General features: G+C 41.2%; 2 protein-coding genes, 2 long non-coding RNA genes and 1 other non-coding gene across 10 annotated transcripts in view; 2 read left to right on the forward strand and 3 right to left on the reverse strand.

Moving 5' to 3' along the window:
- Positions 1 to 43,185: 43,185 nt before the first annotated feature.
- LOC141540053 (uncharacterized) lies at positions 43,186 to 45,608 on the forward strand. Its single transcript, XR_012481457.1, has 2 exons — positions 43,186 to 43,724; positions 44,328 to 45,608. It is a non-coding gene; the product is annotated as an uncharacterized LOC141540053 (long non-coding RNA).
- A 15,490-nt stretch (positions 45,609 to 61,098) lies between these two features.
- TRNAT-CGU (transfer RNA threonine (anticodon CGU)) lies at positions 61,099 to 61,170 on the reverse strand. Its single transcript has one exon. It is a non-coding gene; the product is annotated as a tRNA-Thr (tRNA).
- Positions 61,171 to 83,975: 22,805 nt separating this feature from the next.
- Positions 83,976 to 243,061, reverse strand: RAB11FIP4 (RAB11 family interacting protein 4). 6 transcript variants are annotated; one of them, XM_074263636.1, is made up of 15 exons: positions 242,866 to 243,061; positions 205,312 to 205,399; positions 201,401 to 201,489; positions 98,325 to 98,548; positions 97,431 to 97,622; positions 96,098 to 96,232; positions 95,294 to 95,329; positions 93,590 to 93,689; positions 93,159 to 93,262; positions 92,872 to 93,012; positions 89,065 to 89,146; positions 88,656 to 88,793; positions 87,988 to 88,146; positions 85,818 to 85,961; positions 83,976 to 84,228 (listed from the first exon to the last, which is right to left on the reverse strand). In XM_074263636.1, the coding sequence occupies exons 1-15, from the start codon at positions 243,022 to 243,024 to the stop codon at positions 84,112 to 84,114; spliced, it is 1,908 nt and encodes a 635-aa protein (XP_074119737.1). In that variant the 5' UTR covers positions 243,025 to 243,061; the 3' UTR covers positions 83,976 to 84,111. The 6 variants fall into 6 exon arrangements, with proteins under 6 accessions (XP_074119737.1, XP_074119740.1, XP_074119738.1 ...); XM_074263639.1 differs by lacking the exons at positions 201,401 to 201,489; positions 205,312 to 205,399; positions 242,866 to 243,061 and adding an exon at positions 135,928 to 136,332; XM_074263637.1 differs by lacking the exons at positions 201,401 to 201,489; positions 205,312 to 205,399; positions 242,866 to 243,061 and adding an exon at positions 135,768 to 135,948.
- LOC141540056 (uncharacterized) lies at positions 134,886 to 197,984 on the forward strand. Its single transcript, XR_012481458.1, has 5 exons — positions 134,886 to 135,053; positions 188,162 to 188,235; positions 189,124 to 189,239; positions 189,348 to 189,490; positions 197,086 to 197,984. It is a non-coding gene; the product is annotated as an uncharacterized LOC141540056 (long non-coding RNA).
- A 19,144-nt stretch (positions 243,062 to 262,205) lies between the features above and the next one.
- Positions 262,206 to 284,791, reverse strand: part of LOC141540952 (neurofibromin-like) — a 26,285-nt gene continuing 3,699 nt past the window's right edge. The window contains exons 4-11 of the mRNA XM_074264906.1: positions 283,643 to 283,881; positions 280,790 to 280,912; positions 280,474 to 280,601; positions 280,150 to 280,250; positions 278,920 to 279,062; positions 278,635 to 278,681; positions 276,571 to 276,787; positions 262,206 to 265,813 (exon numbers count right to left, since the gene is read on the reverse strand). Coding sequence (XP_074121007.1) covers positions 265,671 to 265,813; positions 276,571 to 276,787; positions 278,635 to 278,681; positions 278,920 to 279,062; positions 280,150 to 280,250; positions 280,474 to 280,601; positions 280,790 to 280,912; positions 283,643 to 283,881 — 1,141 coding nt within the window. The 3' untranslated portion in view covers positions 262,206 to 265,670. The remainder of the gene's footprint in view (positions 265,814 to 276,570; positions 276,788 to 278,634; positions 278,682 to 278,919; positions 279,063 to 280,149; positions 280,251 to 280,473; positions 280,602 to 280,789; positions 280,913 to 283,642; positions 283,882 to 284,791) is intronic.

Consider the following 284,791-nt stretch of genomic DNA (forward strand, 5'->3'; position numbering starts at 1 on the left):
TCCAGCTCCAGAAGTGCATTGAGAGCACAGGGAAGCACAGGGACATCATCATGGTTTAATAAAACAGCAAACATTATGTTGCTGAGCAAGTTGACTGGGGGGGGGGGGGAGGGTTGATTGTTTTTTCTATCTCAGCTGGTTTTCTTGTTTTGTGCTTGTGGAATTAAAAAACAATAACAACAAAAACTCTACAGAAAGATCTGGATATTCTGCCTCTCATTGATGTGGAACACTCAGGAAGATTCCAGGGTACTCTTTGGTTGGTCTTGGAAGTAGATAACCACTTCCCCGCAGACAGATTTGTAGGCAGATTTATATACCTATGCTTTTGCCTCTCCAACCAGGCCTATGTAACGAGATTCGATAGGACTTGACAGGTGTCTTCTCCCCCCAACTTAAAAAATATCTGCCCCATGCAGGCGCCTGTCAGAACATGAATTCCACTCTTAGACATTCATTGCTTTGCATTGCCAAATAGAATCTCGGTGTCATCTGATCCAATCCCTACCTGAGGCCTGAATTTTATCTTGGCCCTACCTCCTCCCAATATTCTGTCCAAATACATGTCTAGCTAAAGTCTAAATGCTTCCAGGGAGAGGGATCTCAGTAACATGCGATGCAGCCTGTTCTATTAAAAGATGGTTCAAATGGTTAGGAAGTTCTGATTTAACTATACATAATAAGTTTTCTTGAAATCAATATAAATTGAGCCAAAATCTGCTTTCTACTGATTTCCATCTATCTGTCTTTACTTTGCCTGTTGGTTTCACATAGACTAAATCTTCTACTCTTCAGGCTTTGTTTTTTTCCTTTTTGATACTGGGAGTGGAGGGGAGAATCAGGGGCTATAGAAAAGAAAGAAGGAAGGAAGTAAGGAAGGAAGGAAGGAAGGAAGGAAGGAAAGAGGGAAGGAAGGAAGGAAGGAAGGAAGGGAAGGAAGGAAGGGATGGAGGGAGGAAGGGTGGGAGGGTGGGAGGGAGGGAGGAAAAAAGGAGGGAAGGAAAGAAGGAGGGAGGGAGAAAGGAAGGAAAGGCAGGAAGCAAAAAAGGAAGGAAGAGAGAAAAAGAAAAAAAAAGAAGAAAGGAACAAAGAAAGAAAGAGACAGATCATAAAGGCATCTTTGTAATAAATAAGAGAAAAGAAATCTAGAAAGAAGTATAGAAAAGCAGGAAACTTGAAAGTTACAAGTTGAACTTATCACATAAAAGCTGAACCAACCACATGATAGCCATTCAGATAATAAATCTTCATGCTAGCAGGAAGGATGAACCAATAGCTTCCAATTATTTAGTACTTTATCTTTTTCAAAGTACTCATAAATGCAAATGATCTCACCTGATTCTCACAATACCGGTATACTCCCCATTTAGCAGCTCTTTTATTTTCATCATTCGCCCACATGTCTTCTAATCTCATCACCAATTTCTTCCTCCTCCTCTTCTGTTTCAAAAAGTGCTGCTTAGAAACGTACCCACTACCTCAGATTTTGTCTAAACAACAGAGGGGCCAGGCATCCCTTGCTTGGATGATTAGTTAGTTCATAAGGTGGCCCAACCTCCCATTTTGGATGTCACCTTCATATTGTTGTTTGGGTAGTTGATTTTATTCAGCTGTCTTGTTCTGAGTGAAGACTTGCTTGCTGTTTCAGTAGGAGGAGAATAAATTTGGACAAAATAATATAAAAATGAAAGTTATCAATAAAACTTTGAAAAATTTAATGGCAGAAAATATCTTATTCCACAATCCAACTTTGTGTTATCTCCTACATCTAGTAAGTGGAGTATAGGGGCAGAGAAGAGGGAGAGAAGAAGATAAGCATCAACAGTTTACTGAGCAGTTATTATGTGTCAAACACTTGTTAAGTCCTTTACAGATACCATATCATTTGATTAGTTAAATAATTAATATGTACAAGTTTAGTAATATTATTTTTAAAAAGAAAAGCAAGAACTGCTAGATGGCACAGTGGCTAGAGCACTGTGCCTCAGATGCTTAACACTAGCTGTATGACCTTGGACAAATCACATAACCCAGATTGCCTCCTGAAAAAGAAAAGGAAAAGCAATAATTAGCTTCTTTTTTTTTTTTTTTTTTTTTTTTTTTTTTTTTTTTCCTGAGACTGGGATTAAGTGACTTGCTTAGGGTCACACAACTAGGAAGTGTTAAGTGTCTGAGACCAGATTTGAACTCCAGTCCTCCTGAATTCAAGGCTGGTGTTCTATCCACTGCACCACCTAGTTGCCCCCAATAATTAGCTTCAAATATGATTGACACACTAAGACAGAAGACACAATATCTGGCAGTTATAAAGTTGGCAAAGAATTTTATAAATATTATTTTTGACCCTCTTAACAACCCTAGGAGGTTGGTCCTATTATCTCCATTTGACAGATTAGGAATCTGAAGCCAAGATAAGTTGAAGTGATTTGTCCACAATTAATAGATTTCTGAGGCAGGATCTGAATTCAGGTCTTCCTCATTCTAGGTCTAGCACTCTATGACTTGTTCTTAGGGAATCCATGATGTTCCCTAATAATCATTATTTTTTTAAAGTTTCATAAAAATCCCATTTAATCATCTTTTTGAGAATTATTGTCAAGTGGCCTATGGGAAAATCCCCAGCTTTTTGATTCTTCTCTTATTTGCCCTGATTCCCCAAGGATTATCAATAGTGATTTATCAATTTAACTTCCATCTGTATTGTCAATTTAATTTTTGAAAGTTCTATCTCTTTTTTAATCATCTTTCTCTTTTTAGAGTCTTAAGCCATAAAGAAATTGAAACTATATCCACTCACATGAAAGAGTGTTCCAAATCACTACTGATCAGAGAAATGCAAATTAAGACCACTCTGAGATACCACTACACACCTGTCAGATTGGCTAAGATGACAGGAACAAATAATGATGAATGTTGGAGGGGATGTGGGGAAACTGGGACACTAATACATTGCTGGTGGAGTTGCGAAAGAATCCAGCCATTCTGGAGAGCAATCTGGAACTATGCCCAAAAAGTTATCAAACTGTGCATACCCTTTGACCCAGCAGCGCTACTACTGGGATTATATCCCAAAGAAATACTAAAGAGCGGAAAGAGACATATATGTGCCAAAATGTTTGTGGCAGTTCTTTTTGTTGTGGCTAGAAACTGGAAGATGAATGGATGTCCATCAATTGGAGAATGGTTGGGTAAATTATGGTATATGAAGGTTATGGAATATTATTGCTCTGTAAGAAATGACCAGCAGGAGGAATACAGAGAGGCTTGGAGAGACTTACATCAACTGATGCTGAGTGAAATGAGCAGAACCAGAAGATCACTGTACACTTCAACAACAATACTGTATGAGGATGTATTCTGATGGAAGTGGAAATCTTCAACATAAAGAAGAGCCAACTCACTTCCAGTTGATCAATGATGGACAGAGGTAGCTACACCCAGAGAAGAAACACTGGGAAGTGAATGTAAATTGTTAGCACTAATATCTGTCTGCCCAGGTTGCATGTACCTTCGGATTCTAATGTTTATTGTGCAACAAGAAAATGATATTCACACACATGTATTGTACCTGGACTATATTGTAACACATGTAAAATGTATGGGATTGCCTGTCATCGGGGGGAGGGAATAAAGGGAGGGGGGGATAATTTGGAAAAATGAATACAAGGGATAATATTATAAAAATATATATATAATAAAAAGTTAAAAAAAAAGAAAATAAAGAAAATAAAAAATAGAGTCTTAAGCCATAGATTTGTACCTCCAAAAACATTTTTTAAGCCTGGATTCTTAAAATCTAGGGTATATGACTGACCATATATGACTGACTATACCTATGGCCCATTGAATATTGCAAACTCTAAAATGGCAATGATACTCTCTCCCAAAGTTCCTGCTGCTCTTCCACTTCCTAATCAGATCCTCCTTTTGGGTTTCCATCAGATTCAGAGTAATAGTTTTATCTTGTCATTTCTGTTTTCTGGGAGATGAAATTATTTTCAAGTTTATTGAAAAATGTATTTGGTGCTCTGCTTTTATTAGGAGATTTATAAATATGTACATCTATCTAGATAAGTAATTTAAGTTACTCCATCACATCATTATTCTTTCTATCTTTGTGATAGTTTTGTGATTTGTATCAAGAAAGGCATCATCCATAACCTTCAGCTGACTGAAAGAGTTGTAGTACAATAAAGGACTACAACAATATCATTACTGTTTCTCTCTTATTATCTTTCTCCAAATGTTCTCAACTGTGACTTCAATCTCTAAAATATGTATTTTTCCCCTGGATATACCCAATTTAGAATTATTTTGCTTGACTTTGTATGTTTTTAACAGAGATTTTGTTTTTCTTTTTTTCTCTCTAAAAGGTGAAGAAGAGAATTTTTGCTACTTGAAAAGAGTTTTATTTTAAAAGAATGTGGTCTTTTCATATAGTGCCATACCAAATCCCTTTTTTATCAGATTTTTTTTCTTTTGAGTGAGGAATATATCCATATTGCCATATCTATATAACACTACACTAACTAGTATTATAAGTCCTTTACCACTAAGTCTTGGTGATACCTATGATGCTACATCAGTATGGTAAAAATTTTCATTTGTTTGAAAAGATCCAGAGTTTTTAGTAGATTAAAAGCTCAATACAAGTCAAAGTGTGGCATTCCAACTAAAAATAAAAACGGATACTCTCCTACACTGCATTAGTCCAAAAAATTTTTTTTAAAAAATAAAGAATTGTTTTGCTATATTCTGCCCTACTCAGACATCTGAATATTTGAGTTTATATGGACACCACATTTCGTTGTTGTTACTGTTGTTGAGTTGTTGTTCAGTCATAATGCCATTCTCCATGACCCCATTTGGAGCTTTCTTAGCAAAGATTATTGGAGTGATTTGCCATTTCCTTCCAGCTCATTTGACAGATGAGGAAACTGAGGCAAATAGGGTTAAGGGACTTCCCCAAGGTCACACGGCTGGTAAATATTTGAAAAATATCCTATTCTAGGAAGAGAATTGATAGCCAGAGAGTGTTTGGAAAAAGACAATCAGGATGGCCAAGAGTCTTGAGATGGATTCGTTGAAAGAAGTAGAAAGGAGAAGAGAAGACTTTGGGGAAGGGAGCTGTCCAATGCGCCTTTGTTATATTGAATTGTTTGCTGAACAGGGTGCTGTCTGCCAGAACTCCCCTCCAAAGGAAGAGGCCTGTTGTTGTTGCATTAGGTCTCCTGGTTCTGTCCTCTCTTCCCTTCTCCCACATATCACATTTTCCCACTTGCCACCATCCTGCCTTTGATGTGTATTCTCCTACTCCTTCAAAAGTTTTTCTTCTCGGCTTCCTTCCTGGGGTATTTCTTCTAGCTGTCTAGGAATCCTTCATCTTCTCTAATAACTGGGAGCAAAAACAAATGTTAAGTTTTTTTCACCCTCTCCAAACACAGGGAAGTTCGTTTGTATTTAACACACTCATAGTTGCCTCCTTTCGGAAGAAAACCATAACATAAGCCATGAAGCCATTTTCTTTATTTCTATCCTTTGTGATAGGAAAGGGAAGGGGTAGGATTAGGTTTCTCGTGCAGCGCCGCGGCCCTTTGTGGCTCCCTACGAGGGCTACTCCAATGATAAAGCCCCGATCAGTTGTAGCTCCTATTTATATGGGCTCTTGGGGTGCTGCGCCCTTTGGCTGGCTGGCTCCAGAAGTCCCTGCGCTCGGGCCCTCCGTCACAGATGTGGCCTGACATTCTATACTCCCAGGCCCCTTGAATTCGGACTCCTACGGTCCTGTGAGGAAAAGGGGAGCTGGTAGAGGGCAGAAGGACCCGGCAGCGACCCAGCTCCTTCCCAGGACCTCATTGAAAATGCTGACAGCAGAGACTTCCATCAGACGTGACTCAGGGCGAATGACAAGCTCGCAGGAGGAGATTTACGGCGGCGCCGCAGCCAGCGCCTCCCGGCCATATGTTCCTGCGAGTCAGTCCAAGTGTCACCCTGCCCCAGCCCAGCCAGGGCCGCGGGACCAGCGGGAGGGGGACGAGCTCAGGCTGCCCGGCTCCTGAGGGAGGCCACCTGAACTCGGCCACGGGCGCGCTGGGACACGGGGCCCCTTTCTGACTCTAAATATTAAACAAGGCCAGTTTGAAGATAGAAAAGTGGCTTATGTTCTAGGGACAAAAAAGTGTTCTCTCTCTGTCTTTTCCTTCTCCTCTTCTCTCTCCTCCCTTCCTCCTTCCTTTCCCTCCTCTTGCCCTCCCTTCCTCCTTCCCTCTCTTCTCTGTCTCTCTGTCTCTTCTCTCTCTCTGTCTCTCTGTCTCTTCTCTCTCTCTCTCTCTCTCTCTCTCTCTCTCTCTCTCTCTCTCTCTCTCTCTCTCTCTCTCTCTCTCTCTCTCTCTCTCTCTCTCTCTCTCTCTCTCTCTCTTTCTCTCTCTCTGTCTTTTTCCCTCCATCGTTCTCTCTTTCTGAATCTGTCTTCTGTCTCTATCTTCCTGTCTCTGTCTCCCCTTTCTGTCTGTCTTTCTCTCTGTCTCTCTTAGTGTGTCTCTATCTCTGTCTCTACCTCTCTCTCTCTGTCTCTCTCCCCCTCTGCCTGTCTTTCTCTCTCCCTGTCTCTCTGTTTCTGTCTCTCTCCCCATTTCTATCTTTCTCTCTCCCTGTCTCCCTGTCTCTCTGTTTCTATCTCTTCTCCTCTCTCTACCTGCTGTCTGTCTCTGTCTCTGTCACTCTCCCCTCTATCTCTGCCTTTCCCTCTTTCCTCTCCTTCCCCTTTCTCTCCTCCCTTCTTTCCCCCCTTCATTCCCCCTAAATGCTCAGGCATAGTTGAAGCTGAGCATCCTGAATTTCCATAACAATCATAATAAGATTCAGAGGTAGAAAAGTCCCCGAGAACCTATTCCGATTCCACCCCTCTCTTTTACATATGAGAGGCTTAGGAAAGGCTCATTGACTTTGCCCCAGGATCACACAGACAACAAGACTTAGACACCACTTTTGTGTTCAGTCATGTCTGACTCTTTCTGACACCATTTCAGTGCCTTCTTTTTACATTGGGAGAAACTGAGTTACCAGAAAGTGAAATGGCTTGACCAGTAGGACACCGTTGGTTAGTGGTACAGCCAGGGCTAGAGACTCAGTTTCTTAACTCTCAATCCTTGACTCAAAATCAACTGGACAATTTCCTCAATGAAAATGGGGAGAATCAAATATTGACCATGTTCCTAGGCTGGAGAGTTGGGGAGAGGTCTCAGATAGTCATCTTGGTTCATAGCCACAGAGGAGGTCTCAGATTGGGAGGTCTCAAACCAAGCTTGGCAGAAATCTTTACCAGTCTCATTAGAAATGTGACTGGGCATCATGCCTCCGAGATGCATTTGGTCTCCCACTGGCTCCTCTGAGCCTTCTTGTACCTGCCAGAGTCAGACACCCTGATGAGCTCAGAGATGTGCCTAGAATGCCTGAGTCTGCCTGGTACCCATCCTATATCCAGCCTGCTGCTCCCAGGAGGGCACCAGGCTGCACTTGTGGTGGGAGAGAATTATTTCTTCTTAGATCACAATGTCTAGGTCATTTAGTTCATGGACACACAGATAAAACAGCCTCTCTAATCCAAGTCCCCTTGAGCTGCTGTCCACACCACTCAACTTGTCAGCAGCCAAGGAGCCCCAGCCACAAGGATCCTTGCCTAGAGACAAGGGTGTTACCGGGAGGACTCCCCAAACTCAGCTATCCCTTCTAAGCATGCCCTAGCTGTTCTGTGCCCTCAAACCAATTCTGTGATCCCTCAAACCAATTATAACAATCCTATTGGCGTGGGCCAGAAGGAGTGAGCTAATCTCATAATAGATGACTTTTCCACATTTATCCAAATGTTTCCTTTTCATAGCTCAGTTAATTTAAGAACATTTCAATTGTTTTTTATTAATAAATTTTTATTCATTTTATTATTTAGAAATTTCTTAGGATGTACTATTAATACAGCAGGTTCAGTGTTTTTGCTGCACATTAAAATTAACACCTTTTTTTCATCGTGCTGGCAATAGAAAATTTGACTTAAGTGACTTAAGGCCAGGCTCACATATCCTCATAGCATTCTTAAATTTATTAATAATATCTTTTTAAATCAATATTTCCAAGTATAACCTTTCCTCTCTATTTCCAAAAGAGTCATCCTTTATAATAAAGGATAAAAAAAAAAGATTAAGAAAGTCTATTTCAGCCATACTATGTCATACAATGAAAAAAATTGTTTTTGGTGTTCCTCATTCATAATTCAATCAATCAACAAGTATTTATTAAGCATGTAATTTGCCAAGAAAATCTAAAATGGGGTCATGGAGAGTCAGACATAACTAAAAAAATGACTGAAAACAATAATTTGTACCATGCACTATGCCTGCTGCTGGAAACAGAGCAATTTCTACTCTCAAGGAGCTTATGTTCAGTGTGGGGAGAGGGAAGACAACAAATATATAGAAATAGATGTGTGTATTTGAATAGGTACAAACATACAAAAATGAATAAGTTAAATGCAATGGAAGTTAGGAGGGTGAATACTAGCAGATTGGGAGGATAGTATCTGAACATTTTAAAGAGCTATGAGAGAGGCATAACGAGGGAGTGGATTCCAGGCTTGGAAGACCCATAATCCCTCACTTCTGCAAAGAAAGTGGGAAGATTCCTTTTTATATTTCTTGATGTTAAACTCAGTCATGATAAAATAAGTTTCTTTAGAACTTCTGTATTTCTTATTATAGTTATGAGACCCATACCTATAGAAAAAAGTGTGTTCTCCAGAAAGCCCCAGGAGTGAGACCTCCATTGCAGCTTGGAACTTTGAACAATATATCTGGGATGGGAACATATACATTTCTATTCTCAGGGCATGGACTTTGAAGTAGGTCTTGCCACTCTCTAGAGTCGATTGTAGCTATCTTGTTCACACATCTATCACTACCCCCTCTCATTAACCTGAGTCACTGAGAAAACTGGATGATTAGTCATAACTTATGATGTCAGAGCCAGTAAGGATCTTGGGAAAATTAATTGATCCAATTCTTTCATTTAAGATGGGAGGGATGCTGAGTGAAATGAGCAGAACCAGGAGATCACTATACACTTCAACAATTGATACTGAATGAAGATGTATTCTGATGGAAGTAGAAATCTTCAATAAAGAGAAGATCTAATTCAGTTCCAGTTGATCAATGATGGACAGAAACAGCTACACCCAGAGAAGGAACACTGGGAAAGGAGTGTAAAATGTTTGCACTATTGTCTTTCTACCTAGGTTACTTATACCTTCAGAATCCTATTCTTACCATGCAACAAGAAATTTGGCTTTACACACATATATTGTATCTAGGTTATATTGTAACACATTTAATATATATGGGATTGCCTGTCATCTAGGGGAGGGAGTAAAGGAAGGGAGGGGAAAATTTGGAAAAGTGAATACAAGGGATAATGTTATTTTAAAAAATTACCCATGCATCTATACTGTCAAAAAATATAATTAAAAAAGTAATAAATTATTAAAAAAAAGATGGAAGGGAACTGAGTCTTAGGAGGTCAAATAATATATCTAAGATCACCTAATGATGCAAAGATTGATTTGGCTTAGCTCACTTTGCATTGATGTAATTCCAGAGGACATTATTCTGAGGAATATTGGAATTTGAAGAAAAATTTGATTTGGGCTCAACCTAATAAAAATCTCTCCCCCCTGGTTTTCTGCTGCTATCTTCCAACAATGACTTGAAGCCCTACAAGCTGAGAAGAGGGATAGAAATCTGCTGACATGCAATAATTCAGCATTATTATTATCGTTGCACCTCCAAATACGTACTCTTCTGCACAAGTGGACCTTTTCTGGATATAAGTATAATTTATTTTTTCTATATGCTGCCATATCTGCATCCCATTCTTTAGATGTCCAGAAGTAGACCCTCCAGCAAGGTGGGAAGTCCTCCCCAAAGGTGGCCAGATACACCCCACCTGGTCACAGGAGCATTGTTAGGTCACTACATTTTAGAAGCACATGGACAGGCTGGAACAACACCAGAGTTGAGAGGGATGAGATCCAGCTAAGATTATGCTACATACAGGGATCTATTGAAGGAAGCATTAAGATAAGTATTTGAAGGAAGGACCTTGTGTAATAATACATGCCTCATAGTCATAGCTTAAGTCCTACAATTCTCTTGGTTCTGCTCATATCACTTATCATCTTTTCACGTAAGGTCTCCCTGAAATCATCCTGTTGATCATTTCTTATAGAACAATAATATTACATAACATTCACATACCATAACTTATTCAGCCATTTTCCAACTGCCATGCATATGCTTTGGAAATAAAGAGATTTAGTGGAAAAAAAAAAAAAAAAAAAAAGATCTCTTTGGGATATAGACCCAGTAGAGACACTGCCAAATCAAAGGGTATGTACTGTTCTTTGGGCATAGTTCCATATTGCTCCTTAGAATGGTTGGATTATTTCACAACTCCACCAACAATGCATCAGTGTTTCAGTTTTCCCACATCTCCTCCAACATTCATCATTATCTTTTCCTGTCATCTTAGCCAATCTGAGGTGTAGTGGTACTTCAGAATTGCCTTAATTTGCATTTCAAAGAGTTCACATTCTAAATGAGGAGGACAGCATGTATTGAAGGCTTCCACTGTCATTCAGAAGGAGTGGTCCCAGGATCCTTATGGGGTGCATCGACAAAGCCTCTTCTTCAATGCCATTTTTATCCATAAAATCATTACCAGAATCTTTACATCCCTTTTCCACTTCAGCTCACAGATTCCCCTTCCCTGCTCCAAAAAGTACAATGTTTCTGACCTGTCTTCACACCCACAACATTAGATAGTGGAACCAGAAAAATCATCTGGATGAACTTCCTAGTCCCTAAGAGACTTCCTCTGGTGAATGGCTCAGTGGGGACTGCCTTTCTACTTATCAAGCCGAAGCTAAAGCAGGGCTTTCCTCAAGAGACAACAAATATGGAAATGTGAACTGGGGTATTTGTAAACCAGAGGAGAACAAAGGGGCAGAGGCAGTAAGGGGTCAGTGGTGGACAGAGGATGGATATTAGATGGTGAAAGGACCCATTCAGGCTCCACAAAGAAGGGGGCATCTAGATGGCACAGGCAAGTCCTGGAGTCAAATGTGACCCCAAATAGTAGCTGTGTGACTCTGGGTAAGTCACTTTGCCCCAATTGTCTCTGAGTGGGGAAAAAAGCAATATTGGAGAAAATAAAGGAGGAAACTTCTCTCCAGGAAATGCCTTCAGCTCCAATACCTATTCCTTCAAATGATGCAGTGAAAATAGAACTGGAATTGACAAAGATTTGGGGTTCAAATTCTAGCTTTACTGCTTAGAATGTGTGTGACACTCTGGGATAATAATATATTTATTACTTGCCTCACACAGTTGTAGATAAAATGCCTGAATTGCCATGGAATTATAGCTTTTTTTCCTTTTTATAAGCACTTTAGCCTTTGTTTTTAAATTGAATTTTTATTGATGGTATGGGACAGTGGAAATATTGGTGACTCCAGTCAGATGACCCAAGCTCAAATTCTGCCTCTGATACTTGGTACTTGTGAAACACTGGGCAAATCATTTGTCCTCCCTGAGCTTCAGTGGCCTCAACTGTAAAATGAGGAGGTTAGACTAGTTGGTTTCTTAAGTTTCTTGTGGACCTAGATTGATCTTTTGACCTTGAGCAAGTTCTGTCTGAGTTTCTCTTGTCTTTTCATCTACATGACAAGGTCAACGAGTCCTAGAACCTTCTAGATGTACTGTAATCCCTAGTCCAGATCATTTGGGATTAACTGATTCTCCTAGGGTCCCACAGCTAATAAGTGTCTGCTAACATATTTGAATTCAGGTCCCTCGACTGCAAGGCTGGTGCTCTATCCATTGCACCATCTACCTGCCACAACTCAAGGAAGTTCCGACTAGACTGAGCTGAGCTTCAGGGTTTCCCCACCCAGCTCCCCAGCAAAGGGGAAACAAGGCCATAGTTGGAATGGGATCCAAGTTGGGGGGAGTCTTATTTCAGATGCTATCCATTTGGGGAAGCTGATTTAATTGGTCTCATTTCAAGTCTGCTTTTGTAAATGGTCTCAAAAGAATGGGTGAGGCAGGGAGGTTTTGTTTTTTGTTTTTTTTTTTTTTAAGCAAGTACAAGGCATTGAGGGAAAAGGTCTGAAAAAATCAATCTGCAAATGACCAACTACATCTCCAGAAGATCTGTGATAAAGAAAATTACTCAGCTCCTAATAGAGAGGGGATGGCTATAAATATAAAAAATTGTTTTACATGTAACTGAGGAAAAATAAAACATCAAATTAATATTCTGATACCCCCATCCAGTTTCCTCTGCACCTATTAAATATTGAAAGGGGAAATAAGAAACCCTTGTAACAAATAAGCATAGTCATGGCCATGGCCACAAATATATACCTCTTTCTGCACCTTGTATCCCTCCCTCTCTCTTCCCCTTAAGGATGAACATGGGAGTTATGCAAAACATTTCCATAAAAGTCATTTGTGAAAGAAAATAGACCCCCCAAAAAACCCTCAAGAAAAATAAAGTTTAATATTAATATATTTAATATTTTGTTTTTCATCAGTTACATGTAAAACAGTTTTTATATTTGTTTTTAAAACTTTGAGTTCCAGATTTTCTTCCACCCTCTCTCCTCCCCATTAAGAATACAAAACATTTTCATAAAAGTCATGTTAAGAAAACAGCCCCCCCAAAAAAGTTTTTAAAAGTATAGCAATAGTAATGAAAAAACAAGAGAATTATTGTAACATTTTTTAAAAATGCACAGAAAAGGAAGCACAAAGCAGGTCACTTTTGATAAAGAAGTATATTTATTGGATTTTTAAGAAGTGGTATGAAATGGAGATTCATAACTGATATAGAATGCTTTTTACAAAAAAGTCTGCCGTGTGTATGGAAGTACTTTAAAAATTTGTGTTGTGTAATTTAAAAAAATTCAAACTAAAAAGAACTCCACAAGGATTTGGCCCCTGGTGTTCAGGAGTGGAACAGACAGGCCAGGGTGAGGTGGGAAGGCAGGACTCCAAGCTAGAGAGGGATTGGATCTGAGCTATTGGGGCCCTTCCCTGCAGAAGCCCGTGGGCCTGGAGAGCAGCCACTAAGTCATAAGGGGAGCTGTGATCTTCCACCCCTAAGGCTGGTTTATCTTCCTGATTTGCAGAGTAGCCAGGACAGGAACCTAGCAGGGAAATGCAGTCTCCCCCTCCCCCAGCACCGTCCCCTTCACCCAGCACCTGCACCCTGCTTGGGCTGTGACACTTCCTGGAGGGGACAATGTACTGGTTAGCTCACTGTGCTGGCACGGAGCCCGGTTGGCAGCTCCCAGCTGGGCCAGGCTAGATGGCTGACAGCCTTCCTAATCAGAGAAGAGGAAGAAGGGAACATCTCCTGGGGATGAGCAAGGAGGCTGCCTTCCAAGGACAGGACTGCCCATTGATGGATTCCGAAAGCTTGCGAGGACTCCGTCCATCACATCCCAAAAGCCTCATCTGCCATCAATAGTGTGGCCTCCACATGGACAAGACACATGTCACCTGCCTTCTCTACCCTGGATCATAGAGAGTCATCGGCTTAGTGCTCTCAGGAACACCGTAGAGCTTTAGACAAGCTTCGTTCATCTAGCGGTCCCAATTCAGTCTAAGCCCTGGCCCCACGTGACATCAAATAACTGGTTTATGAACCCTAGCGTTCTGGAGCTGGAGGCAGGAGGCTCTGGAGCCAGATGTTAAATCTTCAGTGTGAACGTGAAAATCCACAAATACCACTGATCGGGGCTGAATTTATTGTTTTGTTGATTGTACTTAAGAAAATGATTTTAAAATGCCAACCATGCAGATTAAATATGTTCTGCATATATTCTGTCCTCTCTGCCCCCCACCGCCAGTCACTTGTTTAACAGTTTTCCCTGCACACCACTGGCTTACAGGGATGCTAGCTGTCATGACATCTAATCCCTTTGTTTTACAGATGGTCCAAGGAAATTTTAATGTCTTACCCAAGGTCAAGAAATCCACTTCAGCTGGAAAGCACCTCAGAGTCCAACTAGTCCAAACCCTTCATTTTTACAGATTTTAAAATTAAGATGTAAAATTAAGATGTTCATTCAACCTTGCCTAAGGTTATAGAGATTTGTAAAATGGCAGAGATGTAATGTGAACTCTGAGTCTGACTAGCAGACCTAGTGTCTTTATACTATATCCCATAAACATTCATTTATCTATTTTATATTGATACTTACTGTAGTAAACTGTGTTTGCTATGTCTTATGAATGGGCACAGGAGGAGGGAGGTTGAGAAAAGGGAATTTGAGGCAGAAAGGAGAATGGGTGAAGAAGTCGAAAATTAAAGAGATATTGGATGGATGAGAGTGACTTGAAATGAGAAGGAAGGTAAAGTGAGAAGAAAATGGATAAATGAGTATGAAAGGGTCAAATGGAAATAGAGGCAAGGAGCCGAGAATGAGATTGGAAGGCAGGAGACAAGGAGTTGCAAAGAAAGTTGGCAAAAGGCAGAAAAAAGAAGTGAGGGGAGGGGGAAGAAGAAGACCACTAAGAAGGGGAGGGGAGGTGGGGGGAGAGGAGTAAAAGGAGGAGTTGAAAAGGCTGAGGAGGGCAAAGATGGTGAAGAGAAAAAAAGGGAGAGGAAAGAGTGGTGGAAGAGGGCAGGATAAAGGAAGGGAAAGAGGAAAGGGGGATTATCAGGGGAGGGGGGAAGAGAAGGAGGCTCAGAGGGCAGGAGAAGGGGGAGGATGGCAGATACAAGTTGCTAAGAGTGAGCAAGACTCTTCTGATTGCAGGAGATTTCGGGGAGGAGGTTGATAACCCTTGAAGTCGATGCCTCCTGCAACCTCTGATGATGATTGGCAAGCTCCGAGCCTCTGGAACCTACAAAGCACATGGCCATTTTTTCCAGATGATGAAGGAATGAGAACTGGCGCCTCGGAACATTAAACAAGATGAAACAGTATCCCTGAAATACCTGGTGGATGAATTTCCCTGTTGCCATTTGAGGCCGACAGAAGTCGGGTGGACAGGACAGGCAGAATCCTGCTTCTCTGTGTCTCTGGAAATGTTCTGCCCTTCTGGGCAGGGTAACAAATTTTTTTTTTTGTTTGTTTTTTTTTTTTGTTTTCTCATTACCACATCTTGGGAATGGTGATTTTGGCTTAAGGTTTTGGGGTGTGTGTATTTTATTTTTGGAGGAATGAATGATTTTTGAATTTGTGTTTTTAATTTTTTTATTGAATTTAATGTGCATTTATAAAATAAAACAAATATCTCTATAACAGAATAACAAAAAAGCTGTATAAGAAACTGCAACTCTGATAGGTACAATATATAATTTTTAAATATATAATAAAATTATCATGTAAAATTTCTTTTTTTTCCTTTCCCTTTTATTGAATTTTAAAAGAAGCATAGAGAAGCACCGAGCTTACAGACAGGAACACCTGGATTCAAGTCTTTTCCTTGACACATTTGCTATATGACCATAAAAGACTCAGTTTCTCAGGGATCTTTCTAAGGAAGAATGCTAAATTTGCAATCAGCACGACCAGATTTGGAATTCTGCCTGTTACTCATCACCATTGTTATGTTCTCTGAGTTTTAGTTTCTTCATCTGTAAAATGGGGTAGTAAGACTAGGTGATCTCTAACTTTTCTTCCAGTTCTGAGCCTATGATTTATGAAGTTACAGATGAGTTACTGATCTGTATTCATGGAGGGCGTTTCTGCACTGGAAGGTCTGGGTTTTTAAAAAAAAAAAAAAAAAAAAAAAAAAAGCTTTTTGACCATCCTCCTGAGACTCCAATTCAGCTGAATTATATACTCCAATACAGAGAATGGTGGTCATCTATAAGTAGCTAAGAACTGAGAACTCTGTAAGAAAGATAGAATTAATATCCTCTCAGCTGAAAATAAAAAAACAAAGTCATAGAGTTTTTTATTAATAGCATAGAAACTTGATTTATCCCAACAACAGACTAGGATGGCAATGATGGACAGTTCCCAAGAGGCAAGTCCAGGAAACCCACCTAATCATGGAATTTTTGAGATAGTGGGATTTAGAGTTAGAAAGAATTTAAAGAGATTATTCAGTCCAGTGTGGTCTCATTGGGGATCCCCTAGATCAAAGATGTCAAACACACAGCCAGAGTCAGATTAAAATGCCATTAGCAAGATTTCAGAAAGGCCTGGAGAGACTTACATGAACTGAGTAAAGTGAGCAGAACCAAGAGAACAAGATTTATGTGATGATCAACTGTGATAAACTTGATTCTTCTCAGCAATGTGGTGATTCAAGGCAATTCCAACTGACTTGGAATAGAAAATGCCATCATCACCTGGAGAGAAATCTATGGAGACTAAATGTACAACAAAGCAGAATATTTTCACTTTTGCTTGTTTGCTTTTTCTTTCTCGTGGTTTTTCCCCTTTTGGTGTTATCTTTCTTGCACAATATGACAGATATGGACATATGTTTTAAAAGATTGTATATGTTTAACCTATATCAAATTGTTTGCTGTCTTGGGCGGGGGGGGGAAGTAAGGGAGTGAAGAAGAAAAGTTTGAAACATAAAATCTTGCAAAAATGAATACTGAAAACTAGCTTTACATTTATTTTGAAAAAATAAAATATGAGTGAGAAAAACATTAATTAGCAAATATTTAACAAAATAGGTAAGAATACAACACAACATAATGCTGCTGTGTGGTTTTCTAAATTAATATGTGGTCCACAGAGATTTTTTTCTATTTGACTTTCTATTCTACTATCCTAGACAGATTTGGGGAGGTCTAATATATATATATATATATATATATATATATCTAGGAGGACAAAATAGTTTTATAATAATATTAACACATTTAAATTCTTAATATGATAAAAATATTGATAGAGCTGATCCACATAAATAAAAGCTCTTTGGTGATTTGTCAATAATTTTAAAGAATCTTAAGATAAAAAAAATCAATCTTATTTAATACTTTATATTGTTGATGAACAAATGGTGAAACAGAGGAGTTTAGTGATTTCTCAAAGTCCCATGAGTTAGAAAGTATCAGAGCTGAGACTGGGATTTTAGGGTCTGATCCAAAGTACCCCTTCTCATTCCACTGTAGTGTAGCCCCAACATTTTACAGATAAAGTATCATTTCCATATCCTCTCTGGAGAAGTCCACCTTTCCTAAGAATGTATGATTGTAGATCTAAAGGGACCTCAGGAGCCATCCAGAATAGCTCCTTTCAGAAAACAGGCCCAGGATGAAAAATTGACTTTTTAAAGATCAAAGTAGGAAACTTTGAATCCATGTCCTTCGAGTACACAATGAAGCCTGTTTCCACTGTACCCATCACATTCTGTACCACTGAAAATGTCCAAAATGGTTTTTGGAAAATTCCTTATAGCACAAATTTGTCCCCTTTAATAGCCCAAACCCAAACCAACCAACTGGATACATACCCTCTATAACCAGCTGTGTGTTTTTGTGTGGTTTCTACATTATCTTTCAGCATAAACACTCTGAAGCTTCTTCCACAGGTTCCAGCCTAATCCAGTTCTCTTGGAGAAAGCTGTTCCACTCTTGAGGGTATTCCATAATGAAGTCACAGATTACCTGTTTTAGAAATGGATCTGTTTTCATTTTTTCACTCTCTTCAGCTTGGGCCACAGTGATACATGTTGAGTCCCAAAAAGCCCTCTTTTCATTTCCAGGAAATCCCAGGAGTCCCTCCTCTGCCGCCTTCACTCCATGGAGATGCCAGATGAACATTGCAAGAACAATAAGGATTTTTAGGGGCATTATGACTGAGTTAATAAAACACAGCTGCCCCTGAAAGTCCCTCATTTTTCTTGCTGCCTTTGAGGGCTCTCCAGACAGGTCGCCGGGGGGAGAGAAGTAGCAGGTTGATGTGAGAAAGCAAAGGATTCTGGGACCTGGGAAGACTCAACAATCCAAGATGGTGGAATGGCTTTCCTACAGCCCAGGAATCCTTGGAGATCTGGCACCATAGGCTGAACTTTCCTAAAGGGGGCATTTTCAATCACACTTTCCCCTCCAGTTGCCAGACTCCTAGTTGCTAGGCTCTCATGACAAGAACAGGTCACCAGTGAAAACATCCCCATCCCCAATCACCTCTCACCACTGAGCTATCCAGATAAAACTAATAAGATTGTTTTCTGCCTCAAAGATATTTATTTTTACCAGGTCCATACTCTTACTGCTATAAAAGTGAACCTCCAGTAAGGAAGTTCTCCCTAGTTGGTACCTACTGTCCATCTTACAATCTTCAGGAGTTGCCATTGGGCACTGAGTGGTTAACTGCCTTGCCCAAGGTCAAACAATCAAATGTGACAGACACAAGGATTGAATACAAGTCTTTTCATCTGTGAGACCAATTCTTAGTTCACTACTACATGCTAAAGAAGGAAAGAAAGAAGGAGGGAAGGAAGAAAGGAGGAAAAGAGGGAAGGAAGGAGGGAAGGGAAGAAAGAAAGAAGGAAGGAAGGGAAGAAGTGAAGGAGGGAGGGAGGGAAGGACAGGAGGAAAGAGGGAGGGAAGGACAGGAGGAAAGAGGGAGGTCGAGAAAGGGAAGGAAGGTGACTTATTAAATTTTTGCAATGTTCAAGGCATTGTGCTAGTTGCAGAGGATCCAAATACAAGCAAACAAGATAGTCTCTGCCTGTGAGTAGCTTATATTCTAAATGAGGGAAGACATGATAGTAAGAGGAGGTGGCTGGGGGAAGGGGAGAGGGAGAAGGGAACATTTGAGGTACCATGAGATAGAGTAGGCCAGGTATGAGAGTGATGAAGAACAGAAAAGAGAATAATGTATGCAAGGCATTTTACACACTTTAAAGCACAATGCAAATGCTGAATTGGCTGAGGGTGGGAAGGGTGGAAAGACAGAGGGTATCCTAAATCCCTTTGGCACAGTTTTGTAAACCTATTCTCAAAACCATATTTTAAAAGCATCAAATAAAAACTATCTTTGCATGTATTTGGAAAATTTTTTTAAATTATTTTAACAAATAAAATAAAAATGTTTTTTAAAAAGCTTTAAATAAAATATGTTGGATCACAAATGATCTAGTGACAAAAACATTTAAAATATAGACCATCTAAAATCCATCCCAGGTTAAGAACTTCTGCCCCAAGACTACAAGCAGCTTGAAAGCAGGGCCATGGGTCTATTTTATCTTAGCCATCACTGCTCTTGGCATATTAGTCTGCCCTCAGCATTTACAACATATCTGTCAAATTCAATCGAATCCCCTGACCCCCTGAACCAGTGGAACAATCCCAATCTAATAAGCATTTTAAATTATAGTTATATTAAAATGATCATTATATTATAAATGATTAAAATTACAATTACATTTTAAAATTGTTATCTTTGGTTTTTACATCACCTGTATTTCCAAATATATCCCTTTCTGTCTCCTATCCATTGAGCCATCCTTTGTGACTAAGGAGAGAAGAGGGGGAAACTGTTCAGCACAACTTACCAACCCGCCCCCCCCCCAACCATCCATGCAATGTTCTTCACCCATACTTCACCTCCTCCCCCTATCTCTCCACACACAAAGAATGGAGGAGACACATTTTCCATCTCTTCTCGGAGGCCAAGCTTGGTCACCATAATTAAACAGCATTCAACTGGGATTTTTTTTCTCCAATCAACATTTATTAAGCCCTGGGTTAGGATGCTAGAGTTACAAAGATGAAGCAAAAATGAATCCTTGTTTCAAGGAATAAATTCTACATACATCCATTCTAGTTTCTACATGTCCCTCTGGGAAAGTAGGGGGAGAGGGGGTGGAAAAGCTCAGTCAAGGACAGGCAGCCCAATGTTAAAATTGTTTTTATGTGTAACTGGGGATAAAAATTAAAATTTTCTAAAAAATAAAGTAATCTAGAATACAATTTAAATGAGTTACTCAGGTCTCTTAGAGCCCAAAGCTATGTCTCTGGGCATTTCTCAGTCTTGATTCAAAATAGGGGAGTTCTTTACTTATGGTCTGTGAACCTTGAAAATATTATATATTAACAATGTCAATATAATTGATTTTTTGGTAATCTAATGTATTTTATTTTTATGCACTTAACCAGCAGATTTTGAGAAAGGGTCTATAGGTTTCACCAAAATGCCAAAGGGGTCAAGGAGAGACAAGACAGACAGAGAGAGAGACAGAGACAGAGAAAGAGAGAGAGAGAGAGAGAGAGAGAGAGAGAGAGAGAGAGACAGAGACAGAGACAGAGACAGAGACAGAGAGACAGAGAGAGACAGAGACAGAGACAGAGACAGAGACAGAGACAGAGAAAGAGAGAGAGACAGAAAGACAGAGAAAAAGAGGCAGAAGGTAAGAGAGAGATGCTCTGAGCTTGGGAGAATAGTGTACACAGTTCTACCTCTATAACCCATGTTCTAGAAACAAAGCTCTGAGTGTCTATAAACTGCATTTAACCTTAAGGACTTTTCATACAAATTCCTCTTCCTTCCCCCCAATGACTACAACAAAACTCCTAACACAGATTCCTACATCGATTTATATCATGTTGAATCGTTTTGTGATTGCAGGAGAGAGATCCTTTAGCCCTGAGCTGAGAGCTCCTTGGCTCAAAGGAAGTCATTTGATAACATGGTTCAGAACCAAGGAGGAAGAATAAGGAAATTGCTGCTCAGAGGAAAGCAATAAGGGAATCCTGTTCTTCACCTCTCATGTCCCTTCCCCATGGTATTTCTGGGCAGTCAGAGCCACACTGATCAGTCCTGTACAGTATTGTATTGTCTAAGAGAATCACAGTTGTATGAATCAAAGGCTTGCCTCAAAGTCAAGGCTTAACTGAAGAGACATTAACAGAGGATTAGGGGTTTTAAGGGTAGAGAAGAAGCCTAGGAGAGCTCGGGGAGGAAATGGATGAAGACACCAATTGCTCCATTGACATCATGGACCAGGAAAGTCACTACCTGGCCTGGCTTGTAGGAAGGCACCTCAGGAGGAGATGGCAGAGGATGAGTCTGAGGGCTCAAAAATTTTTTTAAAAAATTCAGCCCAGATCTGGATTATTCGGGGGGTTTTCTCCAGTCCATAAAGATTATAAGCCATCTGTGGCTTCCTCTTTTGGCTCCCCAGCTCTCTGCTCTGCCCCTAACCTATCCCCTAACGACATCAGGAGGAATGTTATCAATCCTTGGAATGTCCCCAATCAGCAGAAACTCTCTCCCCCCACCCCAGCTCCACCTCCTCTCCCAGCCAAGCCCAGCCACTCAGCCAGTGGCCTGACACCATTGGAATTTACCCAGCTTACTTCCCAGAGGGTCAGAGACTGCTGGTATAATCACAGGGCACAGAAGCATGGCTCTTCACACCAGCCAAAAGACCCATTGTCAAGGAAGAAAATAAAGGCACGGTCTCATCCAGGAAACCAACTCTCCCTTGCAGCTTTCCCTTTCTTTTTTCTCCCGAGTTTCTAGGTTGAGTCAGGTTTGGGCCACCTCCCCATAGTACTTGCTCACCAAGCAGAGTAGCCAGGAGCTCTGGCTGATTCTAATCCCTTGGGACCTTTATATGAATCATTGTGGGGAGGGAGAGAGGTGTCTTAATTGCATGATGCTCTCACTCAAGATGTCCAGGTGATCCTCAAAGCCCTCTCCCTCTGCCCCACCTCATAAACTATATAACCAGGGCCAAAAACCAAAACTTTGGGTTTCTACAAACTGAGTCCAGTCTTGAGACTCCTCACATAAATCTTTGCCTTTCACCCTCACTTAGGGTTTTCCCTGGGAATATCAAAATTTGGCTAATATCTAGACAGACACTAGAAAAAGCAATGGATCCTCAGAATACATGTGAGCACATAGGCTAACATATCATAGAGGACAGATTTTTGTTTGCATAATATAAAATTCAAAAGTTCAAGCCCCCCCCAAAAAAAACAACCCTTATTGCCTCATTTAAAGAGAAACAAAAAGTGTTCAAGAACACCAGACTCCAAGTCAAGATGACTTGAACTTGAATGCCTGGAAGTTGTATCACTCAAGGCAAATCAATCAAGCTTTCTGCATTAGTAAAACAGGGATAATAATAGCACCTATCTTATAGGAGGACAGCTAGGTGGCACACTGGTTAGGGCACCAGATCTGGAGTGAGATAGATTTATCTTAAGTTCAAATCTGGCCTCAGATTTGAACACTTCCTAGCTGTGTGACCTTAGTCTAGTCACTTGACCCTGTTTGCCTCAGTTTCTTCACCTGTAAAATGAACTGGAGAAGGAAATGGCAGACCACTCTAGTTTCTTTGCTAAGAAAACCCCAAATGGAATCACAAAGAGTTGGATATGACTGAAAAACAACAATTTTATAGGGAGCTGTTATTATAATTCCTTATTTCCATAATTATAACTTCTAACTGTGAATTCAGATACATATGATCACTTCCTGGGATTCATTACTTGCACTAATCTCCATGCAACACTGAATGGCAACAAGGATTCAGGTCGGCTTTCTGCACAATGAAGGGGGTTGGACAAGACAATCTTTGAAGTCTTTTCCAGGTCTAAATCTGTCATTCATATCCGGATAAGGCAGGAGGAGGAATAGGTTGTAGCTATGGCAACAATGGGAGGGACTGGTCCATACACAGCCTTCCCCTGCACTGCCAGCTTCATTCAGGCTCCCTTTAACTCATCATTCAATAAACATTAAGTTCCTACTAAGGGCCAAACCTTACATTTCTTCCCCAGTTCGTTTTGAGGCAACTGAGGCAAGCATGGTGAAGTAACTTGCACGTAGTCACACAGTAAGTGTTTGAAGCTGGATTTGAACCCAGGAAAATGGCACCAGGACCAGCCCTCTATCTACTGCAGCGCCACCTAGCTGCCTCCAAAACAATGGAAATGTGTTAAGTAGGGTGCTATATAGGCTCTGGAAATGCAAAGGCACAAAGATGAAGCTAAGAGAACAGCCGCCGATCTAACAGCCCGTTGGTTGGGGCTCCTGGAAGCGGGGATAGATTTCATCCCTTAGAAGCCCCATCTGCTTATTACGATGAGAACCCAGATAGACTTTAATTAAGAGCATTATATTCCTTAAAAGTTAAAAAAAGAAACACACAAAACCAATTGTAAAAGAAAAAAAAAAAAAAAAACACCAGATGTTTAGTGCTCATTTGGAATTTGCTTTGAGAAAGTATGCACCAACCACACCCCCGAAAGGGAAGCAGGCCATCCAGGCGGAGGGAGATTTTCCCAAATTACTGGAGAAAAGGGGGAAAAAAATCTCTCAGCCTGGGAGCTGAAAAGTAATTAGGAAAGGCTGGAATTTGGGCCTTCCAGAACCTCTTTCTTTAAGGTCATTTAAAGGAAGAGATAGTGTGAGCCGGGGAAAGAACACTGGATTTGTTATAGAGATCCTGGGTTTGATTCCCAGAACTGTGACTTAACTGAGCTGCCTCAGGCAAGTCCTTCACCCATAAAACAAGAGGGGATTCTATACTTCCTTCCAGCTCTGAATTTATGAACCCTCAAACACTTAAGAGGCACTGGGTTCAAATTCCACTCGGGTTGCTTACTGGTTGGGTGATTGGAGCAAGTCACCCTCTTCAGGCCTCAGTGTACTCATCCATAAAATGGGGATGGGAATTAAATTAAAAATCATCATCTTAACCTGAATCTAAGATTCTGTACAGGTTCAGCACAGGCAGAGGGAACAGAGTCTCCCAAGAATATATGAATCAAATATTCTAAACTTTTTCTGGAGAACTGGCAAGTACTGATGATGTGCGCCTGTACCCCTACTTTGACACTGGGTCCATGTCTAGTTGAGGGTAGATAGGGGAATGGTGTCTGCCTTGGTGCATGGCAGGGGCATAGGGGTGGGGATGGGGAGGGTGTATCTATCCTAAATGTACCCTAGATATACTCGGCACTTGGGGCAACTCCACCCAAGGCCATTCTCCTTCCCACAGTCGTGCCCCTGCCAACCCAAACCCAGTTGGATAATAAAAGGGTTCAGCTGCACTCCACGAGGTCTTGGCTCAATGCTGTGGCTAGGACCGACCTCTGACTCACTGCTCAAACCATGCATGCCTGTTGAACTTTCTGGGAATTGTGAAGAATGCCAGGAGACCTGAATCCATCACCAGGGTCCTCCAAGACATTGCCAATAATCTAAACAACTCTGCCAGAAATTATCTTGCTGATAAAAAAAAAAAAAAATCTGTCTCTTAAACATCCCACATTCCCCTTTCCCCTCCCCATCCCTATCTCACAAGGAAATGTTTCTCCAGATATGGCTCCCTTCCCAGGGGCCAACTTGCTTGATTTCAACAACTGTCAGGTTCCTGGGACCCCAGCTCAAGTGCTACATCCACTGACAATGAAGGTTCTCTCCCTCCGAGAGTGAATGCTAGGTAGAGCCTCCATCTCTCTACAGTAAAGCTACCTTGGTAGAACTGATGCTTGGAGAATTTTAGACACAGATTCCAGCTAAAGAAACTGACACAAAAAAAGAGACTTCTCTGTGCCAGTGCTACCGATTCTAAATTAAAATATGTTGGAACCCAGAGGAAGGATAGCTGGATCTGAAGTGGAAGGCCTGAGTTCAAATGTCAGTTTTGCCAATTATTATGTGTGATCATGAGCAAATTACTGAAGCTGTTGGGACTTCAGTTTCCTCATCTATAAAACAAGAGGGTTGGACTAATGGCTTCTGAATTTATCTGTAAATCTTTGGAGGAAAAGGAAGAGGAGAAGGAGAAGAAAGAAAAGAAAGAAAGAAAGGAAAGAAAGAAAGAAAGAAAGAAAGAAAGAAAGAAAGAAAGAAAGAGAGAAAGAAAGAGAGAAAGAAAGAGAGAAAGAAAGAGAGAAAGAAAGAGAGAAAGAAAGAGAGAAAGAAAGAGAGAAAGAAAGAGAGAGAAAGAAAGAGAGAAAGAAAGAGAGAAAGAAAGAGAGAAAGAAAGAGAGAAAGAAAGAGAGAAGAAAGAAAGAAAGAAAGAAAGAAAGAAAGAAAGAAAGAAAGAAAGAAAGAAAGAAAGTAGGAGAGAAAGAGAGAAAGAGAAAGGAAGGAAGGAAGGAAGGAAGGAAGGAAGGAAGGAAGGAAGGAAGGAAGGAAGGAAGGAAGGAAGGAAGGAAGGAAGGAAGGAAGGAAGGAAGGAAGGAAGGAAAGAAGAAGAAAGGAAGAAAGAAAGGAAGAAAGAAAGAAAGAAAGAGAGAGAAAGAAAGAAAAGAAGGGGGAAGAGAAAGGAAAAGGGAAAAGAGGAGGAAGAAAAGGAAAAGGAGAAGGAAAAGAAGAAACAGAAGGAAAAGGAGGGGAGAAAAGAGGGAAAAGGGGGAAAGGAGGAGAAAAGGGAAGAAAGAGAAGGGAAGGGGAAAGAAAAGAAGAGAAGGAAAAGAGAAAAAAAGAAATGCAAAGTAAAGAAAGAGGAAGAGAGGAAGTTTTTTTTTTGTTTTGTTTTGTTTTTTAAATGAGCACTTCTGAGTCATGGTCTGGGAGTGGCAGGTAGGGAGGCCAGAGAACTCTTGAGTATAGGAAAGAACAAGACTCCATGTGCTTAATGAAGATGGCCCAACACAGCTAAGGCAAATTCCTCATTAGCTCAGATTTTCCCTTTCACACAATGTAGGGAAGATGCACTTGTGAAGGCATAAAGCCTTCTCACAGTGGCAGCTGGGCATTTCCTCCAATGCCCACTCACACTCCCATGCAGCATCCAAGTTCAGCAGCAATTCCACCTGGAGTTTAGGGAGCTGATGAAGCGGCCTTTCCTCACTTTCCTGTTTTTGTTCTCTCCAGATTCACCTGCTGCTGTTCCCTGACATACTGTCCCTGGGCATAAAGAACACTGAATGCTGTCTTCTGTGTGGCTCAGAACAGAAGCTGCCAACAGCAAAACAGCTGTCTCCCTTTGCCCATGTCTATTGGGCACACAACTGAAGTTTTTCTTTTTTTCTTTCAGGGTAAGAAAAACCTGGTTTTAGATTCTAGAATGTAGTCTTTGACCAAAGAAAGGCTCAGAAACAGAGCAGAGAAATTATAGCTTCTACAGTAATAATAATAATAATTTTCATTATTATATAAACAAAAGCATTAATGAAAACATGGGACTCATTACCCCAAGGCTGCTAGACAAAGATTACCTCCTTCACCAAAGAAGATGAAAAAACTGATAGATGTTTTTAGAGTACATAAGAAACATATCAAAAACCTACAGAAATACCTTTGGAACAAGCAGACTTCCTGTCACTGAATAAATGTAAAAGTGCAGAGCAGATATATCTCCTTCCACTCCTTCCTCCTTGTCAGTGAAGTTCACTGACTCCAGAGAAGCCTACCAACTAGCCAAGAGCAAGAAGAGAATCTAAAGGCACTCCAAGACAAAGACATTTGTATAGGTTGGTCAATGATATACAGACACTAAAGCATCAACTAAATGACTAAGTCATGAGAATTTGTTTATGGAAACAAAGGGATATAAGAAGGTGATTCAGTCACTAGACATTATATAAGTGTTATCCCTTAAACAGCCTAGGCTTAGTGATCTATACAGATTATGCAAAGAAAAGGTACAGAAACTGAGCAACATATCACAACAGGTTGCAAAAAAAAACCCCAAAAAACATTTAGCACCTACCCAATGCCTAGCAAGACCAAACTGATGGTGATAATTATACATTAGAATTTGCTGCCTCTTATAAACTGATATTAAATACCCTCAAACCCCTAAATATCCTTGAGAATGAAACAATAAAACTATATTGAAACTTGAGCATTATCGTAGATAAGTTTCTCAAAATCAATGTAATATGATGCATAAAAAGAACATTTCAATAGATGTTGCAGTATCAAATACTTGTGATCTCTAAGACACAAAGAATGAAAACATTCAAAATATAAAGACTAAGAAGAGATCAAAACCCAGTGTATTCCAGACCCATAATCTTTTCTATTTTATAGTGACATTGGCCTGAACATGATTATATTAAGCCATAGAAGTTGAGTGTATTTCTCGTTTTACTTTTATTTAATTATAAAAAAAATTATTAAAAAGTCATTCTATCCACTTGGGTAATAATTGGCAGACCATTTACTACCTTTCTTAAATCATGTTAGCTGCCATGTCTGACTGAACTCATCAGACTAGAGAAGAAAGTGGCACAGTAGAGTGCCAGAATTGAGTTCAAATCCAGTCTCAAAAACTAGCTGTGGGACCCTCTGCAAGTCACTTCACCTTGTTTGCCTCAGTTTCCTCATCTGCAAAATAAGCTGGAGAAGGAAATAACAAACCAGTCCAGAATCTTTGTCAAGAAAACCTCAAATGGGGTCATAGAGTTGGAAATGACTAAACAATGACAAAACTGGGATAATAATACCTATCTCCCAGAGTTGTGAGGATCAACTGAAGTAATATTTGTAAAAGTACCATATAACACTATTATTATTATTAAATAATATATAATAATAACATTTATGCTTTAAGATTGGCATCTCTATATTTTTTATTTCACTTAAATGAGTTATAGCTCTTGCTCTCAATGACAAATTTATGAATCAGCTGAGTTAGGTTTCAAGGACCTGGAGGTTTGTAGAAGTGCAGTCTTTCATCCGTGCCAGGAACACTCCCAGTGTGGAAACCCCTTCCACCCACATGGATCAGCCCCATAGAAAACTGAGAGTCTGGGAGAGTTGCTTGGGACACTGAAAGTTTTTAATCGGCTTGCTGATAGCCAAGGAATGTCAGGTAGAGCTTCTCTATCCACTGTGCCACTACTAAGGTTACTAATAAAAACAAGTCAGTGATGTTGCTAATAAAACAAATCACTGACAAATTAAGTTGCTGTTGCTTCCATGTTATTTTAAAGATACCCATCAAGTAAGTTCAATGTGAAAATGATTAAGTGGAACTATCACTGACTTTCTAATCTTCAATCCCCTCGAGTCTTTTTATTTTCCTGGAAGTATATGAATTATACCAGCCAAGAGTGGTTGGATTTTCTTTATATATTCATCTCCCACGGGAAAGTAGCCTGGTTCTGGTCACTGTGTCTTCCTAAATGAACCCTGGGCTATCACACAAAGTGAATGGTTTGGACTAGATGAACTTTAAGACCCTTCCCAGTTCTCAGTGTGAGACAGAGAATCAGAGACCTTGGGAAGGAGTGGGGGTGGAGAGTGGAATTTGTGAAATTCAATAGTAGTAATAGCACTTGTAAATCATTTTAAGATTTGCAAAGTCTTATTACATTTTGCTCCCTACTCCTGGGATTTCTTTGGGACAAAGGCAACAACGACTGAGGATGAGTTGACAATTTCCCTTTTATCCAGAATTCCTAATGACAGATTAGAAAAATGTTTGAATTGGCCTCTGAGTTCTAATTATAGCATGGCTCATGGCTTATAGAAATGGGTCAAAGCTATATCTCTTACTAGAGTTTCTTCCAAAAAAAATAAGGTATTCACAAAGAACAAAATGTAAGGCAAAATACGATTCAACATATTTACAATATTGTACAAAGGCCACTGATAACAATTATGTGTACTAAACGGGGTCCCAAAGAGTTGAACACAACTAAAAAATGACTAAATAATTTATAGATTCTTTTCCCTTTTGACATATTCCATTCACTTTGCATTAGCTTGTATATGGCATAAAATCTGAAGAGATTTTTTTTTCCAAGAATAATAGCCATAAGATGTCCTGGGATTCTTCCTCTTTTTAATAAATGCAACAATCTGAAATTTCCAACTTACTTAATACAGAACTTTATTTTGGATGTGAACAGCTACTAAAAAATGATTCTTTTGTCAGGGATTTCTAAGCTCAGAATTAGGAAAGAGTTTTTCAAATTGCTCTGGAGAATTCTGACTAGGACAGAACTGGACAGGTTTCTGAAGAGAAATTTAACTTGGCCTTTTTTCCCCCTTTTCCTTTCCTTTCCTTTTCCCCCCTCTTTCTTTCTTTGGATGCCCAACACTTAGAACAGTGCCTAGCATACACTCAGCATTTAATAAATGCTAATTGACAAGCCAAAAGGGTCAACGGAACATTAGATTTCTTGAAGGGTTTTTCATTCCGGTGGAATCATCCTTTAAAAAAGCATTCTAGCTCTAGATTTGAAAAGGATTTCAGGGGGTTATCAACTACAAAGATTCTTAACTTGGGGCCCATGAACTTTTTAAAAAATATTTTTATAATTACTTCAATGTAAATAGTTTCCCTTATAATCCTATATCCTATTTAATGCATTTAAAAATATTTTTCTGAAAGAGAATTCATTTGCTTTTTACTAGACTGCCAAACTGGTCAATGAATCCCTAAGCTAATCAAACTACCTCATTTTACAGATTAGAAACTCGGGTCCAGACAAGTTAAGTGATTTGTCCAAAGTCTCACAGGAAATAGATGTCCAAACTGGAATTTGTAACCAGGAAAATCTCCTCTTTCATCCCCTTTTTTAAAGGAGGAAATAGTCATGGGATTTTTTTAAGCAGATGATATTATGAGCCTCTGATTGTCTAAAGCATGGGTTTGCGAATTCTGTTTTTGAGGGCCCTCTCATTCAAGCCAGTAATTCATTCTCCAAAGACATCTGAAACTAACCCAGCTAACCAAACCCTTGCAAGGAAGTGAGAGCTGTCTATGTATTCCTGAGCTAAATTTAGTCCTGGTTTGGGTGCTCTGTAATTCTAATCTCAATTTACCACTGAGGGTTGCAACAGGAACACATTCAAAGAGCAATTTCAGCAGGCCAGCTCTCAGTCTTGGTGACACAAGCTTTTTTCTCTGTTCTTTATTAAAGAAAGGCAGGAAATCTATTTAGAATTCTCTCAGGATCATCCACAGAACCTTCACTGTACTTAAAAATTATATGACATCCTTTTTTCTTTCTCCTTTAAAAATAAAAACCAAATGGAAATCGGCATAAATGTCCAAATGACCTATTCACATTGTTATCTTTGCCTACTTCTGGAGGCTGTCAGGTCAGTATTACTAGATTAGTTTCACTTTCTGGTTTCCTTTGAGTTTCTCCCAGTGCTGAGGGGGAAAAAAGTCAATATTTAAAAATAGCAAGTCAGAAAATCTTGCTAAAAAGTATTTTCTATTGTTTTCTTTTGGTCTTGAAAAGTGCTGCCCTATTCAGGGAAGCATGGGAAGATTTACATGAACTGATGCAAAGTGAAGTAATAAGCTGAGCCAAGAAAACAATCCACTCAAACATTTCAAGAATGGAAACAAAGAATAGCAACATGGAGACTAATGTTGCACAATTATAATGATCAGACTTGGTCCTGAAGAGGAGACAGAAGGAGATAAAATTCTTTTATTGAAGAGGTGATAACAACTATGGGTATAGGATATTGTATATGCTATCAGGCTTCATCTATTTTATTTATTGTATTTATTATTTATTTACCTAATTGTATTTATTTTGTGTATTTATTGCCTAATTTTACTGAAGTACTTTTGTTTTTATTCTTGGTTATAAGGGATGGCTCTCTGAGTGGGCAAGAAAGGGATATATTGAAGGTGATGTCAAAACATAGTCTATACATTTAAAAAAAAATTAAAGAAAGAAAAACACTGCCCTTCACTTGACATGATCTGGTAAAAACTTCAATTGGCGACCCCCAGGCTGCAGAACTAATAATGGGATTATGTGCATAATTTTAATAAATGGAATAAAATGTTATTTTCCGTCTGGGGTATAAAATTGTCATAAAATGATTTCTCTTGAGCCCAAGGCTTCTGAGCCTCGTTTCTTGCCCAATCCCAGATCCTCAAGGGACTGGTTTGGTCTTTCCAGGCAAGACAGTGTATACCCTCACAACCACTGGCCCAAGGAGCTCTCCAAGCAGCATTTGTCCAAACTTGTTTGACTGGAACAAATTCTATCCAGCTGCCAAAAAGAGAGGCTTCTCACTGTGACTATGTCCCATGGCCACCCCTAGACTCAATTGCTGGGCCTCCAATTCAAAAGTAGCATTTACTCAGAGACGGATTGCAATTTGGAGAAGTCTTACAAAGTAGAGAGAGAACTTGCTTTGCAGTCAAAAGACCTGAATTCAAATTCTGAAAATCACTTAGCCTCTCAATACAACCAGGCAACTTTCTAAGACTGTAATTGGAGGGGTGTGTGTGTGTGTGTGTGTGTGTGTGTGTGAGAGAGAGAGAGAGAGAAGAAAGAGACAGAGATTCAGATAGAGACAGAGACAGAGACAAGCAGAGAGATAGAGATAGACAGAGACACAGAAACAGAAATAAGAGACAGAGAGACAAAGAAACAGAGACAGCAGGAGACTCACACAGAGACAGATATACAGAGAGACAAACCAATCAAGTTCTTATTGAGTACCAGTCACTGGAACTTTAAATTGCAGAACAGTCTCATGGTTATTTCCTTACCCAGGGCTTCCTACTTCAATCAAATCATAGATCCAATCTAAGACACACAACAGCATCACAGTTTTGCCAGGCTCTTGCTCACCCCTTTTGACCCATAATATTCATACTAGTCAGCAGGGTAGTACAGTACAAGGTTCTTAACTGAGGATCCATAAAGTTGGGGATTTTAGAAAATATTTTGATGACTACAGACCAATATAATTGCTTTCCTTTATAACAATTAAGCATTTAATTACATTATTCTGACTCACATAAGGAAAGGGGGAAGAAGCATGCAATACAAAAAGGTTCTTAACCCCTAGCCTACTGGAAAGAGCATTGAAGTGAGTGAAAAAGGACCTGTGTTCTAATTCTGTCCCTACTATTTAATAACAGTGACCTTAACTAAGCAAATTGTTCCCTTTCTCTGGCTGACTTCCCTCTTTTAAATGAAGGGTTAGACCAGATGAACTCTAAGATTTCTTCTTAAGAACCCTGCTCTGATCTCTGATCCTCAACCTCAGTGCTTTCAGTTGTGGCAAAGCAACCAGGGTCTGTCTGGGAAAGATGCTATTTCTCCTTGTCTATTAATACTCAGCAATGCCTCAATGGTTAAGCTGAGTCCAAATGCAGAATAAGTACTGGTATAGAGCTTGGTATAGAACTATCTAGGGAATAGCAAAAGAGAATCTTTCCCTCAGATTCTCAACACACACACACACACACACACACACACACACACACACACACACACACACACACACTCCTTCTAACACTTCCATGACTATGTAAATTTGAAAGAGGAACATTATAAATATACAAAATCTCCAGCCCCAAATATGTTTAATTTTCCTATTAAAACTATAATAAAAATATATATTTCTTTTGTTAAAAGGCATAAATATGTAATATTTTAGACTCTTAGTATAATGTGCTGACTCTTAGTGATGCCATTTGGGGTTTTCTTGGCAAAGATTCTGCAGTAGTTTGCTATATCCTTCTCTAGTTCTTTTGACAGATGAGGAAGCTGAGGCAGACAGGGTTAAATGGCTTGCCACCATCACACAGCTATGAAATATCAGATTTGAACTTAGGAAAATGAGTCTTCCTGGCTTCAGGCCCAGCTCTATCCACTGCACCACCCAGCTATGCATAATATTGCCAAGAACTGTCAAAGGATTGGACTTAGGGAAATTTGTTTTGTTCTGACTCTACCTGACTTAAATAAAATTCTTTGGACCTTAGTTTCCTCCTTTTTAAAATGGAGACTGGAGATAGAGAGTGATGGACAATATAGTCTCAAGGTCCTTTCCACCTGCTTTCCATATTTTCCACCTTTCCACATCATAGGCTTCTGTGATTCTTGACAGTTTTCAAAATTAGAAATCTTTCACCAAATCGTTTTCATGGGAGTATTTTCTGATTCAATAAAATCTAGTGTAAGGGTAAAAAATACCCAACTTTCCAGAGCCTTTCAAACATTATTTTATAGAGCATCTTTCCTGGTACCAATGAGAGTAAGGGATTTTTCTTTTTTTTAAGCTTCTCATTCACTGACTTCTGGTCAATTCTATAACAAGCTGTCATATTACCTGAATATGATATTTTTTCCTCTCCCCTGCATTGGGTTTTTTGGCGGAGGCTAGGTGTGAACAACAAATCTTAGACCAAAGTGACAATGCTAGCCTGAATTCAGTTTTTACAAGAGGAGTTTGGCCATTATATATAGAAGGTTTTTAAAGATCAGGGTTCAGTTTGGGATCCTAGCATTTAATTGCTGTGTGATTTTAGGAAGATCATGTGAGGAAACTGAGTCTGAGGGGAAATATCCAAGTCATACAGCTACTGGCCAAAGATGGCGATGAACCCATAACTTCTACATTAGTCCAAGTCCAAGATTTTAGCCATTATATATGACAATAATAAGAAATTGTTATTGTAACTCATGCTTGTGGAACCCTTTAAATCTAGAAGTTTGCAAAGCATCCTGATCAAAAGATCAGGGTTCATTTCTGCATTCTAACAGTAGTTGAGATCTTAGAAAAAAATTAAGAAAAGAGAAGTTGAATGATTTATCCAATGATTCACACAGCAAATAAGTGTTTTAAGTAGGATGATAACTCAAGCCTCCTGGACTCCAAGTCTAGCCCTGTGCCACTCAATAATAATACCATTGTAACAAGGTTACACCTTCCATGTTTTACCTCACAGGTCTGAATTACATCCAATTGTGCTTTTAAAGTGACTGGCTTCTAATTAGAGAGCTATGAGCTGCTGTGCTCTGCCTGGGAAATCTCAGACTTTAAACCTAGGTTCCTGAACACTATTCTAACATGGGCAAACATATATATATATATATATATATATATATATATATATATATATATGATGATCTGCTTTCTCCCAGATCTCAAACCCAGATCCAAAAGCTCCCAGTGAAGAAAAACACCATCTATTGGCTTTTGACCACAAGATTGAATCTGGCTCCTCAGCCCACGCCCATCATACACCGAACTAGGGGTGGGGTGGAGGCAGGGCTTTTTATGAGAATAAACCACAAACCCAGGACTCAATGCATCCTTCCAACATAATAGCAGAGCCCTTACTAGGATTGAATTCATTTGGGGGACGTGGTGGAGTTACTCAAACACATTTCAACTGGAAGGGGGCAATGTTGCCAGGAGAAGCAGCTTTCTGTCCTTGAATGCTTCAAACCTCTGGGAGGAGGTAGGAAGGGGGAGGAATGGTCTAGAAAAGTGGCGACATGATGAGAGAACCTTAAGGGCAGCAGCCCAGACCCTAGGAAGTTACACCAGACAGCATGGATCAACAAACATCTATTAAGATTTCAGATATGATACCCTAGAGCTAAGCCCCAAATTCTCAGTACCTCCTCATCCCACCCTTAGAGATGTTGCCTCCTCTTGCTCCCAGATCCCAATCCCAGGACACTTCCCCAACTATAGTTTTGCATCCTCTCAAGTCAAAAGCATGCTGCCTAAAATCTGTGATCAATACCCCCCCTCTTTCAGGACCACTCATTCACATATTTTGGCAGAAAAGCACTAATGTCAAGTGACAAATCAACATCCACTTAAAAAAGAGGGGAAAAGAGAGACACAGAGATATCTACTAAGGTGATAAACCTAAAAGTTTAATATTAAAGTGACTACCCGCCTCTCTTAATTTCCTTTTCTACTACTACAGTGGATGGATTGAGGAAACAGTCACATCTGTAGCCCTGATGGGAATGTCCAGCAGAGACTGCAGACTTAGCCTTCCATAGCAGCCAGATGTCAGGAGGCAAGATAAAACACACTTAGGAGACCATGGGCCAGTTCTTCCTAGCTAACAGTGAGGTGATGGGTATATTCTCTCCCAAAAAGGATGTATTTACATATACATAGATATGCGAAATGCTATATAAGACCCACAGCACAAAGTAGTTCGGTGGACATCATTCTGGACTTGGAGGTAGGCAAACCAGAGTTCAAATAATAATGGTGTGATCCCAGGGCAAACTGCTGCCTGCCTCTGTTTCCTCGTCTATAAAATGGGGATAATAAAAATACCTTCCTCCCAGGATTGGTGAGAAGACCAAATGAGAAAATCTAGACAAATCACTTTGCAAACCCTTTAAAGCACTATAAAAGTCAGTATTATAATGTTCATTCATATAAATGCTAGTTTATGTATGTAATATACATATATATAGTACATTAAAAGTTTACAAAGTACTTTATAGCTTCCCCCCCCTAAAAACATGCTTGTTCTCTAGCTACTTACAAATTTAAAAAAAGCTTTCAAAGGGAGAAAATTGCCAGACATTTGGGAATTTATTTGAAACAACTATAGGAGTCAAAGAAGAATCAATATTATTTTACAGTTCATGAAGGTTAACTAGGCAATAATATGCTTCAAGCCTACAATGCCTAACGTACTGTTCTGTCACAGAACTTCGACCAACTGACTACAGAATGGAAGCTCCTTGAGGGTCCAGGTTGTTTTCTGCTTTATTTTTGTGTTCCCCCACCCCAATTCGCCTTCCACAACTCCTGGTCTGTTGATGTACTTGGATTTGAATGGAGCCTGCCCCATCAAAAGAAATTGCTGACTCTGTGGGGGAAAGGGGAGTCTGCCATGTGCTTTTTCAAGATATTCTGTTGCAAGTTCAAAGACAAGAGAATGTGTCTGAGCTTGCTGAAACCAGCCAGCCTCCTCCCTTCATGTACTATTTTGACCTCGGTTTTGAAATATACAATGCACCTGTCTCTATGCACAACCCCTTAGGAGCTTACCAGAATGCATCAATTTTGTGACATGCTGTCCCTGAGGACGGGAAAGAATATACAGAACTGCACGTACTGGGTAGTCTATCTAATTATCAATCACTATGTATTTATTAAGTACCTACTGTATATGAGAAGCAGTGCTAGACCTAGAGATATAAAAACAAATTCTGATCTCAATTAAGTCCCGTGGATGTGTCTAAGAGCACCACAGTGAAATGGAAAGAGCACTGGACTTAAGACTAAAATTGGGGGTTTTGTCTAGATTCTTCCATTCAAGTGGGACCTTAGGGAATTGCTTCTATTTTCTGAACTTGCATTCTCCTTCATCCCCACAAAATGGGGGCATTGACCAGTACTGCTTTCCCCTGACACTGGGTTTGCTTAAAGGATAAAATGAGATAGCATGGTATGGTGCAGCTAACTCTCAGGACCTGAGTTTAAATGCTGCCTCTACTCTTTCTTACCTGTGTGACCTTGGGCACCATTTTAAACCTCAGTTTTCTACTTTGTAGACTGAAAAGGTAGCACCATGGGCCTTAGGAGATAGCTCTTCTAGCTCTCAATCTGTGTTTCTATACAAGTGCTTTGTAAACATATTATCAGTCTGTGCTACATTGTATATGAATATATATATATATATATATATATATATATATATATATATATATATATATATATATATATACACACACATATATATATATATGTATGAAAACATTTGTATAAATCCAAAACCCAGAAAATATACTTTTCTCTTTTAACTCAATGGAAAAGAAGAAAAAGAAAAAGAAATTCAGGAAAATGGACTGATACCAGAAATAACCACCCTCCCTCCCTTTTTTTCTTTTTCTTTTTGGCTGAGGTAAAAGACTATGGATATGAATGAAACACTCTGGTTTTGGTTTCAAGGACCTAGGTTCAAATGCTGTCTTTGATGCTTTTTACCTGTGTGATCTTGGATAATTATTTATCCTCATTTTCTTCATGTTTAAAAAAAAAAAAAAAAAAAGGATTGAAAGAGATCAAGTCTTCTAGACCTTAACTTTTTTTTTTAATAGTTCGATAACTATTTCAATATGATCACTTTTGCAAGCTTATGTATTTTATCTTATAAATAGGCTTACATAAACTACCAGAACAGGCCGCCACACAAAACTGGCTAAGAACTTCTGGACTAAATGATCTTCAAGGTCCCTTCTACCTCCTATTCAGATCTGCAATCTTATCACCCTCCTGTCTAACTCAGCCAATGTATCAAATCGCTTCTGTTTCCCCTCTTATTTTTGAAATCTTTGTTACAAGGTATAGTTCCTTAAGTAGATGAGAGGAGAAAAGATATATTTGGAAAGGAAAGTGATGCAAAAAATGTATCCTATATTAAAAAAAAAACACTTTTAAGGATATGAATTAATTCCTCCTAAATGAGAAAGTTCTCTTAAGGAACTACCACACCAAAGAATGGCATTTCAACTGTGTCAAAGGACTGAGGGTGGCCAAATATTTACCAACTCTTTCAGAAAGCCCTGAACTCCAGCCCAAAAAGTATAATAAACTTCTGGCAAAAGTCATGATCAATGGGAGAAAGGGTCAACCTGTTGCAATACAAAGCTGGCTCTTCTGCTGGGCCTATGGTCAAAGCTCTCAACCCCCCACCAAAGAGAGCCTGGCTCTGCCCCAGGAGAAGGGCCAAAGGTTCCGAAGTAAAAGCCAAACACAGAAGCAGGTTATGCAAAGTAGAAAGTGGCAGTTAAACACCAAGGCTTGAAGCAAACTCAAAAGGACAAATGCTACCAGTTGAAACAAATTTTTCCCTTCAAGGCTTTTCTAACCGTTATCTTCCAGTTGCCTGGTGTGGTGGAGTGAGTATGGAGAGAGCTGAAAAAAAAGTTTCTTAGGAATCTTATCTGCCATTCAAACTTTGTTGGTCCAAACCCGATCTCTAATCATATTTTTCTTTCATTTCTTTGAAAACAGGCAGAAGAATGAGGTTAACTATTCACCAGGATAGAATTTACTTAGGAGCTGATGGAATCTTTAAGAGTTGGCAGATTACAGAGTCCAACTTGAATTTGGAGAGTCTCCCTTCAGCCTCTTGGGATATATGCAATTAAAATATTTTTGCAGAAACTTGTGGGTACAAGCAAGTAAAATATTCTCTAAGGCGTTTTCTAACACAAATTGATTGGGGTTTGGGGAAGGGGGAATCAGTTTGTTCCCTTCTTCTTTAGGCAGGCCAAGTCTCATTCTATTCCATTCTAAAGACAGAGCATCCAATGCCATCCATGGATTGTGGGACAGTCAGTCTTGCAGCTGAATTGTGCTAAGGAAAACACAATAAGGAAACCCAATCCCTCACTTCCTTCAAGAAAACAACAGTAAGTCATTTCCTAAAAATCTCTAAACTGTTGGCCAGCCCCAGACACCTGATGTGAGAGAAGGGGGCAGGGGCAGAAAGAGTTTGAAGAGCAGGCTTCTAAAGTCCAAGACCCTACATCCCAACTTCCCCCAGACTCCAGAGCTGCCTAGGCTAAGACTGGGCACTGGACAGAGCCCAGCTTTGGGAATGATTTATGCCCAGGCACTCAGCCATCCATTGCCTCCTGCCTCTCCCCTCCCTACAGAGTATGCAAAACATTTCTCTATATCTCTTTTTCAGCATTTTACCCAGGAAGGTCTCTAGGCATTCCATATGTGACATTTAATTTAAGAGAATAACTATAGAGGGAAAAGAGCACAGAAAAATGGTGAGAGGGGCAGCTGAGTTCATAGGATCTCAGAAGTTATCTAGCTATCCCTTGCAAGGGAACCTTGAGGTTCAACTCAGAGAGAACTTGTTCTTTTGCCTGATAAAAGTCAATAAGGAAAACATTTTTAAGTAGAGGTAAATCCTCTACCTGAATCTTCCTATCATTGCATTTTTTTTAAACTTCTCTAATTATTTTCAAATTGAGATGATTAAAAAAAAAATCAAATAACCAAAGTAATCTCTTTCCCATCTGTCACCTCCCTTCAATCTTTCTCTAAGCCTCCATTTCTTCATCTGTGAAATGGACTCAAATAGTAATTATATTACCTACCTTACATAATTTTTGGGAAAAATACACCTTAATGTACTATAGAAACATAAGTTATATTGCAAATGAGGTTAGACTCAGTTCACACATTAGTTTTGTTGAAATGCCTTTCTTTTCCCCACCTCACCCACTTTCTTTGCTACATGAAATAAGGAGGGGTAGGAAGAAAGAGATATTTGGAAACAAAACTGACATAAAAACATGATAGCAATCTATTTAAAAAAAAAAAAGAAATTTGAGTTATTACGATTAGACTATAAAGTCCTTGAAGACAAGCACTGTTTGATTTTTGTCTTCATTTCCCCAGTGTCTAGCCCTATAGCTGGAACTTATGAAGGTTGGCTAATTGATTAGCTACACACTACCAAGATAACAAAATTACAACTCTTATCTTATTTCTACAATTTAGCTCTTTTGTTGATTACGACATAAAGACTGCTGAAATTTCCTTCCTAAATAAAGACTAAAATCTTAGTTTTGGTGAAATGGGATAGGATTCCAACTCCCACTATGGTAAACTCCTCCACCATTATAGCTAACATACTTTCTGAGATAGTAAGGGGTTAAGCAACTTGTCTAGGATGATAGGGTCCAAACAGCTATGTTAGAGTCAGTATTAGTGGGTGCTCAATCTCCCTGACTCCAAGTTTGGTCCACTGTGCTTCACTGCCTCTCTGCAACTAGCTAGGCAGAGGAGAAAGTTTTTTTGGGGGGGTGCTTCTCCAAGCTGACCTTTGACTGATGGCTACTGTTCACCAGAAAAATCACCTAAACCTGAGATAAGCTTTACTATGGAGGCCATGGGAACTTTTTAATGGAAAAGTCCTCAGTCCATAAATCATCATTTGTGTTCTGCCTCAGAAATGTGGCTCTTTGAAGAAGAAGAAACCCCTTCGAGATTTTTCTTAGGAGAAAAACAACTCCAAAAAACTTCAAAAGAAGCCTGTCCAAACTCAGAAAGTAATGATTCCATGCCCTTCTTTCCCTTTCCCTTGAATACTTCCTGATAATCTAGCAAGTGAAGTATAAATCAAAGGATCATAGAGTGAAATTTTGAAGGCCCTTTGAGGTCATCCAACCCAACGCCTCTTTCTTTCATGGACTAAGGTCAAGAGAGAGGAAAGTGTTTTGCTCCAATTTACTCATTTATTAAGTGAAAGAGCTTTGAATCCAGGACCTCTGATCCCAATTTCAGTGAGGGTTTGGGGGTTGTACTTTGCTCCCTCTTTAATCAATTCTATGAATAACTAGAAGTTTCCTTCTCCAAGTAAATTTTAAGACCTCTTATGTCTTCCAGATAAAGGATTTTTATTAATTTTCCCAAAGTGCAAGCAGCAAACAGCTCAACTTTCAACTCACATAAAAACTCTCTCTGTCTTGTCTTTCACACTCCAGTAGTGACTCATTCTATGCTTTGAAATCCTTTGACAAAATCTGTGAAATCTGTGAACCTCCTAACACACATCCTTGCCTACATTTGCAATACCTTAGCCCAACAACATTTCACAGGGTCGGGGAGGAAGGAGCAGAGAATGGCTGGATTGCTTATTTAAAAAGAAAAAAAGAGCAAAGGCCAAGAACAGATTTTAATGAAGAGGGCAGCCACAGCTGAAAACACACACACACACACACAGAGCAAGACACCAGTAATGTTCACCATAGTGCCTGGCACATAGTAGGCACTATTAAGTGCCTATAAATAAACTAATGTTTATTGACTGACAGTTGAGGAAACATTAAACTTTCAGTCCTGGCTTGGATTAGTACCCCAGCTCCTAACTGTGTAGTGTAAAGCAAGTTGATCTGTCATTCTCTGTACCTCAATTTCCTTATTAATATATTGAGATAATAGTAATAAGGTTCTTGATAAAATAAGAAAAAAGCAATATAGAAATTTCAACCAGTATAATTATTAAAAGAGGATTAATAATACTTTACAAGGACTTAGGAAGAATGTTTTAGAGTATGATATAAAGGTGAACTACTACTGTTCCTCACTAGTAGGATAATAACCCTTTGAAATTCCTTCTGACATAAAGTTCTTCAAATCCTTTGAATCTTTGGGAAAACTCAGCTTCAAAGGAAGCCAGGTGGCTGCCTCCTCTCTGGAAAATACCTCCTAAATGCCCGCAAACTCTCCAACTTTTTTATCTTCTTTCCTTAAAGGTTGTCTGATCTTAATCTGTCAAATCCCCCTCCCCCCCCCTCCCTTTTCTGAGCAGCCCTTAAGTGTCCAGAATGAAACATTTTTCAGTGCGATAAACAGAGGCAGGCCCACAAAAGGAGATAGGGGGTTGGAGATTGGCTCAGAATCCCACAAAATTAGAGTGGAGTCGGGGCCCCCACACACTGAAAGTTGTAATGGACAGGCCCACTTTTTAATGGATTTTCGATTTCACACCCAAACACCGCTAAAATCGATTTTATCTCCGTAGATTCATTTGCATGGAGGTTTCATTAAGTTGCCAATCACCCTATTGCCTAAAGTTCTCCGAGGGTGAAGGTTATCCCTTTTCTCAATTATTTAACCCAATCCAAGCTGCAAAAAGTTGCAGTTCTAACATTTCCCGACTCTTCTCGGTCCCACTCAGGCCCGAGGTGACAAGCAGACACTTCGGATCCCCCCTTCACCCTGAGTTGGAAGCTTGGAGTGGGAGAAAAAGAGGGGAGGGGAAGGAAAGGAGGAGGGGGGCGCAGGTCTTTGGGAACCGAGAACTGGGACTTTGTAGGCCAGTTGAATTGACACCCTCATCTCGCCCGCAAAGACCCAGTCCTCAACTCCCGTCCTCCCACGGAATCCAAGGGTGCGAGGGGTGGGGATCGGAGTGCGCTAGGGATACAGAGGAGTGGCAGGCCGACTCCAGGCGAGGGTCCGGGGTCTCCCTGTCCCTGCTGACCTTTAAGCACCTTCTAGCTTCGTAGATTTCCCATTAAGTGTCCACTGTCCCGTCTTGCCCCGCCCCACCCTCACTCCCACCTAAGACAATACGCCCAAGAAAGAGCAGGAGGCCCGGGTCCTGCCATGCGGGACGCTCTCCCGGGGCCCACAAAGCCCGGTCGTCAAAAGGTTAAATTAGAATGACTACCGGTTTCCTCTGAGGCCCGGACACTCGGGACTTTCAAGTCGGGGGTAGCTCGCTCCCTCCGGGCTTGATCTTCCCCTCCCTGCGTGTCAGGGACAACGAGGGTCAAGAAAAGAAGGACTTAGCCCTCACCCGGGGGGCAATTCTCCCCCTCCCCCGCCTTTGCCCCAGAGCCTGCCCTCAGGAGTTAGCCAGGTGAGCAGCCCTCCGGGTTTCCAGAAACACCACGTGAAAGGAGATGGGGGGAGGGGAGGTGGACAGGAAACTTTGCGAGAAGGCGAGGGGAGGAAGGGGGGGAAATAAGGAAGCTGCAGTTGGTGGCCGTGGGTTCCACTGGCCGAGATGCGTACGGCCCAGTTACCTGCCCTTGGTTCCGGCGCGGAACGCTTCCGTCAAGGTAGCCCCATGTCCCGTCCCGTCGGAGCCGGGCCCCTCTCGCGCGGGCCAGCCACCTCGTACGCTGACCGCCAGTCAGACTGGGCTGGGGAGCGCACACGCAGGAGGGGGAGAGGAGATGAGACAGGGCTGCGCCCCTGCTCTGCCAGTGTCCAGTCCCGCGGCTCGGACCTGTGAGTCCCCGCTGCTTTCGGATCCCCGAGGGGCGCCGCCGCCCTGCTTCGGGGAGGGCGCGTTAAGCGCCTCCTCCCCTGCGGTGGCCGGACCCAGTCCAGGATGGTGAAGAGGAAGGGAGAAGAAGATGAAGATCTGGTGGGGGCGGAGGGGAGCAGAAAAGGTCCCTCGAAAGTTTGGGGCTGGGCCGTTTGGTCTCCGCTCGGCCCCAGCGCTCTCTCCGCCCGTCGGGTCCTCTCCCAGTCCGGTGAGACGGACTCCACGTGCTAGTGACTCACCGGGCTCCCGGAGCTCCTGCTCTCGCTCCGGACCCCGCTGACAAGGCTGGCCAGCCCGCCCGCGCCTCCTCCCTGGCGGCTCTCGCCCGGGCTTCGAGAGCTCCGCCCTCCTCCTCCTCCTCCTCCTCCTCCTCCTCCTCCTCCTCTTCTTCCTCCTTCTCTTCGTCGTCCTCCTCCCCCCTCTCCTCTGGGTCACTCCGCCCCAGTCTACACCCTTTGCTTCTCCCCTCTTCCCTCCTCCTGCCCCCCGGCCCCAGCCCACCCACCCCTCTGTCGCCAGCTTCCCTCCACACCTCAGGTCCCGCTCCGCATCTCCAGTCCTGTGGGCTTGGGCTGGGGGGGGGGGGGGGCTGCGAAAGAGCCCCTTCCCCGCCAGCCCGTGACTCCCCCCCCCCCCCCCCACTACTGCTGGAGTTAGCTGTGCAGGATTCCGCCGGGACAGGAAGCGGGGGACTTTTAAAGCTTCTCCAGTCCGGTTTTGCAGTAATTTTCCCTTATTCCTCTCTCCGAACCGTCGTAGTGGCTTCGCTTTCGCGATCTACCTCCTTCGCCTCGGGCTCAGACGAAGGGACGGGCTCGGGGGCCCCCTGCTGGAGAACGGCGCTCCTCCGGCTCTCTTCTGCCCTAATCCTGGCTCTGGGGCTCTTTCCCACCTGCCGCCCCCCTCTCTTCTTTTTCCACAGCCCCGAAGCGTCCCCCCGGACTCTGGGGTGGGGGTGGGGGTTCCATGCATTAGCGCTTCCCAGGCTCAATCTTCCCTTTCTCCTATTCCCCCCACGTCCCCCTCGCCCCCGCATTGGGCTCTCCGCACCCTTAAACGTCAGGCTTCCTGGGAGACAGTTGTAGGGAATCCGTTCTTCCTAACGTTGAAATCCGGGGCTGGGGCTTAGAACGGCTCCCAGTGAGCACAGCGACTGGCCGAAGGCCGAACTCTTGGAATTGGGGAGGTAGGAGCAAGGGACGCGAGGTAGCCCACCTGGGCCTGGAGCTCTGGAGACTTAGGCTAGTCTAATTTTCATGTTTCTGATCCCTAAGATGAGAGAGGCGGACGGACAGACAGACAGAGGGAGACAGACAGAGATGGGGTGGGGTTGGAGGGACAGATGGGACACTGGACTTGTCAAATCCTCAGACCCTTACTTAGCTTTTTGAGTCTGGGCAAATCACTTAACCTTTTCTGAGTTTTGTAATATCTGTAAAATGATAGTGTTGAACTTGATGACTCTTTAGGCTCCTTTGGACTTGAATTTATAATGGGTGGGAGGGAAGAAGGAGGAAGCAAAAGAGGGAAGGAAGGAAAAGAGAAAAAGAAGGAAGGAAGGAAGAAAAAGGAAAAGAGGAAGAAAGCGAAAGGGAAGGAGGGAAAGAAAAGAAAGAAGGGAGGGAGGAAAAAAGGAAGAGAAAATAGATAAAAGAAAGAGGGGGGAAAAGAAAGAAATCTAGTACCAGAGAACAAGAAAGAAAAGAAATGAAAAGATTCACTAAGATTATTTGTGATATTGCATCTCTATAGAGATCCCCTGGAGTTCCGAGAATCCTCCCCTTTTGTTTCTCTCTTCAAATCTGACAGACTCTTGGTAACTGTGAGACCCGACTGTACTGGGGATCCGATATCCTGGGGAGATAAAAGGGCAAGGATGTAATGGACTTAGCCCAGCTCTGATCCAGAAAGAATCATGAAGAAGATTAAGATTTGGTCCCCTGGAGTAAGAAATCTCGCCGCTATCGGCCAGCCACATCAAAGGAACCCCATTGTTGGGGGGAGGGAGAGGGAAGGATGCCTAATCCCTTCAATGTAATCACAGCTACGAAAAAGAAATCTTGAGCAGCTTTGGAAAGTAGCGGGGGATGCAGCGATTCACAGGAGATAAATGAGCCCGTCACCCACCTCAATTGGGGATCTAATTAGTAACACACCAGGAGGTCAGGACTCGTGGTAAGGAAGCAGGAGCACCTGGTCTGGGTTTCCCAAAGGAGTGAGAGGGAGACAAAGTTGCAGAGGGTCACGGGATGTCAGCTGGAAGTACCTTAAGAAGCATTTCATCCAAGAGCCTCGCTTTTCAGAGAACCCTGAAGCTCAAGGGCTGAAGGTGATTGGCCCCCATCTGTCCTTGCGGTGGCAAGGAATACATCTTTTTCAAGAGGGAGCTCCGAGGCTTCCGGAAACCGCAACTGAATCGTAAATCCTGAGGGATTCTCCTCGATGCTCCCCAGCCTCTGTTAGATGTGGGCTGAGCTGCCTTCTTAATTCCCTAACACTCTAGAAAGATTCCCCACCCTCTACTATTCCCTAATTACTTTCTTGGTTTCCAACACGAGTGTGACAGATGCATCTTTTATAATAATCAGAAATCACAGATAAAATGACCCGTCTTGATTCTTTGTAGAGATAGAAGTCAATGTGTGTGGAATAAGGAAGACATCATCAGAATTGGTTGATGCACTGTTGGTGTCCATAGACAAACATGGAAGAGACTTTTGAAGTCATCAAAGCAGACTCTTTTGTTTTACAGTTGTGGTGAAATGAACTTACACAGTCACCCAAATAAGAGTCAGACCTGATATTTGAACTCGTGATCCTTGACTCCAAATAAAGAACTAACCCTAGCTTTGTATCTTTGGCTATCTTGGGGTTTTTCCTCCTCTTTTAAAAAAACTTTGTCATAAGGGATGGCTCCTTGGGTAAGAGAAGAGGAATAGATCTATTTGGAAGGACCTAAATGGCCGCCATCTCCATTTAGGTCACACAAATAACGTCCAAGGTGGGGTTCCAGCTCCAAAGTCAGAGCTGCTTCCATACTGTCAATAAACATTAAATTTAAAAGAAATAAAATCTATGGGACAAGGCAAAGGTGAGAATTTGTTTTTCTTGACTATGAATTTTTGTTATAAGCATGTTTTACTTTGAGTTGGAGAAGGGTGAGAGAAAGAAAAAAAGATTTTTGGTCATTGAAAAAAATCAAAAGTTTTTATAAGCAGAGGAACTTAAAAAGAATATAGAACAAATAACTATTCCTATTTCTCTAGCAATTTCCTCACAGCAGGTAATCCAAAATATTGTTACTCTGATTTTATACTACTATTGTCTTTTGATGTAACTGATAAAGAGTTCATTCCAGTTCCTCATCTTAGGAAGTGTTATTTGCTCCTCTGCCCATTTTTTCCTTAGCTCAGACATAGCCCCTTTCATCTCCCTCATACCTCCTACTTTTCTGTTTTAATCATATTTCCTTTCCCATTCTGGTGGATTGGTTGCTAGTCCTGCCTCTCAGATTGTTGACTCAATTGATGGATGGCATCTAGGTTCAGTCTCACTTAAGGTACAGATGTATCTTTATTCATGTGTTCTACAAGCTCTCTGTCAATATCTCTTTGTCTCTGTCTTTGAATCTCTGTCTCTCATTTCCATAAAATCTTTTTTTCTCATTTGCCTGCTGGGAACCTCAATTTTGATAAACTTACTCCTAGAAATTAGATAATTGACATTCTCCCCCTTAAGCTGACCATCTGTCCAGTAGAATGACTGCTGCCTCAACAAAGGGATGATCTACATTTGGCCAATAACTCACTTTTTATATTTTTAGGCCCTCCAGCAATCCTCTGAATGAGACATCAGAACTGTGTCGAAATGAGCTGTTTCGTCACCAAAGGACTTGTAGAGATTCAATTAAAATTGTTCCTTAAAGAAATAAACAATTTAGAGGAATATTCAGTGCTCATGGCTAGGCTGTGTCAGTAAGAAAAAAATCACAATACTCCCATGTTATTCCAATCAAATAACTATGGAGATGCTTTATGAAACTTGATGGAAAAAAAAAGAATATTAAAAAATCAAAAACAAAAAGACCTACAATCTCAAGGAATTGATGAAAAGAAATAGTGATCAAGGGAGAATAACACTTCCAGACTTCATAAAGCATTAGTAATCAAAACCATATGGTATTGATTGAAAAACAGATAAAGGGAATAGATGAGGGAGAATTAGAAATAATGGGATTCAACAATTCGATATTTGATAAAGTAGAAAATCTAAATTAGGAAAAAACTTATTTAATAACTACTGGAAAAACTAGAAAGCACTCTGACTTAGACCAATATCTTATACCAATTAATACATTCTAACTGAATATTCAACCTAATTATTGAGAAAACTTGAAAACCTAATTATTGAGAAAACTTGAAAAGTTAGAAGAAAAACAGGTCATAAATCTTTCATAGCTATAGATAGTATTTTTAACTGAATAAGAGATAGAGGTAATTACAAAAGATACAGTGGATATATAAAATTAGTATATAAAATTCAAAGGCTGCTGAAGGATATCATTAATGTGACTAGGATAAGAAGGGAAGTGATAAAATGGGAAAAAGCAACTCATAAAATTTCTCTGGTATTGATTTGGTATTCATAATATATAAATAAAGTATGTGTATAGAGATCAATATAGTCCCCCATTTTACATCTGATTCATTCATGTAGCATGCATTTAAGGACCTACTATGTGCCAGAAGATGGAGATACAAAGATGAAAAAAAAGAACATTAAAAAAACCCAGTATTTGCTCTCAAGTAATTTACATTCCTTTGAAGAGAAATAAGGTGTACACAGAAAAATCAATATAATTGGGATTTTTGTTTGAACCTGTGATTTCATCAGTGCAAAGGACTCCCTCCACCAATCAACAACTGTACTGCAGCTTAAGGTCAGAGAGTAACAACCCCTGAGTCATCATGGCTAGAAACATTTCTCTCCATCCCTCCCCCATAGACCTTCACATGGTCCTTTGGATTAAAACCAGGCAGAAAGTACCATGGGATGCTGTGACTTGCTTGGAATCCCTCATCTCAGAGGTGGGGTTTAAACCTAGGTCTTTATGGTGGGCATTAATTAAAAAAACACAGATGACAAATACAAAACAACGGGGGGAGTCAGGAAAGACTTCTTGAAAGATGTGACTCGAACTAAAGTTTGAAGGAAGTTGGGGGTTTTGAGAGGTGGAGATGAGAGGTCATTCAAGATATAGGAAGGAGAGAGCCTGTGCAAATGCATAGAGGGAGATGGAACATTGTTTATTGTGTATTGTAGACACCAAGCTAGCCAACTTCACCAGAATTTAAAGTACAGGAAAGGAAGTAATGTACAGCAAGACTGAAGGGGCAGTTCTAGAGCAGCCTCCGCAGAGCTATTCCTCTCCTCCCCCACTACAACCTGCATTTATACAGTCACTTTTTAATTTAATTTTATTCATATATTTTAATTTGTATATATGCTTTAAATATATAATATAAAATATATTTATAATAAATAATATTTAATATTTATAATATAAAATATATTTATAATAAATATAGAAATAATATATTTGTGACATTTTTATATATCTATTTATCTATCTAGATACTTTGGTTTTAGAGAAGATATTGCTATTGTTCTCAGGATTCTAGAGGTAAGCCATAGGAATTACATTCCTAGTTCAGTTGCTGAGGAGCTCCTACCAGTGTGCTTTCACATTAATTAATTTCCCAGACAAACTTCATTAGCTTTTAAAAAGGGCATTTATTGAGAAGGCTAAGTAAGAATAGTTGATACAAAACATTTCCTTCAAAGTCAAGGGCAGAGTCTTTCATAAATACACACAGAACTGTGGGTATAGTGAGCACTAGCAAAGCATAATGGCAGTGAGGCAGTCGTGGAGAGAGAACATGTGTCGCAAATGGCCACCTCCCAACTTTAGTCCTTTATTTCCTTGTGGCGTTTTCATGAAATTCACTTTGAGGCATGGAGTCAGTGATTTGAAGAGCTATTCTAATCCTGAACTGGGCTGATTCCTAGCAGATTTGGCATCTCTGTTGGCTAATCCAGTGCTGCTGGGTTAGATTGCTCCATTGCTATTGGTCTTCTCCTCAACTTCTGCTCAGGTGAAGACCTGACAATATTCCAAGGTCACTGCCTGAAAGCATCTCAAGATTGCTGCTCAGTCACCCATCAGGGAAACCAATAAAAAAGGAAGAGAATCAGACATTCACTCATATTCACAACAGACAGGTGAGAGACCAGGAAGCCTTTTGCCCTACTAGACTCTAAGGAGGTGCCTCAAAGTATTTTTGCCTCCTTAAAGCTGCACAGGAGAGGAGAATGAAGAAAAGGTGTGTTGCTCTTTTTGTATACCCACTGGGTTCCAGCTCAGAGACCCGAGCTACCAGTTCTTCCAGCTCTGCAGCCAATTTATGTCATCATAGAGTAACAAAACCCCTAAGTCATCATGGCTGGGAACCAACTTCCCCCAAGTTTCCACGTTGCTTGAATTAAAACCTGGTAGAAATTCCCTGATTAGATTCCAAGGACTGGCCATTCTACTCTAGTTTTAGGAGGCCCAAAGCCAGGTCATGAAGACCTTGAAGTACCAAATAAGAGTTTGTATTTGGTCCTAAAGGCAAAAAGAAGCTATGACTTTCTGGAACAGAGCAGTAATATAGTATCACTCTGACAAACCATGGGGACGATGTGTCAGAGAGAAAAGAAGTGGAGACACAAGATTTTCATGAGAATCCAGTGAAATAATATGTTAAAAGTGATTTGTTAAACCTTGTAGTGCTACACAAAAGTCCATAAAAAAATTTCTTGCATAGAAACACTCCAAGGCCAGCAAAGTTATTTACCCAATCATTGCCCTTTGGCATTTTAAATCCTTCTGGCTCTGATCTGTCTTTCCAGTCCCATCTCAGGCCCTGCATTCCACCCAGACTGGCCCACTGGCCATTTCCAATCTATAATATTCCAGATCCCACTTCTCCCTTACTTAGCACAGGTTTGGGATATTCTCTCTCTTTCTAATCCTTAGCTCCTTTTAAGGCTCAACTCAAGTATCACCCCCTAGCAATATGAGACTTTTCTCGATTCCCCCCTCCCCATTTCCTAGTATTTTCCATTGCTGAATATTTATTTTTACACATACTGTATCTTCTGGGTAGAATGCAAGGTCCTTGAGGTAAGAAATATTTTTAGCTTTGTCTTTATATATTGAGTGCTTAGCACAGTGTTCAATGCATAGTAGATATTTTATAAATACTTCTTGGATTGAATTCAGCTGTCATCATATTTGATTCCAACTATGGGATCCATATTTACAGATATCTCTCTATGTACTCATACATATATATCATATGATATATATGATATATATAATAATATGTAAATATACAATATATAAAAAGCAGGATATATGTATGTGTGTATATATGTATACTCACACATACATATGTACACAGAAGTCTTTCCCTTGTATATTTGATTAATTCATTGAACATTTATTAATGTTTTACAGTATGCCAGAGGAGGTAGAGCTACAAAGAGGAGAGAGAAGGGAACATTTCCTTCTCAGAAAGAATTTACATTCTACTCAAAGGAAAGAGCATGTACACAGATCAGCAAATGTGAAGTAAATACAAAATAAACAGCAGCTGGGAAGGTCAGGATAATCTAACTGTAGGAAGTAGCTTTTGACGTGAGTTTGTGTGTGTGTGTGTGTGTGTGTGTGTGTGTGTGTGTGTGCTTTAATTTAGTTTTTTTTTAATGAGTTTTGAAGTTTTTTGGTTTTTTGTTGTTGTTGTTGTTGTTGTTTTTTTTTTTTTTTTGGAGTTTTGAAGGAAACTGGGGATTCTAGCAGGTGGAGGTAAAAAAAGAGTTAATTTCAGAGGCAACCCAAAATCCCATGTAAGGAATAAGCAATCTAGGGACAACTAGGTGGTATAGTGGATAGAGCACCAGCCCTGGACTCAGGAGGATCTGAGTTCAAATTAGACCTCTGTGCTAAAATCTAGCTTGATTATACCACAAAGTGTGTGAAAGCTGGGGGAGAAGACTTCAGCAAGATTGTGGTGGCCTTGAAATGTCAAATACAGAAGCTTTTATTTTATCCTAGAATCAAAAGGTATCCCCATAGTTTTTGGAGGAGGGGATTGATATGGTCAGATTGGTGTTTCAGGAATATCAATGCAGCACCTATTGGAAAGGAAAGATACTAGAAGCATTATCCACTCTCAGCATATTGGTGAAGATGGTGGGATTAGTTAATGTGAGAGGGGCTGTGGGAAGATAGGCATGTGAGTGGTAGATCAATAAAGCCATTCTGGAAAGCAATTTGGAATCACACAAAAATGTGGCTAAAATGTCCACACTCTTTGCCCCAAAGATTTCTCTACAAGACTTATATCCCAAGAAGGTCATGGATAAGAATAAATACCCAAATATTTATAACAGCACTTTTTGAAGTAGCAAAAAATTAGAAATATAGTAGATGTCCATTTATTGGAAAATGGCTTAACAAATTATGGTATATGAATGTAGAGGAATATTAATGTGCAATAAGAAATGATGTACCTGATAATATAAAAATCTGGCAGCATGGAAAGATTTACAAAATTTAATATTGAGTGAAGTAAGCTGAGCCAAGAAAACAATATCCATAATGATGACAACAATGTAAATGGAAAGTATGACCACAAACAATCCAAAGTGATTGTAAATTTCAAAGAACAAGCATAGCCCTAGAAGAAAAACGTGAACTCAACTCCTCAACTCCTGCTCCCTTCACCTGGCCACCCATATGTGGGAGATCCACAGGTATTATGCACTGCATATATTTTCAGGGTTCAGGTTTTTTGGGGGGAATATCTGAATTTTTGGTGTTTTTTTTCTTTTTCTTTTCTTTTCTTTTCTTTTCTTTTTTTTTTTTTTTTTTTTAGGCAGTTGGAGTAAAGTGACTTGCCCAGGATCACACAGCTAGGAAGCCAGATTTGAACTCAGGTTCTCCTGACTTCAGCGCTAGTGCTGTATCCACTGTGCCATCTAGCTGCCCCAATTCTTTTTCTTTAAAAATATTATTTGTCATGGGAAATGGGAATGAAAAAGTACTGGGAAAAAGTCTAGGGATATTTTTTAAAAACTGAAGGAAGGCTACTTTTCAGGCAAGAAGTGTTAAGGACATGAACTGCTTAATGGTCATTTAAGTGAACAGAAGAGGAGTGATGTGAGAGATGTCATGGAGGCAGAAATGTCAAGATTTGAGAACTGATTGGTTGTGAGAGATGAAGAAGAGTTAAGAGAGTATAGAATGACTCCAAGACAGTGGGCTGGGTCACCAGATGAATTGATCTTACTAGAGCCAAGAAAATTGGAAAGATGGTGTTTGTGAAATATTGAGAGTTTGAGATGCCCAAGGGACAAAGGCATGGAGAAGATATCCAACAGTTAGTGATGTGGAATGGAAGCTCAGAAGAGACATTTGAGCTGGATATGTAGCTCTGGGAGTCATATGCATTATGATAATAGTTAAACCAATGGGAGCTGAAAAAGTCACCCTGAAAAAGGAGAAGCACACCCAGAGTAGAGCCTCAAGGGACAGTCAGGCATAATGGGTGGATAATGATCTAAAGTGAAACCGAGAAGGAGCTTCCAGAGAGGCAGGCAGAGAATCAGGAAAGACCAGTTTTCACAAAATCTTGGGAAGGAAGAAAGCATATTTATTTAAGTGTTGTCTTCCCCATTAAAATGTAAGCTTTTCAAGGGCAGGGACTGATTTTGCCTTTCTTTATATCCCCAGCAGAGGGCCTGGCACTTAGTAAGCACTTAATACTTACAAGCTGATTGATTGTTTGATCAATAATACCCACTTCTCTTAAACTTATAGTTTATATTTATCTTATCTCTTAGTTCCACCCCATGCCCCTTATCACCTAGCTCCTTCTCATTCCTGGCCTATAACACATCATTCAATGACTCTGAAATTGTGGTGATTAAATATGACTGACACTGTAGATTAGTCTGCTTTTTTGCACTTAAAAAAAAAAAATCTCTTTTAAAGGATGACTCTGGGATAGGAGGAAGGAAAGGGATATATTCCAAAGTGGAGCCAATGTGAAAGCAAAAGATACTAATAAAGTAAGATTTAAAAATTAAAATAAAAAATCAAATGTACTTAATGAAATAAATTTCTTTTTTTGTTGTTGTTTTCAATGTTAATGTTATTTTTATGTTAATTTCATTATTCATTTTTTATTAAAGCTTTTTATTTTCAAAGCATATGCATGGAGAATTTTTCAACATTAACCCTTGCAAAACCTTGTGTTCTAAATTTCTCTTCCCCCCCATCCCCTCCCCTAGTTGTCAAGTAATCTAGTATATGTTAAACATGTGCAATTCTTCTATACATGTTTCCACAATTATCATGCTGCGCAAGAAAAATCAGATTAAAAAGGGAAAAAATGAGAATGAAAACAAAATGCAAATAACAACAAAAAGAGTGAAAATACTATGTTGTGATCCACTCTTAATTCCCAGTCCTTTCTCTAGGTGCAGATGGCTCTCTTCATCACAAAATCATTGGGATTGGCCTCAATCTTCTCATTCTTGAAGAGATCCACATCCATCAGAATTGATCTTCGTATAATCTTGTTGCCAGGTACAATGATCTCCTGGTTCTGCTCATTTCACTTAGTGTCAGTTTGTATAAGTCTCTTTAGGTCTCTCTCAAATCATTCTGCTGATAACTGGGAAAACATTTTTATAGTCAAAGGTTCTGATAAAGGCCTCATTTCCATAGAGAATTGACTCTAATTTATAAGAAATCAAGCTATTCTCCAACTGATAAATGGTCAAAGGATATGAACAATTTTCAGATAATGAAATTGAAACTATTTCTACTCATATGAAAGAGTGTTCCAAATCACTACTGATCAGAGAAATGCAAATTAAGACAACTCTAAGATACCACTACACACCTGTCAGATTGGCTAAGATGACAGGAAAAAATAACGATGAATGTTGGAGGGAATGTGGGAAAACTGGGACACTGATACATTGTTGGTGGAGTTGTGAATGGATCCAGCCATTCTGGAGAGCAATTTGGAATTATGCCCAAAAAGTTATCAAACTGTGCATACCCTTTGATCCAGCAGTGTTTCTAGTGGGCTTATATCCCAAAGAGATCTTAAAGGAGAGAAAGGGACCCACATGTGCAAAAATGTTTGTGGCAGCCCTTTGTGTAGTGGCTAGAAACTGGAAATTGAATGGATGCTCATCAATTGGAGAATGGCTGAATAAGTTGTGCTATATGAATGTTATGGAATATTATTGTTCTGTAAGAAATGACCAGCAGGATGATTTCAGAAAGGCCTGGAGAGACTTACATGAACTGATGCTGAGTGAAGTGAGCAGAACCAGGAGATCATTATACACTTCAACAACAATACTGTATGAGGATGTATTCTGATGGAAGTGGATATCTTCAACAATGAGAAGATCCAATTCAGTTCCAATTGATCAATGATGAGCAGAATCAGCTACACCCAGAGAAGGAACACTGGGAAATGAATATGGACTACTTACATTTTTGTTTTTCCTCCCAGGTTATTTTTACTTTCTGAATCTGATTTTTCTTGTACAACAAGAGAACTGTATGGATCTGTACACATATATTGTATCTAAGATATACTTTAACATGTTTAACATGTATGAGACTGCCTGCCATCTAGGGGAGGGGGTAGAGGGAGGGAAGGGAAAAGTTGGAACAGAAGTGACTGCAAGGGACAATGTTGTTAAAAAAAATTACCCATGCATATGTTCTGTCAATAAAAAGCTATAATAAAAAAAAGAAATTAAAAAATCATTCTGTTGATGATTTCTTATAGAACAATAATATTCTATAATATTCATATACCATAACTTATTCGGCCATTCTTCAAATGAGGGACATCTATTCAGTTGGAATAAATTTCTTATAAATACTAAAGCCCTTATTTTTCTCTTGCATTGAGCTTATAGTCATGATCATGCCTGAATATGGCCCTGGATAAAGAGAGTAATCTTGGTCACAAAACACACACACACACACATACACACACAGAGAATACAACACACACAATATACTCTCCCTCCTTGTCTGTCTGACTCTGTCTCTCCATGTTTTTTTCTTTCCCCCTTCCCCTCTTTTTTCCTTTCCCCTCATTCCCCTTTCTCCTTTCCCCTAAAGGCTTGAACAATATAGTAATATCCAGCTCTTCCAAATACTCTATTTACTATTTGTTTTTTATTGAGTAGGAGGTGTGTGAATTTTTAACACAGAGAATGGACAGAATAGGCGATAGACAAAAAGATAAAGAGTACTTTAACTCAATAATTCAGCTGTTAAATTTGGTTGACATTTTATCTGGTCAAAGGATTTATTCCCAGTTTTAAAGATCTTTTGAATAAGTATCTTCCCTTGGTTTTCTCCATTATAAAATGAGGAAGATATATACAAATATAACAGAATATCATGGCACTATAGGAAACAACAAATATAAGGAAATCAAAGAATCTTGGGAACACTTGCATGAAATGGTGACTAGAAGTAAGCAGAGCCTAGAGTTATAGATTGTTATATTCGCATTGATCACAATAATATAAAGAAAAATAATACTAAATGCTATCAAGACAATGAACAATCTTGATTCCAAAGGACTCATGACAAGATATATCCCTCTTCTCTCAGTAGAGAGATGGTAGTGAATTAAATGAGACATATGTTGGCAAACATTAATAATGTATTGGGTATTTTTTACAGACTTGTAGGATTTCCCTGAGCCTCCAAAGTTCAGAAGAGGATTCTATTGCAGGGTGATGTCAGTGATTTTTTTTTCTTTAACATCAATAAAACATTAAAAAAAACTAAACAAAATAATAATTTTGGACTAGATAATCTCTGAGAACCTGCCCAGATCTATTATTCTATGTCCATGGGGGACATGGCAAATTAGCCTATGCCTCCCCCCAGGTTAGATTAGTTTCTTGGGATTTTCTGAGCAGCCTGCGGTAAAAATATATGCATCATTTCCCTCCGCCTTGATCTGCTCTTCCTTAAGCCAAGTTCCTCAAAATAACAAAGCCTGAAATGTGCAGTCCACACTACAGAGTTTCCCCCCATCATTATCTTTCACTCAAGTAGGCAGACCCAGAGAAAGCCAACAAGGCTTTCTGCCTGGCCAAGTAAATTCAGCTTTTGCTTTTGCAGACTTCAGATTTCCAACACCAGTCCGATGGAGCCAGGAAGTCACCCATCGAGTCTTCTAACAACAGACAACAAGAGGGGCTTATGCTTCAGAGGGGGGCAAATGTTGCTGGAGCTGTTTGGACAACCCTCCTTTTATTTCTTTAAGACTTGGGAGACTGGAACATGACACCCCTCCAGCACGTTCAGCAGAGATAATCCTTGACCCCTGACCCTGTGGTCAATACCCAGGTGTATATATAACCCTAGGTTAGGACACCTAGGTAGGCCCTTTTCAAATCCTCATGTGTGTATATGGACATGTATTTGCATATGCATGTGCACATATATATGTTGTGTGTTGTGTGTATGTATATATGTATTATATAGTATGTATTTGTGTGTGTATTTGTATGTGTAGTTATATGTATTACAGGTCATTCACCCTATGGACAACATAAACATCCAATAAGATTCCTCTTTCCCTTAGGCAAATTCTACTTTTCTCCTCCTCTCTTCCCAGACCAACAGGCATTTAGCTTTAGAGTACTTACCCCGAAAGTTTGGACTTCCACAGAAGGGAAATGCATGTGGAAAGAATAGATGATTAACCCCCTCTAACATTCTAATAAATCCTTTTGTCATCCCAGGGACCAAAACACACTTTCAATCTTATAACATTACTTTGAGGATTTATCTCCACTTCAGGAGGTAAATATTTGCTATTTGCTAAACTGGCAACTCCCTGCCCATTGGACATATGCCGTAGGATTGAAATAGCAAAGGGAAAAGGGGGGGGGGGGGAGTCCAGATCTTTGGGTCTGTCATATTATGATTATAGTTCTTAAATTCGCCTTTCAGCTCCTACAATTACATATGTCGTCCTCTTCTCTCTCTAAGAGGTTGGTACTGTCCAATAACAATAACTTCCCCTCTCTCTCTAACCACACCATAATTATTCTAGTTCAGCATCTCATCACCTCTTACCTAGATTAGTACACTGGGCTCCTAATTAATTTCCCACTCGACAATCTCCCTCTGTTCAGAACACCACAAAGCTGCCAAATTGATATTCCTCAAGCTCATGTCCAAACCTGTATGGCACTCCCACTCAAGAAGCTTCCATGACTTTCTATTGTTTCTAGGATAAAATACAAACTCCTGTGTTTAGTATTTGAAGTTACTTACTGCTTTCTATCTCCACTTTATTTTTCCAGAGAGGTTTCACATTATTTTTTTCTCACACAATCCATTCTCAACTAAGCTGTCCTATTTGCTGTTTTTTATACATCATATTTCCTGTCTTTTTGACTTTGCACACTCTCCCCGTTTTCTTGTAATTCTTCTTCCTCATTTCTACTTCCTAGGACTCCTGGATCCTTCAAGGCTTAGCTCAAATGATAGATCCTTCAAGGAACCTTCCCTGATTCTCCCAGTTATTGGTGCCTCCCAATACTTTGTGTTTAGTTGTTATTGTTGCTAGTCCTTCAAGAAGACCATGACATCAGGGAGGTGATGACGTGACAAGCAAGTGAATTGGATTGAACTGAGGGAAGGCTGGTCAAGGTCACCAGCCTCATATTCTCTTCCAGAGTCATCTGTATCCAGTGGCAAGATATAGATCAGGATAACTGGAGATGATTCTGGATGCAGTGGGAGCATGTTTATTTGTATATATTCCATATCTATTTATCAATGAGGGTTTTTTTTTTTTTTAGTGTAATATAAGCTACTTGAATTTAAACAGGGTCTGCATCACTGGATCTCCCAGAACCCCAGCCTAATGCTTGGCAAATGTCTGATATTGTTGATCTGACTGAGAGACATCACTGAGCTCTCAAATTTGAGGTTACTAAGGAGACAATTATGAGACTGATGCTGTCCAAGATATCTCTCTTTGAATGCTAGAAGCTGGATTCTGGGCTCCTTATTCCCAGAAATTCCTCTTCCTTCATCCAGGAAGCTAGAGTAAAAGAACTCTGAGCATTTCTCCAGAAAGCTGGGGTTCAGTTGCTCCCACCAGTAGGATCACATTGTTCTCTTCTCATATTGGAAAGTATACCTGCTGAGGCTGCACTGGGACTGGGTGTAGGCATCCAAAATCCAGGAATTCAAGGTCCAGACATACTTGGGCCACTCCCTTGGGTGGTTATTAGAAGCTCTGGGGGAGCTTTTCCTAAACAACCTCCCCACCACCACCAAGAGCCAGACATAGCTCTTTGCTAGCACATTTAGGTCTGCTGATCTTGGATCTTTCTGACTCTGTCTCTGTCTCTATTTCTCTAACTCTGAGTCTGTGTCTGTCTTTCTCTATCTCTGTCTCTGTCTCTCTCTGTCTATTTCTCTCTGTCCCTCCGTCTCTGCCTCTTTTTGTCTGTCTGTCTGTCTGTCTGTCTGTCTCTGTCTCTATCTCTGGGTCTATTTTTGTCTCTCTGAGTCTGTCTTTTTCTGTCTCTCTCTGTCTTTGTCTCTATCTCTGTCTTTCCTTTCTGTCTGTCACTTTCTGTCTCTTAATCTGTATCTCTCTCTTTTTCTTTCCAGTTTTTCCTCAATCTCTCCCCACCCCCAGGAATTCTCTATCACCTCCAGAATCAAATATAAAATTCTCTTGCCATTCAAAGCCCCTGGTAACATAACCCTCCTATCTTTCCAGTCTCCTTATAATTCATTTCCCACCACATAGGCTTTCCTGCTATTCCTTTTGTCTCCTGATTTTTTCTCTGAATGGACCCCAAGTCTGGAATTATTACCCTTCTCCTCTCTTGGCTTCTTTGGTTTCCTTCAAGTCCCAGGTTGAATACCACCTTCTTCATAAGGCCTTCCCTGGTCTCCCCATAAAACTAGTGATTCCCCAAATTTTCTTTTCTTTTTTTTCTTTTTCTTTTTATTTTTTTGATTCCCCTAATTTTCTCTGTGGATCTTCTTTATATAGGGTTGTTGCATGTTGTCTTCCCCATTAGATTGGGAGCTTCTTGAGGACAGAGATTGCCTTGTCTTTTGCCTTTCTTTCTATGCCCAGAGCCTAACACAGAGTCTAGCGCAGAGTAGTTATTTAATAAATGCTTTTTGACCTTTCTGACTCCAGATTTTCTGCCCATTTTCCTTAGTTTTGTTTTGTTTTACTTGGAGAAGAAATTCCCACTCTATAGGCCCCTCCAAAGTGTTTTTCTTTTGGAATGAAGGGGGAGAGAGTTAGTGTGAAAAGGGGTCAAGGAGTGGTTGTAAAGCTTGGGGGACTCCATATTACACTCCTAAAATAAGCAAACACCCCTCCTATGGACTGAATAAACATTGTTCTTGTATTATAACTTGTCAAATCTAGGTGGAAAGAATAAAAGACAAATTTGCTTACAGACATTGCTGAATTCCCTGAAGCTTTCATCACACATTTTTTCTCAGTCAACAGAACAGATACTATAATAACAAGGAAATTTGTCCCAAGATCACTTCTAACTAAACTTCTAGAAAATGATGAGAGCAAGATGATATGTTAGGTAAGAATATTTATTATATGTATAATATATCATAATAATATACAATATCAGTATACTAAAATATGATACATTTGCTTATAATTATATTACATAATATCATAATATATTTATGTTACATATTATGTTTACACATATCATATATTTTGTTATATTTACAAATATTATTTTATACCTTATATTCACAATTATTTATAACATACATTATTTTATATTCACATATATTACTTTCTACTACATATTATTTTCTATCTTATACAAAGTATATCATTCTATAGTCACTTATATAATATCATATTGTATTTCTCATTATAATCTAGCTCTTTAAGGCTTGCAAAACACTTTCCTAATAACAATCCTGTAAATCAGGTAGTAGTTAAAATTGTCCCCATTTAATAGATAAGAAAACAGGCTTAGAGAAGGACAATACACTACAAATACAAATATATTTGCGTGAAAGATGTCAGAAATTTGCTTTACTTTGAAAAGAAACTTGAAAAAAGAAAAAGTTGGGAGTCTCAACTTCAGTCCTCCCACAGGGCTGATGCCCCTTATATTAAAAAGCCTCTTGGGGTCATTTCCAAACCTGGTAAGAAGGAGAACTCACTTTTTAATCCCCTGGGGGGAGGGGGGAAGAGGGAACCATTAAGAATCTGGTTTTCCTCTTGAAAAAAATCGCCTGAGCACTGGGAGCGGACTTTTTCCCAAGGATACTTCTGGAAGGATCCCTTTGTGGAAGGGAAGCCTGCACCAAACACGTTGAGACTCAAGATCGCATGCACCTGAAACAGAGGCAATCCTGGAACTACTGCGTTTGGGGTCAGGAAAATCTCTTCTCCACCTTTCTCGAAAGTGATGGATTATGGGTGGGGAGCACTTCGTATAATTCCGTCTTTGTTGATCTGTTGTTTAGGAAATGGAACTTGCAGTCAAATAGAGCAAACCGAATGCTTCCACATCCTCGCGGCCAAGCCTGGCCCCGAAGAAGCCTCCCCCTTTCTCTGCAGATGTGAGGGGAGTCCTAGATGTAGGGAATGGGGGGATCCGGGACTTGGGATACTGTAGCTTCAGACTTTGTTACTGTTGCATAGTTTCCTTGCACTTTATTCATTGGCTCTCGGGGAGGCGTTGGGAGGAGAGATAGGCTGAGACCTGTAAGCAACGCATAAACAAAAAGAAATTAGTTTTTAAAAAGAAACTGAGTAGAAGAGGAAGAAATAAGAAAAAGAAACGGAACGCCCCTGGGAAATGGCAGCCGCGCGCCCCGAAGCAGAACCGCTCCTGAAGGAGGGGAGTTCGTTCCCCAGCCCTGAATGCCCGCGCCCCCTCATGGGGGCTCTCACCGGGCTCTGGGGGCCGCACCGCAGCTGGGCACAGCTGGACAGCTGCTAGAGGCGCCCCAGGGGATGAGGGATCCCTTGAAGCTCCCCTGGGACCTCGCGGGAGCTGGTCCCTGAGCTGTCTCCGAGGGATTCTGCCCCGGCAGGGTCAGCTTCAGACGCTCATTGCCTGGAGCAGGGAAGGAGGAACGCGACCCGTGTCCCCCGCTTCCCCCGGTTAGCCTAGTTAAAGGGTGCGTCTCTCCTAAAATCTGCCTGAGATTCAACCCTTCTAAAGTGCTCCTCGCACCGCGGGCCCGGCCCAGCCCGGCCGACAAGGCCTTGCCCCGGATCGCTGCAAGACCTGCCTGCGTTACGAACGTACTACCGGACATTGGGGAAGGGGGGTGGGGAACCCCAGAAGAACAAATGTCTAAAATAATCAAAAATGCGCCCTGGCTAGGAGGGCCGGGAGCCGGAGAGGGCCGGGCCACGGCCCCCCACGCCGCAGGCACGGACGGGGTTCGAACCCGCGATCTTCGGTTTACGAGACCGACGCCTTACCACTTGGCCACCGCGCCTGACAGGCTTGCAGCAGGCGAAAGCAGTCAGTGGAAGGCAGGCGGGGCAGCCGCGGCTGGCCCAGGCCTCTCGGGCTGCTGGCCCAGCTTCTGCCCCGGCCCCGTGCCCAGTCCGAGCTCCCCCGGGGCTCACGCTCCGCAGCAGCCCCCGGAGCTCGGCCAAAGCCCGGCCGCGCGCCGAGGCTGCCCGCCGTGACCTCCGGGAGCGCTGTCCCGGAGTTCCGGAGGGGCCGCGGGCCCACTCCGGCTCTGCCGAAGAGGTCCCCGCGTGCGCTCCCCCCAGCCCGATCCCTGGCGTGCCTCCCTCCTCCCTCCCCACGCAGGAGCCTCAGCTCCCCCACATCCCCCTCAATATCCCGGGGCCATCAGCCGTTCCATTCTTTCCCCCGACAACCCCCGCAATTTCAAAACACGAAAGACACCCACCTCCATCTCCGGTGGGCTTGTGCGGGTGTCCTCCCCACGAGGAGAAGAGCCACCAGGAGGCAGTAGATGCATGCGTGCATGCATGGGTGCATACGTGCATGTGTACATATGTGCCTGCGTTCACGCGTGCATAGTGTCAGTCCCCGGTCCCGGCCCCCTCCCTGCAGAGCCGCACGCGGGGCTTCTCAGTGTCCCGGGATACAGCCGGGACAAAGCCAGGAGCGAGCTCGAGGCCGAGGGTCTCCTCTGCTCCTCTCCAGCTGGGGCAGTCCAACTAGGAGAGGACGGTGGAGACGCGTGGCTGAGAGAAGCAAGGGAGAACTCCCCGAAACCCAAGTATAGCTTAGAACCGGGGACCCTTGTGTCGCGCCCGCTCCAGCCCCGCCTGCACCTGAGGTGAGGAAAGGCCGCGCGCGGCTCGGAAAGCGCAGAACGCGACGTCCAAGTTCTAGGGTCTGCCCAGGTGGCCACGCGCCCCGGGCCTCTGAATAAAGTTCTAGGTGCACTTGCGGTTCTCTGGAAAGGGAGGGTTTCGCCTGCAAGCGAGCCCGGATGTATTACCGAGCGTAACGAGCCAGCTCTCCTCCGGTAGGTACAGCAATTCGAAGCCGCGGCCATTTCACCTTTCATGTGAACGAGTTACAAATGCTAATAGGGTAAGCCTGTAGTTCTGACCCCGTTCGGGCTTTTTGGGGGGCATTTCCTCCTCCAGCTCATTTTATGGTGGCCTGATTGCTTACATAAGTGCCTAAGGCTGGATTTGAACTCTCATCAATCTTGCCTATAGCGCTTTGTATCCGCGGCACCCACCAGCTGCGGGTTTGTGCCCCGCCTACCCCAAATCAACTCCAGGTCTGTATTAGAGCCAGAAAGATGAAGCCCAGAATCGAACATCCAGGTAATGTAGTGGTTAAAGCACCAGGTCGCCTTTCTTTAAGACCAGAGATATTTGCCTCCAAACAATCGTTTCATAACCTTAAGCGATCCATTTCATTTTTCTGGCTCTCAGTTTCTGCCTCTGTATAATAGGGACAATAATAGCACCTACCTCCCAGGGATCTTGTGAAGAGCAAAAGAATTAACATTTGTTTCCCAGCAAGAACTGTATAAATATTAGCTATTATTATTAGGTGGTTCGAATCTCAGCTCAGATATTTACTTGCTGTGTTGTGTGACTGGACAAGTTAATTAAAATCTGCCTCAATTTTCTCGTTTATGAAATAAGGGAAGAGGCTAAAAGGCTTTTATTAGATTTGGAAGAGAGTTTATCCACATCCTTCCCCTTCCTGCCCATTTTACAGATTAGGAAAGTGTGACCTAGAAAAATTAAACGGTTTGCCTAAAAGGATTACGCCAGCTTCTTGGAGAGTTTCCAGTTGGATATTGAAGAATACAACTGGATCTCAGAAATGATCTCATCCAAGAAAGGATTTTTCTTTACGTCCAAGGAAAATTTGGGGGGAAGGGAAGGGGTCTGCAGGAAAACTGGAATCTGAAGCGCATTTCCATAGTATTCATTTTCTCATCCCCACACCAGGATCTTTGGAGGAGCCTGGGGATACACTCAAACCTTTTTTTAATAGAAGAGAAAAAAGAGACTGAGGGACAGGAAGTGCTGAAGGGACTTCCTGGCTACAAATCTGACCTCCGCCTTTTTACCCTACAATCCACTAATGTCAACAGTATCTTCAAACCTTGCATTTTGTAAAATTTCGTCCTGGTTGCAAAAGGGCTCTTAAACCCATACCCTACTGAGGAGAATTCCCAGAGGGCAAGAGGACATCTGGAAAGCAAACAGAACTATTTACACTTTTCAAAAACAGTGGCCTAAAATTACCCATGCATATGTACTGTCAAAAAAAAAAAGTTATAATCATAAAATTAATAAAAAATAAAGTATATAATAAAAAAAAAAAAACAAAACAAAACCCCAAAACAGTGGACTGTTCTTAACCTGGGATCATATGAATTAGAGCTGACAGGGAATCCACAATTCATCTCCATCATGGCCCCTTAACACGAGGTCTGCAAATGTGTATTTGTAATATTTTGTTTGAAATACATTAGTTTTGAGATGTTTTGTTTTTCATATTTTATTGCCTGTATTTCAGTATAACTGGTAAATTTTATTTTGTGCATTTAAAATCTTGATTCTGAAAAAGAGCCTCACCAGCCTGCTGCCAGTACACAAAAAGGGTTAAGATCCCTAGGCTAGTACAATCCCTTTTGAGGTGGAGTTATTGATTGAGGAGGAGGGGTAATGGTAAAATGCAGAGCTAGATAACTTACTCCGGGTCACACAGCCAGTATCTGAAGTCAAATTCGAAGTCAGCTCCAGGGGCAGTGCTCTATCTACTCCACTACCTAGCCACTCTTTTTTTTTTTTTTTTTTTTTTTTTTTTTTTTTTGTATTTGTAGTTTTGCCATCCCTTTTTTCTTTAAAAAAAAAAAAAAACTTTCTTTTTTGATTATGAATCTGACAATTGTCAACAAACATTCTGGTAAAGGTTTAACAATAACAACCAGCTCTCCCCATTTTAAAGCTTATTGTACATATTCACATTTTCTCCATCTCTTTAATAAGTCTAGCTAACCACCAAAAAAGTAAATAAATAAAAAATCAAAACTTATTATCCTGCTGTCAAATCTTGTCATTTCTACTTTACAATATTTCCTCCCTCTTTTCTATCATGAAGCCATAACCTAGTTCAAGCCTTCACTTCCTCTCACCATAGTCACTACAACAACCTTCTAATTGGTCTTCCCACCTTCAGGCTCTCTCTTCTCCATTCTAATACCCACCTCTCCTCACCCACTAGTATTAAAAATCTAAAGTATTGTTCTAACCATGTCACCTCATTTTGTTGTGATTCGGTTGTTTTCTAGTCACATCTCCCTTTCCCCATTTGAGGTTTTCTTGGCAAAGGTAGTGGAGTGGTTTCCTTTTCCTTTTCCAGCTCATTTTACAGATGAGGAAACTGAGGGTGAAGTGACATGGAGCTGTTGTAGCTGAGGTCAGATTTGAACTCAGGAAGACTCCAGGCTTCTACTGCATCACCTAGCTAGCTGTCCAAGTGTTTATTAAGTACCTATTATGTGCCAGGTATTGTGGCAAGTAAAGCAATAAAAAATGTATTAAATTTAAATCAACGAGCAATTTATTAAGGGTCTACCCTTTGTGCCTATCATCCTGCCATCTTCTCGTCTCCCTTCCACGTACACTGGAAAGAGGTACATTTAGACCTTCAGAAACTGCCACTTGCTCTTTGGAAATGGGAAAATGCTGTTATTGCCCTTTGTAAACAGTGTTACTTTGGCAACAACTTGGAAGATGCAGGAGCTGGGGCTAGTGGAGCTGAAATGGGTCATAAAACCTTTTCTATTTTAAAGTGCTGCAAATTTAGCTTGAAGGTAGAGACAGCTAAACTAAACTTTTGACCAGATCTCAAAAGCAGCAGTAACCTGCCAGTGATGTGTGCTTTCTTGAGAATTTATAAAGCTCCAAAATAGAGTCTTCCTAACGCTTAGGGTGAATTTAATTTTTTTTCTTTTTTTTCTTTTATTTATCATCATCATCATCATGGACATTTTAAACTGAGAAGATGCTTCCTTTACTTTTACTTTCCATGTTGTTCCTATAGGCAAGGCATTTAAAAAGTATGACATAGTTTCACTTTTAAATGGGGAATCGAGATTCTGAAGTGCATCCTGGGAAAATGAATGAAAGCCCCGCCCCTGATTTAGTCAGCAGCATCTGAGTCTGATTTCTAGTTCTGCCTTTTATTGTGTGGCTGTGAGATTTTTGGTAATTCACTTTCTCTCTCTGTCTTTGTCTCCAACGTCTAAAAGTGTTTTGTCTCTCTTGTCTGTCTCTTGTCTCTCTCTACCTCTCTGTGTCTCTCTCTCCTGTTTCTTGCCTCTCTCTCTCTCTCTCTCTCTCTCTCTCTCTCTCTCTCTCTCTCTGTCTCTCTCTCTCTCTCTCTGTCTCTGTCTCTGTCTCTGTCTCTCTCTGTCTCTCTCTCTCTCTCTCCTCTCTCTCTCTCTCTCTCTCTCTCTCTCTCTCTCTCTCTCTGTCTCTGTCTCTGTCTCTGTCTCTGTCTCTGTCTCTCTGTCTCTCTGTCTCTCTGTCTCTCTGTCTCTCTCTCTCTCTCTCTCTCTCTGTCTCTCTCTCTGTCTCTGTCTCTCTCTCTCTCTCTCTCTCTCTCTCTCTCTCTCTCTCTCTCTCTCTCTCTCCCCTCCCCCCACAATCCCTTCCAGCTGCAGAGCTATGATCCTGTATCTAAAAGCCCTTTACCTTCATTACAAATGGGTTGTCAGATGGTTAGAGCAACAAGTCTAGAGTCAGGAGACACCTATCTTCAAATCCAGTCTTAGATACTACCTGGCTTTGTGTGACCCTTGAGCAAGTCACTTAGCCCCTCTCTGAATCAGTTTCCCCATCTGTAGAATGGGATCAATAATAGCATCCATCTTCCAGGATTGTTGGAAAGATCAATGAGATAATATTTGCAAAACTACTTTGTAAACCTTAAAGTCCTCTACGCATGCTATTATCATTATAATATATTATAATGTTCTCCAGACTCTCAACCTTCAAAAAGTTTCTGAATCTATACCTCTAAATCTCCCCAGTCCAGGGACTGACTGTTTTACCAGGCTGCAGAATTTGACAGAGTTCATCTGGGATTTTCAGTGATTCGGGGAGTCTCCAAAATGACTCAAGAGGAAGCTAACAGTCCTTCTTGGCTTCTTCCCTCCCTCTTCCCCATTCCCTTTTTCCCTATTCAGAAGACAGACAAGTCCACAGCAGATCAAATCTGACTCCAGGGTTAGAGGTAATGGTATGACTTCTCTGGGACAGGAATACATGGCTGCTGCATATATTTTTCCACACGGATCAGCGGCTAGAGTTTCTTAAAGAAAACCCATCCAGTCTAAGCAACAGCAGCAAGCAGTTTCTGAAAGAAAACCCATCCAGTCTAAACAAACAGCCCAGCAGTAACAGGGCTACCAGTGATGGAATTACTGCAGAAAATATGGCAGGATCAGACATGTGCTTGTCCAAGTGACCCAAGAGGGTAGCTCATGTGTTTATGAACCCCAACATCCTATGTATAAGGTGAGGAGGAGGAATGCATATGTTGACATGACCTCTGAATCTCATCTTCTAGCAAGAGAAGGAGAATTTCCTGGGTAATATGATATTTGAGAGATGCCTTATGGGAAACTACAAGTTAAAGTCAAAAATTTGGTTACTAAGTTTCTGTACAAACAATACTAATGCAAACAAGATTAGAAGGGAAGTAACAAATTGGGAAAATATTTTTACAGTTAAAGGTTCTGATAAAGGTCTCATTTCCAAAATATATAGAGAACTGACCCTAATTTATAAGAAATCAAACCATTCTCCAATTGATAAATGGTCAAAGGATATGAACAGACAATTCTCAGATGATGAAATTGAAATTATATTCACTCATATGAAATAGTGTTCCAAATCACTACTGATCAGAGAAATGCAAATTAAGACAACTCTGAGATACCACTACACACCTGTCAGATTGGCTAAGATGACAGGAACAAATAATGATGAATGTTGGAGGGGCTGTGGGAAAACTGGGACACTGATGCATTGTTGGTGGAGTTGTGAAAGAATCCAACCATTCTGGAGAGCAATCTGGAATCATGCCCCAAAAGTTATCAAAATGTGCATACCCTTTGATTCAGCAGTGCTGCTATTGGGCTTATATCCCAAGGAAATACTAAAGAAGGGAAAGGGATCTGTATGTGCCAAAATGTTTGTGGCAGCTCTTTTCATAGTGGCTAGAAACTGGAAGATGAATGGATGTCCATCAATTGGAGAATGGTTGGGTAAATTATGGTATATGAAGGTTATGGAATATTATTGTTCTGTAAGAAATGAGCAGCAGGATGAATACAGAGAGGTTTGGAGAGACTTAAATCAACTGTTGCTGAGTGAAATGAGCAGAACCAGAAGATCACTATACACTTCAACAACAATATTGTATGAAGATGTATTCTGATGGAAGTGGAAATCTTCAACATAAAGAAGATGCAACTCACTTCCAGTTGATCAATGATGGACAGAAACAACTACACCCAGAGAAGGAACACTGGGAAGTGAATGTAAACTGTTAGCACTACTGTCTTTCTACCCAGGTTACTTATACCTTCAGAATCTAATACTTAATGTGCAACAAGAAAATTAGATTTACACACATATATTGTATCTAGGATATACTGTAACACATGTAAAATGTATGGGATTGCCTGTCATCTAGGGGAGGGAGTAGAGGGAGGGAGGGGAAAATTTGGAAAAATGAATACAAGGGATAATGTTATAAAAGAAATTACTCATACATATATACTGTCAAAAAATTTTATAATTATAAAATAAAAAAATTGAGGAAGGGTTACAAAATTACAATTTTATTAAAATTATTTACTTAAAATATCTTCTTAAAATTAAAATTTACATAATCTAAAAAAAATAATTTGGGTACTAGTCTCTAGAGAAAGAAGAACATTGTCCACCTAGTACAAAAGTGGATAACAGGAGACTTGCACCTCAATACCTCTCAAGATTACAGTGATTATCATTACTTTTGATGAGACAATCTGGGTTTAATAACTTGCCCGAATCACAGCTAGTAAGTTTCAAGTGTCTAAGACTGGATTTGAATTCAGGTCCTCCTGACTCGAAAGCTGGTACTGTATCCATTATACCACCTACCTGCCTCAAGAGCCAATTATTTTGACAGTGCAAGTCTGATAGGAAGGGAATAATTTTCTAAGGTATCGTCTGACAGGCAGTCTAAATTAAGTCTGAGGGTTGTGGTTTGAGCAGAGAAAGGACTCACAGAAATAATAAAGGATTACCTTTATGAGGAGATCTTATTGGATTTTGTGTTTCTATCTTGAGTCTTGTCTGCATTTGGGGATGGGAGGTGGGGATGTATAACCATGCTATTATTACTTGAGTGCTTATATGGGAGATGGGGCCTATTACTTGCATTTGAAGAAATCTAGACATTTGCAATATTGAAGTTTTAATTTGAAGATTTCTCTGGATGAAATTTCATGGTCAGAGTAAAATGGCCCCTCCAAAATAATATTTTGTTGCAGGATCAGATTTCAAACTCTTAATTCTCAGGATCCCTTTATAATATTAAAAATTGTCTAGGATCCTTAATAAGTTTTATTTATGTGGATTATATATTTTGAAATTTACCATATTAGAAATCAGGATACTGTAGCATTACTATAAAAAGAGTTTTGAACTCATTGAGCCCCCCCCCTCCCGCCAAGGAAATTAGCTTGATGGAAGGATTAGCCTAGTTTTGAGGGGTTCTGGGATAGCATCTCAGTTGCAGCCCAGAAGATGGCAGGAGAGAGTGGGGGAAAGAGAAAGACAGGGACAAGGACAGGGACAGGGAGGGAGGGAAGGAAGGGAGAGAGAAAGCATCAATGACATTAAGCTTGAATTAGGATCCTACCCTTGACAAGTTCTGGGAATGGAATCTTAAGACCTTAGTTTAAATTGTGTCTCATACATTTGCTAGTCATGGGACTCTGGGCAATTCATTTAAATTTTCTTAACTGTATAACTATCCATCAAATGAGATAAGATGGAAACCAACTTTAACATGCTACAGAGACCTGTTTTTTCTTAATAGATTATCAAAATAGAAAGATTCTTGTTAAGTATTGCCTGCACAATAAATATTTCAGTATATTTTATACATATTTTTTGCTTTTCATAATTTTTATATAAACACACTTTACTATTTGTGTGATTTTATTAAAAAAAACTAGACTGGAATAGGGAGATAACTCTCTCTCTCTCTCTCTCTCTCTCTCTCTCTCTCTCTATATATATATATATATATATATATATATATATATATATATATATATATATATATATATGTATATGTAGTTTTGGACTGCCCCACCTTTCCCTTCCCTTCCATCTTTTTTCCCTTAAAACAAAAAGCATTTTAGAAAGCAGTTGCTACTGATTGAGAGATTGATGGATGGCAGGAAGACAGAAAGCATGTGTAATCAAAGAGCTGGAAAAAGACTTGTCATGTGCTGGAACTAGCCAACAGGTCAGTTTGGCATGCACAAGGTGAAACAGGCACTAATGTGCAATAACTTGAGAAAGATGAGCTGCAGTCAAGTAAACCCATCAGGAGGTGATGATGGAGAACTCATATATTTTGAATGAATGGAGACTCCACAAAAGCTCTCAAACTGGGAGGGATTTTCTAGAAGTCCACATGTGAGGAGGTGGAGATGCTCCATGGGTTACCACACCATACATTCCACGTATAATCCTTGTATCAAGGACTCTCCCCAACAAGAAGGAATCCAGTTCACTTGCAATTTATCACATCTCAGAACCCAGACTCAGGCTATGCATTTCTGCATCCAAGGCTCTAGGGCACCCCTATTTTCACCTTTTATTAATAGGGCCCAACTCCAGGGAGAGGCCCATTCACCCACAATGAGACCTTCCACTAGCACTTGTTACTTTCAAAACTCCTTTTCTCCAGTAACTAGCAGTTTGTTTTTTTCTAAGGCAACTGGGGTTAAGTGACTTATCCAAGACTAGCAGATTTGAAGTTAAGGAATTCAGAATTCGAATCCTGCCTCATACGCGTAGTAACTGTCACTCTGGGCAACCTGTCAACTTTAGTTTCTTTTGCTGTAAAATAGTAATAACCCTATCATTTCACAGGGTTATTTCAAGGACCAAATGAGAAAGTGGTAAATATGGTAATAATATAGTAGATATGATAAAGTACTTTGCTTTATAAAGTCTTTATAAATTCCAGAGATGATTATTATTATTCAGTACTACTTTTCCACATGGTGCTTACCTAGTGGCTAGCACCCTATTTTTGGGTTAAGGGCTCCCTCCAGAGGGCATTTGGGGGCAGGACACTGGAAGAATCCATTTACAACACCCATTTTATTGGTTAGTTGTTATAGGATTAGTGGGAGTAAGAAGTTGCCCTTCTTGGGTTATAGAAAATCCTGGGATTTTTCCTTGATTCTGTTTAGGTTCTCTCTCTCCCTAAGAACTCAGAAAGTGAAAAAGTATGTGAACTTAAGGAAATTAAAAACTCAGAAAGTGAAAAAGTGAGTGAACTTAAGAAAATTAAAATCACTCTGGGGCATCAGTTCCCTCACATGAAAATTGAGGGGGTTGATGTAGATTACTTCAAAAGTTCTTCCCATTTCAAAATCGAGACTCCTATGAATATGACAACCACACAAAGACATCATGTTCAGCAGGCAATTCCACAGGCTGGTGACTCATCTCTAAACTGAGATTCAACAAAGAAAACCACCCACCACCCACTGCTTCCCCACCTCCTAAGCCTCAAGCTCGAAGAAGCTGTTTGGAAGTATTAGTGGGGGCCAGATTGCTGTCAACTCCCAACCCACGACCTCAAGTTTGGGGCTCCTACTTTGCTAGCTTCCAGCCAGGTGTCAGCTGTTTTCCTGGAGGGGCTCCAAATTGATTTTGTCACTGTGCTTTTTAATCATCCCCATGCCTCAACTAGTAAATACGCACCAGTTCTTTGTCCCCAACTGCAGGGGAGTGGAATGAGTGTACACAGCTAAAAAGCTGAGCCTGAGAAATTGTAGTGCATTGGGAAGAGCTCTCCGTGGTTCTGGAGTCAGTCAACTTTGGATGCTTACTTCACTGTGTGACTTTGGCCAAGTCACCTCAAAAGTCCCTTTCTAGCTCTAGTTTCATGATTTATGAATGTGAACGTATTCTTCATCTTCACCCAACTGGGCAAGGCCCCAAACAGGCTAATTGGAAGAAAGTGTATCTCTTACTCTGGGTTAGAGAGGCAGCCATAGTGCAATAGGACAACTGGGCTTGAGTCAGGCAAGAGACCATTGTTGGAAACCTCTCCCAACACTGTCACTTAAACTACTTTCAGCCTCTTTTCCCCACCTGTAAAATGAAGAGAACATCTGTAAACTTGTAAACTTGTATAAACTGTAAACTTGAAAGTGTATGCCAAAGGGAGCAAAGAAAGAGAAAAGGAGCCCATGCATCCACAGGTATTTATACTGGCATTTTTTTTTTTGTAGTGGCACAGAATTGAAAAGTAAGGGGGTACTTATCAGCTACAGAGGAGCAAAAACATTGTTGGTTTATGAATGCATTGGAATACAATTGTGCCTTAAGGAACAACAAAAGGAATTATTTCAGAGAAATCTGGGAAGATTTGTACAAGCTGATAAAGTGTAGAATAATTTCTACAACAACAACATTGTATAAAGAAAATCACCTTTGAAAGATTTTAAATCTCTGATCAAGGCAGTGATAAGCCATAACTATAGAAGGAAGGACTTTTTTTTCAGAAAGGCGATGAACTCAAGGTTCAGGAGACATTTTTGGAAACAGTTAATTTGGGAATATGTTTTGCTTGACTATTCATATATACTATAAGGGTTTTGTTTGTCTTTTTTTTCCCCCTATGGGAGGGTGAGGTGAGAGGAAGAAGAAAAAGATTTTTAATTTAAAAATTAAATGAAAAAGATTAAAACAAAGGTAAACATATTTTGTTGTAAAGCTTATTTTTAGATTAAAAATATAAAGAGTGCTACACAAATGTCAATTATTATGATAATTAACATTTAATAATTTTGGCTGAATCCTTCAGTGAGCATACCTTTTAAGGAAAAGGATTTTCCTGGAGAAAAAAAGAAAAGAATCTCATTGTTCAATAATTTCATTGAGAAACATTCATGAACTTCTGATTGAGACAGTGAGGCTTAATAGATTCAGAGCTGTGTTCAAGTTCTGTCTTTGAGATATGTTGGCTGCGCATCCTGGGAAAATCACTTTTTCTGATTCCACAGCTGTCCAATGAAAAAGTTGAACCAGATGGCCTCTTAACTTACCTTTCAGACCTAAATTTTAATAGCTTACTATGGATTTTGGTTTTTTGCTTTCTTTGTATCTCCATTGGTGCTTAGCATAAAGTGTTTAATAAATGCTTATTGATAATGTGCCAGACCCTGTGATAGGTGCTAAAAAATACACAGGAAAACACCAAACAGTCCCCACTCTCAAAGAGTTTACATTCTAATTGGAGAAATATAGCCTAGACATAGGTCTGTAAATTCAAGGTTCACATGATGAGAGTAAAAAAATCTAAAATTGAGAAGATAAGGGAAGCTTCTGGGGAGGGGAAAAGCTCTTCAGGTTGAATTTGATTTAAAAACTAAGTGGTGTAATAATGTCCAAAAAGGTAGATTAAAAGATTATGGAAGGCCTTAAAAACCAGTCTGAGTTTTATATTTTATTTTACAGCAAGAGGAAGCCCCTGGTAGTTCTTGAACAGGGGAATGACCAAATCTCATCTATATCTTTTGAAGATTATTTTTGCATATTGATTTGGGTTGTGTAGATGACAACAGTAAGGCAACATCACCAGTCAAAATTTCAGATGGGTGGGAGAATACCCTATAACAAAGCTTCTTAAAGTGTGGGTTACAACTCCATGTGAAGTCTCATAACTGAATATGAGGATGGTGACTCGGAAAGAATATATGCCCATTTTAAGTAGCTCTAACAGGACTGGGCATACTACCCAAAGGCATAGAACTAATTGGGCAGAGCAACTTAGCCCAAAGAGGTGTGGGATCATTTCTTCAAGAACATAAGTGTTGGAAAGAATAGATTGATTGAATTAGGCTCCCAATAAACAGTATGAAATAACTCATACAACCAATTAGAATTATCCTGTAGATAGATTCAAATAAATCCATTTCATCAAGTGAAATGCCCTAGCATCACCTTTTTCTAAATCTCTTTCAAAATTCTTTCTCCATTCATTCTCATTTTCTTTTCTACTCATGAGGTAGAAGTGTATATTCTATTCTACTGCTTAATTTTACTTTACACTATTATGTCTTTCCAAAGTATTCATCATTACTTGTTATATTAATTGCATCATAATAACTAATCATTTATGTACCACAATTTATCTAGACTCTCCTATTGAAGGACATTTGGATAGTTTGGGGTTGTTTTTAAAGCATTCAGAATGCTGCTTAAAAAACTAAAAACTTTTGATACCAACATACTAATTTACTCAATTATTTTCCTATTGAGGAACATCCAAATTGTTCCTAATTGTTTGCTTATATACTTATTTAGAATTAGAAGTAACAATGTTATGAGAATCTTTGACCATTAATGGACCACAATTTATTTGACCATTCTTCTATTGTTGGATGATCAAATTGCTTTCTAGGGTTTATTTCTTTGTTATGGTGGTGGTGATTAGAATTAATGATGTCATTAAAAAAATATTTGAACTGATAGCATTTTTGCCTTTTTATAGTCCCAACAATGAAATTAGTTCAAAGCCTACTTCTTTTCACAAGTTTTATTGCAAACTGCTACACTGGTATCTAAAACGATTCTACAAATCAGTAATTCCATGAACAACGAGTGATTAGCAATCAGTTCCCCACAAGCCTACCAGTACTGAATTTCCATGCATTTAATTATTTTATACTAATTTGATAAGGCAGTACTTCAAATATGTTTTTATTTGCATCTGATTATTAATGAGATTGAGCATTTTTTCAACTTTTTTTTTTTTTTGAAGGGGGAAATTTATGGGTTGATTCTTAGTTTCCATCTTCTCTTGCTAAAGACTCCACCCCCTTCCCCCATATTCAAGATACAGTCTGAGTCAGGCAAGAAAAGCAAATCATTTATTTACACCTTTGTCTATACATTACAGTTCCCTAGAAGGGGCTCACCCAATTTTAGCAAGAGCCCTTTCCTTTCAGAGTAAAATCCAGCCAGAGGTTATAGAGATATTGGGACACAGAGAGAAGGTAGCACCATTCCTGCCCGCCTCCTCTCCTAGGTTACATGATCATGTCAGAAAGAACCCAGGAACAGAAGGAGAGTGTATACCTGGCTCCCTGTCCCAGGGGTTTCCTACTGTGAAGTCCCAGCATCATTCCACCCCCAATGATTTGGGACAAATTTCCAGATTAAGGTCACTGCAAGGAACTCTACTTTGCTCATGGCAGAAATTTAACTCTTATTTTTTTTTTTTTTAAGATGACTACATATGCAAACTCTGCATTACAATAGAAGGCCAAATTTCTTCTCTTTTCCTGGGCTCGAGGAGGAGGGAACAAGAGAAAACTGGATGCAAAGGAAAGGTGGTTATTAGCTGCCCACATCTTAAAACAAGAGAGATCATTTGTTTGTCAGAGAGGGTCTCTTTATCAAACCACCCCAAAAATCACATACTTTGAACAATCACTTGATTGAAATTAATTGAAAGTTTAAAATTCACTCGCCAACAAATCTCTTCTGCATGAAGTAGGATCTGTTAAATTCTGTTTGGCTTAGTGGCCCAAAACACCACATTAACAAGAACTGGTGTCCTGCTAGGTGATACTTGGGCAATTACTTTTGTTTTATCCCTGGTTTTAAGGGAAACAGCCAGAATGGAAGGTGTGCCTCTTCCCATAGTCTTGTGCAGCTGTTTGAAGCTAACCCAACAAAGCCAATCAGGAATCTGTAATGTGACAGCAATATCTGCAAACCCCGTTCCTTCCTCAAGTGTGTTACTGGGATTCCATGGGCAGTAGTTTTACAAGAGTAACTGTTTTCTCAGATATAATACTTCTAAAACAGAATGTGCAGGACAATCAAATCAGGGCTAAATAGGTGTGTTCTCCTAATCTTTTCAAAATAATAATAATCTGTACAAAATGATCAAATGTTCACTGCCAAGTGGAAAGTAATTTAAAGGCCTGAATCTTTTGGAGAAGTATAAGTGTAGTGTAGACCTGTCCATGAATATTTATTTTCTTTACATCTCCTCATGGTCCACGAAATTCAAATACAGTCCATTGTATTTATACGTTTACAGGTCATGGGAGAGGGAAGTCAGGGCCAGGTTACATAGGACAAATGAGGATTTTTTTTTAAAAAAGAAGTACCCCAAATTACAAGTAAATGTGAAAAATTCTGTACAGTCAAGACAATGAAGGAAAGGCACACATCCAGAAGACCCCGAACACATGCAAACAAGAGATCCATATGGCCTGGGCAACACAACAAAAGGAAAAAAAAAATAGTCCCACAATGCAGTTTCTAGGATAATTCATTCAAGTGCAAACAGTATTTCAAGCGTACCGTGAATACAACATGGATAGCTTCGGAATGTAACCTCCTGCTCTCTGGAAAATCAGAGCCAGAGAGAGATTTGAAGGCTTACTTAAGCCATTTAAATTTAGAAGGGAAAAAAAAAATCCAAATCCCACACAAGTTTAACTTAGCTTTGTGGCCTTGGTGTAGGAAACCGAGTTGTGTGCGTACAGTGTGGCCACATTCCATTAAAGGTCGAAGCTTGGCAGAAACAAGTTTCTCTCAAGTCATTTTAGATATTCTTTAGCTCCCTAGTTTCCTCATTTAATCAGCAGCCAGCCACTCATGGGTCTGAAAGATGGGGAAGGAACAGTACAATGAGTATCATGATCCCTTCTCCACTAGGTCTTCCACTGCTCTAAAACTTGAATTTTTGTCACTCAGTTGATCTGTGTGAATCATATAATCACACAAATATCAGAGCAAGAAAGTCCCTGTAATTCAGTCTGGTCATTTTTCAGAAAAGGCAAATGATTTGCCTGAAGTCATATAGTGAGCTGTTAGTGTTAGATCTCGGAAGTGAGTATCCCAAAGACAATTAGTGCTGGAAGATTGGAAAATGATTATCCAACCATCATCAGCCCTTCTTCCTATTCTCATCCCTCCAGAGATTGATCTGGTTCAGCCACAAATCCACCAGGACAGACTATTGCTGGGCAAGGGTGTACCTACCAACCAATGGAATGTCATGAATACTGACAGCCTTCACCAGAACCCTTTGTCCAATTGCCTTCAGAGAGGAGTTCTACCCCAAATTATTTCCAGTTTTTTCAAGCATGAAGTAAAGCTGTCCTTATCACTATCATTTTCACTACTCTGAATTCCCCATTGGGTCTCAGAATCAAAATCCATGCTTCCCAAAGTGAACTCCCAACAGGAGTCACCTAGAAAGTGTCCTGACTCCCAAAGAGGTCAAGGAGAAAAGGCAAAGAAAGCAAGAGATACATAGCACCAATACCAGCTGATGGATGTTCCTCGAACCCTTGTATCATACAATCCCTACTGCTCCAAACCAGAGTTAGTTATAGTGCAACTTAGATGTAACCAATCTCTCATCCTTGATACAATTGTACAAGGCGACCCTGATACAGTGTCCTCTCAATCATTCCTAGTTCTTTACTCCTGATCCAGTAGACCTGGAGTAATTTGTTGAGTTTGTTATATGTAAAAACATTCTCCCAAACCTAATCCCATAATGCCAAAATTTCCTCCAAAGCTAATCATTCACATCTGTACTCAACAATTTATGGATGGGGCCATGTGGGGAGGGGGTAAATCAGGAAAACTCACTGCAATCCTGCCTGTGCTATTCCCACCAATGTTTCAACTAATTGGTTTGACCACGCTTTAGTGATGGCAATGGAAATTCAATGATTTAGGGAAAGATGGTAGCATAGTTTTGGGGAAGGGAGTATGGTGGGAGGTTTAATGGGAACAGAAAACTTTAAGGCAGCTCTCATTAAAGTTTCCCTTGGTCTACCCTCCCCCAGAAAACCTTGATAACTTTTCACTCAGCAAGAAGGAAGTGCAATTCCCAAATATGTTTTAAGGAAAAAGACTTCTTGCTCTTGGATCCAAACTGGTTTGGAGAACAGAGATTGAAGGAAGGAAAGAACTGAATTCAATTTAAAATCAGAGAATTTAGAATGGGAAAGGACTTTGAAGGTCAGCAAGTCCAAAGCCCTTCATCTCACAAAGGAGAAAACTGACAAAAGTGACTAGTCTGGTTTATAAAGCTAGTTAAGTGAAAGAGTTCAAATCTTATCTTTGGAATTTGCTATCTCTGTGATCTTTATGTATAAATGAAGAATTTAAGGTCCTTTCTAGCTCTAAACTGTTACTGTTCAAGCATTTTTTAAAGGTCCTTTCTAGCTCTAAATTGTTGCTATTCAGGCATTTTTCTGTCACTTCAGATTCTTCATGACCCCATTTGGTAAATGGGGTTTTCTTGGTAAAGAATTTCCAGCTGATTTTACAGATGAGGAAATGGAGGCAAACTGAGGTTAGATTGAAACTCATGAAGATAGTACTCCATGCACTATGGTGCCACCCCACTGCCCTTACATAAACATAGGTTCCCTCTCTTCCAGTCTCCCCTTTGCCTGTTCCCTCAGTTTTTATCTTTTGTTTATTCCTTGGTGAGCTATTTAAAAGATCCTTTTTGAGCACCGGCTATTGGGTCCTAACAGCTGGGAGGAAGTCCTAACAATTCTCAAGGAGATTCCTGAATCATTTGGGTAAATGAAACTCCATGTGAAGGGAAAAACCTTGTGGATATGAGATGTGACTAATTTTTGGTTAACAGCCCATTAAACTCGTGTCTTCATTAAAAGGAGCAATGATCAGTCTCCCAGGAATCCTTGCTTAATTTACCCCAGCATGGTGACTGCCAAAGTTAAAATACCGTCCATTAGCATACACAATCTGCTACAACCTGAAACTTCCTAGAATTTCATTAATTTTTTAAATAGCTATGACAGCTTTTTCTGTTATTAAAAAAAAGGTCATGCATGAATTCATGAAATTCACAGAAAAAAAAAACAAACAGATTTGTGTCTTATTCATATTATTTCCATGGTAACTGATTATGTCAAAGTGACTTAAGTCTAACTTTGGCTGGGAGTGAAAAAGAAAAAAGGAAATTATAAAATCATACATTCTAGCATTTGTTAGAACTGCTTCAGATAAGGAGAGGGACTGGACCTCTGATTTAAACTGCACTGATAAAAAGAACTTCCAGGTAAGGAATTCCCTCCCCCAGTGCAGGTTCAGCATCTTCTCAGAACTCAGTCTAGGAGAGTTTCCTGGAGCAGAGGTGGCTCTCAGGGATGGTTCAAACCCGATTAAAATGTAATTGGGAAATATTTCACTAAACAAAATACCAACATTTTCAAACTGCTGCCAGCAGGGATCCTTATATGTGGAATAATAGCTCCTATTTATATCTGGGTCTGACATCATTATAGCACTAATGAGGCTATGAAGTCCTGCCCTATATTATAGTGCCTCTGTTTGAACTGGACAGGACCATAAATCATCTGGGACTGATATTGGAAGAGGAGGGAGTTCATGCAGAGGACCTCACTACTCATGTCTGCAAGAATTGGAGTATATATATATATATATATATATATATATATATATATTCTTCAGTGAAAGTATAAGCAACTATGAAATTCTTCCAGGCTGCCTGCTGATCCAAGGATCTACAGAAAAAAAAATAGAGGTGGGTGCCTTTACCTTGTCCTATCAGGCTCAATTTCACCTTTGGCAAAAATCAGGGCCATCAGCCCATGTCTGGGCTCAAAGATGGGGCTGCTGGAATCTGAAGGAGAGACTGGCTGTGGTGCCCATGAACATCTCCCTCCATAACCACCAGGGGGAGGTCCTGGGCAGCCAGGAGGACTTCACAGCTCCCAGGACCCCCAGCGGTGCCTTCTGGTTGAACAGGAAGGAGGAAAGGGAACTCTCAGTAAGAGACTGACAAGTAAATCTCCCTCATTAGCCAAAAGAGTAGAAACTGTTTCACTTTTGTCTTTGTATCCAAACCTGGCATCTCACAAGGTGTCTAGCACAAATGTTTGTGGACTTGTTGATCTAGTTCAATCTCCTCTCTTTTTTTCCATAAGGTAGAAAAGTTAGATTTGAGTCAATCAGCAAGTTGAGTGGCTGAGCCTCTTGTGGTCGGTGCTGAATTGGGAATTAGGAAAACCTAAGTTCAAGATACTTAACTAACTTGGTGACCTCTATAAAACTTCTCTGAGCCTGTTTCCTGAATTGTAAAATGGGGTTGTGAATACTATCTATCCCACAGGGTACTTTTGTGAGGGTCAATTTTTTTTTTTCTTTTTCTCAGGCTGGGGTTAAGTGACTTGCCCAGGGTCACACAGCTAGGAAGTGTTAAGTGTCTGAGACCAAACTTGAACTCGGGTCCTCCTGAATTCAGGGCTGGTGCTCTATCCACTGCGCCACTTAGTTGCCCTGTGTGAGGATCGAATTTGCTGAACATACACAAAGCCCTTTGCAAACTTAAACTAGGTAAGCTCATATCATCATTCAGTGCAGGATATACTTTCTGCCATCTCACTCCCAGCCAGGCATCCAGCAGGAAATGGAGTACAGTCACAGAATTCTGGACCAGGAACTGGAAGTAGCTACCCGAATCTTCCCACCTAAACTTCTTCCCTCAGGGAATTATAGTCTCATTTATTTTCCCCAGACCATTTTAATACTCATGGAAAAAATTAGACCTGAATAAAAATAACAGAAGTTGATTTCTTTCCATGCCTTTACTACCGTGTTTTAATATTTACTTTCTGCCAGATTCTATACCAAAAAAACAGTCAAACTGTAAGGATGATACCAGGGAAATTTTTCATAGCCTGCCTTTAACACTTACTAGTTGTGCAACCCTAGGCAAGTCACTTTTTAATGCCTCAGTTTCCTCATCTGTAAAATAAGGGGGTTAGACTGAATGATCTTTCAATGGTCCCTCCCAGTTCTAAGACTATGATTCTATGGATTTCCCGCTGGGAAAGCAGCCTTTAATCTTGTCCCCAAAACTTCATCTCAAAGAAAAAGATCTGGAGGATACAGGAGTGGGCAGGAAGGTCTTAAAGATAGATATGAAAGTAACAAAAGTTTCTACTGAATAAAAAAATTATATTTCCTGACTCCAAGAGAGAAAAAAAGATGCATATCATCACAGATAAAATGACAGCTTGTTTCTTTCTTTCATTTCCCTCTTCCCTACATTCTGAATCCTTCCCCCCCACACACACACATATACACACGCACACTTACACCTTCCAAAGTTGCCTCAAGGTTAACTATTTAAACAATGAGACTTAATTTGTCCACTGGGCTGAATGAAGCAGGTTGGCTTAATCCCCACTGATTATGACAACCTTTAAAAACATTTTAAAAAATATCCCAACAATTTATTTTGAAAATTTAAAAAATTATTAAAACACCTACACTGAACTTAACTTTAAATAGATATTACAAGAGATGTGATCCTTTAAACAAGGTGTTTACAAAGAGAGGGAAAGAGATAACCACACCAGTGTCTGGCCTCTCTGATCTGGAGAACATCTCTTCCCTTGAACAGTTGTGCAAACAGCCACCGACCCAGGAAAAGTATCACCTGATACTATCTGGGAAGAGTAAAGAAACAGCTAAGAACACTAGACTTGCCCAGCTGCCTCCTGGAAGTGGGCCAAGAAAATTGCCAGAGCTCATGTTTGCTTCTGTTTGTTTACAAGGCTGGGTCCTGTCTGCACCAGATACAAATTCCTCCATAAATTTATGGCAGCTTGGGCACCTGAGAGTTTTTCTAGGTGTCCCCATTGAGGCAGATTTAGATGGGGGTGGGGTAACTACAACATACACTGTATTTGATACAATAAAAACAAGTATATATATATATATATATATATGTATGTCAGCTGACAATTTTTGAAATCACCTATTCTCAACTTCTTTCTATGGACAATCATTAGGAAGGCCAGTGCTAGGTCTCTTTCATTTGCTTAAAAAAAAACATGCTCTTTTGTTGCTTGATATGATTGTCAACTTCTGGAGTTTTGGTGTTTGGTTTTTTGTTTTTTTTTTTTTTAATTTCTATCCCCCACCGCCTCACTTCTGATTTTTTTCCTCTTGCCTCTTCCAATCCATTCATTCCATTTTCCCTCTTCCAGATCCTCTCCCCTTAACATCTAACCTTCTCTTCATACTCATTCCCTTACTGGATTTCCTATGGAGCACCTCCTACCCAGGTGGAATCATGGAAATGACTTTAATGAGAACTCAGACGATTGATCAGCTGGAGGCTGTTAATACAGCAATATTATTTGAGTGGCTAATTCTTTTTGGAATGCATCTGTGATGTCACTGTTATAGGGAACTTCAGGTGAGGAAACTCCCTCTACTCATGCAGAAAGCTGCCTACTCAGTGACTTCAGTTTTTTGAGTCTCCTGGATATTTGCCAAAGGTCACATGGCCTGTATGTGTTGGAGGCTGACTAATTCATTCTTCCCTATGTAAAACAAAAGTTGCTTTTTGTCAGTCTCCCCGGTTAGGGAATAACTCAGCTTACAAGGTTGTCCAGATCCCTTGTGAAGGGAAAGTCCAGCTCTTGTAGCTGCTCTCACAGATCAGATTTTTAGATTAGGGAGAAACAATATCAACAACATTCCCGCTGCATTTTTTTTTCTTTTTGCTTCCATGATGGCTCCCCCTCAGCCTCATTATGCTCCTCCAAATCCCCTTCTCCAACATGCCCAGACATTCCTTTTCACATGACAAGGCTGAAGAAAACAAGAAACTGAAGAAAAAAAATAAAAGATCATAAATTTGGGATTAAGGGAAATGGGGAAATGCATCCCAAAAAGATATAAAAATTCAAGATGAATGTGGAAATTTCAGAAGTGGGGAAGTGGGGGAAAATAAGCAGTTGCCTACTGCCAAAGAGCTCAGTTTCTACAAGAGCATAGATAAAAAAAGATTCTTACTGTGAACCTCCCACCAAGTGTCAGGAGAATGATGAAAGTCAATTCAAGTTCTCCTGGGTTAATCCAGTCACTAGTCCCATGGACAACCTCACTTTTTCTCTTCTGAGTAGGTAACAAAGGGCTGTTTGAATATTCAGAACAAAAGAGTTTCTTCCTAGCAGAATGCAGATTCTGACTTTGTCAGCTCCTTTGATGGCAAAACTCCATACCCCAATAGGAGTCAGCCTCGCAGGACTGTACTGGGTTCCTCCAGTAGGGCTTTTAAAAAATGTGTCTTTTCTATCTAGTTTGGAAGAACAGGAACTATTCATAGGCCCAATCCCAGTGCTGTTTCTCATTTGAGCCAGTTTGCTCTTCTCCTTGGGAAGGCTGTTGGCCTTGAGGCTCACCATATTTATATGATGCAAAATTTAGCACACTGCAGCTCAGAACTCCCTGGCTCAAGAGATCTGCCAGACTCTGCCACCTAGGTAGCTGGAATTATAGACAGACAGATACTCCCATGCCAGGCCATACTGGATGGGACTTAAAAATCCAAACCTCTGAGGACGTTCGCTACACAGACATGGCCCATGGGCTTCCAAATCTAGATGCCATCCATTCAGAGGTCCAGGGATGGAAAGTGATGGTGTGGGATGAAAGTTGCTGGAAATAAACCTCTTCTCCCACCAAAATGAGGCTTCAGTTCAACTATGAGTGACTTATACCCCCTCCCGCCTCCATTCTTTCCAAATATCTATTCCCTATCAAACATCTTCATTTTCTTAAACAACCAACACACACTCACACACACACATACACACACATATATACACACAGAAACAAAGGGGGAGGTAGTAGGAATGTAGGAGTGCAAGGGAAATCTTAAAAAATAAAGACCAAGACTCCACCCAGAAAAAAATTAAACAGCTTGAATTCTAAGTCCCCTGAAAACTGGGGTTAAGTTGTAGAAATAGCTGCTTAATGCTTGTGAGACCCAAAGCCATTTATACATGAACCCAGAACCAGCTACTAGTCATTATGAATGGTGTGTGAAATGGAGGAGATAGATCTTAAGTGACAATCCATTTTTTTTTTTTTACCAGCAAGTCATTAGGGTAGTCTAAACTTTTATCCCTAAACACACCAAAGATGAGAGGCAATGGCTTTATCCTCCATGATTTTTTACTACAAGACTAATTTCTCTTTCCTGACCCAAATATCTGTGCCCTAGCAGGGTGTGCCACCGGTGGAGGCAAAGGGAGAATGATATCAAGCTAATTCTAATCACAAGGCTGCTAGGTATTCAAGTTACTGGAAAAGTCATTGTTTTCTCTGTCCTATAGGAGGTAAGGGGGCACCTCCAATAATAGAGATAGATCTTTTAAAAAATCCTTACAACCAGAGGTAGTCATTTTATCCAATATCTAAAACACAAGTTTCCAGTTATATTGTTATTACAATAATAATACCCTCCTATCCCTTCTGCCAGCCTTCTTTCCTGCAAGGGTACAACAAAGTGCATGAAAAGCTAACCAAAGCAGACCTTTGTGACCAAAGGATCAACCGCGTACCGTCTTCAATATCAACATTCACACACATTCATTGTCTTTCATACCCAATTATACACACACATACACATACATGGCTGTATGTATAGACATTTACAGTATTAGTGACTCTTAAATCCAGTGACATGTGCAGAAGGTGTCAGGTGGCCGCTGCTCGCCCAAGCTCTTCATTGGTCCCACTCCCACCTCGACCCCTACATCCATCTTTTTTCAGTTTTTGATTTCCAGGATTGACGGGTTGTGGTCCAGGATGGCTAGAATGATCTTGTCCATATACTGTCTCAGACGGTAGTTGATCTCCTCTTGTTCTTTGAGGGCTTCCATAAGCTGAGAGGGAAAGAGACACCTCATGAAAACCCAGCCTTCTGCAAGCAAAGCCAAAGACCTTCCCCTGTTCTGACATTAGCCCCCAGACCTCAGCTGAAGCAAACAAGGTATCTATGAAAGCTAGGCTGGGCATGAGTCACAATGGACTGATCAGGTGGGCTAGGAAAGAATTCAAAAATTCTCCTATATTCAAAACTGAAACACATGATTTTGGTAAAGCATTCTATTTCAGGAACCTAAAAAGGTTCCTAGCCCTAAAATGGATCATTGCTAGGCCATCAAGCAGTATTACTAGGGCTAGGAATATGCTACTGGAACAAATTTAGATCCAGAAAACATCTAAGGTCATTTGGTCCAATCTCTTCATTTTACAAACTAAGGGTCAATGAGACTAAGTGAGTTACTCAAGACCACAAGACTAGCCTGGTCCAGGAAGGAGACACCTGCCTCTTGTTTTCCAGTTTTAGGGCAGGGAAAGAAAAAGATATTTTAGTAAAATGATTCCTGGAAAGGGATGTTGGTGATGCAAAAATAAAAGATAACTTTGAATAAAACTTTGTTTTTTGTTTTTTGTTTGTGGCAAGGAACTGGAAATTGAGTGGATGCTCATCTGTTGGGGAATGATGGAATAAGTTGTATGCAAAAGAATGTAATGAATATTCTTGTTCTGTAAGGATGATGAGCAGGCTGATTTCAGAAAAGCCTGAAAAGATTTACATGAACTGATGCTGAATGAAGTGAGCAGAGCCAAGAGAACATTGTACACAGTAATAACAAGATTATGTGATGATCGGCTGTGTCTTGGCTCTTTTCAACTATGAGGTGATTCAATGCAATTCCAATAAACTTGTGATGGAAAGTGTCATATGCATTCAGAAGAAACTATAGAGAATTAATATGGATTAAAGCATAATATTTTCATTTTCGGGCCTGGTTTTTTCCTCTTTTCATCTGATTTTTCTTATGCAGCATGAGGAATATGGAAATATGTTTAAAAGAACTGCACATGTTTAACCTATAGTGGATTACTTTTTATCTAGGGGAAGAGAGAAGGGGAGAAGGGAGGGAGAAAAATTTGGAACATATGTTTTTGCAAAGATGAATGTTGAAAACTATCCTTGCATGTATTTGAAAAAATAAAATGCTACTATAAAAAATAACTGAAAATGTTACTATTACTTATTATTTTATATATTACTACATTGTTAATAACAAAATGTTATATTGTTATTTAGATAGAAACATCTATGAAGATGGTAGTTTAAGTCTTTCTCCAGGCAAAGGATAAAAAAGAAAATCAATTCTGAATCAACACTACAAAGAAAAATGAATTTATAAAAACCCTGGGGAACAAGAGGGAGGTTAAAGAGGAAAAGAACATTTTAACTTGAGTTTTCTCAGCAAAGTGTGATGGCTGCCAGTCTTGACCCCTTGTCCCTTGCGGGTATGGGGAGTCTCTAAGATCAGAAGTGAACAATAACAGGTCCAGGGGCTGACAAGTCACTCAGAAATGCTTTTTTCCTTTCTTACTTTTCTTAAGGATCCAATGGGAAGCACTGAGGCTCCTCGGGGACCGAGCCCATCCTTACCTCATCCCGGGAGGCCGAGTCAATCTCTGCTGCCAAAGACTGGGCCTTCGTCTGAGTAGCAAAGAGATTCTTTGCTTCATAAAGACTGAGACTTAAAATCTGCCCATTCAGGTCATCATTCTGATCTCGGAGCTTCTGGTTTTCCTGACAAAAGCAAGAGGGAAAGAGAGGAGTTAAAAGTCGTTAATCAATCAACCAACCAATAAGGATTTAATTCAAATAGAACTGAATTAGCCCAAAGGAAATGTGAAATGAGTAAAATTAGAGAATCCACCCCAAATGTTCACAGGGACTATTTGTGTCTGACTAGTGGCAGAGCTCATGTCAGTCAGATCAGCCATAGTCAGATATAGTGTAACTCAGTTCTAACATAGTGATGTCATCTTAGTAAACGAAGGACAACAACAATAGTAAGCACCTACTATGCACCAGGCACTAAGCTGTAGCTTGGGCTTCAAGAATTAAAATGAGAGTCCCTGACCTCAAGTTTATATCTTATTGGGAGGGAAATGAAATCAAAGCATCAAATGATAGTTCACAAAGCACCTACTATGTGCCAGACACTGTGCTAAGTACCGATAATACAGAGGCAAAAGGGAAATTGTCCCTGCCTTCAAGAAGTTTATCTTCTATTCAGAGGGGATAACCCTCAATCAATCAATATTTCATAAAACACCTACTATGTGCTATGCTAGGCTTCTCCAAGGAGACCCACATATCTCATCTTGTCTGATTCTCACTATCTCAAGATAAGGAAGGCATTCCATTTTACAGATGGGAAAACTGAGGTTCAGAAAAGGAGGTAACTATGATTATATGTCAGAGGTGGAAATCTCAAGCAGATGACTCCGAGTCCTCCTCCAGGACTGGCCTTGGATCTCAGCCACTCAGACCCAACTAATCCAACCTCTTCATTTTACAAATGAGGAACTCAGAGAGAGTCTTGTACTGGGTCGCAGAGTGGGGATACATCTTGGGCAGGATCTGAACCCAGAGGCCAGCTTTTTCTATCTACTGTATCACCATGTCACTTCTTTTATCATTTATTTTTTCTAAATTTAATTTGATTTATTTTTATTTAGAAGTTTTATGATGATGGGGTTGTTTTTAATGACACCATCTCCACAAAACTTTTAAAAAAGAACTTTAAAGTTTACAAAGCATTTTACATACACTACTGAACTTAATCTTGACAACATCCTACCTTGTGAGGTTTAACTACTATTATTCCCACTTTATAGATTTAAGAATTAGAATTTAAGAAATTGAGGCTAAGAGAGATCAGAATCACACAGCTCTAAAGTGACTAAGGCAAGATTAAAACTGTATAATCTTATTATCTTTATTATCCTATATAGGGATATCTGAAAAATGGGGATAAGAATCCTCACACTCCCTACCTCATGGGGCTGGATCTCATGCAAGGAGTCTGAGAAGTCATACCAATGCCAGAGGAGAAAATTGGGGAAAATAGGAGGAAACTCAAGGGAGGAAATCATTCATGCCTTAGATAACTTGGTTATTAAGTGAAAGAGCCAGCATTGACTCAAGTCTTTGAATTCTATTTTCCCTACTGCCTTTCTTTAGAGCACTTTGTAAACCTAAAAATTATGTAGAAATAATGTGAGTCGTTGCCAGACTAGTTTTATCTAGTTCCATGGCACTCAGTTTGCCTTTTTCTTAATTTCCTTTACTATCAAAAGCAGCTTTTAAGTGCCTTTAAGTCTTTTTAATTTTTTAATATAACTCCTAGGGCCTAGCAGGACCTGTCTTTTTTTTTCCTATTACATATTCTTTCATTGATAATAACTCCCAGTTTTCTCTTTCTTTATCAGCAGCCTTGCCCACTTTGAGGAAGCCCCTGCCCTCGAGCCTCCTGACTGGATAAATATGTCATTTATCCATCTATCTCTTCATCATCTATTTCTTCATCTCTCCATCCAACTGTCTACCTCTCGATCTATCTATCTATCTTCCAGTCACTTTGCCTGATGTGAGATGCTGGTGGGGATTCAAGACATGCTACTGAAAGTAACCTGGCTCCTGTTATGTGGGACTGATGCTTTCTTTCCCTGCTCCTTGTTGGAAGCAAAGGTTAGACAATGGAAGCCCTCAAGCCCCACCCCCCCCATCCCTCCCCAGCCCTTGGAGTCCACCTACCCTGACTCACCTGCTTGAGCCGCTTGATCTCGTGTTCTAGTTCAATTTCCCGGGCTCTGGCATTGAATTCGCTCATGCTAGAAGAGGAGCTTCGTCCCCGGCCAGGCCGCTCGCAGTCCAGTTTATAAAGCTGGAGGTGTTCCAGCTCCTTCCTCAGGTCTTCAATGAGCTATAGGAATGAAAGCCCAAATAGGAAAAGTCCCTTTCAATGCAACAAGCACTTATTATACACCTATTGTACTCCATTCTACCAAGCACCAGGTATAAGATTTAAAAAAAAACAACAAAAAACAAAGTCTCTGCCTACTTAGAATTTTATGTTCCATAAACATGGACCTTATGAGGCTCATAGATTTAAAGAAGGATGGAGCCTGAATTTCTCCTGAGTCTCAATCTCCTCACCTGAAAAATGGGAATCAGAATACTTAAGACTACTACCTCCTAGGGCTGGATCACAGATAAAGAACTGAAAAGACCTGTAGTTTAACCACTCATTTTTACAGATGAGGAAACTGAAGCAAAAAGTGACTTATAGCTGCCACTTATAACTAAGAGTGTTGGGTAGAATTCTAACTCAGATTTTCCTGATTCCAGGTCCCCTACACCCCAGGGTCTTACTCAGTGGGTTTCTTGGGGAGCCGGTAACTCAGGTGGCTGAGCAGTAACCCAGTGACCCACCTCCTGGGTAGCCTCTCGCTCCTTGTGGTATTCTATCCGGTTCTGCCGCAGCTTGTCCATCATCCGCTTGTACAAATCCATCTCGTCCTTCAGCCGGAGACTGGTGTCTTCTAACCGGTCAGACATCCGCTGCCGCTCCTGAAATGGGGGAGACGCCCGCCACCATTCAGAGACAGGGCACTGGTGCCAATGGAAATGGGGAAGGGGGCGAGGAGAGAGTCTGCAACATCCAAGCCCCTGAGTTGGGTGAACCCTCAACCCATCCCTCCCACTTCTATATCAGATCCTGCCTCTTCTGCACGTAAAGCAAATGGTGATTTCCAAAACACCAAAGTCAGGAGGGAAATATTTGGGAATTGAGGTAATGTAAAAACACACACAAAAATTATTAATTAAAAAAATTCCTTACCTCATCTAATTTCTCCGTTTGGGACTTGAGACGGGTCACCGTGGTCCTTAATTCTGTGTTTTCTTCTTCTAATTGTTGTACCCTGCGGGAAGTGGGGGGCAAGAGGGAAAATCAAGGTCAGTTTCACTCTCAGACTCAAACTCCAGAAATTAGACCCCAAACTTGACTTCCTTCCAGAAAAAGGCCAAATGCTTAAAACAACAAGCGTCTGGCTGTAGTTTTAACGGATCTGGCTCTCAGAAATCAAACTATCTCTTTTCAATGCTGCATCTGCTTTCCTTTTTCTCCAAAAAGTCACCTCTTTCAAGAAGTTGTTTCTGATTCCAGCCCTTTCCTGCCTCAGTCTTTGCCCCGGACTTGGAGCACTCTTCACAAGTTATATTACAACCTCCCATATCCCCCCAAATATGTCTTCTCCTTGGGGGTCTCCCCGATGTTTCACTGATGCAGCTCAAAAGCAATGCTGACTCTGGCAAGTATCTATCAGGCTGGGAAGATTTCCTGGACAGACCAGGTCTGAGAATCAGCCTCTCTAAATTCAACCAGATTTATTACTGACATGGCCAAGGGAAATTTATTTTTTAAGACCCAGAAACTCAGAGTAACCATTTATTAAAGTAGGGTTTTGTCAAAAGGAGGTACCATCTGCCCCAGTGAGATGTGTGCACTGATTCATTGATCCTGGAGGTGTTAAAGGAATTATATAGATCCTTAAACTCCCGCAAAAGGAAGAACTGTGTCTGATAACCATCTTTGTATCAATACCCCAGCAGTTTGCAGACATAAAAATTTCATTTTTAAAATGTTTGCTGAATTAAATTGAGGTTGAAATGAAATGAAATTAAAATTGAATTAAAATGATATCGAAGCTCCTGTGAGAGACTAGCTGACAGGTCAGCACATCAAATCCTAGAACGTGGACAATATATCACTGAAATCTCTATTTGTTTAATAAAAGCAGCATCCGCAACCCAGAGAGGGAAGGTTGTTTGCCCTCAGCCACACAGCGAGTCAGTGGCTACTCTGGGACCAGAACTGTGGATTCCATGTTCTCAGTTCAGAGATTTCCCTCCATCACTGCCTCTTACCAAGAGGTCAGGAGGGAGCAGCACACTGCTGGGATTAAGAGCACAACAGAAACTCTTGGAAACCGGCCTTCAGGGTGAACATTAAAAGTAGGATCGGGGTTGTTAAAGTAAATAAACAAATCCATCAGTTCCCAAGGGCACAATTTGCGCTAGGTACCTAGGGGACATGGGGGAGATGCTGCTCTCCAGCTTGAAATCCTGGTCCACCATAACTGTTTCTCCAGAGGTGTTATGGAAAGACCCAGGAGATTGTGTATTGGGCTTAGGAGAACCTGAATTCAAATCCCCCTTCTGACACTTCTTCCTAGATGGGAGATGTAAGGGAATTACTTAACCAGTGACTCATCAGAGTTGGGATTTAAATCCAGATCCTCTGATTCTAAAGAGAATGTTTGTTCTCCTATATCATGGTTTTTCCATCAAAAAAAATTAACTCTTTTTAAACTTTCATTATTCTTGGGGTTTTTTGGCCTGCAACATAGAGATGCTTTGCATGAATGAACATGTATAATTATATCAAATTGTTTGCCTCTTCAAGGTGGGAGGGAGAGAATCTGGAACTCAATTTTTTTTTTAAATGTTAAAAATTGTTGTTTAAATGTACTTGAACATTTTTAAAAAGTATTAACTTTACTCAATTGTATTTCTTCCTATTTGCAAAAATAAATAAAAACGACTTCAAAAACCAAACATTTAACTTTGCACATGATATGACCACATCATTTTAAAAGGATACTTCAATTTTGTTTTTAACTCTTGATATGATCAGAATTGAATATGACTGCAACTACTTCAAAGTTCTTTTGAGTCAAAACAATTTTAAAAGCCCAAATTTCTCCAACCAATAAACGAACTCACCACACCTCCAACAAACTCCTTGTAAAAGCACTCTGCCCACCTCCCAACAGAGAGAGCAAGAAGTTTGTTTTGCTTGACTATGTATATTTATTTGTTAGCAAGTTTGTTTTTCTTTTTTCAAAATGGGCCAATAAAATAATTTTGCTCACTGAAAAAAAAAAAAAAAAGTTAAAATTTTAAAGATTTTTTTGAGGCATTTTTTTGGGCTGTGGCCACTTTTAACTGAAATGCATACGGCCGTGCTGTTCAAAGCCCCATAATAATTTCTAAAAAGGAAAGGACATTTAGGAATTTCTGCAGCAGAATCTCTGTTCAGGGGCACGATCTGAACTCAGGCCTTAGGATTCTAAGCAGAGAGCTCTTTGCACTGTAGCAAGCTGTCTCTGATGGGTGAGATGAGGAAGGAGGAAGCAGGTACAATCCTCGACCCTCGCTTCTCTACCTGGCATCAGGAAAGCAGGAGCTGGTTGGGAAGACACCAGACTGTCTCTGCCAACATCAATCAGTCCACCCAGGGACGGGACAAGCTTTGGAGGTTCCAGCATGGGAGGACAGAGGAGACACTTCAGACTGTGCTTTGTGCAGAAGACTAAAGGCTGCTCTTTTCAGCATCAAAGGCAACCCACAGAGAAAGCACCTGAGGCAGCTTCTAGCCCTCTTCAGAAAGTCTGCCCTCCCAATATCCCACCTGGGGAACCAGAGAACTAAAACTGAGGGAACATTTAGCCGCAGCCCCCTCATTTGAAACTGGAGAAATAAAAATGCAGAAAATGGAAAGCACTCATTTAAAGTCCCATATCATGAGTGCTTTCAGATTTACAATCTAATAAGGGAGAGGGCATGAAAGCTGGTGTATATATATAAATCAAGGTCTAGATAGGATAACGAGGAGATAATTAACAGAGGGAAGGTTCTGGAATGGGGGAACATTTAGCTCCAGCCCCCTCATTTGAAATGTGGAGAAATAAAAATGCAGAAAATGGAAAGCACTCACTCAAGGTCCCATATCACGAGTGCTTTCAGATTTACAATCTAATGGGCAGAGACCATGAAAGTTGGTATATATATAAAAATCAAGCTCTATACAGGATAACTAGGAGATAATTAACAGAGGGAAGGTTATGGAATTAAGAGGGGTTGGGGAAGGCTTAGGACTTAAAGGAAGCCAGATGGTCAGTGTTCAGTGTGGAGGGGGACAGACATGGCCAAGGGATGTCAGGTCTCAGTGGGATAGCCAGGAGGCCGATGTCGCTGCATCCAAGAGAATGCATTCTCCTGATGAAGTGAGGCTGAAAGAAACGCTACCAGCCCCACAGATGCATTTTCCTGATTTACATTGGCTGGGTGTCACTTTGTAAGCGAGCTCCCCTGCCCTGGGCATGAGGAGAGCATCATAGGGCTCTGCTCCCAGGGTACCCAGGTGCCCTTGAAAAAGTCATTTCCCAGGCTCTAAAATGGGGGTATTATTGGTTTCTTCTTAACTTACATGGACAGGGCGAAGACTCACTGGATCATAAATGTAAGGGGATTTTAAGTTCCTAGCATTCTTATCACTACTAGAATATATTGTCTGATGCCTCAGTCTTCTCATCTGTAAAATGGAGCTAATGCATATGTTCCCTATATCACTGAGTCACCGTGAGGGCCAAATGTATGTGAAGTATTTTTGCTAATCTTTAATCACTGTATCAATGGCATTATTGATTTCATCCAGTATTCAAAGCATCTTCCTTGGGACTGACAAGCCACAGGTTCACCGAAAGCCAGAGAGGGAGTGAAGGTTACTTAAGGTTATTTATTTGAGTCAAAACAATTTTAAAAGCCTGAATTTCTCCAACCAATGAAATGAACACATGCGCACCTTGTATTGAGCAGCTCGATCTCGGTGCTTTTCTCCTTTTCAAGCTTGCTGAACAATTCCCGATGCCGTCTGATCTCCTCCTCCAGGGTCTGCTCTGCTGTTGTCTCCTGGTCTTTCATGATCTCTTCCAGCTCATGTACCCTGCAGAGGGGCAGCCACCAGAGTTAAAGGGGGCTTCTGATGGCCACACACTCTCCGCTGCCCTCTTGCTATCACCCTGGCCCAGGACAGCCTGGCAGCCTCCCTCCTCATGTCTTCCCAGGAAAGGGGGGCAGGTATGAAAATACCTGTGGACGAGCTGTGTGTTTTCTTGCTTTAATTTGCTCTTCAAATCTCCATTAGTCAGACTGTCGTTTTCCAGTTCGGTCACCTTTTTCTCCAAGAAGCTTACCTACAAAAGGGAAAAACGGAGTGGATGGATTTAGGGGACAGAACGTCGAAGCTTGGATGTGGCAGGTCCCCCTTGCAACATTGTACAATTACCTGTCTACACTCTCCTGACCCACCTCCTAGTCAAACACCCAATAGGTGCTTAATAAGTTTTCTGCTGAACTGACTGACTTCCCTAGGAACTTAGAACAGTGCCCCGGGATTTCCAGTGGTTTGGGCTACCATGGTTAACATCTGTAGCCCCTTCCACGCCCCACTCCACCCCGCAAGGGAAAGAGTTCAGATCCTCTTCAGAAGCCCCCAGAGCTCTGAAAAGAGGTGCCCTTACCTTTTCCGTGAGGTCATTATCACAGGAGTCAATGCTGTCCCGGAACAGGTCCTCAGTGCTGCCATTACTGCTGCTGAAGTTGCTGTTGTGCATGAGTTGTCTGTGAATGTCAAAGTGGAAGCTTCTTAAAGGCAGGAAAGAGTTTCTCTGTGTTTTTTAGCATAACTAAGGCTAGAGATGGAGACTGTGACTGTGACTTCCTCAATTAGAGAACTGCTTGGAGAAAAAAAAACTCCCCAATCTTAGAGTTGTCAGAGGTACCAAGATACTGAGGTGACCCATCCTGTCCAAGGTTCCACGTCCAGGTGGGAAACTCATGTTCTCCTGGCCCCGAAGCCAGTCCTCCAATTACTGTTCCGTTATGTGTGTGGGCCCACTTAAGAGTATATGCTTAAAGTTCATGTGTGAGATTGGTGATGGCAGAAGGGGCAGCTTTTATGTGCCAGGAAAGCTTCCCAATCAGCTGCGAGATGGCATCAGGAGTATATCCAATACTTGGATGGATATAGCCATGAAGGTCTAAAGCCACCAAGCCAATGAGTGAGTAGACCATACCTGAATGTTATTCTTCCTTTCGTTACATTTTTATGAACCGGGGGCAGCTAGTGGTGCAGTGGATAGAGAACTAACCCTGAAGTCAGCAGGACCTGAGTTCAAATCTAGCCTCAGACACTTAACACTTCCTGGCTGTGTGACCCTGGGCAAGTCACTTAACCCCAACTGCCTCCGGGGGGAAGATTGTTCTATATTTTTATGAACCCAGTTAAACTAAGGAACTTCATAAAACCCTATGTGTTTGGTGCCACAAATATTCCTGAACCAATCATCAAAGATTTAGAGGTGGCAGGAACTTTAGTGGTCGCCTTGTCCAAGGTGCTCATTTTTATATATGATGAGGTTGAGAACCAGAAAGATCCCGGGACTGACACACATTCACACAGGTGGTCAGTGTTTCAAATACAAGTGCTTTTTCTCCATATCACAATCTTGAAAAACCTTACAATATCTTAAATGATCTTAAAAAGCTAAAATAACCTTTAAAAAAAAAAGACTTTTAGAAAGGAAAAAAATAAACTTGATAACCTTAAAAAGCTAAAATAACCTTTAAAAAAAGACTCTCAGAAAGGCCAAATGGAGGGGATGAAAGAACCAGAATGGAAGGTGATCATCTATTGTAAAAAATAATAATAATAATAATACTCTTTTCTTTTCTCCTTTTAAAAGTTCTTTGACAGTAATGAAAAACTTCTCTGGGAAAGAATATTTTTTAAATGACATCAATAAAAATTTACTTAAGCAAATAAACCAAAGCAAACTTCATATTTTAACAGAGGACCATAAACCCCTTGAGGGCAGGGGCTGTGGATCCACCCCACCGGGCCACACTCAAGAGTTTGTGATGTTCCCGGCTAAGTGTCAGTGTTCCCATGGCAGTTTTCTCACTTGGGGCTCTTTTAGTGTAGGGGAACTGAATCAAGGCTAGTTTTTTGTATGGCTGTCAGGAAAGAAAGGGACAAGCTTCTGTTGGACAATTACCCTTTGGAACGTCCATCCTGTTAAGTCAACTGTTAAGTTTCTGTGGGTGAAGCCTGAGGTTGGGACAGAGGAATTAGGGGAAGGAAAAAGGGGCTGCCAGAAGCCACAAGATAAGTCGAAACAAAAGATTAACCCAGAGAAACCCAGAAAAGGTGGACAGGGTCTTACCGTCCGAATGCTGTGCTAGAGATCTTCCGGTTGGGGCTAGAGGAGAGGAAAGAATATAGCTTTAGTCTTAAATAGAACATGGCAAAATATCAATCTCATTCAAGATAAAGGGTTTTTATCGGGGGAAGGAGAGGAGGCACATCACAGATATTATGTTAAGTTTTGAAAGAACCTGGGGAGGAAAGGTAGGAGAAACCTACTTATTATTCTGTTTATCCTGAATAAATTGGGATTGTATTTGCTGTTCCATGAACTCTCCTCTGTGCTTTCCCATCTCTGAGCTCTTGCCTGACTCCTTCATTCTCATCTTAGCACAGGAAAAGCTCATTTTTCACTTTCTCCCTGGTCAATCACAACTGGCCAGGCCCGCAGCTACTTACAGGTCCCAAGAATCTTAACTTAAATCTTACATTCTAAGTTGGGGATTGTAGATTTTGTGTTAGAACTGGGTTTAGCAGTCATCTACGTCAATATTATATTATAGAAGGAGGAGGAAAACTGAGATCCAGGTAGATTGGAGCTGGAAGGGATGTCACAACGGGTCACTTTGTCCAACCCTTCATTATATGGAAGAAATAAATCTCAGGAAAGTCAAGTGGCCAAACAGCAATGCTGGGATTCAAATCAAAGTCATGGGACCTTCCATGCTCTGGAAGTCCTACTGGACGGACCAAGCACCCCGTTGGTTGGGTAGACACAATCCCTTATTTGGGATGGGAGGATGGGAGAAGGTGGAAACGAGGGTCTCATTCATGTTCCTTCAGGTCACAGCTGGATCCCTCTTTGGGGTCAATGCTTGCTCACCTGTTAGCCTTAAGATTTTTTAGCCTGGTTTCCAAATCATTCAGCAGACTGATCTTCTTGCAGCACTGGGAGCAGTAGACATCCAGCAGTTCACTATTGTAGACGTGCCTCGTTTTTCTAGGGGTCTGTCCTGCACTGTTTGTTGGTGGGAAGAATATAACTTTACTTATCATCTGCCTGAGCTAAATGGTCAATATATGCTCCTGAGCTGAGGACCCAAGGAAGCCCACAATCATGATAAAAATAAACAGCAGCAGTAACTGTAATACTTTTTCATTTTGCACATGCAGACTTAACAAATGCAAAACACACATTGTGATCCGCCTCCCACATCCTTGCGGGGTATATTTTACATGTATAGTTATTATCACAAGCTCCCTATTATAGGTAAGGAAATTTAATATCACCAAGTTGAGGTTCACAAAACGGGCAAATGTTTGGGATTGGATTTGAACCAATTCTGCTGACTCCAAATTGAGCGAGTGCACTTCAGGAATGTCTGAACTCCTGAGAACTGCTGAAAGCAATTCAGTGACAGAAATCACTTCTGGGATTGGTCAGATCTAGAATCATCACAATATTGTAAAAATAGGGAGTGGGAGGGAGAAAAGTAGGCTGATACCCATTTAAAGGCTAGGAAGATCAAGGTCTGGGGCCTAGGATAAGACTCAGTCTCTAGTATTTCACTCTTGCCTCTCAGCAATTTCCCCAGATAAATCTGAATTGGTCTCTTACCCAAGCACGGGATTGGGGGTGGGGGAAGGGAGGGAGCTTGGTGGAGACAGAAAAATAGACAGCAGTAGTTCATAAAAACTGTCACACAGAATCCCCAGGGAGGAGTGTCCACTGCAGAATGAACTAGGGCAGGAAGATGACCAAGCCTAAGATCCCTGACTTAGAGCCAGTAAATATTTAACAACTGGTTCTGAAGAGTGGGAGGGATGTTTGCAGGACACATTACTGTGTTTAAACATTGCTCTACCAAACAACGCAAAACATAACCTAATAAATCAAGCCCTGGTTTGTAGGGTTACCGATTTAGGAGATGTAAATTCTCCCACTGACAACTGAACAGTCACTATTAAGTCACTGAAAGTTGGCTCAAGCTGATCCCAGCTTAAAGCCCAGGCTTCTAGCTAAAGTTCTCAAATCAGGTGGGATGGTCAGCCGGTCAGTCGGTCAACAAGCATTTATTAAGGGCCGAGTTTGGGCCAGACATCAGCTACCTCTCCAAGAGCAGTTCTGCCTTATTTTCCAAGTTGCTCTCCCATTTCTCCTCTGAACCCCCACCCTAGCCAAGTCCCATTCCCCACCCCAGACCCACAGCAGCCACCTGGAAGACACAGAAGACCCCAGGTCGGAGTACACATTAGTTCGAGTTTCATCATCAGGACATGGGCTGCTGGGGTTAAATTCCACATCTTCCCCTTCCCCGTAGTCTTCAAATTGTTCTTCATTACTGATGAGAGAGGCTGTCGAGTGTGTGGAGAGATCCGATGTTGCAGATGGATTGGGGATAAATGACCTAGAAGACCAAGAAAAGCACTTTTAGAAACTCTTTTGACATGCAAAGGCCTTCCCAATCTGGCTCCGAGCTACTCTCCAAACTCGGTGCAAGGCCCTCCCTGTGAGGAATTGCTCTGGAACTAGGAAGACCTGGACTGAGTTCGGACTCCAACATGGCTGGAGATTCCCCGACTTGCCTAGGGTCATACAAGCCAAACACAAGCCTGAGAGTAGCCAGCAGGTAATAAGCAGGAGAGCAGGATTTCACAAAACCAGAGTTTATACTCCAGCTCCATTCTTCAGCTCACCAGGTGCTCTTCCTAGCTCCAAATCATCCAAAGCTGACTACAAAATAGGGTCAGCAGGGCCCAGCCGTATGATCCTAGGCAAATCACCTAAGGTACCTGCCTCAGTTTCCCTAACGTAAAATGGATATAATAACAGAACTTATCTCACAGAGTGGCTGAAAAGGAACAAATGAGGTATGAAGCATGGGACTTGGCCAGGGTATTTATCCAGACAGAGATAAAGGTTTATTCTCATCCCCTCCTCCCTTCAAAGGGCATTAACTCTCCTCCCTCCTCCCCACCCCCCACTTCCCAGCACCAGATGTTTACCCACAGCATGAAAAAGAAGGAGGGAACATCACCAGCTGGAACCTGACTAGGAGAGGCTGCCAAGGGTCTTGGAGAGGTTCTTCTGGCCTCGATGTGGGACTTACTTGTCACCTGGAAGAAAGAGGCCTCCAAGAACCCCGTCCTTCTCCTCTCCCGGGCTCATGTCGGATACTTCCAGACTCGGGGCACTGTCAATGGCGCTGTCCATGTCCGATTCATGAAGGACTTCAGGCTGGGCCAGTGTCATGGCCTCGTCCTCAGGAAAGAGGTAGGATTCTCCAAGGGCGTTCTCGCTATCCACGTAGGCAGGGTCCTGGATTTCACTGCCCTGAGACAGGGAGAGAAACACAAAGCCCGGGTGAGATCTGAAAGGCCGGCCTCAGTGATCCCCATGCATAAAATGGGACAGTAGCACCAAACCTGCTTTTTACAGGAAGCTCAGGAGGGATAGCAGGATAAAAAATACAAAGAGTGCTGGATTTAGAGTTAGTGCAGGGAAATTTGGGTGCCTTAGACACTCTCTAACACCCGGCTAGCTGCTTAAAACAGTCTGAGTTTCTTCAGTTCAGTTTTAACTGAACTTCTTAATTACAGTAGAATAATCCATCAAAAAGCATTTATTAAACACTTGTTATGTGACCTGCATTGTGCCAAGTATTAGAGATACAAAGAGAAATAAAATTACTCTTCCTGCCCTCAAGGAACGTATAGTCAAGAGAGGGAGACAACAGGTCAATAACTATGTATATATAGTGTGTAAATGGAAAGTGATCTCAGAAGGAAGCAGATGGGATTTGAGTGTATAGAACCAGGCAAACCAGGAGGTGGGAATGGAGAAGGAGAGCACGTATAGGGTAAGAGTCTGTGCAAACGACCAAGTTGGGAAACAATTCCTATGTGAGGAACAGATACAAGACCTGAACAGAGGGTTTTATGTTTGATCTTTCAGGGAGGAAGAAACCACTGGAGTTTACTGAATAAGGGTGATGGTACCAGAGAAGAGGGATCCACTGAAGTACCCTGAGAGTAAAGGTGGTGGTACCAGGGAGGAGGAATCCACTAGAGATTACTGAGTAAGAGTGGTAGTTTCAGGGTCGGATAAGGAAGATCTCTTTGGTACCTGAGTGGAACATGGACCAAGTGGGGAAAGACTTGAAGTAGAGAACCCAATCTAAATCTTATCAAAGTAGTCCAAGAGGGAGGTGATGGGAGCCTGCAAACAGCAGGGATGGGTGGCAAACAAAGGAGTGGAGAGGAAGGTTTCCTATGGAAATAATATCAGGAAATGAGAATATCATTTAAAATAAAAATAGCAATAAAGCTTTTTTGTTGTTTTTTAAGAAAAAAAGAATCATTGTATATATTTTTTCTGCTTCCCTATGTAAGCATAAAAACCCTCATGGTTAGGGATTTGAAACCTAACACAAATGAGGAGACTGAGTCCATCTAGCCATCTTTGGTAGGGACACGTCATCAAGGATGGATCAATTCCATCTAAAAATACTGAGAGAAAATGTATGACTGTTCAGCTGTCCACCACAATGTGTATTAAAAAAAAAAACAACTCTGGAGAACATGGAGGCGGCCCAGGCTTTGAGCCAAGCCTTTGGCTCTCTCCATTCTCAACAGGGAAGGAAACTAGTCTTTAAATAATAGGTTCAGGAGTTTGACTTTACTTTGTGGCAAAATTCTAGAATGTATGATTAAAAGGGATAGCTTGCAAGCACTCTGAGAAATAGCAGCTATTACAAGTCAACAAGGGCACATCAAAAACAAGTCCTACCAGACTAACCTCTTTTTCTCTTTGACAGAGTTTACCACTACATAACTACAACAAGGGAATGCAGTAGAGCTACATGGATTTCAGTAAGGTATCTCTTTAAGTTTTTTTTACAATTTCCTGGTAGATAAGACACAAAGGTTAGAAGATAACACAGTAAGTGGAATTCAGAACTTAAATATCCCAAACTCGAGAGTGGTGATTTAAGGGTGGAAGATATTGATATGGAAATGGATATTTAATTGGTGGAAGAGCTCTAATGAAAATACCCCCAAAACTCTTTTCCAAGGTCTAGCTCTATTCATACTTTTAAGAGTTTTATCATTAGATTGTAAGAGTTTTTTAGGCTATGGTTTTAAGGGCCCTAACCATGCTGGCCCCCTTTCTTTGGCCACATTCTAAAATTAGCCACAGGACCTGGTTTCAAATCCTGTTTCTGCCACTTACTACTCTGCCTGTAAAGGTTTAAAGATATTCCAGCTCCCTGAAGTTAGGGTCTGTTTCACTTTTGCCTTTCTGTCTCTAACACTTAACAGAGAGCCTGGCATGAAGTATAAATGAAAAAAGGATCTATTTAGCATTTACTGTGGAGCAAGCGTTGTACTAAGTGCTGAGGATACAAACAGAAAGACACAAGAAAGATACAAACAGTCCTGGCTCTCTAGAAGCCCATTTGCTAATGTGGGAAGACAATATACATAAGCAAGTTCCATCTGCAAGTAGGTACTTAAATATCTGCTAATAAATGTCTTGCATGAAGGGATGGATGGAATAATTACTGAATTAGCAGATAGCCTAGAGCTGGGAAGTTTACCTAACATGCTGAGTGATAGAATCAGGATTCAAAAAGACCTAACAGGTTCAAATGATGGGCCAAGTGTAATAAGGTTCCACTTATTCCAATTAAATTTCAAGCCCTAAATTTGGTTTTGGGGGAAAAAAACCCATTACACAAATATAGCAAGAAATAGACAAGGGCAAATCAAGGAGAAGGACCTGGGGAGGGTGGGTTAGTGGACAAGGGGTGGGGCAGTGTCATAGCAGATTTATGCAATCTTAGGCCAAATTAACATAAGATACCTAGTTTCCAAGATGGAGACAAACCTACATTAACAAAGAGCATTTACATAAAGCTTTTGGATGTGCAAAGTATTTTGTAAATACTGTCTCATTCGATCCTCACTATAATAGGTGCTATCATTATTATTTCCATTTTACAGATGAGCAAACTAAGGTAAGCAGAAGTCTCAAATAACTTGTCCAGGGTCATCCAGCTAGTAAGTGTCTGAGGCAAGTCTTCTTGATTCCAGGCCCAGCACTCTATCAACTTCACTATTAATTGTCCCAGTGACACTTTATAATATCACCCATAGGTAGAGCTGTAAAGGACCTTAGAATTGATTTTTTATTTATTTAAATTTTGTTTAAATGTGTATTTTTATTTATTTATTTACTTACTTATTCACTCATTCATTTATTCATTTGTTTGCTTGTTTGTTTGTTTTGAATAGGTAACTGGAGGCCCAGAGAGATGAAGTGATTTGAACCTATAGACAGTAAGTGGCAAAGCCAGAACCAGGTCTCCTGATTCCAAATCTCATCCTTGTCCACCAAGGTGGGCTGCATAGACCCACTGTACTGGACCTTTGGTCAATACCCAAATGGAATATTATATTAAATTTTGGATGCTTCCTTTTAGCAAAGGCATTGACAAGAGTAATGGATGTCAAAAAGTAGGTGACCAGAATGGGGTAGGGGATAGGTGAGAATCTTAAAACCATGTCCCATGAGGATCTACTGAAGGAATTGGCTGTTTTACTTGGAGAAGATTACAAGGTCTGGAGTAGAAAGAAAGGACGGATGGATAACTGCATGTAAGTGTCTGATGGACTGCCAAAAACTGGGTTCAGGCCCCCTTCTGACATACTAGCTTATCTTACCACCAAAACCAGAAGTGCTGTTTAAAAACAAAATCATACCGTGCAAAGGCAGGCCCTCTCCACCATAAGGCAATGTAAATTAAATTATTGATGTGTAAATCAGATGTGATTTGTATATTATTATGAATATATATATATGTATATAATATTGTGTATAGCATTAGTTTACAAGATTCACTAAGTAGAATAACAATGAGTTATAGCATAAAATTTATTATACATATTTCCCTATTATAACTCCTATGAAAAAACAATGGGGAAGACCATTAGGAAGAACTAAGAAACAGTGATGAAGAGAACCAAGGAGCTGGGTTCAAGTCCTGACTCTTTTTTTTTTTTTTTTTTTTTTTTTTTTACTAACTGTGTGTTATGGGGTCAAATTACTTGCTCTCTCTGGGCCTCTTATTTTTCCATCTATAAAACGATACCATGGCCACTAAAGTTTCTAAATCGTGGTTCTAAATTTTATTTTTTTTTGAGAGCAGGGATTTTGTTTGTTTGTTTTCTGGGAGGTACAGATGATACAGCATTCGGTCTGAATTCAAATTCAACACTTACTGGCTATGTGATACTAGGCAAGTCACTTAACCTGTTTGCCTCAGTTTCCTCAACTGTAAGAGAGAGATAATTAATAGAACCAAAGTATCACAGGACACTTTTGAGGATCAAATGAGACTGTAAAGCACTTAGTACAGCGTGTGGAACATAGGTGCTTAACAAATGCTTGCTGATGAATCTAAAGGATTGTAATCCTTCCTCAGACTTCCTACCTGCATGACCCCAGGGGCAAGTCATTCAATCTCTGGACCTCAGTTTTCATTCATCTCTCAGACAAGAGATTTAAACTGGATACTTTCATTCTAAATCAATTAATTGGAAGCCCTTTCACCTTTGACTCTGAGGACAGCAGGATTGCCAACAACCCCAAGAAGAAAAAGACATTCCCATGGCTTCAGGTCTGGAATAGGGTGTGCAGAGAAAAGGTTTGTAATGGCTGAGTTGGCTGGAAAAGTCCCTGGGGGTGTTTTTTCAATGGTCTCCCCCTCCCAGTGATGGACTCATCACTCCCTCTCCCCTTCCCCACTACTGCTATAGGGATTGGTGATAACATTATCACCATTACTTATATGGTATTTTAGGTTTCAGGAGACAGAGTGCGATGTATATTTTGGGACCTGGCCAAGGCAAGAATTTGTTTAGTTTTCCTGGGTATTTCTGTTCTGGTTTTTATTTTAAAATGGCAGAGAAAAGAATGCTGTTAACTGGAAGAAATAAAATTAAACTGAAGTAAAAAGCAATTTCAAGTCCCAGGGAGAGAGGACTTTCCTCATCCCCATTCCACATCTGGAAGATAGATCAGCGTTTTGGGGAATCCAGCAGCTTTCGAAAGAATTTGAGACATCCCCCCACACAGGCAGTGGAATGCAGAAATATGGCGGGGATGCTGCCCGCCATGGCTAATGTGAGAACATGCTGACTGGCTCATTGGCCAGGCAGTTCCTATTTCAGGGCTTGGTGGCTGGCTCCCTTCCGAGTGGTGGAGAAATGCACCTGGAGCTCCCGCAGCCAGCGGGAACAAGTGGGAGCAAGCGCAAGCCCCCACATCCCTCAAAAGGCAAAGATTTCCCTAGCTTTCGGATCTTCCTTCTCCCAAGTGTCTTTTGGGAGGATTATGTTTTCAATACTCATTTTATGAGATGACAAATAGCATCCTTCTAAGTTTAGCTCCAATCTACCTAGAAACTTTTAAAATCTGGATGGAGGTGGGGAGGAATGAAGGAAAAGGGAGAATAGGGAGGGGGAAGGAGGGAGGGAGAGAGGAGAGAAAGAAAAAAAAGAAAAAGGAGAGAAAGAAGGAGAGAAGAGAGACAAAGGAAAGGAAGAAGCAGAGGAGAAGGGGAGAATGGAGAGAGGGATGAGGGGAAAAACAGAAGGAAGAAGAGGAGGAGGGAGAGAAGGATGAGGGAAGAGAAAGAGGAAGAGGAAGGGGAGGGTTGGGAGGGAGGGAGGGAGAAAAGAAAAGAGAAAATGGAGAGGAGAGGGAAAGAGTGAGAGAAAAAGAGACAGAGAAGAAGAGGAAGAAGACTAGGAAATGGGGGAAGAGGTAAAGGAAGAGGAGGAAGAAGAAGAAGAGGGGAGGAGAAAAGAAAGGAGGAAAAGGAGAGAGAGAAAGAGACAGAGAAGAGGAGGAGGAGGAGGAGGAGGAGGAGGAGGAGGAGGAGGAAGGAGAGGAGGTGGGGGAAGAGAAGAGAGAAGGAGGAGGAAGAAGAAGGAGGAAGAGAGGAGGAGGAAGGATAACAATGGAGAAAGAGAAATATAGAAAGGAGAGAAAGAGGGAAGAAAAGGTGAGGGAAGAGAGAAACAGAAACAGAGCACTTAAGGGTTTGAGTGAATCTCATCATCATCAAAACTTTTATAGTTTTTTAAGCTTTGCAACTCCCTTCAAATATTTGGTGCTCACAAGGACCCAGTGAAATAGATGTTGCAATACTTATTAGCCCCATTCTACAGATAAGTTTACTGAGGGTCAGAGGTTAAGTGATTTGCTTAGGACACATAATAGGTGCCTGAGGCCTCCAAGCCTAGCTCTCCATTCACTGAGTCACCCAGATTCCATGATTAACTATCAGGCACTTAGTAAATGTTTCTCAACTACAACATGGAATCGTGCTCTCTAGACCAAGTGATCCCTGAAACAGAAATCCCCCTTGGACCATTCAACGAAGAGACCTTATTCCGGAAGCTTTCTGCACGATATCAAGGAGGGAAAAAACCTAGTCCTGGCCTCCTGAAGTAGCCAGTCCATCATTCCTCTACCTATACCCCTAAAGCAAGCCGAAATCCTCCTCCCGGGTGAGTGCATTATTTCCTCCCCAGAAATCATTTCGAGTTCTGAAACAACCACCATACAAATAAACTGTTGGAATGCAGCCCATTGGGAAGCAAGGGACACCTGTGTATGAAAAGAGGTTGGAGATACGGGGTGCCCCTGAGGATCCCCTTCTCTGCCATAGCAGGTGCCTCCTCCCCAAGGGGAAAAAAATTAATCCCACACAAAAAGCCCAGTCTGATTTCTGCAGAGCCTCTTCAGCCTTCCTTCTCCAGAGGCAGGAACAAAGCCTCATTAAGCTTTCCATAATATAGCTAACCCCAATACAGAGCTTTATGTTAGCAATTCCCTTTGGTCCTCAGCTAAACTTTGGGGGGAGATGCTATTATCATCCCCATTTTACAGACAGAGGTTAAGTGACTGGTACAGGATCACACAGCTAGAAGATGTCTCAAGCAGAATCTGAATTTAAGACTTCTGGATTCCAAGTCTAATACACTACTAGGCGACCCCTCCAAGATATTTCCTGGGCTATCAGACCAGTTAATTCTATAGTGCAAATAAGTCTCTAGAGCTGCTGGGATGCTTTAGTGGGTAGACCTTATGATACTAAGGGAAAGGATGCTGGATCCATATCTGCAGGAAAAGGCTAGTTAGCACAGGATTTTCAGCCCTAAGCTGGGGAACTTCCATACCCTACTCCTTTCCTGGAGTCAGTCTGGCTGATCTTGAGATTTCAGAACTGGAATGAGAGTCGGGGAGTGTTGGGGGCGGAGGGTGTCAAGCCGGAACCAGCCACGGGCTGGCTCCTCTTAAATCTCAAGGGGACAACACTGACCCAGCAGCAATTCTGGCTGAATCCAGACAGCTAGAAGGACCACCACACTAACACAAGTGGGACACACAGCTCTGCAAAGCTCTGGGTGCTTGACCATGTTCCCTGTCTCCTTTCTTCAGACAGAGGAGGAATGAGAGGACAGAAACCAAGTATAATGAGTTAATTGGGTCCTTGAGCCTGCAGCCATCTACCCACACACCTCCACCGAGCAAAACTTCCTCAAAATGACCAATAAATGGTTCCACTTCCAAAGGGCCTTGCCTATGACAGCATCCCTCTGAGATTCGCCAAGGAATAAGGGCACAGTCCTGGGCACTGGGAATACAAAGACAAGGTGAAATAATTGAGCTCTCAGGGAGCTTATACTCTATCAAGGGAAGCAACCCATCTTCCACTGGGAAGATGGGATCTAGATTTGAGATTTCAGTGATATTAGGCAATTCCTGGATGCAGGAAGAATTCTCCATCTCAGAACTGTCCCTATGTAGAGTGACACAGAAGAGAAGGGGTAGAAAAGCAGATTCCCCTCATTCCAGATGCCAACATTTGCCCATCCCATACCCAGCTCTATGTGGCTCGTAATGCCGGGCACTGGTTTTTGTCCCAGAACAGTCTTTTTTCCCCCATGCTCGCCCTCTCTCCCGATGCTGTTTAATGACCCATTCTTTAATGGAATCCCTTAAGGAAAACACCCTCCCATCCCCATCCCCAACTCCCACATCGATGCTCCATTCTCTCCAAAAGAACGTGGAAGAAAAAATGGATCAAGCCTGCCTCAACAACATTTGGTAAAAATAGCGTCGGCTGGTGCGCCCTTCCTAATTAATTCCCCAACATGTGGCGGGATGAATGCCTGGGATTCACACACATACCCTCAGGAGGCTGAAAGAAAGAAAACAGGTGGGGGGAGAGGGGAAAGATGGGCACTCATCTGGCCCAGAGAACGTGTTTCTTTAGCTGGAGCCCAATGTTTAGACAAGTGATGAAAACCGTTATCAAAATACCACATCAGGGCGTTCAGCTATGGGAAAGAAAATGGGGATGTCAAAACCTGTTCCTTTTTTGAGGGAGTCAAAGTTTCATTTAAGCAGATAACATGTGTAAAGCAGATAAGGTGTGTAGGTCATGGGGAAGTGGGGGAAATGAGAATTATAGTCAAAACAGGAGACACAGTTCCCCAAGTCTTTGGTGAGTTAAGTAGAGTTCTGTGGGGTATATGGGTCTGTCTCTTCTGTATTCTGGGCATTCCTCTGGAATTGGGTCATTTTTCTACCAAAACCAGAGGCAGCCCCACCATGATTCTGCAGACAGCTTCCTATGTGGGAGCATGAACCCCAATAAATATTCATTCACCTAATGGCCAACCTTCCTGAGAGATGACACTTTCTTTCTACACAAAGCTAGACTAGACAGAGGTGAATCCCTCAGCTACATTGGAAGGAGGAGGGAATTGATTTGAAAAGGAAGGAATACAAATTCCACCTCGGCTGCTTACTATTCCTTTGGGAAAGCAAGGTAGCCTTGTGGCTAGTGTTCCACCTGGAAGATGGCTGTGGATAATCATATCCAACTCTTCATGACCCCATTTGGGGTTTTCTTAAAAGTACTTCAGGAATATGTATAAAAGAATTGCACATGTTTAATATATATATTGGATTATTTGCCATCTAGGAAAGAGAGTGGGGGGAAAAGAAGGGAAAAATTTTGGAACACAAGATTTTGCAAGGGTGAATGTTGAAAATTATCTCTGCATATGTTTTTGATAACAAAAAGCTTTAATAAAAATAATTACTATTCTTAGCGAAAAATCAATAAATGAAGATACTCCAGGGCTTTGCCATGTCCTTCTCCAGCTCATTTTACAGATGAGGAAACTTAGGCAAATAGGGTTAAACAGGAATCGCAGAGTTAGGAAGTATCTGAGTGTGGATTTGAACTATCTCCTCAATCCTAGCTGCTCAGATGATTTCAGAAAGATCTAGAGAGACTTACATGCACTGATGCTAAGTGAAATGAACAAAAAGAAGAGATCATATACAGCACTAACAAGACTAAAGGATGATCAATTCTGGTAGATGTGGCTGTCTTCAACAATGAGATGATTCAGGCCAGTTCCAATGATGAAGAGAAGACGCTGCCCTTAGAGAGAGGACTGTTGTGGATCACAACATAGCATTTTCACTCTTTTTGTTCTTGTTTGCTTGCATTTTGTTTTCCTTCTCATTTTTTTTTTCCTTTTTGATCTGATTTTTCTTGTGAAGCATGATAATTGTGGAAAATACATGTATTAGATTACTTGCCATCTAGGGGAGGGGAAGGGGGGGGAATTTGGAATACAAGGTTTTTCAAGGGTGAATGTTTAAAATTATCCATGCATATGTTTTAAAAATAAAAACTTCAATTAAAAAAAATCCTAGGTGCTTTGCAATGAAGCTGACCTGTTCAAATCCTACTTCTTACTAGTGCTATCATTGGGTAAGTCACCTTTCTGGCTTTGGTTTCCTGTAAAACAGGGCTGGGAGAATCAAGCGAGCTAATGTAGAAAGTACTCTGCAAGTTGTTATTATTATTATTATTACTCTCTGTGGGCAAGTCACTAAGCTGGTTGGGTCTCAATCTCCCCTTCTCTATGTGGGAGCTGGGCTATCAGGCCTCTGAGGATCTCCCAGCCTCAGATCTAAGATTCCAAGCCCACCGGCTCTTGGGCCAGCTTCCAGAGCCCCACATTAACATGCACATAACAAGCCCAGGTTAGTGAGAAAAGCCAGAATAATGAATGAGGGCCCCACCAGGCAGATGTTTATCAAGGAAAGGGAAGCTTAATAACCCAGGCTGGAATTTCTGCAAAGGATGCTGGAATGCAGCTCTTTTCATTTGAATATAGGTGTTGGTCACACACCCAGGGCCTGGAAGCCTCTGGTTCTAGTGAAGCTTTCTTTGGCTGTGAGTTTAAGGAGACTCTCCCCTTAATCTGGGAGCTCATCCTCTCTGGGACAAATTAGCATTTTGGTTTATGTCAGTTTTGCAAACATTTTAATATGTATAAAATCAGAAACCACATAGCTATTCCCTAATCCGAATGGCTTCAATGACTGAAATTATTTGCCAATTAAAGGGAAATTAATAACAAAACCAAAAAAGAAAAAGAAAAAAAAAGAAAAGACACCTTTCTCTGAGATCACAGAATCAGCTCAAGTTGGAAGGGGTCTTGGAGCACCACGTGTATTCTGGACCTGAACAGAAATCCTCTCTCCCTAGGGAGAAATCTCAGTGGGAAAGGGAGGAAAAACTAAATTGAGGATTTTCTCCAGCTCCTGAATGGAGACACAGAGAGAGAAACAGACAGAGGGGTAATAAAGGGGGAAGACACAGTATCAATAAAACACTTCAAAATACATAGGCAGCGGAATGAGCGGCCTTTGACTGCAGAATACTATTTGGCCTTGGAGCCAGGATTCTAGATTTGGATCTGTGAGTGCGGTGAGCCTCTGAGCACCTCATAGTCCTCATGCCTCAGAGGTCCCTTCCAATTCTGAGGCCATATTATGACCCTGAGGGCAACTTAATTTCCAGAGCTCCCCAATCAGGTTCCAATCACCAGGTATGCTAAAAGCAGCTGGTTGTTAGGAATCTTGGTTCAGTACTGAACAAATGTCATATTCCTCTCAATCCCAAAGAAGAGGAATTCTGAATTTCACACCTATAACAAGGGAATTTGGGGGCAAGGGGAGCTGCCTTTGAGAGAAGTAAGGAAGAAGAAGAGAGAAACAAGCCATTATTAAATAAGCACCTACTGTGCACCTAGCTTTGTGCTAAGCACTTTTACTTTATTATCTTATTTGATCCTCATACCACTCTGGCAGGGAGATGTTACTATGATTTCTATTTTACAGATCAGGAAACTGAGGCAAGCAGCAGAAAAGGTCAGGAAGAAACCAGTATGGACTAATGAATGAGAAGAAAGAGGTAGAAATCACTGGCTGGGACCATCAAGAATATACCAAGGAAGCCAAATAAAAGTAAAAAGGATCACTGAGTAATGAAGAGGACAGAGTGACTTAATGGGCAACCCAATTATAATGGCTTTGTGTTTTTTCTCTGTGATGCTTGATTGAGACTCGGGTACAGAAAAGGACAGAGGCCGAGGGTGACTTGAGGATTGGTCCAATTCAGGGAAGCTCAAAGTGGGGAGGCACGCTGAGATCACAGGGAAGAGGAGGTCTCAAAGAGCTGGAGAGAGGTGCTAAAGAAAGGGGCTCATTAAGGACAGCTAAACAAGTTATGGTCCATGGCTGCAATGGAAAATTATTGCTGCATCCTGGGAAATAGTGATGGTGAAAACCAATCAAGCATGGGAAAACATCTGTGAACTAGAAAATAGCACACCCAATTCCTTCAACAATGTGAAGGGCAAAAACGAATGAACGGGATGGGACAGAATGTCTTAGAGTGACTGAACCTAGCTAGTTGTTAGTGAAGAGATGGAAAATACACTACGTACCTCCTCCCTTTCTTTGCACAGGTAGGGGACCATAGATGGAGTTAATCAGCTTCAAGTAACAACGGAGGCTGGGGCCATTTGGAAATGATTTAAGGTGATATAAAAAACAGAGCAAGTTTTAAAAAGTGACTAACCTTGGAGCAAGTGATGCCATTTGGATGAAGAAAATACACAATTAACAAGAAACTGGGTGGGACCAAGAGCAGGAGAGGTGGAAATTCTGGATGTTCAATAAAAGGAGTCACTCAGGTTTGGAAATTTCGGAGGTGGAGCAGCCACTGAAGGTTTCAGGCAGACTATGCCCCAAGAAAACACGAAAGTCAATCAAGTCAACAAGCATCTATTAAACACAACAGTTAATCAGTCAGGTCAACAGTTATTAAGCACCTACAGTGTGCCAAGCCCAGTATTAGGCATTAAGGATACTTAGAAAGGCCCTCAAGAAGCATAAATCCTTAATGGGACAGAAAGAAGGGAAAAGACATTACTTATTAAGCTAAGTACAAAGTAAGTAGAAGGTGATCCACCAAAAAAAAAAAAAAAAAAAAAAAAAAAGGTACTAGCAGCTTAGGGGCTAGAGGAGGGTTTTTGAAATAGAACAAGACTGGAGGAATGAGAAAGTTGAGAAACTGAGGTCAAGACTTACCAGTAGTCTGAGCAACGAGAGATCTGAAATGCCTCAGTGTGTGCCTGTGTACACATATAATACTTATATACATATATCCCTATTTGTATTATATACATATAATACACATATATCTATGTGTGTATAATACAGGCTATGTGACCCTCAACAAATCATTTTCTCTCTTTCAGCCTCAGTTTCCTTATCTGCAAAATGGGAAATAATAATAGCACCTATTTTCCTAGGGGGTGTGTGTGTGTGTGGGTGTGTGTGTGTGTGCATACACATATATATCTATATGTATGTAATACAAACTATGTGACCCTCAAATCAGTTTATATCTTTCAGCCTCAGTTTCTTTATCTGCAAAATGGGAATAATAATAGCACCTATCTTCCTAGGGGGGGTGTGTGGGTGTGTGGGTGTGTGCATACACATATATATCTATATGTATGTAATACAAACTATGTGACCCTCAAATCAGTTTATATCTTTCAGCCTCAGTTTCTTTATCTGCAAAATAGGAATAATAATAGCATCTACCTTTCTGGGGGTACACTCCCACATATACACACATACCCTTCCCCTTTGTATTTAGCATATATAAATATAAAGTACTTTGTATTTATGTAATTATTATGTATATTACATAGATAATATGTACCCACAAAATAACAACTGTGGCAGCTAGGTGGCAGGTGTAGTTCTAGATTTAAAGTACAAAAGTACAGAAGATCAAAGTTCAAACTCTGCCACAAATACTTTCTAGCTGTATGACCCTGAACAAGTCACTTTATCTCTATGTTTTTCAATTTCCTCATCTGTAAAAAACAGATATTAACTCCTCCTTCACAGGCAACTAAAGAATCTCTATAAAGAAAGTATTTTATAAACCTGAAAATATACAAATATGATGAGGAGGACTATGATTATTATTGCAAGGCCAAAAAGAAAGATGTTAGAAGAAAGATCCAGCTGGAGGGGAACTCAGAGAACATCTCCATCAATTTGCAAAAAAAAAAAAAAAAAAAAAAAAAAAAATCCTAAGGCAGGAAGAAGGAAAAATACAGGCTTAGATCAATAGTTAAGAAGGGGCAGAAGCAGAATTTGAACTCTGACCTCCTACTTCTAATCTAAAGCTGTGGTGTTTGTCATACTGACCCAGACAGCATGGTTTAGGGGGAGAAGAAGATTTGGAATCATTTACCCCGAGTTCCAATCCTGACTCTTATAGCTTACTGGTTATAGCACTTGGACAAATCATCTACTCCAGACTTAACAGCAGTAGCTTTCTTTTCTTGTGCATCTTCTAGGACCACGACCCAGGCCAGCCTGGAGAGGGGCTACTCCTATCAAGCAGGACTCTCTGGTCTGAGAGAACATGAGGTCCCAAGCTCCTGGTCTTGACCAATGCCCCTCCTCCTCTCAGGGGAGAATTCTCCATCTTTTGCTACATGCCTGGCAGTGCCCAGCAGCTAGCTGGAGGCAGAACACCCACAGATTTCATCCCATGAGCACTAAGTCTCAGTTAGTGAAAGGGGGGCTGGGAGAAGGGGGGACTGGCTCATGACTTAAGTCTAAATAGGACTTGGAGAAAAAAAAGAGTCAGCCATTAAAAGATTCTTGAAAAGGGCCCTGTACTTTGGCACCCATGCTATTTATTAAATAGAGTCAAACACCTTTGGGCTATAATTGCACATACCAAGAGTTTGGATGAAGATAAGATTGCCGGGGGTCCCATTCCATTTTCTCGGCTTCAAACCCAACTTTTCCAGGAGTTAAAGCTGAAGGGCACAGGGGCTCTTAATCCCTCACAGAGGCTCCCCCCCACCAATTTTTTGATTCTGTGAACATGGATGGGAAAATAACTGTTGTTCAGTTGGAACTGAGTCTTTGTGATCCTACTTCGGGTTTTCTTGGCAAAGATACTGAAGTGATTGGCCATTTCCTTCTCTAATTTATTTTATAGAGGAGAAAACTGAGGTAAACCAGCTGAAGTAACTTGCTCAGGGTCACAAGGCCGGGAAGTCTTAAGTGTCTGAGGTCAGATTTGAACCCAGGTCCTTCTGACTTCAGGGCTGGAGCTCTATCCACTATATTAACTAGCTGCCCTTTTTTTTTTTTTAACATTCTTTGAAAAATAAAGTTATTAGTATAAAAAAAATCTATTATGAAAAAACAACAACAAAAGTTGAGAAGACCTTGATGTAGCCCAGCTGGAGAGAAGACCAGAGAGGTGAATCACTCATTGCCCTAAGTCAGAGCTAAGGGGCCAGGCCTGCTCCCCAAGTCTTTGAAGGCCCAGAGGTTGGTCTGCCACCCACGTTTCTTTATAAAAGGAATGCAACCAGGCCAGGGAACAGGTGTGGAAAATAAGAATTTCCCCCAGCAAGGACAGAGCCTGCTGCTTCTCAGCTACCCCAGGGGCTTCTATCCCCAAACAGGGCCACCCCCAGTGAGTGGATCTGGAAAGAAGACAGTGTTAATTAGCAGGCCTTCAGAGCTGCTCTGCCACAGTGGCTATTTTGGGCAGCTTGAAATCCAAGGCAGACGGTTTTTTTCTGCTGTGGTAGGGCTGGAGAATGGGAAGACAGAGGTGCCCATTGGGCATCAGTTCTAGTGCATGTATTTGGCCCTGGTCCCAAAATCATGGGCAGACTCCAGCTGGTTGGACCCATAAGGCTAAAAACTAGGGAGGGGAGAAAACTATCCCAGCCCTTGTTTCTTTAAAAGCCCATTATCATGGGGTTCCACAGACAAATCCAACCATTAAATCCAACTGACGGGTGGTCATTCTGCGTGCTGCAAACTCAGTCTGTCACTCTGTATTCCCTCTCTGTGACCAGCATTGACACTATATCTACCTCTGTGCCTAGGAGTCTCTATCTCCGGCTGTGTCTGGGGGAGGGATCTCTGTATGGAAGGAGGCTATTTCTCCAAGGGCTCTGGTTGTCTCTTCATGTGGTTGGCTGTATCTCTGGGTCTCAACATTCAACACTTACTAGAGTGTCTTGGAATAGTCAACCAATCAATAGAAGCATTTACTAAGCACCTATGAGCGCCATGCACTATACTAAACTCTAGGGGTACAGAGATAAAAAGTACCTGGCTCATTTCCCATGAACCCACAGTCCCAGGACATCTCAGAGGACATTTCTTAAATGGGCATCTGAGCTTGGCTAGCATAGGGGAAGCTCAGGAGCTCCCCAGGGCAGACCCCTCCCCTCTTCCTTATGACAAGCCTAAAACTGGAAGAACCACAGCCTTGATCTAGGTCTTGAAGAGAGGAGGAGACAGTATTGCCAAAGCAGACTACATATACCACCGCATCATGATATACAATAAAATATTTTCAGTTGGGAAGGGCTTCAGGAGTGGCTGTGGGGCCCAATCCCTTAAAATTTTTTCCCCTGAGGCAATTGGGATTAAGTGACTTGGCCAGGGTCACACAGCTAGGAAGTGTTGTGTCTGAGACCAGATTTGAACTCGCGTCCTCCTGAATTCAGGGCTGGTGTTCTATCCACTGCCCCACCTAGCTGCACCCCCTTCAATTTATCAATGAGGAAAACAAGACCTGGGGAGGTGAGATAATTGGTCCTAAGTCACCCAGATAATAATTTGCAAAGTCAAGATTTGAACTCAGGTTCTGAGACTCCAAATCTAATTTACTTCCCACTCTATGATCCAGTCTTCCCTAAGAAGAAGACCTTCTAGACTGGGGGAATAGTATTAGGAAAGGTACAGAAAGAATAAATATTGGGTCTTGGAGAAAATAATAAGTTCAATCCACCTTGAGAAGACATTCCATCATAATCTCAATAAAAAGTTCTAATCATGTGGGGAAGTCACAAACAAAGCCTCCAAGTAGTTGCAAGGGGCTGGGGCAACTTAATCTAGAAAGACTCCAAGGTGGAGTTAGTTAAAACAGGCCAGATCAAGGGCTCCTCTGGCTCTAAACAGGCGGCTATTTTCAGCTACAAAAATTACAGCTTTTTAAAAAATGTGGTTGTTTGAAGTGAGGGCTTAATTACTTACATAGCTAGATTCGAGGGTGGCTTGCCTTTGGGGTTTCCGATTTCATCTTCACAGGACGGGAGGTGAAAATGAGAAAGTCGAGGACAGGAGCCCATTTGCATCCTGCCGCTCTTCCCTCCCCCCAGGAGGGCCAGTCCAAAATGTAAGGCATTCAGCAACACGTGGCCATCTGGCACTGGCCAGCTCACTGCCCACTGGGGCCAACTTCAAGGGGCATAAGAGCTCTTAAAAGGGGAAGAACACACACTAGGATGGGCATCTCAACTAATGGGTCATGTAAAATCACCTAGGTGAATTCCCTGTAAGGGCAGGCAAGCGGAGCATCCCAAAGGCAGACTGAGGAGGCCTCTGATCCAAAGACTTGGGAATGAGATCCGGTTCCCTGATGAGGGAATGATAGGGGTTTTCTTTGCTGATCCAATCTCAACTAAGCACAGTGCCTGGCACATGGAGGGGAGAGACAGGGAGGCCATAGAACACTCCAGTCTAGGAAATGCTCTCTAAGGTTCAGCAAAAGAGCTGTCACTTGCAGAAGCTAAGTGCCCAGAGTGATAAGCTGAGGGAAGCTAGAACACAGGTTCTACACAATAAGCACTCAATAAATGCTTGATGACTTGAAAAGAATTAATGGACTTGACCAAAGCCAGAACTTTCTTGGAGTCTATCTCTCCATACTGAAATAACAGCTGGCCCAAGGGTCCTTTAACTAAAAAATAAGAATAATGTATAGGGAAACAGTCTGATCAGGGTTAATTTACTGAGGCTCCCTAAATACTCCGGTCTTGAAAGGGAACTTGGTGAAATTCAACTAGGCAGAGAGAACACCATCCAAGTCCCTCATTTATTATCCCAGCTCAGGGATGCCAACCTCTTGATTTAAAGTTACAGCAGCCTTTCCCACTCACTGCATACACACATCCCCAGTTAAAAGTCCCCAAATCCCCCGGATTTGGAAAGGAAACAAACGAGACAGTCAGGCTGTTTGCCCACAGATGAATCCAACCTGTTTCCTTATACCCCAGTACAGCAGTTCAAGGAGGGTATCTCGAAAGCCAGACCAGCAACAACTCATTCCCCTCTCTCTCCCAACAGCCCCGACCTGAATCTCCACCCCTGGCCTTGCCCCAGATCCTTCAACTAGCCAAAGCTCTCCCTACCCACTGGCATGACCTGGCTTTCCTGGTGAGTGGGCTGAGCTCATTCAAGGGCCTGGCAGGAACTCTGCTTGGAGGTGCCCTACTTCTCTCCTGGGCCTGGCCAGACAGCCCAAATGCCCGATGCCACAGAAGCTTCTTTGTTCTAAGGGGAGCCCCTGAAGCCTCGGGTCATCAGCATGAGGATCGGTCCTCAACAGCCACAGGAACAGAAGAAAAAGTCTGGGCCCAGGTACCAATCCTGCTTCCACTGCTCTGAACCTCAGCTGAGCCTCTTCTGCAAGGCTGAGACCCCACTGCATCTTCTGACCCAAAAGTCCTGTATTAATCAGAAAATACAAGCTCTTCAAGGCTCCTAGTAGTCTGCCAGAGGATAACAGATAAGGGCTCCAACTCCCTTCATTTAAAAGATGAGGAGATGGAGAGAGCCCCCTGCACTCAGACAGAGGACTCTGGGAAGAATGTGGATCACAAGGTAGCATTTTCACTCTTTTTGTTGTTGTTTGCTGGCATTTTGTTTTCTTTCTCATTTTTTTTCCTTTTCGACTTAATTTTTCTTGTGCAACAAGATAATTGTGGAAGTGCATATAGAAGAATTGCGCATATTTAACATATATTGGATTACTTGCCATCTAGGGGAGAGAGTGGGGGAAGGAGAGGAAAATTTGGAACACAAGGTTTTGCAGGAGTGAATGTTGAAAATTATGCAATATTTTGAAAGTAAAAAGCTAAAAAAAAAAAAAAAAAAAATGAGCCACCCAGATCCAGAGGAATAAACCATCACCCAACACAAAGGCAGTAAATGTTAGAGGCGGAATTACAGTCTTCCTACTTTCCAACCTGCACTCTCTCTGATCCGTGATACAATACCAGAGAATTGACTCAATTTCTTTTCATGTTACAATTCTTTCTTGCTATAGTCCCTTTTCTTTTGAGCTTGATTTCCTACAAATTCTGCACCAGGGATGTTGAGCACCAAAGCACAAGGAAGGACTTTTATCTCTGGGCCCTGGTCCAAGAGCCTGTGATAAAAGAGATTTTCTAAAGAATTGAACACTGACCCATAAGAAGAAGGGAGCCAGAGAGAGATATCTTCCCAACCAATTTTACATAGTTGCTTGCACTAGAATAAGTGGAAAATGAAAAAAAAAAATTCTCCTCTTAGTTCAAGAGGGAGAAATCTAGGCTCAATTAAGCAGCTACTTTGGAATTGTCTCTAATCTCTTTGTTAAATTATACTCATTCCCTGCAAGTCCCTAAACTAACCTGAGGTCACTCATGCTAAGGGCTGAAGGTCACGGAGCAGATGGACAAAGGGCCAATAGTTTTGGTTAGGCTCCGGATGTTTTGTTCATACTTCTCTAAATCTTCTGTGTCTGTGATACAAAACACCCAGGCTGGGAGGAAGAAGCAAGGGGTTCACATTTCACCTGACCTGAGGAACCTAGGAAAAATCCCTCAAAGGCTTAGCATCAATTCCTCATGGACGGATAAACAACACAGTGTCAGGCCTGCAATTAAGAAGGCTTATGTTCCCCCCACTTACTAGATGTGTGACTCTGGTCAATTCACTCATTCCCTATTTACCTCAGTTTCCTCATCTGTAAAATGAGCTGAAGACGGAAATGACAAACCACTTTTTGCCAAGAAAACCCCAAATGAGATCACGAAGAGTTAGACACAATTGAAAAATGACTGAACCACAACTTCCCCATGTACAAGCCATAATGCTACAAAGAAAAAAAAAAAAAAATCCAAGTATAATAATCGCCAGGATGTATTTTATTTTATTCATTTAAAACCTTATTCTGAGAGGGGGATTACGGACTTCCGCAGACTGCTTGACAAAGGAGTCCAGGACATCAAAAAGTTTAGAACCCCTGGTTTAGACTTGGATAATCCACTAAGTTCATGGATAACAGAGTGGCTTTCTTATTCAGCCATCTCTGCTTCCCCAACAGGATAACAGGATGCATTGTCTCAAATTGCTAATGACTCTGCTTCAGACACATTAGCAGGTTCAGACCCAACCCAACTGCAGTAGTTTGAGGCTGGCTGGAATTTCCAGCTACCTAGGAGCAGAATTAGATTTGACAGGGGTCTCTAAGACCATCAAATCCTATTTGATGCTAAGGAAATTGAGGCTCAGAGAAATGAATTAACTTGACCATGAGCACAGATCCACTAAGTACCTGACTAGGCCCAGGATCACACAGCTAGTGTCTAAAATGGAATTTGAATTCAAGTCTTCCTGACCCAAGCCTAAAGCCTTATCCATTCGACCACTTCTTGATATTTTTGAGAGGAGGAAGGGGAAGATAAAGAGAAAATTTTTTTTTCTTCTTCCCTCTTAATGAATACATGTTTGAAAATGAAAATCAGAGGGATCTAAAAGAATGAATGTAGAGGGTATAAAAGAATTCAAGAAACCTGAGTGATTTTTAATCGCTTTCTTTTCCCCAAATGCCAATAGGGATGAGCAAAGGAACCTGACTCAGTAAGACAAGATGGGAGGATGCCCACAGGAATGATCCTAAATCAAAGGATGAAGGAGTTAGAGCTAAAAAGATTCTCAGAGGCCATCGAGTCACAATGGCCCTTATGTTAGAGAAGAGTAAACTGAGGCACAGGAAGATTAAGAAACCTGCCAGCCCAAGAGGATTTGGATCCAGGTATTCCTGTGACTTCAGTGGCCAATCTGCTATATCACAATAACTCTTATAATGAAGATCCATCCTTTGCAAAGAATGAATGAAACCCCGTAGGCAGCTGCACTGGGAGGAGGTCAGTTCCCATCCTTGGAGGTCTTTAGGTAAAGACGGAATGATAACTGGAGAGGAGATATTATAGAGGAGACTTCCATTCAGGTCCAAGTGACCCGTGAGGCTTTAGCTCGTAGAGTCATGACTCCCCTTCAAGTACCCTCTACAGGTCCAGCTGGAACTCAACATTCCCATCTCCCACCTCCACACCTTTGCATTGCTACAAATCCTCTCTGCTCAAACACCATCTTCTCTAGCAGCCCTCTTTCTGATCCTCCTGGCTGCTGGTGATTTTATTTCTTATATACCTTTTCTATAAACCTTTATTTCTTATATACCTGTGTATACTAGAATGTAACCTCCTTAAAGGCAGGGGCAATTTTGATTTTTGTCTGTGTATCTACTATATAACACTGGTACTTAAGAAATGTTTGGTGATTTCTTTGATACTCCCCAGTTTTCCTCTCCCCTAAGAATCCAGACCATTCACCACAAGGTCTGAAAGCCCTGAACCAAACTGCCTGTCAGTCCTAAAAGGAGTTCAAAGTGCCCATGGGTAACTCCCCTGGCATCTCTTGGGAAGACCAAGAGATGATGAAAGGAGAGAGGGAGGCCAGAAAGTAAGGGGAGAGGGAGGCCAGAAAATAAGGGGAGAGGGAGGACAGAAAGTAATGGGAGAGGGGAAGGAAAGAGGGGGGAGGGCAAAAAGACAGGAAGGGAGGGCAGAGGGCAGAGGAAGGATGGGAGCTCCAGATTGCTCCCAGGTGTGTGCAACCAGCAAGCCAAGCTAGAGAATTTTAATAGGGGAAATAAAGCCTGTGTTCCTGGCAGCCTTGCTCTCTCTGAAGTTATCTTTCCCAGCTGGTGATACTGGCTGAGGGTGAAGGGTGTTGTGTGTATGTTGGGGGGGGGTTGCACCTCCCAACCCAAAGAATCTTTTTTTTCCTGGGGAAACAAAGACTCCCTTTACACCTCTGGCAGTGCCCCCTCCCAGTCTGCCCTGGCCCTAAGCAGCTTTAAATTTAGTCCTGATGCTATGACACCTCCTGGGCCCCCTCCTGGGGAACTGACTTTGCAACTAATTCCCAGGCTCCTAGACAGCTCGAAAAACATACCAGCCACTTCCTTGTGACACTGATATTTGCATCCATGAAACTGAGTCAGTCTTTTCTCTTTCTCTGTCTCTCTCTGCTTCTCTCTCTTACACACACACACACACACACACACACACACACACACACACACACACACACACACACACACAAACACACTCTTTTTTTAAAGTCCAAAAGAAGGGGATTTTTCCCTATCTCCCCCTCCCCTGCCATTTCCACCTTTTCTTCTCCTTGTTGCCTCACCTCATTCACTCCCACGGACTGACCACTTTCCTCCTCTGCATATGATGGGCATCATGATCTCTTCCCAGTGTGAAGAGCTGAGCCCTGCCACTGACAATCCCTGGGACTTTAGCCAGGCCATTTAATGATTTAAATTTAATCAGTTTAATTGTCAATTTAATCTACATCTCAATGCTCTCATCTATAAAATGATGGTGTTTGCCCTAGTCGGGCCTCAGTTTCCCCATCTGTAAAGTGAGATAAAGTGGCCTCTGAGGACACTTCCAGTTAAAGTTTTTGGGAGTTAGAGGAGAAGCTGTGAATGCTTGTTTGCAAAGCATATCTTTCCTGCTGTTGGCAGACAGGCTATGACCTCAGCCTCTGGCCTCTGCCCCCAGAGGTAGCCTATGGAATTCCCACTTGTTACATTAAAGATTTATGCTTCTCTTAGAGGGATCAAAGGTGGGGATGATCTCAAAGCCCTTCTATTCCAGCTCCCTCATTTAATCATTGAAGAAGGGGGAGGGAACTCCAAGGAGGCTGAAATGGCATCAGATGTCAAAGGAACCAAAGTTTTGGTTCTATAAATCAGTGCTCGTACCGAAAAGGGGGAAATAGGTATTTTAAATAAAAATAAATATTTTTTTTAATGAGGCAAGAGAGAAGATTGCCTACCCAAAGAAAACCACCTTTCAACCTCTTTTATCATCCACTTTTCAGTTTCTTCTCCCTCTGTCTTCCCCCCTCTCTCCAGAGAGAATACATCTGTGATAACCTTTATGTAACTTTAATTCACAAGAGAAAACATTCTTCTGTTGCTTGGGAAAAAAACCCACTGGGTTATAAAGAAAAAAAGCAGGTAGAGTCAGTAAGAAGCTTGTCGGTTGTACAACGCCATGGTTATTTTTTAAGAGAGTCAGACCCAAGGGTTATCATCCCAAGGTTCAGAGTCTTGGCCAGCCAGGCTGGCCAAACTGGGGGAAGGGAGAGAGGGGCGAGGGAGGACTGCTGAGGATCCCCCTCCCTGCTATCACACGCTCCAATGGCCAGCAGCACCCACAGCTCACTTCTCTATCTCTTATCTGGTCAGCAGATGCAGACAGAAGCTCACACTGGGGAGCTGCACTATCCAAAAGCATCAGGTGCGCTTAATAAGTGAGCTAGTGAGTCTGTAGTTGGGCTGGCAGCTCCATCCTTCGGAGATCAGCTTGGAGACCAAGCCTTTTGGTCACGGCACTGGCTGAATGCCCCGAGACCAAATATACCCCCTCCTCATCTAATCAAATGAGCTGGAGGAGAGCTGGCTCCACAGACAGGAGGCCTGGGTAGAAATTAGTTCAATCTAGCCAATATTTAGCAAATAACAACAAATAACAACATGGGGGGGGGGCAGCAGCTAAATGGTGCAGGGATAAAGGCCTGGAGTCAGGAGGACCTGAACCCAAGGCAGGGGCAGCTAAGTGCTGCAAGGATAAAGGCCTGGAGTCAAGAGGACCTGAACTCAAGTCCAGCCTCAGATACTGACTTTTACTAGCTGTGACTTAACCCCAACTGCCCCACCAAAACCACCACCACTACCCCAGTTTGTAGCATCTACTAAGTACAAGGTGTCACAGGTCCCCAAGAAGTCTGTCCTAAAGAGATCACACAGCTGGAAGAATCATGTACTCCAGAGACCAGCCCAAACTCTCAGGGCATCCCCACTCTTAGAGATGCCCACTAAATGGCCCATCAGCCTCTGCTCTGAACCTTGTGAAAGTCTGAATTACTAGGAAGTTTCTCCTACCCAAGTCTACCTGCCATCCTGGCATTCTCACCATGTGATAGCTCTTCAAGTGAGTGAATATGGCTATCAAACCCCGTCCCCCCACTATGTTCTGCATGATTTCACACAATAATTGATATCTTGCTTGCCTTCTCAGTGGCTAGAGGAGGTTTGGAAGAGAAAGAGAATTTGAAATAATATTTAAAATAAAATGTTAAAAGATAAATAATAAATTTGGAAACCTCCCCTCCCCCAAATCTATTCTTCCCCAAGTTACATATTCCTAGTTCCTTTAAATGATCCTCATATAATTAATAATAATAGTTGTTCAGTCAGGTTCAACTCTTGGTGACCCCATGTGGGTTTTTCTTTTTGTCTTTTTTTGACCAAGATACTGAAGGGATTTGCCATTTTCTTCTCCAGGTCATTTGACAGATAAGAAAATTGAGGCAAAATGAGTGAAGTGATTTGTCCCAGGGTCACACAGCTAATAAGTTTCTATAGCAGGTCTCAAGCCCTTTTAGAAAACTGAGAAAAGGGGAAGATAGAATTCTCATGAGTCAAAAGTTGACACTTGAAGAGGTAGTATCTAATTATGCAAAGAAACTGGGGACCTTAGCTTTAAACTAGAGTCAAAACAAGTTCTCTGACCTCCCTGGGCCAGATCCTTCACCTAAAAAAACTATTCTAATAATATTTTTATTACTCATCTTATCAGATGTATGGAAGGGAGAAGAGAAAGGATTGGGTTGTATGGGAACTCCCAGAATGGAAATGCCCTCCACTAATGCAGATCTGGGATAGTGGAATAAGATCATGTGACCTGGGGTTTAGAGGCATTTCAGCCCTTTAGAAATCCCATCTTCCTTCAAGACCTAATACAAACATCACTTTCATCAGGGGAAGTCTCAGTTCAAACCTTTTCCTAAGGTACTCCCTCCCCCCTAGACAGCTTGCCAGTCCCTTGCCCTCTGAAGTTACTTTCCATCCCTTCTGGGTAATTTTCTCTAAGTTATCTTTCCCCACAGTAAGCTCCCAGGCTGTTTTTGTGCCCTGCAGGCTTACAAACAGTAAACCTTTAATAGATTGATTAAAGGTCATCTAGTCTAAGCCCTCTTGTGCAGATAAAGGATCAGGTGGCCTACTTAAAGTCATTTTAGTTACTAAGCTGGAGATGGCCTGCTCCAGTCTCTCCAAGGTGTCCCAGTCTAGTATGAGACAATATGCATATGATGATGGACAAATAAGAGATATAACAAAACTCGATAAAGGGAAGTCAATAGCATGGAAGGAAGCCTACATTGCAAAAAGTGGGACTTTAGCTGGGACTTGAAAGCCAGAGGAGAAATTTTAAGGAATGGGGAAGTCTTTGAAAATAACCAAAGTTGAGAGAGAATTGTCTTGAGGGAGAAAGAGCAAGGAATCCCATGTCATTGGATTGTAGAGAAAGGGGAATCCGGGAGAGATGAATGAAACTTTCAAAAAAATTTTTTTGTTTTGAATTTTTTTTTTTTTTTTGAGTTCCAAATTCTCTCCATTGTCCTTTCCCCACTCACTGAATAAAACTGAAGGGGGTAGTAGTCCCTTTAAGAAACTGTATTTCCTATTGGAATTCAAAGGGATGCTTTTGACTAGGATTTGTGAATCAAAGGCCCTGGCTTCCTGAACTGAAATGCCTCAGCCAGGAGGCGCTAGGAATAATCTGAAAGGAATCACAAATCAATAGGAAATAGTTTCTTAAAAGGACCACAACCCACTTCATAACATTTCCACTTTAGCCATGTTGCACCCCTCCTCATCACCTCAAAAAAAAAGAGAAAAAAGTAAAGTATGCTTCAATCTGCCTTCAGAGTTCATCAGTTCTCTCTCTAGAGGTGCGTAGTATTTTTCGCCATAAGTCCTTTGGAACTGTCTTGGATCATTGGACTTCTGAGTTCATTATCGTTACAATGTTTCTGCTACTGCACACAACAGTCTCCAGGTTCTGTTTACTTCACTTTGTATCAGTTTGTATAAGTCTTCTGAAGTTTTTCGGAAACCATCCATCCTGCTTGTCATTGATTGTCATGATCACAAGCCACAAGTTATTCAGCCATTCCTCAACCCCATGGGCAAACCCTCAGTTTCCAAGATTGAAGTAAACATGAAGGGACCTGGGAGTATTCAGAAGTGGAGGTGCAGAAGGACTGTATTTCCAACATGAGAGATATATTGAACAAAAAGATCAGAGATGAAATGTTGCATATGGGGGTATGGCAAATGGGCCACCTTGGTGAGTCTGTAATAAGTCTGGAAAGGGAGATTGGAACCAGATTGTAAGCCAAAAGGGTTTGTATTTGATCCTAAGGATAAGAGGAAGCCACTGAAATTTACTGAGTAAGGGAGTGTAGCCAGATCAGCCCTATGCATTTAAGAATATTACTAGAGCAGTTGAGGGTGGTCTGTAGAGGAGAGAATTTGGCCAAGGAGACCAATTAGGAGGTTACAGCTCTAATAGCTTAGCCTCTCACTGGGTTTTTATGAGAATCAAATGAAATTCACAACAGATGAAAGCAGAAATCAAAGGAAATTGTTAGCCATTACACACCAACAAAACTCAAAACTTAAATGAGTATTTGTGAAAACAGCTAGTTTTTAGATTAATAGAACAACAGGGAACTTAAAACAACCTGATTTCAGAAACAGAAAATGAACAAGTTAAATGAACAAGTTCGAAACCTCCACCCTGGCACCAAAGTTGATTTACAAGTAAAATCTGGCAAGTTCTAGCAATAAGGCCAGAAGAAATTAATTGAGGGAATAAATATAGGGAAATGGGAGGCAAAAATCACTTCTATCTGGAGAAAATATGATAGATTAGAGAATCCTGGAGATTCAATAAAAACATAAATTGAAACACTTAGTCATTTTGGTAAAACACCAGAATAAGAAATAAAGCCCTAGCAATGAGTCTGCATATTACTAGCAAAACCCAGAGAAGATATTTTGTTTTGTTTTGTTTTACTTCCATTCAAAGCAACTACAAAATGCCGAAGATCTTTAGGAATCCATCTTTTAAAATACAAAACTCTCTTTACCAAAAAAAAAGAGGGACTGACTGAACATAGAATTGATTGGCAGAGGAAACTCCCAGGTCAGGAAATTTCACTTACAGTACAAGTTGGTACCTCTTCTGTAACTTAAAATTCTTAGCATCGCAAGGTATTGACAAATCAAGTGGCTAATATGTGTCTGAGATAAAATCTGAAGTTAGCTCTTCCTAGTTTTGAGACTAGCTTTCTATCTACTGCAAAGTGCTTTATAAATCTTAAAGCTCTCTATAAATGCTATTGTCATTGTTATTTTATTATTATTATTATTATATTTATTATTATCAAGATTTATCAATATATATTATTAACAACAATAATAGTAAATTATTATTATAATTTATTGCTTATTATTATTAATAATAATATTATATATTATTATACCAAACTGCCTCTTATTTTATGGAATTGGGTAAGATAAAATCTGAAAGCGCAAAAGGTTCCTCTCAGGAGAAATTCTTTTTTTAAAGTAGGAATTAAGGAGGCTGGGCATTGGCACAGTAATCATCAAATTTAATTAGTGTCAGTTAAGAAAATAGAAAATTGACCAATGGGAAAAACTTGGTAAGCAACTGAATGCAGCAGCTTAGTGTCCAATAAATCCTGAGACCAAGTAGTAGGTCTCCTCATCTCATAAAGACCATCTGGAAAATTGGAAAAGCAGCTTGGTAGAAATTCAGTTTAGACTAATATATAATATACATGAAATACATGGCTCCAAATGGATACTTGACCTGAAAGGTCACAATGGTGCTACAACTTATAGAAGAATAAAAGGAAGAATTTTTCACAATGGATGAGAGAGTAGGGGTTCTTTATCCAGAGATCTGTGATTTAAAAAAAAAAAAAATGATCCTTTGTAATCCTAGTATTTTGTGTTGATGCATTTAATTTTTTTTTAATTATAGCTTTTTAAAGATATATGAATGGGTAATTTTTCAGTTGACAATTGCAAAACTTTTTGTTCCAGTTTTTCCCCTCCTTCCCCCCACCCCCTCCCCCAGATGGCAGGTAGATCAATACATGTTAAATATGTTAAAGTATATGTTAAATACAATATATGTATACATATCCATACAGTTATTTTGTTGCATAAAAAGAATCGGACTTCAAAATAATGTACAATTTACCTGTGAAGGAAATCAAAAATGTACATTTAATTTTTAAAATCTTTTTATGGATTTCCAATACAATTGGCTCCCTTTATAATTCTATATATTTTTAAAGTTTTATATTTAACATTATTCTGAAAAAGAATTTGTAGCCTTCACTATATTGCTAAAAGAGACTCAGGACATATGAAGGTGAAGAATCCCCATGATTAAGGAATTTATTCTTAACTAACCAAGGAGAAAGTAATCACAAAAGTAAAAAAAGGGCCCCTTTGAACATATAAAATTAAAAAGCCTTTGCATAAACAAAATCAATGCAGCTAGAATTATTTCAGTAGTTCACAGGCAAAAAAATTTTTTTCCAATAATTTTTTGATAAGAACTAATATATATATATTTATAGATACATTTTATCTATGTCAAGTATATGTATTTATAGCTATATCTACATCTAAATATTTATAAATATATATTTATATATACATAAATGGACATATAAAAACACATTTATTTATTGTGCAAACACACTGAGAAATATCCATATCTCTGTATATGTGTATGTACATGCAATACAAACAAAAGCTGTTTCTCACAGGCAGTTTTCAAAAAAAAAAAAAAAAATGCAAACTGTTAACAACAATATTTTTTAAAAAGGCTCCAAATCATTATTAAGAGAAAGGTGAACAAACTGAGGTTTCACTTCACACAATTGATGAAAAAAGACAATGTTAAACAGTGGGAAGGTAATATGGGAGGAAAATAAACATATTATTTCACTGCTAGTGGAGCTGTGAATTCGTCTACCAAATACTAGAAACAAAATTAGAACTATACCTCAAAGTCATCAAATTGTACATACCCTGTGACCCAGTTATAATACTCCCAGGTAACAGTCCAAGATAAAAACAGAAAGATCTCAAAAATGTAAAAATATATATTTACAGAAGAACCTTTCATAGGATGGATGACACAGTGGGTACCCATCAGTTGGATCATAGTGACTTAGTGGTGGTGTGAGAAAGTAATGGAATGTTTATCTCCCCAAGGAATTATGAAGAGGAACTGGGGGGGGGGGGAAGGAAGAACAATTTACATGGGAACAATGTAAAAGAAAACAGTATTGAAAGGATTTTGGAATCCTGATTCACACCAGGACTCAAGATGGAGGAACCTCTCCTGATTTGTTTTGCTTGATTACACTTAGTTTTTACAGGAAAGAGGTTTACTAGTGAAAAATAATAATAACTTGGGCAGGAGGGGAGAGGAAGCAGCATCAATAAAAAATAAAACACAAAATTATAAGTGTAAAAACACAGGGAAAAAAACCTAAATGAGAGGGCAGGAAAGTTCTTTGTTACCAAAATGGACTATGTAAGTTATTATTTCTAAGACAGAAATGGGACTAGGCAGGCAGCTGCTAAGAATATATGTGATGGAAGGAGGAGAAATCCAGGTTCACTCTATAATATTCTTTTTTTTTTTTTTTTAAACAATAATTGAGATAACTCACACTCACTTTGTAACATTCTGCATTTAATAAGCAAACATTTTTATGCCAGAAAATTCTGCTTTCAGGAACACCAATCTTTGTGGTAACTCAAAAAATTAGGCAAAACTATATCTATGTAGAAGATATGGGTCTCAAGATTTCATGGGGCAGCAGATGCCCTGACATGAGCTAGACAAAGGTCTGAGGAATAGAAAATACATCATTTTTCTTGTAAGAACAAGATTCCAAAGAATGGAATCTACTGGGAGAGTATTTTATACTAAGGAAAAAGGAGAAAGGGGTAAGAAGTGAAACTTATGAGATCAGGTACCTCACAAAATTCTTCCCACTCACCAAAGTTAGCCCCTCTTGCCTACATCAAGATCTTCCATCATCCCATCCCATGCATAACCCCCATGTATAAAATGGGTAGAGAATTCACCTCTCAGGCATCTGAAAGCATTTTACAGATTTTAAAATGCTTGTTCTATAACTGTCAGAGATTATTACTTAAAGTTTGGAGCTATATCAAAGGCCCAAAGATGAAATGGATCTCAGAGGCCATCTAGCTCAAAGATTCTTGGTTGTTAAGTCCTCAGAATCATGTTTTTAAAAGAATAAAATACAGAATTACAAAGCAGCCCACTCTATTGAAATTAACTAATTAAAATCAAATTTTAAAAAATTCTTAGACTCCCCAAAGTTAAGGACCTCTGTTCTAGTTCTGCTTGCCTCCTTTATTTTTTATTTTTATTTTTATTTATTTATTTATTTTTTTACCAATGAGAGCTTGTTAGCTCTGAAAAGGGAGTGGTGGTAAGGGTAAAGTAATATACCCAAGGTCCTACTGGTAGTATTAGATCAACAGTGGCACCTGAACCCCATTCCTCCTCCTGTAAAGCCCTGATTTCTTTCCCTTTGGTACACTGCCCATCAAACTTCCCCAATCTCTTTGCCCCAAGCCTTCACTAGTTAATTTTAAATCCTGTCCAATCTACTTCTGTGATCTCACAAACAATCACTTTAGCTCAATTCCTAATTTGTCCTTGATTTTACCTTTGTGCCTCCCCTTGCATAATATGGAGCCTAGGAACAGTAGGCATTTAATAGATGTTTGCAGGATGGATTCCTTGCAGTTCAGGCTTCCTACAGTCTCCCCTGAGTACCCACTTCATCCTTCTCACTAGACTGGGTTAATCCATCTTCATCCCAGAAACCTCCTCTTTCTTCAAGATTTAGCTTGAGCATCACGCTCTCTATAAAGGCTGCCCAGATTCTCCTAGTTGTTCCCAAGCAGAAGAATATAAGCATTTTTTTTTGGGGGGGGGAGGGCTTTCCAAGCCAAGAAAAAAATTCCTTTTTTTTTACTTCTGTAGCCCACACAATTTTGTCCACAGTTTATTAAATCTTATTTTTAATCTCTCTAGGGCCTTGCACACAGCTAGCCCTCAATCTCTAGGGCCTCACAGCACAATAAACCCTTAATCTATATTTGTTGCATTTAAATTTACTCCCTGCTACCCAGTGTGATGTGGACCAGAGCTAGGAGACAAAGGCCCCTTATCTGATTGCAGAAAAAATGGCAAAGCTTTCCTATGATATTCTATCATCTCCCTCCATTGTTGGGTCCTTCCTCCTACAATTTCTGGGGGGTGGGAGAAAGAGAAAGGAAAGAAAAAGCCTCCTCCTGTGCCACAGGTGTCAACTGACAAGGGAAGGGCTCTAATTAAACATGTCTGCTCAATTAGGCTGAATTAGTCATGAGGTCTTAACAAAAAGAGGAACACAGAAGATGGAGTATCACGACAGGGACAGAAGGCTTGGAATAGTTTGTCACAGCTCTGCCAGCATCTGGGAGTCACCAGGGAGATGAGTTCAAATCCTGACATCTTGGATATTCCCTAGCTGTATCCCTAGAGTTACTGTAATTATTTTGTACTTATGTGGCTATTTACATGTTCTTCCCCATTAGAATGGGAGTCCTTTGGAGGCAGGGACTCCATTTCTGACTTACTTTGTATCCCCAGCACTTAGCACAAATAGTAACAGTAGGCATTTAATCAACGCTTGTTGACTGATTCTTTGAGTTCTGATTTCTTCAACTGTAAAATGAGATGTTACAATCCTAGTAGGATTATCGTGATGAAGCTTGAACGTGCAAACCCATCATACTATGGACATATCCATGATTATATAAATCATTTGACTTCTCTGGGCACACCACCTATACAGCATCATCTATACCACAGTGTGTGCAAGGCCCCATGTTTTGAGGGTCTAGTAATAGCCATTTATTAAGTGCCTACTACATGCAAAGCATTGTGCTAAGAGATGGATCAGAGAAAAAACTCTAAATGGAAATTATTAATATCATCATAAACAAGGGTCATTAACCTGGGTTCCATTAATAAGCATCATATATTTCAATAGAGTTGGTTTCCAGCAGGAGGAATACAGAGAGGGTTGGAGAGACTTAAATCAACTGATGCTGAGTGAAATGAGCAGAACCAGAAGATCACTGTATACTTCAACAACAATGCTGTATGAGGATGTATTCTGATGGAAATGGAAATCTTCAACATAAAGAAGATCCAACTCACTTCCAGTTGATCAATGATGGACAGAGGTAGATACACCCAGAGAAGAAACACTGGGAGGGGAATGTAAATTGTTAGCACTAATATCTGTCTGCCCAGGTGCATGTACCTTTGGATTCTATGTTTATTGTGCAACAAGAAAATGATATTCACACACATGTATTGTACTTAGACTATATTGTAACACATGTAAAATGTATGGTATTGCCTGTCGTCGGGGGGAGGGAATAAGGGAGGGGGGGTAATTTGGAAAAATGAATACAAGGGATAATATTATAAAATATATATATATATATATAAAAAAAAAATAGAGTTGGTTTCCTTTGTACCTCCATGTAATTATTTTATGAATATAAGCACATTGTTCTGAGAAAGGGGTCCAAAGATTTCAGCAGATCTCCAGAAGGGATTCAGGACACAAACAATGATAAGCACTCCTTTAAAACATCTAACGGTTGGAAGGAAATAAAGTTTAGTCAACTCTGATGACCACCATTGATTAAAATCAGCCAAAAGGGTGAACCTAGATCAGTTGAGCCATAAGCATTTATCTTTCTCTCTTAGAGATTATATTCCCTCAGAACAGATAACTTGTACAGATATAAGTATATTAATACAAGGCAATTTGGGATGGGGAGGACCAGCTATCAGGACCAAGAATAGCTACATGTAGGTGACAGTGAGGGAGATGGGCTTCTAAGCAAACTAAGAATTCAAATGAAGAGGGAATACACCGTAGAGAAAGAGAGAATGTATAACCAGGAATCCTGAGAACTTTTCATCTATAACAGACTAATCGGAGGAAGCCAACATCCAGCTCTGAAAAACATTCCAATAGGATGTATGGGTGTCCTCTCCTACATACAAACTAGGTGGAGGTCTTTCTGAATCAGGCTCTCTATCCACTTTGCCCACTGCATCTAGGGGTGGGGGGTAATACCTAACAGCTTTCATTCCCTAAGAGAGCTTCAGATATTTTCATTTATTTGTTATTTATTGGTTCATCCATTCACATTTAGACTAAACCATGAACAAAACTCACTTAGATTTTCCACTTTTGCTATCCAGGAGAATGGACCACATTCTTCTCCATGGTGGTCTCATATAGCCTAATACTCTTGCTAGACTCCAATCAACTCAGTCATCAATCAGTCAACAAATACTTTATCAGCAAGTTCCTGCTATGTTCCAAAAACACTGTGCCATACCAGGGATATAAGCCCATACAATGAAACAATCCCATCTCACAAATTTATTAAGCACCACTGTGTGCCAGGAGCTGGGAATACAAAGAAGAAAAAAAATGAGATTGTCCCTTTTCCCTTCTTCAAGAGATCATGTTCTAATGGGGAGAAATGACACACTCATAGAAAAATAGGGGAGACAGGCTGTTCCAAAGTCAGTGCAGTTTCAACTTATTAAGGCTTTTGGAGATACATATAGAAATATATCAATAGATAGATATAGACATTTATGCAGATATAAAAATGTACCAACAGATATAGATATCTATATATACACATATATCAATAGACATATTGATATCTATGAAGATATCAGAAATATGTCAACAGAAATATATATATATATATCAATAGACAGATGTCTATATATATTTAGAAATATGTTAATAGACAGATATAGATATCTATGTAGATATAGAAATGTATCACTAGATATAGATATCTATATATAGAAATATATCAATAGACATATTGATATCTATGAAGATATCGGAAATATGTCAACAGATATATATCTAAATATATCAATAGACAGATATCTATATAGATGTAGAAATATGTCAACTGACATATAGATATCTCTGTAGATATAGAAATGTAGCACTAGATATAGATATCTATATATAGAAATATATTAACCAACAGATATCTATATAGATGTAGAAATATATCAAGACAGATATAGATATCTACAAAGAGAAATATCAATAAACAGATAAATATATCATATAGATATAGACATAGATACCTATATAGAGAAATATATCCACAGATATAGACAAATGTCTATAGATGTAGAATTATATCAATAGATATAGATATCTATATAGATGCAGAAGTATATCAATATACAGATATAGCTATCTATATAAATATATCAATAGACAGATACAGATATTTATATAGACATAAACATATATCAATATTCAGATATAGAGAAATATATCAATAGACAGATATAGATATTTCTATATAAAATATATCAATAGAAGATATATTTACATATCTATATAAATATTAAATAGAAATAAAATATTTATATATTGGTTTATTTATTTAATTTTACATACTTACAATACATATTTATATCACCCTCCCCCCAAAAAACCCACCTGAAAATCTATAGTGATAGAAAGCACTAAGCAAAACTCCAAGTTCTGTCACATAATTATTTCACCTGTACAAATTACAGGAGCTCAAAGGAAACGTGAAAATCATCTCCTTCGGCCCCCTCGACTTACTGATGAGGAATGAGGTCAAGAGCTGTTACGTGACTTGGTTATACTAGGGACTGGAATCCAAGTAGGTCTTTCAACAGCCCTGATCCAAGCTGTCGTGACTTGTAACACTGTACCCTACAGTGGGCTCCTGGGAGGCAGGATCTCACAGCCACCGTTTTGCCCACTGGCTTTCCTAGACTGTCTAGGAGCTGAGGTGAGAGTCCCAGCTTTGAGAGAGGGAGCAACTTGCCTGCTACTTCATTTCCCTGATGAAACTGTCAGCTCTCCCATTCCACCTTCACCTATTCCTTTAAATGCTGTGCACGTTCCCAGGTGGAATGCACCAACAATTCTATTTTTGAGAGTTTTCTAGAATGTTGCATTATCCTTTGTGATAATCAGAGATCCCCTCCAATAGGGATTCATAACCTTCTGGATGGCACTGATGGTCTGGTCAATCTTACAGCCCTTTCTCAGCATCATGTTTTTCAATGTATAACATACAATACCCAGGATTACAAATGAAACCAGTTATATTAAAATGCAGTTGTCAAAATATATGTATTTTTTGAGTCGAAGGAGCATCAGTTTCTCACAACCCTTGTTCTAATTAGGAGACAGAACTCACAGTTCAGACAGCCTGAAAGAACGAAGACCAGCAGTCAGTCACCTGCTTCTCTCCAGAGGAGAGGACAAATCTTTAGATAACCACACACACACACACACACAAAACAACAAAAAACGGAGCCTGTGATCTGACCTGAGGCCCTGGACTCCAGGTCAACTTTGGTCTCAGTAAAGATTAAGGACTTTGGGGGGGAGGGGGGAAGAGAGAGCCAGAGGCCACAGGTCTTTGAGGATCTAAGTAAATACACGACGGGGACAAAGACATGCAGAAAAAATGAGTGCAGGGAAGTGCAAGAGATGAAGAGATTTTCTTCCAGAAAAATTCCAATGTTTGATACCATACAGATTAGCCAATGGCATACATGGAAGAGCCCAAACAACAAATACCCCTCTAGGTCTGAGTTTCCTCTAGGTACTACTAACTGACCTCTAAGATCTTTTCAGTATTAAATCTGTGATCTGGCCATATATCTAATTTCCCAGTTCAAGGCACATGGTAGGTGCTTATTTATTGAGCACATAGTAGGTGCTTATTTACTGAGCACATGGTAGGTGCTTAGTAAATATGGGGATTTAACTGGGACCAGATTGGAAATTTGTTCTTAATGCCTGTCACCCAAGTTATCTCATCCTTGAATTTCTGAAGCCAAGCTGATTCTCTCTTTCCGATGGAAAATTAAGATATTAATATTAAACCACTTGAAGAAGATAACTTTGATCAGCAGGGGTGGGAAACCCAGATCAGAAGCACAGGGTTAGGGGCTGTCTACTGGTGAGCTGCTCAGACCCTCACAACTCACACTGCTTTAATACTTCAAAGCCCTCTCCAGACAACAACTTATTTCTCTAACTAAAAAGGGAGCTCTTCTCTCAACAACATGGAGGTGGATAGTAAAAGCATTTTTAGGCCCATTTTACAGATGGGGAAAAGTAGGGGGAATGGGGCTAAGAGTCCCTTGCCCAGGATCACACATAGCTGCTATCTAAAGAATGAGGCAGGCTGCCTCCCTTTCGGAGTAGTAACAGCTTTTTGTGTTTACCTCTCTCTCTAAATTTTTGCATTTTTATCTACAATATCTTACTTTGAGCCTTACCACAAAACATTTCCTAGCGGCCGGGCAGACAGCTCAAGGTCAGACTCCAAGAAGCTGGCCGGGACCGTCTGCTGCTACTCAATCTGCCCCCAAGGCCCATGACGGGGCGTCCAGTCTCTCCTCTCCTTGCTGGTCACTACACGAGCACTTCTGGAAAGGGAGGAGGTGGATGTTGCCAGGGGAAAGCTGTCAGTTTCAAGGTTCCCAGAAGACATTTAATCGACCGGAGAAAACATAGATGCCTTTGCCCGGGGCTCTCTCCTCACTTATATCTTCTAAGTGTGGGGGTCCCTCCTTCCCAATCTCCATACGGTTTTTCTATATAGATGTCGTTACCTTCGTTCCCCCCTCCCCCGGGGTGTAAACTCCTGGGGTGAAAGGGCTTGTCCGGCACTAGAGGAAGGGCCGAACTCGAGCCAGTTGCGGAGTCAGGAAGCCCAGGGTTCCAGTCTCACCTCCTGACACATACAAGATGATATGACTGACCGTGTTACTTAATTTCCCGTGACAGAACAGCAACCAATCACCTTCATCCTCTATACCAATGAAATCGCGGATCCTGCCCCAAAACTAAACAAAATAAACCGTCCCCAGCACACTGCACAGTGCCTCACCCCCAGCGGGCACTTCATACTAGAAAGAGGCAGAAATTAGAACGAATACTGGCGGACACAGAGCAAAGCTGCGGTTTGGGGCAGAACGAACAGTCCTGATGAATCCACAATCACACACCTATCACCAGCTTTCACGGAGCGGCTGCTCGTTCTCATGGTCCAGGGCAAGATACCGAGCAGGTGAAGGGGGGAGGGGCGAGCAGAGGGGGCTCAGACGTTGGGGGGCGAGGGGCCGCCTTCCCCGGGATGAGGAGGTTTTCTCCTGGCAGACACAAGGGTCTGTGTGAGGGTGAAGGAAGGCGGGTCACTGCAAACGAACTCCCCGTACTCCCAGGGAAAACGTGCCTTTTTTCAAGGACGCGGACACTCAGAGCGGGCCGGGGGTATTCTAAGAGCGCTCCCTCTAGCTGGTTCTTCCCTTCCATAAAGGTTCCCCCGCTCGCTCCCATCCCGAGCCCGCAGGCTCTGAGCGCCCCGAGCCACGGCCTGGCCCTGCGGGGACAGGGCGCCTCTGCCCCAGAGCCGCCCGCGCGGGAGGGGGCAGCGCCCCGCGAAAGGGCTTCGGCGGGCTAGGGGGAGTGGAGCAGTCCGGCCCAGCCCGCTCCGGGCGAGTCCTGCGCCCAGCACCTACGGATAGCCAGGTAACCCGAGCCCAGCCGGCTCCGGCCGGACGAGCCTCCGGCTTCCGCAGGGCAGCTCCCACAGGCCGGGCCGGAGAGAAGGAAACAGTTCTCTCGGGCGCGGGGCGGGCTCCGGCGACGCCGGACTGCGGGGAAGTTGCGAGCCCACCAGAACTTGTGGCCCCCGGCGGGCGCTCGGGGCCCCGGGCCAGGTGTCGCCGGCCGCCGCAGCCCCCGGGGTCCCCGCGGCCGCCGCTGCCCCGGGCCGCCCTACCTGGCTCGGAGGAGCTGGAGGCGAGCGCATTCCGCAGCCCCGGAGGCAGGAGTCAGCCTCGGCAGTGCCAGCAGGAGGAGAAGGATGCCGCGCGTCCAGCCTGGAACAATCTCCCCCCGCTTCTCCCTTCTCCCGCTCCTCCTCCTCCTTCTACTCTTACCAGTCCTTTCCGCAACAGTTGAAGGCGGCGACGGCCCCGGCCCCGCCCTCACCCTCCCCGGTTGCTGGGGCGACCCGCGTGGGCCGAAGGTTTCTTTGTATCAAAGCTTCTGTGACATCACAGGGCGCTGGGGTGTTGGGATTCGAAAGGGGCGTGGCCTCCGAACGCTCCCGGGAGGGAGGCCCCAGAGCGAGCCGAGGGGAGCCGAGCGCTGGGAGTGAGGAGCCGGACGGGGCGGGGCTCAGGTGGGCGGGCCAGCCCCAGGTGAGGCGAACGGGACGCCCGGGGGCCGAGGAGGCTGCAGGTGGCTGCCGGGCCGGGGCCGGCTGCCAGCGGAACAGGGGCGGGGCTTGGTGGCCGGAGATCGCCCCGAGGGTGGAGCCCGGGCCGGGACTCCCGCGGACTGGCCCGAGCCCGAGAACGGCCCTGGGAAGTTAATGGTCGGCCCCTCCCCCGCCCCGCCCCCATCTGTACCTATTTGTCCGCGCGTCCCCTGCAAAACTCCGGCTCCCGCAGTCCGGGTGAGTGCGCCTTCGCCCTGCGGAGAAAGCCGCGCCTGCGGCTGTTCGCCGCTACCTGCGTCTGCAGGATTCCTCCCGAGGCCCGAAGCGGGGCAGCGGACGAAAAGCGCGGGCCGGAGCCTGGGACTCTCCCGGCCCGGCTCGGCCCCGGCTGCGCTCTCCCGCAGCCTCGGCTTCTCGCTCCGCAATAAAGCGCGGAGGGTCTCCAGGATCCTCCCAGCCAGACCCGACTGGTCCTCTTCGGATCTGAGTCTCTCTTCTCCGAAGGCGGAGGAAGGGAGAGTCCGGTTCTGGTTACGTTTGTGTAAGGAACTCCCGGGGAGGAAACCCCCTCCGCTAGTGCAGACCAGCACCCGCTCCATTAGTAGTCTTTATAAAGAGACGGGTTTGGAGCCGCCGAGGCGTTAAGGGACTCGGGCCGTCATTCACCGTCAGGCCGGACTCTGCTCCAAAGTCTCCCTGACTCAGAAGTTATAAAGGAGGAAAAAACCCCACGACAAACACACCCACTCTCTATTATTCAGACCCATCGATGCGCATAATGCCAAAATAATAATAATGATGATGCTTTATTTAGCTCCTTTGCTGGCCATCTTTAAAAAAAAAAAAAACGAAAAAGGTGGGCAATTTACCCTCCCAATGGTTCATAGAGGATTACTGATGCCCAGGAGTGGCAGAATTGATGGATGAGAAAGGAAGAGGAGGCAAGGAGACCAATTAAGGGGTAGTTGTCATGGTCCCCAGCAAGGAATGATGGACGGAAGTAGGGTAGCCTTGAGAATGGAAAGGAGGAGATGCATACCAGAAATATGGGGACAAAGAATAGACCTGGCAATTGATTGATTGACCGTGGAGGGGCAAGAGGGAGAGAATGAAGAGTCAAGGATGACTGAGATTTTGAATCGGGGTGACTTTGGAAAAGAGGAAAGTTGAGGGAATGATTCTGAATTTTATTTTAGAGATACTGACCAGCTAATTGGAGCGATCCACTATAGCGGCATGGCACCAGAGTTCAGGAGAAAGGTTTGGCTGAGATATGTAGCTCTAGGAGTGGTCTTCATAAAGGTGATACCTGAACCTATCCAATGAGAGCCCTGAGAGATTTTAGGGAAGGGGGCTCAGAACAGAGTCATGCTGGACACTCACAGTTGGATACATGTTATAGATAATAATCTGAGAAAAAAGCAGAATTGTCCATATGATAGGTGGAAGGAGAAGCAGACTAGAGCAGTGTTACGGAGAGGAAGGAGAGAGTGGTGAAGAAGAGGGGGTGCTCCCCAGCATCCCATGTTGCAGAACACTCAAGAAGACTGTAAAAATGAAAAAGGACATCGGATCTGATGTTTGAAAGACTGTCGATCACCTTGGAGAGGCTACTGAAGCTAAATCCTAAAAAAACTAGTGGGAGGTGAGAGAGGTGGAGGAAATGATTGTAGCAGATTTCTGTTTGGCTGTGAAAGGGAGGAGAGATATTGGATGAAACAGTTTGAGGGGGTGGTAGGATCAAGAGAAAGGGCTTTTCTTGCAAAGATTTGGGCAGATTTGTGAGCAGTGATGAAGGGGCCAGGAGATAAGGACAGATTGAAAATTAGGGGGAGAAAGGAGATCACTGAAGGGCCAAATGGAATCTGGAATGGACCTCAGGGGCATGTAATTCAAGATATCATTTTACGGAGAAGAAAACTGAGGCTGATGACAGTAAGAACTCTGGAGAGAGAGATGATTTTGGAGTTGTTTCAAGTGTGGAGTTGAGGAGGATGGCCTCCATTTTTTCAGAGACGTATGAGGTAAGGGCTTCTGCTGAGAAGCCAGAGAGTTAGGGTGCTGTAGGTGTCTTGAGAAATGGAGAGAAGGTTCAGAACACACCCTGAAGGGAGTGGCAGGAAAGAGTATAAAGATTGCCTTGAAGCAGAGAGGGCCCATAAGAGGTAACAGCTTATATTTGAATGATTGCTCTCTCTCAGTGTCTCACTATCTATCAGCTTTTCCAGAGTCTCCCCACCCTGTGGGCTGGGCAGAAACCTGGCCAGTAGACAAAAGAAAACTTAGAGCACAAGAGGCTTTGTGATGCGCTGAGGTCCAGGGTTCGAATCTTGCTTCTGATCTACTCACTTAGCTTGGTGACCATGAACAAGGAATACTGTCATCAGCCTCAGCTTTCTTCTCTATAAAATGAAGCCTTGAATTTGATGGCTAGCTGTAGATTTATGAGCTTAGGACATAACTGTGGGCTATCATCTGGCAGAACAGTGACAGTCTGAGGAAGAGAAAAGGAAGGATGGGAGATTTTGGTCTGACTCCTGAACAGAATGTGTTGGAAAGCTAATGATAAACTGTATCGGAGATACTATAGACTAACAACTGCTCTGGGCAAACCATCAGCTAGGTTGTGGCCACAGAGGGCAGCAGTCTCAGAGCTCCCTGTGGGCCTCTTGAAACAATTATAGCTCATGGAAATGCCTTTATTTCTCCCTGCTTCGGCCATCAGGTCTGAACTCCTCTCAGGGCTGTTCTTAACTGAGAAACAGTGGTACCGAGGAGTGGCCCTGATGGAATCAGCCTTGATGTGAACTCAGCTTCTCATAGGCTCAAAATTATGATGATGAAAGGAGAGGGGTGAGAGAAGAGGCAGGATAAAGGAGAGGGTAGAGAAGAAACAGGGACAGACACAGAGATAGTGATACAGGCAGACAGAAAGAGACAGAGCTAGGGACAGAGACAGAGAAAAGATACACAGAAAAGAGAAAAAGGGAGAGAAAGGAGAGAGACACACACAGAAATAGAGAAAGAGAGATAGGCAGAGACAGAGAAAAGAAACCCATGGAAAAAGACAGAAGAAAGAGAGAGAGCAGGAAGAGAAAAAGAGAGGAGAGAGAGACAGAGGCAGACAGAGAAAAAAGACCCATGGGAACGTGAAAAAGAGAGAGAGGAAAAAGAAAAGAGGGGAAAGAGACACACACAGAAGAGATACCCATACATAGAGAAAAGACAGAGACAGAGAAAAGAGACCCACAGAGAAGAGAGAAATAAAGAAGAGAGGGAGAAGAGAGAGAATAAAGGGAAGGAAGAAATGAATAGAAAGGAAGAAACAGGAAGAGAAGGGAAGAGAGAAGAGTCAAGGAGAAAGATACTGTTTGGCAGTTAGGTGAGGGAAGGTATAGTGCCTTTATAGTTGTCTGTTCAGTCCTGGCATGAGGATGTAGTGAAGAAAGCTGCTGTAGTTTGGGAGGCTAGAAGCAGTAGGGGAATGTTGGATGTGGCTTGGGAGGGGTGGGGCATGGCGGTGCAGCGGATGTGGTGAGTACTGACGTTAGCCCAGACTAGCTGCTCTTGGTCTGAGTCTTTGGTTCTAGAGTACACCAGGGCTCAGCTCAGCTTGAGGACAGAAGGGATATGAAGGAAATCCAGAAGTCCTCTCATTGTTCTGGCTCTTTGGGAAATCTTAAACTCAATCCAACAAGCAACTGCCTCAGTGCCTCCTATAGGCCGGACACCTTAGGATACAAAGACAAAAATAAAAGCTCCTGCCTTCAAAGAAATGCCATTCCACAAGGAGAATTCAACATAAATCCAGATTCAGAGCTACAAAGTAGTTGAGGGAACTCTGAAGAAAGTTAATATTAGCCAGTTAACTACTAAGATCACCTTTATCTATCTGACTGCTGACCTTTCCAATTAAGGAACCATCCTTTGGTTGACATCAGAATTCACTCACAACTTTCACAACATTTTGGGGGGGTCCAGATCTGATGTTTCAATGGCATTAGGAACCCAGAAAAACTCCCTCTGCCAATTCTGTTTGGCCCTCTGCTTTGCAGAGATCTGGAACTTGCCCAGACTCACAGAGCCACATGTATCAGAGGACAGGGCCCAGGGTCACACGGCTAGTTTGAGCTCCAGACAGGACTTGAACCTGCCTCTTTCTCACCACCTCTATCCACTAACCCATATCCTAGACTGCTAGAATGTTAGTTGAAGGTACAATCTCAGATTTAATCAAACACCCTCATTTTATGAAATAGAAAACTGTGTTCTAAAGAAACAAACTGATTTACCCATCAGGTAGAGGGATCAGATAATAACAAGATACAGTAGTTTGGCAGCTAGGTAATGCAGGGGATGGAGTGCTGAACTTGGAGTTTGCAAGATGCATGGTGAGTTCAAATCCAGCCTCAATCACTTACAAATGTTATGTATAATCTTGGGCGAATTTATCTTAATCTGTTTGCCTCAGTTTTCTCATCTATAAAATGAGTTGGAGAAGGAAATGGCCAAAACAACAACAAGAACAACAACAAACAACCATATGGTGTCATGGATGAAAAATGACTAAATGACAACAAACAATATTTTGAGGAGGGTACTAAAGAGGATTAAGGGAAATAACATTAGCCAGCCAACTAAGATCAGGTTTAGCTCTCTATAAACACATGACTGCTGACCTTTCCAGGAAATTTATGTGACAGATGTCAACATTAGCCAACCACATTTACCATTTCTATTAGTTCAGGAGGCAACTTATAACTTACACAAGAGAAGAATCCAAATTCTTATGACCTGAGTGTGACAGCAAGCTTTGGGAAGGGGAAAAGAAAAACCACTCTAATCTCTTTGCCAAGAAAACCACAAATGGGCTCACCAAGAGTGGGACATAATTGAAAACAACAAGGGGAGAACAAGCATTTATTAAACACAATGTTACAGGAAGGTGCTAAAGGGTTTTTAAAAATTAAATATTTATGATATATTATTATAATATATACATTTAATATTCATTAAATATTTATATTACTGTAATGATATAAATATTTATGTTTATTTAATATTACTTCATGTAATCCTCACAATCCTTGGAGGTAACTCTATGTTATAGTTGAGATAATTAAGGCAGACAAATTCAGTGACTTGCCCAGAGTCAAACAATTAGTAAATAACGGAGGTTAAATTTGAACTGAGGTCTAACTTCAGGTTCAGCCTTGTGTGCAACAGAGCGCCACCTACCTGCTACTAAGAAGTTTCTATTTCAGTAATGACTAGAAAGAAATCCTAAGAGATGATTAATTCTACCAGTGTAGGCTCTGATATTTTAGTCCCAAATTTGAGATGCAACATACAAATTAAAATTTTTGCTGATTTAAGGGTACCTTATAACACAAACACCAAACAAAATTGGAAGTAGGGATTCTATAGACAGCCTGGCTTCTGTCACTGAGGGGGAGTCTTTTCAAATCTTGAGGACCCTGTTTCTATACTTTAAAAAATGAAGGAGACTAGTTAGCCCCTATCTCCTCCCCTTTCTGTGGCATGCTGTTCTAGCAAGAAGAGGGATACTCACACCTTGTCTAATGACAAATGACAGGAGGCTGTTATTTGCATTTCCCAAGAGACAAGGAAGCATCAGGATCCATCCCCTCTGGTACCTCTGAGCATTAAATTGATTCCACAAGAATTTATTAAACTTCTACACTGTGCTAAGTTTTGTGTATTCCAAGATACAAAGACAGGAATGAAATAGTCCCTGCCCTCAGAAAGTTTATGTTCTGGATCCAATATTTGGGAAAGGAGAGATTGTACACATATCTAGACTTGGATTGATCCAAAGGGAATACTAGAATATTGCTAGCTAAAATATTTTTGTTATGTTAAAATATTGATAGTAACACTTTTCATGGCAGAAAAACTCCAAGAAACATAAGTAAGGGGCTAAAATGGTCATGCTCTTTGACCTAGAGATTCCATTAATAGGCTTATGTCCTAAGAAGATCATTAATAAGGGAAAAAAATCCATATATATACCAAAATATTAATAGTAGCACTTTTTTTGCTAGCAAAGTATTGCAAACAAAATCAATGCCCATTGATTGGGGATGGTTAAACAAGTTATATGAAAAGGAACATTACTGTGCTATTATAAAAAAAAAACCTAAATATGATGAATATAGAGAAGATGAAAAAATCTACATAGCTGATGCAAGGCAAAAGAATCGGAGGCAAGGAAATAATATACATGACTATAACAATGGAAATGGAAATAACCACACATACAGCAAAAAAAAAAAATCTAAATTTCATGTGCAAAATTATAAAGAACATGACTCAAAAGAAGAGATATAAGAAGCTATTCTCCCATTACTATCCCTCATTGAATAAAAAATCATTAGATTGTAAGCTCTTCAAGGACAAGAGTTGTCATTTGCCTTTTTTGTGTCCTCAAGCAATTTGTATAGTGCTTGGCAAATAGCAGGTGCTTAATGAATGTTGACTGATAGGTTCACTGTTGTAGTATACTGCATATATTTCAAACATCTTGATATATTGATCAGTTATGTTGATTTTTCTTGGGTTTTTGGGACAGGGATGGAGGAGATAATGGGACAAATTTTGGTGATATAAAAAAACCAAAAGATCAATAAAAATTTCTTTTAAAAAAGCATGGGTTGCTTGGCTGAGGGTCTTTGCAGTACTCAGAAGTTGTAGTACTGTCCCTTATTCACCTCAGCAAAAAGGACATTCATGATTTCATTCAGGCAATGTCCTTTGAATAGATATTTCAACTCTACTTCTTACAGACGTGTTTAGAGTTAGGGAGGGACCTGAGAGGCCACCTAGAGTTGCAGATGAGGAACTGAGGCCCAGAAAGAGGAAATGGTTTCCCGGGCCTCTCTGGCAGGAAGGAGAACCCAGGTCCTCTGACTCTAAATACAGCACCCTTTCCCCACTGTACCTCACTACCTCAAGTCAAAATAACTGGCTCTATTTTTCACCCTAATCACCAGGGAGCATCTCCTGGCCCTAATACTCTCAAAGTTCCTTGAGATCAGGATTTTTTTTCCGTTTTCTTAATAATAATAACTAGCATGTATACAGTGCGTTGCAAAGCATTTTACATATGTAATTTCATCTCATCCTTACAACATCCCTGTGAGGTAAGTGACATTATCCCCATTTCACAGAAGAAAAAATGAGACAAAATTCAAAATCAGGACTTTCTAACTCTAAGACCAACATTCTGACCACTCTACAACCTAGTTGCCTCAGGCCCCAACTTTTTCACCCTGTGTGAGTGATTATTTGCCCAAGTTCTCATAGATCTTGCTTGTTACCTGTGTGACTCCAAGGTAGTTCTTCTAATCCCAAATCCAGGGCTTCTTTTCACCACCACTCCCTGCAGTCCCTGATTCAGGGGTTTGCTTTTCTCCTTCCCTTGTCCCCAAATGCACATCAGGTCTGAGTTCCCAGAATCCCCCTTGATTAAAAGTCAAGCACTGATATTGATATGAGATCACTTCTCTGAACTTTCCCGGATTTTATAGTGTTGCTTTGCTAATGACAGGAAACTGAAGCGGTGGCTGTGGGGAAGAGAAACTAATTAACAAGGAAGATAATGAGGACAACAGAAACCTGTCTTAATTATCTATCTGATGAAAACCCGCCTTAGGCTTTTCATGCTTCCAGGGCCTTTAATCAATCACAGCTCCCTGCAGGGACTCTATGATTATTCAATATGGATATTTCTATTGTTACACATTAGTTGTTTTCCTTCAGATGACACAATTACAGGGTCCTTAGCCAAGCCCCTAATTGTGGTGCTCCCAGGCACTGAGATGGCTTGTCCTACCTGAGTGATGAGGGGATAGGATTTGGTGCTGTCATCTCTGGTCCAATTCTGCCTCCCAACCCTAAGTTCTATAAAAGTAGCTACTGTCTTTAGCTTGTGACATAGTAAGTACTTCATAAATCTTTAATGATTTGACTAAAAAGATGTCATTTTACTCAATATCTAATGAAACTGATGGAGACAAGTAGAATGGCACGAGAAATTTAAAAGAGCTAAAGAACAGGAAGCTATTGAATTTGTTGAGATAAGCCTTGCACTTAGTAGGCACTAAATAAATATATCTTAAATGAAAACATAGAGAATGACTGGTTTCTGATTGTTTTGGTAGCTCTGTTTAGAGATGGGTGTGTTCAGCAAGGCAATGGCTAGGTGGTGTGACACAGTGGACAGAGTCTTGGACCTGGATTCAAATCCTCACTCTATTATTTGCTACCTTCATAAACTTTTATGAGATTTAGTTTCCTCATCTATAAAAGAAAGAGGTCAAATTAGATGAATTTTAAGATCCTTATAAATTCTAAATTTAAAATAAGATGGTCTAGAAATGCTGCCTTTGAGATTTGACTGGCTGTGTGACCCCTACAAGCAGCTCAACCTCTCTGCCCCTCTGAGTTCTTATCTGCAAAATAATGGCAGTAAAATCTGTAGTCCCTTTCCCCCAGAATTATTCAAAAATCAAAGGATCGTAGATCTAGAGCTGGAAGGGAACTCAAAAATCTTGTAGTACAACCCCTTTATTTTTACAAGTGGGGAAACTGAGAACCAGAAAGGTTAAAATGATTACCTAATACTACACAGAGAACCTATTTCTCCTTGTATGATTCAAATGAAATAATAAATGTAAAGTCTCTATAAATCTTAACTTTATAAATATTAGCTCTTACTGATTATTATTCTCACCTCTAGAGACAGTTTTCTTTGACAACAATACTTAAATTGGATTCTCTACTTGATGGTCCCTGAATATACTGAACAAAACTCTCTTTCTTAATCTACTCTCAGCTGCATCTGTAAAATCTCCCACTATCCCAAACCATAGCTATGACTCAAGACAATCTCTGACTCAGGAGCTTATTTATCCCTTCCCTCACCCTCAGCAGCTAAGTCCCCCCCAGAGGAGTTTGGGTTCCATCGATAAAGTTTTTGATTCCTCTTTCCTCTCCTCCCCATCATGGGCATTTCTGATTTTCACTATTATCCAAAAGCTTCTGAAAGGTATAAAGTGAAAAAGTTGGAAGGGAGAGAAGCCCTGTGTAGTAGAAGAACTGGATTTCTAATAGCTCAAACTATATGCCAAGATAAGGTCAAAATGTTTACATGATTTAGACAAAGAATGACACCATCAGGGGCAGCCAGGTGGTCAGTGAATAGAACACCAGCCCTGAAGTCAGGAGGACCTGAGTTCAAATCTGGTCTCAGACACTTAACACTTCCTGGCTGTCACTTAACTCCAACAGCCTCAGCAAAAAAAAAAAAAAAAAAAAAAAAAAAAGAGAGAGAGAGAGAGAGAGAGAGAGAGAGAGAGAGAGAGAGAGAGAGAGAGAGAGAGAGAGAGAGAGAGAATGACACCATAAATAAATTCAAGAATCAATGTGTAGTTTTCCTGTCATATCTTTGGATAAGGGAAAACCATAGGAGCAAACAAGAGTTAGAGAACATTTTGAAATGTAAGGTGGATAATTTTTTTAATATATTCAATTAAAAAGATTTTGCACAACCAAAACCAATGCAACCAAAATTAGAAGGAAAACTGAAAGCTGGAGGGGTGAGGGAGATGTTGCACCAAGTATTTCTGATGAAGGTTTCATTTCTCAAATATATAGAAAGTGGAATAAAATTTATAAGAATACAATTCATTCTCCAATTGATAGTAAAAGGAATAAATGGCAGTTTCCAGACCAAAAATCAAAACTATCTACAGTCATATGAAAAGATACACTAAGTCATTATTGATTAAAGAATGGAAATTAAAACAACTTTGAACTACCACTTCAGACTGGTTAATATGACAGAAAAGGAAAATAATAAATATAGAAGGGGATACAGGAAAATTGGGACCCTATGTTGTGGAATTGTGAATGGATCCAACCATTCTGGAAAACAATTTGGAACTATGTTGTAAAGGCCCATAAAACTGTGCATACCCTCTGATCAAGCAATACCACTATTATGTCTGCATCACAAAGATTTTTTTTAAAAGGGTGGAGAGAAGAACCTATTTGTACAAAAAATATTTATAATAACTCTTTTTGTTGCCCAAGAATTGGAAATTGAAAAAAATGCCCATGGCTGAACAAGTTGTGGTATATAATTATAACAGAATATAACTGTGCTACAAGAAATGACAAGCAGGATAATTTCAGAAAAACCTGAAAAAACTTGCATGAATTGGTGCAGAATGAAATGAGCAGAATCAGAACACTATACACAGGTAACAGCAATATTGTGTGATGAACTGAGAAAGTATTAGCTATTTTCAGCAATACAGTGATCCAAGAAAATCCCAAAAGACTCATGATAAAAAAATGCTATCTATTTCTAGAAAGAAAATGGAATCTGAATGCAGACCAAAACATATTATTTCTTTTTTCTTTCCTTTTTAAAAAATAATATTTTTTATTCATATGACTTATTGAAGTTATTAGGAAAAAATAAACATAGTTTCTTCATTATAAGAAAAAGCAATTGACAGTTACCATTTATGTCCAGGATCTAGGAAGAGGGCATGTTATTATTAACACCCATTTAACCATGAAAATCCAAACTTCAATATGTGTTCTAGGGACTTCTTGAGCAACACAGGACTGTGGGTTCTCTACTAGGAAAAACAGTTCAGAAGTAACCATTTGAGTAAAATTTATAGTTTGTTACTAAAAAGAATATTTTCTTTTCTTCTATAAAACTGCATTGCCTCTACTGGGTCTGTATCCCACGAGATCATTAAAGAGGGGAAAGGACCCACTTGTGCAAAAATGTAACAGTTCTTTTCATGGTAACAAAGAATTGGAAAATGAGTGATGCTTATCAGTTGGGGAATGGCTGAATAAGTTACAGTATATGAAAATAATGGAACATTATTGTTATATTAAAAAATGAACAGGCTGATTTTAGAAAAACCTGAAAATATTTATATGAACTGATGCTGAGTGAAGCAAGCAGAATTAATAAAACATTATACACAGCAAGAGCAAGTTTGTGTGATGATCCCCTATGATAGATTTGGTTTTCAGAAATTCAGTAATTCAAGACAGTCTTGATAAACTTTGAATACAAAATGCTGTCTCCATCCAGAGACTGAGCATGGATCAAAGCATACTATTTTCACTTTTTTTCTCATTGTTTTTCCCTTTTGTTCTGATTTTTCTCTCCCAACATGATTCATGTGGAAATATTAAATTAAAATTTTAAAATACTGTATTAGGCACCAATCTTCCAGAAGCAATTTTCTTTAATTTATTAATTTGTCATAATTTAACAATTTGTTAACGATTTAATTGTTTTTTCTTTTTTAAATGGTGTATTATTTTTCAAATTATGAGTAAAGATGGTTTCAACATTCATTTTTGTAAGTTTTTGAGTTCCAAATTTTTGGTCCCTCTTCCTCTTTCCTCCCTCCTTCCCAAGGCAGCAAGCAATCTGATATAGGTTATATGTATAACATTTCAATTGTTAAGTTGTTAATTATGTTAACCTATAGTTAAACTAAGATGTTCAAAAAGATGCATTCCTATGCCCTGTAATATTTGTCTTTCCCATGACAATTTTAGGTAACATTTATTGGACTCCTGAGAAAGAAAATCAAGATAATAACAATGCACTTCTGAGTTGATTATTCAATTTAATTGTTTAAAAAAAAAAAAACAATTGTCAAAAACAAACAAAAAAACCCACCACAAACCCAAGTTTTATCTTATTCCCTAAAGACAGAGGCCCTAGGAGCATAGATTTAGAATACATTGGGAATTTAGAGGCCATCAGGTTAAACAAAGAGATTTTCTCCTTCCAACAATATCTTAATCTTTTCACAGAGAAGAAGGGTCTATCGTAGGGTCTATCACTTCAGGTTAGGAAGAGGTAATGATATGATTAAGTTGTTGTGATCCCATTTGGGGTTTTCTTGGCAGAGATACTCAGTAGTTTTCATTTTTTCCCCCCAGATCATTTTCCAGATGAGGAAGTTGAGGCAAACAGGTGAAGTGACTTGCCCAGGATCACACAGCTAGTAAGAGTCTGAATTCACATTTGAACTCAGAAAGATGAAGCTACGTGATATAGGCCTAGTGCTCTATCCATTGCAGCGCCACCTAGCTGTGGAGGTGATAAAGAGAAGAGTTAAATTTGATTATCATCCTTAATTTATTTCCCTAAAAAAGGCCTTTATGTCCTCCACTTTTTCCAAGAATTTTGGACAAGGCTTTTCAGGGCAATATTGTTTCTTGATATTTCTAAAGAAACTAAAAATGATTGTACATGTATAACTTATATCGTATTGCTTGCTTTCTTGGGGAGGAGGAGGGAAGAAGAAAAATTTCGGAATTCAAAATTTTACCAAAATAATTGTTGAAAACTATCTTTATATGTAATTGGAAAAAACCAAAATACTATTAAGTGGGGGAAAAGAAATTTTAAAAGAAGTTTTAAATATTTTTTCACCACATAGAGGCCAAAAAAGGGAAAGGGGAAAGAGGGAGGGGAGCAGAATTTTTCTTGCCTTGGATTTTTCCCTATTCTGAGGATACACATGACTATAGCAGAACAAATTTTTGCTGTTCTTTGCATTTACAGTCTTCTCTCTCGTCTTCCCTCCCCTTCCCCAGTCTTGAACTCCTTTGGTAATGGGTACCTTAGAACAGTCAGGTGGAACTTACAAGGATTGGTCCTCAGCTTTTTCACTCACTGTGTCTCAGCCCAGAAATTGGTTGGCAGCAGATTTTGTAAGGGCAGAGACCCTGGGAACACTGGGTCATAGATTTAAGAGTTAATTGGTTCTTTGGGGCCATGGAGTCCAATTCCTTCACTTTACAAAGGAGCAAACTGAGGCCAAAGAAGTCAAACTAGATAGCAGAAAACTCCTCCAGATTTCCTATAGTAAATTCTTAGGTTGGGTACAATGAGCCTCAGAAATAAAGACTACCTCTTGAGTGAGATAATTCATGTAAGTCCAGAGTCTTTGACAACATAGGTATAAAGGGAAGAAATAAGTACTGGGTGCCTACTATGTGCCAAGCACTGTGCTAAGCTCAAATTGCAGACTGGAGTTCAAATTTAACTTCATATGTTTACAAGACCTGGGCAAGGCACTCAATCTATTTACCTCAATTTCCTTAATTGTAAAATGGGGAAAATAATACAATCTACCTCAGAGGGTAGTTGTTAAAGACCATATGAGAAAACATCTATAAAAGGTGTTTTTAACATAGTTTCTGAGGGCACAGTGGGCACTATGGAAATGCTTCTACCTTTCCCTTCCCTACCCTCTTTATAAATATTTATTTGTAATTGGAGACAGAAGGTAAAAGTACAAGGAGTTATTTATATCCTACTCAAATCAGAGAGAAATGGGGATTCAGATTTGAAGGCAAAGCTCTCCTGTGGGATTACTCTCTCCTCAGCATACTCAATAATTCTTAAAAACCCAGCCACAGGAATCTCCACCTCAAGGTAATGAGCCAAAGATCCCTGTGTTGAGAGAGGGGTAACCCCCTTTTCTGCTCAGGGGTACACACTGCCTCCATTCTCTCATTACTGCCCATACAATTTGCTGCCCAAAGCTGAGACTTGTGTGAAGGATACTTAAGACAGAGGAGACTGATGGGGAGAGACTGGAGTCTGCAGTCTCCACAGGACAGTGTCTCCTTTGTGGTCCCTCTTTCAGGGTGGTGCTCAGGGAGTGAAACTCCTCCAGGGGGAGGGGGAGGGGAAGTGTTGATGGAAAAGCTGAACCCAGCCTTTGGGACACTCGGCCAGTGTTTCCGACTGTTTGGAAGAAAAACAAGAAAGTGAAGAAGGCGCTTCAGCCAGGGAGCAGGGATGGAATGAAGGAGGCCTGTTGTGTTCAGGTAGTAACAGGATAGGTGGGGAGGGAGGGAGCAGACAAGGAGTGAGTCACAGCCACAGTGTGACAGCAGAGGAAGCCGGTGCAGCTGCCAACACCATGCCAACAGATGGGCCAGGAGATCCAGGGAGGTGGTGGCAGTGGCTCTTATAAGAATGCCATCTGTCCCACAGAGAGAGCTGGATGGAAACTCAGAAAACCACATGGACAGGTCATTTCACTTCTCTGGGCCTCAGTTTCCCAATCTGTAAAGTGAGCCCAGAGGACAGAACTGAAGTTCCTCTCTCAGCTGATTAACATGGAAGTTCCTTGACAGAAAGGACTGTAGTGATTAAAGCACTGGATTTGAAAGCACAACATGAGCATGTTTTGGTTTCAGATCTGTCACTTCAATCTTGGTAAAATATTTATTCCTATGAGATTCCCTTTCCTCCTGTATAAAAAGAAGGGGCTGGATTAGATGAAGAACCTTTCTAGTTCCAAACCTCTCATCCTATGTGACGAAGATCTCTGTACCTAATCTTATAAAACCTACTAGATTCTTAGGATTTCCTCAACTTCCAGTAATCTCTAGACAGACATTCGAGATTGGGTAAAGAACCTCAGAGCTCATCTGTTCTAATGCCTTGAATTAGATGTTACCTGAAGTGTCCTCTGGATTTATATCCCTAACTGCTGGGAAATAAAAATTTAAAATGAATACAGAAGGACCTTTAAGATTCTAGGACAGTAAACAAAGTTGGCAAATGTTTAATCAGTGTTAATAGTAAAAGCAATTAAGTTTTGCATCAAATTTGTGATACAGTTGAACTTTACAGAATGTGATATAAGATACTTTGGATACCCTACCCTCATATATATGTGTGTGTGTGTGTGTGTGTGTGTGTGTGTGTGTGTGTGTGCGCGCGCACGTGTGTGTGTATGCACACATACATATAATACATTTCTATTGATTTGATGAGACAATTGAAGGTTTACGATCTTTATAGTTTATGATGTCTTATCGTAACAATGATTATGCTGCTTGCTTCAGTGGGGGCTCTTGTAAGAAACAGATGAGGTCATATTTATAGAGGGCTTACCGAACTATAAAACACTGTCTACAAGTTCAGCTGTTTTTACAGGCATGTAAGCTATTATTATTCTTAATAATAATTATAATATCTATAAAGGCCCATTTTACAGATGAGAAACTGAGGCAGTGAGATATTAAGTGCTTGCCCAGGGATACAGAGACAGGATTCAAAAACAAGTCTTATGGACTTACTGTCTATTCACTTTGCCACTTAGTTAATGTCTTTCTTTTGTTACATGACTCCCTCACTGTTCTTTCTAGTCTTATTAAATCAGAGCAAGCCCCCCAAGCATATAATAAGGTATTACTTTGTGCCAGGTACACTGAGCATACAAAAAAAAAAAAAAAAAAAAAAAAAAAAAAAGCAAAGACAGACCTTGCCTCCAAGGGGATTACACTGGACTCAGTGTAATCTGTAAACTCAGCAGTGGGAGAAGGGGCTTTAAGGGTGGAGGGAGAAGGCAGCTTGTATCTGATGGGACTCCCTGTTCTGACTTGGCTCCCTCCTTCTGGCCTGCCCTGTCCCACTGCCACTGACAACAGGCCACGCCAAATCCTGTGATGTCAGGCTACTGGTCACAGGTTCCAGGCACTCAGGGCTGCTGCTCCCTCCCCACCCTGGAAAAGTCTGAACAGAAGGTTCTCTGGATCCACAGACTTCTAGATAATGCTCAGCTCTGCTCTCTGTGCCAGCTCCACTCTGGCAGAAGGAGGCTCCTGTCCGGTTGAGGCTATTTCTGAGCACAGGAAAATACAAATCACCTTTTGGTGTATTCCAGAGCCAGCCCTTCTAACAGACGGGAGCCTCTCTATGAGCCACCAGGGTGGGGACACTGTCAAAATGAACAGTGCCTCTTACTCCCTTTTACTCGGAACACAGGCCAAAGTCAGGGAGGTGGCAGCCTCTGAGGGCTGTGCCCTGGTGCTCTGGTGTCCTGCCAGAGTTCAGCCACTGTTAGTGTACATTCAGGTCTGCAAAGCCCCTGCCCCTTATTCCCACCCAGAAGAATATGGCAAGTCTTCCTCCCATCCATCCATCCCTTCAACAAGTATTTATCAAGTTCTTATTACCGGAAGCTTGAAGCTTATTTTTTTTCTTGCCATTTAAAAAAAAAAAAAAAAAACAACTTTTTGAATCTTATTATTATTTGGGGGGATAGAGGGATGTTTAAACTTGTGATTTTATTTGTATAAGATGCTCCAAGTAAGCAAACTCCCTCTACCAAGGCCATTCAAATTATTCTATTATTTGTAGTCTCAAAGACTAAATCTTAAGAGTGTTACTGCCATAGGGCACTGAGAGATTAAGTCCAAAGCATGGGCTAGTTTGGTCAAAGGAATCATATAAAACCCGTGGGCAACTTTCCAATTCAATCCACTATAGTAACTTTCATTGGGCCCTGAGGGACATAAAGACAGAATGGGAAAGAGTTGCTCTCAAGGAGCTTCCATTCTTCTGAGATTGGGAGGGAGGAAGAAAGAAAGGAAATAAAGAAAAGAAGGAAGGAATTAGAAAGAGATAGAAGGAGGGAAGGGCAGGGAAGGAGGGAGGGAAGAAAGGAAGGAAGGAAGGAAGGAAGGAAGGAAGGAAGGAAGGAAGGAAGGAAGGAAGGAAGGAAGGAAGGAAGGAAGGAAGGAAGGAAGGAGGAATGGAGGGAGCAAAAAAGGAGAGAGGAAGGGAAGGAATGTTTGTAAAGTACTTGCTACAATGCCTGACCCACAGTAAATGCTATGTAATGTTATTCTATTATTATTATTTATCATTTCCCCTAACCATAAAATCAGGATAATAACAGCACCGATCTCCCCAGGTTGGTGTGAGGATTAAATGAGATAATAATTGTAAAGCATTTAGCACAGTGTAAGCACTATAAATGTTCATTATCATTAATTATTATTATTATATCTCAGCTCTGATGCTTATTACTTGTGTGACCTCGGGCACATCATGTAACCTCCCGGACCCCCCATTTCCTGCAGCTAGTTTCCTAGCTCTATTTCCATGATCTCAGTCCATCTGTGATCAGAAGGCTAGAAAATCACAGATTTAGAACTGGAAGGACCTTAGGGATCACTTTAGGCACATTTCCCCACAAAGAAGACGGGTTTGCCTTGTCATATTGTCACACAGAGAGGACAATGTAGAGCTCAGGTCCTCTGATGTTCTCATCTGCAAAATGGAGGGGTTGGATTAAATGACCTTCTAGGTTCTTTCGGCTTTGGGTCGCTCCTGCCTCTGAGAGATGAGCCAGGGTTCTGCCTCATTTCCTAGACATCAGCTCCAACTCATGGCACTATGCTTGTAGCAGCCCCTATTGTTCTGGCTTGTCTTTCTCTAACTATAATGTAAGGTCCTTAAGGGCAGAGCTTGTATGTTTGCTTGTTTTTAAATGACTTAGCAAAGTGTCTGGTACTCACTAAATAATTTTAATAAATGACATTTTATCTGTCTCTTATCTACATCATCTATCATCCATCCATCTATTGCCCCACCATTCATTTATCAATCATCTCTGTCTTTCTGTGTGTCTCTCTGTCTTTGCTTCTTTGTCTCTTTCCCCCCAATGAGTTTCATGTTTTGTTTACAGAGAGACAGGACTGTATGCTACTGTATGCTACATGTATGCTACATGCAGTCAGACATGACTCCTGATGGTGTTTAATGCTGTCTACAAACTAGTCTGTACACTCCCGAGAAGGACTTAGGGAGAGACAGAGGGAGAGAATCGAGGCTTAAACTTCTGAACTACTAACAGGAGAGCTTGGAGCCTCAGCCTGGGGAGGGGCTGGCTCCCATCACCTCCTTCCCTGACATCCAGAGAGCGCAACCCCTGAAACAGCCGAGAGGATTCCTCTAAGACAGTTCCGCCTTTCCTCAGCTGAGCTGAGTTTTCTCTGGCTCCTCTTATCTGTTCTAATCTATACAGTCTCCTGACTTTTGCTTATTATTTTGCTTGAATAAGTGGATTTACTCACTATTCCCTATGATGGGCTTTCCTGTAACCAGAGTTCAGTGGGAAGGGGCTAAGACGGTGATATCATGCTAACTGTAACTTTCCTCTTGCAAGCGATCAGGAAAAGTGTGGGTAACCTAGATCTCCTTCCCCAGAGTATTGTGGTCCCCAGACTGACAGATATTTGAGATGATATATTCCTCCTAGAAATAGTTGAGGCGAGGAACAGTTGCTCAGTCACAGCCTCATCCTACTCCCCTTCAAGGCAGAAATTGCAGCCACCCTTGGAGAGGAACAGGTCTGGCATCTGGCCAGATGTACCCAACAAAGCCACATGTGAATTAGCCATCTTAATTTATCAAGACAACACACATATGTCTGACATATTTATCTATCTAGCTTCTGCACTGACGCCAGCTGAGTCCTACGGAGGTGCCTGAAGCTTAAAGAGATTAAGTAATTAGCCTTCTGCCCCACAGGTGGTTTGAGAGAGGTGGCATTTGAAGGCACATCATGCCTAGCATCCTCCTCCACTCTTGCCATAGTTCCTATGATTCCTTCTCAAATGCTCCTTCTCTCTCTCTCCCTCCCTCCCTCCCTCCCTCCCCCCCCCTCTCTCTTCCTGTCTCTCTGTCTCTCCTTTTCTCTCCTCTCTTTCCTCTCTGTCTCTGTCTCTCTATCTCTATCTCTCTGTATATGTCTGTCTCTCTCTCCCCTCCCCCTCACTCTCTCTGTCTCCATTTTTAGCTCTGTTTTTGTCTCTCTGTCTCTCTCTCTTCTCTCTTTGTTTATCTGTGTGTCTCTCTCTTTCTCCCTTTCTCTGTCTCTGTGCCTGCCTGCCTGTGTGTCTCCCTATTTTCCCTTTCTCCCTCTCTCTTCTTCTCTCTCTCTTTCTCTCTGTGTGTCTCTTTGTGCCTCTCTCTTTCTCTCTGTGTGTCTCTGTATTTCTGTCTTTCTCTGTGTCTCTATCTCTGATTGTCTCTGTGTGTCTTTATATGTGTGTGTCTGTCTATCTGTCTCTTCTTTTTCTCTCTCTTGAAAAAAGAGGACGGGGTCTTTCCCCTGTGGTTTCCTAGTCAGTATCTAGAATAATGAGTTACAACAAAGATACCCCAAATCAAAGCTAACTCCTCAAGTAGGTGTTACAACTCATGTACATCCTCCTTTTGACGTATCCCTTTCAAGACCCAAAGACAGAAGCCCTCCCTGGCAAGGATAGGACTAGAGTCTGGCTGGCCACATCCTGCATCAAACACAAGAGTTGGGTTTATGGGAGGCCTCCAGGGACTCATGTCCTTCAGAGCTTAGGTCTCATTTCACATTATTGACAGACTCTTACAACTGCTCCTGGTGGCCTGCATAAGGCAGAAATCGAGTCTAGAACCCAATTTCTGTCGTTCCAGAGGCAGGGCTGGACTGGGGCATGGATGGCCAGAGCAGGCCAGCTGCTCTGCACGCCTCCCTGGGGTTGGGGATGGGAGCTGAGGGCCCTTTTTCTCACCCAGCGTGGCCCTCAATGACTTGGCACAGTGTCTTTCTGGCCAATAGAAGCATTTGATATTCCACTTGAATAACCTGTGTCCAGCTTAAACTTTGCACGTAAACTGAAAGCAGACCTGAGCGGAAGGCACAACTGCTGTGGGATTAAGCTAAAGTCAGGTGTGGGGCACTGGAGAGAAGATGGCTTTTAGAGGATGGGGAGTTTGATTTTATTTTTTAAAGTGTTTATTGAAAATTTTTATTTTTCTATAATCTTTATGGGGCAACTAGATGACACAGTGAATAGAGTGGATAAGTTCCCATTCAGACATTTATTAGCTGTGTAACTTGGGCACTTAATGCTGTTTGCCTCAGTTTCCTCACCTGTAAAATGAGATGAAGAATAAACTGGCAAACTGCTCCATTATTTTTGCCACAAACACCACAAAAGGGATCACACAATTGAAACTTTTATTTCTAAGTTTATTCTTCTTTCACTTCCTGTCTCTACTTTCCCATGCTTCTTAGGGCTCACTGATCCTTATGACGCAGTAATGTACTAAAGGCCAGCCAGTCCAACTTCCTCATCTGATGGGGATTTTAGGGCTGTATCCAAATACTGGTGCCATTTTGCTCTAATGCCCGCTGTGGGCACAAAGCAGGAGTCTGGAAGGCAGACCCCAGAGCTTAGGGAAGGTTACCTGAGTAACACAACCTAGAAGTGGGATGTCATGAGGGTGTGGGTTAGCCCATGTAAGTGCCGGAGTACATACATGATATATAGCAGTTGGGAAAGAGTTCTAGCCTCCAAATTAAAAAAACAAAAACCCTCTCAGAGGCTTAGGTGATTTTCCAAGAGGTATGTGAACAGGAAGTGTGAGACAGGATTCACACCCAGGACTTTCTAATGCCCTCTCTGGCCCTCCACTCTGTTCCACACCATCTTGCTTAATATTCTGCTGCTAAAACTGCTGCAACTCTTACTGTGTTCCTTGTGTTTCTACAAATGAAATATTAATTTCATTCTGCTTCATTTTTAGTCTCATATTTAGTATATTAACCTCATATTTAGAATTTAAGGGGTTCCTCCCTCCTTACATCTCTTTCATAGTGTTCTCTGTGTGTATCTCCATCTCATTCTCTCTCCCTGCCCCCCCATCTCTCTCCTTGTTCCCCTCATCCCTTAAAATGAAGCTCAGTTATCATCTTCTCCATGAAGCCTTTCATATCCACCCCCCCCAGCTGCTCCCAATTACCTCATTTTTACCTCCTTTGTATAAGCATAGAATATAACTTATTCTGGCTTTCTCTATTAGTTTTGCTAACAGAGGTGGGGATTACCTAATGGGCAAAGGGAAGCAATTGCTAATCAGAGAGAGATTGAAAATTAAACTACAATGATAAATGTGTAAATAAAAGGATTGCACGTGTTTAACTTATATTGGATTACTTGGGGAAGGCAGGAGGGAGGGAGAAAAATTTGAAACACAAGGTTTTGCAAGCGTGAATGTTGAAAATTATCTTTGCATGTATTTTGAAAATAAAAAGCTGTTATTAAAAAATTAAATTAAACTATACCATCCCACAGGAATGATGAGACAGCCTGACTCTGGAGTTGGAGGACCCAAGTTCAAATCTCACTTTGGTCTCTTATTAGCTGTTGGACTTTTGGAAGGTCACTCAATCTCCATGAGCCTCAGTTCCCTCATCTATAAAATGATGTCAGATGGACTCTGAGATTTTTATGTTATGGTCCTCTGATGTTACCATGGATGTCAAGGAACAACATGTCTCTCAGGTAATTTTATGATCTATACCCCAAAGCTTTCTAGCTTATGAAGAAAAATCTTTTTTTTTATTATAGCTTTTTATTTACCAGATATATGCATGAGTAATTTTTCAGCATTAGCAATTGCAAAACCTTTTGTTCCAACTTTTCCCCTCCTTCCCCCCACCCCTTCCTCCAGATGGCAGGTTGACCAATACATGTTAAATGTGTTAAAATATAAGTTAAATACAATATATGTATACATGTCTAAACAGTTATTTTGCTGTACAAAAAGAATTGGACTTTGAAATAGTGTACAATTAGTCTATGAAGGAAATCAGAAATGCAGGAGGACAAAAATAGAGGGATTGGGAATTCTATGTAGTGGTTATGAAGAAGAATCTTAACCTGGCAATGCATCCGGTCTTTCTGGGTACTTCAGAGCCATTGCCAATGACTCTCTACCCTCCCTACTGCATCTGTTATCTGCAGCAGTGATTCAAGGGAAAAAGACTCATTTGAGCTCTGAACAAAAGAGACAAATTTTCCAATTATGTGATTAAAGGAGGTCAGAAGAGATGGACTCAAAAATACCTACAGATGGGCATTGTGTTCAAAACAAATGGACAGTAGCATGGTGCCCTATCCTGGACAAGGATGCAGATTGTTATTAATGGGTCTTAAGGTACAAATGAGGATCTTCCCCACTCAAGGTGACTGAAATAATAATAAAACAATATATGAAGATATTAATAATTAATCATCAATATGTTCATTATGAATAATTTATCATTAACACACTGAGTAATATCAAACAATATTAAGTTTATTTTTACATCACTTTCATTTCCCAACTCAGAGAGAACATCTCTCCCTCCCCAACTCAGAGATCATCCTTTATAATAACAAATAAAAAAGAATCCCCCCAAATAGCAGTTCAACAAAACTAACAGAGAAAGCAAGTCTGTCAGCATACGCTATATTCTATTCTTGTACAAAGCAGGTAAGAATGAAGTAATTGGGGAGGATGACACTAGCAGTTGGGGGGGGGACATGAAAGACTTCATGGAGAAGATGTTATTGGAGCTTCATTTTAAGGGATGGGGAGGCAGAGAGAGAGAGAGACTGGGAGGCAGGGAGGGAGAATGAGATGGAGACACACAGAGAGAACACTATGAGATAGAAGTAAGGAGGGAGGACATTCTAGACATGTGGGAACCAAAGATCCCAATCTCTGCAAAGAAGGGAGAGACATGTATTCTGCGAGCTCTTCTTGGGGCTCAACCTTGGGGTTACAATTCACTGAATTTAGTTTTGATTCTTTTTTGCCTTTTCCTTTCACAACTGTTGTAGTTGTTGTATACATCATATCAATACGGCCTTTCCCTTTGCATCCATTCATATTAATCTTTCCATACTTCTCTGAATTCTCTCTATACATCGTTTTTCATGCCCCAGAAGTACTGCATTCATTCAAGTTCTACAGTCTGTTTAGCCATTCCACAGCTGATGAGCAACCAGTCTTTTTTTTTTTTTTAATACTATAAAAAGAGCTACAGACTTTTCCTTTGAAAACATACACATCTTTTGTGCAAGGTAAAAAAAGCATTCTGGTTTTTGATGTTGACCAAGTATACTGATGTCCTTGGAAGAGGTAGGTTATTCAATTGCAAAGCCACCAATGGAAAAATAATATTTTTCAAGGACCATAGATTCATACCGGGATTGAGAAGAGATCCAATTTCCAGGCATCCATCATTCTGTTCCCTGAAACCTTATTCTCAGTAATATTGTGGCCCTTTTTTCTCCATTCTCAGCTGTGTCTTCTTTAGTTGGCTTTCACAAAAGCACTGAAGGCTGGCTTGTGGTGACATTTACCACTATTGTCACTTGTCACGAGCCAGGTGATTCACTGGATAGTTTCAAGGCTGTTTCATGATCTTAACTCCGAATTTGAGATGGATGAGACTTCCCTTCTCTGCCCTTTCCTTCCCACCCTCCCCCTTTAGTCTCTGTTCCAGGCCACTAAATAGACATGCCCTGAAATGGCCTTTTGATTTCTCCTCTCACAAGGTATGAGTTTCCTTAGAAAAGAGCATCAGGAAATTGTAGCAGAGATAGGAGGCCTTGGAATTCTCAAAAGGCATCCAAAGAGAGGAAGAACAGAGCCCGGCCCTGCTTCTGACTGGGTTCCAGAGTTCAAATGAGGGAAGTGTTCAGACTTGCTGGGAAAACTGGTCTCTTCCCTGCTTACTGAGAAAACAGAGAGGCCAGAAAACCTAGCGGAATTCTGCCTGGGATTATCCCTCCCTGAAACAATTGAGGGAACCAGCTGGTTGCACTCACTACCTCAGCCCCCTTTTATTCTCTCCTAAACCCTCAGCAGCCTGACTTCCAACCTCATCCATCAGTCCCCACAATGTCCTTCCCCCCACAAATAACATCAGTTTATAATTTCCAAACCCAAAGGCCTTCTCCCAGTGTTTGTCCATTTGAACCTGATTGCAGGCTCATACCCCTTCTGGATATCTTCCCTCTCTATGGGTCCACCTCAGACCTGACTGCTTCTTCTCAGTCTTTCTTGCTAGTCACAAGCCATGGATATCTCCCTCAAGGCCCTCTCCTCTTTTCTACCTTTATCCTCTCATTTGTTTTTTCATCAGCTTCTTTGGGTTTAAATATCATCTCAATGTAGATGGTTCCCAAATCTAGATCCAGCCCTAATTTCTCTCCTGAGCTTCAGTCCTACCACAAGAAGTGCTTATTTTTGTTGCTCAGTTGTGTCTGACTCTGTGACCCCACTGGGAATTTTCTTGGCAGAGATACTGGAAAGGTTTCCCATTTCACAGATGAGGAAACTGAGGCAAATGGATTAAGTGACAGAATGTACTGATGCCCTTGGAAGAGATTGGTTATTCAATTGCAAAGTAACCAATGGGGAAAATAATATTGTCCAAGAACAATAGATCCATGCCGGGAGTAAGAAGAGATCTAAGTGCCTGGAGATCCCATTTGAACTCAGGTCTTCCTGATTCTGCACTTAACGTTCTATCCATTGTGCCATCCATGTGCCTTGGACATTTAACACATATCCAAAACAGAAATGTAAAGTCTTTTGCTTGGCATTTAACCTTGATACTTTCTACCTTTCCAGTCTTAAACATCATTCTCTTCCCTAGAGTCTATACTGATTCAAACTGGACAGCTTGCTGTTTCTGATAACAGTGCTCTGTTTCTCATCTCTATGCCTTTACCTCATGTCTGGAATGCTCTTCTTCCTCTTTTCTGCCTCTTAAAATTTCTGGCTTCCTTGAAGACTCAGTTCAAAAGGAACTTGGGGAAGGAGAGCTTTCTCAGTCCTTTCCCCACTCCCTAACTCCCAGTCCCCAGATACCCAGAGTATTTTTCTCTGACGTTACCTCCCATGTATTCTATATATCTGTGTACATGATTTATAGATGAATTTTGCTTGCAAATAAGAAATAGCCAAGTAACTCCCTTCTTCTCAGAGACCTCTTCCTTGTCCCAGTCTTTCCCTGTTCCCTCCCCTAAGAGCTGGAGTATTTCTGCGCATTAGGATAGCATCCCAGGGGCTCTCCCCAAATGACGCAGCATGTTCCAAGTAACAGAGTTGCAGGAATCAGTATCCCGAGTTCAAATCCAGCCTCAGATATTTAATAGCTGTGTGATCTTGGGCATGTGATCCTTCACTTCTGACCGAAAACCCGAAAAACTCTGGGATTGTTGTGAGGATCAAATGAGATAATAATTATAAAATATTTAGCATGTAGGAAGTACTATGAAACCAACTGGGAAGAAAGGCAATGGAGAATAGTGGACAGTAAATTAAACTTGAAGCTGAAGGAAACCTGCCTCAGATACTTCTATACTGTGTCAACATGGGCAAGTCATGTAATGTATCTAAATGTTTGTTGATTGACTGCTATGTGAGGTCTAGGGGGTGGTACAATAGAAAGAAGATTAGACCTGGAGTCAAGAAGACCTGAGTAGGAGACACTTACCAACTATTAGACCCTCAGAAAATTCCTTAATCTCTTTCAGCCTCAGTTTATTATTTCTGTTTTGTCCAGAAACCCTGAGGATCTACCCTTCCCAAATGGATTTTTTTTTTTTTGGACTAGGTATAAGAAGCCATTCATTCACTGAATGGGTGTTGCCTCATTCAAACTAAGACCTGTTACAGACCTTGACTTTCTTTTTTTTTCTTTCAGACTTTAGTTTTAAAGACAAAGGGCCATCTCCAGTCGTCCTGATCTATCTATCTGGCCACTGGACTAAGGTCTTCCTACTCTACACTTAGTGTTTTATCCACTGTACCCTAGCTGCCTTGGACATTTAACCCATGTCCAAAACAAAAAATATAAAGTCTTCTGTTTGGCATTTAACCTGGATACTTCCTTCGTTTTCAGTCTTATATATTACTCTCTTCCACAAAGAGATCCAGATGACTCCACAGGAGAGAGTAAGACTGGTAACTTTGTACAACAATTCCTTGACAATTCCATGTCATAGTATCATCTCTTTGATGTGATGGTTCACTTCAAAAAGGAAGGACAAACAATAACAACCTCTCTGTAAAATGGGTATAATATTAATACCTATCATATAGGATTATTGTGAGATTAAATGTAGATAGTGTATGCAAGCTTTAAGAAAACATATATGTTAGCTAGCAATACTCTCTGCTCCTCAAAAATTCTCTGGCCTCTGTGCCGGCTTAGATATTTCCTCTGTTTGGAATATTGTCTGTGCCTGCTAGATTCCCGCCTTTACTTTTTCCAAGAAGTCCTCCTAGGTCATCCAAAACAGGAAATGACTTTGCCCCTCAGATAAATAGCAGTCAATCAACAAACATCTATTGAACTCTTAGTTGTGCCAGGTACTGTGTTGCAGATGCAAAAAGAGGCAAACTGTATTATTTTTATCTTTTTGATTCAATTATTTCTTTTTTTTTAAAATTGGAATCGATGTATTAATTATTCATGTTGTTTTTCTTCTCTTCTTTTTGTCATCTTAAAAATACTATGTTTTGCATAAAGCATAGTTTTCTGGCGAGGTTAATGGGAAGGAAAAAATATGATTGTATTTAGAAAAAGATAATAACATTTTGTCTTTAAAAATAAATTTAAGAAAAATAAATACATTAACTTAGTTTATTAGGAAAAAAGTCCTCATTTTACAAATGAAGAAATTGAGGTTCAAGGATATGGCCAAAGTGATACAGTTAATAATTTGTGGAACCAGGATTTTCCTTTGCAACTTAATGCCTTCCCCTCCTGATATATCATTTCTGTCCAAATAGACCAGTTAGAACTCTTAGGAATCTACAGGACAAATCCACTTCCCAAAATCTCCCTAAGAAAAATACTTCACCCCAAATTCCAGTCCTGAAATCACCCTATTTAAACTCCGAATAAAAGGCCCTTTTTCACATAGTTTAGGACACCTGAGCTAGGGGCTCAGCTTCCTTACTATGACCTCAAAGTTTCACCAGAAAGAAGAGACTTCCTCCATTGATAGCATTCTAAGTCTGCAAGGAAAGAGGTAATAATTGTCAGATACTTTATCTGTCCTCAATCCAAAGGGCAGATGGAGGATGGAAGCTGGAGTGGTCTGGGTTGGTCCATGGGAGTTGGACACCTGTGGCCAGGACTTCATTATTAATCAATTCTTGTTGGTTAGTTGATTCATTATTAGGCTAAGTTCTGTTAAAGACCCCACCATTTAAGGATGATATGGATAAAGTGGAGAGAGTTGAGAAGGAAATTTAAAGAGTTAGGGAAATCAATCTAAGAAATAAGATCTGAGATTGCTCAGTTTAAGTAAGAAAAAATGCTTGCAAGGAGAATCCAAAACAGACTTGGTGGTAAATATTTAACAATCAACTCCCTGAAAGGCATGGCACACTTTTAAGTTTAATTTGTATTATTAACATATTTCTATTACTTTCTTAAATCTAGGAAGCTAACAAAAAATAAATTAAATCTTCATTTTTATTGTTTACCTTTTCCCAAAGTTATTGGAAGCCAATCTGAGCTAACTCTAGCATACCCTTGCATAGATCCCAGTATGTCAGAAGTGGAAGAAACCTTGGGACATTATCTGGTTAAACTGCATTATTTTTACTAACATATCAGTAGCTGGGACTTTTTTTGTTTGTTTGTTTTGTTTTGGGGTGGTTTTTTTTCGGTATGCAATAAAAACTAATTCCTTTCTTGAATGCCTCCCATTTTGTGTCCACTCTTTTACAGATTTTCCTTGAAGGTATTCCTACAGGTGTGAATTTTAGTTGGCCATCACCCTCAACCCTCCTTCATGAAAGAAAAGAACCTAATAAGGGAGGAAAAAAATGGAAAGAATTGCTAAAAAGAGATCAAGTTTCTTTTTACCAAGTCTCTTTTCCCTAATTCTTTTGCTTAGTTCATTTTTTTGCCTAGGGGAATCCATAACAATATGGATTCGTGTACCTTAATCTTCCCCCTTGTTTATAATAATACTTATCAGCAAAATTTCTTTCCTGTGCTATAAATCCCCCAGCTGGAGAAGAGGAATCATTTCCTCTTCTGCAGTTTAGAAAAGAAGCTTCCCTCACACCTTCTGTGATCATTTTTCTAACACAGCTTTTGAACAAATGAAATATATACAGACCAATCATGTCTTTGGATTGTATTAGTACCAGTTCACAGAGAGTCTAAGAAAATTACCATCTGAAAAAGAAACTTAAGAAATAGAGGTAAAACAAAAGTCATTGGAAGATAAAAGCTGGAGGGTTCTATGGATATGACTTATGTCTATAGAAGGTAACCAAGTTCTCCAGTGGAAAGGGATACTCACTGTTGCTAAGTTAAGCGAAAAGGAGAATGGGGATAGGGGAAGTGTCAGAAAATCAGGATACCTATAGTCTCTTTTCATCATCTCCCTATTGGGAGCTTCATAGTTCAGCACCAGATTTCTCAGCATCCTTCTTATTTCTTTTTTCAGCCAATGTAAGGGAATTTTGTTTCTGCCTCATAGATTGCCATTCATTTCTCACTGTCTTGAAATTTTAGGTACAGACCTAAAGTTCCTGAGTATCAGGTATAGGACATGTTGGGCTCCTCCATCTACCAGAGAACATTATTTGTGATGACCCTTTATGCTCATTTTTATTAAGGCAGCAACTGAAATTTAAAGAGGGTAAATGATTTTCCCCATAAAGTCATCTTATTAACAAACTTGTTGAGTAAAGAAGAAAATCATGTTTTATAGTTACAGATAAGGGAAAGTTTATAATCAAATAAGAGATAGAGAAGATAAAAAGGAACAATTTTGACTACATAAAATTATGGTTAATTATATAAAATTTAAAATATTTAATAAAATTATTGTACAACTATATCAAATTATAATGTATATAAACAAAATCAATGCAGCTAAAATTAGGAGGGAAGCAGATAATTAGAAAAAGAATCTTTATAGCAAGTTTCTCTAATAAAAATCTCATTTCCAAGAGCTAGTAGGAGCTGATTCAAATTTATAAGCCATTCCCCAGTTGATAAATGATCAAAGGATTTAAACAGGCAGTTTTCTAAGAAAAAAAAATCCAAGCTATCAATAACCATGTGAAAAAATGTTCCAATTTACTAATAATTAGAAGTGTGAAATTTAAAGCAGCTCATACCTGTCAGATTGGAAAGGATGACAAAAGAGGAAAATGATAAATGTTGGAGCAGCTGTGGGAAAACAGGCACACTAATACATTGTAGGTAGAACTACAAAATAACCCAGTCATTCTGAACAGCAATTTGTAACTATGCCCCAAAATATTCTAAACTGTGCACACCCTTTGGCCCAATCTTACCACTACTAGGTATGTGCTCCAAAGAGGTCAAAGAATAAAAAGACCCATTTATAAATATGAGTATTTGTCTTAGCATTTTTCATAGTAATAAAAACAACAAAAACCTACCCTACGATAATTGGAAAACAAAGGAGTTTGAAAGAATTGTGAAATATATTATGATACATGAATATAATGGAATATTATTGTTCCATAGGAAATGATGAATTGAATAATTTCAGAGGAAATGGAGAAGACCATCAGGAACTAATGCAGAGTGACGTGGGCAGAACAAGAAAACAATTTATACAATGACAACATTACAAAGGCATTTGAACAATTTTAGAACTGACTAAGGCAATGACACACCATAATTCCAGAGGACTGTCAGAAGGCTGGTAGACGCTTGAGTCCTTAAGAAAGAGACATATATTTTAGGAAATGATCAGTGAGGGAGTTTTCATTGTTGGACATATTTTTCATAAGGATTTTGTTTTTTCTTTTAAGTTGTTCAAGTGAGGTGGATGGGAGAAAGAGAATAAATGCTAAGTCAAGTAGAAACTGTTGCTAGGGATTGTGCCTAGTGAGCCTGTATTCAAATCAGTTCTCAGTTATTCAGGGGTTAACAATCCCTTTTTTTTAAAAACAAAAGTCATTGGAAGATAAAAGCTGGAGGGTTCTATGGATATGACTTATGTCTATAGAAGGTAACCAAGTTCTCCAGTGTCACCCATCCAGTGAGCTAGGGATGGGGTAAGAACTGGAGTCTTTGTCTCCAGGTCTCCAATTCATTTCTGGGTTTTTTTCCTGAAGACTATGGTGAAATCATTCTGCTATTAAAACCCTGTTAACTTTTCTTTATAAATGTTGTTTTTTAAAAAAAATGTTGCATTTCAGCATAAGCTTGAATCTGTAACTGAAATAACCTTGTAATCACAGGCTGAGTTTAAAAGCACTTTGTTTAAAAAAAAAAAACACAATCTCTCACCTTATTTGACACTTTCTTCCTTCAACCAACTGCAGAGAAAAGCAGAGCTTAAGATAGCAGCCCAGCAGTAATAAGAACCATAACATTTATATAGTGCTTACTATATACCAGGTAATATGCTAAACAATGCACATGTGTATATACAGGATAGGTATAGGTATAAATATAAAATCGTGTACAGATATATATCATAATATATAAAAATATGTATAAATGTATATCACAAAGATAAATATATAATGTTTCATTTGATCCTCATGATAACTTGGGGAGATGGGTGCTATTATTATCTCTATTTTATGATGAGAAAACTGAAGCAAATTGGGATCACAAACTAATAAGTATCTGAGGCTAGATTTGAAGTCCAGGCCCACCACTCTAGCCATTAGGCCACCTAGAAGCTATGAAGAACAACTAAGGAGTAGCCCAGTTTTATCTTTCTTTAGAAACATTTCAAAAGGAGAGAAGGAATTAAAAAATTCACAGCGAGGATCAATGAGAAAGGCACCTAATTGTACAATTATTTTATTATTTCATTGAGAAAGTCACCCTGACACTCTCTATGCACCCACTCCCTTCCTCCCTCACACATGTGTTTTAAAAATATAATGCAGTATAAAAAAATACGGCATAAAGAACTGGATTTGGGGATTCAAAAGACCTGAGCTTGAATTGGGACTCGGCTACTAACTCTGTGCAATTCTGAGCAAGTCATTTAATTTTTCTGAGGGACCATGTTGTCCTCTGTAAAATGAGGTAGTTGGGCTGGAGAGCTTCCATATCTCTTTCCAGATTCAAACCTATGGCTAAGAATAGGATCTTTTATGCTGCAGCCTGTCTGTGGTTTAATGAAAACCTAATTTTTAAAAAAGGCAGGGGGGAGGAGAGTAGAAAGGTTTGATAAATTTTTGATTTTATGAGCTTATGAGCTAATGTTCAAATCATGAGACATATGACTGAAGTGCTTACATGCTAGGTAAAAGCCTGTCTTAAATGTGACAAAAATATTGGAAAGAGTGGAATAAAAAGGTCTTTTTTAGGGTTTGACTTGTAAAACTAAAGTTGTCGAGCAATAAGAATAATAATGTTGTGAAAATCCAAGTCCAAGTTCAAATACAAGCATTCTCATCTGTATATACTAGATTTAAAAAAAACCCATGGCATTTCTCAGAGAAAAATGGTGTGTCATCAGGAAATGTTTTAATGTATATATTAAAAATTAGACACAACTGAAATAGCTTCTCCTTTAGGAAAAAAAAAAGGATGGCAAATTTAAATTTAGATAATATCCTGACAAGGAAGTAAGAATTATCAAGTGATCTATTTTTGTCTGGAATTTGAGCATTAGAAATTCATTCTCTTGAGAATATGAAGAATTTAGAGAAGTACTTATAGCAACTGATGCAGAACAAAATAAACAGAATCAGGAAAATGATATTCTCTATTATTGCAACAATATAAATGGCAAGAATTACAGCAACAAAAAGAAACTAAAAATTGTATAAATATGATCAAGATAGAAAAAAGAGATTAAAAAGATATACCTCTTTCCTGTCTTTAGGGAGGGGCTATAGTATACAAAACTAAGGACCTGGAATCAGGACAAATTCAGCCTCAGACACTTATTAGTTGTATGATGCTGAATGAATCACTCAATCTATCTGCCTCAGTTTCCTCATATATAAAATAGGGATCAAAACATCACCTACCTCACAGAACTATTGTGAAGATGAAATAGGATATTGTCAAGTGCTTGGTACAGTGCCTGGCATATAGAAGACACTATATAAATGTTTATTCCCATTCCCCTTTTTCAGAAATGGAAAATTATAGTTGTGGAACAATCTATAGACTTGGTTGATGTGTTGTTTAATTAAACTGAACTACTTCCATCCCCCACTTTCTATTTTATTTTAATTTGTTACAAGGGTTGTCTCCCTAAGGAGGAGAAGAGGAAGAGATATATTTGGAAATAAAGGTTATGTAAAAACAAGAAATCTACAAAAATTCAAAATAAAAGATCCTTTAGGAATTTTTTTCCTTAAAAAATATTGACATTCTTGGAAGGGAAATTGAATTAATTTAATTTGATTGCTCTAGACAGTATTAATCTTTTTAAAACTTGTCTTCTAAGATCTCCTTTCCTTCTGAGAAAAAGAACTAGAAGTAGTGAAGAGGATCTGAAATGGCAGTTAGACATCTTCATCTACTTCAGAGCTTCAGTTAGTAGTTTGGCAATAAACCTATCTGTGCTTAAAGAATCCTGAATTTTTTGTGTGTGTGCTTCCTCCCTCCCCCCTCTCCTCTCCTCCCTACTTCCCTTCTACTCCTTTCTTTATTTCTTCCCTTCTCCCATGTCTCCTCCCCCTTTTCCATCTTCTTTCACACAGAAACACAATAGCATCACTGTCCATTTGGCAAAGGAGAAAACACACACATTAATCCTGAGGGATCTTAAAAGGAGAGCCAGTGTCAAATGATGCTTCTCTACTAAAATATGGGTATTAATGGTAGCAAGTAGCAAGTAGCAACTGAAGCTTGCTTAAAGTATATTGGGGAAGGATTGTTTTTTGAAATGTTTGCTTTGGAGGCTCTAAATCATCTTACTGAAATCACCACTCTCCAATTCTCATTGACTTTTGAAGATGCCTTTTGTTTTCCCATCAGTCATCCTGGACTAATGCTCACTGCCCCACACCATAGAGCTCACACTTGTAACACAGAAAAATGTCTAAAGAAAAACCAGCACTGGGATTCTGTCTGACAATGTAAACAACACCCTATAGCCATAAATTCCTACTTCTCTAAAGAAATGATGGGGGGGAGGGTGGCAGCTAGATGGCACAGTGGATAGAGCACCAGCCCTGAAGTCAGAAGGACCTGAGTTCAAATTTGACTCAGACACTTAACACTTCCTAGTTGTATGACTCTGGGCAAGTCACTTGACACCAATTGCCTCAGAAAAAAAAAAAGAAAAAAGGAAAAAGAAAAGAAAAAGAAATGATGGGTGGGGGTTGGCACTCATCTCATCATCAACTGTTCTCTTGTGATGAAGATTGTTTCATTACAATCATTCAGAATTCTGTTTCCTCTTGGTGTTCTTTTTATTTACAGTATTATGGTGCATATTGTTCTTATTGCACTCTGAATCAGTTCATACCCTATGATCCTCTCACACTAATTTTCCTATATTTCTCTGAAATTTCTCTTATGTATAATTTTCTGTGGTGCAGTATAATAATATTTCATTATTCATATGCCGCAGTTTCTTCAGTCATCTTCCAACTGATGAGATGTGACTTGTTCTGTATGAACTTAGCTTAAAGTGATTATTGCCTCCCTTTTTAAGCATTCATTAATCATCCTTTTAATCTTGCTTTCTAGAATTTTGACAGGAATCTGAGTCAAACTCATCAGTCTGTATTTGGAAGAATCCATCTTTTTCCCTTTTAATTTCCCTCTCCCTCTCCCTCTCCCTCTCCCTCTCCCTCTCCCTCTCCCTCTCCCTCTCCCTCTCCCTCTCCCTCTCCCTCTCCCTCTCCCTCTCCCTCTCCCTCTCCCTCTCCCTCTCCCTCTCCCTCTCCCTCTCCCTCTCCCTCTTCTTCTCCCTCTCCCTCTCCCTCTCCCTCTCCTTCTTTCTCTCTTCTACCACTTGAACAACTTCTGATTTCACTGATATGAAAATTCCTTCCATTGATGCAGTTCAAAACTCTTTCTTGATTCAATAATCTATTCTAACTCAATTGAATTTAGTCCAGTCCAATCCAATCCAACTCAGCTCAAGCAAATCCAAACCAAATCAATTCAATCCAATCCAGTCCAAACCAATGAAATGATAAAAAATGCATTTATGAAATATATACTATATAACAGGCACTGAAGCTTCCTTATATAAAAGTAAAATATATGAAATATATTCCTTATATTAAAATGTATATAAAATATAAAAACAAGATAGCATCTGCCCTCAAGGAGCTTACATTCTAATTGAGCCAGGTGATACATATAGAAGAAATAGTGAATAGGGAAGAGAGTTACAGGAATGTTGAATAGATGCAGAGGGAAGTTAATATATACAATCCTTTCAGGAAAAATGGTAGTATGGTTGTTTGGATTTTAGGACTGGGCCCAAAGCAAGAGATAGAAAGAAGGGATGGGGAAGATGGCATATGGAGGGCATGACAGAGGCAAAGGTGGTTGGGAAGTGTGAAGGACAGTCTAGACTACCTAGGTCTAGTTGGTTAAAACAATTTACATTCATTCAGTCACAAACCAAGATGACATAGACCCAGGTTGGGTATTCCAAAGCTGAGTAGATTAACTTTCCCAAGGTTTGGGGGAAAAGAATTCTGAAGGTCCAGTGTGCAGGGTGCTGATCCAAGGAGAAGTGGAAGCAGCGTGGATGGCAAGATGGCCGGGGTGGATGGCTGGATGGACTATGAAGCAATCCAATCCAATCCAACCCAATCCAATCCTATCCAATCCACAAAGCACTTATTAAACGATGTTTTCTACGTGCAAGGCATTAATCGCTGGGCACTGTGGATACAAAGATAAAATGAAGAATAGTCTTTGTCTTCTGAGGAGATGGGTATTCCACTGTATACAAGGGGGGAACAAACAAGTCTACACATGACCATTTGAGGAGGTTCTAAGAAAGGAAACATAAGAGGAAGTACAAGAACTGAGCCACGATGGAAATTAGAGGTTTCCAAAGGGTAGAGATGAGAAAAGAATACTTTGAGAGCAGCTGTATCCACTAGGTGGTCAACCTGGTGGGCATTTGTGAGTTCACCTAGGATCCCACATCAGACAGGACATTCCTTGAACAATTTGAGTTGCCACCAAAAAAGGCAAGGTGTGGCAGTGGGGAGGAAAGAAATATAACTTGGTTAAAGGTATAAGTTGAGCAACAATGAAGATTTCAATAAGTAAATAATTCCACATTCTCAAAGCACTTTCCTCTCAATACCTCAGGGAGAAAGTTAGGAAAACGATACAACAATCTCCATTATACAGAAGAAAACTGAGTGAAAAGTAGCATGATACATTGTAGAAAGAACACTGACTGGAATCTTGACCAGAGCTTCTTAAACTATTTTGCCTTGTAGATCCCTTTTCACCTGAGAAATTTCTATGCAACCCTGGATATATAGGTATATAAAATAAGCATACAATTAAAACATTTGCTGATAAAAATCATAAAGAAGTTTAATTTAAAACAATTTTGTATACACATAATTTTATCCTTTATTAAAAGTAAATCTGTATATTCATGAAATGGATGTGCTTGTTTACTTTTACATAATTAAATCTTGGTGGATTATATGATACTATTTACTATTGCCAAATTTTTCACAAATGCCATATTCAATTATGCAATCCCTTATGGGATCATGTCCTCCAGTTTAAGAAGCTTTGACCCAGATTCTAATCCCATCTCTGATGACTTTTGTGACCATGGGCTAGCCATTAACCAATCTGGCTTTCAGTTTCTTCTGTAAAATTAGGGGAGCTGGACCACATGGACTCTCTGGCTTTCTAGCTTTTAATTTCTATGTCCAGGATTTACATCTTTGGGGCTCAAAGAAATAAATCAATTTGCCCCAAATCCATCAATCACTCAATGAGAATCACTCAGGTCTCCCGACTCCCAAGTCAGTTTTCTGTGAAAAGGTGGGCTGCCATTTTTCCTACCAACAATGGCAACACAAATTCAAGGTTTAAAATTATGCTGGTCTGTGATTCGTGAGATCATAATCAGTTTGTGACTTATTTAGATTTGCCTTAGGATTACATACCTAGAAATAGAAAAGATAGGACTTGAACCCAGATGTTCCTAACGCTAAGCCCAAGACTATAATAATAGTGATTTTTAATAATAATAATGGTTGTTGTTGAAACAATTTTAGTTATGCCTAACTCTTCATGATCTACTTAAGATTTTCTTGGCATAGACAGTACAATGGTTTGCCATTTTCTTTTCCAGCTCATTTTACAGATGAGGAAACTGAGGTAAACAAGGTTAATGACTTGCCTAGAGTCATAGAGAGGAAGTTGGATTTGAGTCAGAAAAATGAATCTTCCTGACTCTAGGTACTATGGTTCCATCTAACTTCAATAATAATAATGATAATAATAATAATAATAAATAATAATACAATAATTATAATAATGGTTAATATATATATAGTACTTAAAGATCTGCAAAATACTTTACACATATCATTTCATTTGATTTATGCCCTATTGATACCATATCATTACTCTTCTGGATTATGGTGACATAAAACCCAATAATAATAACCCAATTTATGAGCAACAATACACATCTTCACAACTGACACATCAAGCCAATGAATTTCAATAGCAGAGACTATTTCTAGTTAACCCAGTTCATCAAGAGAGTCACAAACATCATTAAAACTGGAAAGAACCTCCCAAATAATGAAGTCCAACAATCTTATTTTAATATTAGGGAAACTGAGGCACAGATATTGTTAACAAATTGACCACAGACTCACAGACAATTAGTGGTAAAGCTGGAATTGAGATTTGGAATGTCAGACTCCTATTTGTCGTGGAGTTCTTCTCCCTATATCAGACTACCCTGATCATTGCCTTGACTTCCCAGTTGGGCTCTAGGGCTCCAATCTTGTCCCCAGGATTCAATACATCCAAGTGGACAAATGATTTCAGTATCTCAGTTTCATTGGACATCTTGTAGGATTACAACAGAAGTTTGCATTTCTATAGGGCTTCACATCTTTTATCTCTTTTGACCCCTAAAACAACTTCAGTGAGTCACAGAGTACCAATATTATTATACCCATTTTATAGATTTAAAGCCAAACTTTTCAGTAATTTCTCCACATAAGTCATCACAGAATTAAAATTGGAAAGGATAGCAGAGCTCATCTAGTCCGATCAGAACCTGATCAAGAATCCCTCCCACCACATTGCTATAAGTGATTCATTAACCTCTGCTTGCAGCCTTCCAGGATGAAAAAGTTATCTTATTATCTCTCGGTGTAGCTCTGTGTCACTTGCGGACATTGTGCATTATTAAGTTTTTCCTGACTTTAAACTTACATCTCTTTTCTGATTTCCATCCTGGTTCTGCACTCTGGGACCAAGAAAAACAAACCTAATACCCTTTTCACTTAGCCTTTGAAATACCTGAAGACAGCTACCATGACCCAAGTCTTTCCTTTCCCAGATTAATCATTTCATCCAATTCCAACTCATATGACATGATCTCCAGTGACTTCACCAGCTTGATTTTAACTTTTTATTTTTCAGCAAGTGAAGAAAATACAGTCAGAAACCACTTCCTTGAAGTGCACTGGTGGCTAGGAAGCATCCAGAGGCATTTTTATGTCTCCTTCCCTATCCTCTACATTTAGACAATTAACCTAAATTACTCTGGGCTTCAACTGACCTATGGGAGAAACCTGCTTACATTTGTTTATTATCTATGATAATAATATAATATCTTGTAAAGAATTCAAGTTCATCAAACCTGGAAGTAAAAACATAGAAAAGGAAAATTAAGACAAAAAGAAAGGTGATGTGACTACCCTGAAGGACTTAGGATGAAAAATCCTATCTATACCTAGAGAAGGAACTGGTAGTGTCTGAATATAGATTGAAATATTCTCTGTATGTGTGTGTGTGTGTGTCTCTCTCTGTGTCTGTCAATATCTCTCTTATTCTGTCTCTGTCTTTTAATTGGACCCAATGATTTCCTTGGTATAAAATACTCCCAGGGAGGAGATTTCTTTTACCAGTGAATGTCTACATTTTGCTACAATGTGTAGTCTTTGAATACAATTTGTGTCTCTGATATAGGCTTTCTCTTTACAATAAAACAGCCTAGCTCTCAGATGATCCTTAAAGGGAGAAAACCTGCTCAGTCCATAACTAAGCAATTAATGAATAAGTGCTTGGTATAAAAAGGCAGAAAAATAAAATAAAATAATACAGCTATTATGGAAATTACATTCTATAGAAAAGATAATATGTACATATAAATAACTACAAATATGTAAATATATATGTATACACACACACACATATATAAAACAACTAGGTGGCTCAGTGAATAGAGTTCTAGGTGTGAAGTCAAAAAAAGATTCATCTTTCTCATTTCAAAAATATTACCTTAGACCCTTATGTGGGATGGACTTGAGGCCTTCTCAAAGAACTGACCCTGGTCATAGTTTGGGGTTCCAGGAAAACCCTTTTTGCTTGTACCCTTGCTTAATCTTGCACAAACTGTTTTGTAAAGTCCTCCTGTTCTTGTACCCTGAGTTGTCAAGCTGGAAAAGAAGACTGGGCATGTGTACCAAGAGGCAGACCCCCCACCAAATCAATGCTTTTTTTTTCTGTGGAAAACCCATTTTTGGCAAGAAGAAAAGCTATAATACTAACTGCCAATATCCTGGTAGTTTCTATATTTCCCAACAAAGTTATGACTATATCTGTTTATCCATCTATTTGCCTGTCTGTCTGTCTGTCTACTTACCTGTCTATCTACCTACCTATCTATCTGAGGGTAGAGTGGATTCCCATGATAAATTGTGAGCCCTGATAAGTCAGGGACAGTTGGGATGCAAGATGGGGTAAAAAAATTATTTTAGGTTATAAAAATGTGCTTTGCTTCTTGTTCTTTGCCTCACTTCACTAGAATATTCTGGTGAAGGCAATGTCCTATTTTTGTAGAAATTGAATAAATTGCTTTCTGCTCTGGTTCTATTTGAATAGATGTTTGAAAATATCTATTTGAATTATTTTGGTTTAGTGGTCACAGTCCCACACCCTGGACAAATAACTTAATCTTGTTTGCCTTAATGTACTCATTTGTAAAATGAGCTGGGGAAGGAAATGGCAAACCACTTCAGTATCCCTGTTAAGAAAGCCCTAAATGGGTCACAAAGAGTCACATATGACATGCTGGAAATACCTTGAAATGAAAAGAGATAAGCATTAAATTTTCAGCGTGAACATCGACACCTTGGAAATGAGCATATCCTACAAATCAGGGTTTGGCTGATTCTTTTGTTAATTGGGTTTTTTTGGACTAAAAGGAGTAATAAAGAAAATGTTAAGCAGATTAAAAATAAAAATGTGTTGTGAGTACATTTTTTAAAAGGAGTGAGTTGCTGAACATTTACCAGCACACTACTTGGAGAAAAGCTTTAAGATCTAGGGAGATGATCAAGAATTGCTTCATGTAGGAGGTGACACGTGCTGAGAGGGAACCATTTGTTTATTAACAGGGTAGGTAGGGCATTTCTATCCTTGGCAGCAGTAGGAGGATGAAGAGGGAGAAACCCAGGCAATGACTTACTATCTTCTGCCTAGGAACATCATGTGAAACAGCAGGTAGGATTTTTTTTGAGGAAATACACAGTTTACTGTAGGAGAAAGAAAGGAGAGTTAAGAACTATTCTGCCTAGCTCCCTGGCCTCCTTAGTTCATCAGTTCAACTGATCATCAGTCCTCTTCTCCTGTTGTGCCAGGTCTCTAGTATCCTACCTTGGTACAGCAAGCATAGGCTTGACTAGAATCGGGAAAATAGAACTTGTCTTTACCTTATTAATCTAACTAAACTGAAATGCAAAATTTAGCCTAGGAAATCTGGTCCTCAGTCATCTCCTTCCACTATGAACTTCTGATGCAGATATGGCATGCCCCAAAGTAATTGCACTGAGGCTCTTCTGCACCATCTTCTCCCTACAAAGAGCTTTTGAACATCTGTATGGATTAGAGATGAAGCAGTTTGGGGAAGGAGAAAGACACCAAGCACAGAGACTCAGTTAAAGACAAAGGTGGCTAAGACCTAATACTTGCAGGGAGGATGATGGGAAATGCCCAAAGACAGTGATAGAGAGTCTTGAAATTCCACTTCTGTTTCTTGTAAAATTCCCCACCTACATGACTCTGAGCAAGATAACAAGTCAGTTTTCTCATAAATGAGATTAGAGTAGATGGTAAGGTACCTTTCAGTTCTAAATTTTATTGTTCTATGGTATTTGAGCCTGTGTTTTCTGGTCTTCATTTTTGTCATAGAGGAAGCACAATGAGTGTCCACATCATGAGGATTCTGCCTGTACTGTACACTGTCAAGGTGACAAGGCAGGCAACCATTGATCAGAACAAGATCCATGTTGCTTCCCAAGAGGATATTGCTCCTGGAGGTCAGGTTCTATTTCAGTCTGACTTCCCTCATATAGATGAAGCCATTTTGAGATAATGGGGAGAGTGACTCTCTACTCCAGAAATGATTGGCTTCATGCTAGGAGGTCTCTGGCTTGAGCTGGGAAAATGAGTGGTTGAACTTCCAAAGTGGTCAGGCAGGAAAAGAAGACTGCGCATATGTACCAAGAGGCAGACCCCCCCAAATCAATGCTTTTTTCAGTGGAAAACCCATTTTTGGCAAGAAGAAAAGCTATAATACTAACTTCTAATATCCTGGTAGTTTCGATCTTTCCTCCCCAAAGTTATGACTATATCTGTTTATCCATCTACCTATCTGTCTGTCTGTCTATCTATCTACTTACCTGTCTACCTACCTACCTATCTGTCTGTCTATCCATCCATCTATCAATCTTTCTGTCTGTCTGGCTATCTGTCTATCAATATACTTGTCTAGCTTTCTATCTCTGTATTCACACACATACACACACACACACACACACACACATATATCTTGGGCAAATAATTTTCTCTCTTTGGGTCTTAATTTCCTCACTGGTAAAATGAAAGGGGTTGGAGTAGCTGGATTTTAAATTTCCTTCCAGCTCTAGATATATGAACCTATCATCATATGAGTTTCATTCCCAATTTTATACAGGGTTGATCCTGATTTTTCAGCCTCCAAATCTCAGTCACTAGATTCCTCTAGAATCTCAATGAAGGTGTTTTTTCAGATAAAAAGTTTCTTTTTCTTCTGGGCTCTTGGACACAAAAGTAAAAAAAAAATAGATTCTACCAGCAGCAGAAGCTCCAAAAAAGGCTAAGAAGCACTTGTGAGAAGAGACCCACCAATTCTGGCTAGCAGGGCTGTCTGATTCACTTGACAAAACAAGCATTGGAGGATACTTCCATATCTTCTTGCTTCAGCAGAAGCATTCTAAATCCTTTGAGCAGAAGATGATTCTGGCAAAGGAGGATAAAACAAATGTCCAGAGTGTCAAGAAAGCAAAATAAAAGGTGCTTATTATCTAGATATCTAGATAAATAGATTAAATTGAGAGATGGGTTCCTTGTACCAGGTGTCTACTGAGAAGCATTTGAAGGGCACTCTGAGGCCAGCTGGCCTGTATGTGTCTTGTATGAACCTCCCTATTTACTAGTTGTTGTGAGGCAGTCGGGGACACATTGTATACAGTTTTATATTTGAAGTCAGGAGTTCAAATCTAAACTTAGACACTTACTTGTGTGTGTGTGTGTGTGTGTGTGTGTATGTGAGAGAGAGAGAGAGAGAGATAGAGAGAGAGAGAGAGAGAGAGAGAGAGACAGAGAGAGAGAGACAGAGACAGAGACAGAGACAGAGACAGAGACAGACAGACACCCTGGATGAATTATTACTTAACCTTTCTCTACTTCAGTTTTCTTATTTGTAAAATGAAGATAATAGCAGCACCTCTCAGAGTTGTTGTGAAAATCAAATGAAATAATATTTATATAGTGTTAGGGCAATGCACATAGGTATTTAATAAACACTTTTCTCCCTTCCTCTCCCAATAGAATGGAATCTTCTCAAGGAGATCTATGTTTTCCTTTCCTCTAATCCCAACTTAAAACAGGACTTGCCACAAAGTAGGCTCTTGATAAATGTTTTTTGACTGATCAATCAACTCTATCATTCTACTTAGGTGGAAAGAGGGGGAAGGGGTTTTTAATCCATTCCAACATGACAGATATTTGTGAAATTCTTGCTGTATACAAAGCATTGGTCTAGATGGTAGAAAAACAGAGAAAATACAATTCCCTCTCTCTGAAGAGTTTGTATTTCATTAGGAAATGAAAAATGTCTCCTGAAATGAGCTTCGGATGTGAAGGTTGAGGAGCTCAGTCAATTTTTATCCTCACTATGTCCCTAAGCAAGTCACTTTTGTGTGTCTCAGTTTCCTTAATTACTAAATGAAGGGGTTGGAATGCCTGATCTCTCAGATCCCCTCCAGTTCCAAATCAATAACCCTAAGTACAAGTAAGATAATTTGAAGGGGAAGAGAGCACTAATTACTCAGGGGAGCCTTATCCTCTAAGGAAGTAACACTGGAATGGAGTCTAGAAGGGAGAATTGGCAGAGGTAAGAAGTGAGAATCTGTAGTTCAGATGCTAGGAACAGGCTGTGTAAAGTTATGGAAACTGGAGAGCAAAGTTTGGAAGAAATGCAATATGTAAAGGAGCATGATAGAAAATGTCTGTTAAGGTCAAAGGATATGAACAGACAATTCTCAGAGGAAGAAATTGAAACTATATCCACTCACATGAAAGAGTGTTCCAAATCACTACTGATCAGAGAAATGCAAATTAAGACCACTCTGAGATACCACTACACACCTGTCAGATTGGCTAAGATGACAGGAACAAATAATGACAAATGTTGGAGGGGATGTGGGGAAATTGGGACACTAATACATTGCTGGTGGAGTTGCGAAAGAATCCAGCCATTCTGGAGAGCAATCTGGAATTATGCCCAAAAAGTTATCAAACTGTGCATACCCTTTGACCCAGCAGCGCTACTCCTGGGATTATATCCCAAAGAAATACTAAAGAGCGGAAAGAAACATATATGTGCCAAAATGTTTGTGGCAGCTCTTTTTGTTGTAGCTAGAAACTGGAAGATGAATGGATGTCCATCAGTTGGAGAATGGTTGGGTAAATTGTGGTATATGAAGGTTATGGAATATTATTGCTCGGTAAGAAATGACCAGCAGGAGGAATACAGAGAGGCCTGGAGAGACTTAAATCAACTGATGCTGAGTGAAATGAGCAGAACCAGAAGATCACTGTACACTTCAACAACAATACTGTATGAGGATGTATTCTGATGGAAGTGGAAATCTTCAACATAAAGAAGATCCAACTCACTTCTAGTTGATCAATGATGGACAGAGGTAGCTACACCCAGAGAAGAAACACTGGGAGGGGAATGTAAATTGTTAGCACTAATATCTGTCTGCCCAGGTTGCATGTACCTTCGGATTCTAATGTTTATTGTGCAACAAGAAAATGATATTCGCACACATGTATTGTACCTAGACTATATTGTAACACATGTAAAATGTATGGGATTGCCTGTCGTCGGGGGGAGGGAATAGAGGGAGGGGGGGTAATTTGGAAAAATGAATACAAGGGATAATATTATTTAAAAAAATATATATATAATAAAAAAAAAAAGAAAATGTTTGTTAAAATAAGAAGCCAACCTCCAAAGGGTTTCAAAAGTTTGACTGCAGGTTGGTTTTTTAGCCTAGAAATAATAGGGAGCTATTGAAGATACTTGAATGGAAAAGTAGAATGGTCAGATCTGCATTTTATAAAGAATAAAAAATTCAGCTTCATGTGAGCCTTGTCTCACAATCCTCTTTTCTCTTTTTTTTTTTTTTCCCCCCCTGAGGCTGGGGTTAAATGACTTGCCCAGAGTCACACAGTTAGGAAGTGTTAAGTGTCTGAGATCAGATTTGAACTCGGGTCCTCCTGAATTCAAGGCTGGTGCTCTATCTACCGTGCCACCTAGCTGCCCCCTCAATGTACTTTCAATTCCATTACCATAATGTTCCTTAGGGAGGCTGAGTTCTGAGATACTTCTTGGGCTAGGGGATAAATTGACCCTGATCCATTCTCATTTTCCAGGCATTTACAAAGTCAGATATCATAGAGTTTTAGAGAAATCAATTCTAGGAACCTGATTTCAGCAGCTGACTAGTCAAGGCAGCAGGTGCCCTGACTAACTTAGCTAACCAGCCCCAGATGCATAATAGGAATAGCAAGGATTTTCAGGGTGTTTTTCGTCCTAAGGTTTGATCCATTTGCCCACTGGCTGTCTCCATTGTCCTTGCCTTTAGGACTCAGCTATTGGTGGCAGTGGGGGTGAAGGTGGGGACTTAGGAGAGAATTTCTGGGAAGGAGACAGCCATTGAATTACTTTTTCAGCACTGGATGAGTCCATTCGCTACTGCCTGGCTAATTACATGTGAAACAGCCCAGTGCTGGGCACTATGGGGAGATAGAGAGAAGGAGAAAATGAAAGCCCAGTCTTTGATGAGTGTGTGGTCCAACCCAGGAGTCAGAGGGCACATGGGAAAAAGAGACGTCCCTCCCCCCATACAATAGGCTCAGATCTCCCAGGGTGGCTAGAGGATAATGGAGAGAATCAATAGGAATGCTGTTGGAGATACAAGGAAAGGCAGGGCTGTGGTTGGATGTGTGTCAGGACTGGTACTTGAACAGGGCCAAACCAAGAACCACCAAACCAAAAGAAACAACATTAATTTACTGAAATTTGAATTGGACCCAAAGATTATTATTACTGAACCAAATGTTCCTATTCGTTCCTCCAAAGCAAATATAATTCTGTCATGATAAAACAATTTTAATTGGAGAACCTGTTCAGAAGAAGCTGAGAATTGTCCATAGATGACTTGGATTTGAATCTCAGTTCTGCTACCTATTACCTGTATGGCCTTGGACAAATTAAGGCTTATGGATTTACAACTAGTAAGGTCCTTAGAGACTACTGCGTACAGCCATCTCATTTTACAGATCAGGAAACTGAGGCCCTGGAATTTGCTCAGGCTATTCAGCTCGTTGAAAAGTCTGAGTCAGGATTCAAATTCAGGTCTTCCTGATTCCAGATGTAGTGCTCTTATCCCCTATTCCTCAGCATCCCTTTCTGACCCTTAGTTTCTTTATCTGTAAAATGGGGCAGGTAGATAACACAGTAGTCAGGAAGACCTGCCTCACTTACTAGCTGTATCATTTCACCCTGTTTGCTTCAGTTTCCTCATCTGTCAAATGAGCTGGAAAAAGAAATGACAAACCACTCCAGTATCTTTGTTAAGAAAACCTCAAATGGAGTCACAGAAAGTCAGCCAGCAATGAACAACAATAAAATGCTATATGGTGGAGGTGCTTGCCAGGGAGATCCTTAACCTAAGAGTGGATAGAATTGGTTTTCTTTGGATTTGTATTTTGCATTTTATGCATTTACAAACATTATGTTGAGAAGGGTCCTTAAGCTTCATCAGCCAACTGTCAAGAGTCCAGGACATTTAAGAAGGTGAAGAATTCCTGAGTTGGAGGAATTCTGAAGTCCTTTTCATTTCCATTGAGGGTCTCGAGATTCTTTCTAAAAATGACTGCCCCAGAAGAAAACTGAAATGGGTTTTCCAAACAGTCAGAAACAAAATTTCCATTTTCATCCAAATTAAAGCTGCCAGGACTGCAGGTTGCATATCTAACCTAGTTTTTTTTTTTTTTCCTCTTTGGAATTTCTTTTAAAATTTATTGAGTATTTTATTTTCCCCTAGTTACAATGTAAAAAAAATTATAACATTGGTTTTTAAATTTTTAAGTTCCAAATTCTTTCCCTTCCTCCCTCCCCATGCCCCTTATTGAGAAGGCAAACAATTTGATAAAGGTTAAACATATCAAGTCATGTAAAATATTTCCATAATAGGTATGTTGTGAAAGAAAACACAGATCAAAAAAAATTCTCAAGAAAAATAAAGAAGGTTTTAAAAACATGTTTCAATCTAAATTCAGACATCACCAGTTCTTTCTCTGGGAATGGAGAGCATTTTTCATCATAAATCTTTGAGAGCTGTTTTGGATCACTGTATTTCTGAGAATATCCAAGTCATTCACAGTTTTATCATCTTACTCTATTGCTGTTACTTTGTACTTAGTATCTGTCACTTTGCAAAAGCTCCTATAAATCTTTCCATCACCTAGGATTTTGAAAGGAAAAAAGTATATAGGAACTTTTTTGCTTGTCATTGATATCCAGAATGAGGAAACTCTTTCTCTGATGACTATCAGCCACTCTTTAACAATTTCTAAAGTCTTAGATTTTTTTTCCTGGCTGGTTGTTGTCCTTTGTTCACCAAGAGGAGCCAAATGACATCACTGTGTTGGGTTCAAGTTACACTGTGTTCAACTGTGGCTATGAAGGCTTTACCACAAGTCAGGCACAAATAGTCCATGTGAACATTTGGGGAATTCTCTAAATTTGAGCAGATCCCTGAGTGTCTGAGCAGCCTTTTAAGGTACTCTGAGTACCAAGAGATGAAGGGGTGTATCCAGGGTCATGGTATCAGTTTGTATCAGACATGAAATATGAATTCAAGTGTTCCCAGTTCCTCTCAATCTACTATATAGACATAAATATCTAAATAGAAGACTCATTCCAGGCTCCACTCAGGTTTTAAGAAGGGCCAAATTTGGCAGGGAATAGGTGGGTGGAGTGCTGGCCATATTCAGGCCAAAACACTGTGTTCCATTTGGTCAGAGGCCTTGGTACAACAAATAGTGCCTTATTATGGGTTATGATATACAATCACCTTGCCCACTTTCCCTTGTGCCTCAGGCTGGAATAGTCCATGACCCAATTTTCCTTTTGGGCTCCGGGCTTCCCTGGCAGATGGGACCTTGGGAGAGCTAGAGAGCTCTGACCCTTTTTAGAGACACAGTTTTGCTTAGCTGGCAGTCTCACAGACCTCTTGCTTATCTCCCAATTCTTTCTCATGTAGAGTTTACTTATGAGAAACACCCGTGTGTAGCCTTCAGCCTCTTAGATCCCAGGGTACAATTTGTCTGAGCAAAACACTACTGTTTTATCACAGTCCAGCCTTCTGTTTCCTCCTGGCAAGAAAGTTGCTGCTCCCTAACAGTCTCCCTCCCCACCAATACTTCTCTTTGTCTCTGTCACTGAAGAAACAAAGCATGAACCGGTGATCCTAGGATTACAGTTTCAGAGCCTTTTTCAAAATAAAACAAAATACACAGGACCAATTATGTTGTTTTTGAACTTTTTAAAAAATTAATATACCAGAAATTAATAAGCCTTGTCTTAGGGTTTATATCCCATCTCTAGGGGTGGCACAGTGGATAGAGCACCAGTTCGGAAGTTAGGAGGATCTGAGTTCAAATCCTGCTTCATACACTTAAATGACCGTGGGCAAGTCACAACCCCATTGCTCCACAAATAACAACAATAAATCATACCTCTGATACTTACTGACACTATAATCATATAGTAAATGATTTCACCTGTCTATATCCCAGTTTCCTTGGCACAATTCTGGCAACAGACAAAAAAACAGGGATGATATGCATTTCATCCTACTCCTATATAATTTCCAACTTTTTATTTGAGCTCTATATTCTAAAAGATTTTCATCACATGTCACTTAGAGATTTTGACTATTTGGTATGGAAACACCTGTTTTTATCTTTGTATACTTACTTTATTTCTGGGTGACCAGGGACAACAATTTTGTATGTGATTATGGTCTGGTTCCAGGACTGTTTATTGGTTGAATTTTCAAGAATATTTTGAGATCTCAAGGATATTTGGGGGATAATTTATCCTTTGTCAGTAAAAAAAAAAGTTCTGATGCATAATTTTAGTCACTAAGCCTTGTTAGTTATATGGTAGATGCTAAGATTTTTACAACCTTCCATGGTTTGTTACCTGGTTGCTATCATCTCCTTGCATAATCTACATTTATCACTAAGTCTCATCTCTTTAAGAATAATTCTGCTGTCACTTTTTGTGGTAAATCATCATGGGTTAGTCAGAAGGTCAGAGATTTAGAATTCATGATAGGAAAGCTTTTTCTTAATCATTTGATGCAATGGGTTTTCCTTGTGTTAGGATTTCTTACAACTATACAGATACCCAGAATTTTTTCTATAGCATCTTTCTTTAAGGGCTCTTTCACACTTCGGATTTCTTTAAGTGTCAAGCTTCTCAAGTAAAGTATTTGATTGATGTTGAGAGAAAGAGATTTCAGTGAAACCTAGAATTGGGCTGTGTTGATCACGTATATGAGTCAGAGTTGCCTTTCCTGCGGGTTGACCACTGGGAATTTTGGGACCTGCTTGTGGTCATGAGATGCATCTAGATGGCCCAATATTGGGCTTAGAGTGATGAGGACTCATTTTTCTGAGTTCAGATCCTTACTTACTGTGTGACCCTAGGCAAGTCACTTAACTCAGTTTGCCTCAGTTTTCTCATCTGTCAAATAAGTTGTAGAAGCAAATGACAAACTACTCTATTATCTTTACCAAGAAAACCCCAAATGGGGTCACAAAGAGACAGGACTAAAAAAAAAAACTGAATAAAAAATTTGGCCATGCGTTGATCCAGCACTCAAAGAACTTGGTATTTTTGTATGCTGTGACAGATTCTGATCTGGTCCTTTGGCAGCCACAGAGGGTAGCCTTGAGTCTCTCTTCCTTCAATGTTCTAGATGGCAACATGTAATTCCAATGAGGAGTTGGGAAGGGCTGACCTATTCCCAAATTCACCATCTCTTCACCCACATGGCAACTGCTACAGTGGGGACCAAGGGGGCCCCTCTGTGCTCCTTGTAGCAGTACTTTAAAGATGGAATGGGAGACAAAGAAGAAAGGAGTGAAAACTAGATTGGTATTGGGGATGATGGTGGTTATTGAGAGGAGTGGGAGGGAGAGAGAAAAGAGAAAGGAGAAAGAATGAGAGAGGGGAGGAGTAAGCAGAAGAGGGAAAGAGGAAGAGATAGAAAAAAGAGAAAAAAGAAAGAATGAGAAAGGGGAGGAGTAAGAAGAGGGGAAAGAGAGGAAATAGAAAAGAAGAGAGGAGAGAAATAATGAGAAAGGAGGGAAGTGAGAAGAGGGGGAAAAGAAGGAATAAAAAAGAGAGAAAAAGAAAGAATGAGAGAGGGGAGGAGTGAGAAGAGAGGAAGGAGAGGAAATAGAAAAGGAGAGAGAAGAGAAAGAATGAGAAAGGGGAGGAGTGAGAAGAAAGGAAGAGAAAGATATAGAAAAAAGGAAAAGAGAAAGGAGAAAGAATGAAAAAGGGGAGAAGGAAAGAATGGAAACAAAGAATGAGAGAGGGGAGGAGTGAGAGGAAGGGAAAAGAAAGAGAAAAAAGAAGGAAAAGAGAAAGGAGAAAGATTGAGAGAAGGGAGAAGTGAAGAGAAGAGGGGAAGGGGAAGAAATAGAAAAAAGAAAGAATGAGAGATGGGAGGAGTGAAGAGAAGAGGGGAGGGAAGAAATAGAAAAAAGAGAGAAAAGGGAAAGAATGAGAGAGGGGAAAAGTGAGGAGAAGAGGGGAAAAGGAAGGAATAGAAAAAAAAGAAAGAAAAGAGAAAGAATGAGAGATGGGAGGACTGAGAAGAAGGGAAGAGAAAGAGAAAAGGGAAGAAAAAGAGAAAGGAGAATGAATGAGAGAGGGGAGAAGTGAGGAGAAGAGGAAAAGGAGAAGAAACAGAAAAATGAGAAAGAAGAGGAGGGGAAGAGGAAGAAATAAAAAAAAAGAGAAAGGCGAAGGAGGGGAAAGAGCGGAAGAAAAGGAAGGGGAAAGGAGAGAGACGTTTAACAGGCAAGAAAGCTGTTGCACACAATGATAAGCTTGGGGGATGGGTGCTTGGGGACCCCCTCCCCTCCATATATACATTTCTCTCTGAGTCAGCAAATTAATTGCCATATAAATCTATTCTCTCCCCAGCAGCAGCAGGAACTGGCTCTGATAGCTTCCTCTCCCCTCTCTATCTTTATTCCCTCCCTCCCCACCCCGCCCCCAACACCAATTAAACAGTAAAGCCCTGATAATCAGTCTGATTGCCCGGGAACCTGTTGCCCGAACATCAGTCCCTCAATGAGGAGAAGCAAAAGTCCATGAATGGCTCCTCTCTCTCCCCCTCCTACCCCCCTTCCCTTCTTCTCCTCCTGCACATCTCCCAGCACTCTCCCTCCCCCTCAGGCTTCGAGGCTGTGAAAAGGTTCCTGACAGAAGGGGCTGAAAATGCCTGGAGAGGCAGCAGCTTGAAGCTGGCTGCCCGAGTGCCGGGGCCCTGGCCAGCACAGTGGGGCCTGTGTGTGCCTCGCATCCCAAAGGGACCTGATTTCAAATCAGAATTTTAAAATGCTGCCCAGTGACTGGGGCACAATGGCCTAGGGGAAGAAGGAGTGGGGGAGGGGCCGGGGGCCTCTGCTCCTTATAGACAGAAAAATAAATGTCTTTAGGCTTTGGACCCTAAAGAGAACACAGGCTCTCGAGGCACCTTGTCCAGCCCAACTCCTTTCATTTACACATGAGTAAACTGAGACTTGGAAGCAGGAAAGTCATTTGCCAAAGATCACAGGGGCTGCAAACAGCTCAGGCAGGACCTGAAATCCAGATCTTTCTCTCTCTCTCTCTTTCTTTCTTTCTTTCTTTCTTTCTTTCTTTCTTTCTTTCTTTCTTTCTTTCTTTCTTTCTTTCTTTCTTTCTTTCTTTCTTTCTTTCTTTCTTTCTTTCTTTCTTTCTTTCTTTCTTTCTTTCTTCCTTCCTTCCTTCCTTCCTTCCTTCCTTCCTTCCTTCCTTCCTTCCTTCCTTTCTTTCTTTCTTTCTTTCTTTCTTTCTTTCTTTCTTCTTTCTTTCTTTCTTTCTTTCTTTCTTTCTTTCTTTCCTTTCTTTCTTTCTTTCTTTCTTTCTTTCTTTCTCTTCATTCTTTCTCTCTCTCTCTCTCTTCTTTCTTTCTCTCTCTCTTTCTTTCTCTCTCTTTCTTTCTCTCTCTCTTTCTTTCTCTCTTTCTCTCTTTCTTTCTCTCTTTCTTTCTTTCTTTCTTTTCTTTTTTCCTTCCTTCCTTCTTTCCTTCCTTCCTTCCTTCCTTTCTTTCTTTCTTTTCTCCTTCCTTCCTTTCTCTTTCTTTCTTTTCTTTTTTTCCTTCCTTCCTCTTTCTTTCTTTCTTTCTTTCTTCCTTCATGTCTTCCTTTCTTCCTCCCTCCCTCCCTCCTTGCCTCCCTCCTCCCTTGCCTCCCTCCCTTCTTTCTTTCTTTCTTTCTTTCTTTCTTTCTTTCTTTCTTTCTTTCTTTCTTTCTTTCTTTCTTTCTTTCTTTTCTTTTCTTTTTTCCTTCCTTCCTCTTTCTTTCTTTCTTTCTTTCTTCCTTCATGTCTTCCTTTCTTCCTCCCTCCCTCCCTCCTTGCCTCCCTCCCTTCTTTCTTTCTTTCTTTCTTTTTTTTCTTTCTTTCTTTCTTTCTTTCTTTCTTTCTTTCTTTCTTTCTTTCTTTCTTTCTTTCTTCCTCTTTCTTTCTTTTCTTTTTTCCTCCCTCCCTTCCTTCTTTTCTTTTTCTTTCTCTTTCTTTCTTTCTCTTTCTTCCTTCCTTCCTTCCTTCCTTCCTTCCTTCCTTCCTTCCTTCCTTCCTTCCTTTCTTCCTTTCTTTCTTTCTTTCTTTCTTTCTTTCTTTCTTTCTTCTTTCTTTCTTTTCTTTCTTTCTTTCTTTCTTTCTTTCTTTCTTTCTTTCTTTCTTTCTTTCTTTCTTTCTTTCTTTCTTTCTTCCTTCCTTCCTTCCTTCCTTCTTTCCTTCCTTCCTTTCTTTCACTATCCAGCTTTCCCCCACCCCCAACTTTGTGCTTCTCCATTATCTTAGGGGCACATGGACATCCCCATCTTCATGGCATCAGGTATGGTGGTGGTAGTAGATGGGAGAGAGGGACAAGTCTGCATGTTGCAAGATTCTGCTAGTATACTTTTTGTATCTCATTATGCCACAAAAGAAAGAACTGTGCCTTGGGAATCACCGGACCTGAGTTCAAATCCTTCCTATGACACAATATCACTATGGGTGGTCACTTAACATTCCTGGACCTGGCTTCCTATAGAATGAGGAAGTTGATATATATGCCCTCTGAAATTCCTCTAGATTTATGTGCTCTTGGGTTTTTTTTTAAGGACCTTTCCACTCAAGGTTGCTTCTCTGTAACACACTGCCCAGTCACCAGCCTGAACTTCTCTAGATTACAAAGGTAAGAAAATGAAGCCATTCTTCAGACCTTGAGATAGCTCAGCATGTGAATACAGTGTTTAAATTTCAAACTGCAATCATAGAATATTAGGCTGGGATGTAGTTGTCTATTCTAACCATTTTATTTTATAATTAAGGAAATTGAGCCCCATATCAAAAGATAGGAACAGTTCCCAAAAGAAGAGCAAATTCTTAATAACTATATGAAACCATGCTTTAAAGTTGCCCCTAATGATAGGAAAAATATAAATCAGAACAGCTCTGAGGTCTCATTTCATAGCCAAGAAACTTGTAAACATACCAAGAGATGGAAATTATTAGTGCTGAAAGATGTTCACCCCAATGAATCGTTGGGGGAGTTGTGAATTGGTCTAACAATTCAGGAGATTATAAATTACTTAAAGAAAATAACTAAAATGTCACTTTGATCCAGAAAATAACATTATTGGATGTATACCCCAAAGAGGTAAAAAACAAAATAGACTAAAATATTTATAAAAGCACTTTTGTAATAGTAAAGAATTATAAAGTAATAATAATAATAATAATAACTAGTATTGGGACAGCTAGGAGGCACAGTGGATAGAGCACCAGCCCTAAAGTCAGGAGGACCTGAATTCAAATCTGGTCTCAGACACATGACCCTGGGCAAGTCATTTGATAAAATTGGTCCATGAATGGGCGCGCTTGGGAGGGAGAGGCTAAGTGTCTCAAAACATGGTATTATTAATATCTCTACTCATAATTCTCTTTCAATCACTAATTGAAATGGATGTTTTGTCTTTCTAATAGCCACATAAAAAAATCCTATTTCACACAAATGAGATGCAACCAGTTCTCTCAGCAAAAAAACCAGTATTAATAACTAACATTTCTATTATACTTTAAGAGTTTGCAAACTTTAAAATTTACAAAATCATGAGCTTATGAGATCTGATCCAGGAGGCTTGCTCTTGGTGCCAGAGGAGAGCAGGTCTTGAGACATGGAACCCAAGATAAAAATAGGTGAGATTCCACTTCAGTCTCCCTTTTCCACTTCCATACCTGTCACACACTATTGCACCACAACCCTAAGAGGGAGGTAATATAATTTTTCTTTTGGTCCTTTTACAGATATGGAAACTGAAGGGCTAAAAAAACCTGTTCATGGGCACACAGTTAGTGAAAATGCCCAAGGAGAAGCAGTTTGGACACATGGTGGTATGGTCCTGGACAAATAATTAACCTCTCAGTGCCATAGATAACTCTAGAAGAGGGTAAGTGGCCAAATGAACAACCATCAAAACTGAGAGAGGGAGTTTTCTCACTGGGACTACCTAGACCAACAAAAACATGTCTGATTGAAAAAGGAAGGGACTTTTGATAAGATTTGAAGGCAGATCTCCTACACTCCAAGTCCAGATTTCTATATATGCTATAACAGCAGCTATTTAATATCAATAGCAACAATGAAAACTTAAATTAAATTAAAATTTTAAAAAATTATCTTTCTGTCCCACTGTTTACCTTGCCCCTCCCAAAATCATCAAATTCATTTGAATTCTGATCAAGTCCCACTGGCTTCAGATGTCCCTACACTTTCTTTTCCATTTAATGACTTTCTCCCAGAAGAATCTGCTCTGAATTAGGCCTCTTGGGGTGAAATCAGAATTGGTCTTCAGGACCCACTCCTGGCTTTCTGGTTTTTCTGTCCTGGTGTTACACAAAAATATATAATTTTATCATTTCCTCCCACACAGTGGATATTTTTAACCTATTTCCAATCACAGTATTTTTCCCCCTTTCTCTGACCTAGTTTTTTTCTCTGTCTTAAAAAGTAAGAGGGAACACAGAGAAGGAAACTTGGTCTTCTTGCTCCCATTCAGGTTTGGAAGGGACTGGATGAGCTCTGAGGTGACTTTCAACTCTGATAATCTTTGATCCTTGTATCCACCTGCTCCTGAGTAGGGTTCATCTAAAGCCACGATGAGAAATCTTGGAGGAAAACCCCCCACAGATAGTTTACAGGCTCAACTGATGCAGAATAAAATAACCAGAACCTATCAATGTCCACGTGGTAAATGGAAACCACTCTGAAGTCTTTCAAAGCAGTGACCAATTGAGACTTCAAAAGATTTAAGATGAAGCAATTTTCAGATTTTCAGATCAGGCCAATAAATTGACCTGTCGAGCATTTATTTGTTAAAAGGGAGAGCTTCTGTTGAGAAGATGGGGTTGGAAAGAGTGAGTGAAAAATGGTAGAAGTGGGGGGAAATAGAAAACAAAGCATCAATAAACTATTTTAAATGTAAAATCTAAAAGTTTCAGAAGAGTACACTAATAAATGATAATTTTGTTACTTCCTTATTAAATTAAACATTGCCAATCTCTTTACTTTCTCTTCTCTCTATCTTTACCCCCCCAAAATCAAGAATTTAATACTTTTTTTAACAATACACAAGCAAATCCATGACATAAATAAAAAGTGTAACATTTAATTGATAAAATCATTTTCAATTCTTATATGTCTAACTTTAAAATTATTACCATGATAATGTTGTATTACCATGATAATGTTGTAATAGAAAGATTAAACTTAAGAATCTCTTAAAGAACCAAGACAAATATATATATTTGTTATTTGATAAATTGGTCCATGAATGGGTGGGCTTGGGAGGGAGAGGCTAAGTGTCTCAAAACATGGTATTATTAATATCTACTCATAATTCTCTTTCAACCACTAATTGAAATGGATGTTTTGTCTTTCTAACAGCCACATAAGAAAATCCTATTTCACACAAATGAGATACAACAGTAGCACTGAAATTTTTAGTTGCTTTGCTTTGTGAACCAGAGAACGTTTTACTCTCCCATACCAAAACCATAAGATTTTTGCATTTATATACTTGTTTTAGTGCACTATCTCAAGACAGATATACTAACAGTTCTTGTTCAGGTGAGTGATCCAATATACAAACTGGGTTTTTTAGCCATTCAGATCTAGGTCTTTAAACTACAAAGATTGCTTCTGCAGACCATCAAATAATTAACAAGCAGGACTTTTCTACTCTCTCTGTCATTTCAGGACAGGCTCTTTTTAAACTGGGAAACAAATAAAACATTATTTGTAAACTTATTATATATAGCTCTAATTTTTTCTTAAGTGTGATCACTTAACTTCTAGGTCAATTGAATTTGAAGACCTTTCACTGATTCAGTTAGAGCACTGAGTATTTAAAAAATATCCATCAGAAGAAAATGCAGCTAAGTGGATAGAATAATGAAAAATCAGCCTCAGACATTTACTAGCTATTATGTCTTTAACAAGTCACTTCACTTCGGTTTACCTCAATTTCCTTATCTGTAAAATGAAGATAATAATAGCAACTATCTCCCAGAGTTGGTATGAAGATCAAGTTAGATAATTATTGTAAATTTCTTAGCATGGTGCCTGGCACAGAATAAGTGCTATAGAAATGTCAGCTATTATTAGAAAACAAATTTTCTTTATTTTTGCTATCATCGCTAAGAAAAATGGTGATATCTTCTTTTAGTATAAACACTCTTTGAAGTGAGAAATAAGAAAGTAAGCTTGTTTCATAATAACAGAAATAAATCTTATGCTTAGTACTCACATTATCACAGAATTTTGCAAAACCCTTTTTTTCAATGACCTAGTTTTTGATAAAATTGATAACTTTTGTAACAATTTAAAATATGCATGTGGCTCCTTATTTTTCTTCTTTTTAAATTATTATTTTTCTCAATTATATGTAAACAAAAATTTTAACATACATTATTAAAAATGTTGAGTTTCCTCTTCATTCCCTCCCTCCCTCCCCTCTCTTCTCCTTAAGAAATTAAAAATTTTGATATAGATCATAGTCATATAAAACATGCCCCTATTAGCCATGTTGCCAAAAAAAACCCCAAACACTAGAACAACAAAAACAATAAGGCAAGTTTTTAAAAAAGTATGCTTTACTCTACATTCAGACTTTACTATTCTTTCTCTGGAAGTAGGTAGCATTTTTCAACATAAGTCTTTCAGAATTTCCTTGGATCATTGTACTGAACAGAACAGCTAAATCATTCACATTTGATTATCATACATATTGTTATTACTGTATACAATGTTCTCCTAGTTCTGTTCATTTAATTTTGCATCAATTCATGTAAATCTTTCCAGGTTTATCTGAGCATACCTTGCTTCTACATTACAATAGCATTCCATTAAAACCATATACCACACCTTGTTCAGCCATTCTCCAATTGATGGGCATCCCCCTATATTTCCAATTCTTTGCCACTACAAAAAAAAAAAGCTGCTATAATTTTTTGGTATATATAGATCTTTTCCCAATTTTTTTTTATCTTTTTAGAATACAAACCTTGTAGGGGTATTGATGAGTCAAAAGATATGTATAGTCTTATAGGCATTTAAACCTATAAATGAGCCCAAATTGTTCTCTAGAATGGTTGAATCAATTCACAGCTCCATCAGCAAGGCTATTTCTTATACATCCCTTCCAACACTCATCATTTTCCTTTTCTGTCATATAATCTGATAGATGATCAAAATTGTTTTAATTTGTATTTTTCTAATCAATAGGGATTCAGAACATTTTCCATATGAATATAATTTTGATTTTATCTTCTGAAAATTGTCTGTTCATATTCTTTGACCACTTATCAACTGAGGAATAACTCATATTTTTATAAATTTCACTTAATTCTCCATATATTTGAGAAATGGGACCTTTATCAGAGTGGCTTAATGTAAACTTTTCCCCTAGTTTCCTTCTTCCCTTGTAATCTTGGCTACATTGGTTTTGCTTTGCAAACTTTTAATTTGATGTGATTATCCATTTTAAATCCCATAATGTTCTCTCTCTCTCATTTGGTCATAAATTCTTCCCTTCTCCACAGATCTGATAGTAAAATATTCCATGCTCCTCTAATTTGTTTCTAATATTACTTTCATGTCTAAATCATGTACCCATTTAGGACCTATCTTTGTATAGTGTGAGATATTTGTCTATATCTAGTTTCTGCAAACTGTTTTTCAATTTTCTCATCAATTTTTGTCAACTAGTGGTTTGTTTTCCCAAGATCTTGAATCTGTGAGTTTTTCAAGCACTAAATTTCTAAGCACTAATTTTTCAAGCACTAAATTACTAAGTATTGCATGCCTAAATTATTACATTAATCTGTCACTTTATTTCTTAACCAGTACCAGGTTGTTTTCATGGTTACAATTTTATAATACAATTTGAGACATTCATATGTGTATGTGTGTATATATACAGAAACAGAAAGAGGAGAGAGAGAGAGAGAGGGAGAGAGAGAGAGAGAGAGAGAGAGAGAGAGAGAGAGAGAGAGAGAGGGAGAGAGAGAGACAAAGAGAGAGAGAGAGAGAGACAGACACAGACAGACAGACAGACAGACAGAGAAAGAAAGAGAAAGAGAGAGAGAGGGAGAAAGAGAGAGAGAGAGAGAGAGAGAGAGAGAGAAAGAGAGAGAGAGAGAGAGAGAGAGAGAGAGAGAGAGAGAGAGAGAGAGAGAGAGAGAGAGAGAGGGGAGAGGAGAAAAGTAAGCTAAAAGAACAAAAAAAAAAGTCCAGAAACAAAATTTAACACTGTGTAATCAATGACCAACTCTGGCCCCAAAAGCAGTTGAGAATTTTTAACCTTGCTCCTTTCTTTGCAAAAATAGGAGACTATAGGTGTGGAATATCAATATTTTGCTTAATTTTGAGAAACTCCTTTTGTTCTTTCTTTTTTTAGAGGCAACTAAGGGGATCCATAGTACATGGGTACTAGGTCAAGACTTAGGAAGCCATGAATTTAAATATAGCCTCAGACCCTACAAACTATGTGACTTTGGACAATCACTTAATCTGGGTCTGCCTCGGTATTTTCAACTATAAAATTAGGATAACAACATCTTGCAGGCCTGTGGGAAGGCATTTATAATGCTTAGCATAATACCTGCTACACAGAGGCACTATTCAAATGCTTTTTTCTTTCTTTTCTCTTATTAATTTTTTATTATAGTAAATTACTTTCTGGATAGAGGAGGGGGAGGAGTATACTCAGAAAATGAAGGAGATGCAAAACAAAAGAAATAAAAAGATTTTTTTTCAAGAAATGAGATAAGTGGTATTGTGTCCAACTATTTATTAGTTATATGTCTTTGGACAACTCACCTCCCATCTTCTAAACCATAATAAACAGTGATTATGCAGATGAAAGGGAAGTCATACTTCTATGGTATACCTTATACGTCAGCCCATATGTTGACATCTCAGCCTAGGTCATACAAATTGACCAGTTTCCCATAGCAGTCTAATTCCATAGATGAATTAAGCCTGGAGCTTAAGAAAGGAGGAAGAGGATAGACTCAGTGATCCATAAACCGGAGCTTTTGAGTCATAGCTCCCACACAATTTTCAGCCCAACTGACCCTCTTCATATAATGTCCTACGGAATTTAAAATTCATGAGGAGTGGGACTGCAACTTGGATTTCTTACAACCCTGCCCTTCCTTCCCTCTCCCCCAAACCCTCAGACTCAGCATTTGCCAGGACCCACGAGCACTCTCTGCATTGGCATTTGTTGCCCAGCCAGCTGCTTTGTCATTGTCCTCCCATTACCACTCCTACCCCCTTCCCTTGTTACCAATAACTGGTTCCTTCAACGGGCCTCTCTAATTGCTCCTGGAACAAATTCCAAAGCAGCAAACCAGCTGGGATCCCAAAGCTATCCCCAGACGTGACCCAATTCATTTGGTTCAATGAGGTTCTGATAATCACATTCTCTCCCCTTCTTTCCCTCAACTCATTCTCTATCCAACCCAGGCCCCATCATTTTGAGTTGGTTGGCACAGGGATTGAGAACCAGGAGGCGTCTCCAGACTACGGGTCATTGCTCAGCTCAGGTCTCTGGAAGGAAGCTGAGGAGCTGCTGCGTCTGCTTGGCAATGATGGCCCGATCACATCTCCCTTACTTTCCCAGAATTCCATATGTGAACACTCAGACAAACTCCTGCTTGAAGATATACTGAGGTCATCTCTTTCCTCTGAAGAGTTCAAAATATTCTCATCTTGATTCCCTGCTCCTCAGATGTCTCCATTGCTTCCATTTGACAGAAGGAAAAGTCGAAGCTCTTGAGTGAAACAAGTGATATGGTGCCTAGGACAGAGTAGGTACTTAATAAATGCTCAAAATTTCCTTGTTTTAATTCTCTTTGGACATATTTATACATGTTGATTCCCCAGATAAGAGATGAACTCCATGAGAGTAAGACCTGCTTAATTTTTGCCTAGAAGAGTGTCTGGCTCATAGCAGGCACTAACTAAATATTTGCTGACTTATAGTGTCTCATAAAAAAGATCTTGATTCAAATCCTGGCTCCATTACTGCCGGTTTGATTTTGAACAAGTCACTTCATTTCCCAATGCCTCAGTTTCTCCCTCTGTCAAATGGAGATGAACTAGACCTAAGTTCCTCCCAACTCTAATTCAAGCTCCTATTATTTCCACTAATGAGATGATAGAAGAGGACTCTGATCAAGATTTACAGAATTAACCCCAAAAAGGAGATCAGAGGCCCCAAGTGAAATTAAACAATGAGGTGGTCTCAATTAATTTAGGAAGTTGAAGATACAAAATATGTTCTCCTCCCTAACTCCATCTTCTTCCTTGACTTTGAAGGTGCTGACCGGATTTATCCTTTCTTGAAAAGGACCATGACATCAGGGAGGTGATGTCATGACATGCAAGTAAATTGGATTGAAATGGGGGAGGGCTGTGCAAGATCACCTGCCTCACTTTCCCCTCCAGAGCCATCTTAGTCCAGTGGCAAGATATAGATCAGGAAGACTGGAGATGAGCTCAAATTAGTCAATCAACAAACTTTTATTTTATTAAGGACTTATGTACCTAATTGGGATTGTTAAGTGGCACCGTAATGGAGCACTGGAGTCAGAAAGACTCACAATCTGGCCTCAAGTTCTTCCTAGTTATGTGACTTTGATAAGTTATTTAAATCCTGCTTGCCTCAGTTTCCACATCCATAAAATCAGTTGTTGAAGAAATGGTAAACCACTCCAGTATCTCAGTCAAGAAAACCCCAAATGTGGTCATGAAGAGTCAGATATGACTGAATGAGAACCACAAAAAATGTGCCCAAGCCATACTAGGGACTCATAAATGTTTGCTGAATGACTGATAAATCAATTCAAGAATCAGTATAATTTTTTCTTCCACATTTTCATGTCTTTCCCTATCAGAATCTCAGCAAAAAAACATTTAAAGAAGAAAAAGTTGAGATAGACAGAGACAGGGAGAGAGGAAGGGAGGAAGAGAAGAAGAGGGAAAGGGGAGAGAAAGGGGAGAGAGGGTGGAGAGAGAGAGAGAAAAGGGAGAGAAAAAGAGAGAGAGAGAGGGAGAAAGGAGAGAGAGAGAGAGAGAGAGAGAGAGAGAGAGAGAGAGAGAGAGAGAGAGAGAGAGAGAGAGAGAGAGAGAGAGAGAGAGAGAGAGAGAGAGAGAGAGAGAGATGGAGGATGGGAGGGAGAGAAAGGGAAAGAAGGAAAAGGAGAGAAAGAGAGGGTGAGAGGGAAAAGGATAAAGGGAGAGAGAGACAGAAAGAGGAGACGGAGGGAGAGAGGGAGAAAAAGAGAGAAGGGGAAGGGGGAAGAGAAATAGAGATAGAGACTGTGTGTGTGTGTGTGTGTGTGTGTGTGTGTGTGTGTGTGTGTGTGTGTGTGTGTGTGAAGAGCATCAACATTGAGTCTGACACTTGGGCTCTTGTTAGCAGGTCTTTTTCCCAGGAAGAGCCCAAAATAACCTCCCTGTTTGCATTCCCTGCAGACTTTCAGCCCCAGTTCCTGCAGAAGCAGCTTCGAGACATTCCCAGATTCAGCCTTTGCTCCTTCTGCCTCATACTGGCCCCTAGTGGACACTCGGGAATCCACAACCAGCACTCTCACCATCCAGCCCTACCTGGGTCTCCATCACAAATCAGCATCCTTCACAATAAACCGCGACCCAATGGACCCAGGATAATCCCAGAATGCCAGAAACCCGAGGAAGGACAGTTAGGTGATCCTGTAGATACAATTCCGGCCCTGGAGTCAGGAGGATCCAAATTCAAACCCAGTCTCAGATACTTAATAACTATGTCACTTAATTAAGCCAGAGACAGAGACAGAATCACAAAGAAGAGAGAGAGACAGAGATGGAGAAAAAGGACACATACACAGAGAAAGAGAGAGCCAGAGAGATCCCAGGGACTATATTGTCATTTGATTGCACCATAGATTTAGAGCTGCCCTTAATGGGCATTAAACCTAAGTTTTTCTAATAAAGAAATTGTAGCCCAGAGACTGCCTTGCCTAACATCACAGTGATGGAAGCAGAATTTGAATTCAGATCCTCTGACTCCAAAGCCAGGGCTTGTCCCAACTGCCTTGACCTTATAGAGGAGGGAAATGGAGACCAGAGATGGGAAAGGGCTTACCCCACTAGGTCCAGATGGAATTTAAAGGGCATTTCAATAGCAATAAAAATACTTATTGAGCATGTACTTGGTTAAACACTGGCAAGAGGAGATGACAGGATCTCTGTACAGGAGTCAGAAGGAATCATTAAACCATGAGAAAGTTGATTGGCTTTCCCCCTCCCCCCATGCTTGTTCTGGGCTATTGATTTGGGGAGGTAGTGATCCTTGTCAACTCAAGTATCCTGTGCCTAATGGTCTCTTCCCTCCATTGGAGCCCTTGTTATTACTGAAAGATAAATGGATAACAACAGCTCCAAGCTCTGCTCAGGTAAGAGGTAAATTTGTAAATAATTAATAAAAAAAATCAAAGTTTTAAAATGAAGAAAGAAAAACCCAATAAGTGAATTTTAGAGAACAAGAAAATCACTGAAACTGAACAAATCACCAAGTTTGACTCTGAGAAAAATTGTTCTTCCTTCATTCCTGGCAGAGGTAGGTGAATATGAGGATGGACTCCTGGATGTTTTCAGATTCGATAGATATGCTGGTTAATTTTCCTGAAATGTTCCCCCCCACCTTTTTTTTTTTTTTTTTTTTTTTTTTTTTTTTTTTGCTGAGGCAATGGGGTTAAGTGACTTGCCCAGGGTCACACAGCCAGTAAGTGTTAAGTGTCTGAGGTCAGATTTGAACTTAGGTCCTCCTGACTTCAGGGCTGGTGCTCTATCCACTGCGCCACCTAGCTGCCCCACCCTTCTTTCTTTTTTAAAAATTGCAACCATCTCCTAACTGGCCTCCATGACTCCAGTGCACTCTGTTACACAGTAGACTGTCTTTCCTGGCATCAAGGAAGGCAGCAGATAGTGCCTCAGACACTTTTTCACTGTGTGACTTAGGTCAAGTCACAATTCCTCTGTGCCTCAGTTTCCTAATCTATGAAAGGAGATCACGCTCAGTAGTTGTAAAAGTCTCTTCCAGCTCTAAAAAGCAATGATTCTGTTACCCCCTTCACCATTTCCTCATGACTTCAAATAAAGCCCAGACTTCCTTGTAGCAGTACCCCACCTTTCCAATCTTAGCTTCCAATTCTGCCCCGTATATGGACAAAGCCTTAGAAGGTGAAAGCATCTTTCACTGTTCAAGAAACCTCCATCTCATTACTTTGTTCAATTAAAAAAACAAAAACAACAAACAACCACCTGCATATAATTCATCCAATACTCAATGAAGAATAATCGAAGTATAGAAGCTTGTCTCTCAGGACAAAGTCAGCAAACAAAATGAGAAGATTGTAAAGATATTAGCTACAACAATAATAACAGCTGGCATTTACACAGGACATGAAGGTCAACCAAGCGTTTTACAGATGATACCTCAAACCCTCCTCACTGCTTGCTTAGCCAGAGCTTCTAAACTTTTTCCACTCGTGACCCTTTTTAGGCTGAGAAATTTTTATGTGGACCTGGGTGTATAAGTATATAAATATAAGATTATATAATTACATGATGTAATATTATATTATATTATGTTTTAAAAATAGCTTTTTATTTCAAATTTTCAAAATACATGCAAAGATAGTTTTCAACATTTACTCTTGCAAAACCTTGAGTTCCAAATTTTTCTCTCTCCCTTCTCCCATCCCTCCCTCAGATAGGGGTGGATTCCCTCAGATAATCCAATATATGTTAAACATGTGCTATTGTTCTATACATATTTTCACATTCATCATGCTGCACAAGAAAAATCAGATCAAAAAGGAAAGAAAAATGAGAAATAAAAAAAGGAAACAACAAAAAGAGGTGAAAATACTGTTGTGATCCACATTCAGTCTCCATAGTTCTCACTCTGGGTGCATATGACTCTCTTTTGGAATTGGCCTGATCGCTTTATTGTTGAAGAGAGCCACATCCATCAGAATTGATCATTGTATAATCTTGTGGCTACTGTATATAATGTTCTCTTAGTTCTACTCACTTCAGTCAGAATCAGTTCCTGTAAGTCTCTCCAGGACTCTCTAAAAATGTCCTGCTGATCATTTCTTACAGAACAATAATATTCCATAACATTCATATGCCATAATTTATTCAGCCATTCTCCAACTGATGGGCATCCACTCAGTTTCCAGTTTCTGGCCACTACAAAAAGGACTGCTATAAACATGCACATGTGGGTCCCTTTCCCTTCTTTAAGATCTCTTTGCCATACAGACCCAGTAGAGACATCAGTGAATCAAAGGGTATGGCACAGTTTAATAGCCCTTTGGGCATAGTTCCAAATTGCTCTTCAGGATGGTTTGATCAGTTCACAACTCTATCAACAATGTATAATATATAATATTAATGATATATATGAATATAAATAGGCATATAACAATTACTAATATAAACATTTAATATAACAAGATAATTAAATTAAACATATAATATAAACGTTTAATAAACATATAAACATTTACTGATAACATCATAATTTCATGATCCCCACATTTAGTTATGAGAACTCTATATGGAGTCATAAGCCATAGTTTGAGAAGCTAGAGCCTAGACCATTGCAATAGCCTTCTATAGGCAGCTGGATGGTACAATGGATAAAGATCTGAAAAAGACTAGAATTCAAATCTGGCCTCAGAGCCAACTGTGAGATCCCAGGCAAATCTCTTAACCTCTGCCTCAATTTCCTCATCAATAAAATGGGGATAATAATGGCACCTATCTCCCAGAATTGTAACGAGATCTAATAAGATAATTAGAAAGCACTTAGCACGTGTTTGGCACATAGTGCTTTATAAATGCTTATTCTTGTCTCCCTAACTGATCTCCTTGTCTCCTCTCCTTCACCAATACATCTATCACTCAAGTGCAAAAAGAGATTCTCCTAAAGCACATGACTGATGACGTTGCTCACCTGTTCAATAAAAGTCAGTGGCTCTCCACTACCTTTAGAATTATACACAAGTTCCTCCATTTAATATCCAAGGCTTTCAGATCTTGGTTCAAGCCTAACTTTTTTTCCAGTCATTTCCCCTCATGTTTTTCCATTAATTTAATATTTTCCCCCAATTACATTGAATATGATTTTTTACATTTGTTTTTAAAATTTTTGAGTTCCAGATTTTCTCCCTTATCCCTACACCCAGTCCCCATTAATAAATCACATGTGAAGTTATACAAAATATCTCCATAAAAGCTTCTAGTCTAATTTTTATCCATATAAAATATGGATAAATTATTTGATTCAGTCTTACTGCTTCTAGGTAGAGCAATGGATATAAAGACAGGAAGACATGAATTCCAATACCACATTAGGTATCTATTGCCTTTAGTTATCTATTCGTTATATGACCTGGGCACTTCATTAAACTCTTGCAACCTGTTTCCTGGGAGACATGGGGTCAGCTGTGCTGAGACCACAAGGGTGGGAGCCTGATTCTTTGAGGTGCTGGAGACCTCAGGCCAGCAGGACCATTCACTAAGACATGAACCTAGCTGTGCCCTCACCGAAGGGACGCTGGGTGCCAAGGGAGCAAGCAGAGCCCAGTGAACCAAGAGGAAAGAGAATGTGTCTCCAAACTATGAAAGCTGAAAAGCACCAGGAAAGAAAAGGATCCACAAGCCCCAACAGCACAGAGATGCTCCCGCAAGAAGAGGCCAATCCTATCACACCAGTAAGATCACACCCAGCTCTTACCTGATCTTCATAGTCCCCGATCTCAGGTTCATACTGCAGAGCAGCTGTGCTTTCCATGGCCAGCACATCCTTCAGCACTTCTTCACATCCTGGGGATACACAAACAAACCATGAGAAAGAGCAACAGTCTAACCTGGAGTTTAAATTTGGAGGCATGGGGAAGAATTGTGGTGGGAAACAGAAGAGGAAAGAAGCAGAAGTGGAAGCTGTGCTATGGAACAGTTCCTCGATTCCCAAAGGGTTGAATGAGGAGATCCAAATAATCTCCAACTTCCCCTTTTAAATCATTTCTGTATCCAGCTTTTCCTGAACAGGAGTCAAGAATCATTTAACAAGTGTCTATTAAACAGACTACAGCAATATGTCAAGAAATTCAAGAAAACAAAATTGTATTCATATTAGGGAAGCACGTATGGTTCAACATTAGGAAAACAAATAAACCAATCCTGCTAACAACAAAGATGAGAGAAACCAAAGGATCGTTTTAATAGGTGCAGAATTACACAGTTTATTTTATGTCTCTTTTCAGAGTGGAGGGTGAATTGTCCCAAGCTTCAGGGATTTTGTGCAGCTGTTTTCCAAGATACTTCTAGGGATCTTTCAATTCTTCTAAGGTGGGATGATCTAAGAAAAGGTGTCTTTATTATTCTCCTGGCTTGTGCTCTGCTCTGTGAGTGACCACAAGCTTTGTTTTATTTTTTTAAATTTATTTTTAATTTTTTATTATAGATTTTTATTTACAAGACACATGCATAGGCAATTTTTCAGCATTGAGCCTTGCAAAATCTTCTGTTCCAATTTTTTCCCTCCTTCCCCCTGCCTCTTCCCCCAGTGCAGGTAGTCCAATACAAAGCATTCTTTTTTACTCTGGAACTGTGACAAGGGTCCTTCCTCCATTGTAGCTAAAAGTTCTAGAGTGCTAGTGCTCTTCCTCATCCTGGATCTGTGACCCAGAACTGTCTCCCGGATCTGAGTACGGACAAAGTAACAGAGACCTTGTAATGTCCTTCTGACTAACTGTCCAACAACCCCCTTACCATCTGTGGGCTGAAAGATCTGGAAACTGCCACTGCCACCCCCTGATTCAGTTGTACCCAAAACCTGTTCCTGGTTGCACTGATCTGTACTCATTCGCTGAGAAGCTGACTTAGCTGTGCCTTCACTGAAGGGACACTAAGTGCCAAGGGAGCAAGCAGACCAATGAACCACAAAGGCGAGAATGTTCTTCCAAACTATGAAAGCCAGAAAATGCCAGAAAAGAAAAGGAGCTTATCCTAAACTCTAGTAGTTCCACTCTTAGTCCAGTGCAACAGACATTTCTGCCAAGTTCTAAGTTGTCTTGGGCTAGAAAATTGTCTCACCCCATATTTTTGTGGATTCTGCCCTTTCAGAATTTGTTTTGAGGCATTATTTAAATTTGCTTGGATGGGTTTGGAGGAGAGTTTGGGTGATCTCTGTTTTTTCTTCCTCCAAATGTTATTATAATTCGTAATACAATAGAAAAAATGTTTTTAAATGAAAGGACTTAAATTCAACCTTCTGTCCAATCCCTATTTGATCTTGGAAAAAGACATTGGATCACAACTGTGCTCAAACAATCCTACAGATTGTCCTCAACTGTAAAATGAAAGGGCGAGTCTCTTTTAGGTCTAAACCTATGAACCCATGATTTCAAGATTGCTAATGAGATTAAACATCTTTTTCAAGTGACTATTGACAGAACTTTTCCTCCGTAAATAGTTTGTTTCCATTCTTTAGCCTTTTCCCCTCTGGGATATTCAGTTTAGGCCTTTGGTAATTGTTAGTAGTTCAGGGCAGTGAGGTGGTGCCATAGTGTGGCCAGAGTGCTGAGCTGAGAATAAGGAGGAGCTGAGTTCAAACCTAACTTCAGACACTTACTAGTTTATATAATTCTGGGCCAATCATATAACCATTTTTAACTCAGTTTCCTCATCTGTAAAATAATCTAGAGAAGGAAATGGCAAATCACTCCAGTGTCTTTGTTAAGAAAACTCCCCAAAGGGATCATGATTGAAAATGCAACTAAACAACAACAAAGTTTATTAGTTCCTTCTAAATTTTAGATATTATATTACAAATATTTCTTCTTCGGAAATAGTGGTATTCCAATATTTGCTCACATGCAGCCCAACCAGGATTTTAATACAACTATTTGTATGAAAATGAGAGGCTTTCATATTAGGAGCAGCTTGGGATTATTCAGGGCACTGCACAATTCCCCCCAAGCAATCCAGGCTTCTTCCTAATCATTTCTGTGCTCAGTTCACTGAATATCTAAAGCATCTATCTTACATGCCTAACACATACTCAGTTATTCTAATAACAACAACAATGATATTGTACTTGGAGGTTTGAAAAGTGCTTTTGAGAATATTATCTCAAGGAGGGGAAAAGTTGGAGCAGAAGGTTTTGCAAGGGTCAATGCTGAAAAATTACCCATGCATATATCTTGTAAATAAAAAGCTCTAATAAAAAATATTATCTCATTTATCCTTACAATAACCCTAGGATGCAGGTGCTATTACCATTCCCATTTTGCAGTAGAGGAAACTGAGGCAGACAAAGGTTAAGTTGCTCAGGGTCACATAACTGTAAGTATCCCAATGCCAAATTTAAACTTAGGTTTTCCCTCATCAAGACTAGCCATCTAGTTAAACATCCACATGTATCACAACAGATAATAGACATTTGTCATATTGGTCTGATAGCTTTGTAGTAACTTCAGACCTCACTAAGAATACCCTGCAGCAATAAGGAAGTTAATGTAGTCAGTCCATTACACACAAACAGGAGGAGATGGCCATCTATAGCCCTTTTATGTGTGTCAAGAATCTTTTGGTGATAACCTAGTAATGCCTTTGAGCCCCTTCTCAGAGTAATATTTTAAAATACATAAAATAAAATGCACAGAATTACAAAGGAAATAAATAATATTGAAATACAATCAGTCTTGGTGTTGGTCACTCTTGTCACTTATGTCCAATTCTAGGTGATTCCATTTGGGATTTTCTCGGCAGACTGCAGAGGTTTGCCATTTTCTTCTCCAGTTCATTTTACAGATGACAAAACTGAGGCAAGGAGGGTTAAATGACACCAGTGTCTGAGGCTGGACTTGAACTCTGGAAATCAAGTTTTCTGACTATAAGTTCAACACTCTATGCACTATGGCGCCACCTAGTGACACTGACAATTTTACACATGTTCATGGATCCCGGATTCAGAATCCCTTTTCTCTAGGGAATGAATCTGTTTTATTTGGGTCTTGCATAAATGAGTGGTAAATATCTTTGGCAAGCATTTGCCTCTCTATTTCATGCCTAAGTTGACACTGACAATCAGATCTGATTATTGGACAGTTCTCTCTATGATTCTGTTTAACAAGGAAATCTTGTATGATCTTAAGATATTCAGGAGAGACTTTGCTGGAAGGGAATCTCAATGACTCTAGTTTGTTCTTCTAAACCAAATGCTTTTTTTTTTTTTTTTTTTTTTTTTTTGCTAATCAAATGACAAGTGATGTCTTTTCTGCACCTTTTCTGTATTATAATCTTGACATGATTTTTACAGCTTGCAGGGATCTTGTGAGGATTCAGTAAGGTCAAGATACCTGGGGTTCCCAGACTCTACATCTGCTTTAAAAAAATCCTATAGTTTATAAGCCCCCACTGATGTGCCTCAATTTTTTTCAAGTCTGTCAGAGCAGATAGTTAGTTCAAAGAGCAAGGAGCTACCGTGGTAAGAAAAGTTGCACCAGGCTAGAGCATTTCCCCCATAAATCTAAGCCCATTTCCCCACAAATACAACATCAAATTCTTCAGCCAGCTGTTTCCTCTGCAGGGAATGGGGCCTCCTGCTGACAGCCACCTGCCAACCTTTCCTCCAAGCCTCACCTTTCATGGCGAACACCCCGTGGCAGAAATCCTTAAAGTTGATTCTCCCCATGTCATTTGGGTCCAAGTATTTCACAAGCTTCTCTACCTAAGAGGAAGAAAAGAAAACCAGCCGTGAAGTAATGATACTGCAAAGCCACAAAGAACTGGGGATTTGGGGATAGGGTGAGAGAAAAGAAAAGGAGCTCTGGTGAGGAGAGGCATAATGAGAAGAGAGGGGTGCTGGGAACTTCAGCAGTCAAAGGGCATCAGACTTCCAGAGCACCATGGCAGGAATTCTCCCTCCCTGCTCCTTACCCAACAAGTCCTTGATCTGGGCACAACCACCAGGCACAGGAGTTTCATTCTCTTCCTGGTGACCAATGACACTGTTTAAATCCCACAATGCAAAATCAATATCAGCTTGGAAGGTCAGATTTAATTGATTTAATTGAATTTTAATGTGGAGCAGTTAGTTGCTGACCCACAAACACAGTAAAAGCAGGAAGGGAGAAGGCAATTGATCTTGGCCCCTGGCTTTGGCATTTATCCTTTTCCCATTCCTTTTACAGGGGAGACCAAAATCATCTTGGGGTTCAGAAACTGGAGGGGCATGAACTCCAAAGACCCTTTGCACTTTGCTGAAATAGTAATCTTAATACCCTCTAGATTGTCATTGGTTTTTTGTTTTTGTTTTTGTTTTTTTTTTTCCCCCCCTGAGGCTGGGGTTAAGTGACTTGCCCAGGGTCACACAGCTAGGACTTGTTAAGTGTCTGAGACCAGATTTGAACTCGGATCCTCCTGAATTCAGGACTGGGGCTATCTACTGCGCCACCTAACTGCCCCCTTGTCATTGTTGTTTGTCCTTCATTCTCTAAGAGGACCAAGACATCAGGGAAGTGTTGTCATGACATCCAAATGAATTGGATTTAAGTGAGGGAGGATGTGCAAGGTCACCCATCTCACTTTCCCCTCCAGAGCCATCTGGGTTCAGGGACCAAATAGGATGGCCCTGGATGAAAAGGGAGACTTTTTAAGCTGAGATCTTCAGCAGCTCCATTCAATGATTAAGGCTAGATAAAATTGAGGCAAACAAACAAACAAATAAACCAAAAAAACCCTCTTTCACCTAGTCCAAAAACAAACAAACAAACCATAAATAAATAAATCTGGGAGGGGAAGACCCTTAGGGTTTCTGACCAGAGCAGAAATGATTGCTATTTACATTCTGAGTCCATCAGGACCCAAACAATGACCACATGAGGCTTGGCTTGGGACCTTCTATGGCCAATGAGAATCAGATTGGTTTGGGGTCTTTAAGAAAGAAATCTAGCCAGGAAGCCCCAAGATGTATGGTCTAGCACTGGGAAGTTAAGCAGGAAGTTAGATTTTCTAACCCTAGTTCAGACACTGACCTTGGTGACCAAGGTCACATACTTAGGCCAGGAAAGGGCTTAGGGGTCCATCTGCCCCAGGGGCAAGATCAACCACTCCAGCACTGGGATTCTCACAGTGTGTGCCAGTCATTCAGAGATAATCAGTAATTATTGAAGTGGAGAAAATTATGTTGAGGGCAGTGTGGTGGCAGCAGCCACCCAGATGGCCATCTGACCTCAAATGTGGGCAGCCAGGCCCACAGTGAGCCTCCACCTCTTCAGGGATTAGGGGAAGGCAGGCCACAAGAGGGCCATGAGGGCACAACCTATTTGTGCTATTTGTGGCCAATGGTGAGGCACAGGGACTAGGGCTGATGCAGGGAGGAAGCCCCATATAGGGTACAGTCCCAATCATCCCATCCTCATTATTCCTCTGCAGATCATTCAAGGCATATGCTCCACTTTGTTCTGGGGGGAGTTCCCAGCTGGCTTGAAGACCACGATCAGAGGGGCTCACAATCATAAGCTATTAACCATCTGCTTACTTGATCCAGAATATGAGAAATGGACAGAAGGTGTAAGAAAACCTAGATTCTAATCCTGACTCTGACTGTGTAACTCCAGGCAGGGCACTGAAGCTCTCTGAATCTCAATATCAGTTAAGGGATTCAGGGGCAGCTAGCTCTAGTGGATAGAGCAGCAACCCTGAAGTCAGGAGGTCCTGAGTTCAAATATAGTCTCAGACACTTAACACTTCCTGGCTGTGTGACCTTGGGCAAGTCACTTAATCCCAATTGCCTCAGTTAAAAAATATATTCAATGAAGGGGTTCAGCATCTCTAGAACTGTGACTTTGGAAGGTTCTGGGTAGATCATTCTATTTTGTTTCTTCCTCCTCCTCTGCTTCCCCCATTGCTTAGCAGTAAAAACCTTGAGGAACATGAGTTCTCTCCAGAAGGACACCAATATTCTGTCATGGTGAATGTAAGCCACAGGACCAAATTGGATTTACTCAACTCTCTGGTGACCTGGCCATAGGAGCTAATGAAGTATGTAAAGAATGAAGCAAAAGGAAAGCAACTAGTTATATTCAATTTGGTTGCAAAAAATTAAATGTAATTTTGACCTGCATGAGAAGCAGCATAATACCCAAAGATAAGTAAATTAATAAACATTTATTAAAGACTTGCTGTATGCTAAGTACTAGATTGGTACTGGGAATAGGAAAGACCAAAATAACAATAAGTCGGCATTTATATGGGGCTACTTGGTGGTGCAGTGAATAGAGCACTGGGCTAGGTCAAAAAGACTCCTTTCTTGAGTTTGCATCTGGCCTCAGACACTTACTAGCTATGTCACTTTAGTTTCCTCATCTATAAAATAAGCTGGAGAAGGAAATAACAAACCATTGCTGTATCATTGCTAAGAAAATTCCCAATGGGTCGCAAAGAGCTGGACATGACTGAAAGATGATTCAACATCAACAGCATTTATATAATTCTTCAAGATTTACAAAGTTTTTATAGTAATAACAATAATTTATAGATTGCTTTACAAATTTATCTTTACAACAACATGGGAGATAGAGGCTATTATTTCCCCCATTTTACAGATGAGGAAACTGAGGCAAGATGAAGTCACTTGGGAGCCAGATTTGAACTCAAGTTTTCCTGACTTCAGACTGGCACTCTGTACACTATGGCGCCACCTAGCCGTCCAGACTCCACCACTTAGAGCTTCAGAGGGAGAAAGTGCTTCAAGAGATTGAAGGATGCTACTTAGTAGAGTTGTTTGTCCTTCATTCTCAGAGAAGACCATGATATCGGGGAAGTGACGCCATGGCATGCAAGTGAACTGGACTGAAGTGAGGGAGAGCTGTGCAAGGTCACCTGTCCATTTTCTCCTCCGGAGCCAAATGGATCCAGTGGCTAGCGATAGATCAGGACAATGGAGATGGCCCTGGATGCAATGGAAACCTTGGACTTTTTAAAACTAAGATCTTTAAAAGGTCTGTTTCAGGCACAAACTGGAAAACCAAAGAAAGGATTCCCCTGAATTCAACAAGCATTTAGCAAGCACTCGGTAGGTGCAAAGTATTAGAGATGCAAAGACTAAAGTAAAATAATCCCTGCCTTCATAGAGCTCACATTTTATGGGGACTGAGCATATGCACAAATAAAGATATACAGAGTATTAAAGAGAATAAAGAGAAGAGGAGAACACTAATAAATGGGAGAATAAGGAAGGTTTTCTTTAGGAGATCCAAACTATGTTTCTTAAGAAGCTGGATATTCTAGGAGTCAGAGGTAAGGAAAAGCATTCCAGGCAAGGGAGGCAGCCTTTGCAAAGGTACCATGGTAGGAAATGAATTGTCATTGTTGTAGGAGGAACATCTGCCCCTGTAGGCTAGGCTACTATTTGTCCTTTGTTCTGTGGAAGATCATGACATCAGGAGGGGATGACATAACATGCAAGTGAGTTGGATTTAAGTGAGGAGGGCTGTGCAAAGTCACCAGCCTCACATTCCCCTTCAGAGTCATCTGAGATCAGTGGCAAAATATAGATCAGAATTATTAGAGATGAATAGCTAGGTGGTGCAGTGGATAGAGTAGCAGGCCTGACAGTCAGGAGGACCCAAATTCAAATCTCACCTCAGATACTTAACACTTCCTAACTGTGTGACCCTGGGCAAGTCATTTAACCCCAATTGCCTCGGGGAAAAAAGAATTATTAGAGATGGGCTATTGTTTCCCCTTAAAGATAATTGGTACAGAGAAAGTAATAGGGAGCCACTGAGGTTGATTGAAGAGAGGAGTGACATGGGCAGACCTGTGCTTAAGAAAAATAATTGTGCCAGCTGTGTGCAGGCAGATTGACATGTAGGGAGTTAAGAAGGACCAGGGGATGCTTAGCCCAAAAGAGAGAACCAGAGGGATTTCCTGATGCTTTGATACAAAGACAGATAAGGAAGAGATCGGTGACTTCCCATGCTTTGAGTAGCTTCCAGGAGGAGCCAGAAAGTGCCAATCAGAAGATTGGAGCAAGAAGGAGCACATAGAGTTGTGGTATGACTGTTGAACATGAGGGATATGGGGCTTGAGTTCAAATTCTGTCATTAATTATTGCATGCCTTTAAGCGAGCCATTTCATCTCATTTGGTTTTATGTTTATAAAACAGAAGAAAAAGGTGGATTCTAAGTTTCCTTCTAGCCCTGGATCTATGATGCTAAGGCTGTTTGTAATGTTGAAAGGGACATGGGTCACATCTGATAACTTGAACAAGTTCTGTGACTCTCTGATCCCAAGCTAGCTAGGGTTTTTTTTATTTAAATTTTCAATCAAGAAGCATTAAAATAAACTCCACATTCTCCAAGTCACCAGTCACCCCCATTCCTGGCACTTTCCCTTTGAGATTACCCACCATTTACACTGTTTGCTTCAATTACCTAATGTATAAAACGGGTATAATAATATACAAGAGTGTTGGAGGGATCAAGTGAAATAATCATTTTAAAGGGCTCGAGACGTGTCTGACACATAGTTGTTCAGTTGTGTGTGATTCTTTGGGCCTTTCTTGGCAAAGTTACTAGAGTGGTTTGCTAGTTTCTTCTCCAGCTCATTTGACAGATGAGAAAACTAAGGCAGAGTTAAGTGACTTGTGCAAGGCCACACAGCCAGTAAATGTCTGAGGCAAGATTTGAATGGAATTTAATAATAATAATCAGTCTTCTTGACTCCATGCTTGGCACTCTATCCCACTGTGCCATCTTACTGCCCCAGCCTGGCACTTAGTAAGTGCTACATAAATGTTAGTTGCTGTTATTATTTGATCTTAGATGTGCCCATTTGCCTCTCCCTTTTAGACTGGAAGCTTCTCAAGGACAAGGACTGTTTTTACCTTCCTTTGCATCCCTATCAATCAGCATAGTGCCTGGCACGGAGTAAGAGCCTAATAAATGTTTATTCACGGACTCTGCCCCAACATTATAAAGAAAGAAAAACAAAACTCTGCTAACAAATCTGTGGAGTCAAGCGGAACAAATCTGCACGTTGGAGGCCAGATGTTGTGAGAGTGCTGCACCAGCTTGGAGTCACAGACGGCTGGGAGAGCAGATGGAGCCTCTGTGTGTCATGGGTGTTGAGGGGGCTGTTTGGAGCCTTTGGCTCGGGCCAGCTTTGATATAAGAGCAGAGGCAGCTGCTGGTTTTGCAAACTATGCCATTGCTGAGAATCCATTCAGTCTTCACATGTGGGGAAGAGTGGAGGAAGGAGGAGGGATGTCAGGTCTTTTGAAGGATGTTTACCTCGATCAGCATCACTGCTGCATCTCCGGGATGAGCTTATTTACAGCTCTAGGTCCAGGCTTGACTGCTTGACTACTGACCTCCAGAGGGTCAGAGATGCCCCTTCTCCAAGCCCCAGAGGCTAATGGGCCCCAAACTAGGAGCTCTGAAGCTCTGGGCACTTTGCTAAGTGGGCAGCGCTGACCTGGGAAGCTCTGTCCAGTAGTGGCCTGGCAGGCTGGGGAGTCAGAATGGCTAGGAGAGAGAAGAGGCCATCCCACACCCTTTCCAACTTCCTCGCTCTCATTCAGAACCGCAGTATTACGTAAACATTCTGGCCTGGCCCAGCTCACAGAGCTACGTCATGTTCGCATGGCATATTCCTGAAGCTCTGAATCACCCAGCAGGCTCCGCTGGCAGCAGTGACTGAGAGCTTCTAAAAATATACCAGGCTGCGGGTGGGGGTGGCAGCCACACTGCCCTTCAAAGGGAGCTGGAGGCTGTTCAGTGTCGCCAAACATCAGTTAATACCTGCAGGGGGGCAGGGAAGGCACGGCCTACAGCCCACCCCAGAACATCAGTGCTCCTTTCCCTTAGCACCAGCCCATCAGGCTGCCCTGCCAGGACACAAAGCAAGTGACCCTGCACAGGTGTGTCCATGCCTGCTGGCCATTTGCAACCTAAAACCCACCAGAAATGCAATCATCAGGACAATGCAGTCACCAAAAGCCAGCCACTTATCATGATTATCAGAATGGCAAGCATTTATATGGCACCTACTGTGTGCCAGGCACAGGGTAAGTTATCACCATTGCTATCTCATTTGGTTCTCACAGTAACTAGGTGCTGTTATCATCTCTATTTTACAGGTGAGGAAATTGAGGCAAACAAAGGTTTAATGCCATGTCCAGGGCTGTACAACTAGTATATGGAGTTGTATTTGAACTCAAGTCTTCCTGATACACTCAAGTGACAGTGCACAGAGCACCAGGCCTGATTTCAGGAAGACTCCTCTTCCTGATTTCAAATATGGCCTCAGACACTAGTAGTGTGACACTGGGCAAGTCACTTAACCCTGCTTGCCTCAGTTTCCTCATCTGTAAAATGAGCCAGAGAAGGAAATGGCCAACCACTGCAGTATTTTTTGCCAAAGAAAACACCAAATGGGGTTATAAAGAGTCAGATAACACTGAAAACCTGAAAATGTCTGAATAAAAATACCTGGAGTCACCTAATGTAATCACCTGCAAAACCTTAAGTGAGTCACATGACCCAATTAAAAGAACAATAGCTTGGGGAATACTGCCAGTCACTCACTATCCAGTCTGTCCTTGGTAAATCTCAATGTCTCCAAGCCTCAGTTTCCTTACTTATAAAAAGAGGAATTTAGACTGGGAGCCTCTAAGGACCTTGTAGCTAGAAACGGGAACTCCTGTGATCAAGAATTTGGAATCTTATTTGCACAATGGGAAATTTAGACCAGTTGGCCTTTAAGATATAAAATGCAGGAGCTCCTTGATAAATCTGCACCTCCTCCATCTCTGCCAGCTCACTGGCGTCACCTCTGTCTCTTTCTTCTCTCCCAAGTCCCCTCCTCCATTGCTGGGAAACTGCCTTATTTTCTAGAGCAAATAGACACCGCCCCCTGCCATGGGAGATACTCTATAGGGTTGTTTTTCTTTACAAGTACCTTCTGCCTTTTACAAATGATGACCACACAATGTTTCTCAGATATCCCACAGTCCTAAGAATGGATACAGTAGCTTCCTTCTTCTTCAGCTTATGTGAACAGATATTTACTCAGCTCTTACTATTTCTCCATGTATCCAACTCTGTGTTGCAAAGTGGATAGCGATGGATGCAGTAGTTTCCTTCTCCTTCAATTTATGTAAACAGAAATTTACTCAGCTCCTACTATTTCTCCATGTATCCAACTTTGTGTTGCAAAGTGGATGGAGTGATGGATACAGTAGCTTCCTTCTTCTTCAGCTTATGTGAACAGATATTTACTCAGCTCTTAGTATTTCTCCATGTATCCAACTCTGTGTTGCAAAGTGGATAGTGATGGATGCAGTAGTTTCCTTCTCCTTCAATTTATGTAAACAGAAATTCACTCAGCTCTTACTATTTCTCCATGTATCCAACTTTGTGTTGCAAAGTGGATGGAGTGATGGATACAGTAGCTTTCTTCTTCTTCAACTTATGTGAACAGATATTTACTCAGCTCTTACTATTTCTCCATGTATCCAACTATGTGTTGCAAAGTGGATGGAGTGTTAAATCTTAAGAGGCAAGAGGACCTGGGTTCAAATGTTGCTTTTGATGTTAGTTATCAATTTCCCCATCTATAAAATGGGGAGAGGGGATAGTGCTTGTATTGTGTACCTCTTAGATACTATAATATATTCAAAAAGCTATCTAAAATGTTATTTAAATATGTTGTTATCATTGTTATTACTGCTGCTATTGTTACCAAGACCACCATCATCAATGAGTATTCATTATGGGCTTATTATGTGCCAGGCACTGAACTAAGCCCTGGGGATATAAAGAAAGGCACCAATAGCACTCTCACTTAAAGGCATCAAATATCAGAAATGGAGGGTCTCCAATGCCAGCTTAGTCTCCCCCTTCCCACCCTAATCTTGTAGTTTTTGAGATCAGGAAACAGACTGAGAGGGTTAAAGTGATCTTGTTCTTCAAAAGGGGAAGTAACAGCAAGAGCTTCTTGACTAGACCTAATTCTGACAAATATCTGATGCCTAAAAAGTATTTTAATATTTCCCCAAATGCTTTGCATTTATTTTTCCACATCATCCTCATCATAACAGTTATAGGTATTATTGTCCTGATTTTACAAATGAGGGTCACACTTCCACAAGGTCACACAGACAGCAAATATCAGCAGCAGGATTTGATCTCACAATCATGTCAGATTGCCTCTCTGATCATGGGAAGAGCAATAGGAGGGAGGGAGGAACTGTCTCCTTTTGGATATGGTCCAATGGCCACCCTAGATCTATGGAAGGAAAAGATTCAGAGAAAGAACAGGTTGGATCCCACGGACCCAGGACCACACCAGGCAAGTCAGCTCAAGAGCAATGGGACAGTATCAAGAAAAAAAAATCCGAAGAAACAATGGCCCCATTCAAGAAAGGAGAACATGATTATGTGAGTAGTGCGGACATTTATAAGACAAGGATGGACAAGAATATTTATGGACAAGGAAGCAAGGATGGAGAACATGAAACAAGGGCATCACCAGCATGAAGACAATTTCAAAGGACCCGTAATGAAAAATGCTCTCCACTTACAGAATAAGAACTGGTGAACTCTGAGTATGGATTGAAGCAGACTTTCCCCCTCCACTTTCTTTAATTTTCTTTTCTTTTGTGTTTGTGAATGTGCATGGCTAATATGGAAATATATTTTGTATGACTTCACATGTATAATTGATATTGTATTGGTTGTTTTCTTAAAGGGCAGAAGAAGGGCAGTAAGGAGAGAATTTGGAACTCAAATATTTTTTTTTAAAAATAAGTTTTTATTTTATTTTAAAAATAAATGTAAAGATAGTTTTAAACATTCACCCTTGCAAAACCTTGTGTTCCAAATTTTTCTCCCTTTCTTCCCCCACCCTATCTCTAGACAGCAATCCAATATATGTTAAACATGTGTCATTCTTCTATATGTATTTCCACATTTATCATGCTGCACAAGAAAAAATCAGATCAAAAAAGGAAAAAATGAGAAAGAAAACAAAAAGCAAGCAAACAACAGCAAAAAGGTGAAAAACTAAGTTGTGATCCATATTCAGTTCCCATCTCTGGGTAGAAATGGCTCTCTCCATCACAAGTCTATTGGAATTGGTCTGAATCACTTCATTGTTGAAAAGAGCCATGTCTATCAGAATTGATCATCACATAATCTTGTTATTATTGTGTATAATATCCTTTCGGTTCTGCTCACTTCACTTAGCACTAAGGCCTCTTGGAAATCATCCTTCTGATAGTTTCTTATAGAACAATAATAGTCCATAACATTCATATACGACAACATATTCAACCATTTTCCAACTGATGGACATTCACTCCAATTTCCAGTTCCTTGCCACCACAAAAAGAGCTGCTACAAATATTTTTGCACATGTGGGTCCTTTTTTCCTTTTTTATGATCTCTTTGGGATACAGGCCCAGTAGAGACATTACTAGATCAAAGAGTATGCACAGTTTGATAGACTTTTGAGCATAGTGGAACTCAAAAATTTTTTAAATGAATATTAATTTTTAAAAAAATGCAATTGGGAAAGTTAACAAATATATATATACACACACACCTATATGCATACATAAATTGTGTCTCACTTTTTTGAGACCCCATTTGGGGTTTTCTTGATAAAAATACTGAAGTAGTTCATCATTTCCTTCATTAGATCATTTTACAGATGAAGAAATTGAGGCAAGCAGGGTTAAGTGACTTTCCCAGGATCACATAGCTAGTAAATGTCTGAGGAATGGAGGCCATGAAGAGAAACAGGTAGTTTCTTCAAATTATGGGTCAATGAGTTTGGCTTCAATTCCTCGCAAAACTCTAGAATACATTATGGTTCCTGAACATTTTGGGAAAGGGGAAAAAAAAAAAAAACTATGATCACTAAGAACCAACATGGGTTCAGAAAGAACAGGTTATATCAGGATGACCTTATTCCCTGTTTTTGGCACTTACACTTAACTGAATAGTCTTAGCAATGCCTGGACAAATAATATTTGGAGTTCAATGTATTTGTAATAGCCACATGCATGTGTTTTATGCATAAGAAATGAGAAATCATCTTTTATCACCTAGCAGCTACATATAATCAGAAATCTACATGCCTGTCTACCACATGATTTTGTTATATTGATCATGATAAGGAAGCTAAGCCTGCTTGTGCCTTTTTTTGTATTATACAAATGTATAATAATAAAAATATACTCGAAGTACATTTTTAAAGCAATAACTCAAAAGCAGTCCAAAAACAGTGTACTCAAAATTATTTATTAAAAAAGTAAGCCTAGGGCTAATCATTAGCCAATTGTGATCAAGATTATGAGAATCCTGGCATCTAGAAGACTGAACTAATCTCCAGAACAGTGGGATACATTCACACAGGGTCCAGCTCAGACATGACTCTAATCCCTGAGAGTAGTTCAGGAAGAGTTTTAGCAAATTTTACTTTGAAAGTAAAAGCCCAGGGGCAGCTAGGTGGCCCAGTAGATAGAGCACAAGCCCTGAAGTCAGGAGGACCTGAGTTCAAATCTGAACTCAGATATTTAACACTTCTAGCTATGTGATGCTGGGCAAGTAACTTAACCCCAATTGCCTCAGCAGGAAAAGAAAAAAAGAAAAAGGAAAAGAAAAGCCTACCAATTGAGCAATGGCTAAATAAATTGTGTGTAACAGAATTTTATTGCACCATAAAGAAATGACAAATATGAAGTTAAGCATGGGAAGATTTACATGAATTGATGCAAAATGAAGCAAGAAGAATCAGGGAACCAATATACACTATGACTAGAACCAATGAAAATGAAAGAACCAAAATGAAAAAAAAACCAAATCAAAATAAAAACTTAAAAGAGAATATTCTTTCCAGGGCCAAATGACCCCAAACACTACCTAGAATTTGGCTAAGTAGATATTTCAATGAGGAGGCCCTGCTGGTCCACTGTTTCATGTGGACTCAGTAGTAAGGGGAAAAAAAATTTTAGGAGTAGCAGTAAAACTATCAGGTGTATATCCCTTGGGCTACATGCTAGATTCTAGGGATTTTAGGGACTAAATACAAGCTCATAGCGTCTCAGAGTTAGAAGAGAACAGAAAGACCATTGGATCAAGCCTGAATCCTGGACAAAAATCTCTGCTACAATAATCCTGACATATGTTTGCCTTTATCTAAAGACTTCCAATGAAGAGGAGCTCAGCATTCTGAAGAAAAAAGAATGAAAGGAAGGAAGGAAAGATGGAAGGAAGGAAGGAAGGAAGGAAGGAAGGAAGGAAGGAAGGAAGGAAGGAAGGAAGGAAGGAAGGAAGGAAGGAAGGAAGGAAGGAAGGAAGGGAGGGAGGGAGGGAGGGAGGGAGGGAGGGAGGGAGGGAGGGAGGGAGGGAGGGAGGGAGGGAGGAAGGAAGGAAGGAAGGAAGAAAGGAAGGAAGGAAGGAAGGAAGGAAGGAAGGAAGGAAGGAAGGAAGGAAGGAAGGAAGGAAGGAAGGAAGGGAGGGAGGGAGGGAGAAAGGAAGGGAGGGAGGGAGGGAGGGAAGTGAATTCTAATATGATCCTTATCTTGCAAAAACCTGGGGCAGATTAAGTGATTTACCCAGAGTTAAACAACTAATAAGTGTCCACTGATAGATTTGAACTTGGGTCTTCTTAACTTCTTGTCCATCACTATCCATTGCACCACCTAGATGAAGGTGCCCATTCTACTTCTTGACAGGTCGAATTGTTAAGAAGATGGATCAAATCTTCTAAGGTTACACTTACATAGACTGAAATCTGTTTCTTTGTACCTTCCATCCTTTGTCTCCTGTTCTGCCCTCTGGGGCCAAGCAAGACAAAACCAATCTAATTTCTCTCCCATCTGACAGACTTTCATATTCCAATGACCATTATTCCTCTTCTACAAGGTAAATAATTACTTCAACCAATTTTCCTATGGAATGGTCTTGAGACTCTCCCCCATGCTGATCTGTGGGGCTCCACTTTATCATCATCCTTTGTCCAATGTGATGCCCCAAACTAAGCCTGTCACTCAAGGCTCTTCACCATCTTCAGGTTTATTTCATTTTATACCTCTTTTTTTCCCTAAATCCAGCTCAAACCCTGGCTGTTCTCCTACCCAGTGCCTTCCTTTCCTGCCTGGCGCACTTTTATAAGCCATCCTACCCCCTTCTGTAGCCTCCATGTTTGGAATGTCCTGCTCTCTCCCTCCATTTCTGTGGAAATCCTTCTCTTGCTTCAAAACTAACCTTAGCCATCTCCTTCCTTCCTGAACTCTTTGATTCCCCTGATGGTAAGTGAACCAAACTGGCTGTAGTGCTCACCCAGGCTTTAATCACATTCTACCTTAGATTTCACATTTCACAGAATCATACAATCTTTGCTTTGGAATGGACCTCAGCAGCCATCTAGTCCATATCACACTAGAAAAGGAAAATACACAGCAATATACCCACAATCTGTTTCTTGGTCATTCTTCTGTCATTTTCTGGTTTTTGATCATTCAGTCTCTGTTTGAAGCTATCCAATGAGCACCAGCCCACAGCCACTGAGGCAGCTCTTTCCAGTTTGGGATGATTCTAATTGCAAGGATGTCTCAGCAGCTTCTATCCAATGCTTCAGGGGCCAAGCAGAAAAAAGCTAATCCCTTCTCTCCAAGGCAGCTTTTCCAATACTTGACCACCAACAGTTATTAGTTTCCCTCACCCCCACTCAGTCTTTCCTATTCCATGCTAAACATTTTCAATTCTTTCAACCAATCCTGGCTTGGATTCAAAATCCCCATTCTGGTTTCTCTTCTCTGATGATCTCTAGTTTGTTGATTCATGGAAGGTCATATGCATTCATTATTATTAAGAATATAATCTCCTTGGGGCAGTTAGTCAGTGCAGTGGAAAAATCACCAGCCCTGAATTCAGGAGGACCTGAGTTCAAATTTGACCTCAGACACTTAATACTTCCTTGCTGTGTGACCCTGGGCAAGCCACTTAACCCCAATTGCCTCAGAAAAAAAAAAAAAAAGAATAAAATGAATAAAGGCTTCCTGTAAACCAAAATACTTACGGAAGCAATTTTGTAGAAGCAAAGACATTTTCTTATCTGTTGGGGAATAGTTAAATTTTGTACATAAATATCATGGAATATCACTACACTGTAAATGATGGCAAACAAACCCACCTCCTGTCAGAGAGGTGATGGACTCAGTGGGTGCAAGATGAAAAAGGGGCAGATTTTGGCATCTCCTAATCACATTGAACTGTTACTCATTAAGCAGTAGGATAGGGAGACAGACAACGAAACTCAGATTTGGGAGGCAGAAAAACCTGAATTCAAGATCTGACAGTCAAGTGTGATCTTAACCTTTTAGTATCCTGGTCAACCTTCTGAGGCTGCAAATGATAAAGCAGGTGCAAATCTGCATTGGTAAAGGGAGTTTCCTCACCAGGAAGGAATGATATCTTTGAAAAAAAAATGTAATGGGCTGCTCCAGGACAGGATGAGTTCCTCCTCACTAGGGATTCTCAGCAGAGGCTGGAGGAGCACTTGTCTGGATTCTATAAAAGGATTCTGTGTCCAAAAAGTTGGGGTTAGATTAAATACTGCCCCTTGAGGTTCCTCTTACCCTATGGCTCTAGGATGCTGTGCATTAAGGTTCATACAACTTATAATATATATATATATACCAATAATTATGTAAATGTATAACTAATAATATAATTAATAAATTATATAATTATATAAGCCAATAATTGGTTCATCCAGGATAGGAATCTGATGTCCACAAGTAGATATCCATTGAGAGTCCTGGAATGAAGGAAAGAACCTTATCATATATTCTAATCGGTGTGTTTTAGAAACTAGAATTTTCTAGCAGTGGGAGGGACTCATAAATTGGGTCTCCCATGTCCCATTCCTCCAAGAAGACAGTGAAAAATCTGCTGCCTGCTGGGTAGGAAGGTGGGCTGGTCCTGCTGCCACCAGGAGCTTTTTCCCCCAATCTCCCTATCGAGGCAGAGACTGGGAGGCTGGGCTGGGCTGCCTGCCAAGGGACAGGAATGGTGCCAATTGTCCCTGGAGCTGAGACAGCCAGTCCCTCTTTGTTTACAGCAAGAAAAATTGATTGATTTCATCAGCAGTTCAATATTGATCGTTTCTTTTTCTCGGGACCACTCAATTCCCGGTGGAGCCTTTCCCTTCCTCCTGGTTGTGGCACTCTGGCTGGCTTATTTTTTGTTGTTTGTTTTCCAGGGAAGACTGATTTTGGAGGCAGAAGAGTTGGATTTGAATCTCCACCTCCAGCCTCTTAGCCCTTCATGCCTCCCTCCCTCCTGAAGTACTTTGGGTTAAGTCATTGATCCTTCTTGGGCCACCCCTCTGTAAAGTGGGCAACTAAGACTCCTATATCCCTAAGATTCATCCTTTGGATATCAGCTATCTCTGTTAAATTCCCTTGAGTATTTGCCAGGTCTACACCTAGCAAAGCTCTCTCACTTTAAGGGGGCTGCTCAGAAAATCATAGGGTTAGTGATGAAAGCTGTTATTTTTGGTTAGAGCTCTGGGATCTGGGTTCAGATTCTGCCCCTGTCATTTACCTCCTGTGTGGTCTTAAGAAATTCTATCAATCTCCCTGACCCTCAACTTCTTTCTCAGGGGTCCTTCAGTCCCATCTTCTCATTTTCAGATGAGAAGAATAAGACCAGCAAAGAGAAAGTGCCTGAGTGAGGAAGGCTACACAGACAGTAAGGAGCAAAGTCTGAATTGGAACCTATAGCAGAATCCCACCCCTCCTCCAACTCCCTTACATTTCAGTGATACTTTTACTATCCATCAATCTGATTCTTAGTCCCCTGTCAAGTTAGGGAAGGTGGTCATTATTTTTTCCCTTTTTTTGTGGGTGGTAATTATTATCCCCCTTTTATAAATGAGCACAAGTGACTTGCCCAGTGTCATGAGATCACGGATCTCAAATTAAGATGCACTTCAGATGTAGAATACAAACTTCACATTTTTTTTTTTTTTAGCCCTGCTTCTAGGTCGGCCCCCAAAACCATCAAGGAGGGGAGAATTCCCAGCTTCCTTAACACCATCACGGACCAGCTGTTTCCCTGTGATATAGATAAGGGTTTTTTTTTTGGCATATTTTAAAAAAAGAAATTAATGGATTAATGTGCAGGTGTGTCTATGTCCATATGTATATGTGTAGATATGGGTTAGAGGCCCAGGTGTGAAGGAAGAGATTAAACAATCAAAGTGCTCTGGTCTCTCCCCTATGGTCCTATCCTCAAACTTGATCCTTGGCTGCTATTAAAAAAAAATCATTTATCATTAAAAAGGGTCTTCTGGAAAATAAACCCAGGAATTGTATGAACACAATTACAAAACACTATTCATATCAATAAAGTCGCATCTAAACAATTAGAAAAATATCAATTGCTCCCAGGTAGATCGAGCTAATATAATAAAAATGACAATTTTTATTAGCCTAATTGTTCAATTACTCGATGCTATAACAATCAAACTGCCAAAAAGTATCTTCTGGTAATCCCTGCCTCCCCTCCCCACCTCCCTTTATGAGATCCTTCATCTCCCCTTGTTCTCTTCCATCAGTCCGTTCGGTGACTTAGGCCTCAACTGTTTGTCCTCTCTGTGCATCCTTATGGGGTGAAGTCAGCCTGGGCACAATGGGGCCCTTTTCAGGACTTGGGAGGCTGCCTGCCCCCTGCAAAGCCAGGACAAAGAGAGACTAAAATACAGGCAAGGAAACAATGCCGCCCAACTCCTGGTCCTGCCTGATGAGGCTGGAGAGATGCCAGCCTGGAGTTCAGAGAGAAACTCTTCAGGGCAGGGAGATGGTGACACGGGATGCTAAGCGATGTCCATCTCAAAGAAGGCCATGCAAATCTCAATTATATTATAAGCCAGAGCAATGTGTGTATATGAGTGTATATCTGTCTCTCTCTGTAACTCTGTCTCTCTCTCTTTTGCACTTTCTCTCTCTCTCTTTCTGTCTCTCTCTTTTGCACTTTCTCTCTCTCTCTCTCTCTCATACACACACACATACACAAACTTCCTTTTTGTCTCTATGTCTCTGTCTCATTGTCTCTCTATCTCTCTCTGTTTCTCTGCCTCTGTCTCTGTCTCTGTCTGTCTCTGTCTTTCTCTCTCTGTCTCTCTCTGTCTCTGTCTCTGTCTGTCTCTCTCTCTCTCTGTCTCTCTCTCTCTCTCTCTCTCTCTCTCTCTCTCTCTCTGTCTCTCTCTCTGTCTCTCTCACATATACACACACACACACACACACACTCCATTATTTACTGTCATATAGAAGAGGTGTCAGATTTAGATTTTGTGAGATTTTAAAGATTGAAGCAAGGACCAAAATTTGAAGGGTAAAGAGAAGCAGAATTTGTCTCCCTTTTGTCTAGGTGATTCAGCAGACAGAGCTCTGGACTTGGAGTCAAGAAGACTAGAATTCAAATCCTCCCTGGGAGGTAGCTATGTGACCTTGAACAAACCATTTCATCTTTTCCTACCTCAGTGTCTTCAAGAGGGCATTGGATTCGATAGTTTCTAAGGTTCCTAGGAGCAGAAGGCATCTAGTCCAATCCAAATATACATCTATCACTATGAGAGCCCTGGTGGGGTAGGCACCTATTATCACCGTATAGAACCAAACAACACTGGTTACTAACCCCTATTTCCCATGGGGCTTGCGATTTTTTCCCTTCCAATTCTAAACTCTGCCTCTTAATGCAGCAACTCATACAAATGTGAGAAGGACAAAGAGAGGATCTCAGGTCAACTTCTCTATGGAACTAGTCCTCAACAATCCACTAATTTCTCTGAGAAGATGGAAAGATACAGAGTGAGGTTTGGATGCCGTGTGATCTTAGCCAGATCACTTCCTTTGTTTTCTCTTCTGTAAATGGTGACAATAATACCTGCTTCAGGTACTGTTCAGATGGAATAACATCCATGGAAGTGTTTTGTAAAAATTAAATGCAGTGCAGTGGATAGAGCACAAGTCCTCTAGAGTCAGGAGGACCTAAGTTTAAATATGACCTCAGACACTTTACACTTACTAGCTGTGTGACTCTGGGCAAGTCACTTAACTCTGATTGCCTCACCAAACAAACAAACAAACAAATAAACAAATGACAACAACAAAAACTAAACATTCAGAATATTATTGGGTCATAGACCTAGACATCTGCTTCAGGAGGATAAAATAGCAAAGCCAAATGACTTATCCAAAAATCACACAAGTAGTGAGAATTCCAGACAAGTCCTCTGCCTCAAATCAAGACTTCTTTCCACTGCCCTCATTGAACTCATTAGTTCTCCATCACAACACCAAGAATACCTTCTCCCCCATCTTCCCTCAGCAGCTTCTGCTGCCTTTCATATTCTTGATGAATTCTCCTGGCCTCCTAATCCCCCTCTGCATGCCTCAGGACACTTCTAATACTCAATTTTTTGAGGGCTGATCTGCAGAAACAGCAGAATCTTCCTCTGAGCAGAATTAAAAGTTACTCAGAAGAAACCACGTCTATTTCTCAGTCTGACAAGGTGTATTATTTAAACTCTTTTCAGTTTTTATGTAATTAGATCCAGCAAGGATTTATTGAAGTCCCACTCTATGCTAGTGGGCATTCTTAAGGCAGCAGGGGTACCGTCAGTAGAGGATGGTGCTCAGAGGCAGCAAAGTTCAAATCCAGTCCCAGACACTTAACTGCAGTGGGACTTTGGACAAGTCACTTAACCTATTTGTCTCAGTGTCCCCAACAACAAAACGGGGATAATAATAGCATCTACTGCTCAAGGGTGTTGTGAGGCTCAAATGAGTGAGTTAGTGATTTATACTCCTTGGACCAGTTTTCTCATAGATATACATTAAATATGTAGATAGATGGGTACACAAATAGATGGATAGATAATAGATATAGATAGGTATATAAGGATGGATAGATAAATAAACACACAGATAAATGGATTGATAGATAGATACATACATGGATAGATACATAGATAGATAGATGTAGATACAGCTCTCATTCATTCCTGGGATGAATTGATGTCACAATAGCCCAATGAGGAAGGATTTAAAGTTGGAAAGAATACAATTTTACAGAAGAGGAAACTGAGGTCTTAAAAGGTTAACTTATTTTTCAGAGGAAACACAAGTGGCAAAGAATTCAAATCCAGTTCTTATAGCAAATCTTGTGCTCCTGACTATGTCAGCGAGTCAACAAGAATTTCATAAAGCACTTACTTTGTGCCAGGCATCTGAGGACACAGGAAGGCTATTCTCTAAGCCATATTGCATTCCTACCTAAGATTAAACTGAAAAATAGGGTAAACTTTTTTTTTTAAAGATGCTCCCTCAGAAAAAAATGATGAAAATATTCCAGCATAAGGAGGCAACCTGCTTTGTCTTTCTAGCAGCAAAGTGACACGGCCAAGGAGCATGGATAGCAGCCTCTCCTGCTTTTTCCTGTCTCCCCAAACACAATTTCCACAGAGGCTTCCCAATTGGAAGGGACTTTTGAGATCACCTACCAAGATCCACAGGAACTTTCCATAGGGGGGCAGCTAGGTGGCACAGTGGATAGAGCACCAGCCCTGAATTCAGGAGGATCCGAGTTCAAATCTGGTCTCAGACACTTAACACTTCCTACTAGCTGTGTGACCCTGGGCAAGTCACTTAACCCCAGCCTCAGAAAAAAAAAAAAAAAAAAAAAAAAAAAAGGAATTTTCCATAGGTTGAAAAGGCAGGTCATTTAGAGATAAGCAGGTTAGATGATTTAATTATGAGTAGATATAGATCCCAAATTCAGATTTTCTGTCTACTAGTTAATGGCCTTTCCTGAGACACTCCCCTATGCCTTCAGTGAAATGCTGACAGTCACTAGCTGTGAGACCCCTAATAGGTCATCTGAACCTCTCTGCCTTGGTTTCCTCATCTGAGGTAGATTGAATGGTCTCTAAGGTCCCTAAGGTCCCTACCAGCTCTAAAACCATAATTCCTGAATTGCCAAATTCAATGTTATTTCTCAGTCATCTTATAATGTTTGAAGCTCTTCAGCTTCTGACAATTTGGAACCCTTCAGCTTGTATTACCCTGTCTTCCTTCTTCAGAGGTATTACATCATCAGGTTGTCCTTCTACCTTTCTAAATATGACTCCTATATTTTGCTATGTCATTCAACTATTTCTCAATCTTGTATTTTGAACATTTCCCAAAGATCTGTCCTCAGCCCCCTTGTCTTCCCTTTCTTCTCTTTATTAAAGGACATATTTGTAAAATGTTTAACACAGTATCTGGTATATAGTAGGTACTTAATAAATGCTTACTTCTAACCCTAACCCTAAATGCTGCCTGTCAAACCAGGCAGATATGTGTATGTGTGTATGCAGTGGGTGTATATATATGCATGTGTAAGTGTAAATACATGTATATACACATATGTATGTTCATGTATGTATATATGTGTGTATATATATATACATACACACACAATACTGTGTAAATGTGTCCAAGTTCAAACATTATTTTACTAATCAGAGTCCGAGAATAAAAAAAAAATTGGAGAGCATGATTCTAAAGCATGCTTCCTGTCAAGCCAGAATAGCATCTAGGGCTGATTATTAGCAGATATGTGTATGTATGTATGCAGTGGGTGTATATATATGCACATGTAAGTGTAAATACATGTATATACACATATGTATGTTCATGTGTGTGTATATATGTGTGTGTATGCAGTGGGTGTACATATATGCATGTGTGTGCAAATACATGTATATATACATGTGTATATGTATATATATTTTTTAAATAAACAATACTGTGTGACTGTGTCCAAGTTCAAACATCATTTTAGTAATCAGAGTTCAAGAATAAAAAATTGGAGAGCATGATTCTAAAGTATGCTGCCTGTCAAGCCAGAATAGCATCTAGGGCTGATTATTAGCAGGTAGAACCAAGACTTAATTACCTGGACCAGATGGGGGGGAAGCAGCAGCAAGATAATCCAAAGCAGTGGGAAATCAAATAATCATTTCTGATTAGCTCTGGATTAGCTTGATATGATTTTTTTCCCTTCCCAGTAGATTTGCATCCTCAATGACGGGATGCGGAGGGGGAGGAGGCTGATTAATACTACGAGGAGCTTACAAGCCCGAAGCCAGACACAGGCTGGATGGCAGGGAGCCAGAATCGCAGTAATTGCATATGGATGATCGGAGCTGATGTTAGGTAGGTCACGTGACAGCAGCCTATGTTCCCCAGATCTGGCGGGTATCTTTCAAAGGGACCTGCCTTTTCCCAACCCCACCCCCCCACTGAATGTATGTGAAATCCCCTCTGAGACAGGCTGGGATATTCAGCAGCAAAGGCAAAACTGAATGTGGGGGAGGGGGAAGAGACAGGGGGGGCAGAGGTGAATAAAATCAAAAGAAAGGAGATGCACAAATTTTGAGCCATCTCCAGATGGATTATTTGGCCCAATCTGTGCTAGAGCCGGACTCCTGTTGGTCTGGTCAACCACAGGGAGACATCCTGTGTCATAGTGACTAGGGACATAGTGATGTCATTTTGACCCCTTTTTGAGAAGAAAGACAGAAGCCAACCCTCGAGGATCCCACTGGCAGCCTGGTAAAACCCGTGGACCCCTTCTTAGAATGAAGCTGGGAACTAGGTCTCTGAGGACCCTTTCTCTCTAATCTCAATCAAAATAGGAGGTAGAGCCCCTTCTAGTGGGTGCTATTGTAGAAACATCTCTTTGCAAGCCAAGCGGTTTCTTCACTGGAACAACTGCCAGCCCCTCCTGGTTTTTTGTTATTTTTTTTTAATGGAAAATCTGCCATTTTGAGAACAATAATAGAGCAGTCATCAGTAATTTTTCACCTGGGGCAAAAATAATTGGGGTGGGAGATGGGGTAGACACACAGAGACAGTAGGGAAGGGGATGGGGGAGGAAAAGGACACTCAAGTGACACAAAATTCTGTAGGACCAGGAGCTGAGACACAGGAATGGGGGGGGGGGGAGGGTTCCTGGACTTGAAAGCTTTAAATCTCATAAGCAGGCACCTTGTGGCAAGATCCTTCCTTCTGCATACTAGTTTCTCTTTTAACAATTTACATTTATATAAAACAATTGGGGTGAAGAGTGAGAAAGAGAGAGGTGGTCCAGATCTGTGATTATTATCAGAATAAAAAGCATCCAAGAATGGTACTCACCTACTGGACAAGAGATAATGGACTAGAGCACTGGTCCTCAAACTTTTTAAATAGGGGCCAGTTCACTGTCCCTCAGACTGTGGGAGGGCCGGACTATAGTAAAAACAAAAACTCACACTCTGCCTCTCAGTCCATTTGCCATCCAGTGGGCCACATCTGGTCCGCGGACTGTAGTCTGAGAACCCCTGGACTAGACATGCAGAATGAGACACATTTTTGGACATGGACAATATGGGGATTTGTTTTGCATGGCTATGTATATTTACTATAGAGTTGTGTCTTTTTTCTTTTTCTTTTTCAGGGTATGGGTAGGGGTAGCAAGAGAGATACAGGAGGAAGAAAAATAAATGTTTATTAATTGAAGAAAATAAAATTTAATTTTAAAAAATTTAAGTGTCATAAGGAAACCCCTTCTACCAATGTGATTAGCACCTGCCTTGTAACTTTAAAGTCTTGCCCTAAAGACACTTCTTATTTATTTCCAAAACTGTGCTTCCCATATTCTGGCCATCCTCTTCATCTCCCCTCCTCTTCCCTTTCCTCATCTCCCTTTCACTCAACTCCCACTCTTCCCCCAGATTCTGGGCTCTGATAGAAGAGCTCACTCTGGCCTTCTTCACCATGTCCCCTGTTCACACTTAGCCTTTGAAGCTCCCCTTTCTAAGCTGCCTTCCTCCATTAGATTGTAAGGTCTGTGTGAACAAGTACTGCCCCACTTGAAATAGGTGCTGAAGCAATAGGTATTAATTATCAGGAGTTGGTCAAAGTAAGAAGGAACTATAATGTTTAAGTTCAAAACTTTCATTTACAGATGAGGACATGGAACCCCAGGGAGGGAAGTGATTTTTTTTTCAAGTTCACAAGAGTAATAAACAGTGAAGATAGAATCTGACCCCAGAACCAATGCTATTTTCACAGCCTTCCAAACAAATTAAGTTCTTCCCAAATCCACAGACCTGTGAAGAGTTTGGTGATGAAATGCTATTCTGTTTTCCCTGCCTTATGCACAAGGTGTGCAAGAGGCGTCAGAGAGGAGGACAGTTACTGGAGCCCAATAATATGGATAAATATGAACATACAGAGAAAAGTTCTTTTTTATTATATTTATTTACATTTGCCCATTTGCCCACAGTTTATCTCTCTCCTCCTACTTCCTACTTTTTATGACCAAACACTTACAGAGAAGGAAGAGACATTAGAAAATCATCTATTAATTATGGATCCACACTTAACACCATATACCAAGATAAGATCAAAATGGGTCCATGATTTAGGCATAAAGAATGAGATCATAAATAGATTAGAGGAACAGAGGATAGTCTACCTTTCAGACCTGTGGAGGAGGAAGGAATTTATGACTAGAGGAGAACTAGAGATCATTATTGATCACAAAATAGAAGATTTTGATTACATCAAACTAAAAAGTTTCTGTACAAACAAAACTAATGCAAACAAGATTAGAAGGGAAGTAACAAATTGGGAAAATATTTTTACAGTTAAAGGTTCTGATAAAGGTCTCATTTCCAAAATATATAGAGAACTGATCCTAATTTATAAGAAATCAAACCATTCTCCAATTGATAAATGGTCAAAGGATATGAACAGACAATTCTCAGATAATGAAATTGAAACTATATCCACTCATGAAAGAGTGTTCCAAATCACTACTGATCAGAGAAATGCAAATTAAGACAACTCTTGAGATACCACTGCACACCTGTCAGATTGGCTAAGATGACAGGAACAAATAATGATGAATGTTGGAGGGGATGTGGGAAAACTGGGACACTGATGCATTGTTGGTGGAGTTGTGAAAGAATCCAACCATTCTGGAGAGCAATTTGGAACTACGCCCAAAAAGTTATCAAACTGTACATACCCTTTGATCCAGCAGTGATACTACTGGGCTTATATCCCAAAGAAATACTAAAGAGGGGAAAGGGACCTGTGTGTGCCAAAATGTTTGTAGCAGCTCTTTTCGTAGTGGCTAGAAACTGGAAGATGAATGGATGTCCATCAATTGGAGAATGGTTGGGTAAATTATGGTACATGAAGGTTATGGAATATTATTGCTCTGTAAGAAATGACCAGCAGGATGAATTCAGAAAGGCTTGGAGAGACTTGCATGAACTGATGCTGAGTGAAATAAGCAGAATCAGGAGATCGCTGTACACTTCAACAACGATACTGTATGAAGATGTATTCTGATGGAAGTGGATATCTTCAACATAAAGAAGATGCAACTCACTTCCAGCTGATCAATGATGGACAGAAACAACTACACCCAGAGAAGGAACACTGGGAATTGAATGTAAAATATTAGCACTACTGTCTATCTACCCAGGTTACTTATACCTTCAGAATCTAATACTTAATGTGCAACAAGAAAATGGGATTTACACACATATATTGTATCTAGGTTATACTGTAACACATATAAAATGTATGGGATTGCCTGTCATCTAGGGGAGGGAGTAGAGAGAGGGAGGGGATAATTTGGAAAAATGAATACAAGGAATAAGGTTATAAAAAATTACTCATGCATATATACTGTCAAAAAATTTATAATTATAAAATTAATTTTAAAAAAAGAAAATCATCTATTAATTAATCAACAAGTATTTATTAAGTACCTTCTCTGGGTCAGGTACTCCCCTAGACAGAAAGCATGAAGATAAAAAAGAAAACAGTCTCTGTTCTCAATAAATTTGTATTCTATCAGGAAAGCCAACATGTATGTGTGTGTATATGTGTGTGTATGTATGTGTATGCATGTGTGTGTGTATATATATATATATATATATACACACACACATATTATATATATAAAATTTCTGGGAATGGTAGAACTCCAAGATCTTTCAGTCTTTCCTTCTGGTTGGGAAAGCACTATACTTCCCATTAGATTCCACTATTAATAGGAACTGCATAAGACTAGACAGAATAAATTACAAGGGAGTCAAAGAGGGAGGGCAGTTGAGGGACATCAGGAAAGACATTAATAGACGGAACTTGAGCTGAGTCATCAAGGAAGCTCAACTATCTCATTTTATAGGGCACAGAGGCTGAGATAGTGGAAAGAACTGATCATAGAATCACTTTCAGCATTAGAAGGTACCTCAGCCCCCAACCCAATGATCATAATTACAGCTTTTGCTCCATGATTTCCAAAAAAGCGCTGCCCACTAGTTCCGGAGACATCCCATTCCTATCTCAGAAGCTTTTCTTGAAATCAAGGCTAAATTTGTTTCTTTACAACTTTTGCCCATGGTTCTTAGGTTTGACATCTGCAGCCAAACAGAAACAATCCTAACTCTTTTTTATGAGACAAACATTCAGAGACTCAGAGACAATTAGCAAGTTAGCAAGCCATGGACTCTTGGCTTATCCAACACTGGAAAAACACATTTCTTTCAACCAGTCTTCATATACATGGATTTGAGTCTCTTCCTCCTTGTAGGTGAATCCATAGATTACTCTCCAATTTTCCTAAGTTCTTCCCAAACTAGGATGCTTGGAATGGAGTACAATAACTCCTGATGCTGTTTGAGCAGGATTGTCATGAGATCAAAGATTTAGAACCAGAAAGGAAGGCACTTAGTCCAACCCCCTCATTTTACAGGTAGAGAAACTGAGATATAGAGAGGGGAAATGACAGTTAGTATCTGAATCCAGATCTTCTGATTCTAGATCTAGCATGTTTCTCATCTCACAAGGATGCTGTCTCTGTAATGTTTTTTAGAAGCCACATATGCCTCTTTTAATATAACCTGAGATCCTATTAGAATTTTTGCTCTCTACTACACTAGTGATTCATATTGAGATTGCAATCCACTTAAGCTCCTCGGATGTTTTGCAGACAAATTGGCATCTCATCATGTCTTCCTTGTCTTGTACCTAGATTCAAAAAAATTGCTTTGTGATTATGAGGCTATATTTATTCCTAGTAAATTTCATCTGATTGGATTCAGCTCAATGTTCTCACCTGCCAAGATCCTTTTGGATTTTGACTCTTTCATCCAGAATATTAGCACCTCCCCCAGCTTTCTGTCATTTTGAACTAGATGTACCTACTTCCTTAGCCTTTACCCAAAGTCCACCCTGTTGTCCCCCTGAGTTTACATCTTGCTGATGATGTAGTGAGCTCTGCTGTTACTGCATCTCTCAGACTTAATTGATTAACATCTCCACTCTTGATTATAAATTCTCCATGAATATTGAACTACTCACTGTTAGTTTTAAGGTTTAGAAAGCATCTTCTTAAGGAACAAGCTTAGAAGATCATCAAAGTATGATTTTTCCCATTTTTTTTGAAGGGGAAACTAGTCTTCAGAGAAGTCACATTGTTCATGGTCATATGGCTGGGAAAGTGTATAGGCTGGGATCTGCATCTAGGTTCCTTTTTTCTGAGTCAACACTCTTTCCACAACTCCATATTGTCTTCATAGTAAAGAGTGGATGTAAGGGCCCTTTAAATGGGCGGGCACAGTGCAACAGGAGATTGAGACCCGGAAGTATTCTCTGTGGATATAGGATTGCCCTGTGGGTGGGATCCTGTCCATATTGAGATAGCTTCATAATGGGTGAAAACTCTCTCGCTGGTTGGCTGTGTGTGTGACCTCACAGGTGCTTTATAAGCCCACTGCAGACAGCAGTCGCTCTCTTTAACCTGGCTCCCTAGCCTGGGGTAGCCGAGCCAAGCCAAGTGGATGGATAGCCGAGAGGTAAGGAGTTTGGTAGAGAACACGTAGGTCTTCAGACCAGGTTTTCACTAAGGAGTTAACAAGTCAGGGCAGTAAGTCAGGGCATTATGTGAGTAGGTATAATAAAGGCTTTTAAGATTACACGTGGCTGTTCTTGAGCGTACTACTGGTTATTAAACTATAGATTCAAGAAATCATGGCCAGAGACCTTTGAAGGCCTCAGAGGAGGTGAGCCGGGTAGAGTTGACATTGCAAAGGTCAGTGGTCAAAGGTACTCTGTTGGGCCTAGGGCAGACTAGTAATTGTAACTGCCAGGAGGGCATGTTACAAGTGGACACTAATAATCTATGCATTTTCCCTTTAATTTGATGAATTAGGCGAACATCAACAGTGATGTTATAAGATATAGATTATAATGATATGATAAGGATTGAAAATATAAGGAATATTCCCTTTTACAAAGAAAAGGAAATGGAGTTCATATGTGATACTATAATTTTCTTTTGCACAGCTTGATTAACCTCTTTTTACAAGTTTTGATATTTTTTGCAATTATAAGAAAGAACAATTTTTAACATTCATTTTTAAAATTTTAGTTCCAAATTCTCTCTGCCTCTAATTCCCCTTTCTGATCTTTGAGAAGACAAGTAACTTGATAATGGTTATAAGTGTACAATCATGCAAAATGTGTTTCCATGTTATCTGATAAAGCTTGTTTTTTAAGCCTATATTAAAACTCTCTACTGCTATCTTTGGTATGTCTTTTCAAATACTCCATTGATAGTTTTTTTCCCTTTATCAATGTGTATATACATATATATGTGTTGGCAAAACAAATGCATATGTTGGCAGGTTTGAGAAGATGTGAGTAGCAAAACAGAATAGCAAGCATTTTTACTGTATTTTGCAAAGTGCTTTATAAAGTTTTGGAAATAGTTTTATAATAATTATCCCATTTTATCCTCACAACAACCCTAGCTGATATGTGCTATTATTATCCCCATTCTACAGATGGGGAAACTGAAGTAAAGTGAGTTGAATACAAATATTCTTGACTCCAGTTCCAGCACTCTATCCATTGATCTTGCTGGCTGCATCACCATTCCATCATATCTCTGTTAAGAGATGGGAAGCATGATTTTTCATAGGTTAATGACTTCATTAACTGATTGAAGTTATAGCTGGTCATTTTGATGATGAGAGGTCTTAATTAAGTCTTTCGTGGTTCGTTGCCTTTCCAGTGTTGTAGCTGTTTATAAAATTGTCTTTCTGGTTCTGCCCATTTCATTCTTCATAAGTCATACAAGTCTCATCTCAATTCTCACTTCTCTCCAGACTTTGCCACTTGCCATCCCAGAGGTTTCTCTACCTGGAAGTCCCCATTTTCCAGATGGTAACTCCCTCCCTGGGACCAAATCCAGTCAAGTCAACAAGTATTTTTAAAGTGCTTATTATGTGGCAGACACTGAACTAAAAAATAGGGATGCACAAAGAAAGACAAAGGCATGATTAATATGGGACTGTGTTTTGCATGATTTCACATGTATAATTGATGTCATTCCTTGTTTTCTCAAAGGGTGGAGGAGGGTGAGAAGGAGAGCATTTGTAATTCAAAAAAAAATTTTAAATGCTAAAAATACCTAACATAATTTGATAAATAAAAACACAGTTTCTATCCTCAAGGAGCTTCCAATCCAATGAGCCCCTTTTCAGAACAGGGCCCAGCCATGCTCATCTCTTTCATAGCTCCACTCATTCTCTGAATTCCTTCTCCCCCTCTACAGTATGTATCATGTTCTATAAGAATTCCAGTCCTTTTAATTCCCATAACCTACAATATTCCCGTGCCTTACTCCTAAACTTATTCTTTATCTTCCACAAGATTTCCAATCCCACCACTCCTCTATATTCTCTCAGGCCATTGACTCTGTATTGACTTGACTTTTCTCCTTTTCCAACTTTAACTCTATAGTAGCCTTTGTTCTCAAATCTCCCACCCCCTCATCCTATCAACTTTTCTTCCCTTGTTAAACTAAAGCCCAGGATAATTTCCCTTCATCAGCCTCTTTGCTTCCCGACTTGGAGGAATTCTCACAAGGGTATGGCTGGGCGCATTATAAATTCTTGTTTCCCAACCTCAATGAGATTTTCATTTCAGCAAGGCCATCTTTTGATCCCTTCTTAACTGATTCTCTATCTCACATGCCATAAAAGCTATTCCAAACCTCTTCCTTCCTCAAATCTTCCACACCTCCTTCTCCTCCTTTCTCAGCCTTTTGCTTTATTAAATAAATTGAGAACTCTAACATGACTGCCTTTTCTCTACCTCTTCATCTCAAAACCCCTTGATATTATCCCCCACTGTCTTCTCACTTTCTTTCAGTTTTTGAAAATGAGTTGTTCCTTCTCTCCCACAAAACTGGCTCCTTTACACCAGTCTGATCCCATCCTTTTCTATTTTCTCCATCAAACTGGAATCATTACCTCTCTCTCAATCTTCAATTTCTCCTTGTCTACTTGTTCCTTCCTACTGTCTTCAAATATACCTAAGTTTCTCCTATATTTAAAAAAAAAGTCTCAGCAGCCCCTACCATGACCATTATCCCCTCAAGTTATCATCCTAACTCTGCCAAACTTCTTGGAAAGGTCATCAATATGCTCCAATCCTATTTTCTCTCCATGACTCTTTGTAATACGGCTTATAACCTCATCATTCATCACTGAAAATGTTCTTCCCCAAGTTATCCTCCCTACTGTCTTCCTCTCTGTCTCTGTCTGTCTCTCTGTGTCTCTATCTGAATACCCAAGAAGACATGTGCTTCTGTTCTAGATCACCCAAAGGGCATGTCTTTCTGTTCCAGATCACCCCAAATCATGAGGCTTTGTGTTCTAGATCACCCAAAAGACATGTCTGTGTTCTAGGTCTCCTAGAAAGACATGTCTTTCTGTTTTAGATCACCAAAAAGAAACATGTTGTTATTCTAGATCTCCCTGGATTACATGTCTGTGTTCTAAATCTGTATTGAATTCTAGAAAAGCATCTAGAAAAGATCAAGAATCCTGAAAAGAATCTAAAAAAGAATGTTTTCTGGATTGGGGCTCTAGAAAAGAATTATTTTTTTCTAGAGAGAGTATCCACAAAAGAAACTATAAAAGTATTTTTCTGGATTGAGGCTCTAGAAAAGAATCCAGAAAAGAGTTTTTCTAGAGAGAGTATCCAGAAAAGAATCTAGAAAAGATTGAGAATACATAAATCCATCTAGAAAAGACAGGATCAAAAAAGTATCTAGAATAGAGTTTTCTTGAGGTAACATCCAGAAAAAAATCTAGAAAAGATTGAGTAGATCACTAGGATTTTCTGTTCTGGATTGCCTATTCTGGATTACATGACTTTGAGTCACCCCAATTTAATCACCCCAAACCACATGTCTTTGTCTTCTAGATCACCCAGATCAACCATCCTAGATTATATTATATTTCTAATTAATTTTACATCTGGAATTTGAATCCAAGTATCCTGATCTAGCTGTTTTATGTCTGATCTCATACATCCCTGAAACATTTTTCTAATCTCTCCTATGCTGCTAGTGCCCTCCCACATATAGAGTATGTGTGTGTAAATATATGTAAGAGAGAATTTACTAAAGCGTGACTAACAATGTGTGTGTGTGTGTGTGTGTGTGTGTGTGTGTGTGTGTGTGTGTATTTCATTAGTGGGTAATCCCTTTGAGGACAAATATGGATTCAGTTTTTGCCTTTGTATTCCTAGTGGGAAGCACATTGCCTTGTACATAATTTCTGCTCTTTATTTTCTTTCTTTTTTATTAAAGCTGTTATTTTCAAAACATATGCATGGATAATTTTTCAACATTAACCCTTGAAAAACCTTGTGTTCCAATTCTCCCCCCCCTTCTCCACACTCCCTCCCCTAGATGGCAAGTAATCCAATATATATTAAGCATGATAAACATATAAAATCTAATATATGCATACATATTTATACAATTATCACACTGCACAAGAAAAATAAAATCAAAAAGAAAAAAAATGAGAAAGAAAATAAAATGCAATCAAACAACAATAAAAAGAGTGAAAATTCTATGTTGTGGTCCACACTCAGTTCCCACAGTCCTTTCTCTGGATGTAGATGGCTCTCTCCATCACAAGATCATTGGAAGTGGCCTGAATCATCTCATTGTTGAAGAGAGCCACATCCATCCAAATTGATTATTGTATAGTCTTGTTGTTGCCATATACAATGATCTCCTGGTTCTGCTCATTTCATCAATCTCTCCAGGCCTCTCTGTATTCCTCCTGCTGGTCATTTCTTACAGAACAATAGTATTCCATAACATTCATATACCATAACTTATTCTGCCATTCTCCAACTGATGGGCATCCACTCAGATTCCAGTTTCTTGCCACTACAAACAGGACTGCCACAAACATTTCCCTCCTTTAATATCTCTTTGGAATATAATTGGCCTTCATTTTCAAAGAGAACCAAAGATATCATAAGATGATGTCTTGAATGGCACAGGAATCGGATTCAAGTGAGACAGAATCACTTGAGACTTGAAGATGGCGGAGACCCAGAAAGATGGATTTTTTTCTATGGCACATAAGAGCAAGCTGCCTATCTATGTCCCTCTGTGCCCTCCTGATGCCATTTAAATAATAAAGTAACACCTATGTCAGAGTCTACCCTGAGTGTACCTTCTGCCCAGCCCATCTCTTCCCTATTCCTTCACACCACAGAGATCTCTGCTGTGAGATAAGTGGAACCATTTAATAATAAGCCCCTCTGCCAGCATCCCCCAGAAGCCCCAGCTGCCGGGGAATTTTCCATATTTCAATTTATGGGCAGATCTGTCACTGTTGGTTGTATCAGCCCCCGGAATGAAGAACAGGAGGAGGAAGCTCACAGAAGAGTGACTAACAAGAGGAAAGACCGATTAGAATCTCAGGAAGGCATGACTGAAGACCAGCAGCCCATTGACGCAATTCAATAATTTCTTTTTCTGGAGACCGGAGGCAGCTTCCTAATTGGACACCAAAAGTTTAATGGACACAGATTGCAAAGTGATTACAGCTAAGCCCAAAGACACAAAAGAAAAGGTTCACTTAAATGACTTGCTGAAGATCAATGGGCTGAATGAAGTAGGCACTGTGATCCAAGGGAAAGAAAACTAAACTTAGGGTCACAAGATAGGAATTCGAACCCCAGCTCCAACTATTTATCAGCTATGTGTCCCTGAGCAAGTCACAGAGATAGCTCTCAGTACAATGGAGTGAGGGGATTGAACTAGAGGGCCTCTGAAGTTCTGTCCAACTATAATGATCTATGATACTCTAATCTCATCGCAGCAGAATTTCCACAGCCCAGCAGAGGCACAGCAAGGAAAGCTAGTTCTGAACCAAACCACAGATGGCAAAGCCATGGGCTGGAAAGTCTCCATTTTCTCCCCTGTAAAGTATAAGGAGCTGCATCTGAGAGGGAAGCAGAGTTAAACACCTATTCAGGGAGCCTGGCAGCATCCTGTCCTCAGGGCATCAATTTCACTCTCTTTTAAGATGAGGGGCTTGAACTGGACAATCTCTAAGGACAGTCCCTTTCAGCTCTGAATTCTCAGATCCCTGAAGGCTTCCAGATAATCTGGGTCATTTATGATGCCTTCTCCCCCCCCCCCCCCAGAGTAGTATATTTTATTTTTTCTGGAGTGACAGGGAGCAGGTTTTGGGCTTATGTCCTCTGGGCTTTCTCAGTTACCGGCAGTGAGTCTTAAGCTATCCTGATATCTCCCCATTTTCTTTTCTTTTCTTTTGTTTTGTTTTCTTTTTCTTTCTTTCTTTCTTTCTTTCTTTCTTTCTTTCTTTCTTTCTTTCTTTCTTTCTTTCTTTCTTTCTTCCTTTCTTTCTCTTTTCCTTTCTTCCTTCCTTCCTTCCTTCCTTCCTTCCTTCCTTCCTTCCTTCCTTCCTTTCTTTCTTTCTTTCTTTCTTTCTTTCTTTCTTTCTTTCTTTCTTTCTTTCTTTCTTTCTTTCTTTCTTTCTTTCTTTCTTTCTTTCTTTCTTTCTTTCTTTCTCTTTCTTTCTTTCTTTTTTTCTCTCCCTCCCTCCCTCCCTCCCTCCCTCCCTCCCTCCCTCCCTCCCTCCCTCCCTCCCTTCCTTCCTTCCTTCCTTCCTTCCTTCCTTCCTTCCTTCCTTCCTTCCTTCCTTCCTTCCTTCCTTCCTTCCTTCCTTCCTTCCTTCCTTCCTTCCTTCCAAGTTTCCTCATCTATAAGTTGTCTTTGGAAAAACTCTGATATTTCTCCCACCACGGAAACTTAAATGTTTGCACTTTCCACAGTTTGCTTGTTTTGTTGTGCTATGCAGCCAAACGGAGCAAATCTTATCCTCCTTCACATGCTGGAAGACAGTTATCTTGCTTCCCCAGAATCTTCTCCCCAGGCTATTTATTTCCAGTTTCTTCCACTGATTTTTCTAAATCATGGATGGAAAGGTTCCTCACGATCCTAAATGCCTTCTCTTGGTCATTCTCCATTGTATCAATGCTTTTCTTAAACTTCAGTACCAGGAACTGACCAACCCTTCAAATCTCTGACTCCCAGGCAGAGTGTGTGGTGGGTGGGTGGGGGAAGTTACCATCTCTCAATCATCCCTGAGATTCCATCAACCTGTTGGCCATTACACTACACTACTGACCTCTAGTTCTCTTTCAGGCAAACTGACATCTAAACATGTCTCTCCCATCTTAGCCTTGAGAAACTGATTCTTTTTTGACCCAAATAGGAGACTATATTTTTCCCTAATGACCATTATTATATTAGATTCAGTCCAATGCCCACGCCTGTCAAGATCTTTGGGAATGCTGACACTGTTACCCAAGATGGGCTAACATCCCTCTCTGCTTTTTTTCTTTACTAATGAGCAAAAGCCATCAACATCTCCAATCTAAGGTAGAATCACATCCCCAATCTCCCTCCCTCAAATGAACCTGAATAAAAGGAGTGAGCCACTTCCTCAGCTGTCCTTTTGGTTGTCAACTGCTAATATTCTTATGAAAATAGCCAAAATACCATCATTTGCTCAAGACACCATGCAATTCTCTTGTCCAACCATGGAGACTAATGTGATATTATCTAAGCTTTGATGACCCATCCCCCAAAGAGGCAGAGCAGTAGATCAGAGAATTTAGAGCTGAGAGGGACCTTAGAAATTATCTGGCCCAATCTCCTTATTTACTAAGGCCCAGAGACACAAAACAACCTGTCCATGGTCATAAAATATAGCCAGAAATGGCAGACTTGGGGTTAGAACCTTGGTCTCTTGACTCCAAATTTTTCCAAGGTATTCTATGGTATAGTCATCAAATTAGAGGCTATTTGGATCTGTTAGGGAAAGGTAGGAGGGCAGCTATCTGGATGAAGGCGGGAGCTCCATAGAATCTACACATAAGGGAAGGCTCAGAGCCAAAAAGATGCAGCAAGTGATAAAGATATAAGGGAATGTAAGGAGGATACAGAAAGTGATAAGGAGTCAGCAAGAGGAGCTATCGATGAAAACAAGAGTTCTTCCATGTGTCTGTTCTACAGTTACAAAGTTCTGGTAAATGCAATAATCATCTGGAGAAGACTGTAAGGGTAGCTCCACATTTCCCATACATATCTCACCTAAACTTCACAATATGCTTAGAGCTGGGAATATGTGATAGGGACTTAACTGGGTATAAGGGATTCCTGGTGAAAAGATTCCTTCTACCCATATTGATTGGCCACTGCCCTCTTATTTACAATCTGAGCATTGCCCACAATGGCGATAGGTGTAGACAAATAGAAAGGGAAATTAACCAAACATAGGAATCCCTGGTGGGTGCATATTGGTTTAGAAAACCAGTTGTAAATGTTATTTTGCTATTATATTTGTATTTTTATTTTGCTAAATATTGTATTGTATTTTTATTCTGCTAAATATCTTAATTACACTTTAATCCAATTCAGGCTGCATTGCAGATGGTACCTCCAGGTCTAGAGCACAGTGAGATTAGAGAATTGATCCCACATCTATCCTAACTTTGAAGCCAGCTTTCCATCCTCTCCCCCACACTTCTCAGACTGAGAGAGATACTACAGCTGTTCTTACAGATGAGGTAAGTAAGAATAGGAGAGACCCTATCTTACCATAGTCATACTTCTAGTAAGAGGCAGAGGCAGAATACAAATTTCAGATCTGATCCTTTAATCACTATGCTACATTGATCATCCCTCAGAAAGCCCTATAAGACTTAGAGGTTTGCAAAGCTCCAATTATCTCATTAAAATGAATTCTCTCATTTGACCTTTGATCCTTGGGTAGGCAGGGTATTATCCCCATTTTATAGATGAGCACACTGAAGTTCAGGGATTTTTTACCCAGGGTAAAAGGAACAATAATCAGGGCAGTCAGATTCCCAGTTCTCTGCTTTTCTTACTATACCAAACTGCCTTTCAAAGTAATTATGGTAAAGAAACCATTTTTAGAGGACATTTAATTGGGCAAACTGTCCTGTCCTGTCATCCATAGCTTCTCTCAATTGGAACCAATTACATATAACCACATTCAGCTTTTGATTTCACCAAAACAGGTTCCCTAATGAGTGAGAAGTTCAGCCAGTCTACATGTTCTGTGTTTATTTTGCCTTTCAATGTGGTTATAGCAAAGGGAGTGGGGAGGGAAAAAATACCTGAGTGGCCAGGGTCTAGCCCCAGCTCTACTGTGTGACCTTGGCAAGTCCCTTCACTTTTCTGTGCTTCAGTTTCTTTATTCTGTAGAATGAGAATGCTGGACTAAAGAGATTCTGATGTCCCTATGATTGGACAATCTTTGGTCTCTTCCTATTTTAACCTTTTGTACTAAGTCACCCCCCTCCCATTCTAATCTGCAATTAATTCTAGATCACTCTCCAATTTTAACTGGTAAAGTTCAATTACAGAGAAGGGTTTTCACATTAGAGGCTGGGATTATAGGATCAGAGATCACTAGAGCTCAAAGAAACCTTATTTATTTTACATATGAAGAAACTGAGGGTCAATAATTTGCCCAAGGTTACACAGTTCATAATTTCAGATTCAAACCTCAGTCCTTTGATTTCAGAGCTCTCCCTATCAAACCATAATCACCAGGAAAGAAATTTAGTCTGACGTCAGAATACAGGGCACAAGTCCCAGTTCACACTTACAAGCTTAAAGATCATCACCTCCAACCTCCTCCTACTCAAAGCAGAAATCTCTGTAGTTGCATACTCAACTCACAGTACCTCTGGTGACAAGAAGCTCATTACCTCATCTAGAAGCCCTTTCTATTGTTAAAAGAAATTTCTTTGTAGCTAAATGTCCAGAGATAATGCCCTCTATGAGTATCCACCTTCTTTCCTGTAAAATGGATATAAAACCCCCAGTACCTCTCAAAGGGCTGCAGTGCTGAAGAAATGGTTACCCTGGTTATAGAGATCAGAAATCTTGCACTGGCTAATTGGTTGGCCAGCATGTGACAGACAACAAGGTCATCTCCCTTGGGCTGGCCAGCAGGCACTGGCCTCTCAGTTTGTGAGCCAGGAATCACTTCCTGGCCTCCAGCCACGCCATGGACAATAAAGGGCATCAGCTCTCTAAGATTTTGAACCCAGTTCTCCGGCCTCAGCCCAGCTCTGCAACCCAGGAGCAACGGTGACCTCATTGATCTCTTAGACCATCAGTCCCTGGCATCAGCCCCTGGTCCCGGGGCCAGGATTAGTGCTGCCCAGCAAGGCTGGATTACAAAGAATTCATACTTGGTGTGGAGACTACATTGGGGTTCAGATGGGCCAGCCTCAAGAAGGGTGACAGGGAGGGAATATGGGCTGGACGTCCCAGCCCTCTCCAGCTTCTCCCTGATATAAACTCTCCAGCTGTACACTTCAGTATGGCCACATATTCTTGTACAAAGCACAGGACAGAGAGTCCAACAAAGCTACCTCCCCCATACCTAACCACAAAACCCTATTTCCCAACTTGCATTCTGTTTGATTCAGGATTGGGGGAAGAAGGAAAAGGAGAGGGAAAGAGGGATAGAGAGACAGACAGAGAGACAGAGAGACAAAGAGCAGCTGGTACTTCTAACACAACAGTTCGTAATTCGGGGTCTACAGATCCTTAGATTTCAGGGAGTCTGTGGACTTGGATGAGAAAAAAATCCTTCATTTCAATGTAATTGATTTCCTTTGTGATGTTATACATGTTATTTTGTGCCTTTGAAAACATGATTCTGAAAAGGGGTCCACAGCCTTCACCAGGCCTTGTGTGTGTCCATGACATCCACTCCTGCTCTTGTGGAATATGGCTACATGGTGATGGCTGATTTTGAAGAAGTGCTCAGGAGAAAGCCGAAGCATAACAGAAGATGCCCTCAAGTTTGGAAGGCAGGGAGGGGCCTGCTTGGAAACCAGAGAAATTCCCTCTGGTGGGGAGGGTGGAGAATTCCGGCATCCCCTCCCAGAAAGAGGCACTGTCCTGGGATGAGGGAGGACTGGGACTAGGATCCTTGTATCAAAAGGGAGATGGGTCATGAGATGTGAGTGAAAGAAACCTCTTAATCTGTGATTGTTGGGGGGGGGGACCAGAGGAGGAAGGCAGGCCCTGACACGGAGAAGAAGCAGGAAGAGAAATAGGGCAACTGCAGGGGCACAGCCTCGGGACAAGAGCTAGGGACAGAGTGAGCTAAACAAGGGGAGAGGCCACCGAGGGTGGGGCTGGGGACTGAGGCAGGTGGGAGGCCTACGGAGGAGGGAAAAAAGAGGTGGCTGTTCTGAAGGAGGGAGGAATCTCGAGACCAGAGGGAGGTTGAGGGGAGAAAAAGGCTGGCCAGGAGAGGAGGGAAATGGGGTGCTGAAAGGGCTGGGAATGAAGAGGGCAGGGCAGGAGAACTGGGACGGACACAGGGGAGTGATTGAAAGGGGAACGGGACCGAAGATAGGGGAGAGGCAGCGATGGGAATGGGATGAGAAGGAAGATGAGGATGGAATGGGGATGCAGGGGATGGAGATGCAGGAGATGGGGACGCTGGGGAGGGGATGCTGAGGATGGGGATGCAGGGGATGGAGATGCTGAGGATGGAGATGCCGGGAGATGTCGGGAATGGAGATGCGGAGGGTGACCATACAGACTGGGAGAGGGATCCTGGAGCTGCTCCGCACCCCCCCCCCCACTCACCTCCTCTCCTTGGCCGAATTGCAGGCCCAGGGCGACGAAGCGCTCCACCCGCAGGAAGCCGTCCGCGTCTCGGCCGCACACCTCGAACACTTCCCGCAGCCGGCGCACGGAGCGCAGCAGCGCCGCGGGGCCGCCAGCCCAGCCGGCGCCGCCCGCCATCCGAGCGCGCTGAGGGCGCTCAGCCCGAGCCCCGGGCCCGGGCCCTGGCCGCCGCCATCCCGGGCAGCCGGAGCAGCGCCCGCGCCGGGCCGGGCCGGGCGGCGAGGCGAACGCCGCTGTCTCGGGGCCTGTCCGCCGGCCGCGGGCCGCTCGCGGTTCTCGGGGCGCTGCGCGCCGCGCGCTCTGCCTCCGTCCGCCCGCCCGTCCGCCCGCTCCGGCGGCGGCGGCAGCAGCAGCCGATCTGTGTCATTAGCGGCAGCTGCAGCCCGAGCCTCGGGAGGGGAGGGGCGGGGAGGAGGGGAGGAGGAGGGGGGAAGAGAGACGGGAGGAGGGGGGAGGAAGAAGAGGAGGAGATGGAGGAGGAAAAGGAGGAAGGGGAAGAGGAGGGGGAAGAAAGAGAGGAGGACATTGAGGAGAAAGGGGGGAAGAAGAAGAGAGGAAGGGGGAAGAGGGAGGAAGAAGAAGGAAGGAGGGGAGGGAAGAGGGAGAAGGAAGAGAGGAGGAGGAAGGAGCAAGGAAGGGGAAGAGGAGGGAATGGGGAGAAGGGAGAAAAGGGAGAAGGAGGAGGAGGAGGAGAAAGGGGAGGAGGAGGGAAGAAGGGGAAGAAGAAGAGGACATTGAGGAGAAAGAGAAGGAGGAGGAAGGAGCAGAGAGGGGAGAAAAGGAGGGGAGAGGAGGAGTGGAAAGAATCAGAGGAGGAGGAGGAAGGAGGAAGGGGAAATGGGGAGGGAGAGGAAGAACTGGAAAACGAAGAGGGGACAGGAGGTGGGGGACCAGGGAGAAGGGGAGAGGAGAGGAAGGCTTCCCTCTGTGCTGAAGGAGGAACATCGGTGATTGGGGTCCAGCCCTGAATCCCCGAATCAGGTCTCCTGGGAACTCATCAGCCAATGCCACCATTTAACAGTTGAGGAAATTCAGTCACAGTGAAGTGAAGAGTAGATCTAAACTGGGTCCTAGGGTCCATTCCCAGGATCTTTCTGCCATTGCAAGGAGAGATTTGGAAGCAGAGGGCCTAGGTTCAAATCTCCCATTACTTTTGGAGTGACCTTGGACAAAGGATTTCCCCTTCCTTAGGCCGCATTTTTCTCATCTCTAAAACGAGCAGGGGAAGCCAAAACTATGGTCCTGTCTAAGATTTTCTCATCTGACTAGTTTCCTTTTTGGCTACCAGATCTGTTTCCCTTTTCTTTTCCAGAAAGACCAGGAGTAGAGTCATCATCCAGAAGGTTGAAAATCCCACTGTCTCCTCCCTTCTGTTCCCCTCTGGCCATCAGGAATCTGCTTTCCCTAGCCCAAATAGATGAGAACCCCAGACTAATGCAGCAGAGAAGTCCCTGGCTCTGCATTCAGAACTTGGATTCAAATCCTACATCCATTGCTTTACTCCCGGGGTGACCTTAGGCAATTCATTTCAAATCCCTCTTCCTCAGTTTCCTTCATTGTAGGAGGAGGGTGATAGTGCTAAGTGATGTCTGAGGTCTAAGCTCCATGATTTAGTGACATATTCAATTCCCTGCCCCTTCCCCATTCTTGGGTCTAACACCATGATGTGTTAGGAAGATCAGTTTCAAATCTCCATTATCTTTCTGCTAGAAAGTGTGTCCCACTCTCTGTTTTCCACCCTCTGTATTACAAAAACAGGAGAGTACAAAGTTATCCCAAGTCATGTTCTGCTCCATTTTCTCCCAAATCCTGCTCAGAGGAAGCACTTTTGAAATGCAGTGGTCAGGAAATTGAGGCAGCTCTCCGAGCCTCCGAACCTTCTCTAGAGAGAAACCTTCACCACCAGTTTTTCACCAACTTCCTGTCCTTCATTTTGTTGTTAGATTTTAACTCGTGCTTCCTCTTATTACTTGCTTTGAATAAAAATCCATCTCTTTCTATACCATCTTCAATATCATTAGTCAATCAACAAGCATTTATTAAGTGCCTATTAATAGGTACTTAAGTAAAGGCATTGTGCTAGACACTGGAGAAAGAGATAAAACTGAAACAGTCCCCGCTTTCAAAGTCCTTACACTTTATCCCATACATAATAATGTGTGCATATATATGATATATACTCATATATCACATATATACAGAATAATTACAAAATAAATGAGGTATTTTAGTCAGTTAATAGATATTTATTAAGTGCCTACTCTTTATTAAGTGCCTACACTATGCCAAGCAAAAGAGGAAGGGATAAGGTACCCAGGTGAGGAGCCCAGTGGAGTCCAAATTAAGGAGTGCAGCTGATGGGAAATGAGAGGGAGGGAGGGTATGTAGTGAAGACACATTGTGTTCCTCTGAGAGACTTTGAGAGTGCCCTTGTATGACTTCTTCTAACCTCCATGTGAGTGCTTGTCTTGTGTGAATCCTCCATAAAACAGTCTTTTAGGCAAATACCATTGAAATAACATGCCCAGCCCATTGGAATTTTGCTCTGTAATAGAATTTGAACTTTTGGGAGTCCAGCTGGAGAAAGGACCTCAGTATCTGGTCCCAGATCCTGCCAGGTGATCTTCAGTATCTTTCTAGGACAATTTAAATGGAAGTGATTCCATTTTCTGGCATGGCGCTGCCAGACTGTTAGGTTTCACAGCCATACAACAATGAAGTCAGCCCAAAGGGTCTCCAAACCTCCAGTGTGGTAGGCAATCTAATACATCTTCTCTGCCACACTTTCCCTCAGAGCCTCCCAAATACTGAGCTGCCTCTGGCAGTGTACACGTCAATCTCATCATACATATGTACATCCCTGGAAAGTAGACTGCCAAATATAAGTGAACTTACCCACAGCATTCAAAACTTCTCCATTTGCTGTCATTGATGGTTCCACATAGGGATGGTGCAGTGCTGACTGGTGGAGAATCTGTGTTTTCTTGGTGTTAGTTATCAGGTCGAAATTAGCCCAAGTGGCAGAGAATCATCCATACTTTGTTGCATCTCAGCCTCAGAGGCTGCATTGAGTTCACTTTAGGAAAATCATCTGCATACAAAAAGTTGATTACCTGTTCTCCCTCCACTGTAGTCTTGGTTTGTAGGCTTTTCAAGTTAAAGAAGTTATTGTTGGGGGCACTTAGGTGGTGCAGTGGCTAGAGCACTGGCCCTAAAGTCAGGAGGACCTGAGTTCAACTTTGATCTCAGACACTTAACACTTCCTGGCTGTGTGACCCTGGGCAAGTCACTTAACCCTAACTGTCTCAGCCAAAAAAAAAAAAAAAAATAGAGGATTCCATATTTAATCCTGGAGTTAATAGGAAACCATTAAAGTTAATTTAATAGTATATGGCATGATCAGCTCTTAATTTTAGGAAGATGAGAGATGGAGAAAAGGAAAAAGAGAAGCTTTTCTCCTTGACTCTGGAGTTATTTCTGTATATAATTAGTTTTTTTTTTTTTCAGTCATTCTCCCCACATTTTCTCTCATCCAGAATGCTGGAAATGATGCTAAAAACTACAGGTTGAAGAATAGAAGCAACAGGGCAAACTGAAAGTGGGCAGTGGAAGTTGATGTCAAACATGAGGCAGAGACACTGTTGTTACTGCTCGGAATCTGGCCATGGGATACAGTAAAACTACAGGAAGGAGGAAACATATCTGACTGAGAGTGACCTGAGGCATGATGGTACCAGAAGACTCTGATTCCAATCCTGACTTTTAAACTTACCAACCCTAGGATATTGGAGAGAGCACTCCTCTTCTGTAACATTAGTCATTGGTAGCTAATATTTATTTAGTTCTTTAAGATTTTCAAAGCCCTTTACAGATATTATCTCTTTATCCCTACAACAATCTTTGGAGGTAAGTACTATTATTAATTCACAAGAACTGAGATAACCAGAGATTAAGGAAGAGAGAATAACATTAATATAGCACCTACTATGGAGAGGGACATGGTTAGAATTGCATTTTAGGAAAATCAAAGAGGTGAGATGTGCAGGAACATTTATCTACCTGTTTCTGGAAATATACCAGACATAGTGTTAAACACTTTACAAATATTAGCTCATTTGTGACTTACCCAGGGACATACAGACAATGTCTGAAACCACATTTGAATTCAGTTCTTCTTTGTTCCAAATCTAGCAATCTATCCACTGGTCATTTTTTAGAGCTCTCAAAAAAGCTTTTCTTCTTATTCTTATTATTATTATTATAGCTTTTTATTGACAGAATATATGCATGAGTAATTTTTCAACATTGACTCTTGCAAAAACTTCTGTTCCAACTTTTCCCTTCCTTCCCCCATCCTCTCCCCTACATGGCAGAGAGTCTCATATATGTTAAACATGTCAAAATATATCTTAAATATAATATATGTGTACACATCCATACAGTTCTCTTGTTGCACAAGAAAATTCAGATTTAGAAAGGTAAAAATAACCTAGGAAGAAAAACAAAAATGCAGACAATCCACACTCATTTCCTAGTGTTCCTTCCCTGGGTGTAGCTGGTTCTGTTCATCACTGATCAGTTGGAACTGATTTGGATCCTCTCATTGTTGAAGAGGGCCACGTCCATCAGAACTGATCCTTATACAGTATTGTTGTTGAAGTGCATAATGATCTCCTGGTTCTTCTCATTTCATTCAGCATCCGTCTCTCCAAGCCTCTCTGTATTCCTCCTGCTGGTCATTTCTTTCAGAACAATAATATTCCATAACATTCATATACCACAATTTATTCACCCATTCTCCAATTGAGGAGCATCCATTCAATTTCCAGTTTCTAGCCACTACAAAAAGGGCTGCCACAAGCATTTCAAAAACTCTTTTCAATAAGATGAGTAGCATGGTAGAAAAAGTTCTAGATTTGGAATTAGTAAGATTCTGTCTTGAGCTGCATATGACTCTGGCCAAGTCTCTGGGGCTCAATTTCCTCATCTGTAAAATGCGTATTATATCTGTAGCATTTTACTTTAAAGTACTCTATAATTGTTAATTATTATTCTAGCATTAATTTCTGTTAGTTCAAGGCTTACTTGAATGCCACAGCCAGTGCTCGCTCCCCAGTCCCAGCCTTTCCTAGGGCCAATTGTATAACAGGTAGAATTCAGGGATAAAAATTATATTTACCCCTCAGAGAGTAAATTCCTTTCCATATTAGAACCCCCACCCCCAATTTGACAGTTGAAACAGGATGACCATGACAACCAAGAACTACCCAATTGCTCCAAAACACTCATTACCTCAAGGCAGAGCTACAGAAGATGAAAGAATCCTGTCTTAATATCATATATAAAATAATCTTGTATAATGTAATATGAGAAACCATAACACAACATGATATAATACAGCATAACACAATTCAAAATCTTATCTTATATTTGTAGTAGTTTAGAGATAAGGAATAGTGAGAAACCCTTAGTTAAAGATCAAGGCCATCCCTCCCCACAACATGGTAAATGTGGGTAGGGTTAACAGTCAAATGGCCTGATTTTTACATCATCTTTATTTATAGTGGCAATAGTAGGAAAAATACACATCCTGAAAATAATAATAATAATAACAACAACAACTCATATAGTCCTTGAAGATTTGCAAATTATATGTATTACCTAATTTGATGCTCTAGATCAACTAGTGTAAAATTGACATAAAAGTGGGGTCCACTAAATCATAAAAGGACCCCCATGAACCACATATTCATTTAGAAAACCATACATGTTTACATATATAGATGTGTGTGTATGTATATATGATATTTACTTGTTTGTTGATTATGTACATACATATATAATCAGCACATTAAAATCAGATTGTAACTACATTTTAATTTGGTTCCAATCCTATTTGAGGGTGCTATGGGTTACATATACCCTGAAAACTTTGATATTTCTGTTCTAGGCAACCCTGTAAGTTAGGCATTCTTATCACCATTTTACTAATGAGGAAACTGAGGCTTGGAAAGGATAAGTAATAAGAGAATCATCTAGCTACTACATATATAAAGTGGAAGTGGAGCTGTGAATTGGTTTAATTATCCAGATAAGCAATTTAGGATCATTCTTAAAATATGACTGAATTATCTGCACCCTTAACACAGTGATCTTAATACTAGGTTTATTACCCCAAGTAAGTCAATGACAAAAAGAAATGGTCCCAGATATCCTAAAATATAACTATATATATATATATATATATATATATATATATATATATATTATGGTTGCAGGGAACTAGAAATTAGTAGATGCCCACTGTTTGGGGTATGGCTAAACAGCTTCAGTATGTGAATTCAATGAATTTTTGCCTTAAGAAAGGATGAATATGGGGCAGCTAGTTGATATAGTGGATACAGCACCAGCCCTGAACTCAGGAGGACTTGAGATCAAATCTGGTCTCAGACACTTAACACTTCCTAGCTGTGTGACTCTGGGCAAGTCACTTAACCCCAATTGGCTAAGGAAAGAAAGGAAGGAAGGGAGGAAGGGAAGAAGGGAGAGAGGGAGGGAGGGAGGGAGGAAGGAAAGGAGGGAAGAAAAGAGGGAGGGAGGAAGAGAAGGATGGAGGAAGGGAAGGAGGGAGGAAGAAAAGGATGAATATGAAGACTTCAGAGAACTTTTTGTAGGAAGGCTTATGTGAACAAAACTAGAAAAATTAGAAACACAATGATTACAACAATGAAAAAAGAAAGGAAATTGGATCTCCCACCTTCTATTACAGTGGTGGGACACAAAAGCTAGGAAATATGGCAAATCTCTCTTTTAAAAAACTTTGTTATAGAAAGTAGAGGCTGGGTAGGAAACAGGGAAGAAGAATATATTAAAAGTTAATGTGACATAAAAACAAAAGAAATCAATAAAAATAAGATAAATTTAAAAACATTATCTCTAGAGAGATTTGAACATGGGTCTTCCTGACTCCAATAATATCTACATTGCATCACAACAAAATAAATATTAAGTTTTTGCTTGTTCTGAAGAGGAATAATAGAGAAACTTCTAGTAGGCTAGTAGATTATTGGTATGAAATGTAAATAAAGAGCCTTATATCTGTTTTAGAGTACTAAGAAGTCAAAAGCCATGTTTGAGGTGGGGGAACCCACAAATTTTAGCAAGGGCTGTGAATATAGCTTTCCCCTGATCTGGAAATGGGTCAAGACCATATTATTCACAGTTCCTTCCTGCTAACAGTCTATCTGTCTTCTACTATGAATAATCATCACACAGGAGAATAATTTTTTTCTTATTAAAAAAAAATCTGTGAATCTTTTTTACATTTGTCTTAAAATATACATTTTCCATCAGATAGCTATCTCCCTCAGCTACTCCTGACATATAGTATGGAACAAAAGAAATAGCATGGAATTTGGGGTCAGAGAACCAGGAAATATTGACTCAGTTTTTTATGAACTATGTCACTTTAGGGACAAGCAACTTATTCTATCTGGGTCTCAGTTTTTCCATCTACAGATGGAAGTGGAGAGACTGAGTTACATGATCTTTAAAATCCCTTCTAACACTGAGCCCTCAGATTTATAATTCTACAGTGAAATCTACAGGATTTCAATATTAAAATTGAATGGGAAGGTTTAGAGGAAGTGTCCATGGTGCTGTAAGAAGTCTTGAGGTTCCTGCCTTTTCTTCCTCCTAACTGTTAATCATTATAGTCATTTGACAGATCTATTAGCTGCAAATCAAGTCTGGGAAGAGGCAGGTTTCACAGGATCTTTGATCTCTTTTGGAGGAGATTGGATTACATGGTCTTTATGCCCTTTCCCTGTTCTTTTTCCAACCAGCAGGATATTTTTTTTGAAGGCAGAAATTGCTTAATGTTTGCCTTTGAATCCAGTGCCTGGATTCAGAGAAAGATCTCAAAACAAAGGAGAAAAATCTAAGAAACATCTGGCACTGAAAGAGCATGGCTAATAAGAAGACTGTTAAAGAACTTTAAAAACCAGCAGGAATCATTGGATTTCCTAACATAAGATGAGACTAATGGACAATGGACTTATGGACATTTATAAATTCTCAATTTATGATTATTTGATTGTGTTATTTGTTACATATTTCTCGCATGTATTATGTTACTATGTTACTATGTGTTTATATAATCTATGTAATTATGTGTAATGCCTCCCATATTGATGGATTTATGTTTCGAGGTCACGACCACCCTATGTTCTAAATCAAAAGAAAGGGGGAGATGTTAGGTTCTTACTAAGTGCTAATGAGATAATGAGATATTGGGTTTTTACTAAGTGCTAAGTCGGTACTTGACAATTTTCTAGTTCTGGCCTTTCCTGGTAGTTTGACTTGTGAATTCCTGGGGAAGAGCTTGCGTGCTTGGGAGGAGCAAGCTCATTGGTTGAAGCTGGCCCTTAGTAAATTCTTACTTTATTGAATTGCTACTCGGCAACCAGGTAAGAATCTGGTAAGTGAAATCGATGGATCTTTAGAAGCCATAATTTTTCAAATTAAAAGGGAAATCATGGGGGTTGTTTTTTGGACATTTTATCTAGTTACTTCTGATAGTCTAAAAACTCCAACAATGGCCACCAATATTCTTCCGTATAGATAATTTAGTTGGCTAAATCCACTGCCATCAAATGACTTAGGGCCAAAATTTCAGAACTAGAAGGAATCTTAGACATTGGATTTTTGATTTTTAAAATGAAGCAAATGAAGGCTGCAAAATACAGGCTGGCAAACTTTACTTCCCATCAAAATGGTGAAGCAGATCAGTAAAAAATATGGCTAGAAAATATTAAGAAAAGGAAGCAGTGACCCAAGGAGTTCCTCTGGCTTTTTCAGGGACAAACTGTACCATTTCCTTATTTGACAGGGTTATTAAAATTAGAGAATCAGGATTCTGCAGGCATAGGCTACTTAGATTTTACCAAAGTATTTGACAAAATCTCATATGATTCTTCTGGAGAAGACAGAGAAATGTAAACTCAATATTATTGCAATTAGGGGCATTTGGAACCAGTGGAATAACTGGACTTGCATTTGCCATTAGAGATTTGATATAAATTCAAAGATCTCTTGAGGTTTTGCCTTAAGGTATTGCCTTATCAATGTTTGGTCCTGTGATATGTAATATATAAATATATAAATATATATATATATATATATATATATATATATATTTATCAATGACTTCAATAAAAGCATAGATGGCACACTTATAAAATTAGGAAACAATACAAAGCTGAGAAGGATAGATAGCACAATGGATGATGTTCAGAATTCATAAAGATTTTAAGTGAGCTGGAATTTAATAGAGACAAATAGAAAGGATTCCAATCACAGCAGCTTTATAAGTACAAGATGGAGGAGGTGTGATTAGGATGACAGTTTGTCTGAGAACGACCTGGACCTCCGTTCAAATTTCACTTCCATCACTTGTCACCTGAATGTCTTAGTCCCCTCTTATCTTCCAAGTCTTTTTTTTCATCTTACTCCTTGATTCAGTGACACTGGTGCTGATGAACAAGGCAAGGGTTATCATCAACTCCTTCTTGACTTCCCTTACCCATTACAGCTAAGTCATTGCTGTGACAGTAATTTTGGTTCCATGATATCATTTATATCTGTCCCTTTCTCTCCATTCACAAAGTCACTGTCCTAATACGGACTTTGATCACTTCTTACCTGAGCCACTTTTACAGTCTCCTGATTGGAGTTCCCCTCCTGAAAAGCTACCTCAGCTTTCTATCGCCTTAAGGATCAACATCACACCTCTGTTTGGCATTCAGATCCTTTCACAATCTGCTTCCAGTCTGTTTCTCTAATCTTATTACACATTATTTATTCCTTGTTGTACACTCTAAGGTCCAGCTAAACTGGCTTTTGGTCATTCTCATGCACAAAACCACATCTGCTATCCCCTTGTCTGCACAGTGGGTCCTCCAAGCCTGGAATGCACTCCCTCCTGGTCTCCCCATCTTAGGATCTCGAGCTCCCTTCAAAATTCAGTTTAAGTACCGCATCCTTCACAAGTACTTTCTGATTCCTTCAGCTACTAGTGTCACTTCCTCTGCTAAAATACTTTTTATTTACTGTACAGATTCTCTATTTGGTTATATGCTGTTTTCTTTGATGTAATATAATCCCCTTAAGGGCAGGAACTGGTTTTTGTTTGTATCTCAGAGATCCTGTACATAGTAAACAATTATTGGACACTTGTTCATTGACTGATTTTCATTCATGCTATATTAGGATTGATTGAAGCAAATAGAAAATTAGAAATGGTGATGATACCGATGACAATGAACTGAGGGGTTCAGTGATTTGTTCAGGGTGGGGCAGGACTGTTGTGTCAGAGGCAGGTCTTGAACCCAGGTCTTCCCAAGGTATTTGTAAAGTTTCATCACAATCATTTTGCTTTCTTGCTCTTCTTTTTCTTTAGGGTGCTTTTGGTTGTTGCTTCCTGTATAATATTGTGAGCCTCTGTCCATATTCAAACACTCTGTCTACCAGATAACCTCCCACAAATTTGTTCATCACTTCCACTTCATCTTCATGAGGGCTTTTATTTAGGTCATATGGTTTTGCTTACTTTCTTCAATTTAAGTCTGAATTTTGCAATAAGAAGCTCATGATCTGAGCAACAGGCAGCTTCAGCTCTTGTTTGTAGTAGTCACAATTTGAACCCAGAACCTTGGACTCCAGACTCAGCTTTCCTTTCCGTCACATTACCTGTCTCTTTTCATATTCTTTCCTAGTGATTCTGAGTCCTAGAATGTTCTTCCTCTGCCCCCTTTTCCCTTTGTATTCCAGCCGACAAAGGCACAGAAAGATTTATTGGAGGAGAAATCCAGGTCTCAATCTATGACCCGGCTAGGAGAGATTCACTAGAAGAAAAGCGTTTTCAGCATACTCCAACCCTCTTGCTTAGATGAGAACCATGGAGAGGTCCAGAGGCTGAGGCAATGCTCCAGATAATGGCTATAGAGCACCCTCTAGTGCTCCCAAAAAATAGGTCCAAGAAGATTTTTTTTAAAGAGCTAATCTGCTGAGAAAACCTTGCTTTAAGTGGCAATTAAGAATAACTTGAAGTTCACCAACTTCTTTACCCACCTTATCTCATCAGACCTGCACAGCAAGCCTGTGACGCAGGTATTACAAGTATTAATAATAGGGGACAGAGCTCCAGGGATGTTTTGTCATTTGTCTCGTCACAAACCTGGTAAATAGCAGAGAAGGTAAGATTTGAACTTGGGTCTTCAGTTCATAAATTGAGAAGTGAAAGGGAACCTTAGAATAAATTTGGTCTGATCTCCTGATTTTCCAGGTTAAGGAAACTGAGGTTGAAAGAGATTGGGCAATTTATGGGATTGTTCTAGACCTAGAATTTGAAAAGACCTTACAAGTCATCCCATTCTACCATGTCATTTCACAGGTAGGGAAACTGAGGCTGGGATGAGACCCTATTCTATCTTCTCCTAATAAAATCACACCATAGAACGAGGACAGGGACTTTTATTATTGTCTTTGTGTCCCATGCTCCCCTAGCACAGTATAAGATATATAATAATCACATCTTCACTGATCTGATAGGAAGCCCTGCTCATTTCACCAAATATAAAAAGATTCAGTCTACCTCAGGCAAGCCAAATATTGCTAGGTTTGAGTAAGGGGTGCTAAGAGGAGAAATTACTATCCCTGGCTTATGGACTTTGTATTCTAGTTGGGAAAGAGGCCCATAAAAAGCTGAAAGACAAGAAAAAAGGGTAATTAAGTATATTTGAGAGAGCTCAAGTAGCAGTCTGACTTTTAAGATCTCTTTCTTCAGTCAAATCCCCCATCCCCACAATTATTATTTATTTCTTTGCATTCTTTTCTTTTTTAATTTTGAATTCCAAATTATCTTTCTCCTTCTACAATCTCACCCATCCACCAGGAAGTCAAGTAACATGATATCAGTTAGACTCATGTAATGATAACAAACCATTATTTCCAAATTAGCAATTCAAATCTGACCTCAGACTCTTACTACTTGTGTGTCTCTGGGCAAGTCACTTAACCCAAACTGCTTCAAAAAAAAAAAATCAAACAAGTATCATCCCAGTTTCTTTTAACCTTTGGACCAAATCATGTGGCTCAGAAATTCTAGCTTTGAACATATTTACCCTAAAAGCCACAAGTCTGCAAGAAGGCGCTATTATTTAGACAATAAAAGAAAATGAATCCCCTAAAAAAAAAAAAAAAAAAAAAAAAAAAAAGGTTTCAGTTGAATTCCCTGTCCCCCTTTAGGTGCCATTTATCAGTCTCATCTCACTCTTCATGACCCCATTTGGGGTTTCCTTGGCAGAGACACAGGAGTGGTTTGCCATTTCCTTCTCCAATGACTGACCTGCTCACAGAGAGAGGAAATTTCTGAGACTGCATTTGGGTTTTGAATTTGGATCCTCCTGATTCGAAGCCTAGGATTCTATCCACTGATCTACCTCGCTGCCCCTTTACCTCTTTATGTTTTTTTTTGGGGGGGGGTTAGAAAAGGCTTGTGTATGGCTCTTGCTCCCAGAATTAGATTTTATTCTTTGAAATATATATATATATATATATATATATATATATATATATATATATATATATATATATATATATTTTTTTTTTTTTTTTTTTTTTTTTTTTTTTTTGAGGCTGGGGTTAAGTGACTTGCCCAGGGTCACTCAGCTAGGAAGTGTTAAGTGTCTGAGACCAGATTTGAACTTGGGTCCTCCTGAATTCAAGGCTGGTGCTCTATCCACTGCGCCACCTAGCTGCCCCTAGTGATTTTCATTCATGCTATATTAGGACATTGTTCATTGAGTGATTTTCATTCATGCTATATTAGGATTGATTGAAGCAAATAGAAAATTAGAAATGGTGATGATACCGATGACAATGAACTGAGGGGTTCAGTGATTTGTTCAGGGTGGGGCAGGACTGTTGTGTCAGAGGCAGGTCTTGAACCCAGGTCTTCCCAAGGTATTTATAAAGTTTCATCACAATCATTTTGCTTTCTTGCTCTTCTTTTTCTTTAGGGGGCTTTTGGGACTCCCAACTGTCCAGTCAACTATCGCCTAGACCAAGAGACCATTTCCCTCTAAGGAATCACCAAGAGGGAACAACTTTTCACCAAGTTAACAAAACCCATCATGAAAAGGGGGAGCTTCTTTTGATCCCCACTGCCTGTGCCAAAATCTTTAAGATAAAAATAGTAAAACAAAATAGACTGGGAAAGGCCCTGGATTTGGAGTGAGAAGATGGGGTCCAAAGCCTTTTCCTACCACACACTACCTGTGTGACACTGGACCAATCATTCACCTCGCTTTTGTGGTGGGGGATGATGGGTAGGATTTCACTGCATATAAAAGCTAAGAATTTTGAGCATAAGTGGTGGGTCACAGGGCCTTCCATGGGCATTAGAATTGCAAAGGGAAGAGGGGGATGTTTGAAGACATTGATATTAAGGGTCTCACACAGTCCTGGCAGCTTCCAGGTGGTGATTCCCTGTCACTACTTCCACTCATCCCTGCTTCTTCATCACCAAAAAGAAAGAGTGAGTCCCTTCCTAGAGTTTAAAAGTCATCATTGATTTAATTTTCATTTAAATAATGAGTCTCTTCCCTTTCTTGAAAAGTAGAATTTCTAGCACAAGGAGTTTTTGGAGAAAAATATCCAATTACTTTTCGGGCTATGCACATGACCCAAATGCTCCTTTGCCATGAACTCAGAAGCTTTCCTCTTTTCTAAACAGTGGAGGGCTTGTTCTGTATAGGGGCATCTTTAGGTGCTAAGGATGAAAAAAAGTAAATGTAAGTAATGGTATCTATCTCAAGAGGTACTTGTGAGATATTTGTAAAGCCTTATGCAGGGCTCCAGGCACACAGTAGGCTCTTTATTATTATTAAATATTTGGGTTTTTTTTTTTTTAAACTCTTAGGCCATGTCTGGCACATGGAGGCAATAGGTAAATGCTTATTCATTCCCTTCTTTTCTACTTCAGAGGAGAAAGATTGTTCCATCATCTAATGGCAAATGAAGGTGCTATAGACAGTGCCATAAAAGTTAGAAGTATTGAACGATTACAGCTGTCTTGTCAATGAAAACTAGGCCAAATGTGAGATGAATTTTAATAGAGATTTTCCACTTGGGTTCAATGAGCCAGTTTCACCTTTTAAGACAGTGACTTGGGACAGGGAGGTGGTTAAGGGGGAGAGATCTGAAATGGTCTGGGAAATTTCAGTGGGATTTACCTGAGCTCAGTAGGGCGACACTCCCGGGTGCCCCCAAAGCAGCCATGACCGTGGGGAAGCAGTGATAGCGCTGCTATCTCCTGCCCCAGTTTAAGTCCATATCTGATTCTGTGTCAATCTGGATGTTAGGAGAGGCAATGATAAACTGGAAAATGCAGCCCCGATGGAGAGGGCCTTGACTCATGCCCTGTAAAGATTTGTTGGAGTAATGGAAGAGATGAGTTTGGGAGTGGAAGGGCTGTGATATCCAGTCTTCAAATAGTTTAAATTTAAAGGATTAGACTTATTCCAATGGCCCTATGGGGCAAATTCAAGGGAAATAATTCAGGCCTGGTATCACACAAGGGGAAACTTCACAATGCCAGTTCTGTTCCCAAATGAATGGCCGTCTCTGGAGATATCGGGGTCTGTTTTCTCTCCCCCTCCTAAGATCTTGAAGCAAAGAGAAGAGAGAATTCTTGTTCTGATATGGAACAAATTAGGTAGCTTCTGAGGTAATGGTATTTTAAAGTTAAATACTAAGATTATTTTAAATAATCTGTGAATATGGAACCTAAACAGAGAGTATGGAGAACATTCACAACTGCTATTTTTTTTCTGAGACAATTGGAGTTAAGTGACTTGCCCAGGGTCACACAGCTAGGAAGTGTTAAGTGTCTGAGGTCAGATTTGAATTCGAGTCCTCCTGAATTCAGGGCTGGTGCTCTATCCACTGCGCCACCTCGCTGTCCCAAATCCACTATTTCCTAAGGTAGCCCATTCCACTTTTGAGGAATTCTAATCATTAGGAAGTTTTCCCCCCTCATTCCTAGATGAACTTCTATCTTTCCCTCCTTGTTTTGTCTTGGGGATGGGGAGGGTTTAAGAACAGAAAGTCTAATCTCTTTTTTACAGAATAGCTTTCTAGTACTTGAAGGAAACTTTCCTGGCTGCATTAGTCTTTTTTTTTTTTTTTAATTTTTCTTTTCTAGGTTGGAGTATCTCTGATCTTCACTTGTCACATTTTTGACTTCTCATCTTATTGACTGCCTTCCTTTTGGAATATTTTGAGTTAGAATGGTCAAAGGTCAATGTGACATTAGAGCGGCTGTCATTATTTATAGAGGAGCAGAATACAGTGAAATTATTTTCCTTTGTAAAGACTATTAACACTTAATTATTGCGTTGCTGTCCTTGGCTATGTCCAGGTAAGACCTTTAGCTATTCTTATCATACTTCCTCCAAATGGTAGTTGTGCCATTGATTTTTTGAACCAAAGTATGGGGGGGTTGAGATTTATTCCCATTAAGTTTTATATTATTACATGTCCTAAATTGTCAAGATAGATTCTGACCTGATTGGCCAGTGTGCTAAAAATCCCTTTCAACTTCACGTCGCCTACAGAATTGTTAAGTGTGCTATCTATCTGTAGGCCTTCTTCAGAGCCCCTCAAAAACAAAACAAAACAAAACAAAAAAACTAGATAGGGCCATTAACATCTTAGGAAGATTTTATCAAATACCTTTCAGGAAGGAGAACTGACTATAAATAAGGTGGTTCAAGGAGGAAAAACCCCCACCAACTTGGCTGGAGTGGAAGTTTTTATAGGGGACTGTGCTGGGATATAAGGGCAAAATGTGGGATATTATCAATGAGACTAAGGAGCTTAGCAGCCAAAGGGAGCAATGAAGGTTGCTGAACAAGGAAGTTAACATGATGAATCAAAGTGATCATAATCAGGATCAGTCCCAAAGAGATGCCTGAAGATGGATTCTTAGTGAGGTTGTTCAGATACTGCAATCTTCCAAGTGAGGGGATGAAAGCCTGGATTGGGGAAATATCAGGCTGACAAAAAGAGGGTGATTTAGAGGCATGATATTAATGATAATTCTGCCTGACCATATTTGGAGAGCTTAAGAAAATATCTTTGACAAAAAAGTAGGTAAAATAGGAGGAAACACTAGTTGAGCCATGGATACAGATGGTAGGCTTAGGATATACTGCGTGATGACAGATACCAAGATGGAATCCAGTAGGCAGATGATACCATAATGTAACTCAGGAATAAGTTCTGGGCTAGAAAAGTGTGTTTGGGAGTCATCCAAGAGGGGGAAGCTGAAACTAAGAGAATATATACTGTCATCTTCCAAGAGGGAAAGGGAGAGCGAAGGAAGAGTGATGACTGAGTCTTGGAGTTTACCCATATTGAGGAAGAGAACAGACCTTTTGAAAAAGGCAGAGAAGTAGTCTGAGAATTAGGAGGGGAATCTGGACCATGGGTCACTGAAACAAAGTGGGAGAAAAGTTTCATTTTAAGGTGCTGGTAGGTAACAACATCCAATTATGCAGAGGGGTCCAGGAGCACCAGGAATGGGAAGGAGGTCACTCCATTTGGCCTTGGAGAACGTAGCTTCTATAAAGTGCAGGCATAGGAGATTGTGGATGGGAATTGGTTAAGGTGGAAGTTTAAGAAAATGGCACCCTTGTGAACTTATTTTGAGAAATAGTAATGAGAGAACTGACTCGAAGGCAGGCCATGCTTTGTTCTTTAAAGATAACAAGAAACCTAAACATATATCTTGTATTTACTCAGTTATCAACATTTTCTCCTCAGTAAAATGGGAACTCTTTGAGGGCAGATTTCCTGGTATAGAGCAGACATGTAATAAATGCTTGGGAAGTAAAATTTAATTCTCAGGCACAGGGCAAGGAACCATTAAAAGACTTTGGGTAGAAAAAAGAATAAGTGAAGGAGTAAGGTCTAGAGAAGACAGACTCAAGTCAAGCACATCGATGGAGGAATGAACTTCCCTCCAAAGGGCAGAGGTCAGAATAAATTTCTCATCTTTGGCAATTGATAGAAATAATTGATTTATGTTGCATCAGTAGATCTTTTCTCTGGGAGAAAATTCTTTTCCAAAGCTAGATTCTAAAGGGAATATCTGGAATTTAGGCAGCCACAAGAGGGCTGACTTCCCCTGGAGAATATAATACTCATTTCTCTGTGTACAATTATCAATACAAATGAAGGTGACCTAGCTGTGCCAGATCTAAAACTGTATTACAAAGCAGCTATCATCAAAACCTTCTGGTACTGGCTGAGAAATGGGGGTAGCTGATCAGTGGAATAGGTTAGGTTCATAAGACACAATGAATGGTCTATAACTATTGTAATCTAGTATTTGATAAACCCAAAGACTCCAGTTTCTGAAATAATAAGAATTCACTATTTGATGAAAATTTCTGGGAAAACTGGAAAATACTGCAGCAGAAACTAGGCATTGATCAGCTCCTAATATCCTATACCAAGATAAGTTCATGGTTTGTACATAAAGGATGATACTATAAGCAAATTAGGAGAACAAGTAATAGACTACCTCTCAGATTCGTGGACAAAGAAGGAATTTATGGCCAAAGAACTAGAGAACATTGTGAAATACAAAATGGAAAATTTTGATTGTGTTAAATTAAAAAGGGTTTGTACAAACAAAAGTAATGCAGCCAAGATTAGAAGGGAAGCAGAAAACTGAGAAAAAAATTAGACATCAAAGGGTTCTGATAAAGGCCTCGTTTCTAAAATAATATAGAGAATTGACTCAAATTTATAAGAATGCAAACCATTCTCCAACTAATAAACAGTTGAAGGATATGAACAATTTTCAGACAAAGAAATTAAAATCATTTCTAGTCATATGAAAAAAAAGTTCTAAATCACTATTGACTAGAGAAATGCAAATGAAGACAACTCTGTATACCGCTATATATCTCTCGGATTGGCTAGGATGTCAAGAAAAGATATTGGAGGGGATGTGGGAAAACTGGGACATTAGTACATTGTTGGTGCAGTTGTGAACTCATCCAACCATTCTGGAAAGCATTTTGAAACTATTCTCAAAGGGCTATCAGACTGTGATCCAGCAGTGTTTATACTGGGCCTGTATCAAAAAAGTAAAAGGACCCACATGTGCAAAACTGTTTCTAGCAGCCCTTTTTGTAGTGGCAAGGATGCCCATCATTTGAGGAATAGCTAAATAAGTTATGTGAATGTAATAGAATATTATTGTTCCATAAGAAATGATCAGCAGGATAATTTCAGAAAAGCCTGGAGAGACTTACGGGAACTGATACTAAGCGAAGTGAGCAGAACCAGGAGATCATTGTACACAGCAACAACAAGATTATATGATGATCAACTGTGATGGGCTTGGCTCTTTTCAGTAGTGAAGTGATTCAGGCCATTTCCAATAGACTTGTGATGGAGAGAGTCATCGGCATCCAAAAGAACTATGGAGACTGAATGTGGATCATGACATAGTATTTTCACCTTTTTTTTTTGCTTGCTTTTTTTCTAATTTTTTTCCCCTTTTTGATCAGATTTTTCTTTTGCAGCATGATACTTGTGGAAATGCATATAGAAGAACTGCACGTTTAACAAATTGGATTATTTATCATTTAGGGGAGGGTTGGGAGACAGGGAGAAAAATGTGGAACACAATGGTTTGCAAGGGTCAATGTTGAAAACTATCTTTGTATGTATTTTGAAAATAAAAAGCTATTTTTAAAAAAATTAATAGGACTAGCCTTTGGCAGGATAATAGTTCAGGATGGTTTCAGTATATAGGAATAAAACAATTTTATTTTCATTCCTACAACAAAACATTTCGTCCAATTGTTTTAGTCGTGTCAACTCGTCATGATCCCATTTGGGATTTTCTTAGCAAAATACCGGAATGGTTTGTCATTTTTTTCTCCAGCTCATTTTACAGATGAAGAAACTGAGTCAGACAAGGTGAAGTGCCTGCCCAGGATGACCCAGCTAAGAAGTGACTTTGGGCAGATTTGAACTCAGGGCGATGAGCTTGCTAACTTCAGGTCTGGCACTCAATCCACTGTAGCTACCCCCAAAATGTATTTCCTTCAAAGAAGTTTCCTTATTCTTGAAGACAAACTAACAGGAGGTCAACATAAGGCAATTGTGAAGATGAGGCACTTCAAGAAATAAACATAACATCCCACAGCTCCAAGCAGGTTGAATTTACATTTTACTTCAAAAAGGGGGGGGAGTACATACATGAGGAGGAAAATGGGGGTAGAGAACAAGTATCTGAAACTGATTTCTACAATTTTCCCTAGAATTATCGATTTTGTGTCAGCAGCTGTTTTCCTGCTGATGTAGACTCACTTGCAGTTATTAACAGGATTGTAGATAAGGAAACATTGTCAGAATTTAGGCCCCAATGGAAAGAAGAGTAAGTTATCATACAACAATGTGATTTTATAGTACACAGCATTTTCTTTTAAATGACTTAATGTAATTGCAAATTGCAAGGAGTTAACAATACTAACACAAGAATAATCAAATTTATGTGTTATCCATGTACAGCAACTAACTGCTTTACAAAAAAAGCAAAATAATACAATATTGTCACATGTATTTACAGTGTAGTAAATATACTTTTCTGTCAAATTTTACACAAAAACTATTTACAGGTGAATATACTGCATTAAAAAAAATGTTGTGGCTGACACTAAGAGTGACTTTTTGGTGGTAAGTCTGTTGCATAACATTGAATAAGACATGCTTCATTACATCGCGGGTGGGGTGGAAGAGTAAAAAACAAAACAAAACAAAACAAAAAAAAAACCAAAAAAACAACCCTAGGGGAAAAAAAAAAACAAAACAGAAAAGCCCTAAAACCTACCAATCAGTTAGGAATAGAGCCCTGGTGAGAATTCCCAAAAGCTCAGTCCCTAAATCAAGTGAAATATTTCTCATTTATGGAAAATAGCATGCACATGAGAACTGAGCCATTGGTTTATGAGACAGATTATGTATGACTGAAATACTTTTTTTTTTCCCTTTTAAAAAAGGGGCAGGAAAAACCCCTACAAATGATACATGATGGGTAACATGCTCTGACATTGAGATATTCAGATCCTAGCGTCTGGTACGAAAACATAGCCCAAATTGTGGAGGGAAGGCGATTGGTATAAGACAAAATTATAAACCGTTCATGTTTGCTCTATTAAAAACTCAAGTTTGTTTTGTTTTGTTTTGTTTTAAAGTGAAGGTTTGCCAAAAATGGCCATTTCCAACCTCCATGGTTTAAATTTGCCAGGATATACTAGTAGGTCAGAAAGCTGGACTTTCTGTTTCAAAGGAAGGGCAAACAATTCTGATTTGTGCCACGCTGATCATCACATGAGGTAATCAATCCAAACGAATCCCATTGGAAAGCAAGGGGCTTGGTTTCTTCATGCCTTGAAAAATCTGCTTGTGGAAAAGTTGAATGGATCAAAAATCATCATTTTCAGTAATAAAAATGACCTTAATTAAGAAATTGTTCGGGTTTTCTATTTCAAAGAAAGTGGTTAAAAAAGCAAACATCATCATCAATGTTTTCATCAAACAAACAAAAAAAGGACTGAAAAAAAAAAGATGGAATCAAAATGACCGATATTCCCAAAGCCAAGAAATGAGACAAGTACTTAACCAGATTCACTGGATCTGAGGATGTGGTTTGAAAGAACCAAGACTACAAACTGATGGTAAAGTTGGTCCTTGGCACAGGTAACTGCTCTACTCCTAAGGTCAGCTCTGTTCTTGTAGCATCCTCATGGGCTCAGGAGTGCTGGGACCATCACAATTCTACTGCAGCATTTGGAGCATGGAAATTTTTTTTTTTTTTTTAAGTTTGGTTAATTGCACAAGTCTTCAACTTTTCCCAAGAAACCTATGTCAAGAAAATTATTAATACTAAGGTTTTTTTTTTTAAATTTTGGCAAACCATTTGCATATTAAGTTTGTGTTCATCTTTTTTTTTTCCAGGACTGTAAACAAATTTAAAAAATTAAGTTATTTCTGAATATAACAAAAGGCAATTTATTTACATTAACATAGTACATTGTTACTGTGTGAGTAAATGTGGATTATGTGTATATTATTAAAATCTGAACACTTAATTGTACCATTCTTTATTAATTTAGCTGTGGAATTTAGTTTACTGAAATCCACTAATGAAACAGTATTACAGGAAACCCCTAGGTCCTCTCCCTTTCCCTGCCGCTAGATTTCTTCCAAGTCATCGATCATTTATCTACCTTTAATCTAATGAAAAGCGGGGGCTGGGAGGCTGAACCTATCTTGCGCAGGACCCAGTTTCCCTAGATGTGCACGTCCAGATCGCTGCCCACTGAGCTCCACGCCCTCCGTCCCGCAGGCCCCTCTGCGTCGTCACCTGCATCGTACCACAGGTGAAAGGCTGGCGCTCCAACCAAGCCCTTTGGCAGCATAGCAGCATCTCGCAGTCTCCCCATTGGTGACTTTACTGTGGGGTTTGCTCGTCTTTTCACAGTGATTAGAAACAATTTTATCTCGTTAAACCCAAGTGTTTTGACTATCACGATTCTTTTCTTTCAAGGTCCAACAAATTCGGCAACACACCTTACTGTGAAAATACCGGATATTATGCAGCTACCAGGAATTTGTATCTGACAAACTTAAATGAAAGAGAGCTAGCTACTTCAAAAATTAAGTACCGTTTCATTTGACTCAAGGGAACTAAGGGGGTCTAGGCTTCAGTAGCCCTTGGCCAAACGGGAGACGTAAAAGTGGCCTCTCGGCCACGCTGGCTTCCTCGATCCCCAATGACCCTGCCTGAAATTATTTTGAGAGCAAAGGGAGAAAAGGAAAAGCATAATTCCCATCAGGTGATGAATGGCCGGTGCCTGTAGCACATCCACGACTTAGAAAAGAAACATCTGGAGAAAAAGGGGCCGGTCCGGACAGCCGGACGGCGTGGGTCTCGATGGGCGGCACTCCGACTCTGGTGACAAGAAGGGACCCAGCCTCCCGCGTCACCCCGTGATTATTGCTAAAGCTCCGAGTGTTCAGTTCTCACCCACTTCTCGTGAAACGCGACGCCCCCCAAAGGGGCCCTGCACATCCGGGCTCCCGATGAGGGGTCACCGAATCTCTTGGCCCAGAGTTCCTGGCCTTGTATTGTTACCGAAAGCCCACAGCGGAAAGTTAGAGAGTGCGAAGGGGTCCCAGGTGCCATTTCTCGCCTCGCTCTGGGGGACGACCGAGAAAGGAAAGCACGGACGGTGCCCACCCCCCGCCGGGAGGTTCCCCTCCTGGCTCCCAGACTGGCTCCTGAAGTCCGTTTGAAACCCCGACTCAAACCCACCGAGACCCGCCCCAAATGGGGAAAACTAAACGAAAGGAAAATAAAAGAAAAGGCAGCATTGAGCTCGGTGACTGTTCAGAATTGATCATCTGGCCACATGGGTGATGGGACGCAGAGAGGAGGCGAGTGCAGCATCACAGCAGGGGAGCGCGGGGGCCCGCCGGCTGGGGGCGAGCGTGTGTGCGTGGGGGGCTGACGGGCAGCCGGGAGGGGGGCTGGACGGGGGCCGCTGGCGGCGAGTCGGCGTCGGGGCCGCGGCGTCGGGGCGCTTTTGTTTTTTGAGAAGCAAAGGGAGGAGGCTTCACACGATCTTCTTGATGCTGTGCCGCTTGAAGCTGCCGGCACTCCTCTGCTTCTGGACCTGGCTGGCGGAACCGTGGCGCGTCCTCCCGCCGCTGCAGTGCCCGGTGGTTGGCGAGAGCTCCACGTTCTCCTTGTCGATGCCTGTGTGAAAACAAAGCAGGCCTGGTCAGCGTGAGCACCGGTAGTAGGCCTCAGGGGTCCCGAGACGCCTCCGGCACTGAGGGGCAAACTCCAGGGACTGACCCCTGAAAGCCTCCTCACATTCTGTGCAGGAGCGGCCCAGGATCCTGCAGGAGGGAGCCAGAGGCTGACGGGCCACGATGGGGACACGATGGAGGACCCCAGCATGACTGTCAGTCAGCGGGGCTCACACGGACCCTCCCAGACCCCAGGCTCTACTCCTCTGGGGCTGCAGCTCACAGCACAGATCGACAGTTTGACAAATCATTATTCTTCCTTCCCTCCATGCCTAAGTTTCCCTAAATGCCCTTTTTTTTTTTAAAATTTTTTTTTAATTTAATTATAAATTTTTTTGACAGTATGTATGCATGAGTAATTTTTTTGGTAACATTATCCCTTGTATTCATTTTTCCAAATTATCCCCCCCTCCCTCCACTCCCTCCCCTCCAATGACAGGCAATCCCATACATTTTACATGTGTTACAATATAACCTAGATACAATATATGTGTGTAAATCCCATTTTGTTGTTGCACGTTAAGTATTAGATTCCGAAGGTGTAAGTAACCTGGGTAGATAGACAGTAGTGCTAACAATTTACATTCACTTCCCAGTGTTCCTTCTCTGGGTAGTTGTTTCTGTCCATCATTGATCAGCTGGAAGTGAGTTGGATCTTCTTTATGTTGAAGATTTCCACTTCCATCAGAATACATCCCCATACAGTATTGTTGTTGAAGTGTATAATGATCTTCTGGTTCTGCTCATTTCACTCAGCATCAGTTGATGTAAGTCTCTCCAGGCCTCTCTGTATTCCTCCTGCTGGTCATTTCTTACAGAGCAATAATATTCCATAACCTTCATATACCATAATTTACCCAACCATTCCCCAATTGATGGACATCCATTCATCTTCCTGTTTCTTTTTTTTTTTTTAATTTTTATTTTATTTTTTAATTATAACATTTTTTTGACAGTACATATGCATATCTTCCAGTTTCTAGCCACTACAAAAAGAGCTATCAAAATATTTTGGCGCATACAGGTCCCTTTCCGCTCCTCAGTATTTCTTTGGGATATAACTAAATGCCCTTTTCTTGAGGGCAGCTGTCCCTGGGTTCTCAGAATGGGATGCCTTTCAGTAGGCCTGGGTTATGAATCCCCAGACTGTCCAGATAACCCCAAGGATGAGGGTGGTCAGCAAAAAGACCACCCGAGTCCTTATTCCAAAGCTACAGAATTAAGTTAAACTACCCGCTCCTGAACAAAGCACGAAAGTGAGGAGCTTCCAAAGCAGACTTCAGAAATCTGTCAGCTTGTCCTCAGACTTGGGAAGGGATGTATAAAGCACCCAATCATCATGGCTGGTGTGTTCATGGGGGAGGGGGGGCAACAAGGGGAAGGGAAGGAGGAAAAGAGAAAAAGAGGAGGAGTGGAGAGGAAGAAGAAAGGGGGATGGGGAGCAAGAACGGAGAAGGGGAGCAGGAGAAAATATTTAGCCTCAAATTTTTACAAGCATTTCAAAATGTGGCAATGCTGGATGACCTTATCTGTGTGCGTTTCAGCAATCCCAAAGACAGGCAGTGAAAAGAACGGCTGATGCTCTGGATGACCGGGGCCAGCTTCGTGTCTCCTGCCCTGCAGTTCATGGGAGCGGGTAATGGTGCACGCTTGGCCCGCGACGCACCCACAGAACACAATTCTCCTGCGATCACGTGTCGCCTCTCTGCCCCGGCTCTTCCCCTCTGTCAGAGCCCTGTGTGCCTTCACTGCCCGGAGGTCCTGGGTTGGCCCCCCCACTCCAGTCACACAGTTTGCACCTCCCAGGTCAGGGCCTCGCTCTTTCTCATCTGGAAGGCCATCAGTCCTTCTAACCGGCCTTCTCGCCTCCAATCCACACACCGATCTAGCTGTCTAAACGAAGGCCTCAGAGGTCTGGCTCTGGGAGTGCCCCGAAGAAAAGCCTTCCGTCGGCCTTAGAAGAATCCACACTGGATCCCAGACTGCTTCGTGGGCTTGCCGGGGACTCTTCCCCTTCACACCCAACGAGGCTGGCTGCTCTTTCCCATCCTAGAGTCATCCCCATTTCTCTCCGACTCTAAGAATACGGCTTGTTCTCCAGGCTCAGGCCGTCCTTGATGTCCTCTCCCAATCTCGTCAGGGTTCTCTTCCTCAGACCACACTTACTTGTTTGCCCGCCACAGTGCCCAGGAGAACTTTAGCTCCTTTAGGGCACAGACTGTTTCTCGTGGTGTCGCTGGTGCTCAGGACAAACAGCGGATATTTAATGACTCTCAAATCTGCCCCTCCAATCATCCCCAGGGGAATAATAAGGCACAATGGCAATTAGTCTCTTTTAAAGCTTAATTTTGTGCCAAAAAACTGGTACTATGCAAAAAACATCAAAGAATGCGCTACCGAACAAGAGAAATTACCATAAGAAATCCTGAGTGTGCTTTAGAATAGAGGCTGCTAGAACAATTATCAACATAATTACACCAAAATGTGCTCAGGAAAAAAACTCCAAAGATAGCATGAAAGGAAATTAAATTATAGCTGATTCCTGCATTGAAGCCTCTGAAGCCATCGCTTCATTCTCCGTCTCGGCAATCTACATAGCAACAGCTCTCTTAAAATGGCAAAACCCCACGAAGGTACCACCCGACAAGGGAGGGAGATAATCTCCCCAGAGATGTCAGCCCAGGGCTGCGGAGGGCACAGAGGACCACTGATCCCTGAAGCCCTTGGCTCAGAAGAGGCAGCTCTGGATCACTCTCCATGCTCGCTAAAATCTATTAGCCCACCCTTGGCGGGAGGTACTTTTGACAAAGCAAACTTCATGGGCAGATCTCTTTAAGCAAAATGACCAGGAATTGGCAGGATTCGCTGAAAAATGGGGCTGAAATGGCACTCGGGCCTACTCTACAGGGCAGTCTCGTTACACCCGGACCACCCTGAATTATATCTGTGAGATGTGTGGGTCCCGGGGTCAAACTTACAACTGGTTATGAGCAGGAGAGAAGCTGGAATGGTTTGTTTGGGTTTGTTGAGGAGGTTTTGTCAGCATTTTCATCCGTATGTTCCAAGGCATTATGGGGGCTCTGTGGAACTTAAATTCTAAATAACCCATCTGCATTGATCAGTAGAATGGTCAGAGGGTCTGCTTCCTCTGATGGGTGTGGGGGGGCAGCTTGTTTTATTTGCCCAGAAAGTGAAGGGTGAGAGGGAAGGGAAGGGAACTCTCCCCAAGATCTTACACATGAGACTGTTAGCTGGAGGGAGCTCAGTCACCTGCACACAACTTCAAGCCTATCCAATCTCGTGTAGTCATTAAAAAAAAAGTCAATAAGGAAAAATCAATTTAAAAGAAAGCTTCTCTAAGTTCATAAACACTCTTTAGTTCAGACCTCTGAATGCTGCTAATATCTGTAAGAGTGAATTCCCTGCAGGATCTGGATCAAGCGCTGATTCACGCACTGGAATCAGTCACCCGAAAAGTCAAGTGGATGCTGATAAATGCGTCCCAAGCCTGAGGAAGCCCCGGTGGAGCAGCAGCGGCAGGGAGCTGTTCTGGGGCGGCGGCGTGTACTTTACTTGGATTCGAAATGACACCGGCAGCCATCCGGGTTGGCAAACCTTTCGAAGCTGCTCTGAAAAGGGAACAGATCCTATCCCTCTGTCATGTGTAGACGTGAAATACTTTCTGCTCCCTGCCTGAGAAAGAATAATTCTGGATGCCCACACAATGTTGGGGAGCTGCAGGGGAGGGAGAGGGATGTGCAGAAGGGGCATGCAAAAATGGGGCGGGGGAGCCGCTGGAGACAATGACGAAGGCACCAGTGTTGGAGCGAGGACTCCTGGGTTTCCAGACTCAGCTCTGTTCTCTGCGGTCTGTGGGAGCCCTCCCTGGGCCGAGAGGCTTCCTCTGGACCAGACAGCCTGGGAAGCAGACTGGTGAAAAGCCAGAGAAAATCTCCGATCCATCCCACGTGCCTGGGTGATCACGGGATGATTTCGGACTTCCCATCTAAGAATGTGGGGGTTGGGCCAGCTGATCCCTTCTGGCCCTCAATGTGTGGTCTTGATCCTATTTTAACTACAGAACCTTCCAAGAAAGGTGGGGAAGGGAACCTTGAGACCCTGAGGAAGTAAGACTAACCTTAGGAGGTGGGGGGAAGGAAAAGTAACCTCTCCTCATCTTTCCTTCATCAGAAAGCCCAGATCTGGTTAGAATTCCTCTGCTGTCAGCCCTCCGTCCCGCCACGCCCTATGCCTCATACCTGTACAGGGACACTGCAGCCTGGGGGCTGCCACTTGGAGACCTCCTTCGGGTCTCCGGAGCCCTCGCTGCGCCCGGGGTCTCCCCTGCCTTGCAGCAGGGCTGTGAGAGGAGCCCCGGGAGCAGCGTGCCCAGGACCAGTGGCGGGATGGAAGGTGCAGATCCGGAGCACGGCAGAGGAGCTTTCCAGGCTCCGGCGCGGGGGGCAGGCCAGTGAGACACGCCCACGAGGTGGGGGGAGACCCATGACAGGCAGAGAAGCTCCAAGCTAAGTCTCTCAGTCACCTGGAATGCTCTTCCAGCCCGGTCAGCAGAGGAGCGCAGATCTGTGGGTTTTCTTTTAATCCCACAAGCACCGAGGTTTAAGGGCAAAACCACCACCGGGTCCATCAAGAGACTGCTCAGCCTCAGGTACTTCATACCTCGATAACAAAGAATCGAGGGGTAGAACTGCCCTGCTGAGCCAAGCCGCTTGTCATTTACTAAAACCACCTGAAGAGCACAGTAACTGCGGAGGTTTGTTTTCCGGGCGAGAGGGGGCGCAGCAGGGCTGGGGTCTTCCCAGAGCACTGGGGGCATTTCTGCTCCGGCCACCTCTGCTCCGGGGGCAGCCTGAGGCCAAGAAGCCGCCGGGAGAGCAGCCGGCCCTGGCGCAGCCATCCGAGGCCGGAGGCGCCCTTCCGACGATCCCTGGGCATCCCGGTTTGTGAGCCATCCGCGGGTCTTCACAGATCCCGGTCACTAAATCCTCACCACCAGAAACCCTGCCCCGCCGTCCCCCACTCTCTGGCTCGGCAGACGCTGCCAGTCCCAGTAGCCAATGCTCACAGGAAGAACCGAGACCAGAACCGAGGACCAGCCTAAAGACCGCCCTGTATTTTTCTGGAATCAAAAACAGGCGGGTTAGAAAGCTGGCCACGCCCTCTGATGACCCTCACTCCAAGGAGGAATCCAGCCTTTGGGAAGGGCCTCATGTCCCCCGGACTCAGGCAGCGGGTTCTGCTGCCAGCCCGCGGGCCCAGCTCACCTGCTCTCACCATGAGGAACCGCACGCCAGGACCTAGAACGTTTTAACTTTTCCTCCTGGCTCCTGATCCAGGCCTCTGGCGTCAGGCAGACGTCCCCCCTCCCCCCATGCCAGAAGACGCTTCTTCAAGGCTTCCCTTTCAGACTTGCCTGCCCAGTTGGAGCCCTGGCCCGGCGCAGCTTCAGCAGCCCCAGCTTTATTATTAGCACCGTGCTTTTCCCCGAGACAAAACCGTCCGAAAGCACATCCTCTTTCAAGAGCGCTGCTGGGTCGGAGCATCTCGGGACAATTTCCTGCCTCCCCTTCCCCCCAAAACCTGGGAAAACCACTCTGGCCTTTGCTGAGCCAGGAGAACCAGTGAAACTAAGGCCTTGGAGGGAGAGCTCACGGCGCCATGTTGTCTTTGTGCTAGTGGCTAGCAAAGGGTTTCTGCGTGCAGAGCAATCTTAATCCAGGCTTTGCAACGGCATCACCACAGAGCTCCAAGGAGAGTGCTTACTAAGTAGATTTATCTGTTCTGTCACCGCCCCCCAAACTCACACACTCACTTGTCTGTCTCTCCCTCCCTCTCCTCTGCCCCCCGCCCCCCAGCTTATACATTTTAACCAGTTATGTTTGACAGGAAATACTGTGGCCTTGGAGTCAGAGATGGGTTCAAATCCTGCCTCTGACCACACCGTCTCATGCCCAGAAATGGTTTCTGACTCCTGACCTCGGTAAATGACCGAGACTCTCAGCGGCCCACAAACCCACCAAGCTGCGATGCTACGAGCCCCTGCGGCCCAAAGAGGTCCTTCTGTCCGTTTCATTGCAGATCCAGTCCCCGGGGTAGAGCTACCGGGTCATGTGTCTATGCCCCCCCCCCCCCAACTCAGGAGTTACGAGATGTGACGGGCCCTCTTGGTTGATGCAAAGACCCTCGTGCTGCTGCAGCAGCTAAGGCGAGCCCGCTCTGGATGACGCACAGCCTGGAAGGGCAGGTTTCTGCTCTAACTGCCTTCCATCAGAGAGGGCTTCCGCAAGGCCAGCTTAAGAGTCAGTTCTGCAGCCTCAGCGCTCTCGCTCTGGCAAGTGGCCACGGCCCTGGCTGAGGAGAAGCTGGCACCGAGGGCCTCCACGGTGCTAAGTCAGCATTCGCCTCTTCAGCCCCGGCCAAGAAAGCTCTGATTCCCAGCGCAGTGCTCGGGGCCTGTGGGAGAGGGGCCGCTGTCAGGCGGGAGGGGAGTGCCAGAGGAGAAGGGCAGCTGCTTTGGGAATTCGATGCTGCAGACTGCAGGGAGATGTACAAGGAGGCCAGGACGATACCGGCCCCCCAGCCCAGGCCGCCCTCCTCCTCCTCCTCCTCCTCCTCCGTGAGAAGAGAAAGCCACTGTTTCAAGTTCCCTCCTTCTCTAACACGGTGAGAAAGGATGTCCAGGGTGGGGACTCGGGGACACTTTGCTGGCATTTCTAACACTGAATGCTCATTAAACAACTGCAGACAGTAAAAGGTCATAGGGAAAGGAGCTCAGTTAACGGCCCCAAGGTCAGGAAAGGCTCCAGGCCAGTACATCAGGCAGCCGGGTGACCTCGGGGCAGGGGGAGGTCACTGAGGAGTCCCGGTCTCTCCCTCAGAAAAGAGGGGTTCCTATCATTCACTCTAGCATGTCACGGGGCTCCTGCTGAAAAGATGCTCTATAACCTGCAAAAGGCTCTGAACATCAGGGCCACGGCCGTTACCCAGAGGTGACCAAGCTTCTAACACGTGAGCCAGGGGCCGAGCAAATGGCTGTGGCGGGACCACAAACCGTGAGCCTGTAACTCTCCTGCTCAGGCCGGGCCTTCCCGTTGCCTCTAGGATCACACCTGAATCCTCCCTTGAGCCTTTACAATTCCACAAAACCCGGCCCCCACCAGCCTCTGCTGGCTCAGTAGAAACTGACTCACCTCCTCCCTACCTTGACCCGGCCCCTTCTATTCCAGCCTCCCAGCTTCAGGCCTTCGCCCTGGCAAAGGATGTCTAGAATCCGCGGCCTCTGTGCCTCCCCTCAGAGTCCCTGCCTTTCTTTAATTCAGCTCAAACAACATCCTCCACGGGAATCGTCCTCCCCCACGGCTAGTGTCCTTCCTCCCAGATGATCCTGTATTTTGTGATTTTTACATAAATTCTATTTATTCACGCCCTATTTATGTTGTATGTTTTCTATGTGCTTTCTTTCCCTATCAGACATGAAAACTCACTCTAAGTGGGGGGTTGCCTTATTTCCCCTTATATCCTCAGTAATAATGGTAGGGGGCTGGGGGTGTAGCTGCAGCCGGAATAAGAAGAAACAGCTGATGCTGACCTACTAAGTGCGAGGCACCTGGGCTCAGACTTCACAGTTATCATCCCCTTTCCTGGCATACAATAGATAAAATGCTGGTTAAGGGATTGTATTCATTGTGTTCACTGTTTTCCTGGCTCTGTTTACTTTACTTTTAAACATGAACTCCTACAAATCTTTCCTTAGTATTTAACATTTTCTTTGTAGCAAATTCCATTCAGTACAATTTGTTGAGCCATTTCCCAACTAGTGGGTGTCTAGTTTGGCATTTCTTTTTGTCACTCACCTCGTAGGGTTTATTCCCAGCAGGGCAATCTCTGGGTCAAAGGGCATGGAGTCCCTTTGCAGGTCTCACTCCAGTCGCCCTCCAGAAGGGCTGGGCCCAATGCCATCATTACCTACGTAGCCATTCATCTTTACACAAGCCAGCCCCGACATTCTCTGCTTCTGTCTTCTTTGCTCATTTGTTTGATGTGAGATCAAACCCGAATTTCCTGTCTTCTGGAGGAACTCCTTCACATTGCTGTTAATAGCACGCAACTTTTGGAAGAATCATTTGTTCATCCTTTGACCCCTCACCTTCTGGGGAAGGACCTCTGTGATTTCCGAGAGCAGTCTTGCTATCAAACCTTGCCAGAGATTTCTGATGCACGCTCTTTCCCCAGCTGAATACTACCCTTCTGGTTGCCTAAATTTTATCCATGCAAATGCTTTTCAATTTTATATAATCAAGACAACCTGACTCCTGTAAAGCCCTTTAGCCAGATAAGAGCTGGCTGGGTATGATTAGCGTGTGTTCTGCTTTTTAGGATATCCTCAATGGTCTATGTGGGGTATGGTATAAGATGCTGGCCAGAGGCTATTTTCTGCTGGAAGGCCCTTTCCAGTTTCCTTCTTATCAAACAGGGCATTCTCTCCGAGAGGAAGCTCACGCGGTAGCTTTACTGAACACTGGCCGGCGTCGTACTGGTTTGCTGTTCTATTTTTTTAGCCAGCAATAAATGACTCTGACGTTTCCTTATAAAGCACTGCACCAAAGGCTCTGCTTTATGCGTGGCTTACTTTAGGTTTCGGTGGCACCCCTGCCCAAGCTCTCAGGAGTGAGGGGCGTCTGGTGTCTTCCTCATAGTCCGATGGGCGGCCCTTTCACTGTGCAGATTCTGACCCCCGCATTTTGTTTATCCAAGAGAATGAAACCGGGGCCGGCCATGAAGCCCAGTCGGTTTTGCAGAGTTTTTGCTACTGTTTGGGAAAGCCTCTTAGAAAGGACACTCTTTAGCCATAAGGGAACTTTTCAGGGCCTGTTGCTAAGCCCGTATCTCGCAGAGGATTTCTCATGTGTGGATGGGGGTCCCTGCCAACATTCTCATCACAGAGGTGTGTACGTGCACACCTGGATCTGCAGCTGCCATTGCAAGCTTCCTTCCCCAGACTGGCCCAGGGTCACGTCACTCTGCTGGGCATGGGCAGGGCCTGCTCAGGTGAGCCCCGGTGTGGGCACTGCCACGCTGGCTCTGGAGCAGAGGGACTTTCAGACTCTTCCCTGCCACACATGGGTCTCTTTCCTGTGGCTGTCAGAGCCGGGAAACTCTCCACAAAGAAAAGTCACTTCAAGTGTTGCACAGCATCACCCGTCTCTTAATAACCAGTTTCTATGATCACGACAAAGTAATTTCCAAGTACAGAATCCCTCCCCTTTCCATGGTCGCTGGGAAACGAATTACAAAGATAGTTCAAAAAACTAAAGTTCATTCTCCTCCTTGTAGCCCTAAGTTCCTGTAACTTGTCTGTCTTTAAAAACTTAAAAAAAAAAAAAAATTTAGTAAGAGGAAAGGGGCCTGCAATTTCACTAAATCTTAGCCATTGTGAATGGAATCATTTCCTCAGATCCCTGCTCTCTGAAATCGTGACTTAATCATGATTAACTACTCTGCCCTGTTAACAGCAATCACTACATCATGCCCTACTCAAGCCTAGGTCTGCAGCTGCCATTGCAAGCTTCCTTCCCCAGCCTGGCCCAGGATCCTCTTAGCTGCACCATCCCCCGCTCCTCGTTTCTGCTTTAGCCTTCCACAAGAGCTCCAATGGCTTGCCAGGCCACCCAGCCAGTCTGCTCAGAAGCAGGTCCTGAACCTGGGTCTAGGGGACACTGAGGCTGTCAGGCTCCTGCCTCTTTCCCTCCTCCCACGGGGCTTCAGTATTCTTGGGCACCGAGTCTGAAAAACCCCACTCTAGGAAGAGGCTCCTCCTGCCAAGAAAGGCCCGAGGTGTAAAATAAATTAGAGAGATCTGTTAGAAGGCTACTCTCCTCCACAGACTTCTTGGTCCCGAGTGACCAGAGGGTGAGGTAGGTTCCTGCTTTTGAAGTCCTCCGTGGATCATCTCACCCTCTGTTAAGGGTCCTACAGTGACTTCTTATGCAGTACGGAACAATGTGAGCCCCTCTGCCCGGCCTTTGAGGCCCTCCCCAAGGGGCTTCAGCTGTCATTTCCAGCCTCCTTGTATCCTCAGACCTGCCCAGGCCCCCTGTGGGATCCCGCCAAAGCAGGCCCCTGGCCATCCTGTGCTTTCTGGGCCGCTGGCTGCTGAGTTGCCTCTCCTAACTTGGTCTGCCACCAGGCAGATAATGATGTCTTTCCCTTCAGACCTCAAACGCACTTCATTTTAATGCATTTTTGCATTATTTTACATTACAATGCCCTGGGTGCCATCTCCCCCTACTATGTACAGTAAACTTGCATCCATATTCTCTATCCAATCTGCACACAGTAGGGACTTAACACACAAGCATCTGTTGGACAGTCTCTTCCTCTGAAACACTCACTGCGCGCCTGCATCACAAGGGACCTGAGGACAGCAGCAGTACGGCTGCAGGCCACTGGCCCTGCTAGACCAGACAAACCCCTCCTGGAACATCCTGGGAACGGGCTGAATGTCTATCTTCCCACTACCCTGGGAATGAAGGTCCCGAATGGAAGCACAAACCAAAGCTTGAGGTTAACAGCTACCGGGTCTCTGCACGTCGGCGCCAGACTGACAGGAAGGAGGGATCTGCACTGCTCTGGCTCCTGAGCACCATGAGCCCGCCTTGCTCGGAGAGCCCCTTTCCTTACCTGGGGAATGCTGGGAAGTTGCCAGTGAGGTCATGGAGTTAGAGAGGTTGAGGTTCGCAGTGATACTAAGTTGGCTCTGCACTGCGGGTGGGTAGGGAGAGGTGGGCGTTAGGAGGGACTCCTCACTGGCTTCCTCATCGATTCCGGGCAGATACGTGTCAATCAAGGCATCGAGAAACTTCACGATGAGCTCGGCATAGTCTGGGATCTGCGTCTGCTGCAAAGAGAAAGGACATCTCCAGATCCGTTCCCATTTGTCACTGACACAGAGCCCCAGGGGGCGGGTCTGTGGGGGGACCAACTATGTGCACTGGCCCGTTTCCTGTGATCAGAGCCCACTCCGGGTCACCTGGCCCCATTCTAGGAGTTCACCGTGAGCTGGCCTGTATGCTGTTCTTTCTAGCTCTCTTCCTAGCAGCAATCCCCACCAGCCATTTTTGTTTGGTCCTTTCCAGTGTAATGATCATTCTTTTTGGCATAGAAACAAAAGCAGAACAAAATATCCCTTTTCATCGTCAGTGTCTATCCATCCGAACAATAATGCTCTTCCTTTTCTCCCTCTCCTCCCTAAGAAAGTTTCAACAACGCCCAGGGGTCCAAAGAGCCTGTAAAGCTCCTAGATGAATTTTCCAGGAGCCAGAGGCCACCTGTTCTGTGCTTCCTCTTGAACAAACGTACAGAGCAAATCTGGCTCTGGACTTCTGGGATGTCCAATCCCAGCTTTCTTCACAGACCAGAGCCAAGGAGAGAGACCCGATACGCTGCCTTCACTCCTGTGATCATTTGGTGGATTTAAACACAGACCATGTTTACGTGGTCATTTGATCAGGACACACGACTAAAAACCTGCATGGCATTCTGAAGGCTAAACTTTCAGGACAGCTCCTGAGCTCTGGCTCTCCAGAGAGAGTTTAACTGGGAAGGAATGTGTCGCAGGGAGAGAACAGGGCTCGGAGCGGGAAGACATGACGGAGTGAAGCCCTCCCTGTCACATACAGGGCTGTGGGACTGACCTGTCGAGGCTCAGCCACCGTGACGCCACAGAAGGAAAAAGTTTCTACATTGGCTGATCCTCACAACAACAGACTAAGATCAAGACTTTTTTTTTAATTCACAATCTAAAAAGCTAACTTTTTACAACTGGGGAAGAATTCACTCAATCAACTAACACTTATTTAGTTTAGCACCACCCGTATCTCGAGCACCGTAGCCCTGTGGTGAGGTGAGGGGCTTACTTCCTCATGACTTTCAATACTGCATAACCTCCCTCAATGTCTGTTCCCTCCCTCAAAGCTGATTGTCAGTCATCTAGAAGTCTGTAGAAAGTCTTCAAGAGGTACCAGAGCTCCACAAAGCTGAGCGCCCTTCAGCCAAGTGGGCCCTGAACCTCTGGCACGGACCACTGGCAGATGGTCATCATTGAGCCCAAAGTCAGAATCCACAACGTTCTGAGAGAGCGCTTGGGGAAACCAAGGGCTGGGCCAGGCCAGGACGGAGAGAAAGAAAAGTTCCGCTTTCAATCCCCATTCATGGTCTAGTTGATTGAATGCTAGAACAGATGGCAATCAAAGAGTAGTTTTTAATACATAAATGCATCTTAATGCATAAAAAATTAGAAAATGTTAATGCAATCCATCCAGTGGAAACTACTATATAAACTGAACATTTGGACTGAGAGGATCCCCCAGGAGGGGCCTAGAAAGGATTTAAAAAATAATGAGATAAGCACATGACTTAGCGTGCTTTTTCCTGACTGAAATACACGAAGCAGGCAGACTCAATTATCGAAGAGACAAGAGAAGACGGAAGCTGTCCCCCGAAGAAGGGTTTCCAACGGCTTCCTCGGCTTCATCGAAGAGATGCGCCCCAAGAGACGGAGACTACATGGCCTCTAAGCGGAACTCACATCTAGAGGAGCTCGCCAGAGGAAGGCTTTCTGAAGCTTCTCTTAAATATTAACAGAGGACCCACCCTGCTCTTTTGAGAACTGTCAAAACTCAGGGCCCATCTCTCATTTGGGAAATATTTTGTTCTGCCATTCACAACAAAACGGGGGATTCTTACCTTAGAAAACGGCCCTGCAAACCTCCACAGACCGTTAAAACCGAAACCTACAACAGAACAAAGGCTATTAACTCGTGACCAGCATTTCTTTTCCGAAAAATCAGACGAGGAAAGCCACGCGTTTAAAAAATCTCTTCAGATGGGAGGACAATGAAGCTCTGGGGGATGGGCTGGCGACTAAAGCGCATTTATACGTGCAATAATGGAAGTTATTTCTCCACCGAGGGGACGCGCCAAAGAGCCTCGGGGAGCTGTGCCCAGCCCCGCCCGCCCCAGCGGACTCACTCTGGAGGTAGGCCGTCTGGTACTGCGGCGGGGCCTCTTCGTGGTAGACCACGCTCTGCACAATTCCGTGGACCGGGTTTAGCAAATTCGGGTCTTGGCATAAGGAGAGCAGAGTGTTTATCTTTGAGTCCAACAAATTATGTCTAAAAAAACAGAGAGACACTTAACAAGATTAAGAGAACAACGACAACAAAACGTTAGAAAAATAAGATAATGTCCGTCCTCACGTAGCCAACACCCAAGAAAGCGTCGTTCACTCGGTTGCTTTGAATTTTGAATTCGGCAGTAGCCGCTCAGCTTGCCTCTGCGCCTCTCCCCCTCCCCTTCCTATCTCAGCTGATAAGCGAGCAAAGAATGGAAAGAAAAACGAAAAATGCCTCAGAGTAGTCAAAGGAAACACCATTAGGAAGATGAAAATCTGTTGGCAAGGAGAAGAAACCCATAAAATAGAGCGTAAGTTCCTGGGCCCTCTATTGAGCACCTCAATCAGTATATAAGAAACGACTCTAAGAGGCCACTAGGGGGCGCCGTGGATGGAGCCCCAGGCCTGAATTCAGGAGGACCCGAGTTCAAATCTGGCCTCAGACCTAACACTTCCCAGCTTTGTGACCCTGGGCAAGTCACTTAACCCCAGCCTGGGGGGGGGGGAAGACCATAAACAGTTAATATTTTAAAAAAGAAATAAACCTAATAGAATAAAGTAACAAAAAGAGAGCTCAGAACTGCGGCTTATTCTCCTTGAACTTCTACATTTAAAAAACACCTGGACAAAGTGTCCCGGAGCCTGAAGTTCAGCAGAGACTTCTGGGGGAACAAGAAGGGAGGAGAATGGGGAAACGGCGCGGCGGCACGGACCCCGTTCAGGAGGACGGGACCCGCTGCGATTAAAGGAAACGCAGAAATGAAAGGCAGACGATGCTGGGAAGTTCTGACCGGCCTCCCCTCCGGGTCCAGGAATAAAGACGGCAAGTTCCGCCACCTCCATCTCCCCCTCTGACCTTTCCTAACAAGACTACTGAGGTGGCGCGGCGGCCGCGGGGTCATGGTGACGAAGGCAGTGGAGGAGGATGAGGATGAGGATGACGTCGGTGACGATCAGCACCAGCGGTGTGATAGCGGGGAGCGGTGGCCACCGCGGGGGTTGGCGCGGCGGTTGTGGGGGAGGGGGCGGCGGCAGGAACTAGTGCAGCCTTTAACTCAGCTGAGTAAAGGGCCGAAGCGCACACTTACACCACTGGAAAAACCTTTGGGAAGACAACGCTGGCCTCGGCTAAGTACTCATAGAGAATGCGCTGGTCAAACTCGTCGGCGGTGTACTTCACCAGAGTGGCCTGTGGGGCAAGAGCGAAAGAAGCCCAGGGTCACAGCCTGGCTTTGGGCTCGCGGCTCCCGAGAGCGCCCGTCCGTGGTCAAGCAGACCAGCCTGAGACGGCAGCATCTGAAAAAGCGACTCCGGTGTCCGTGACAACCGACACGAGACTCCTCGGCTTCCCCCTCCTCGGCCACCCCCCCAACATCCTTCCCTGGGCAGGCCTACGAGGGCCGGGCCCTTACCAGGACGGTGAGAAGAAGAGCCTGGGTCTTGGGGTCTGTGAGCACTTCCTCATCCAGCAGCACGTTGGATTCGGACACGGACACTTTCCGTAGCGGCGGGTGTGGCTGGGGGGAGATCCTCTGGGTTTCTGCAAGACAACGGGCCCGGGCTGTTACAAGAGCAGCTGCAGTGACCCCAGGTGCAGATCGCTGCCCCCCAAAGTTAACAAACGCGAGCCCCGGAGCCGCCCTCCCTCTGAGGCACGGCCGTCCCAGGGATGTCGGAGGCGGCCGCGCGAGCTCCTCGCTGGAGACCCCTGAGCCACCCGCTTCTCACCCATCTCGTAGTCGTTCTCGGCTACTCTCCTCATTTTGGGGGGCGTGGTGACTCCAGACTCCTGTTCTTGCCTTTTGGGAGCTTTGGCGTCAGAGATCAAATGATCGAAGCTTTTCCTCGTCCCTAGGGAGCAGAGCAGAGCACCCCAGGGTTACACGAGGACAAAGGCTTTGGCGCTGAGAACACCCAAGTCCAGGGAACAGAGCGATCACGGAACCGTCTCTGTCGCAGGTTCTGCTCCGGTGGAGGCCGAGTGTGGCCAGTCCACAGCCCCTGGGGAGTCTGAGCTCCCGGGCGCCGACACCCTGGACCAGCTAAAGTAAACCATCAGGTGTCTCCCCAAGTTAAGGGGTCACAGGTGTTTTTGTTCGGCGCCGGGAGGGAGAGGAAGGCCTGTGTCTGACTCAGGAATCGAGGCCAGCTCGGTCAGAGAAGCCACCAAAAAAGACACCTGGAACCAGGATCCCAACACTGAACAGAGGTTCCCAAGGATGGCAGGGTTCTGGCAAAAATTAAGTCTGACTCAGGCCCGCTCCCCCACCAAGACCCGGAGCCTCCCCACATGTTTCCTCCTCTGTAAATGAGGGCTTGGGCTAGACCATGCCCACAGTTGCTACCAGCCCGAGCATCCTACGATCCTGTGAATACAGACTCAGCTCAGGGGCACTGACAGGGAAAGCAAAGCGTCCTTTGTTAAGGATGGACCCGTCCTCCCCGTCTCATACGTGGTGCAGAGTGTGCCCAGCTGAAGAATCCGCCTGCCTCCAGGGCCATTCTCTCATGGATCGCAATCAGAGGCCCCCGGGAGCCGAGGACTATGACATAGCCTGGTTTTTGCTGGAGGCAGGGGGGATGCTGGGGAGCTCCGGGGCAGGCGTGGGGCCTGGCTCTGCTCCCTGGACGTGGCCGGGGCCTTCAGTGGATTCTCACCGGAACCGGGTGCTCCCCCAGGATGTCGTGAGGACCAAAGGAGATAAGGCACACCTTTTGTAACCACCTCACATGACAGAAATGGAAGCCACTGTCTTTGGGTCCTGATGGCGCTGACTTCTGGGTATGGTTTAAAGGAAACCTGAAACCCAGAGCCCTTTCACGCAAACTCTATAGAGAGCTGCACAGTTCACTTCAGGGGACACGTATTTACCTACTATTTCCAGGCATTTTACAAAGCTATCACTGTACACAGGCTGACACGCTTTCTCCTACACTTTTATTTGACCTCCTCTGATGAGTAAAATGAAACTGGAGTCACCAGAACCTCTGGAGGCTTAAGAGGAGGAGATCCAGTCGTATGATTCAAACAGAACCTAACGGAAACCCGGTGCACGTTCTGGCCACTGGCATTTGGCCCCTGACTGTGACTCCAGTCTGTCTCTTTCCCATTTCCCCTGTTATAGGAATGGTTCCCCCACCTCCACCCCCCGCCCCACAACCCCAAGTCAGTCTGTTTTATTTCTAGATGTCTTTGTGACCATCTAGTTATTCATACAGCATCCTTTCATTTGATAACATATTTCACCATTAGTGAATTGCAAGACCCACTGAGCTATGAATGCCCTTCGGCCATCATGAGATCATCTGGACCGCTGGGCTTTTTCTCTGTGATGACCTCAGCTGTCTATGACAGATGAGCTCTCACGGGTAGAGCTCCAGTAACTGAAAAATAAAATGATTTAATAATAGTTTCTAACCTCACTTGCTCTCATTTAACTGACATAGTAACTACATCCTTAAGATCTGCCTCTGAAAGGTCTCATTTTAGGAGGAAAGTGAAAGATCTGATTTTAGGAGGAAAAGGAAAAAACAGACAACAGTGAACTACTAGTTACTTGCATCAGAGTGAAAGATTCTGCTCTGAGGTTGAAATTTTTGGAGACCTAGGCCTAGGGCTCTGGAAGCCCCTGCTTGAGCCCAGAGGAGGCTTCCCTTGTAGAATCCATGTCTTAAGCAGAAAGGAGAAACCCAAGACAGCCCAAAGGCTGAAACTCATAGGCAAGCCTAGAGTCCTCACCAAGAGTTCCACATCAAGCGATCAAAGTTTATTTATATATTTTAGGGGGATATTTCTTGCAGAAACCATAATAGTTTATTAATGCAGTCAGAAAAAGAAATCAAAATAGCTGGATTGGACATTTAGAATGGCTAGTCCAAACCCTTCATTTTACAGAGAGGAAAAATGGCTTATCCAGGGTAATAAGGCTAGTGAGCAGCAAGGCCAGGAGGTAAATTCTGGTTTCCTGACTCCCGTGCCTCTAGTGCACAAATGCTCTATCATCAGGTTTTCTAGCCCATCAAACTTCCCTTAATCACAAAAGCAGAAAATGATCAATCAATGTCTCTGCCAACTTTCTGTTACAAAAGATAAAAGAATCAGTCCTCAATCTTGGAAAATTGATAAAAAAATATACTGTACACCTGCCCAGCTGCTTTATAGAGCAGCACCTCCCACATGTGCTTCATCCCACAACAGCCCTGGAAGGAACAAACTGAGGTTGAGAAATTAAATGATTTGTTCAAGGTCATTCAACTAGCAGATCGTAGAGCTAGAATTTGAACCCAGATGACTAAGGCTAAGTCCCGTGGTTTTTTTGTTTTTTTAACCATGCTGGTTTCCCATTAAAAAAAAAAAAAAAAAAAAGAAATTATTTGATCCTTCAAAAAAAGATACACACACATATTTAAATATATATATAATATAAGCCTCTAAATTTATAATATAACTATAAACACATCTAAATATATATGATATATATATATACACACAGCATCTAAATTTATAAAAATAAATACACACATACCCTGTACAATAAAAATTGATAACACAATGTTACACATACAAACATACAAACTGACCAAGCAACTTCTTTGTGTTGGCCTGGGAAGGCTGCCCCATATCCAGGCTCATGGACTTTCTGGTCCGGGGGCTAGTTTGGCCCACGGGAGGGTAGCTGGCTGCAAGATGTCTCTCAGATCCCTTTGGAGAGGACCACGGCTGTGTTTCTCTTAGTGTCCTGAAAGATGTAAATACCAAAGACAAATAAATTGGTCTTATAACAACCATTTTTTCCCCAGAGTAGTAGTTCAAACCACTGCTGTTAATTAATTATAAATTGCACAAGACAAAATCCTCCACAATGCTTTAATTATAATATTTGTAACAGGAATAACAATTTAAAATCCCCTAGTGTCATCTTATCAGGACAATTTAGTTTAAAAAGATCAGCTCCTACACCTTTGACTTGCCAATTCAATCACAATTACCAATACAGTGTACATGAGCAGAACTCTTGGCATTGCTATAAATTGAATTTAAATTAATACTCTACTAGAATAATCCTAAATTCTAACTTGCTTCCTTAAAATACAAGGAATCCAAGACAAAGCAGCCCTGCGTTTAATAACTACTACTAACTCAGGTATGGGTAAATGTTTCAAACATTTTTGAGAAAAGGGTGGTTGAAGGAATGAAACATTTTGTCCGAGGGTCAATTTGATTTGCTTGGGAACAAAAAGAGCAATTATCAAAGTCAATTGTGATTCTACATGAAAAACAAATTAGGTCTTCACCATGTTAGTGGAAAATTATTGAATATCTTTCATTTAAAAGGGGAAAAGTCAATACGCTGAACTCTCCAACTAATTAGGAGTCTGATTTTTTTTTTTTAAACACATTCTCTGCCTTGGCCAAACCACGAGAATATACTTAATTGATACACAGGCATGAAAGGGTCAGGATAACACCTCCTCTATGGGGAGAAACTGTATTTATTCCTACTAACACATAGAGAAAGGATGTGATTTAGCTCTCAAAAGTTCATTATCTATGGTATAAAAACTGCCAGACACCAACGTTTTATATATGAAAACAATCGATCGGAAGCACATCCAAACACGTGGATTTCTTCCTCAATTCTCGGCAGCTTCTGGATGCCAGAAGGTCTCAATGTCTGCCTTGTGGGTGGTCCAAGGTAATATCACAGGACAGTTCCCCATGGCAGTGAT

This window comes from Sminthopsis crassicaudata, chromosome 4 (assembly GCF_048593235.1).
Source record: "Sminthopsis crassicaudata isolate SCR6 chromosome 4, ASM4859323v1, whole genome shotgun sequence".
Taxonomy (NCBI): Eukaryota; Metazoa; Chordata; class Mammalia; order Dasyuromorphia; family Dasyuridae; genus Sminthopsis; species Sminthopsis crassicaudata.

Bases quoted from the DNA above. Each gene is read 5' to 3' on its own strand.
- RAB11FIP4 (XM_074263636.1), bottom strand. From the start codon at position 243,024: ATGGCGGGCGGCGCCGGCTGGGCTGGCGGCCCCGCGGCGCTGCTGCGC. The intron at 93,690-95,293 runs GTAAGACCCTGT...TGACATTCACAG, and splicing joins TCTAGCACAGCATTCGGACG to ACAACTCATGCACAACAGCA. The intron at 88,147-88,655 runs GTGGGTCACTGG...TCATTCCTATAG, and splicing joins AGCGAGAGGCTACCCAGGAG to CTCATTGAAGACCTGAGGAA.